The sequence below is a fragment of the Sciurus carolinensis genome, chromosome 3 (genome assembly GCF_902686445.1).
Source record: "Sciurus carolinensis chromosome 3, mSciCar1.2, whole genome shotgun sequence".
In the NCBI taxonomy this organism is placed as follows: Eukaryota; Metazoa; Chordata; class Mammalia; order Rodentia; family Sciuridae; genus Sciurus; species Sciurus carolinensis.
The window spans coordinates 137752932-138041289 of NC_062215.1; the positions used below are offsets into that span (position 1 = coordinate 137752932).

The 288358-nt window shown below is 34.7% G+C and overlaps 6 protein-coding genes and 1 pseudogene across 17 annotated transcripts; 4 read left to right on the plus strand and 3 right to left on the minus strand.

Annotated features, from left to right (window-relative positions):
* Nucleotides 1-45296: 45296 nt before the first annotated feature.
* On the plus strand, nt 45297-49408 carry Asdurf (ASNSD1 upstream open reading frame). The gene is made up of 4 exons (XM_047545052.1): nt 45297-45490; nt 47158-47211; nt 48595-48670; nt 49269-49408. The coding sequence occupies exons 1-4, from the start codon at nt 45383-45385 to the stop codon at nt 49337-49339; spliced, it is 309 nt and encodes a 102-aa protein (XP_047401008.1). The 5' UTR covers nt 45297-45382; the 3' UTR covers nt 49340-49408.
* Nucleotides 49359-53451, plus strand: Asnsd1 (asparagine synthetase domain containing 1). Its single transcript, XM_047545051.1, has 3 exons — nt 49359-50804; nt 51074-51255; nt 52749-53451. Exons 1-3 carry the CDS (start codon nt 49359-49361, stop codon nt 53032-53034), a joined length of 1914 nt encoding a protein of 637 aa, XP_047401007.1. The 3' UTR covers nt 53035-53451.
* Nucleotides 53452-56828: 3377 nt separating this feature from the next.
* On the plus strand, nt 56829-121829 carry Ankar (ankyrin and armadillo repeat containing). The gene is made up of 23 exons (XM_047543878.1): nt 56829-57429; nt 62142-62579; nt 63353-63516; nt 64140-64243; nt 72441-72621; nt 73945-74164; nt 76489-76524; nt 89455-89656; nt 91054-91262; nt 94224-94328; nt 95955-96196; nt 102859-103027; nt 106342-106583; nt 106752-106905; nt 106982-107143; nt 108771-108877; nt 110298-110420; nt 113419-113577; nt 114309-114426; nt 116558-116667; nt 117889-118085; nt 120005-120051; nt 121579-121829. Exons 1-23 carry the CDS (start codon nt 56829-56831, stop codon nt 121827-121829), a joined length of 4341 nt encoding a protein of 1446 aa, XP_047399834.1.
* Osgepl1 (O-sialoglycoprotein endopeptidase like 1) lies at nt 120685-131612 on the minus strand. Its single transcript, XM_047546746.1, has 9 exons — nt 130708-131612; nt 129448-129691; nt 126576-126963; nt 125554-125758; nt 125329-125477; nt 125070-125200; nt 124853-124924; nt 123480-123586; nt 120685-121038 (listed from the first exon to the last, which is right to left on the minus strand). Exons 2-8 carry the CDS (start codon nt 129666-129668, stop codon nt 123508-123510), a joined length of 1245 nt encoding a protein of 414 aa, XP_047402702.1. The 5' UTR covers nt 129669-129691; nt 130708-131612; the 3' UTR covers nt 120685-121038; nt 123480-123507.
* Pms1 (PMS1 homolog 1, mismatch repair system component) lies at nt 131283-231137 on the plus strand. 9 transcript variants are annotated; one of them, XM_047546741.1, is made up of 15 exons: nt 131283-131300; nt 154148-154299; nt 158607-158789; nt 168548-168650; nt 170200-170385; nt 177984-178147; nt 202752-202868; nt 207264-207386; nt 207930-208073; nt 208226-209115; nt 214883-215362; nt 218554-218684; nt 222461-222621; nt 225951-226057; nt 230873-231137. In XM_047546741.1, the coding sequence occupies exons 2-15, from the start codon at nt 154168-154170 to the stop codon at nt 230877-230879; spliced, it is 2928 nt and encodes a 975-aa protein (XP_047402697.1). In that variant the 5' UTR covers nt 131283-131300; nt 154148-154167; the 3' UTR covers nt 230880-231137. The 9 variants fall into 9 exon arrangements, with proteins under 9 accessions (XP_047402697.1, XP_047402695.1, XP_047402692.1 ...); XM_047546739.1 differs by lacking the exons at nt 131283-131300; nt 230873-231137 and adding an exon at nt 148631-148683 and having other exon boundaries at nt 225951-226277; XM_047546736.1 differs by lacking the exons at nt 131283-131300; nt 230873-231137 and adding an exon at nt 148679-148754 and having other exon boundaries at nt 225951-226277.
* Ormdl1 (ORMDL sphingolipid biosynthesis regulator 1) lies at nt 137092-148589 on the minus strand. 4 transcript variants are annotated; one of them, XM_047546749.1, is made up of 4 exons: nt 148452-148589; nt 146676-146856; nt 141410-141561; nt 137092-137766 (listed from the first exon to the last, which is right to left on the minus strand). In XM_047546749.1, the coding sequence occupies exons 2-4, from the start codon at nt 146847-146849 to the stop codon at nt 137631-137633; spliced, it is 462 nt and encodes a 153-aa protein (XP_047402705.1). In that variant the 5' UTR covers nt 146850-146856; nt 148452-148589; the 3' UTR covers nt 137092-137630. The 4 variants fall into 4 exon arrangements, with proteins under 4 accessions (XP_047402705.1, XP_047402706.1, XP_047402704.1 ...); XM_047546750.1 differs by having other exon boundaries at nt 148521-148582; XM_047546748.1 differs by lacking the exon at nt 148452-148589 and adding an exon at nt 148278-148445.
* On the minus strand, nt 175747-176298 carry LOC124980813 (60S ribosomal protein L17-like; annotated as a pseudogene).
* Nucleotides 231138-288358: the final 57221 nt, after the last annotated feature.

Genomic DNA, 288358 nt, shown 5'->3' on the forward strand with positions numbered 1-288358 from the left:
CTTTGCCCATAGAGACTTAGCTCTGCCTTCAAAAAATGGAGAACACGATGTTCAATTGGACTGCTTCTGTGCAATTTTTTTTAAAAGGTCGTATTGTCACAAAGAGCAAAATAACAATAATTTTTAAGGTGAGGTAGAGTCATAAGAATTCATTTTATTTTTCCTCTGATTTTGTGTATGTTTGAAATTTTTCATAAAAGTTAAAATAACAAAAAAAGTGCTTCTTGATGAGTCATTGTTTAAATTTGTAATATTGAACCTAAAGAAAAGTTACATGAATATATCCCCTTTACACAGAGGTTTCCCTTCTAACAATTTGACCCTTATACAGTCTTTTCCCCTTCCCTTTCCCCACACTCTCTTCAGATCAATAGAGAAATAAGATATTTTTTCAAACATGTAAGGTTGCACATAGCCTTATACCCCTAAACTCCTAAGTTCTAGTTTTCCTCATAATGTTTTTGAAAAAATATTCTCTTATATAAACAGTACACACACACTACAATAAATTTATCACTGATAAAATTTTAATCTGTTGTCTATTAAAATCTGTGTGTGTGTGTGTGTGTGTGTGTGTGTGTGTGTGTGTGTGTGTTGTACTGGGAACTGAACCAAGGAGCACTGAGCTACATCCTTAGCCCTTTACATACACATAAAACATATGTATATATATAAAATCTTCAGACAGGGTCTCCTTGGCCTCTTGAATCACTGGAATTATAGGAATGCACCACTGCACCTGACATCTTTATTAAATTTTTGGCAATATTTATAGACTTTATCTGTAAGGACAGTTAGAAAGAAAATCTTTCTTCTCCTCTGAGGGAGGATATTTCCTACATGCAGAAATGCTCTTGTAGAAATAGGGAAAATTAGTCACATGCTACCACATCCTCTGAAGAAGACGTTCTCTGTTTTCTCATAATCAAGCATATTTATTTTTTCCCAAAAGTGTTTGTTCCTCTGACAGCACTTGGCTGTCTTCTATCTGTGATGTGTTGGGGTCATTTAGTCATAGAAGTTTGAACTCATAGGAAGGAAAGGGTACACTGCAGCCCCTCCTGAGTGCCACTTTGGCTTCTCAGAAGTGTCTAGGGGTCAAGAGGGAGGTTAACAGTGGCTTTGCACACTCTCCCAGCTCAGTGGAATGTAGACAAAGGCAGAGGGCACTGCTGGGTCTTCTTCATCCTCCTAAACCAAATGAAAAGTGGCTCATCTCCTACCACCCTGTTCACAGGTTACAGACCTTCATCTCCTCTCTCACCCCAGAGAAGGTGAAAAGAGCACAGTGTGAGAATTGCTGGTATATGAGAATGTGCACAGTAACCATGGCTACCTGACTACAGGATTCTTTGTATTCAGGGTGGGAAGAGAGCGGCAAAGCAGTATTTATTATTTCTTGCTCTTCAGTAAGTTTGAAAAGAAGTGAGGAAAAGTCCAGGAAGCAAAAGAAGACTTAAATACCTATCTCTACATATTTTTAGGTAGTACTCAGATCACCTTCTACCACTGGAGGATGAATAGGATTACAAACTTGACACACAAAGTGAATCCTGATCTAGGACTCTCTCTTTTCTGCTCCTCTACCTCCTCTCCAAGAAAGCCCAGGTCCATAGACAGGACAATTTTCTTAAAAACTATGGGTGTTTTGCATTTTAGAAAAGGTCTGCAATATCACTGAACCCAGGCCACAACCTAGGATCAGAGTAAATTTACTTAAGGGTTTGTCATGTCTGGTGTTAATTTGTCTGGGAGGCAAACTTTAAACATGATAAAGGTCTCCCTCTGAAGTGGGTGCCCTAGGAAAATAAAGCCCCCCCCCCGAGTTTCTCCAAGGTGCCTGACTTGATAATATAATTGTTGGGCAAAGTTATTACCTGGGTATCCATGGTGGAAGTATTCATGGTACCATTTCTCTAAACCTAGAGGAAAATAAAGCAGAAAATGGTTTGGGTTTCAGTAAATAGGCTTAAGAAAAAGCAAAGGGGAGAAAGAATGATTCAGCTGGTTGGGAGAAAGAATGAATCAGCTGACTGGAAGAAAGGGGACTGTTCTTATTAACCCCAACCCAGCTCGCGCACAGACACACACACACACACACACACACACACACACACAACGTGATCTAGGGCCTGCCTCCTTGAGGCTAGTCAGGTACTGTGAACATGTTGGTATCATCCTGATGGAAATGTGCAAGAGTCCAGTCTTTGGGCACAAAATTGTTACTAGGAATATTGTCAGGCATGACATGGCATTCTTTCCTGTGTGTGAAGGTGACTTTGGTGTCTGTCCCTTCCATCCATGCTTGATGACAATATACAAGAAATTATCCTCAGCATACACTTTAACCATCAGGGTTGAGGCCCCAGCTTATGAATTTTATGGTCTTTGTGAAGCCCGGGTATGCCTTCTGAAGAGATTCATACATACATACAGTTCATACGCCACAGGTGAGTCTTATACCTTGTTCCAGGAAATCAGTGCTTCTAAAAGTTATCTTGGACTCCAGACAACATTCTGAAGCCAAAGTCAAAGACACCATGTGGCCCTCATTTTTGCCTATGTTTAACCATTTTTTCTTGGATTCCCTTGCTCAGTGTCATCTGCATTAAAGCTACAGACTTCCAAGGGAAGCATCTGCAGGCAAATAAGATATCAAAAAGATGGGGCCACAAAGAAGGAGACAAAGGTGATTTGGCAGGCCTGGTAAAAGGTAAAGTGAGAAGAACCCCTTGAGTCATGTAATGTGACTATTGCCACTAATCTGTACGCCTGGCATGAGAAGTTGGGTTTGTGTAGCTTAGTCTGTGTTTATCCAGAACAACTAAACTTTTAACATTTTATCTGACATTATTTAAAGTATCATCTAAGGAAATACTCTTTAAAAGGTTTCCTTGTAACAAATGTCCACTCAAAAACTTATGTGTTAATCTTAAGTAGCAGCATTATTCATAAAGTGTGAACAGTGGTATTTGAATATCATTTGGCAATAAAAGAAATGCAGTACTGATAAATGCTACAGCATGGATAAACCTTGAAAACACTATGCTAAGTGAAAGAAGTCAGTCACAAAAGCTCTCATATCATGTCATTCTATTCTAATGAAATTTCCAGAACAGGCAAACCGATGCAGATATAGAGTAGAAAAGTGGTTATATAAGTCTGGGGATTTGTGTAGAAGCAGGGAGTGATGGCCAACAGGTGTAGGATTTTGTGCCAGTATGATGACAACATTCTGAAATGGAATTTGGTGACTGTTGTACAATACCAAAAATACTAAAAACAAATTGTATTCTTTAAAGGGTAAGTTTATGCTATGTGAATTATAGCTGCTACAAAAAATTTAAGATGAAAAATTCATAAGTACAAATAAACAGCATTTCAACAAAATAAAAGATAAATTTGAAAAACTGTCTATACCTAGAATAAAGGTAGAAAAGGAAAATATTAAAATTTGTTGTTGGCAGCACATTGTGCTCCACAGAGACTATAGTGGGGCAAGTAAGAGCCACAAGGGCACTGAGTGATCCTGATTCTAGCTGAGGAAAAAGCAACTAAACACAGGTTTAAGAGAGACCCTAAGATTCCAAGAAGTGAGATATCATCATATGCATTCTTTGTGTAAACTTTTTGGAAAGATAAGAAGAAGCACCTAGTGCTTCAGTCAACTTCTCAGAGTTATCTAAACTCAGAGAAGTGGAAGACCATGTCTGCTAAAGAAAGAGGGAAAATGTGAAGAAATGGCACCTCTGGGTCCTTGGTTCAATCCCTGGTACCAAAAAAAAAAGGGGCGGGGGAATAAGAAAGAAAACTAAGATAATAAAGAATGGACACATGAGGGATTGGCCATCCCTCCCTGAGAAAGTCATTAGAATTTCCTTTCAGAGCTTCAGAAATGGCAAAGGCAGATAAGGCTTGTTTAAAAGAGAAATGAAAACCTATGTCTCCCCCTAAAGGGGAAAAAAATAAGAAGTTCATGCACCCCAATGCCCCCAAAAGGTCTTCTTCAACCTTTTTCTATTGTGTTCTGAATATTCCCCAAAATCTAAGGAAAATACACCAATTTGTTCACTGACAATGTTGCAAAGAAACTGGGAGATATGTGGAATAACACCATCACAGGTGACAAGCAGCCTTAGAATAAGAAGGCCAGTAAGGTAAAAGAAAATATGGAAAGGATATTGCTGCATACCAAGCTAAATTTACTCATCCAGTTCTGATGCTTGGGATAGTATGTCATACAGCATGATGGTCAATACCAACAGAAAGAAGAATCTGCATGCAGTTTATGAGAAAATACATTTACTTCACTCCCTTTTCTCTATGCTTTCACGATTTGTCTAGCCAATGTGCCTTTCTTCCAGTATCATCTAAGACTCCCCATGAGTTTTCCCTGACCTCTCTCTGTCTACCCTGCCACCCCATCTGTTTTGATCTCTTCAGATGTGCCCCAGAGCAAGCTGCACTTTCCATGTACAGTCTTTATCACTTCAGAAGATAATCTTCTGTTCACTTGTCTTTCTCTCTGACTACATCACAAGCTTTGAGGCAAAGACAGCTGTCTGTCCTGTTCACTATTATATTCTCAGAACTTAGCCTAACACAAAGTACAAGGTAACATTTACTTCTGGGCTGAATAAAACTATATTCAAAACACATTCTTTTCTGACAACAGGAGCTAACTGACTCTGGTTCTTATGATGTAAAACATTTCACAAGTTTGCTGATCTTCAGGAAAAAATAAATAAAAGCAATTCTCTGAGAAATCTTTGAGCAACTCTTGAGATGTGAATCTCAACTTTTTCTTATAAATCAAGTAAAAAATAAAATATTATCTTTGCTTTTCCTCAGCAGGGATAGAAGGAGAAAGAGAAAAGATAGGAGAAGGAAAAGGAGGAGGAGGTAGAAAAAAGAGAAGCAGCAGCAGAAGCAGCAGCAGCCCTAGGTTCAATTTTCTAGTACTGAAAAAAATTATAAAATTTAGTTTTCACGAATATATATATATAAATACTGGGAAACAGTGAAAAGATTAGATGAACAGAATACCAGCTTCAGAAAAAAATAGTTAGCTCTTAATCTTGATTTTTTATAAATGTCTTTAATGTTCTTAGGAGAAACACATGGTCCTTCATTATTCAAGCTGAGCAGCTAAATCAGTAGGCCCTTTCAAGGTGGTATCTGAAATAGCTGTCCCCTTCCCAGTCTCTCCCCACTCTCTCCTCCCATGAACACACTCTTACTACAACCACAGCTCTTGTAGGGATCATGGGATGCTCCCTCCCTGACCAGCTCATTAAATCAGCTCAGATACCTTCTTCCACTATACAAAATATGTTCTCTCAGTTTAAAGCAAAAATGCAGAGAGCAAAGTCAATTTGGTTTTAGTTCATTCCCCTTTATAGAAAGGGTAAATTTCTGCTGCTTGAATTACTAATTTAAACATTATTTCATTATAACATAGAAAAGGAAAGACATGAGGGACAGCAGCAGAAGGGAAGAAGGGAAGGAAGGAAGGAAGAAAGGAAAAGAAACTAAGGATTTCCACAGAAGTGAAATAAATAAATATTAACCCTAGATATGTTCTATAAATGATTCAATACATTTTGAGCTATTAAGAGTATATTTTGTTATTGGGATTCAATATTGAATACTGAATATGAATACTTAAGATATGTACTACAAAGTGATTTATTTGTCGATATTTCTAAAATGAGTTTCACATCTTTAATTAAATGCTGATAAGCAGATGATGATACATAATGGGGGGTGGGAGGGAGGTAAGAAGGGAGGAATGGGGGCTGGGGAGATAGCTCAGTCGGTAGAGTGCTTGCCTTGCAAGCACAAGGCCCTGGGTTCAATCCACAGCACCCCCCCCCAAAAAAAAAAGAAAGGAGGAAGGATGGATTGTATAGAAGGAAAAGAGGGGTGGGAGGGGTGGGAGGGAAGGAAAAAATAACAGAATGAATCAAACACCATTACCCTATGTAAATGTATGATTACGCAAATGGTATGCCTCTACTTCATGTACAAATAGAGAAACAAGTTGTACCCCATTTGATTACAATAAAAAATAAAAAAATTTTAGAAAGTGTACTATATGAGTTAGTCATAAAATTATGAGATAACTTTGAATTTTAAAATGAAACAACACATATCCTTTAGAAAAATAAGACATAGCCAGGCATGGTGCTGCACACCTGTAATCCCACCAGCTCTGGAGGTTAAGGCAGGAGGATCACAAGTTCAAACCCAGTCTCAGCAACTTGGTGAGGCTCTAAACAACTTAGTGAGCCCCTGTCTCAAAATAAAATAAAAAGAAGGGCTGAGGATGTGGCTCAGGGGCTAAGCACCCCTGGGTCCTGGGTTTAATCCCTGGAACCAAAACAAAACAAAACAAAAAAAACAGAATTTTAAGAACTAAAACTCAGATCATAAAGTTATTTCCAAGAATATTCAACTATTTGGTTTTTAAAAATCTATTAATAGGTATTGATATGGTTACCTTAACTGAATTGTAGGTAAAATAAACTCCTTGAGATTTCATTTGCCTCTGTTTCTTCCCGTGTTTAGCACAAGGACTTTTTCATCTTATGTACTTTTTTTTTTTAAATTGCAACAAATGGGGGTTTTTCAAGATGGCGGACTAGAGGGTGGCTGCATTTCATGTTGCTCCAGGACTCAGGATTCAAGAAGAGGAGATATTGAGAGACTTGGGACCAACTCAAAGCCACCGGGTGAGTCTCTCCCGCTGGGGAGGCGTCCAGGATGGGGCGGTAGTCCCGGAACGCAGGGAACTTTGTGAAGTAGAGTTGCCCAGCGAAACACCCCTCCCACCGCTGGAGCAGTGAACTCGGACAACTGGGAGCATCATAGAGGAGGCCACTCAGCACAACACTTGGACTCGGAGCAACCCACCGGGGCTCCGGGCGGCTGCCCAGGGGAAGAGGCGTGCAGTGGGTCGCTGGGACTCAGAGCGACTGTACAGGGCTCCAGGTGGCTGCTCAGAGGAGGGGCCGCATAGCCAGGCGATTAGGTGCCGAGCAGGGTCCCAGGACCTAGGAGGCTTCTTGGTGGAAGAGCCGCACACAGACAAGCTGAGGGGCGGAGCAAAGGTTCCAGGACTGCGGGCAGATTCTCTGAGGAGGGGCAGCCTAAGGAGACTTGTCTGCGAAGGGTGAGGCTCCCAGGCCCAGAAGGTAGGTCTGGTCCCCTGGGAACGTTGCAGAGGAAGGCAGCCCAGCCCAGGCAGTAGTTGTGGATTGAGGGGAACCTCTAGGAGGGGAACTGACCAGCGAGACCTCCCCACCAGGTGACTCTTCCCTGCTGGGTGAGATTTTCCCACAAGGATGGTAAAACCAAAGACATAGGCCCAAACAGTTCTTGCCTCATCCCGCAGCCTAGATTCTCTTTGGATGACCATTGGTTAATAAGTGGAGGCACCTCTGCCCAATAGCAGGGAATATACCCCACCTGAAGGCCACCACCCCTAGAGAGGCAGCTTCCTTGTGGAGCACCGCATTATCAACTTCCTCTAAGACTGCAGGCTACTGAAGGATAAAAGGGATATACAAGAAATCTTCAGGGACATTATAAGTGAATAGAGGAAATCTGCAATATTTCAGTGGTCCACTGATACCTGAACAAAATGAGAAAACAAGGGAAGAAAATGCCCCAAACAAATCTAGATGTTACATCAATAAAATCCAATGACAGCATGGCAGAAGAAATGACAGAAAGGGAGTTCAGAATGTACATAATTAAAATGATCAGGGAAACAAACGAGGAGTTGAAAGAGCAAATGCAGGCATTAAATGATCGCACCAATCAACAGTTAAAAGAGCAAATACAGGAAGCAAAAGATCATTTCAATAAAGAGTTAGAGATACTGAAAAAAAAAAAAGAGAAATCCTTGAAATGAAGGAAACAATAAACCAAGTTAAAAACTCCATAGAAAACATAACCAATAGGATAGAACACCTGGAAGACAGAACCTCAGACATTGAAGACAAAATACTTAATCTTAAAAACAAAATTGACCAGAGAAGATGGTAAGAAATCATGAACAGAATCTACAAGACTTATGGGATATCATGAAAAGGCCAAATTTAAGAATTATTGGGATTGAGGAAGGTTTAGAGAAACAAACCAAAGGAATGAACAATCTATTCAATGAAATAATATCAGAAAATTTCCGAAATCTGAAGAATGAAATGGAAAATCAAATTCAAGAGGCTCCTAGGACTCCAAATACACAAAATTACAACAGACCCACACCAAGGCACATTATAATGAAAATACCTAACATACAAAATAAAGACAGAATTTTAAAGGCTGTGAGAGAAAAGAACCAAATTACATTCAGGGGGAAACCAATACAGATATCAGCAGATTTTTCAATTCAGACCCTAAAAGCTAGAAGGGCTGGAACAACATTTTTCAAGCTCTGAAAGAAAATGGATGCCAACCAAGAATCTTATACCCAGCAAAACTTACCTTCAGATTTGACGATGAAATAAAATCATTCCATGATAAACAAAAGCTAAAAGTATTTACAAAAAGAAAGCCAGCATTACAGAACATTCTCAGTAAAATATTCCATGAGGAAGAGATGAAAAACAAAGAAGCAAATCAGCAAAGGGAGGAATTATCCTAAAGGAACTGTCAAATAAAGGAGGAACCAAAGTGTGTCAAAAATAAATGAATAAATAAAATTTAAAAAATGAGCCAAATGACCAGGAATACAAATCATATCTCAATAATAACCCTGAATGTTAATGGCCTGAACTCATCAATCAAAAGACATAGACTGGCAGATTGAACTAAAAAGAAAGATCCAACAATATGTTGCCTGCAAAAGACTCACCTCATAGAAAGAGATACCCATAGACTAAAGGTGAAAGGATGGGGAAAAACATACAATGCACATGGATTCAGCAAAAAAGCTGGGGTATCCATCCTCATTTCAGATAATGTGGACTTCAAGTCAAAGTTAGTCAGAAGGGATAAACAAGGAAATTTCATACTGCTTAAGGGAACCATAAATCAGCAAGACTTAACAATCATAAATATCTATGCCCCAAACAGTGTCTCATCCATGTATGTCAAATAAAATCTTCTCAATCTCAGAACCAAATAGACCATAACACAATAATACTAGGTGATTTTAACATGCCTCCCTCACTACTGGACAGATCTTCCAAACAAAAATTGAACAAAGAAACCACAGATCTCAATAACACAATCAATAATTTAGATTTAATGGACATTTATAGAATATACCATCCAACCAAGAGCGAATACACTTTCTTCTCAGCCGCACATGGATCCTTCTCTAAAATAGACCATATATTATGCCACAAAGTTAATGTCAGCAAATACAAGAAGATAGAGACACTACCTTGTATTCTATCAGATCATAATGGATTGAAATTGGAAATAAATGAAAGAGTAAAAAACAGAAATTACTCCAACACCTGGAGATTAAACAATATGCTATTATATGATGAATGGATAACAGAAGATATTAGGAAGGAAATTTAAAAATTCTTAGAAGTAAATGAGGACAAAGAAACATCATATCAAAATCTCTGGGACACTATGAAAGCAGTACTTAGAGGAAAATTTATTTCATGGAGCGCATTCAATAAGAGAAGTAAAACTCAACAAATAAACGACCTAACACTACATCTCAAAGCCCTAGAAAAATAAAAACAGATCAACACCAAACGTAGTAGAAGACAAGAAATAGTTAAACTCAGAGCTGAAATCAATGAAATTGAAACAAAAGAAACAATACAAAAAATTGACAAAATAAATAGTTGGTTCTTCAAAAAAATGAACAAAATTGATAAACCTTTAGCCACACTAACAAAGAGAAGACGAGAGAAAACCCAAATCACTAAAATTCAGAATGAACAAGGAAATATCACAACAGACACGATTGAAATACAAAACATAATTAGAAGCTATTTTGAAAATCTGTACTCCAACAAAATAGAAAATTTCGAAGATATCAACAAGTTTCTAGAGACATATGAATTGCCTAAACTGAACGAGGAGGACATACACAATTTAAATAGACCAATTTCAAGTAATGAAATAGAAGAAGTCATCAAAAGCCTACCAACAAAGAAAAGTCCAGAACCAGATGGGTTCTCAGCCAAGTTCTACAAAACCTTTAAAGAAGAGCTCATTCCAATACTTCTCAAAGTATTCCATGAAATAGAAGAGGAGGGAACTCTCCCAAACTCATTCTATGAAACCAGTATTACCCTGATACCTAAACCAGACAGAGACATCGAGGAAAGAAAATTTCAGACCAATATCCTTAATGAACATTCACACAAAAACTCTGAACAAAATTTTAGCAAATCACATACAAAAACATATTAAAAAGATAGTGCACCATGATCAAGTGGGTTTCATCCCAGGGATGCAAGGTTGGTTCAACATCAGGAAATCAATAAATGTCATTCACCATATCAATAGACTTAAAGTCCAGAATCACATGATTATTTCAATAGATGCAGAAAAAGCATTTGATAAAATACAGCATCCCTTCATGCTCAAAACACTAGAAAAAATAGGGATAGTGGGAACATTCCTTAACATTGTAAAGGCCATCTACACTAAGCCCATGGCTAATATCATTCTAAATGGTGAAAAACTGAAAGCATTCCCCCTAAAAACTGGAACAAGGCAGGGATGCCCTCTTTCACCACTTCTATTCAATAGCCAGAGCAATTAGACAGACCAAAGAAATTAAAGGGATACGAATAGGAAAAGAAGAACTCAAACTATCCCTATTTGCTGATGATATGATTATATACTTAGAGGAACCAGGAAATTCTACCTGAAAACTTTTAGAAGTCATAAGTGAATTCAGTAAAGTAGTGTGATATAAGATCAATGCACATAAATCTAATGCATTTTTATACATAAGTGATGAATATTTGGAAAGAATAATTAGGAAAACTACCCCATTCACAATAGCCTCGAAAAAATAAAATACTTGGGAATCAATCTCACAAAAGAGGTGAAAGACCTCTACAATGAGAACTACAGAACACTAAAGAAAGAAATTAAAGAAAACCTTAGAAGATGGAAAGATCTCCCATGTTCTTGGATAGGCAGAATTAATATTGTCAAAATGCCCATACTAACAAAAGTGCTATACAGATTCAATGCAATTCCAATTAAAATCCCAATGATATACCTTACAGAAATAGAGCAAGCAATTATGAAATTCATCTGGAAGAATAAGAAACCCAGAATAGCTAAAGCAATCCTTAGCAGAAAGAGTGAAGCAGGGGGTATCGCAATACCAGATCTTCAACTCTACTATAAAACCATAGTAACAAAAACGGCATGGTATTGGTACCAAAATAGAAAGGTGGATCAATGGTACAGAATAGAGGACACGGACACAAACCCAAATAAATACAATTTTCTCATACTAGACAAAGGGGCCAAAAATATGCAATGGAGAACAGATAGCCTCTTCAACAAATGGTGCTGGGAGAATTGGAAATCCATATGCAACAGAATGAAACTAAACCCATATCTCTCACCGTGCATGAAACTAAACTCAAAATGGATTAAGGACCTCAGAATCAGACCAGAGACCCTGCATCTTATAGAAGAAAAAGTAGGTCCAGAGCTTCAACATGTCGGCTTAGGACCAGACTTCCTCAACAGGACTCCCATAGCACAAGAAATAAAAGCAAGAATCAGTAACTGGGATAGATTCAAACTAAAAAGCTTTCTCTCAGCAAAGCAAACTATCAGCAATGTGAAGAAAGAGCCTACAGAGTGGGAGAAAATCTTTGCCAATCATACTTCAGATAGAGTACTAATCTCCAGAATCTATAAAGAACTCAAAAAACTCAACACCAAGATTACAAATAACCCAATCGACAAATGGGCTAAGGATATGAACAGACACTTCACAGAAGAAGATGTACAAGCAATATAGAAAAATGTTCAACATCTCTAGTAATAAGAGAAATGCAAATCAAAACCACCCTAAGATTCCATCTCACCCCAATTAGATTGGTGATTATCAAGAATACAAGCAACAATAGGTGTTGGCGAGGATGTGGGGAGAAAGGTACACTCATACGTTGCTGGTGTGTCTGCAAATTAGTGCAGCCACTCTGGAAAGCAGTGTGGAGATTTCTCAGAAAGCTTGGAATGGAACCTCCATTTGACCCAGCTATCCAACTCCTTGGCCTATACCAAAGGACTTAAAATCAGCATACTACAGAGATACAGCCACATCAATATTCATAGCTGTTCAATTCACAATAGCCAGATTGTGGAACCAACCTAGATGTCCTTCAATTGATGAATGGATAAAGAAAATGTGGTATATATATACAATGGAATATTACTCCACCATAAAGAATGATAAAATCATGGCATTTGCAGGCAAATGGATGAAACTGGAGAATATCATGCTAAATGAGATAAGCCAATCTCAAAAAACCAAAGGACGAATGATCTCGCTAATAAGTGGATGATGACACATAATGGGGGGTGGGAGGGGTTAGTGTTGGGGTTGGAGTTGGGTTTAGGGAGGGGGGCAGGAATGGAGGAAGGAAGGACTGTATAGAGGGAAAAGAGGGGTGGGAGGGGTGGGGGGAAGGGAAAAAATAACAGAATGAATCAAACAACATTACTCTATGTAAATTTATGATTACACAAATGGTACGCCTTTACTCCATGTACAAACAGAGAAACAACATGTATGCTATTTGTTTACAATAAAAAGAAAAAAAATTGCAACAAATGCACATGCCTAAGGTGTTGACAGTTAAATAATGGTTAAACAGACATCTTAATATCCAAGCCAGTTCCAGGTAACCATTAAGTGCAACTGCAACTGGCCAGCTCACCCCTGAACCAGAGAATAGTGTACTTCTCCCCATAAGTCCTTTGAGGGCTTCTCATGGCCTACAGAAAGAAAACATTGAGAGACCTTAGCCAGGTATTCAAGACATACAGAAGTCAGGCCCTCTCCACTTTCCCAGTCTCTGCTCCAACCACTGCCCCACACCTCTTCTATTCCAGTCATATAATCATGAATCCATCCTTAAAAGCCATGTCTCTAAGCCTCTGCTGTCTTTTCCCTTTGGAGTGCTTTCCTTCTTCTGCATCTGGTAAATCCCTACTAATCTTAAGAGTATATTCCAGCCTCCTTTTCTCTGAAAAGCCCTCCCTGATTTCTGTAGGTAATGTTATAATGTGAATAACTTAAATGGGATAACTTAAGGAAGAAATCTCAACTGGGGATGGTTCTGCCCCCTAAGAAACACATGGCAATGTCTGGAACCACTTTGAGCCGTTACAACTTGGAGGATGGTGCTGCTATCTCCATCTAGTGGGTAGAGGTCAGGGTTGTAGCTAAGAGTCTACAAAGCACAGGACAGGTACCTCGACAGGAAATAATCTGGTCTCAAATGTCAATAGCGCTGAGGTTAAAAATTCTGACCTAACCCTCCTACCCCAGGAAACTATTTTTTGTAAGTTATGATGGGCTCCTATGTAGATATGACTGCTTCCCTAGTCAACTTCTAGGAGTGTAGAACTTCTGAAATGAACTATTAAACATTGTATTCTGAATTAGGGAAATATCAATTACAAAGAAAGGGAAGGGTTGATTTTTTGCATTCCACATTTGATCAGTAGCAATTTGAACTCTGTTAAAACAATTAGATGATAAAAAAACATACTTAATCTCAGAAACATTTGAATGAATTACTAATAAACATTCATTAAAGTATTACTGCTGATAAAATGGATGATGAATTTGGAAAGAATCCTTGGCTATCTAGGAATAAGATTATCAACCTTTGTGACATTTTAGCATTGCATACGAGAGTAGGTTAGTTGTAAAATAGGAAAATACAGCAAAGCAGAAACAGAAAATATGAAGCATTCTAAATGCTTATCTTTCACCCAGATCCCAGAACATGTCAAGAATACAGCAAGAGTAGCAATATTCCAAATTTACCTATTTTATTCCAGTCACACATAACAATGTGGTACAAAAGCAAATCTGTACTTCTCCAGTTTCTTGCTGACCATATTTTGATGACCTATGGGTGAGCTTAGCTTAATCTTTCACATATGAATATATAACCTTCCAAAAGATAAGTCTGTCATTTTCCCATAGGAAAATGGGAACTCCTGGGTTAGTTTCAATGCCATAATACAACTTTAGAGTACCTGGGTAGTCATATTATCCTCCATTTGACTCACTTCAGCTTCAATATCAAACTACCTCTGGATTTGTATAATGCAATGTCTTAGTTTGATCCTTTGCACCATTTATTCCATTTTATCCATGATTTTAAATCCACTATCTTTATGAAGGTCATTATCATTTATGCCTACATTTCTGTAACCTCAGCCTGTCTCTCATCTTTAGTGTCTCCCTGATTCATTCATGTTATTACATGATAATGCAATAACAAGACCACAATAATACTAATGACAATTATAGGCTGCTGTAGCTTGAAGGTTTATAACTCAAGTTTAGGAGTCAGAATGCCTGAATTTGAAGCACTTGGATATATTAACTTGTTTAATCCTTATAACAATCCTATAAAGTAACTACTGTAACTACTATGATTATCTCCATTTTGCAAATAAGAAAACCTAGTATAGAAGTTGGAAATCACTTTCCCTAAGTCATACATCAAGAAAGCATCAAGCTAGGACGAGGTTCCATGGTCTAAGCCACTAACCCATGTAGTATACTACCTATGCTATAGTCTATCCACCAAGTCCAACCCAAGATTTGGTGAGTCCTACATTCATACCACAGGGTCACTCTCCCTATTGGACTCTTTGCAACCAACTAATTTTCTCTTTCAGTATCTCTTTTGAATAGAAAGAGTTAGTCACCTTGTTTTATTTTGTATATGTAAGTGAGTTATTTAGTAAATGTTCTTAGGTAAGTCCCTTAGTTTATATTTTATCCCTTCATTGAAAGTTAGTTTTTTAAAGTCGTATTATTCTGCATTCTCCCAAAGTATTTCTTATAATTCCCATGAATCTTATGTGCTTTGAGACTACTCTTTTAATTACTTACATGAAAACCCTTTCCAAATTAAAATAAAACATAATACATTTAGCTGAATAACTAGTTTTAGCTATAATAGTTCCCACTTATGCACATTTTCACTTTCCACAGTTTCCCATGGTGGAGTGTGGTCTAAAAATATTAAATAGAAAATTCCAGAAATAAATGATTCACAAGATTAATATTGCTCACCATTCTAAGCACCATGATGAAATTTCATGCTGTCCCACTCTGTCCCACACAGGATGTGAAAAATCCCTTTATTAGTCACTTCATAGCTGCCTTGACTATCAGATAAACTGTTGTGGCAGGGCAGTACTTGTTATGGAAACCAGTACTATATCAGTTTCAGGTATCCACTAGGGAACTTAGGACATATTCCCAGAGGATAAATGGAGATTACTGTATTATTATGAATATAAAAATCAAGTTGGAAGTTGGGTGCAGTGGCACACACCTGTAATTCCAGCTATTCAGGAAGCTGAGGGAGGAGAACCTTAAGTTCAAGACCAGCCTCTGCAACTTAATAAGACCTTGTCTTATTTTTTTTAAATACTATTTTTAAAGGGCTAAGATTGTAGTTCAGTGGTAGGGAGCCACTGGATTCAATTCCCAGTATTGAAAAAATATAATCAAAGTTGGAGGCTCCCAGTAACACTTTCTGATAATCAGAACAAGTTAGATTTGGAGATCTTGTAAATAGTTTAAATCTTAGGTTTGATTTGTTAATGCCAAATACAAGGGCTGGAAAAAAATCAAAGACTTTATTTTCCCATTTGTATTATTGATACAGTTGTTTCAGAATACTATCCAGTTCAAGGGCAAAAAAAAAAAAAAAAAACAAAAAACAAAAAACAAAAATAAACTCCCAACACTTTAACTGAAATTGCAATTTAGGTTAGAAGTCAGCATGGGTGGACAGTTTTTACAATCTGTATAGTAGCAGCCTTTGAGCAAGAATCTCAAAGAAAATAGAGTAACATCTTGTTCCACCCTGTACCATGGTCACCACTATGGCACTGCTTAGAGACACCATTGTCATTCAGAAATCTTTAACAGCAATGACAGCTGTAATAAGTCTTCAGTTTGGTTTACACATATTCAGAGAAGGGAGAAAGACAAGAAGTTTAAAATATCAGTTAATGTAAGCTCAGTCTTTTTTACTATAGATCCATAATTTGCCTGTCTCAAGTAGCTAAAACAGACTAACTCATACAGGCTCCTGGTTTATTGAATTAATGAACAGATTCTGAAATTTACATTCCCTTTCTGTAACAGTAATAGTAACAATCTCCTGTATCTTCATCATAGTGGTAATATAGCATGGTGGTTAAAATCCAGCTGTCTAGATTGAATCTTTCTGAATATACATATCAAATTTTTGTTCTAGGGAGAGTTCTAAGTAACCACCTTTCATCAGACTTTTGAAATGATTAAAGTAGAAATAAATGCTATGCACTTAGTATACTCTTACACACATATGAAGTGCTCTAAAAATGTAGTTATTTTATACTATGTCAGGCAGTATACTAGGGTTTCTCAACCTTAGCACAATTGACATTTGAGACCAGAAAATTCTTTCTTGTGGAGGGCTGTCCTGTTCATTGTAAGATGTTTAGCATATTCCTGGTCTCTAAACACCAGATATTGTAGCATTGCTCCAGTCATAATAAATATGACTGGGAGCAAAACTGTCCCTGGATAAGAGCCAGTTAGATTCAACTTAACTTTTTACAAACATCTTATTGATTCCTGAACTCAATCTAACAAACATGGCAATGATGTTTTCTCTATTTTACAGAGAAGGAAATAGAAACTAAGAGATGCTACCAACTTGTCCAAGGTGACAAAACCTGCCTAGGTTCAGCTGACTCCATAGTCTTGACTTCACATTACCAGCTCCATAATATAGGTGGTGTCTGTCTTCACATAAAGGCATCGCCTGTAGACAGAAGTCATAAGACAACCAGCAGAAGATAATAGTGAAAACAAATGTCACCTCTACAGAGTTGGGAGATGATCTCAGGAATCCTCATCTTATGCCTATAACCCTTATACTACAATATCCCTATACAGAGCAACAGAGTCTTGGTAAATTCCAACAGGAGTGGGTAAATAATGGCATTAACCTAAAAATATACTCAGGAATGTGAATTTATAATATATAGAGTCTCATCTTTAATTCCTTCCTCTTCCTCAGTTTCCCTGCCAAGTCCCTCACCAAGTAATACAGATTCTCTTCTACTCAGTTTCTTTTTGTTTATACAAACTCTACCATATTCCTGGACCTCACAAAAGTCCCTTTCCTAAATGTTGCAATATCCCTGTGACAACCCAGATTTTTTAGCATCCAGCTCTCAGACCAATTCTCCATAGTAAATAAATTTTACAAAGTTACTTACACCACTAGAAAAGCACAAATAAATTCTTATTTTCTGAAGCACCATATTTAAATTTCACTAGCTGATATTCAAGGTCCTTCAAGCATGATCTCTTTCTCTACCTATTTTCATGCTGCCTCTCCTCCCCTCACATTATTCCTCACTATACTACATATTTTATAATGGGCAGACTATTTGAACCCCTCATCCAATGGCTTCCTTGCTTATCAATGCCCTCTTTTCTCTATGTCTCTCTCTAAATCCTGCTACCTGGAGACACTATTACCAGCATACCTGCTTTTTGTCAACTCATTTCCACATGGGTCTTGTACTGCCCTTAGCTTTCAAGTCTCCCAGTGTCCCTTTCTTATCAGTACACCTTGACTTACTTATGCACCATGATCTTTGACACTGTCCTTCCTCCTTGGGAGTAAACCCAAATCACCATGCCGGGTTGGCTCTTTATGGCCTCTTTACTGGCATCTCTAGAGGTGGAAACTTTGACATCATCTAAGCCAGTGACTCCCAGTGTAACTGAAGATAAGATCACTTGAGTATTTATTAAACATTCCAGTTCCTGGGCCCTGCTCCATACTTACTGCATCAGAATATCTGAAATAAAGTCTAGAATTAATAAGCATCCTAGGTGACTCTTGTGATTAGATGAGGCAAAAAAAAAAAAAAAAAAAAAAAAAAAACGCTTACCTAAGCTATTGGATACTATTTTGTTAACTGATCTGATGATTTCCAGGCTCAATTAACAATCAGAAATTAGGCACTCTGGAGAAGGAGATCATTAATTTTAGGGACTGAGCAGCATTCCTCCTTATAAGTTTTTATTTTTCCAGCTATGACTATATGGAAATATGTTTCCTAATGGCCCACTAATAGAGATACTAGCTGTGTTATCTAGAACAAATCACTTAGGAACTCTGAACTTCAATTTCCTCATTTATAGAAAAAGGGAGAGTTAGACCAGATTAGTAGTTATCTTTCATGGATACCCACTAGAATCATTTCAGGAGATTTTAGAACATATCCCCTCCAGGGATTTGAATTTAACTGATCCAAGTGATTCTCCTATGAATCTCCTATGATCCAAGTGAATCTCCTATGTAACTGATGTTAAAATAAAGTGAATTGGTGATTTTAAAGATGCCTTCCAGTTCTGAAATAGCTCTTTGATTTTATAATCATATCATTAAAATTTTTTGTATCAACTCTAGACATTTATTTTATGCCCTATGTAAAAATAATTATAAAGATATATTTATCCATTCCTTCAGTATTTCAACTATTATTTATTTTGGATTGCCTGCAGTCTAGCAGCTCCTGTGCTAGTTACTGGGGATAGAGCAATACATGAGAAACATGGTCCAAACCCACATGGAAAGATAAACATTGGGTCAACATTACAAATGTGATAGTGATAACAAAAGAATACAGAGAGAAACAAGTACACATAAAAAGGGACTTAACCTGCTCTTTCAGGAAAGACTTGTAGGAGGAAGTAACATTTAGGTTGAAACCTGACAAATGAGTTGGAATTCTGTGTATGTGCTAAGCCATGGTAAACAGCATATTGGAAGCATCTGAGGTGGAAAGAGGAATACACTAGAAAGAGAAAGAATACCCAAACATCTGAAATTAATAAGCAAAAGGAAAATGACACAAGTGAGGACCAGACAGGACCCAGCAAGAGAGTTTAGTACTTACTCTAAAACCACTGTGGAGAATTTGAATATTTTAAGCAGGATGCTGAGGTGATATGATTTACATGTTTTAAAGTTCCCACAGTGCTTGGAGTACAGAGATACCTGAGTGGCTACTGGAAAAATAGGCAGTTGTAGTAGTCAGGTAAAGTATGTTGGATTAAACTGATGGGAGCAGAAATGGGGAAAGGTGAATAGATTCAAGATAACCAGAGGAAACAGAAAATCTTGGTGAGTGATAGTTTATAATTATAAGAGGTAGAGGATCCTGAGTCAAGGTTTCAAACTTGAGTAGTTAGGTGGATGGCCATGTAATCTATAGATAAAAATCCTGGAGGAGGAACAAGTTCAATGGAAAGGTCATGAATTCAGACTGGGACACACCGAGTGCAAAACACCAGTGAGTCAACTAAGTGGTCAGCTTGAGAAAAAAAATGGGTCTGGACTCAGAAGGAAGACTTGGACTAAAGTTACAAATTGAGAGCTATTAACATATAAATGATGATGGAAGTCACCAGAGGTGAATGAAATCACCTACTATGTGCCAAGGGCTATGGAATGCACTGGGGCTATGTGCTCAAGTGGTTCACAGTCGAACAAATAATACCATGCATGTGCAAGAACAGAATTTTAATTCAAATGACATGAAAACTATATTCTAAATTCCCATTACTGATCACAGCTAGTGTATCCCTTCTTTGTTCTACTCTCTGGATGTTTACCTGTCAATTCACTTTAAGTTTACTGGTCAACACTTTAGATTTCAGTGAAGAGTACCTCTTAATTTATTTAGAGATTTCACTTAAATTTTTAAAGTAAAATTTGCAAGCTGAAATATATTTACACTGATTTTATGTCTTTTAAATATCATTGAACAAGACAATCCAGGGAGCAAACTGCAGGTTTCATGCTTGATCATTCCCATAATGATGTGAACTTTATAGTTTACAAGGCTGTGATCACAAAGCCCAAGGTCTGTCAGGCCTGTGCCACATGTAAATAAGTTCACAGTCTACAGGGTTCTTGGCACATGATCTGTTTTTTAAATGTACTTTGTAGGTTAAAAGAGCACCAAACAGCAAAGTCGTCTTTTTGAAAGCTCACTTGATAACACAAATAATTATCTATCATTTTAATGAAGACTGACATTTCTAAGATTCAACCTTTCTCCAGTTATTTTTTTTCCTTCCTCCCTTCTTTTCGTTCTTCCCTCACTTTTCCCCTTCACTGCTCTCCCTCTCTTCTTTCCTTTTTATCCTCTACATCCCTCCTTTCCTTTTTTCCTCCATCTTGCCTTCATTCCCCAAATAGATTCTGCTTCAAAGCTTTTATGGAATAAGATAGGATATACATATAAAATCCAAACACCACATATGACAATGTTAATTGTCTCCTTTTTGCAAAACACTTAGAATCACACCTAATGGTGGTTCTGATATTAATATATCAGAAGTAGAAGAGCTCTCATAGATAATTTTATCCAATTCATCCTTTTTATATATCAAGAAAGGGAAACTTTTTTTTCAACCTATGTCTTTAAAAATCATCTTAAGATTCATTTGGTCACAATGTTAGATTCACACAATAATGGCAAATACTCTTTTGTATTCTTTTATTAAGTCACCAGCTCTAGTACAATTAGCCACTGATCACTGGAACATGTAGCAATTAAGTCCTTCAAATATAGCATGTTTGAATTGAGATGAGGTATTAGTGTAAAATACCTAAATGGATCTTGAATACAATATTTTAAAAGGTGAAATACCTCAATTTTCATATTGATTACACGGTAAAATAATGTTTTGAATAGTGGGTGAAATAAAACAATATTATTGACATTCATTTTGCCTGTTTGTGTTTACTTTTTAAATGTGCTACTAGAAAATTTTATATTAAATATGTGACTTGCATGTTTGACTCATGCTATCTTTCTGTTGAACTGAAGTATTCCAGAATAATAATATTTATCTCATAAGGTTTTTGTTAGTTAACATTTCAGGTCTTTGTAAGTTCCTAAGTTCATTCAATATTGATAAAGAAATTCAATCACCTACAAAAATAGTGAATCACATGCCCTAGAGGATGCTGAGAATGTACTGGTCATAGATCAATAATCTCCCCAAATTTAATGATTTGTTCAAGGTTACACATCTCATTAGTACTGAGATGATATCAAGGCACAGGATTATTTATTTTCTCACTGACCTTTTATCATAGAATTGTTCCATGAACAAAATTGTGAAATGGTTTTCAATGGCTGTGAAACTGGTTTCAGCTGAATTCAACAAATATTTGAATACCTAATAAAAGGTGCCAGCTGGGTGCTGTGGTACATGCTTGTAATGCCAGCAACTCAGAAGACTGAGAAAGGAAGATGGCAAGTTCAAGGATAGACTCAGAAACTTAGCAAGATCCTCAGTAACTTAGTGAGAACATGTCTCAAAATAGAAAGGAAGGAAGGAAAGAAGGAAGGAAGAAGGAAGGAGGAAGGAAGGGAGAAAAGAGAAAAGAGAAAAGAACAAGGGATGTAACTCAGTGGTAGAGTGCCCCTGGGTTCAATATACAGTACCAAAAAAAAAAAAAAATGGTGCAAGGTATTTGCTGAGCAGTAGTAATTATAGGGCTTAAGCTTTATCACTTTAATGTCTGGGGAACTTTGCTTGAAGTTTAAATGAACAACAAAATTATTTTAATCACACATTTCTTATATTCATAATTTAAGTATATTCATGTAGGCATGTTTCCTAATTTTAAAACTCTAAACCGAATATTTGATCCAGGTAAAAAAGTAATTAAAGTTCTGTTAAATATTATTGTGTTGATATAAAACATTGTTACTTTTTGAAATATACATCAAAGTCATTATTAACACTTTTCCCCAAATAGTAATAATTCTTCTGATTAAAATTCAGTTAGACAAGACTGCAGTGTAATATCTGAAGTGTACTATTATGATCTTTCTTTATAGAACTAGATTTTGACATCTATTGATATCATTATGAGCTCATGTGTGCTCATCTGCTACTAAAAAACAACTTTTAGTTTTTTATTTGGGTAACTTCTATAAATATCCTTGGTGAACTTATAATAATTGTACTTCACCCAGAATAATTTTTGGATGCAAGTGTATTCAAATAATTACTTTAATTACTTGCTTTAATGCTTTGGACACTGTTGCTTAGTTCTCTTTTTCTATTAACATCTTGGTTTTATTTAGATCAACAACACGGAAATTCCATCCTTGTAATCACAGAATAAATTCTACTTTGTTGTGGTCTTCTTCCAGTATGACGATGGATTCAATATATTAGTATTTTAGTTAAGTATTTACATCTATATGCATAAGTATTGGGACTTAAATCATGCTAGTTTCAAAAATAGGAGTTTTTTAGTTTTTCATAATTTTCTATGAATCGGATTAGTTCAATATGAACTGTCCATATAGTAGGTTAGAAAGAAGTCAGTAGTGAAAAAAAAGATTTAATCAGGCTGGTATCTTTTTACTTTTTTATTTTTTGGCACTGGGGATTGAACTCAGGGGCACTTAACCACTGAGCCACATCCCCAGCCCTTTTTTGTTTTTATTTAGAGACTGGGTCTCACTGAGTTGCTTAGAGCCTTGCTAAGTTGCTGAGGCTGGCTTTGAACTCATGATCCTCCTGCCTTAGCCTCCTGAATTGCTGGGATTACAGGCATGTGCCACCATGCCCAAATGGTATCTTTTTCCTTTTCTTTTTATTTGTTCTAATTAATTATACATGTCAGTAGAATGCATTTATGCATTTTGATAAATGGAATATAATTTCTCATTTTTCTGATTGTGCATGTTGCAGGATCACATTGATCATGCAGTCATATATGTACATGAGGTAATAATGTCTGTTTCATTGTATTATTCTTCCTACCCCCATACCCCCTTCCTTGCCCTCACTCCCCTCTACATAATATAAAGTAACTCTAGTCTTCCCTAGTGCCCTCCCTTATTGTGAATTAGCATCAGCATATCAGAGAATATATTTGGCCTTTGGTTTTTTGGGATTAGCTTATTTCACTTAGCATGATATTCTCTCCATCCATTTACCAACAAATGCCATAATTTCATTCTTCTTTATGGCTGAGTAATACTCCATTGTGTATATATACCAAAATTTCTTCATCCATTCATCTGTTGAAGGGCACTTATGTTGATTACACAGTTTAGCTATTGTGAATTGAGCTACTATAAACATTGATGTGGCTGCATCACTGCAATATGCAGATTTTAAGTCCTTCAGGTATATTTTGAGGAATGGGATAGGTGGGTCAAATGGTGGTTCCATTCCAAGTTTTCTGAGGTATCCCCATATTGCTTTCCATAATGGTTGCACCAATTTGCCATCCCACCAAATGTATGAGTGTACCTTTTTTGCCCACATCCTTGCCAACATTTATTGTTGCTTGTATTCTTGATATTTGCCATTCTAACTGGAGTGAGATGGAATCTCAGTGCAGTTCTGATTTGCATTTCTCTAATTGCTAGAGATGTTGAATATTTTTTCATATATTTGTTGATTGATTGTATTTCTTCTTCTGTGAAGTGTCTGTTCAGTTCCTTTGCCCATTTATTGATTGGGTTATTTGTTTTTTGGTGTTAATTTTTTTGAGTTCTTTATATATCCTAGATATTAATGCTTTATCTGAGTTGCATGTGGTAAAGATTTTCTCCCAATCTGTAGGCTCTCTCTTTGCATTATTGATTTTTTTTTTTTTTTGCTGAGCAGCTTTGTAGTTTGAATCTATGCCATTTTTTGATTCTTGATTTTACTTCTTGTACTTTAGGGGTCTTGTTAAGAAAGTCAGATCCTAGGCTAACCTGATGAAAATTTGGGCCTACTTTTTCATCTACTAGGTGCAGGTTCTCTGTTCTAGTGCCTAAGTCTTTGATCCACTTTGAGTTGAGTTTCATGCAGGGTGAGAGATAGGGGTTTAATTTCATTTTATTACTTCTGGCTTTCCATTTTTCCCAGCACTTGTTAAATAGGCTATCTTTTCTCCAATGTATGTTTTTGGTGCTTTTGTCTAGTATGAGATAACTGTATTTATGTGGGTTTGTCTCTGTGTCATTCATTCTGTATCACTGGTCTATTGTTTTGGTATCAATACCATGCTGTTTTTGTTACTATAGCTCTGTAGTATAGCTTGATATCTGATATTGTGATGCCTCCTGTTTCATTTTTCTTACTAAGGATTGCTTTGGATTTTCTGGGTCTCTTATTTTTCCAAATGAATTTCATGATTGCTTTTCTAGTTCTATAAAGAATGTCATAGGTATTTTAATAGGAATTGCATTATATCTGTATAATGCTTTTGGTAGTATATGGCCATTTTTATATTAATTCTGTCTATTTAGGGGCATGAGAGATCTTTCCATCTTGTAAGTTCTTCAATTTCTTTTAGTGTTCTGTAGTTTCCATTGTAGAGGTCTTTCACCTCTTTTGTTGGATTGGTTCCCCATTTTTTTTTTTGAGGCTATGGTGAATGAGGTAGTTTTCCTAATTTCTCTTTCAATGGATTCATCATTGATTTATAGGAACATTTGATTTATGGGTGTTGATTTTATATCCTGCTACTTTGCTGAATTCACTGATTAGTTCTAGAAGTTCCTTGGTGGAATATTTTGGATCTTCTAAATACAAAATCATGCAGTCAGCAAACAGTGATAGTTTGATTTCTTCTTTACCTATTTGTATCCCTTTAATTAATTTCTTCTGTCTAATTGCTCTGGCTAGAGTTTCAAGGACAATGTTGAATATAAGTGGTGAAAGAGGGCATCCTTGTCTTGGTCCAGCTTTTAGAGGGAATGCTTTCAATTTTTTTTCCATTTAGAATGATGTTGGCCTTGGGTATAGCATATGTGGCTGTTATGATGCTGAAATATGTTCCTGCTCTTCCTCATTTTTCTAGTGTTTTGAACGTGACTGTATTTTTTCAAGTGTTTTTTTTCTGCGTCTATAGAGATGATCATATGATTCTTGTCTTAAAGTCTATTGATATCATGATTACATTAACTGATTTCTGTATGTTGAACCAACCCTGCATTCCTGGGATGACCCCTACTTTATTGTGGTACACAATAGAGAGGTGTGTTAAAGTCACCCAGTATTATTGTGTTGTGATCTAGTTGATTCTTGAAATTGAGAAGAGTTTGTTTGATGTACATAGATGCTCCATTGTTGTGGGGCATAAATATTTATGATTGTTATGTCTTGCTGATGTATAATTCCCTTAAGTAGTATGAAATATCCTTCTTTGTCCCTTCTGATTAACTTTGGCTTGAAGTCCACTTTATCTAAGAATGGAAACCCCTGCTTGTTTATGCAATCCATGTGAGTGATGTTTCTTCCCATCCTTTCACCTTCAGTCTGTGGATGACTTTATCTATGAGGTGAGTTTCTTAAGAGAGCGCATATTGCTGGGTCTTGTTTTCAATCCAATCTGCGAGTCTATATCTTTTGGTTTATGAGTGTAGGTTCTTAACATTCAAGGTTATTATTGAGATACAATTTGTATTCCTGGTGATTTTGGTTTATTTCTGGCATTTAATTTGATTTAGTTTCTCCTTTGACTATTCCTTTAGTGTAGTTCCTCCCTTTGCTGGTTTTCATTTTTTTTTCACTTCATCCTAATGGAATATTTTGTTGAGAATGCTCTGTAGTGCGGGCTTTCTACTTGTGAATTCTTTTAACTTTTGTTTATCATGGATGTTTTTTCTTTCATCCTCAAATGTGAAATTTAATTTTGCTGGATATAAAATTCTTGGTTGGCATTCCTTTTCTTCCAGAGCTAGAAATATGTTGTTCCATGACCTCATAGCTTTGAGGGTCTGGTTTGAGAAATCTGTTGAGATCTAAATTGGTTTCCCCCCATATGTAATTTGCTTTTTTTCCTCTCATAGCTTTTAAGATTTTATCTTTATTCTGTATTTTAGTCATTCTCATTATAATGTGTCTCGGTATAGGTCTGCTGTAATTTTGTACATTTGGGGTCCTGTAAGCCTCTTGTATTTGATTCTCCATTTCATTCTTTAGGTTTGGAAAATTTTCTGATATATTGTCATTAAAAATATTGTGCATTCCTTTGGTTTGTATCTCTGCTCCTTCATCTATCCTGATAATTCTTTTTTTTTTATTGTAAACAAATGGGATACATGTTGTTTCTCTGTTTGTACATGGAGTAAAGGCATACCATTTGTGTAATCAAATTTACATAGGGTAATGTTGGTTGATTCATTGTTATTTTTCCCTTCCCCCATCCCTCCCACCCCTCTTTTCTCTCTATACAGTCCTTCCTTCCTCCATTCTTACCCCCCCAACCCTAACTCTAACCCTAAAACTAACCCCCCCCACCCCCCATTATGTGTCATCATCCACTTATCAGTGAGATCATTCGACCTTTGGTTTTTGAGATTGGCTTATCTCACTTAACATGATATTCTCCAATTTCATCCATTTGCCTGCAAATGCCATGATTTTATCATTCTTTATGGCAGAGTAATATTCCATTGTATATATATGCCACAGTTTCTTTATCCATTCATCAACTGAAGGGCATCTAGGTTGGTTCCACAATTTGGCTATGGTGAATGGAGCAACAATGAACATTGATCTGGCTGTATCTCTGTAGTACGCTGATTGTAAGTCCTTTGGGTATAGGCCAAGAAGTGGGATAGCTGGGTCAAATGGTGGTTCCATTCCAAGTTTTCTAAGGAATCTCCATACTGCTTTCCAGAGTGGCTGCACTAATTTGCAAACCAACCAGCAATGTAGGAGTGTACCTTTTTCCCCACATCCTCGCCAACACCTGTTGTTGCTTGTATTCTTGATAATTGCCATTCTAATTGGGGTGAGATGGAATCTTAGGGTGGTTTTGATTTGCATTTCTCTTATTACTAGAGATGTAACATTTTTCCATATGTTTGTTGATTGCTTGTACGTCTTCTTCTGTGAAGTGTCTGTTCATTTCCTTAGACCATTTATCGATTGGGTTATTTGTAATTTTGGTGTAGAGTTTTTTGAGTTCTTTATAGATTCTGGAGATTAGTGCTCTATCTGAAGTATGATTGGCAAAGATTTTCTCCCACTCTGTAGGCTCTCTCTTCGCATTGCTGATAGTTTCCTTTGCTGAGAGAAAGCTTTTTAGTTTGAATCTATCCCAGTTACTGATTCTTGCTTTTATTTCTTGTGCTATGGGAGTCCTGTTGAGGAAGTCTGGTCCTAAGCCGACATGTTGAAGATCTGGACCTACTTTTTCTTCTATAAGATGCAGGGTCTCTGGTCTGATTCCGAGGTCCTTAATCCATTTTGAGTTTAGTTTCATGCACGATGAGAGATATGGGTTTAGTTTCATTCTGTTGCATATGGATTTCCAATTCTCCCAGCACCATTTGTTGAAGAGGCTATCTTTTCTCCATCGCATATTTTTGGGATCTTTGTCTAGTAATTTTCTCTAGTATGAGAAAATTGTATTTATTTGGGTTTGTGTCCATGTCCTCTATTCTGTACCATTGATCTACCTGTCTATTTTGGTACCAATACCATGCCGTTTTTGTTACTATTGCATTATAGTATAGTTGAAGTTCTGGTATTGCAATACCCCCAGCTTCATTTTTCCTGAGAAGGACTGCTTTAGCTATTCTGGGTTTCTTATTCTTCCAGATGAATTTCATGATTCCTTGTTCTATTTCTGTAAGGTACGTCATTGGCATTTTAATTGGAATTGCATTGAATCTGTATAGCACTTTTGTTCGTATGGCCATTTTGACAATATTAATTCTGCCTATCCAAGAACATGGGAGATCTTTCCATCTTCTAAGGTTTTCTTTTAATTTCTTTCTTTAGTGTTCTGTAGTTCTCATTATAGAGGTCTTTCACCTCTTTTGTGAGATTGATTCCCAAGTATTTTATTTTTTTTGAGGCTATTGTGAATGGGGTAGTTTTCCTAATTATTCTTTCCAAATATTCATCACTTATGTATAAAAATGCATTAGATTTATGTGCATTGATCTTATATCCCGCTACTTTACTGAATTCACTTATGAGATCTAAAAGTTTTCTGGTAGAATTTCCTGGTTCCTCTAAGTATATAATCATATCATCAGCAAATAGGGATAGTTTGAGTTCTTCTTTTCCTATTCGTATCCCTTTAATTTCTTTGGTCTGTCTAATTGCTCTGGCTAGAGTTTCAAGGACGATATTGAATAGAAGTGGTGAAAGAGGGCATCCCTGCCTTGTTCCAGATTTTAGGGGGAATGCTTTCAGTTTTTCACCATTTAGAATGATATCAGCCATGGGTTTAGCGTAGATGGCCTTTACAATGTTAAAGAATGTTCCCACTATCCCTATTTTTTCTAGTGTTTTCAGCATGAAAGGGTGCTGTATTTTATCAAATGCTTTTTCTGCATCTATTGAAATAATCATGTGATTCTGGACTTTAAGTCTGTTGGGTGAATTACATTTATTGATTTCTTGATGTTGAACCATCCTTGCATCCCTGGGATGAAACCCACTTGATCATGGTGCACTATCTTTTTAATATGTTTTTGTATGCGATTTGCTAAAATTTTGTTGAGAATTTTTGCGTCGATGTTCATTAAGGGATATTGGTCTAAAATTTTCTTTCCTCGATGTGTCTCTGTCTGGTTTAGGTATCAGGGTGATATTGGCTTCATAGAATGAGTTTGGGAGAGTTCCCTCCTCTTCTATTTCATGGAATACTTTGAAAAGTATTGGAATGAGCTCTTCTTTAAAGGTTTTGTAGAACTCGGTTGAGAACCCATCAGGTCTGGACTTTTCTTTGTTGGTAGGCTTTTGATGACTTCTTCTACTTCATTACTTGAAATTGGTCTATTTAAATTGTGTATGTCCTCCTTGTTTAGTTTAGGCAATTCATATGTCTCTAGAAACTTGTTGATATCTTCGAAATTTTCTATTTTGTTGGAGTACAGATTTTCAAAATAGCTTCTAATTATATTTTGTATTTCAATCATGTCTGTTGTGATATTTCCTTGTTCATTCCGAATTTTGGTGATTTGGGTTTTCTCTCGTCTTCTCTTTGTTAGTGTGGCCAAGGGTTTATCAATTTTGTTTATTTTTTTGAAGAACCAACTATTTATTTTGTCAATTTTTTGTATTGTTTCTTTTGTTTCAATTTCGTTGATTTCTGCTCTCAGTTTAACTATTTCCTGTCTTCTACTACTTTAGGTGTTGGTCTGTTCTTCTTTTTCTAGGGCTTTGAGATATAGTGTTAGGTCATTTATTTGTTGAGTTTTACTTCTTTTATTAAATGCGCTCCATGAAATAAATCTTCCTCTAAGTACTGCTTTCATAGTGTCCCAGAGATTTTGATATGATGTTTTTGTCCTCATTTACTTCTAAGAATTTTTAAATTTCCTTCCTAATATCTTCTGTTATCCATTCATCATATAATAGCATATTGTTTAATCTCCAGGTGTTGGAGTAATTTCTGTTTTTTACTCTTTCATTTATTTCCAATTTCAATCCATTATGATCTGATAGAATACAAGGTAGTGTCTCTATCTTCTTGTATTTGCTGACATTAACTTTGTGGCATAATATATGGTCTATTTTAGAGAAGGATCCATGTGCTGCTGAGAAGAAAGTGTATTCGCTCTTGGTTGAATGGTATATTCTATAAATGTCCATTAAGTCTAAATTATTGATTGTGTTATTGAGATCTATGGTTTCTTTGTTCAATTTTTGTTTGGAACATCTGTCCAGTGGTGAGAGAGGCGTGTTAAAATCACCTAGTATTCTTGTATTATGGTCTATTTGGTTTCTGAGATTGAGAAGGATTTGTTTGACATACATGGATGAGCCACTGTTTGGGGCATAGATATTTATGATTGTTATGTCCTGCTGATTTATGGTTCCCTTAAGCAGTATGAAATGTCCTTCTTTATCCCCTTTGATTAACTTTGGCTTGAAGTCCCCATTATCTGAAATGAGGATGGATACCCCAGCTTTTTTGCTGAATCCATGTGCATGGTATGTTTTTTCTCATCCTTTCACCTTTAGTCTATGGGTATCTCTTTCTATGAGATGAGTCTCTTGTAGGCAACATATTGTTGGATCTTTCTTTTTGATCCAACCTGCCAGTCTATGTCTTTTGATTGATGAATTCAGGCTGTTAATATTCAGGGTAATTATTGAGATATGATTTGTATTCCCAGTCATTTCACTCATTTTATTTATTTATTTGTTTATTTTTGACACGACTTGGTTCCTCTTTATTTGAGAGTTCCTTTAGGATAGCTCCTCCCTTTGCTGATTTGCTTTTTTGTTTTTCATCTCTTCCTCATGGAATATTTTACTGAGAATGTTCTGTATTGCTGGCTTTCTTTTTGTAAATTCTTTTAGCTTTTGTTTATCATGGAAGGATTTTATTTCATTGTCAAATTTGAAGGTAAGTTTTGCTGGGTATAAGATTCTTGGTTGGCATCCATTTTCTTTCAGAGCTTGAAAAATGTTGTTCCAGGCCCTTCTAGCTTTTAAGGTCTGAATTGAAAAATCTGCTGATATCTGTATTGGTTTCCCCCTGAATGTAATTTGGTTCTTTTCTCTCACAGCCTTTAAAATTTTGTCTTTATTTTGTATGTTAGGTATTTTCATTATAATGTGCCTTGGTGTGGGTCTGTTGTAATTTTGTGTATTTGGAGTCCTATAAGCCTCTTGAACTTGATTTTCCATTTCATTCTTCAGATTTTGGAAATTTTCTGAAATTATTTCATTGAATAGATAGTTCATTCCTTTGGTTTGTTTCTCTAAACCTACCTCAATCCCAATAATTCTCAAATTTGTCTTTTTCATGATATCCCATAGTTCTTGGAGATTCTGTTCATGATTTCTTACCATCTTCTCTGTTTGTTCAACTTTGTTTTCAAGGTTAAATATTTTGTCCTCAATATCTGAGGTTCTGTCTTCCCGGTGCGCTATCCTATTGGTTATGCTTTCTAAGGAGTTCTTAATTTGGTTTATTGTTTCCTTCATTTCAAGGATTTCTGTTTGGCTTTTTTTCAATATCTCTCTTTATTGAAATGATCTTTTGCTTCCTGAATTTGCTCTGTTAACTGTCGATTGGTGCGATCATTCAGTGCCTGCATTTGCTCTTTCATCTCATCATTTGCTTCTCTAATCATTTTAATTATGTACATTCTGAACTCCCTTTCTGACATTTCTTCTGCCATGCTGTCATTGGATTTTATTGATGTAACATCTAGATTTGTTTGGGGCATTTTCTTCCCTTGTTTTCTCATATTGTTCAGGAATCCAGTGGGTCATTAAGATATTGCAGATTTCCTGTATGGACTTATAATGTCCCTGAAGATTGCTAGTATATCCCCTCTTATCCTTCAGTAGCCTGAAGTCTTGGAGGAAGTTGATAATGTGGTGCTCCACAAGGAAGCTGCCTCTCTAGGGGTGGTGGCCTTCAGGTGGTGTATATTCCCTGCTAGTGGGCAGAGGTGCCTCCACTTGTTGACCAATGGTCATCCAATGGGGAACTAGGCTGTGGGCTGAGGCAAGTCCTGTTTGTGCCTGTGTCTCTGGTTTTACCGTCCCTGTGGGAAAACCTCACCTGGCAGGGAAGACTCACTCAGTGGGGAGGTCTCGCTGGTCAGTTGCCCTCCTAGAGGTTCCCCTCAATCTACAACTACCGCCTGGGCTGGGCTGTCTTCCTTTGCAACATTCCCAGGGGCCCAGACCTACCTCCTGGGCCTGGGAGCCTCACCCTTCGCAGGCGAGTCTCCTTAGACTGCCTCTCCCAGAGAATCTGCCCGCAGTCCTGGAAACTTCCTTCCGCCCCTAGGCATGTCTCTGTGGGTCTCTTCCAGCAAGAAGCCACCTAGCTCCTGGGACCCTGCTCTGCACCTAATCGCCTGGCTATGCGGCCCCTCCTCTGAGCCACCACCTGGAGCCCCGTACAATAGCTCTGAGACCCAGAGACCCACCACACACCTCCTCCTCTGGACAGCGGCCCCGTTTCCTACGCAGTCACTAGGAGTCCAAGCAACTCACTTTGCGTCTCCTCTTCCTGCCAACCATCCGTAGCCCTAGGCAGTCACTCTGAGTCCAAGTGACCCGCCCTGTTCCTCCTCCTCCTCCTCCTCCTCGGGGTAGCTCCCCGGGTGTTCAGGAGCGGTGGCTCCGAGACCAAGTGACCCACCGCGGTCCTCCTCCAGGCAGGCCACCGGTGTTCAGGAGCGGTTGCTTTTAGTCCAATCAACTCGCCACTCGCCTCCTCCTCTGGCAACCGCCTGTGGCTCTGATGCAGTCACTCCTAGACCAAGCGACCCACCGCGCTCCTCCTCCAGGCAGGCCACCAGTGTTCTGGAGCGGTCGTTCTAAGTTCAAACAGCTCGCCATGCAGCTCCTCCTCTGGCAACCGCCCATAGCTCTGATGCAGTCACTCCTAGACCAAGAGACCCACTGCGCTCCTCCTCCAGGCCGGCCACCGGTGTTCTGGAGCGGTCGTTCTGAGTTCAAACAGCTCGCCACGCAGCTCCTCCTCTGGCAACTGCCTGTGGCTCTGATGCAGTCACTCCTAGGTCCAGCGACCCGCCGCACTCCTCCTCTTCCTCCGGGCAACCTCCCGGTGTTCAGGAGCAGTCGCTCTGAGTTCAAACAGCTCGCCACGCAGCTCCTCCTCAGGCAGCTGCCCGGAGCCCCAGTGATTGCTCCAAGTCCAAGCGCTGTGCTGAGCCGCCTCCTCTGTGATGATCCCAGTTGTCCGTGTTTACTGCTCCTGTGGGGGGAGGGGCGTCTCGCCGAACAACTCTACTTCACAAAGTTCCCTGCGTTCCAGTGCTACCGCCCCATCCAGGACGCCTCCCCAAAGGGAGAGACTCACCCGGCGGCTTTGAGTTGGTCCCAAGCCCCTCACTATCTCCTCTTTTGAATCCTGCATCCTGGAGCAACGTGAAATGCAGCCGCCCTCTAGTCTGCCATCTTGAAAACCCCCTAATTTCATTCTTTATACCATCCTTTACTTCACAGATCAGTTTGTGTATGTTCTAAACTCTTTCTTGGACATTTCTTCTGTGTTGTCAGTGGATTCTATTATTAGAGCATCTTGATTTGTTTGGGGTACTTTGTTCCCTTATTTTTTCAGTTGTTTGTGTGTTTTCCCACATCATTGTATGAATCTGAGGCAGTACAAATTCTACCTTGTAGACTTATATTGTCCCTGAAGGTTTCCAGTACCTCGCCTTTAAAGGGGAGACCAATATCAACAGCACCTAATGTAAATATATAGCCTTATACCTAATAGCTCCCACTAAGGTATCTACTACTTTCTCACAATAGAAATTATGAGTTCATTCCATGTCCACAATAAAAACAGAAAGTTTGCTAAGGGGTTTACAATTGCAAATAGTGGACAAGGAGAGAACAGAAATAGTGTTGGACATGATTTTCATGAGGGAGGAAGAATAAAGCTAAAAGTAAAAATGCACAGGAAGACTAGAAGAGGGGGCTGGGGTTGTGGCTTAGTGGCACATATGCAAGGCACTGGGTTTGATTCTCAGCACTGCATAAAAATAAATGAAGGTACATTGCCAACTAAAAATATATTTTAAAAAAAGTGAGTAGAGAGCAAGGACTTGACTCAGCTTTTAAAAAAAAAAAAAAAGAGTGGAAGAGGTACTGACCAAGATTGGCTGTTGGTTGGAGAAAAGGTAGAAAGAGAATCCAGGTAAACAGACAAGTGAGAGGAAGAATACATAAAAAGAGAAAAAAAATTAAATATAAGAATATACAACAAAAATGCAAAATCAACAAACTGATGCATGAAAAATATTTTGCACAAATGAGGAGAGAGATGTTGGAGAAGAAAAAAATAAAAATAAAATAAATCTCAATAAAATATGAACAACTGTCTCTGTTGGCGTTCAAAACTTTCTCAGCCCTGTCTCTGACTTTTTAATGGGATTTCCTGGCCCAGACCAGCCCTGGCAGACACAGTCACTATCCCACCTATCTGGGATTCATATACCCCAGGTTTGGCCAAGTTGCAGTCCCAAGATCTCAACACCACTGGAATTTTCAGAGAGACCACTAGGGATGAGTGATCCTGAAAAGCAGCAGCTCTATGGTGCCCACCAGCACTCCCAGCAGGAAGACCCCAGGCACACCAAACCCATAGGCACCCTGACACTGAACCTCCAGGTCCTGGCTGACTAAAGTTTCAGAGGTAGCTAAGGAGGTTGCAATTTAAATAGACTGAGATTGCTGAAAGGAGCACCAGGAAGCAATTTCAGTGGACCAGAACTTAAAGACGTGAAAGAAAATGTAAATAAAGCCAAAGTTTATTTCTTTCTACCATACTTCCAACAAGGTCCACACACACAAAAAAAAAAGGTCAGAAACTCTCCATAACCTGAGGAATATGAACTCATTTTATGTTTTATTACCAAGATATTAAATAGCACAACCTAGAAAAAAAATGAGAAAACTGAACCATAAAAATTAAGAACCTCAGCTAATTGGAAGATATTGTTAAAAATAAAAAGACAAGGATGGATTAGGAGATATTTGCAAATCACACAGCACATACTACTTGTATTAAGAATATGTAAAGAACACTCAAAATCAAATAATCCAGTATAAAGTGTGCAAAATATTTGAATAGACTCATCATTACAGACGATGTATAGATAACAAGTAAACACATGAAAAATGAAAGCTTGACATCACTAGTCAGACAAATGTGTATTAAACCATAGTTAGAATACCACTACAAATCTATTAGAGTGTCTCAAATAAAGAATAAAACAAAATGCTGGTAAAGATTCTAAACAACTGGAACTCTCATTCATTGCTAGTAGGAACACAAAGTGTCATAGCCACTTTTGACAAAAGTTTATTACAAAGTTAAAGATAGAATTACTAAAAAATGTATCAATCCCACAATTCAATATTTACTCAAACTAAGTGAAACATATTCACACAAAATCTGTTTGCAGATGCTTACAGAGGCTTTGTTTACCATCACCCAAACCTGTAAATAACCCAAATTCACTCAAATGAGAATATATAAATAAGCTGTATTACATTCATATGACAGAATACTACTCAAAAAGGCCAATCTACTAAGAGATGCAACATCATGAGTTAATCTTAAATATGTTTTACTAAGTGTAAGATGCCAGACCCAGAAGACTTTATATGTACAATTGCATTTACATGGCATTCTGGAAAAGGAAAACTATAGGAACAAAACATCAGTTGTTGCTAGAAGCTACAGGTAAACCACTGTGATTCACCAGATAGAGCATTTGTTGCATATCTTGATTATACCATTGTATGTATGCATTAAAACTATCTGGAATGAGTGCTAAAAATATGAGTTACTGTAAGTAAATTGTACTTTCTTTTTTTTTAAATAAAAAAATAACATCTGTACTGCTAAGCTGGGCAGTAGGGTAGAAGAAACCAAAATAGAAGTGAAACATGTTTGAATATACCTTGTTTTGTATACTAACTTTGGAACTTACTTCTGAACCATGTAAATATTTTATTTACCTAAGTATAAAACAAAATTTTAAATATAATAAATCACTACTTTGAAATCTATCAAAGGCATAGTAATTAACTATAAATATTCAGTGAGAGATTCCCTGAAGAAATAATATTATTGTTGGTCATTTTATTATTCTTATAATTTAAAACCTTACAATCTATCCTAAAGAATTAAAGTCATCATACTATAGTAATACATGCATGCCCATGTTTATAGCTGCACAATTCACAATAGCCAAACTATGGAACCAGTCTAGGTGTCCATCAACTGATGAATGGATAAAGAAAATGTGTTTCATATATACAATGCAGTCTTATTCAACCATAAAGAAAAATGAAATTATGTCATTTTCAGGAAAATAAATAAAGCTTATTAAGCAGAATAAGCCAAACTCAGTCACGGGTCATATGTCTTCTTTTATATGGGGAAGCTAATCAGCAAACAGGAAGAGAAAGGTGGCAGAGGATATCATGAAAATCAAAGAGAAATCAGTAGAAAAGAGGAAAGAGACCAGAGGGAGGGAAAGAAGAAATGCTGAGAGTGGTACAAGCCAAATTACATTGTTCTATTGTGTGCATGTACAAATATGTAACAGCAAATCCTCCAACATGTATAAATATAATGCACCAATAAAAACATTGAAAAACCTTATAATTGTGATTTAAATTAAAAGTATTAGTACGTCTTCATGATACATTTTATCTTTAAAAAATCATTTCCTAGCTTTTTACTCAGCAAAGACCTAGATATAATGACCACCTCAGTAGCAAAGAATCATATCCCACATAAGCACCAAGATTGTGTCTCTAATACCATTTCCCAACCAAAGGACACAGGGTTTCTTGGAAAATTAACTGATATTATGTCTAGGGCAAAAAATACACAAAGTGAATGTGGAACATCTTTTCACATTCAACTATGCGTCATGTCAAAGGACTCAGGAGTTAACATAAAGAAATTCTCACTGCCAAAGATGGAACATTAGTGACTTCAATGGTTTGGAAAACATGAAATATATTTAAATCCACGATGGTTATAATGACAGTGGAAAAAAAATTCATCAGTCACTCCTGGAAGAGGTTAGGAAAACATCTCATCCTTTTGAAAAATGATGAATAGAATTGATCCAGCATTTATTCAGTTTTTCAAATACGGACTTTACATTTGGATAATCAAATGGTGAGGGAAGTTTCTCTTTTTAGAGATACACTAACTAAATAGGAAACAATAAGATTAGAATAGCACATTTAAAAAATTTTTGTAGTTGTAGATGTACAGCATGCCTTTATTTTATGTTTATTTTTATGTGGTGCTAAGGATCAAACCCAGTGCCTCACACATGCGAGGCAAGCTCTTTGCCACTGAGCTATAGCCCCAGCCTAGAAGACCACATTTTTTAAGTCTTTAATAAACAATAGTTCTAGGAAATCAACTATTAATGCTGATATCACAAAAAGAAAGACAACCAGACAACTTTAAGTGTCATTTTGTAGAAGAACTCAATAATACTTAGGAAATATTTCTTCTTAAAAAAAAAAAAAAAGAGTCAAACCTGAATCTGATCAATCTTCTAGATTTAAGCATTTTCAAGAAATACAAAGGACATTATTAAATTCTACAGAACAATCCCATTTCTTATCAATAATTGTGAATGAGCAGGAAGGAAGATATTGAAGGAGAAAAAGTAAGGAAAAGAGGGAACCTACAGATTTAAAGAATTGAAGGACAAAAAAAAAAAGAATTGAGGGACATATTAATCAACTATAATGTGCACATATATATAGAATCTTATTTGTACAAAGTATAAAAAGAAAGAAACATTTATGAGATAATCTGGAAATTTTGGAGTACTATTTGGATATTTAATTACATTGAATTACTATTTTTATAAGTGATAACTTGATTATTTATCTTTAAAGTTCTTATTTTAAAAAGATGTACAATGAATGACTCATGCACAAAATGATATGGAATCTGGGGTTTGCTTCAAGATGACGGGGGAGACAAGGGGCTGGGGACACATATGAAACAGGGGTCCACAAATAGAGAATAATAAAGCTGAGTAATGAGAACATAGAAGTTCTCTACCCTTTTTGTGTTTTTTGTATATGTTTGAAAGATTTCATAATAAAAAGTTTTAAAAAGAGGGTGTTAATGTCTACTAGGAAAAATAAAACTAAAGCTTGGGAACAAACAAATAATGCTTCTCAAAATGTGGTCTAATGATCAAATGCCTCCTCATAAGCACTTGCAGGGTCTGTTACAAAATACAGGTTCCCTGCAGATCTAGAACCTTCTGGAAACCTACTGGAGAATTTTAACTGTGCATTGAATTTTTTATAACTATTGCTTTATAGCTAGAGCACTTGGGAAAGGTAGGTCTTCGTAGGTGGTTTTAAAGACTGCGTCCTTGGAGATGAACTGGGTCTCAAAAGAGCATTTCGAACTCTTTTTCCTGGAAATTTATTTTTGAATATTACATATCCAAGGGAGTTACAATATCAGTTTGTGTTTTTACTTTTTGTACTAGTCATGTTTAAGTAACCCTTTAGTGAGTTTCATAACACTCTTATGCAGGTACTTATTATTATACTTATTTTATAGATAAGGACAAGAAGGCAGAGTTCTTGAAACACTCAAAGCTGTGAATTAGAGCTATGTCAGATTTAGAAGTTAGGAATTCATATTTTTAGGCTAGAATTATCTTACCTAGAGGTGTGAAATAATTTCCTAACAACTTCAAAGAGGAATTGATGGGATGTTAAAAGTTTTTGCTGCTTCAGTTGCATTTTGTTTTATTTATAGATAAGGATTAGGTTAATTTTTTTATAATGAAATTTTTATCAGAAATTATAATTTTAAGGGGCTGGGGAGATAGCTCAGTCGGTAGACTGCTTGCCTTGTAAGCACAAGGCCCTGGGTTCGATCCCCGGCACCCCCAAAAAAAAAAAAAAAATTATAATTTTAAAACCCAAAACTGCTAGTCATGAAGAACAAATAAAAAATATGACATTGTATAGTTTTCAGAAACTTTTATTACTCTAAGAGAACTTATCACTCTAATAAAGGACTGTATTACACTGGCTTCAGAGAGCTGGCTTCAGGTTTTGGTTTCCAGGAAAGACATGTCTTTCTACAGATTCTTTTCTAGTTCTTTCTCTAATTAGTAACTTTCCTTGTCTTTCATAAGGGATGTAATATTTTAGCTACTGTCCTTATGGAATCCATTAAAGATTTTATGTTCTTCAAGAAAACAAAAGTTATGAATGAATGAATTCCTTAATTGAATAAGTGAAAAAAAAATGGTTCAGGATCTCACAAGTCTCCTGAAAGGAATGTTCAACCTAGATAAAAGTTTCTTTAAAGAGTCAAACTTAGCACTTTAATTTAAACCCTGTACACTCTAGAAGAAAACACAATCACTGGTTATATCCACAGACGACTCTTATCTACTTTATTTTTGTCTTAACTTGACTCCAAGTAAAATCACAAGTTTATTAGTACTAGTGGCATAATAATGATTTCTGATTCTTCAAAGAAAATAGCCTCTCAAGTTCTAACTGCCCAACTTCCCTCAAATGCTTTCATCTCCTCCCACTTCCCTTGATCCTATATTCATTTCTCCTGCAAAAGCTATCCTGTGAACCTTCTTTCAGAAGGTCTCAACCACACAGCCTCAAGCACAGAGGAAGTCACACCTATGATTAACATTAAACCAACAGTAAGTATGGCTTTGGTGATCCAGAATTTAATCTCAGCCTCACACACCCAACTTCCACTATAAAATCATCAGGAACTCAAACACACATCAAGTTGTTGTTTTGTTTTGTTTCATTCTCTGAGGTCAAGTCAACAGACACAGCATTGCAATGTTTTTTAAACCAAACAGAACCTATAGGCAAACACAGATGAGCTGAGATAACTTGCTTGCTTACACCATAGCAATACAAGTGGAATTTTCTTGACTAGTTGCTTCACAAAGGGAAACAAATTTAAGACCCCAAGACAGAATTGTATTGCAGCCATAAACAGATTTTGATTAACAACTTATTAAAATTTCATTATTGACAACTAAGGGTAAAAACACCTCAGCTATTAAGACTTCTGTATTATAATGAGGGGATTATATAAAGAAAAATATAATCTGAATTTATAAATAGTTATCACTAATATATCATTTAATATATCATTTAGACTTGACTTGTCTTTGTTGATTCACTCAGGTGGACATAAGATTTTCCTTCCTTCCTTGTTTTTTAAAGTACTGGGGCTTGAACCCAGAACCTTGTGCACCAAGCTGCATCCCCAGACTTTTTTTTTGAAACAGAGTCTTGCTAAATTGCTATGTTGTCCAGGTTGGCCTGGAACTCGTGATTTTCCTGCCTCAGCCTCCCCAGTAGCTGGGATTATAGGTGTGTGCTACAGCATCTAACTTTCTGCATGTTTTAAAAGCATCAAAATGCAAATCTTGTCACAACAAATGCCAATCACTATTTGCTATTCCTCCAATATTAAACATTCTGTAACTATGTAACTGACTCAGACATGTACCATGATCTAGCTCACAGAGATGGCTCTGTTTAATATTGCTTCTTCAAAAATGTAGGCCACACTGACTTCTAGATTGTAAGACAGAAACACCAATAAGAATCTTCCAAATGCAACTGGTAGGAGGAAAGCTGAGTTGAAACTAGGATAAGGCATGTGAGGTGCTCCAGTGAACCTGAGAGTAAGTGAATCTTTAAATTTTGCACCCTAAGCACACACTCACCTAATCCTAAGTCCCTGCCCTGCACAAAGCCCCAAAACAAATTGGCTACAGGATCAGGTACGAGGGTACCTAATCTTCACATTCCACAACTGAAGTTAAACTTCAGTACCATCTTATCTCAAATAGGGAAGATTTACTCATATCTAATCCAGTACTTGGAGATTCTGCCTTTTCCCTTGAGGGATCAAGACCAGCCCAGAGTGCTTTATTACTAGGGCAAAGTCCTTGCATTCTCCCCTGCACCTTCTGTGATAAGAACCAGGTAGTCCCTCTCCCAAATCCTCTAACCCTCCTTATAAACACCAGATCAGTATCTCAGGCCCTCTACCTTTTGAGAGAACTCCTTAGATTGTGATATTATCACTCCTTGATTTCACAAGGAGTCCTACCCATATTCCTGCCCACCCAACTCCCAGTACTGTCTACTTGCTGAGACCATCCTTTGCCCTGCTGGTTCTTGAGAGTCTGTGGTTCAGTGTACTTCCTTACAAATGGCTCTCAGTTTTTTCTACCCTATCAGAGTTAATGGAACCATCAAATCATTGTGATAACCAAAAATTTCTCCATATATTTTTTAAATCATCAGCTAGGGATACCCCTAGCCCTGTTGAGAATCACTGGAAGAAAAGACATATCTTCAGAAAGAAACAAGTCAAGTACTTCACAGCCTAGATCTATTTTAATGATTCATAAACTTTGTTTGTGTCAAAATCATCTAGGATAACTGCTGATTTATCTATTTAACACACACTCAGGTAGAGCTTACTATGTGCCTGAAACTATTAAGGAATTTTCTATAAATGTTATCTCATTTAATCCTCATAATAGCCCTTTTTGATGTAGGCACTGTTATTACTCTCATTTTACAGATTAGAAAATTTAGGCTTGAGAGATTAATGACTTACCCAAAGTCACACACCAAATAAATGTAGAGGCTAAAATTCAAACCAAGGAGTTTTGAATATAGGGTAAATACTAATAAGCACTATTCTACAAGGTAAACAACCAGATTCCATGCCCAAATGTTAGACTGAGTAAATCTTTAAAAAGGGCTAGTAAGTTTGTGTGTACCTGAATAAGACTTTCAGGTGATTTTATATAATGAGAAGGGCACTTACCTATTGACTGGTATTTGGGAACCACAGCACTATATCAGACCTCACTGGGGAAAGACAGAGGACAAATCTGTGTTGGAATATATTGAGAAATCAGGGAAGAATAGTAATTGGGAACTATTCATTCAGAACCTCAGAATACAGGCTAATAACATCACTTAAATAAAATGATCCATATGAACTATATATTGTTAGAATAAAATAAAGGATGTAGCATCAGAGGAATACTATAAATGGCATTTTAATAAACAAGAAATTATGCTATTAAGTAGAATACACAACAGCAATGTATCACAAAGAAAGAATAGCCTAGCTGATTGTAGAGTGGGCTGCAGATGGGTAGTACTGAAACAGGCATGAGAAATGATACCTGCTAACCCTAAAGTGTGAGTTCAAACAGCACAGAACCTGCAGCAGCTGAAGAAGGAAACAGAAGCAACTGGATAAACATGAAAAGAAAAACCATAAAAGCATGAAAATAGATTAGCACCATACCGATATGATTATCATCACTTTGTTTAGTATTGTGTCATACTGGGTGGCCCCTTTGAAGAAACAAAACCACCAGAACAAGGCAAAGTCATAAACAACAACTCACTTTCAAAAGGAAATGAACTGATGTAGACCAATCAGCAGTTTTTGGATACTCAGTATGGACATAATTGTGAGTCAAAGAGCCAATTCAAACATTAACTAGAACTCTTCTACCCCATATGATAGGGTACAAAGAGGATTAATGTGTTGGGATGCTCACTCATTTTACTTTTACAGATTAGTTTCATCTCTAAATACTAGTTTAAAAGATATCCCATTTGATTAAGTTCATTCCAAGGTTTTGGGAAATGAATCCAAAAGTTTAAGAAAATGCCAGAGTTTTTCATTAACATAGTATTTGGCAGTAAAAATCTTTAAAAAATATTTACCTTGTATCTAAGCCTCCAAAACTAAATGAACAGTTCCAAAATTTCAGCATATTACATAGTTTCTTTTAAGGGCAAGTATACCAACTTAAGCCTTTTTCAACTTACTATACTCCCAAGTTTCATTTTTCACTGCTGTTTCATATCCTTTAAGTGCTACTTCACTTTAGAACCCATTTTTCTTAGTAAAACAAGGCTCATTCTACTACCCTGCATTTTCTATTATTCTTGCCCCTAAAAGACTTTCAACCATATTAATTATAACTGCATAATTAATACATAATAATTACATATGAATTATAAACTTTTAACTAATTTAATAATTTCTATTTCAGAAAGAATTGGATGGATGTAAACAACTGAAAACTGTCACCTGCAGGCATATTAGCAGATCAACGTAACTTCTAACTAAAACAGTCTCCTACACAACACAACCATCTACCACCACACACATTCCATTCACACCTGAAAGAGACAGAAATGAACAAGTTCATTAACATGACCCCAAATAATAGCTATTTTTTTCTTTCTTTTCTGGTACCAGGGATCAACTCAGAAGCACACTAAGCCAGCCCTATTTTGTATTTTACTTAGAGACAGGGTCTCATTGAGTTGCTTAGCACCTCGAGTTGCTGAGGTTGGCTTTGAACTCGAGATCCTGCTGACTCAGCTTCCGGAGCTGCTGGGATTACAGGCAAGAGCCACCACGCCCAGCAATAATACCTATTCTAAGGCATATAAAAACAAAAATAAAGGCTAATAAACTTAAAATTATGTTTATAAATAAATGTTTCAGTAATTAACTTTTTAAATAAACTAGTTATCTAACAATCATTGACTCAATTCAATATTACTTCAAGGTTTTAAGTTAGGGATTTATGTTTAAACTTAAGCAGTACCAAATATAATTACTATTGATATAAAAAGTTTATCTGAATACTCATTAGTGAACAGATTACAATTTTCATAAATTTAAGCATTATGAAGCAGTAACACAAATTTGTTTAATCAGTAAAGTAAGTTTAGTAAATTTACATTAGCCAATCTTTTTATGAGAAAACAAATCTAAATGTTATAAAGTATAAAACATGTACATGAATTTTTCCTTAAATTGATAAATCAGAGAAAAGAGATATAATTGCCTTTCTTTATTAAACCAAACTTATTGACTGGATTTCATTTTTCCAAAGATTCACTTTAATTACATAAGTGTGGATTCTTAGAATGTTTCTGAGCTAGCAATTTTGTAAGAATTTTTTCCTAAAAGTCTCGCACATTTAAAGTACTAGAGGATTTATACAAGTGCTTATAAACCAGAGGTATTTTAATTTAACGAACATTATAGTAGATTCATTAACACCTTTTCACACAGTGAAATATAAAGCCTGTTCAGAAGTATAGACACACAGACACATTCAGAGCTTATTGCTTCTGTTTTACTACCTCAATTTCAGATTGCAAATAAGCACAGCTCAGAACTTAAAAAGCTATTCTCCTTAGTGTGTACAAAATTAATTTGAAATCATAAAAGACAAAAAGACTAACAAACTGAATTCACTCTCATCTCTCTTTTAAAAGAGACTAGATGTCTATCATCCAAGAAATATTACCAAATGGTTAAACCATAAACTAAACTTCCAATCATTGCCACCACCTATGTGGAATAATTATTAGGAATGGAAAGAAAGAAAGAGAGAGAGAGAGAGAAGAAAAAGATAAAACAGTGAAAGGAAAAATAAAAAGTATGAATTTTATAATCATTTAGGATTTACTCCAAAAGCCAATAAAAGATATACCTTGGGTTTCACCCATGAAGTACATTTCTTTAAGTAATTCAGTTTCGTTCCATGGCATCCACTTGACCATCTCCATAGAAATTTGATATTTCCTATATTAGAGTACACTTTTCAAAAATCATGTTTCCCATGAAAATACGAAGTAACACAGGTCAAAATTTTATTCAATTTATTAATAAAAGAACCAATAAAATGTTAAAATCAATTCAGAGCATTGAGAACTAGGCAGTATATTAGTAAATAAATGTTAATAAATCATATCCTGTGTGGTTATCTGGCCTACAAAACAAATTATTTGTATTTCTACCAGACAAAAATCTTCAAGTTACTCTCTTTTCTTTGCCCTCTTCTCTGTAATTAACCCCTACCTGGGTTGGGCTGTAAAACAGCCCAGTCAATAGAAAGTCAAGCCCAGAACAGCACTGAAAGAACACCCAATAATCTCTTTGGCCTATTTCCAAACTTTTTAGTTATTTTTTTTCTCAGACGATGAGACATTGCAAATACTACATGGGATATATACTAAAAGAAACTATTCATTCATCCAAAATTCATACAAAACTATATTTTAATTGGGAAACCATAACCACAAGTCGACAAACACTTATCAGGTTAGTACAGTTCTGTTCCAGCACTGTATGTCTTCAATCTGTACCTCAGTTTCATATCTTTGTCTACATAATAAATATTAACCGGTATTTCTACTGAGCTACTATTCTTTATATTTACCACTGGGAGGCGCACACAACCCTGTAGTTGGATGTGAGGGAGTGAAGAGATCACAAAAGCGTTTCCACTAGGGGACGACTCAGGGACTCAGGTTACGCAACCAGGTTCTGCGCTTTTGCGCCTTAATAGCTATGCGCATGCGCCAGACCTGGACTGCGCATGCGTTTAAGCGAGCGTGCCCACGATATTGGCAGGATTCTGGAGAAAGGAGGAGAGGGGTGGAGCCTCTGAGGGCGCGCACGCGCCTTGCCTGGGACTGAAGGCGGCTGGCGTTCCAACCTGACTGCGCAACCTGCGTATGTTGCGCCGCGTGGAGATGCCTGTCCGCGGGGCTCGTCCCGACGATAACTCTGTGTTGGTCTCCACCGACAACTCCACAGCACACAAGGAGGATCTTAGCAGCAAGGTGAGTGGGGGACCAACGAGAAGCTGCAGGACACAGGACCTGGCGTCACTGGGCCCCAGAGGTGGTCTGCCACGGGCACATGGGGACCTGGCTCCACCTCAGCTTTGCCGGACTACTTTGTTCTTCTCTTTCGTAGCACTTGACAGTTGAAGTTAATCCTTTCCTGAAGATAGTTGCGTTGACAGAGGCCTTGTAACTTTACCTCGATATTAGACCCAGATGACGATCACGTTGGGGCGGAGGTTTTGATTGGTTTTTGCCCCCTTACTCATTTTAAACCACCCAAACCTCAAATCTGTCGCGACAGAATATTTGAATATTCTCCATCTAGTTATTCATGCCGGCAACCAGGGAGTCATCCCAGACGTCCATCACGAAGACCTATGTGTTCTGCCTCTGAAGCTCATTTCAAACATGCACCTTTAATCTCCGTGCTTAGTAACACTCTTAAAGCCACTAAGCAGCCACCTTCGTCTCCTGTCGGGACTCCAGCAAAGGCTTCCTAAGGCCCCGCCTCCTCATGAACAAATGTCAATTGTTACCATCTTCTTACCTAGATCATAACATGCATCTCATTGTCATTCCTCTCCTGATAAAAAGGGGAAGTCAACATAGCATTCATCTTAACTGCTGTAAACAGACAAAATCTTCAAACCTACAAGAAGGAGAATATTCGGATATAGCCTCTCAGATATTAAATGCCCTAGATTCTATTTGGTTCTGCCCCAAACTACTAGTGACTTCTTGAGCAAGTATCTTTTCACTCCCTATATGTTTCCTTCTTTGACATAAAAACTATACCTGCCATTCCTAAAATAAATGGGAAAGCACTGTACAAACTACAGTCTCCAGGAGGTTGTACAGATTTGGCCTCTGAATTTAATCCAATCTAGTCCCATACTGTACACCTCTATCAATTGAGGAGACAGTGCATTCGTAGTGGTGGGGGTGAGTTTTCAAAATATAACGCAGACTGATTGTTACCATAGCGAGCCATTTACTACTGATGCAGTTACTGAAAAGAGTTAAAAAGAAATTTGTTTTTACTCAATTGAGCTGTCTTCTACTGATTAAAAAGTGAAGCCTAGTTCAACAATGCCAACATTGGGCTTAGTCTAATATACAAAGGAAAATGATACAATCACAAAAGTAATAACATTACACTGCCCCAGATAGGGCATTTAGTACTATTTGCTAGATCTGAATGATTATATCATTTAGTTTGTAAGTCATGGAAAACACTAGTAATTGAAAAAAGTAGCTCACCTCTTATTCCATTTGTAAGCTAATGCATAACTTTTAAAAATTAATCAAAAGATTGGTATTACTTTTGGTGCATGTTGTCTATTTTTAATAAACTGTGTTTAGTAAACTGATGCTTGGCATGAATACTGGTTCCCAAAACCAACTTCTCTGTCCAAACTCAGTGGGTTGCCTAATTCCTGGCAGGTTTAACCACTCTTTCCTCCTCTTTTTCCTACCTATATCCCCTCATAGACTGTTGTTGGAAAGAACCTATATGTTTATAGACTGCCCATTCAGACAGTTAGTATGTGATAGCCCCTCATCCTATCTCATCTCTCTAGTTTTAAAACAATCACTTCAAGGTCTTCATTGAGCATACTTTGAAAACCTCTGATTTAAGGAATTTTTCTTTATTTCAATAGATTAAAGAACAAAAAATTGTTGTGGATGAACTTTCTAACCTGAAGAAGAACAGGGTGAGTTATTAGAGGAATTCTGAATAGTAAATGGAAGGTTTGATTATTTGTATTTATGTTAAATATATAGTAAAATTGTAAGAATTATGTGTAAGACTTGTATCTAGCTAAGTGTGGTGGCACATGCCTGTAATCTCAGCACCTAAGCAAGGCCCTAAGCAATTTAGTACAACCCTGACTCATATTAGAAAGGGCTGGGGATGTGACTTAGTGTTAAAGCACCTCTGGATTCAGTTCCCAGAACCAGGGGGGGGAAAAAAGGACATGATTGAATCTATACAAGATTTCAGCATCTTTTTAAATTGTAAAAGTATTCCTAGTTTGGATTTTTTTTGAATGTGTATATAGATAGATTTCATAGTTGAAGATGTTTTCCCCTGTCATATTACCATCCACATTATCATTGGAACAAATGTCACTTTGGTATCTTGGAGCTCTAGTCATCACTGATACTGTTTTGTTCTTGAATTGGTGTTTTCTTTTTGAAGCAAGTGATCTTTAATACGTTGAGAAGAGGGGAGACTATTCCTTTAAATGATTGTGGAAAACTGTTGGACCAAAAAAAAGAATAAATAGCTTCTCCTTCCCCCTAAAAATTTTAGATAAATTTTCTAAATATTTAACATGGTTATTTAATACCATTTTCATTAATGTATTCATAAACAAGCAAGTTACTGCTCCATGCATAATTACACTATGAAAACTTGTTTTAAAGTTCAAGAAAGAAATGATTCTGAACTCTTTAAAGCATTTTAAAGATTATATAATAACTGACAGTTTAGACATCTGTGATATTGTCACTTGTAGGATACTAGAAGTCAAGTCAAATTAGTGCAGGCTTTTTGGAGGGAAAATTGATAGTATGTATCAAAGCCTTAAAAGTGTATAACCCTTTGACCCAACAGTTCTATTTGTAGTAATTGATACTTAAGAAACAACCAGGAAGCACACAAAAGTTTAGTTATAGCACTGATTTATAATAGTAAAGAGCTGGCAATACTTTAAATGTCTGAAATTTGAGGACTAAGCAAATAAACTATAGTATGTTTTACTCATATAATGTTGTAAAAGAACACTTATTGATAAGAAAATGTTCACAATATATTGCTTGCTGATATAAGTAAATTATAAATATGTAAGTTGGTAGGAACCTTTTTTATTTAAAGAAAATGGTATTTTGGTATATAAAGAGGGGAAAATTTTTTTTCTTTAGTATAAATAGTGTTAATTGTATGGTTGCATATGTTTATTTGTTTTTGCATAAATATTATTCTGAACGTTTATTCCTGAAGTTCAAGAATAAGTTATAATAGCATCTAGAGTCTTCACATCTGCTCTCTTTTTAGATCAAATCTTGATATTAACCTTAATTATGTTTTGCAGAAAGTATATAGGCAACAACAGAACAGCAACATATTCTTTCTTGCAGACAGAACAGAAATGCTTTCTGAAAGCAAAAGTAAGTTGTTAGGTTTTTTTGTTTGTTTGTTTTAGTTTGTATTTATTTTGTATTTATTTTGTTGTTCTGTGAACATTCATAATGATGCCTCAATTAAATTCTCTATATCTGAATGTTTTGATATATATCTATAGGTTTAATTGTGATTTGTTTCAAATTATCCTTCCAAATATAAGTCTGTAGTAAAAAACAACAACCATACCAACAACAAAAACCTGTAAGATGTGTTGGAAAGCAATAATTACTAACATGCACTTAAGAGTTCAACAGATCTACATAGGAAAAACCATTATACTATTTTCTACCTTTGTGACTTTTGGTGAAATACTTTGAGCCTCTAAGGTCTTATGGGGTTTAAAATAAGAGTGTATGTAAAAGTGCTTAACTAAGTGTCTAACCCAAAATAAGCACTCATTGAACACTATTTCTCTAAGAGATCAACATGCTTTGTTAGTAGCCCATTATAAGTTACTATTGGCACTCAAACAGTATGCATACTTGTTTAATTTGATCTTGGTAAGTAGCCTGTGTTGTCTTATGAATTACTAAGTAAAAGTTAAAGAATTTTACTTAATATTTTTCTTTCTCCCTTCCACAGATATCTTGGATGAACTGAAAAAAGAATACCAAGACATAGAAAATTCAGAGAAAACCAAAATCAAGAAGTAGTCACCTTGATTTCATAACAATGTGTGGAATCTGTTGTTCTGTAAGCTTTTCTGTTGAGCATTTCAGTAAAGATTTAGAAGAAGATTTACTGTACAGTCTTAATCGACGGGGACCCGATAGTGGTAAACAGGTATTAAAGTCTGACGTTAACTACCAGTGTTTATTTTCTGGTCATGTCCTTCATTTAAGAGGTGTTTTGACTGCCCAGCCTGTAGAAGATGAAAGAGGTAATGTGTTCCTATGGAATGGAGAAGTCTTTAGTGGAATAAAGTTTGAAGCCGAAGAAAATGATACTCAGATTATGTTTAATTACCTTTCTTCTTGTATGAATGAGTCTGATATTTTATCACTCTTCTCAGAAGTCCAAGGTCCTTGGTCTTTCATATATTATCAAGCATCTACTCATTACTTATGGTTTGGTCGGGATTTTTTTGGTCGCCGTAGCTTGCTTTGGCAATTTAGTAATTTGGGCAAGAGTTTCTGCCTCTCATCAGTGGGCACCCAAAAATCTACAGTGGCAAATCAGTGGCAAGAAGTTCCAGCATCTGGAATTTTTAGAATTGATCTCAAATCTACTGCCATTTCTGGATGTGTAATTTTAAAATTATATCCTTGGAAATGTATACCTAAGGAGAATGTTCTTGATGAATGTGTTAATAGCCTGAGTTGGATTTCAGGAGACTTACCAGCATTTGTATCAGTAATACCAAATGAAGCCAAACTGTATCTTGAAAAACCTGTTGTTCCTTTAAACATGATGTTACCACAAGCTTCATTGGAAACTCACTGCAGAAACACTACCAGCATTCCACCTACAAGAGAGACACTTCAGATCTTTCTTACAGATGGACACATGAAAAAAGTAGTTCAGCAGTTTATTGATATCCTGAGTCTTGCAGTCAAGAGACGTGTCTTGTATTTACATAGAGATGAAAACCTGGTACCAAATGAAGTTGCAAAAATTTGTACTAGGAAAGCAAATGTTGCAGTCCTATTTTCTGGAGGCATTGATTCCATGGTGATAGCAACCCTTGCTGATCGTCATATTCCTTTAGATGAACCAATTGATCTTCTTAATGTAGCTTTCATGAGTGAAGCTAAGATCTCACCAGCTAACTTTAATAAAAAGAGGAGCAAACAGAATAATTGTGAAATACCTTCTGAAGAATTCTCAAACAATGTTGCTGCTGATAGTCCTGATGATAATATACCAGATAGAGTCACAGGAAGAGCAGGACTGAAGGAACTGCAAGCTATTAACCCTTCTCGAATTTGGAATTTTGTTGAAATTAATGTTTCTCTAGAAGAACTCCAAAAACTGAGAAGAACTCAAATATGTCACTTAATCCAACCTTCGGATACAGTTTTGGATGATAGCATTGGCTGTGCAGTCTGGTTTGCTTCTAGAGGAATTGGTTGGTTAGTAACCCAGGATGAAGTGAAATCATATCAGAGCAGTGCAAAGGTATGACCCATTATTTCTGCCTTTTAAGAATTTTGAGTCTAATTTTGACCCTTAAAGCTTTTTGCCATTTAAGATTGCAAGACTATAACATGTTTTAATTGTATTTAAAGTATAATACAACAGATGTGACATAATAATTGGGCATATTTTACTATTTTCTGACTTTTTCTCCAAAAATGTTATCTTTATGACTGTAACTTTTTAACTTTTATTTTATTGTATTGTATAGTAGGCCATTTTTTTTTATGGATTTCTTTAAACTTCTGTAGGTTATTCTCACTGGAATTGGTGCAGATGAGCAACTTGCAGGTTATTCTCGTCATCGCATCCGCTTTCAGACACTTGGACTGGAAGGATTGAATAAGGAAATAGCAATGGAACTGGGTCGAATTTCTTTTAGAAACCTTGGTCGGGATGACAGAGTTATTGCTGATCACGGAAAAGAAGCAAGGTTATTCTACTTACATGAGTGTTGTTAAGGTGTTTGTGTAAAAACAGTAAGACCTAAAAGGAAACGTTTAAAGTTCCTTTTTATATAGAGACTGTTCACATAAATGAGGGGGTGGAGATAATGTCTTGGCTTCATGTTACAGTCAGGAGCCAAGCTGGGAGGGACCAGGGAGCAATGTTTTCCAGAACTCTTTCTCCAGTAGATGTCTTTTCAATAAAGTTCCAAGGTGATACAGTGACTTTTTTAAGACTGATAAAAGAGACTAAAAGTAAAACAGATAGTGTAAGACCAAGAGAAAGTTTTTAAAGAGATTTGTTTTGTTTTAAACAAAGCCAGTATAAATTACAAGACCCTTGCCCCCAAACTTTTTCCTTCAATGATGGAAAACCTGCCTTTGTCTCTCTAGATGGATCTGCTTGTATCCCTGCATATTTCACTATTCAGTATTTCACTGGTGGTCCCAGTGCTAGATTTTTCCAGTATGGTTCTGAGTTTTTAAAACACACAATTAGTCATGTTGCAGATTACTTAAAACCCTCAGAGATGAAGGCATTTTCCAAAGAGAAGAATTCTATATAAGTAGTCTACTGTTTTATAGTCTACTGTTTCATCTAATAAGGATAGTTATTTCTAATGGCCCAGTATAAAAGTATTATGTTGCACTAAGATAAAAATATATATGAAAAATGTTTAAAACAGTTAATATAGAATTATGATATAATAAATACAATTATGGTGGTTAGAGCTAAATAATTCATTATGTATTATGTCCATAGTAACAAATCTATTTGATTAGTCTGTATATATAGTTTTGCAATTAATTCATTTTTATAAGATATCCTGTATAAAAAATGCCAGAATGCTTCCCCATCTTTCTACTGTAGCTAGAAAAAAGTGTAATAAAATGTAAACACTAGTGTGATTGTACTGCAGTTTGAGAAATTGGGGGTGGGGAGGAAGGAATGTTAAAAATATTGGAAACAATAATCTAAAAAGCAATCAGAATTTTGTGGGGAAATAGAGAAGTTTAAAGGGCATAAAGTTATTTTTTTAATTTAACATTTTGTTCTATTTTACTAATTTGTCACCACTTAAACAGCTTAAATGTAATGAAACAATTTCAGTACCATAAATCAGTGCTTTATAAGTTCAAAATTGTGGAGCCCTTGGGTTGGTTTTGTATCCCTAAAATTCAGTTTGTTTAGAAGTGGTGAAGATCAGACACCGATCAGAATGACTAGTTAACTGAGATCATGCTGTCTTCAAGGCATACCCAAAGATACCTTGTGAAACAACTTGAAGTTATTTCTTGATATATAATTTTTGACATATTATTTTGTAACATGTACTAATATTGTCATGTTATTAAACACTTTTTAAATTGATTAAATTTTAGTCATAAAATTATATAAATAACCTTTAACAGATTGATTTTATACATAAAAATATGTTTTTATGTTTATATTTTTTCATTGTTTATCTCTTTATTTTAGATTTCCTTTCCTGGATGAAAATGTTGTCTCCTTTCTAAATTCCCTACCAGTTTGGGAAAAGGCAAACTTGACTTTACCCCGTGGAATTGGTGAAAAACTAATTTTACGTCTTGCAGCTGTAGAACTTGGTCTTACAGCCTCCGCTCTTCTACCAAAACGGGCCATGCAATTTGGATCCAGAATTGCAAAAATGGAAAAAAATAATGAAAAAGCGTCTGATAAATGTGGTAGACTCCAAACCATTTTCTCAGAAAATCTTTCTTTTAAAAAGGAGATGAAATCATAATGTCACAATCACAATGTAACAATATTTTCTGAGTGATAGTTTTATAAAAATAAAATATTCTGCTACTTTATTATTGTAAATGTAGTGATTTTAAGTTCATTGGGTGAATTTTTACTTTTCCTGTCACAAAAGTCCTAAAACTCTTAGAATTCCTAAGCGATAATACTGTCTTATTCCTTCCCCTAACCCCTTTGATCACATTGTGTTCAGGTGACTTATGGTGGGGATCCCTAAGTAACCTCAGGATGAGGCTGGTCACCAGAAAGGCCAAGTATTAGAGAGTTGCAATTTTGATACTTGCCCACCCAACTTCTGGACTAGGATGATAGACTGGAATTAAGCTTTATTAAAAATCTTGAAAGATTTGATGATTTTCCAGTTTGGAGGTACTGGGAGGATGGCAAGGCCAGGGGGGCATGGAAACTCTATTTGCCCTCCTATCCTGCAATACCTTGCCCTGTGCATCTTCCATCTGGCTGTTCTTGAGTTATATCTTTTATAATAAAACAGCAATGTAAATAAAGTGTTTCACTGAATTTTGTAAGCCATTCTAGCATGTTACTGAGAAGGGGATTGTGGGAAGCCCTGATTTATAGTGGTTGGTCAGAAGTACCAGAGGACCTAGCAGCAGTCTTCTGGAACTGAGTCCTTAACTTGTGGCATCTAACATTAACTCTGAGTGGAGTCAGAATTGAATTAAATTGTAGAACATCCAGGTGATATTCAGAGAGTTGGAGAATTGATTGATGTGGGAAAAAGAAAGCCACATCTGGTGTCTGAAGTGTTGTATGAGAATACAGAGAAACTACGTTTGTTTTCTCAACCCTTTTCATGGCAGTTACATTTAGAAATAACTCAGTTTGCTATTGTTATTGTCAGGGACCTTGGTTTAGATAGGGGCCTGTTTGACAGATGGGAGAATTAAGGTTTTGAGAAGCTAAACATTTTGTATGAGGTTCACACTTGTGAATAATTCTTATGAACAATAATGCATTTCTTTAGATAGCTCATTTTCCTATTTCAAGAACTGCCTCTTTCTAGCACTAGAACTTTATTGTTTAAACAAAAGGAGTTTATTCTTTGAAATTCTGGAGGCTGGAAGTCAAAGATCAAGGTGTCAGCCAGGTTGCTTCTTTCTGAGACCTCTCTTTGGTTCACACACAGTTGGCTACCTCTATGTGTCCTCATATTGTGTGCATGTGAGTAACTTACCTGTAGCTAAACCTCTTATCTTGGGGGCAAGGGATGTCCATCTAGCTATCAAAAGACTTCGTCTTCACCTGTCCCTGTACCACTAGCTGTTATGGTTTGGATATTAAATGTCCCCCAAAGGTTTGTGTGTTGAGGATTTTGGTCCACATCTGATGGCAGTGTTGGAACGTTAAGGAGGTTAGACTGAATGGAAGGGAGTCAGGTCACGGGACATGGTCTTGAAGGGGATATTGTGACCCTGGTTCTTTCCACTTTCTTTTAACTTCCCAGCAGCCATGAGGCAAACAGGTTTCCTCCACCATGTGTTTCCCACCCTGATGTACTGCCTTGCCACAGACCCAAAGGCAACAGGGCCAAGCAACCATGTACTAAAATCTTGAAACCATGAGCCAAATTAAATCTTTTCTCCTCTAAAGTTGTTTATCTCAGGAATTTTGTGATAACATACTACCCTTTTTGCATCTTGGATTCTTCATGTTCTTTATGGTATCCTCAGCCTCACTCTCAGATCCTTTCTGTCATCATTTTTTAAAAATGTTTTTAGTTGTAGATGGACACAATACCTTAATTTTGTTTATTTTTATGTGGTACTAAAGATCAAACCCAGTGCCTCACACAAGAGCTACAGCCCCAGCCCCTCTGTCATTTTTAATGTTATAATCTATGTCAATTGAAATACACATCCTGGTCCTCCATCTTCTCATCTCTCTCTCTCTCTCTCTCTTTTTTTAAATCTTGGTACTGGGGATTGAACCCAGGGACACTTTTTATCACTGTGCTACATTCCCAGTTTTATTTTTGAATTTGAGAGAGGGTCTTGCTAGGTTGCTTAGGGCCTTACTACGTTGCTGAGGCTGGCCTCAAACTTGTGATTCTCCTGCCTCAGCCTCCCAAACTGCTGGGATTATAGGTCTATGCCACCGCACCTTGCTTCTACCTTCCATCTCTTGCCTCTCATCCGCACTTGCTGTCTCCACCTTTTAAGTCTGTTAACTCTGACCCAGTATCTACCCACATTACTCAACCAATTACCACCATACCAACATCACTGGAAACAGTCCTCAAATGCTGACATCCTCATTTTCAGTACCACCACTTTAGCCCAGTCTTTTAGAATAAGTCCAAAATCATAATCTGTCATCACCTACCTCTATAGCCTTATTTTGTGTCCTCTATGCAGCCTCATTTTGTGTTCTCTATCCAGGGTTTTGTTCTGTTTCTCAAAAATGTCAACTTTTTTCAATTGTTCTTCACCTGCTGTACTCTATCCCTGAAAAACAACTTCAATTCTTAGATAGCTCTTCCTCATCTTATAGGCCCATTTAAAAGTAACTTCCCAGGTAACCTTTTCCAGTTCAGTTGTCTTAAGTGAACTTTCTTTCAAGTGCTGTCATTGCATCTTAAATGGATTACATTGGCAAATACACCTGCTATGTATTTAATTGAGAGATCCTAGAGATTTTTGTGTTGACCCTGTTTTCTAGGGTCTCCAACCTCTACCCACAGTGCCTGGCTCATCACTGATGTATGAAGGTGGGAGTCCAACTCTGGACTTTGCCAAGTCTGGGGGTTTTGCCTTTGCCACCGTGGTGTGTGTGTGTGTGTGTTAGAAGAAACAGTAGCGCAGCGCCCAGAGCTTGAGGCTGGACTGAATTCTAGAAAGAGATTAGGTGGTTCTTCAATACAGGAGCAATCTGAGCAGTGGAAAGTGATCACAAGGCTGGCTGTGGGCAGTCTGGCAGGACACACACAAAAGGTTCTTCCACCTGCTGCCCCAGTCTTCGCGCGAGCTCGCCTGGGGCGCGGTCGGCTCCTCCCAAGGACTAAGGACCAACGGCTTCCACCTCCGCCCTGGCAGAGCAGACACTGGCGGGTGTCTGCAGGCCAGGCAGAGCCACAGAGGGGCGAGCAGACCCCCGCACGCCTTCGTCCCAGGAAGTTCCTCTTAGACTGTTTCTGGAGCTGGAGTCTTTTCTCCAGCTTGCTCCTCCTCATCGGAGGTCCTGACGGTGGATTCGGGAGCTAGCTAGCAAGAAGCCACTCCAGGAAACGACTGTCCCAGGCTTCTCTGAATATTCAGGGGACCATGGCGAACACAGCTTCCCTTGCCTAGAGGAGAAAACAATTACTTCAAAGTAGGCTTCTCCCCTTTCCTTGTCCTTTCCAGTGCCCGTGGCAGAGGTGACCTGGTCTTGGCCTTGAGTATGGATACACTTGGTCTCTGATTTTGAAAGGTGTGAAATCTCGGGCATGTCCCGTGTGTGTGTGTGTGTGTGTGTGTGTGTGTGTGTGTGTGTGTGTGTAGACATAGCTCTGCATCTGTAAAGTGGGCAGAATGATTCCTATCTTACTGTTTTCTCAAAGTGTAATGCCCAGATTAGCAGCTTTCTTATGCTGTAATTAATTTAAGATTGAAAAAAATGTAATGGCTGACCATGAAAAAAAAATTAACCTCAGAAAGACGAAAGGTACAAATTTTTCTAGGGAAATCTAGCTTAATTCCCATAGTAAATTTTATTGCTTATCTTTCCTTTTTATTCATTGCAGAAACTTCAGAAAGGACACACTAGATTTACTTAGAAATGTTAAGATTGTCCAAAAAAGGAATACCCAGATTTGATCAAGTTCAAGATGAAGAAACTTACCTGGAAAATTTAGCAGTACAGAGAAATGCTTCTGCTTTTTTTGAAAAATATGACCGGAGTGAAGTACAAGAGTTACTAACTACAGCACTAGTTAGCTGGTTGTCTGCCAAAGACGATGTTCGCTCTCAACTGGACATCCCATGTGGAATTATGAGTCAAATGAATAACGTGGGCTTCTCCACAGCAATCTTACTGACTCCTGTGGATCCTAGAGCCCTCTTGGACTATAGAGAAGTCCATCAGATCATAAGGGAATTGTCTGTTGGAATTTATTGCTTAAATCAAATCCCTTCAATCAGTTTAGAAGCTAATTATGATCAGAGTTCTTCTTGTCAGTTACCTCCAGCTTATTATGATACCAGAATTGGGCAAATTCTGATCCATATTGACTACATGCTGAAAGCACTATGGCATGGAATATACATGCCCAAAGAAAAACGAGCCAGATTCTCGGAATTGTGGCGTACCATCATGGACATTGATCCAGATGGGAAACCTCAAACACCTAAAGATATTTTTGCAGAGTTTAGTTCAGCAGGTAAGAGAATTTAATACTTCCTTTTATTAGAAACTATTTCTAGAATCATTTACCTCTGGTTCAGTTTATATCACCTTCATTTCTTGATCTAAGTGTCTAAATGTAGCAATCATTTTTTTATAAAGAATAAAGATTAATGTTTATTTGATTTCAAGTTTGGTAGAAATTTTTAAACATAAAAACAAGGGAAGAAATCACAAAGAAAAATATTAACTACCTGCAAATACATAAATCTGTACATAAATACAAAAATAATCCTGGACATTGCAATAAAAATTAACCTAGGGGAGAAAACAATTTGTATTGTATGATAGATGAAAGATTAACTGTTTTCCTACATTACTTACTGGGAGGCATGCAGGGAATTTAAGTGTTATGATTAACATCAAAACAGAAAATTTAACCAAGTATATGTACAAGTGGCAGAAGACATGACTGTTGGGAGAACAACCCCAACCATAGGGTTGTAGAGGTTTTTATACCATAAGTCAGTACCTCAATCATAAGTGTCTGTTGCTATGATTCAAAACTGGAAACTAACATCATGAGATCTAAAATCATAAACAGAAGGGGAAGTGGGTCAAAATGACCTTACTGAGGTACAAGGTAAAGAATGGTTACTAACATCTGGACAATCACTGTTGACATGGTACATTGTTTAGGAAAATAGGAATCAAAAAGAGAACAATTTTTCATTATATAAGAATTGCCATTTTGTGTTGCCAAACATGTCATGCTAAGCAACTGATAAAGGATATAGAGGCAGGGTGTTCCCATGGGAGAAGTATTTCCTACATAACATGGAGTCTCAGGGTAAAATGGAGTCTGTTTAGTCACTGCCCATATAGCTTGGCCCATAACATTTCCATGGAGTCAAATATGTCAACCCATCACACCAGTCTGCTTTGAATGTTCAGTTTTAGGTTCCAGTAAAGCACCCCCTCCCTGCTTTTTTGTTCACCCACCTTATGGAGAAGCTGTTTGTCTGCTTTCTTGGTTTCACAACATGGAGTAGCCAGGAACAGGACCTCCTCTGAGGATTATTTTTAATAAAGCTTTGATTTTTTTAGAAATGCCACCAAAAAGTTTAAGTCAAACATCTTGCCTCTTTCATCTTAATCTCCACTTTCTACAGTACAAACCAGATTCCAAAACACCTGATAATTTTTAGTTCATGTTTTTTAATCTTATGGAACCTAAGCAGGAAAATCAGTAATAGAACCAAGAAAAGGTAGAACTTGAAGGCAATGAGAAAAAAAAATCTCTAAACTTGACAACAAAATGATTACCAGACTGGTTAACTTTTCACATTATGGTTTTTATAAACCTCAAAAAAGTGAATGATGTAAGAATCCAAGTTAAAAAAGAATGTGCACTAGTAAACCTAGATCTTGATATTTTAGTAGCATTAGGTCTCATGAATAGTTTTTCTTAGTTCACTTAATTTTTATTTCTCCCTCATCAAGATTATGCTTTTCTGTAGCCTGAATATAAACAATAGATTATATTCAATCTTGTTGGATTCACTTCAACTTACATCATTTTTTATCAAAGCTTTTAAAAAACATTTTCTCATGACACCTTTGTAGTAGGTTCAGTAGGATGAGGAGTGAAACAGGACATGAGGGTCCCAGATCCTGCTGCCAACTACTTTCATAGATCAAATATATCTAATAACTTTCTAATTGAGTTCCAGGGTTTCTGGGCACAGGTTTAAAAACTGAATCTCAATTTTTGTACATCTGTACTGTAATTTCATCTGACTGGAGGAGAGACCGTAGTGATAGACTTTATCATATCCAAAACTAAAAAAAGCATGACAGTCCATCCTTCAGGAATCCAGATGGTTCCTTCTTAGCTAGTCTTGTCTTTTCTTTCTCTCTCTCTCTCTTTTTTTTTTTTTGTATGTGTGTGGTACCAGGGATCAACCCCAGGGCCTCAAGCATGATAAGCAAGCATCTAGCACTGAGCTACATCTCCAGGCCCCTTTCTTGGCTATTCTGAGAACAAATCTGTTGATATATGTAATGCATGTAAATTGACTATGAATTATGTATGATATTAAAAACATAATTTGATATGTTTGATATTAAGAATATATTTTCAATCTTTATTCTATCCATTTTTATAATCTCAATATGGCAAGAGGTTTCTTCATAAGCTTAGGCAGAAAAAGATTACTATTCTCCCCTAATTATCCATATTTCCCTTGACTAAATATATATGATAACTGAAACTTTTAATGGTAAATCAGGTGGAAATGAACCACTTTTAGCTGAGTTGGACATACAATTGGGAAGAAAATTATTTGAAAAAGAAAACACTTTAGTTGGTGAATGTAGATCTTGTTACTAGAGAAAATGCCTTGAAAAGTAAATTAGTTATTTATTAGTATCTCAACAAAATTTGAAAGAATTATAATCATTAGAACTTAAATAAAATTCCTATAACAAGTTAATTTCATGAATTTATCTTTATTTTTCCTTCTTTGTCATTGATAGCTAAACCAGAAATTATATATACATGCATTTGTAAAGAACTCTCATTTGATATATTTATTTTTTCAAATATTCATTGAACTTTTATTTCTTGCTGAGCACCAAAATAAGTGTGTTAACAACAAGTAAATAATAAACTTTAGTATAAGCTGTATGAAAATAGGGGCTAAATTGCTTTATTTATTCCTGTAAGTTTAGTGTTTAAATATTTGTTAAATTACATGAAATGAATTGGATTGAATGAATTAATATTTACATGGGGAAGAAGCAGTACACATATTTAGAGGTTTTCTACCATTACTGGTAGATCAGATTGGAGGGTAAATCTAACATGAGTATCCCCAAGGAATTTAATCATTTTAACTGAGGGAGAAACCCCTCAACAAGGGTATCACAGATGCTTTCATATTAGAGGATGTCATAACATGCAGAGCAACTAAAAGTCCCTGTAAATCATGCTCCACATTTAAAATATCCCCAGGTGTCCAGTTATATGGGATCTAGATCCAATGGCTACAATTGGGTAGTCATCCCCAATCACCACATCCAGTATTACACACTTCTGAATCTCAGAAGCTAAAACACAGAGGTGTTTGATTGCTATCTGTACTATAAACTGTAAATGTGCCTGAAATGCTGTGAAGTTCAAGTGCCTTAAAGACAGGAAGATAAGCCTAACTCACCTGCTACTGGCCGGGTTTTCAGGAGTGTATTTATGAGCAATACCTCCATGACTCAAAGGCAGATAAGATAACTAATAGCTCTCATTTCTATACAGGATAATCAACTGTAGTTGAGGGTAGGTTTTAAGAGTAGTGGGTTTAAGACAGAAAATCTTTCTTCCCCGGGAGAGAATTACTCAATCTGTGGTGTTGGCACCATCTGAATAGGTACAAAGTACCTAGTTTGGAGGATCATTGGACCCTAAAAGAATATAGCTGTAACTGGAACTAAAGGATACTGTCTTATTCAGGTTCTTAATTAGGGTGATTAGGGTCAAGAAGTATCAACAGGGCTGGGGCTGTAGCTCAGTGGCAGAGCACTTGCCTAGCCTTTGTGAGGCACTGGATTCAGTCCTTAGCACTGCATAAACATAAACGAAGGCATGCTGTTCATCTACAACTACAAAAAAAAAAAATTTTTTTAAAGTACAAAAAATTGCTGATAATATCCAGTGAATTCCATTAGGTTTTGCATTTCTTTTATTGGTCTGATAGTTTCTTCTCAAAGGCACCAATATTTTGGCATCATGTAGATTCATTGGTGAAGAAAATATGGCATGACCAAGGATTTAAAAATATGTTAAGTTTCATCCACAGTGCATTCACTGATAGTAGTTTAGGACCTCCAAGTCTAATTCAGGGCATGTAAATAAAATGCAAATAAATTAAGACATTATTTTAGTGTTCATGACACCATTAGCCTGCAAGAATTCACCATCTATGAACCAGGAAATGAACCTTCACCAGGCACCAAATCTGACTTGATCTTGTGCTTTCCAGTCTCCAGAACAATTAGAAATAAATCTCTATTGTTTCTAAGCTACTTGTTCTGTGCTTTTTTGTTATAGTAGCCCAAATGTATTAAGACAGAATGGAAGAGGGGCCTACATATCCATCCATTGACTCCTGTCCCCCACTAGTGAAAGTTTGCATGGGGTGGGGGAGTGGTTAATGTCCTCACATTTTCAGATTTGCTCAGGTATTCGCAAGGCTGGATGGGTTCCATCAGGATTCCAACACAGTAGTGGTACGTGTCCATGGGCATGATCAAGGAGCTGATATCCAAGCCTTGTACTTGTAGCTGAATGGTGGCAAGCTGGAAGCGTGAGTCTACATTATCATTCTGGTTAGAACAGCACCTCCATTTTTGACATTAATGGAAACTTGGTTCAAACCTTGTAATTAACCATGCAGTACCTTAAATACAGTGCTACAATGGGTTCCCAGGAACTGTGCAGGAGGTCAACTCTTTTTCTGAGAGAGCAGACTACTGGGACTCAGTCTTGGCCAAGTTAAATTTTATTTATTGGCTCAAAACCACTAGCTTAGAAACTCAGCCATCTGCTCTTCATCTTATACTTTTTTATTAGCTTATTCCCTTACTGTCATTCTACCAGGATTTCAAGATGAAACCGTGTGTACAATCTGCTGTATTTATCTAGAAACCACATATGAAGCTTTTACTATTTAAATTTTTCTTTTTTCTGTGTAGGTATGGTTGATATTACAAAAGATCCAGACTTTAATGGAATCTATGATGAAGACATGAATGAAGACCCAACATATGATCCTAATAGCCCTGAAGAAAAAGCTGTGTTTATGAAATATGCTGAGTATATTATGCTAAAGTTGACATTCAGTACCACACAAATTCAACAGTATGAAAATGTCTTTATATTTGATACAGCCTACTGGCTTACCAATGCTATAAAATGTAATCAGGATTACCTTGATATCTGTACCTACCAGAGACTACAGCAAAGGTTGTATCTTCAAAAAAAACTCATTCAAAAACACTTTGAGAAGAAAAGTGAAATCAGAAGAGGCATAGGCTATCTAAAATTGATATGTTTTCTGATTCCATTTTTACTAAGTTTAAAAAAGAAGATGAAAGTCCCAAACTTGAATGGTCTGCTTCAGCCTTTTTCAGGTATCACCAAAACTCAAATTTAAGATGTAGATATATGTTAAATGTACATTTAAATTCAGTTTTTTCTAGTATGTGGGTCCAGGCATGTAACCTATTGGAACAGGAAAACAAAATTTAATGTCTCCAATGTAATGAAAAATATGTGACATACATAATTCTTTTTATACTTTGCATTTTGTGTTCTCAAAATGCATTATGTACCTTATATTGATGAAACCATCTACTAATTGTTCAGTCAGAATATTGAACAAATCTAATCCTTGCTGATATTTTAGAAAATTATTATTTTAAATAAGTTATATGTGTGGTTTCATTACTTTCCAGAAGGATAGGCTGGTTATTTTCATCATTTGAGAAATATCCACCTATTTATTTATTGTGTCTCTTTTTACCTAAACTAACTCAGGTAAGTTTTTGTTTACTTAACCAAAGATTTCTGATGCATCAAATTTAAATCCTTTCTGATAATTGGGAATAAATATTAGTCTTGAGCTCATTCACAGAACAAGTAGAATAATGTTTTGACTATACTTTTGAGATTCTCTACAATAAAACTACAGAAATAACCAAAACTCATGATATAAATATATTCCTAATGTCAGTATATAAAGAACATAAGTAATTTTATATACTATAACTGCCAAAATTTTAATTTCATGTGGAATTTTTTTCTTTTTGCTTATATGAATGAAAATTTAGATTCCCCCAAATATGACTGTTGGTGTGCTGTTCATTTTTAAATAAAAGTCTGTGTTTTTTTTTAATCTTTGGAGATGACAAGGTCAAGACCGAACGAGAACTGCCTCCTTTTATTTATGGACGAGATTTTAAATGCCAGCATTTTCACTACAAAGAGGATCAATATTTTCATGTTCATGGAGGAATTGAATTTGATATCAGTACCCCTTCAATTGAGAGTGCTTTGGAAGATTTTAAGGTTTAAATTATTATCATTCCTAAGATGGTTTGTTGTTTCACAACTCTTTTTATCCTATTTTCCAACCAGAAAGAGCTTATGTTGGTACTGTGTAATTATTCTTACAATTCACTAATTTTTTCACACATTTTGACACACATGAATTAAGTGCAGCTATAACCAAGGAACTATGTTGAATGTCAGGGATAAAGTGATAAATAAATTAGATATGTCTATTATCCTAACAGGATTACGTATTTCCAATGGAACATATTTGTCTTAGAATAGTAACCAAAGAGTAAAGTAGAAAACTTTGAACCCTGACTGTAATTCTTCCCTTTCCCTCAAGGATTAGTATTAGAAAAGACACCCTCTAGTTTTGGAACAGCAATTATTCACCTGAGATTTCATATAGACATTATACATTTTGATTGTCATTGCTTTTCTACCTTGTCCATATTATATATTTTTCCTTTTGTGTTTTATCCTTCATTGTCAAAGTAGGGATCGGATGCATGCAGTTACTACCAGAATTTTCTGACCTACTACATTAAAATTTGTTATTTACATGTATAAAATTTCATTTAAAGTAGTCATAATTCTTAGATTTGTTTAAAAATATATTCTAAATATTCATATTTTAGAAAAATTTAGAGAAAATACGGGATTGTGCTGCTAATACATTTGCAGATGATGCAGGTTACAAAGAATATTACTCAATACCAGTAATGGAATTTCATGGAAAAAGGTAAGAAACTTTCAGTAGTTATTCTCCTTAACCACATATTGTTGTACATTAGCAAGGAATAGGGAAAGTGTCAAAATGCACAGGCTGACTTAAAATTTTAGGTTGGCGATTCTAGAACAATAATGACCTTATGAATGACATACTGACTCATTTAATACTCAAGTATTAAATGTTATTATTATAACTTCCTGAACTTTGATACATTCTGTATGTTAATCCTTAGGGCTTATAATTAGCATTGACTAAATAGGAATAGAGATGGGAAACAAATCCTATGAGAATGGGAAACAAATCCTACTGAAAATAGTTGACTTGGCACACAACACTTCATTTCCATAAAGAATATGGTTTAAAATCCTCTTCTACCAGGTCTTGTTATGACTGTCAATTTTTTGAAGTGGTATGTTTCCTCTCAGTATTGCTAGGGTCTTTTATGTGCTATGTTCTTGAATTTTCACACGTTAACCACTGAATTTTGGAAACATGAGATTTAGAGCTCAGAGGAAACATTTGAATTACAGTTGGAGATTTAAAAGCATATAGGAAGGTTTTTTTTGTTTGTGAAATGGAGGTAGTTGAGAGGATAGGACCAAGTCTAGAACTCTGGAGCATAATAACTTTGAAGAGAGGTGAGGAGAGGTAGAGGAAAGGGAGCAAAGGAGACTGAGAAGAGTGATAGGTAGAGGAGAACCAGGAATATGTGATAGCATGGAAGCCAAATGGGTAGAATTTTAAGAATATGGAAACATGTAAAAGTATTAAATGCAACAGAGAAAAAAAAATGAATCAATTTAAGACTGATGATTTAATCAGAGAATTTTATTGGAGTTGTGGTTAAAGAGTGTACTTACCAAATTTATAGAGACATATGACCTACCCAAACTGAACCAGGAGGACATAGAAAATTTAAACAAATCAATTGCAAGCAATGAAATTGAAAATTCCATCAAAAGTCTACCAAGAAAGCAAAACCCAGGACCAGACAGGTTTTACCAGACCATCAAAGAAGAACTAACACCAATCCTCCTCAAATTATTCCATGAAATAGAAAAGGAGGTAACCCTTTCAAACTTATTCTATGAAGTTAGTATCATTCTATGAAGTTAGTATCACCCTGATACCAGACAAAGACACATCATGGAAAGAAAATTTCAGACCAATATCCCCCTGATGAGCACAGATGCAAAAATTCTCAACAAAATACTGGCAAATCACATACAAAAACATATTAAAAAGATAGTACACCACAATAAAGTAGGGGTCATCCCAGGAATGCAGGGTTGGTTCAACATGCAGAAATCAATAAATATAATCATCATATCAATAGACTTAAAGACAAGAATCATATGCTCATCTTAAAAGATGCAGAGAAAGCATTTGACAAAATACGGCACCCTTTATGTTCAAAACACTGGAAAAACTAGGGATAGTAGGAACATACCTCAACAATGTAAAAACTATCTATGCTAAACTTACCAACACCAACATCATTCTAAATGGAGAAAAATTGAAAGCATTCCCTCTAAAAGCTGGAAAAAACAAGGATGCCCTCTTTCACCACTTTTATTCAACATTGTTCTTGAAACTAGACAGAGAAATTAGAAGAAAAAAAATTAAAGGGATACAGATAGTAAAAGAAGAACTCAAGTTATCACTATTTGCTGATGACATGATTCTATTTTGAGAAGATCCAAAAAATTCCACCAGAAACTTTCTAGAGCTAATAAATGAATTCAGCAAAATAGCAGGATGTAAAATTAACACCCATAAATCAATTGCATTTCTATACATCAGTGATTAATCCACTGAAATAAAAATTATGAGAAGTATCCCATTCACAATAGCCTCAAAGAAAATATTTGGAAATTAATCTAACAAAGAAGTAAAAGACGTCTACAATGAAAACTAGAGAACACTAAAGAAAGAAATTGAAGAAGACCTTAGAAGATGGAAAGATCTTCCATGCTCTTGAATAGGAAGAATTGACATTGTCCAAATGGCCCTACTACTAAAAGCACTATACAGATTTAATGCAATTCCTATTAAGGTTCCAATGATATGATGTTCTTCATAGAAATATAAAGAGCAGTCATGAAATTCATTTGGAAAAATAAGAAACACAGAATAGTCAAAGCAATCCTTAGCAAGAATAGTGAAGCAGGAGGCATCACAATACCAGATCTCAATACTACAAAGCTGTAGTAATGAAAAAAGCATGGTATTGGCACCAAAACTGATACATAGACCAAAGGTACAGAATAGAAGACACAGAGACAAACCCACATAAATATAGTTATCTCATACTAGGCAAAGGCACCATAAACATACATTGGAGAAAAGATAGCCTCTTCAACAAATGGTGCTAGGAAAACTGGAAATCCATATGTAACAAAATGAAATTAGACCCTTATCTCTCACCCTGCACAAAAATCAACTTAAAGTGGATCAAGGACATAGGCACTAGAAAAGAGATCCTGCACTTACTAGAAGAAGAAGTAGGCCCAGATCTATATCATGTCAGCTTAGGAACTGACTTCCTTAACAAGGCTCCTAAAGCTCAAGAAGTAAAATCAAGAATCAGTAAATGGGATGGAAGCAAACAAAAAAGCTTCTTCACAGCAAGGAAACAATCAAGAACATGAAGAGACAGCCTACAGAATGGGAGAAAATCTTTGTCACATGCACCTCACATGTAGGATTAATCTCCAGGATATGTAAAGTACTCAAAAAACTTAACACCAAAAAAAAAAAAAACAAATAGCCCAATCAATAAATTGACAAAGGAACTGAACAGACACTTCACAGAAGAAATACAATTGATCAACAAATATATGAAAAAATTGTTCATTATCTCTAGCAATTAGAGAAATACAAATCAAAACTATCCTGAGATTTCATCTCACTCCATTCAGAATAGCAATCATCAAGAATACAAGCAGCAATAAATGTTGGCAAGGATGTGGGGGAAAAGATACACTCATACCTTGCTGGGACTGCAAATTGGTGCAACCACTCTGGGAAGCAATATGGGGATTCCTCAGAACACTTGGAATGGAACCACCATTTGACCCAGGAATCCCACTCCTAGGTTTATACCCAAAGGGTTTAAAAGCAGCATACTATAGTGAAGTGGCCACATCAATGTTGATAGCAGTTCAATTCACAATAGCTAAGCTATGGAACCAAACTAGTTGCCCTTCAACAGATGAATGGATAAAAAAAGTGTGGTACATATACACAATCATATTTACTCAGTCTTAAAGAAGAATGAATTATGGCATTTGCTAGTATATGGATGTGAACTGGAGGCTATCATGCTAAGTGAAATAAGCCAATCCCCAAAATCAGAGGCCAAATGTTCTCTCTAATATGCAGATGCTTACTCACAATAGGGAGGTTGGGGGTGGAGGCTCACCAGATTGGACAGGGAAGAATGGGGAAAAAGGAGAGGGGTTGGGAATGGACAGTAGAATGAATTGGACATAACTTCACTATGTTCAAGTATGAATACATGACCAGTGAAACTCCATATCATGTACAACCACAAGAATGGGGAGTTATATTCCATGTATATATGGTATGTCAAAAGACATGCTGCTGCAATATATAACTAAAAAGAACGACAACAAAAATAGTGTATTTTTAAAAATAAAAAAAAAAAAACTATGGTATAACAGTCATTCACCACTCAAACCTCCCAGGCTTCAGTATCCTGATGCAAGAGAGGTACCGAACAAAGAGCCTCCAATCTCCAGCAGGCATCCCAGGAGGGGAGCTGCCCCACCTAAAGATGGTGGCTTTCCCTTTGGGAAAAATCCAAGATGGGGAGCTGCAGCATCTGTGCAGGGCCAGGGCACCTGGGGGTGAGGGGGGTGGGGGGGGTAAGAGAAGAATGGAAGAACTTTGGATTATATAGAGGGAAATAAAGAGGGAGGGGCAGGGTGTGAAATGAGACAGACATCATTACCCTATGTACATGTATGATTACATGAATGGTGTGGATCGTCATTGTGTACAACCATAGAAACAAAAAGTTGTAACCCATTTGTGTATAATGAATCAAAATGCAGTATATAAAAATAATTTAAAAATAGCATATTTACCATGAGTTGAAGGGTAAATGGGGAAAAGTTAATGAAATGGGGAGGTAAAAACAAAGTTTATTAATTTCTTTCAACATGCAGAATAATGAGGAGAATAAGAGAAATAAGGCATAGGGAGATTTAGGATAAAGAATGAAAGGTTGATCTTCCTGTTGAATACTGCCTACATGAACATATGATACTAGAGCTGAAGTCAAAGACCATGTGACTAATGTCCTCCACCATTTTGAAGAATGGAGATCAGCACATGAATGGAGGTATTTTTGAGGACATGTTCAATTTTATTTGAGGGTGTCATTCCACCATACATGGAATCCGCACACTAGATCTCATACCTCTGGAAAGGTCAGGCAGTGTGCATCTCTCTTGAGGTGAAATTTCTGGCTCACAGACCAAGCTCCCATTGATATACTCAATCTTTGCCAAGGTGAATAATGTCCTGGAGACACTTATATGTAAACCTTTACTCTTCTGGTTCTGTCAGGCTTCTGGGACACCAGTGATCCCTGGCACTGTAGGGAAGCAGGCAGGATAAAAGTTAACACTTGATGCAGGAGTATGGTTGATGTAAGCATACTGCTACTATGAGAGATTCTGTCATGTTGTTGCAATGGGATATCATTGTGAAACTGTTTCTCTAGTTTCTGACTAAAGCACATTTTGTCTCAAGTTTTGGTGAATGGTAGGTTAATAGATATGAATTTTTCAGGTTTTCAAAACCAAAATAAACTTTTTTAAACCCAACTAGCTTGCAATAAAAGTAAGAACCCACAGTAGAGTAATCTAATCAATATCTTCTTGTGCTCCATACCAATTACTAGAGGACCTCAGTCCCCTATAAAATCCAACCCCCTTACAATTATTCATATATTAATGGGTGAGTATTCTCAGCTACCATGAAATATCTTCAATTTCCTTCTTTCCTGCCCTTACTCCTTGTGATCCATCACTGGGCCTCTGAAGCCCAATAAGCCCCCGAAGGCAAACACAATGCCATTGTTATCTTTGACACTACTGCTTCTGGTTGTGGGGCTGGTGTCATCTTTGGGGCTAGATCCTTTTGATGCCTGGGAAGTAGAATGCACTGATTGTGAGACTCGTTGAATCCAATTCAATGAAGTAAGAATTCCTTGCCTGGTTTCAAAGCTGTGCTACATTAAAACTCTAATGATTTTGTGGAAAACTGCTTTTTCAGTCATTTTCGCTTGCAGTTGTTCTTTTCTGTAATATGGAAATCATCCTAAAGTGGGGATGGACTAGAGAGTAATCCAAATTATTGAAAGCATGCCATCTCAAAATTTCTTCCCTTCTTTGTTTCTAGGGGCATTTTTATTAGACCAGGTTCATAAATCTTGATGTTGTCTTTCCTCAGAATGATTTATTTCTGCCAGGTGTGGTGGTTCATGTCTATAGCCTTAGCTACTCAGGAGGCCGGTAGGCCTAGGTGGGAAGATCACTTGACCCCAGGAGTTTTGAGAACAACCTGGGCAATATAGTAAGACCCCATCTCAAAAAACAAAACAAAGCAAAACAAAAACACTTATTCCTTAGGAGGATCCTGGTCCCTTGTGAAAATAAAACTTGTTCTACTTGGTCCTCCAATCATACCCAGAAACATCTAAATCATACATTTATTTTAGGCTTAGGTTGGGTTCTCCCACCATACCAGAATCAAAAAAAAAGAGGGAGATACAGTCAGATATCCAGTGATTTGGCAGTCCATAAAAGCCGAGAACACAAATTACAAGGATGAAAATTCTTGAAGAAAATAGATCAATTTTTCTAAAATGTCCTATTGGGAGGAGAACATACAAACATCATGAAGCTGTTTTACTGTTGGGGAGTAGAATTAGAGGTTAACCTGAAGTGACAGATGTGTACAGAAAGTGTGATCTTATAAGCTCCTCACCACAGTCGGTGTTTATTCCCAGGCGGAATAAACTCAGTGTTTATTCCCAGGCGGAAGAACATGGGGGGAATTATTTTTAAAGTTAGGCTTCCCTAAAGTTCCTGCTGATAACCACGTTTAAGGATTGAGTAAGAATACTAATATGTCACCATGTAGTATTTGTATGAGAGCTATTTGGTTAAAGTAGTCAGTCACTAATCTTTTAATATTTACCATCTTGGATTTCTGTGCTTTTAATAATCATCACTTTGTATCCAGTGTTGGCCTACTGTGTACTGTTGTACATTCAACCCTGGGAGTTATAAAATTCTCTTCGTCAAAACTCTCAGGGTACAGTGACCTTCACCATCTACTGTTTTTCCAATTTCTGGGCTAGGAGAGATTCCTACAGGTTCTGGATTTTTTGTTCATATTAGATTACTAAGATGAATTTCTAGAAGAAAACCGTGTACCTTCCCTTAGTGTTTGTTGAATTTCTAAGTCTTTTCATTCCTTGAGCAGTGTAGTTAGAGTACCAGGGTCCCAAAAGTGGTCAACAGCCCCTGTTTCCATAGCCATCACAGTCAGAGTTAGCCCCCTGAGATGAAAAGGCAGGTTGTTGGCACTGGCAATCTCATGGAGCTTGATGATGTAGAGCTGGATAATATAAAGCTTGTTCAGTCAAAGTTCAAGGAAATTCTCAGTATGACCTCTGATATCTAGACCTATGGAGGCAATCTTTTTTGGGACCTAGGGTACCCACTTTGGGGTTTGGAGTGTCCTCTTTAGCAGTGTGTACAATACCAAGGGAAAGTGGGCTCTTTTCTTCTAAAAATTCAGTTTAATAATCTGATACAAATTGGGCATATACATTTGATCCATACAGCTGCTTAAGGTTCTTGAGCCTGTCACCACTGTCATTTGAAGAGCATACCAACCTTCAAATCTAAGTAGGATTCATAATATCTGCACCTTGATTTGGAGGTTAGAATCTAATAAGCTGGTCTAGTCCCCATTGATGAACTTGGCACTTCCCACAAGTCAAGACCTAGGGACCAGTGGAAAGCCCCTCTTCCTGGTCTGACACTATATCTGTGAGGTATGGATGAAGATATCTTTTTATATTGTTGGGGTCTAATTTCCTTTTATGGGGAAGTAGTGGTGGATAGAAAGAATGATATCCTCAAACAAATGTGAACAAGTCCTCAGACATACCTCCATTCACACACTAAGATCTATTATATTTAGAAAACTGGAGTTGAAGTAAAGGTCAAGGAAAAGAGTATTAGTCTCTGAATAACTGATAACAGAGTGATGCCTACAACCTTCCTGTGATTTACCCATTGGGCCCAATTATCCTTCTCAAGTCAATGGACAAGGAGTTTCCTTAGCATAGTCCCTACTTCACTTCCTAGGAATTAGTTTAATGGAGCAAATTTCTCATCACTCAGGAAAACTGAAGAACGATAGGAGACTCACTGGTAAAAATACTGTATTTACAGCAATAAGTAGTTTAATTTTGGAGAAAAATCTAGGAAACATCAAGAGGCTTCCTACTGACAGGGTTGGCCCCTGAAGGACTCAATGTTGAAACCTGGGCATGTGGAAAGGTACCTCATGGGAAAAGTGGAGGAAGACCCCCAATTTTCTTTACCTATGATGATAAGCAATCCCAGGGAACAAAGTAACTGTTCCATTCTGTTCCAGAGTGCTAGGGACTCAAGGCTGTCACAAGCCCCTACCTCATATGCCATGGACTCAGTGATTTGGGGTTTTCCCCTAGTTTACTGCTACAGTGGGTAAAGGCCAAAGAAACATTACCCAAAACATCATGCTAGGGAAGACGCAAGGTAAACCCTTGAGAAAGCAAGTTGGATTATGGCACATAATTGGGTTAAAAGAATTAGATGAGGAAAAGCAGACAGTTGGAAGACAAACCTGGAAATCTTTTTGCCAGTTTTGACTTTTAAACAGTGCTCCTAATCTCTGGCATGGGAAGGACAGTCAATCCAAAGGGCCTATATGGGGAAGATACTTTTTATATAAAGACATGGATAATAATGGTGATAACTGTTATTACTATATTTATAACCAAGTACAATTTAAACTATATACTTATAGAAAAATGAAGTTTTGCCAGCATAGAAAAAAAGTAGCAAATCATTTCAGAGTTAGAAAAGCATCTTTTTTTCTTTATTTTTTATAGCTACTATGTGATCTATTTTGATCTTGAAATTTTCTATCAACAACTATATAAGACACAGTGGTGGGGAGCTATAAATGAAATAGTGAGCAATTTAAGACTGAAAAGACTTCCACTGACAGATGCTCAATTACATGAACAATTTAAGAAAAAGTTTGGCTTCAAAAAAGCTATAAAATGCAAGGTATTTCAGTAACTACCACATAATTTAATATGTTATATATTATCACAATTTAATATAAGTTATATATTATCAATAAATGTGTGTCTCAAATTTCTATCTTAGGGATAAATAATAAGTTAAATAAAGTTATTCAACACAGAATAAAAATTCCACATTTTAGTAGCTATACATTTGTGTGAATTATAAATTTTGGTCATAGTATTAAACAACCTATTAATGAACTAGATTGTGATTAATCTTAACAATGATCAATATTTATTGATTGTTTTATATGCCAGGCACTAGTCTAAATTTTTTAAAAATTCTTTTAAGTTGCTAGTTTTATTATTGTGATTCCTATTACACAAATGAGAAATTTGAGATGTAGATAGAGGGTTAAGAATCTTTCCCAAATCACACAATTAGTAAATGTAAGGACTGACTCCATCCTAGAAGTGAAATCCAAGGAACAAACCTAACTGCTTGTATCAAATCTCTCATGTCTATTTAACAAACTTTGACACAGTTTCTAGAATGAATGAAGCTCACCAACTTCAAAGGTAGACTGGTATTTGCTTTCCATTTATTCATTTTAATATCCATAATTTAAAAATTTAATAACTTATTTAATTTTTAAATATTTAGTAGTCAGAATGTCTAAAAGAAGAGTATAACATTTTAAACTCTCCATTTTGAGACCTGGAGCAAAGAAAACTTTCCATAGTTATATAGTTTAAGTTTCTGGACATCTAAATTAAATTGTCCTTAAATTAGAAAAAGGAACCCAGTGATCTATTTGCTTATCTTGTTTGGTTTTGTACTGGGGATTGTACCCAGGGGCACTTAACCACTGAGCAATATCCCCAGGCCATTTAATTTTTTATTTTGAGAAAGGGTCTCTCTAAATTACTTAGGGCCTCGCCAAATTGCTGAGGCTGGTTATGAACTTGTGATCCTCCTTTCTTAGCTTCCTGAGTTGCTGGGATTACAGGCACATGCCACCATGCCCAGTTCTATTTGCTTCTAAAGTATTTCAGAAAGATATTTGTTTTTCCTGTTTTAATTGTTTTCAAAGAAGGATCTACAACTTATCCTAAAGGGAAAAAAGTAAGGATGGAAGGAAGGAAGGAAGGAAGGAAGGAAGAAAACAGAATATTTACTTTTAAAAGATCTGAGTGTTTCTTTATAGTCTAACAACTTTTAAGCTTTGCCCAGTGAAAAACTTTTCATTTGGATCTTGTGAAAATTCTAGTATAATTGAGCAGTATTTATGTGATCCTATTAATGTATGTTGGTCTTTATTTCCTTAAAGCAAACTAATTCTAACCTTCTTAATAATTTTAGAGTATCCCATTTGGTTTGAAGGCTGCTGTAGAAAGAGGATTATCTGCTGTTTTCCATACATTTAGCCGAAAAACCACAAGCTCAACAATCAATGTTTCAGATGAAGCAGGTTATACTATCTTCCATCATGCTGCTCTGTACAACAGAGTTTGTATTATATGTCAACTGTGCAATGCTAACTTCAACGTCAACCAAAGACGCTTTGTTATGTTCAGCCAAGGTACCATAAAGTTTTAAACCTAAAATATTTCTCTTTTTCCTTGTTTAGTATAACCAATGCATGCTGATTTTAGAGCAAGGTTAAAATCTGGTATTAGTTTCTTTTGCAAAGTTTGGGATTTTGTTTCATTTATCTAAGAAGGACTCCTTTTAGTTTTCTATCATTTGTTGGTAGCTTAAATAGTACTCTTTGTTGTGTTCTCCCTCACTTGCATATAAACTTTATAAAGGGCAAGGATTTGGTCTACTTTGTTTGCCATGGTTTCCTAGTGTTCAGAAGAAAACTTGGCATTAGTAGTTTCTCAGGAAATATTTGTTGAATGAATGAATGGATGGATGAATGTGGGATAGTATTTGATAAGCACTGGCATAATTAATATATACTTATGTACTATAGAAATTCAGAGGAAAAAAAACAGATAAATATGAGCATTAGATTCCAGTAGAACATTCTTATCCTTTTCCCATGGTTCTCAATCAGGAATACTTTGTTCATACCACATTTACTTAAAGTATATTTAATAATAAAACATTCCTTTATAATAATATAACAAGAGTAGCCTGGCTTAAAATTTAAAAAGTCATTTTTGCTACATATCTTTATACTGGAATAAATTTAAGTAGCATGAAAAACAGTAAAGTTGAAAATGAAAGTGGTGGTTCACTGTAACTGAAAAAGGAAATAATGACAAATTGTCTGATGCAACAATAGACAAAAAGAAATGGTGATTTTATATTTCAATGAGGTCAGTTACATTAATAAGCTGTATTAAATTTTTGCATATGCCAAATTAAAATATTATGCTTTAACAAATTCTTTAAGCCAGGCACAGTGGTGCACACCTATAATCCCTTCAGCTCTGGAGGCTGAGGCAGAAGGATCATGAGTTCAAAGCCAGACTGCTATTGTTTAGATGTGGTATCTCCCAAAAGCTCACATGTCAGATAATACGAAGTTTTGGAGGAGAAATGATTGGGTGATAGCCTTAACCTAATCAGTTAATCCCTGATGGGATTAACAGAGTGGTAATTGGAGGTGGGTTGGGTGTGGTTGGAGGAAGTGGGACGTGGATATGGAGTATATATTTTGTATCTGGAGAGTGGTATATCTCTGCTTCCAATTACCATGCAAGCTGCTTCCCTCTACCATACTCTTCCACCATGATGTTCAGCCTCACCTTGAGCCCCACGGGATGAACCTGGTTGTCTATGGACTGAGACCTGTGAAACTGTAAGCCTCCAAATAAACTTTTCCTCCTCTATAATTGTTCTGGTCAGATCTGTTAGTCACAGCAGCAAAAAAGCTGACTAAAACACAGCTTCGGAAACTTAGCAAGGCCCTAAGCAACTCAGTGAGACCCTGTGTCAAAATAAAATATAAAAAAGGACTGGGAATATGACTCAGTGGTTGAGTGCCCCTGGGTTAAATCCCAGGTACCAAAACAGAACAATATAAGAACAAATTCTTTATCAGTATGATTCAAAATGTCATATATAAATTAGTAGTAGAGTGCTTGTCTGGCAAGTTCAAGACCCTGGGTTTAATCCTTAGCACTGAAAAAAAAAAGATTTATATGGTACTCAGATTCATCCAACTCAAATAAAATATTCCATATATTATAGAGTAACCTTGTTAAAATAAAGCACAATTCAGTCAAATTTAAATGCAATGTGTAGCCTATTATTTAAAGATGTTATCTTTAAACCTTTTTTGATGGGGGCCAGGGGATACTGGGGATTGAACCCAGGGGCATTCTACCAATCAGATACACCCACAGTCCTTTATATTTTTAATTTTGAGACAGCGTCTTGCCAGGTTGTCTCAAGCCTTGCTGAATTTCAGAGACTGACTAACTTGAGATCCTCCTGGCTGAGCCTCCTGAGTCACTGGGATTATAGGCACACATCACTGTGCCCAGCTCTTTAAACCTTTTTCAGTGTGAAAAGAAACACTGGCAAATTAAAGTCTCATTCATCCTCTAACTTCTTGGATTTATTTCCATTTGTTGAGAATTGAGTAGATAGTGAAGTATGAAAAATGTAATAACTCTACTGACAATATTATTATTTAATCAACACAAAAGTATCCCAACTGTGGGTTTTGACAAGCTACTTGAGAGGTAGTTTCCAACTGTTCTGATGTAATGTCAGGTGTGAGCAATTTTCCAGGATGGCTTGACTAGAAGTTACACTCAATCCTCTTTGATGCCATCCTGCCTTTTATATATAAATATAGTCTTCTTATTCATACACATCTTTCTAATTTAGGAAATTGTTATATATTAATAATAATCATGTTTCTATGTGTGTTACCTTTTAAAACAGAGTCATCCAAAACGGACACAAAAAAAGAAAGAAATGGTAAGACCTAAGTCAAATAAAGCATATTTAAAGGTAACTTTGTATATTAAAACTTTTCTTATAGTATATAATCTGCAAAATGCTTTGTCCCTTGAGAATGTCACATAATGTTTCATATCTATTTTGAAGTATAAATTTTTATGTCCATGGTTATTTGTTGATACTCCTCATATGTTTTTGGTGTTCTCTCTCTCTCTTTCTCTCTCTCTCTCTCTCTCTCTCTCTCAGCTGCAAAATATGTTGTCACCTCCATTTATTTTTAGAAGTTCAAGTCCCTAAGTTGTTTTTACACCTTTAATAAAAGCAGTTAATATAATTTAGATACTATGCCATCCAGTGTCAGTAATGATCTATGAGATCTGAGGAATGATTATTCTTTACTTCCTTTTAATTTTGCAGTTCTGGGGATTGAACCCAAGGCCTCATGCATGCTAGACAAACACTCTACTGCTGAGCCACATCTCCAGCCCAGAATGATCATTCTTGTCTGAGGCAATAGATTTGACATAAATATTGGGTTTGGAGAAAAACAGAAAAATATGATGTTTTACCTTTCTCTATTAAGAGACTGGACCTCCAAACTCTATTTAATATTATTCAAGGAGAGTTTATTTATAAGGAAACCACATTAAAAGACATGAATTGACGAGGGGAGGGAATAGTTACTTGAACTGACCACCTTTCATTGGTGGAGGAACACTGCAAACCTGAAACGACCTTAGAGAGGGAACCCAACCTCATTCTCTTGCTTCCTCTGATTTCCTGCCAGTGCTCCCCATTGGCAGATGCTGACAAGAAACCAGAGGACAAGGGTTATGAAATCTGTAAGGACAGAGAGTAGGGTAAATAAAGGAGGTTAGTGAACCCAGAGGGGAAAAATTCCTATCCTGCAGGAATTTACAGTTGAGTAACAACAGCGTGCCTCTCTCTTTCATGCTTTCTATTTTTATTTTCCAAGTATCACTGTGACTACAAGGATTTGGTCTCTTTTGTTTCCCAGAGTTCCCTAAGACTGAGAATAATGTCTACCCTTAGTAGGTGCTCAGGAAATATTTGTTAAATGATTGCATGTTAGTTGAGTGCAGAGTAGCTTTTGATAATCACTGTCATAGTTCACGTACAATAGTATACAATGGAAAGTCAGAGAAAGAGATAAATATGGTTTTCAGTCCCAACTACAAGGTTGACGGCTACAGAATATTTTTTTCAGACTATATACATACCTTCAAAACTTTTCTGATTCTAGTGTATCTTAGGACAGCATTTCTAATCCTCACATGATTTTCAAGGTAGGCTGAATAATTTTGTTGTATGTAGGAATCACTCAGGGTTCTTGTTAAAATGCAAATGCTGATTCAGTGGGACTACTGTAGGTTAGGGTTGGACCAACATACTGCAGTTCTATTAAGCACACTTTCAGTAGTAAAGGGGGAAGTAAGAATTGGATTCTTTCCCTGAGGTTGTACTGAAAAATATTTTTTTTTTTTGAGAGGGAGACTGGCATGGTTCTGGGGGGGAAAAAGAACTCTTCAGGTCTTTTTTACGTTTCTCCTGCTGAGAGCAGCAAACTGCTTTTCATGGATTGAGATCAACCGTGATTAAGGCTGCTGGGAAATCTCACTTACAAGCTAAGTGTTAGCAGACTTTTGCCATGCATTTCCATCTTCCTGTCTGACTACCCATATTTCCACCCTCCCTGTCAGCCCTGCTTTCTCCATTGAAGAGTACTAGCTTGATGTGGCTCCAGTTCAGATTCATGGGTAACACATCCCCTCAACACTCAGCAGATTTTCAAAGTTCCAGCTTCAATATGACATATCCAAGTGTATATACTACACGAGTGCTGAAACCCAGTTTTACCTACTTTTCTCTCTTGAACATAGTTGTAGCTAAATGTGACTTCCCTTTGACATATTCTGGACATATTCTGGAGAGATTCCTAAGATGGAGAAGTATGCTAATCAGCTTTATGTTACTGTGACAAAATATCTGATAAAAACAGCATAAAAAGATGATTTATTATGGTTCATGGTTTCAGAAGTTTTAGTCTATGGTTGGCTGGCTCCATTGATTTTCATCCTATTGTGAGGCAGAACATTATGGCAGCAAGAGCATGTGACAGAGGAGGCTGCTCATCTCATAGTGGCCAGGAAGCAAAAAGAGAGAGAAAGATGAACGGTCTAAGGTCCCAATATTCTCTTCAAGGGCATGTTCCAAGTAATGAACTTCCTTCCACTAGGCCCCATCTTTTTAAAAATTTGTTCTAATTAGTTATATATGAGAGTAGAATGCATTTTTGACACATCATGCAAAAATGGAACAAAACTTCTCATTCTTCTGGTAGTACATGATGTAGAGTCACACAGGCCGTGTAATCATATATGCTTGCAATGTAATGATATCCAATTCATTCTACTATCATTCCTATCCCCATGCCCTCTCTCCTACCTTCACTCTCCTCTGTTTAGTCCAAAATCATATGTGAATTAGCATCTGCATATCAGAGAAAACATTCTGGCTTTGGTTCTCTGGGATTGGCTTATTTCACTTAGCATGACAGCCTCCAGTTCCATCCATATACTGGCAAATGCCATAATTTTATTCTTCTTTAAGGCTGAGTAAATATGATTGTGTATATGTACCACACTTTCTTTATCCATTTATCTGTTGAAGGGCACCTAGTTTGGTTCCATAGCTTAGCTATTGTGAATTGAACTGCTATAAACATTGATGTGGCCACTTCACTATAGTATGCTGCTTTTAAATCCTTTGGGTATAAACCTAGGAGTGGGATTGCTGGGTCAAATGGTGGTTCCATTCCAGGTTTTCTGAGGAATCTCCATATTGCTTCCCAGAGTGGTTGCACCAATTTGCAGTCCCAGCAAGGTATGAGTGTATCTTTTCCCCCCGCATCCTTGCCAACATTTATTGCTGCTTGTATTCTTGATGATTGCTATTCTGAATGGAGTGAGATGAAATCTCAAGGATAGTTTTGATTTGTATTTCTCTAATTGCTAGAGATAATGAACAATTTTTTCATATATTTGTTGATCAATTGTATTTCTTCTTCTGTGAAGTGTCTGTTCAGTTCCTTTGTCAATTTATTGATTGGGCTATTTGTTTTTTTGGTGTTAAGTTTTTTGAGTACTTTACATATCCTGGAGATTAATCCTACATGTGAGGTGCATGTGACAAAGATTTTCTCCCATTCTGTAGGCTGTCTCTTCATGTTCTTGATTGTTTCCTTGCTGTGAAGAAGCTTTTTTGTTTGCTTCCATCCCATTTACTGATTCTTGATTTTACTTCTTGAGCTTTAGGAGCCTTGTTAAGGAAGTCAGTTCCTAAGCTGACATGATATAGATCTGGGCCTACTTCTTCTTCTAGTAAGTGCAGGATCTCTTTTCTAGTGCCTATGTCCTTGATCCACTTTAAGTTGATTTTTGTGCAGGGTGAGAGATAAGGGTCTAATTTCATTTTGTTACATATGGATTTCCAGTTTTCCTTGCACCATTTGTTGAAGAGGCTATCTTTTCTCCAATGTATGTTTATGGTGCCTTTGCCTAGTATGAGATAACTGTATTTATGTGGATTTGTCTCTGTGTCTTTTATTCTGTACCTTTGGTCTATGTATCAGTTTTGGTGCCAATACCATGCACTTTTTATTTCTACAGATCTGTAGTACAATTTAACCTCTGGTATTGTGATGCCTCCTGCTTCACTTTTCTTCTAAGGATTGCTTCCACTATTCTGTGTCTCTTAGTTTTTCAAATGAATTTCATGACTACTTTTTCTATTTCTATGAAGAATGTCATTGGGATTTTAATAGGAATTGCATTACATCTGTATAGTGATTTTGGTAGAATGACCATTTTAACAATGTTTTCATTGTAGAAGTCTTTCACCTGTTTTGTTAGATTGATTCCCCAATTTTTTTTTGAGGGTATTGTGAATGGGGTAGTTTTCCTATAGGCCCCACCTCTTAAACGTTCCATTACCTCCCTGTAGTACCACAGAGTGATAATCAAGTCTCTAACACATGGTGTATGGAAGACATTTAAGATCCAGACTATAACAATAAGTGAGATTTAACTTGGTCCATCAAGTTGAGGTAGTATTTAGGTAGGCAAAAAGGAAAGAAGGTGGTATTTCACTTGGATAGAACAGTAAAAGCAAAGACCTAAAGTTTGAAAATAAGATTAGGACCAGGTGATGATTAATGTTTTATCTGCTATGAACAGAAAGTTCCAAATTGAAGAAAATTAAGCAATTTCTCTCCCTCTCTCCCCCTCTCCTTCTGTGTGTGGCTTTTTGTAAGTTAGTGAACTTCATTTTTACAGTGGGTTTTAGGTTTACAGAAAAATTGAACTGAAGTACAGAGTTCCTAAACCTATACACCTTCCTACACTATTGACATCCCCCACTACATCTGCTACAATTGAAGAACCTATATTGACACATCATTACTCAACCTCTGTAGATTAAATTAGGGTTTATTCTTGGTGTTTTGCATTCTATGGGTTTTAACAAATAAATGGTTAACAACATGAATCCACCATTGTAGTATCCTACAGGATGGTTTCACTGTCTCCACCTATTCTCCCTACTCCCAATCCCTGATAACCAGTGATCTTTTAAATGCCTCCATAGTTTTCAGAATGATATCTAGTTAGACTCACAGTATACAGCCACTTCAGTTTGGCTTCTTTCACTTAGTAATATGTATTTAAATTTTCTCCATTTCTTTTCATGGATTGATGAATCATTTCTTCTTATCACCAAATTATATTCCATTGTGGGAATGTACCACAGGTTATTTATCTGTTTACCTTTTGAAGGACATCTTGATTACCTCCCAGTTTGAGCAGTTATGAATAAAGCTGCTATAAACATCCATGTACGAGTTTTTGTCAAGGATTATGATTACTGGATTAATGAATTAATTACTGGATTAATGAATTAATGAAGAGTATGTTGAGTTTTGTAACAAACTACCAAGCTGTCTTCCAAAGTGATTGTACCATTTTGAACTCCCATCAGCAGTGAATGAGAGCTTCTGTTACTTCACATCCTAGTCTGCTGTTGGTACTGTCAGTGTTTTGGATTTTGGTCATTCTGATAGGAGTATAGTAGGATATCATTGTTATTTTATTTTACAATTCCCTAAGGACACATGATGTTGAATATTGTTGCCTATGCTTACTTGCCATATTTATACCTTCTTTGTAGAGACAATGGTATAGATCTCTTGACAAGTTTTAAATTAGTTTATTCGTTTTCTTATTATTTTATTTTAAGGATTCTTTGTATGTTTTGGATAACAGATCTGTCTTTTGCAAATATTTTCTCCTAGTCTCTGGCTTGCACCATCACAGGTGCTGAAAGGTGATTGACTTTTGTATTTAAACTTGTATCTTGCAAACTCCCTACAATCACTTATCAGGTAAAGAAGTTTGGTTTTTTTACCTAGTTCTTTTGGATTTTCTGTATAGATAATCTTGTCAACTGCAAACAAATCCCAATTTTATTCTTTCCTTCCCATACTGTATAGCTTTTATTTCTTTTTATTGTTTCATTGTATTAGGTAATACCTTGGGCCTTTTTGTATTGGTGTAACAGAATACCACAGACTGGATAATTAATAAAAAACAGAAATTTATCTGCTCATAGTTCTCAAGTCTTGGAGGTCCAAAATCAACCTGTTAGCATCTGGTGGATTTTTATTTTTATTTTTTGCAATCCTGGGAATTGCACTCAGGGTTTCATACATGGTAGGGAAGTGCTCTATGACTAAGCTACATATCCAGCCCTGGCATGGATTTTTTTTTTTTTTTTTTTACTGTGTCTTCAAATGGCAGAAGGCAGGAGGGCAAGAGAGAGCAAACCCACTTCCACAATTCCTTTTTATAGCAGCATTAATCCATTCATGAAGCTAGGACCTTTATGACTTAAATTTCTCCCAAAAAGCTCTACTTCAAACCACTGTTCTGTTAGGAATTAAGTTTCCAACCTTAGAAGATAGTTGCATTTGGGATTAAGATTCTAACATGAATTTTTAGAGGGGACAGAAATATTCAAACCATAACAGATAGGACCTCCAATACAATGTTGTAAAATATTGATGTGAGGTTACCACCTTTCCTTATTCCTGATCTTAGTAAGAAAACTAAATTTCACACCATTAAGTGTGATGCTAATGGTAGTTTTTTTTTTTTTTTTGGTAGACCTTGTTTATCAAGTTGAGGAATTTGCCCTCAATTCCCTATTTGCTAAGCATTTATATCATGAATGTGTGTTAGATTTTGTTAAATGCTTTTTCTGCATCTATTGATGTGATCATGTGATTTTTCTTCTTTAGCTTTTTAATGCAATGGGTTACATTAATTGATTTTTGAACATTGAATCAGCCTTTCATACCTGTGATGAATTCACTTAGTCATGGTATATAATTCTTTTTATTCATTGTTGAATACACTTTACTAATATTCTGTTGAGAATTTTTACATTCATGTTTATGACACATATTAATCTGTAGTTTTCTCATAATTTTTTTTGGTCTGCTTTTGCTACTAGGGTAATTCTAACCTTGTAAAATGAGTTAGAAAGTATTTCCTTTGCTTCTTTATTCTGAAAGAGATTATACAGAATTGATACAACTTTCTTCCTTAAATGTTTGGTAGAATTCATTAGTGAACCCATCTGGGCCTGGTGTTTTCTAATTTATAAGGTTACTAATTATTGATTCAAAATTTGAAAATAGATATATGCCTATTCGGATTGTCTATTTCTGCTTGTATGAGCTTTGGTAGATTGTGTTTTTTAAGGAAATGGTCCATGTTAACTAGGTGATCAAATTTGAGCACATACAGTTGTTCATAATATTGCTTTATCATCATGTTAATGCCCATGATATCTGTAGGGATGAACTACTTTCATTTCTGACATTATTTGTGTCTTCTCTCTTTTTCTCTTGGCTGGATAGATGCTTTGTGGTTTTACTGATCTTTTCAAGAGACAATTTTTATTTTGTTGATTTTCTCTATTGATTCCCTGGTTTAAATTTCACTGATTTCTGTTCTAATTGTTATTATTTTTCCTGCTTTCTTTGAATTTAATTTGCTCTTCTTTTTCTAGTTTCCTAAAGTGAAAGCTTTCATTATTGATTTTAGATCTTTCTTTCTTTGGTAATGTATACATTCAATACTATAAATTTCCCTCCAAGTACAGCTTTTACAGCAGCCCACATGTTTTTATTTTCATTTTGTTAAAAAAAGATTTTTGCTTTTGTTTATTTGTTTGTTTTGGCAACACTGGTTAAACCCAGGGGCACTCTACCACTGAGATGTACCCCATCCCTTTTTCTTTTTTTTATTTTGGGAGAGGTTCTCATTTAAGTTGCTGAAGTTGGTCTTGAACTTGAAATCCTGCCTTAGCCACCTGAGTCTCTGGATTACAGTCAAGTGTCAGCATACCTGGCCTTATCTAACTTTTTTTTTTTAAACTGGGGACTGAACCCAGGATGCTTAACCACTGAGCACATTCCCAGCCCTTTTACAAATATTTTATTAGAGACAGGGTCTTGCTGAATTACTAAGTGCCTTGCTAAGTTGCTGAGACTGGCTTTGAACTCAAAATTCTCCTGCCTCAGCCTCCCAATCCTCTGGGATTACACAATTGTGCCCCTGTGACCATCTTATTTAATCTTAATCATATCTTAATGGCTCCACCTCTTACACCACAGTCAGATTTAATTTACATTTTCTTAATACCTCACAATGGGGTTTAAATTTGAACACATGAACCTTTGGAGGGCACATTCAAACCACAGACATTTTTTAATCTCCAAGTAATTGTTGACTTTCCAGTTATTGTCATGTTACTGATCTCTAGTTTACACTGTGGCCTGAGAACAGACATAATTTTTATTCTTTTAAATCTATTAAGATGTGTTTTATAGCCCATAATGTGGCCTACCTTGGTGAATTTGAATGTGAGAAAGGGTGTGTAATCTGCTCTTGGATAAGTAGTCCATAGATGCAAATTTGATTTCATCGATGTAATGTACTACTTAGTTCAATTATATTTTCACTGATTTTCTACCTGACTTATCTGTCCTTTTATGATACAAAAGTGTTAAAGTCTTCAGCTATTTTAGTTGACTCATCTATTTTACCTTGCACTTTCATCAGTTTCTGCTTCCCATATTTTATGCTTTGTTATTAGGCACATACACATTGAATGTTGTTATGTTGTCTTGTAGTACTGACACATTTTCATTATGTAATGCCCTTCTTTATCCAGGACAATCTACCTTTCTCTAAAATTTGCTCTATCCAAAATTATTAGCAACCTACTCCTGTTTTCTTTTGATTAGAGTTAGTGTATTATGTCTTTCTCTATGTCTTTACTTTTAATTAATGTATTTCTATACTTTCAGTGGGTTTTTAAAGACACCATTTAGTTGGATTTTGTTTTTTGATCAAGTCTGATGATCTCTGTGCTTTCATTGGTATATTTAGACCATTGAGGTTTAAAGTAATGTTGATATATTGGATTAATATCCACTATGCTTGTTACTATTTTCTTTTCATTGCTCTTGTTCTTTATTCCTGTTTTTCTCTCCTATGCTTTTATTTTTTGTCTCTTGTGGTTTAATTTTGCATTGTATATGTTATTTTCTCTTCTTCCTTTACATATTGGTTATACTTTATTTAAAACCCTTTTCCAATGATTGCCATAAAGTTTATAACATATTCATTTACAATGAATACAGGTCTACTTTCAAATGGGTAGCACAAGTATTTTGATAGCAAAATATTCTTAAATCTTCCTCCTATCCCTTTTATCATTGCTTCCATAATTTTATTTATGCATATGCACAAATAAGCATGTCTATATTTGAAATCCTTGTTGTTATTATTATTTTGAACACTTATCTGTTAGCTTGATTAAGAAAAAGAAAAATTCTTACTTTCATTTTTTCATTCTCTAACGCCCTTCTTTCTTTCCATTACAGAGCTAAGTTTCTGACCTATATCATTTTCTTTTTCTTTGAAAAAATTTTCAACATCTTTCAAGTCAGGTCTACTGGCAACAAATTCCTTCAAGTGTTATTTATCTGAGAAAGTCTTTATTCCTTTTATACTTTAGGAGAAAATTTTCACAGGGTGAAGAATTCTAGGTTCATCATTTCTTTCTCTTGTATTTCACTCCACTGTTCTTGCTTGCATGGTTTCTGGGTAGAAGGTGGATATAATTTGTATTTCTGATTTGTATCTCTGTAAATAAGGTGTTTTTACTGACTTCTTTCAGGATTATTTTTTAAAACTCTTATATTTTCTGTAGTTTGAAAATTATATACTGAGGTGTATTGTTTTTTGTTTTTTTGTTAGTTCACTTGTATTTATTCTGCTTGGTCTTCCCTGAGCTTCCTGGATCTGTGGTTTGATATGTGACATTATATGTATTGTTTCAAATATTTCTTGGGTTCCTTTCCTTTCTTCTTTTGTTCTGTTTTTTTCAGACTTTGTTTATCAGTTTGAGGGTTTCTATTGTTATATCTTCAAGCTCAGAAATTCTTTTCCTCAGCTATGTCCAGTCTACTAATAAGCTCATTAGAAGCAATATTCATTTCTATTACAGTGTTTTTGATCTCTAGTATTTCTTCTTGTTTATTTCTTAGGACTTCCCTCTGTCTGCCCACCTGTTCTTGAACACTATATACTTTATCCATTAGAACAATTAGCACATTAAACATAGCTGTTTCAAATTCCCTATCTGGTATTTCAAACACCCCTGCTATGTTTGGTTTTTGATGTTAACTCTGTCTTTATAAAATACTTCTGTGCTTTTTAATATGTCCTGTAAATTTATCTTTATAACTGGACATGATGTAGGAGGTCAAAGTAACTGGTAAATAGGCCTTTAGTAATGTGATAATAAGGTATGAAGGGAGGAAAAGTGTTCTATAGTCCTATGATTACATGTCAGTCTTTTAGTGATCTTGTGCCTCTGGACTGTAAATTTCACCAGTGCTCCTTGGTCCTCTCCTCTGTTCCTTAAGTGGGACAGGATGTCTAGAGGAGGATGGAGTTGGGTATTTTCCCCTTCCCCTAGGTAGGTCAGTCTCTGAGAAAATTCCGGCATAATAATGATAATAGTTTTTCCTGAAGGCAGACTTTGTTAAGAACATCAGAATGCTATGGAGTATTTCAAAATGGTACATTTTCTCTCTACCAGAAGCATAATGAAATTTCTAACAATGTATCCACTGTGAGGACCTGAATGAACTCCCGATGTAAAACACATAAAAGCATGGGGCTCCCTACTATAATTGGTCCCTATAGAGTTGTTTTTTTTTTTTTTTTTTTTTTTGTACTGGGCATTGAACTCAGGGGCACTTGACCACTGAGCCACACCTCCAGGCCTATTTTGTATTTTATTTAGAGACAGGGTCTCACTGAGTTGCTTAGCACCTCACTTTTGCTGAAGCCGGCTTTGAACTCAGGATCCTCCTGCTTCAGCCTCCCGAGCTGCTGGGTTTACAGGCATGTGTCACCACGTGCAGCTCCTATGGAGTTTTTTAACTCTTACATATGTTCATGCTGAGACTCTACCAACTTGTCAATTACAGTTAAAGTTTTCCTCTCCCAGTACTGGTTCCCACAGAAGTTTTTGCTAGTGAGTTTCTGCTCCAGTAAGTTGTGATTCTCTGTATCAATGTGTCTGACTCTTTAATTTGGGAGACATCAGTTTGCCCTGTGACCTCACTTCTCTATTGAATCAAAGAAGGAATATTGATTTTTCACTGAGCTTAGATTTTTTACTTGTTAGAACAGAGCAGTTTTATTTATTTATTTATTTTTACAGGATGGGGAGGGTGGTGGTTTAACCTAAGGCCTTGTACATGCAGGCAAGTGCTCTACCACTTAGCCACCTCCCCAGTCCTTTTTATTTCATTTTATTTTCAGACAGGAACTCATTAAGTTGCCTAGGCTAGCCTCACATTTGTAATCCCCCTGTCTGAACCTCCCAACTTGCTGGGATTACAGGCATGCAGCACTGTGCACAGCTTCTGGAGTGATGGTTTCTAAGCTCCTTACATGCCGGACCAGAAGACTAAGCAATAATTTGAAATACAGTGCTTCACTGAGGAAATACCATTTAAGCTGAAGAATGAATGGGAGTTAACTAGATTCTGATAAGAGAGGAGTTGTTTGGTAGAAGGAAGATGTCAGCAGAAATATCCCAGCATGACCTGATAATGTATCATTCAAATCAGGGAGTCTTGATAGCAAAAAGAGGGAACTCCTCATAATTTTGGTAGGGTAATAGGACTGCCCAGTACTTTCCTGGGCAACCTGGGATGTATGATCACCCTACTTTTGGGGAGCTGTAAAAAAGTCACAATGAAGAAAATGAAGTATGTTTGGGTGTTTGAGAGTTGTAGCTAGTTGTTATTCATAATCAGATGGCCTTGAGAAGCTACTGAAAAATTTTAAGCAAGAAAATGAAAATATCAAGCTTAAAGTTTGTAAAAATGGATAGGGTAAGGGTAAGAACAAGGTGAACATATTAGGAGGTGAACATGGCTTTGATTAGGCTGATGGTAACAGTGGAGATAGGTTCTTGAAAAACACAGTCTTAGTGAGGGGCTGATGATAGAGACAAAATGACGGAGGGGGGTGTCAAGAAGCATTGCAGGTTTTTGGTTTGAGGAGTAATTAGACTATGATGTCTTTCACTGATTTAGGGAGGAATGAAAAAGGACCAGGTTTGGAGAGAAGGACAGGAGTTGATGTGTGGAGATGCTTTAGTGAGATATTGTTGTTATAGATCTGGAGTTCAGAGAAGAAATCAGACATAATCTTGGAAGGTGTGAATTTGTAGATGGTAAAAAAAAAAAAAAAAAAAAAGAAAAAAAAACACTGAGAAGAGAAAGAAGTCTAATATGGAGCCTTAAGGTTCATTTAGATATTGGGACAAAGAGAAGGTCCTAAAGGAAACTGCAAAGAAGTAGCAGTTAAGGGAGGAGAAATAGGGATTATGATATCATCAATGCTAAGGGAAGAAACTATTTTAAAAAGGAAGAAGTGGGCAAAAGTATAAAATAAAATACTGTTAAGAGACAAGATGAGAATTGTCATGCTGTTATGGTTTGGCTCTGGAATGTCTCCCTAAGACTCATGTATTGAAGGCTTGGTCCCCAATGCAGCAATCTTCAGGTGAGGTTTTTGGGAAGTGGTTGTTGGATCATGAAGGCTCTGACTCAACAGTGTATTAATCCATTGATAGTTTAATATTACTGGAAGGTGGTAGAAATTGTAGATAGTAGGACATGTTTGGAGGAAGCAGGCTACTGAGGGTATGCCCTGGAAATTAATTTATTTCTTATCCTTGGTCCCTTCTGGACCCCTGTCCCTCCTTCCTGACTGACACAGGTTGAGAAACTTTCTTCCATCAGGTCCTTTTGCCATGATGTTCTGCCTCACCCCAGGCCCAAAGTAATGGAGCCAGCTGACCATGGACTTAAGAAACTGAGCTAAAATAAATTTATAGTCCTAAGTTGTTTTTCTCAGGATAAAAGCTGACTAACACAAATGCCTGCTAGATTTAGTGACAGAGGCCCTTTGTGAACATATTTTTTCCAACTTCTAACATTTGAACAAAATGAAAAAAATCATAAAAAGAAATAGCTTATTTTACATATTGACATAAAATTTCAAATATTTAATATTTTCAATGTCATTTATCTTTCTTCATTTATAAGGAAGTATGATATTTTAATAGTCAGATATCATGAGTTAAATAAATTCATCCTTATAGTAATTATTTTGGAGATTTTTATAAGCTCTGTGGTTGGCTACCAAAAAGGCAAGCATTTATAGAAGTGCTAATTCTCTAACGACTGACCTAATTGTCTACCCATTCTAGGTCCAACACCTTTGCACCTGGCTGCACAGGCTTGTTCATTAGAAACAACCATCTGTCTACTCTGTTTCAAAGCTGATTACACACTTTCTGAAAAAAGAGGATGGATGCCGATTCACTTTGCCGCTTTCTATGACAATATCTGCATCATCATTGCTCTTTGTAGGAAGGATCCTACTTTGCTAGAAGCTGAGGCCACAGCTGAGTAAGTTATTAAGCACTCATAAGAATATAAATTTCTGCTTTCGTGCTTTTCCTACACACAGACAGTAAAAGGCACAATTGATATGGGTGATTTGAAACTTAAACAAAGCTAACTCTGAAGTCCTTTCTGGTCTTTTTCTCCTATCACTTATCTTTAGAATTTAAAAGATAAGATCTTCTATCAACCTATGCATGCTTTCCACAGGAATAAGGAGTGAGCCCTAGGGAGATTTTCCTACCTTGTCCCAATAATATGGTTCCACAAATTCGTTTATCAGGTTAACTACTTAGTGCCCTGGGGGAAGTCTGAGACTAGGGAGTAGAACATTGTTCTAAACTGAACCCTATACAACCTCGAGGCAACTCTTGACTCCAAACCAAAGGGAGAAAAGTATCTAGTAGTATATGGGAGAGAAATACAGTTTAAAAAAAGAGAATAGTTTGAAATAATAAAATATCCCAGTCTTTTGTTTCACGATTTAGCTGAGAACCAACATTTGGGTGGAGGCATAACTTCTTCTGAAGGTACATTCTTGTCTAGGAATCTAAAGAACAAGTTATTATTTTGAATCTCTGAACCTTTTTAAAGAATAGTTTCATTCATGTCTTTCTAGGTCTAGCCAGTTCATCATTATTCAGTGACAGGCTAGCATACTGGTTTGACAGTTTTAAGGGCACTGGCTTCCTCCTGTTGCTCCTTCACATATTGCTTCCATATCATGGCACACAATGAAATCCTATTTCCATTATCATGCCTACATTTTAGCCATGAGAAGAGCAGAAGAGGAAAAGCACTGGCGCACTCCTTTCTCTTTAACATTCTGTTGACCAAACGTGGTCATATGGTCGTACCTATCTATAAAGGAAGTTGGGATGCAGTACTGGGTTTGATAGCTATGTGCACAACCAAAAGATATTTACTATCTAAAAAGCATTTGTGGATTTTTCAGAAAAACTGTTACTTTCTACCACAATGAGAAAACTGGGATTTAAAAATTGGAAATGAAGTGTGTAGAAATGGGTTTGAATACTACCTGGGCCTTAGTTTCACCATTTGTGAAATGTGCTAATTATATTTAACTTCCTTTTTCCTTCACTAAAGAATTATTGAAAGGATTATATAAGATGGTTTATTCAAACTTTGTGCATTATCAACTTTCAAATAAACTATAAGATATGATATTTAAATTGGGAAGGAGGACAGGGACCTATACTAGGGACAATTAGTGGAGGCAAACTGTTTACATGTGGAATATAGAGAATGAGAATTTATAAGGAAGAGAAGATGATGGTATAAATCAGAGTGCCTTCAACAGCACTTGGAATAGCTTAACAAAAAGTAAATTGGACACTATAAGTGTGCTCAAATATTATTCTAATGCATTCCTTGATTTTTAGGAATCAGTGTACTCCGTTGCTACTGGCTGCCACTTCAGGAGCACTGGACACCATTCAATACCTGTTTTCTCTTGGTGCTAACTGGAGAAAAACAGATATTAAAGGAAATAATATAATTCATTTATCAGTGCTAACCTTTCACACAGAAGTACTCAAGTATATAATAGAATTAAATATTCCTGAACTTCCAGTTTGGAGAACTTTGGTAGGTGAGTATAGAATACATAATTTCTTTGTAAATAAATGTTCTATTATTTGCTCAATTATTGATATTTACACAGAAATAGTGCAAATACAATATTACATATATCCTATTTTATATGTTTAAAATTATGAAATAAAATATTTTATGAATTAAAATCAGAAAATACAAATGATAAAGATTTATACTTTTGTGTGCTAAAGTAGTTTATTTCTAAGTTAAAGATCTGTATCCCCAAAAGATTATATTTTACACAATTTTTTATTTTACAAAGTTCTCAGAAGTCAAACCATCCTCTCCTCCATCAAAAAAGTGAACTTTTTAAAAAAGTAAAGGGAGAAAAATAAAATGTAAGTGGAAAAGACTGCATCCAATTTTCTTAGCACCTAATTTAGAGACTAATTTAGCAAACTCTTCATATTTTGATAAGTATTTTGTGAAAAATTCTGTTTGGAGGATTTTCCCCAGAATTTGTGGTTTATCTAGACAGAAATATTATAAGGGAAAGAGTTACTAGACCAATTTAATGTACATATTTAATTTTACTCCTTCTCAAGACCCTCCTAAAATTATACAAAGATTAAATAATAACACTACCACCAGTAGCAGGTTAAGTATTTAAGGAAAGACAAGAAAAGATACAGCAACAGTAAAATGTCAGATGGTGGAAATATGTGCAAGTCTTAGGACTTAGCTGGCCAGAGAAAATCATTGCAAGCCAAAGATGGCAAAGCAGAGAACCTCTAGGACTTAAATATGTCCTCAAAAGACTTGAGAAACAGCAGTGCTAGTCAGGAGTGCTCTCCTTGGAGCCTAACCAGGAAAGACCCAAAGATACTGAGGCTAGATTCTCCTTGACAAACAGAAGGGAAAAGGACCTGGGAAACAGAGAGTCTCACCCAAGAGAGAAGCAAAGGTAACTTCATGGATGGCAGCAAAGGGAAGTTCCAGAATGGAACTGTATACCCAGCCTAGAGGCAGGAGGAATTGTCAATGGGTAGAAACAAATCTAAGAAGATGAAATAAGATGATAAATTTTTACCTATAGTGAGAGGTAATAAAAGTGAGAAATGAGACATGATTATGGTACACTACAACAGTCTTCTGTGAATAGCATTTGTATAGACATCTTAATGAAGTGCTGAATATTGATATCATTAAAAACTATAAATACGGTCAAAGGGAAGCAAGAGGAGACGGCAGCACTGTGTTGAAAGAGCTAGTTTCCCTTTTTTTTCATAAAACAAAATCAGTAAATAATATCTAAAATTAATATAGCAAAATGTTGCAGTATGTGGAAGTAAGTAGAACTATAGAGATGTGTAAATAGCAGAAGGTATTGGGAAGAGTTCAAAGAGGTTATATTTGGAGAGATGAACCAAAAATAGTAAGAAAGGTAAGGCCACAAAACAATATTTTGTTATAGGCTTTTTAGTAACATTTACCTATAAATCATGAGCATAATATGAAAACTAATTATAGCAAAAACAGAAGAATTGAACAAGAAGGACTGATTTTTTCCAACAATTTATATATTTTTGGATGGGACAAGTAGATTAAAGATTTTCAACACCATTTTACTGGTTTAAGAAGTCTGAATATCTGGTTTCAAAACTGCTTAGTACCAATCTAAGAATTTGCTGGCTAACAGGAACATATTCCAAGTATATCGACCCAAGAGATGTTGGAAAAGTTTTCTTTGTTTATTCATATGCATATATATTATCATATCTTATCCTTTTTAGATGAGAGAACCGTCCTATTATTTTTAATAGACTAAACCATTGCAAATACCTAACCTAATAGTAGGAAGTTTGGTTCTTAACAGGAACCGCTTAATGGCAAAAAAAACAAAAACCTTGCTGGGAGCAGTGGCGCATGCCTATAATCCCAGCAATTTGGGAGGCTGAGGCAGGAGGATCTCGAGTTCAAAGCCAGCCTCAGCAAAAGTGAGGCACTAAGCAACTCAGTGAGACGCTTTCGCTAAATAAAATACAAAATAGAGCTGGGATTCTGCCTCAGTGGTTGAGTGACCCTGAATTCAATACCCAGTACCAAAACAAAAACAAAAACAAACAAAACAAAACAAAACAAAACAAAAAACTCATGGCCCCTTGCTTCCTACAACCATTGTTAAGAAGTCTTGATAATGAAGAAGCAGAACAATAAACATGAACATTTTGCTTTGCCTTGAGTACTGCAATAACTCCTCCTCCTTGCACTACCCTTTTCCCCTATGGGTAAAAGAGAATTAGTCGGTTTATTAGAAGTCTCCAGGATTAGCCCTTGGAGTGGAAGCTGAATTTTAAAGCAGTGCCATGGTAGTACCAGCATGGATTTGGTAGTAGAGTGAGTAGATGAAGAGATGAAGAAAGGATAGGTCTGTGGGTATTTCTCACACTTTATTTTGTTAGATTTCTATTGGTGTAACAAATACCTGAGATAATCAGCTTATGAAGAGGACAGTTTATTCTGGTTCACAGTTTTAGAGGTCCATGATTGGCTGGCCCCATTGCTTTTAGGCCTGTGCAGGGCAGTAAATACATCATGGCAGGAGCTATGGCAGGGGAAGCCCATTTACCTTATAGCTGAACATGGGAAAAAGGAAGAAAAAGGGAAAGAGTCCCACAGTCCCCTTCAAGGGCATGCCCTCAATGACCTAAAACCTTGTACTAGGCCCCACCTCTTCAAGGTTCTACCATTTCCCAATAGCAAGCAACAAGCTGGAGTCTAAGCCTTTAACACATGGACCTTTGGGGCACATTTCAGATACAGTCTGTTTAGCACCTCTCAGAAAGAGGGCTATGCACAGAGGGGAATTTAATGCATGCAATTGTTGGTCACCATGTTGATCTTAACTTTTGGGTTAACTTTGCCTAGATGGAATAATAATAATAAATGATAATGCATCATTTCATTATCTCTTATGTGAATTACAGCTTGTGCTTTTTTGTTGAATACTTACCAGAAATGTTGCAGTGTGAAAGCTTTAAACGAAGGATGATGGCTGTAATGTCCTTAGAAGTAATTTGCTTAGCAAACGATTGGAACTGGAAATGTATTTTGGATGCAGGTGATGCAAAATCTATTAACTATCTTTTTACTATGCTATTTTAAGTAGAGATCTATTATATTCAGATTAACCACTTTTAAAAAATATATTTTGGGGGTTGTGGTGCTGGCAATCGAACCCAGGACCCTCTACCACTAAGCTGTACTCCCAGCCCTAATATATTTTTAAATTGTAAAAGAATCTTTTTAGTTGGCTATAAGCTCTTCCCTGTTTTTCCCAAAGATCATTTTCTTTATCTGCCAATGTTTACATTTCATTTTCCATGTAGAAGCTGCTCAGGATTCAAAACTACATAAATTTTAGAGAAATTCAATTTTTCTAAAAGTTTGCGAACTTAAAAACTAATATTAAGGCTGGGGAGATAGCTCAGCTGGTAGAGTGCTTGCCTTGCAAGCACAAGGCCCTGAGTTCGATCCCTAGTACCGCAAAAAAAAAAAAAAAAAAAAAAAAAAAAAAAAAAAAAAACTAATATTAAATTACTTTATCATACTACTTGTATATTTAGAATTTATCCAAATTCTGTCTTTACACAATTTATGTTTAAAATTAAAAAAGCAGAGGGCTGGGGTTGTGGCTTAGTGGTAGAGCACTTGCCTAGCATGTGTGAAGCACTGGGTTTGATTCTTAGCACCATATATAAATAAATGAATAAAGTAAAGGTCCATCAACATCTAAAAAAAGAGCATAGAAAATGTGAAACTGGGTTTGTAACTATCTCTGCATTTAGAATTTAAATTAATTTCTTAGCCTTTCTAGTCTGGTTCCCTTGTTAGTACAATGGTTCAATGTCATAGTTCTTTTGAGAACAATACTGTTCAAAATAACTTCCTGAAATGATGAAAAAGTCCTATCTGTGCTGTTGGATGTGGTAGGCACTACCCTAATGTGATGTTGAACATAGATGAAATGCTCCGTAAGTAGAGTTGGATCAACAAGTTTAAATTATTTAATTATAGACAGTCACCTAAGAACATGTAAAAAAAAGTTCTGTGCCCCCAAAAGTTAACCATAGACTTAAGTAATGAAGGATGTTTCATTTCAGGTAACTAAACATATAAATAAGCAAAGCCCTAATTATACACAGCATATTTTCCGGTTCTTTGTGTATGTTCTATAAGATGCTCTCTTTTTATTTCATATTGAACTGATATAACAATCATCCAACTTAAGTCAAATTTTCTGTTTTCACCATGCCTAATAATTTCCATCTTTGAACCAATGAGTTATGAGGCTAATGTTGAATTTTACTACATTGAACACTTTTTGTTTTGCTTGTTGGTATAAAATAAGTATAAAATATAATCTTTAAATAATGCACAAACATTCACACCAAGTTGATACAATAACCAAAACTGATTGCTTTAAAGCCAAAATACAGTGTTTTAAATATAGTGTTTTAAAATGTATGATTGTGTGCTATGTGAAATCAAATCTATGAATGAAGAGCTGTCTATACTAGAGAGAAGACAGAAAAGTATATTCATGCACTTTCAAATTATTATTTTGTATCTTATGGAATTATTCGCTAATGATTTATATTGCAGTGCCCATAAACACCATTTAAATCTTGTCAAGATAATTTGACTACAAATAATTTGTGCTTTTTTGGGGGTCTTTTCTTTATAGGCACCATTCCTGCCTTAATTAACCAATTAAAAAGTCCCAAAATAAAACTACAATGCAAAACTGTTGGATTATTGAGTAATATTTCAATCCATGTAAGTGTAGTGAATGCTTTGGTAGAAGCAGGAGGCATTCCAGCGTTGATTAACCTTCTGGTTTCTGATGAACCTGAACTACACTCTCGCTGTGCTGTCATTCTGTATGATATCGCTCGATATGCAGACAAGAATGCCATTGCCGAATATGTAAGTTCTTTTCACAGAACATCATTATGTTTGTGTGTGTGTTTTGCTGCAATTGAGCCAGTGCCTCATGCATGCCATGCAAGTATTCTACCACTGAGCTACATCCCCTGCTCTTATAGAACATTCTTGTTTCATAGTAATTCCCTCATATAGACGCTAAAACGAGAGAGACCCAAGTTGGTAAAGGGATGAGAGGAAACTGAAGAAAAATACTTTTCTAAGAAATTGGCATTTGAGTATAGCTTTAAAGTAGAACGGGTGTTTTTCCATATGTTCATATATATTGATTGTTTCTTATGTTTATAAAAAGATATTACACTACCATTCTAGCTATTTCTATCTGGCTGAGAAATGGAGTCTAATTGTGTACCAGAAAGAGAGAATTAGAGAAAAAAATTATTATTTTGGTGAACTTCTAGTAATCTTTTGCATGCCGTATTTCCTCAAAATCTACTTTATTATGTCTGCCAATACTATTTAAGATCTTTTGATAGATATTTATAAGTGAAGTTCCTTTATATAATTTTTTTCAGCTTTATATAGTTGCTTCTTCATTATAGATTGAGTCCTTTACATTATAAAACATACTCTTTTGTCAAGTTTAATACTTTTACCTTAAATTCTAACTTGTATAAAATTATGTTTGTATTCTGTTTTCTTTGCGTTCTTATTTTTGATCTGCTTTTGCTCATGCTTTTATTTTTAACTTTTTGGGGTCATTTTAGCTAGAGTATTTATCATCAATTGTTTGGCACTGCATTCAAAATTTAGAGACATCCAGGCTTACCTCCAAATTAGTCAGACTTATCCACTTAGATCTCACAGTGTTCACTGATAATTAGCCAGAGTTAGGATAAATTTGTCCTTTCTATGCAGTATATATAGGTTGTGCTTTTTCATTCACTTTTTATTGAGTTAGTCACTTAATGATGTGCATGTTTTATTTTAGTTCTGTCATAAAGCTGTATTATTCTATTTTTTTCTTTTGTTTTTTAAAATTTTCTATTTTCTGCTGTTCTCCCCACCCCTTTTTCTTTATCCTTATGTGAAGTCCAGGACTTACACAACAAAATTAGTTACCCCTTATTCCTTATACTTTGTGTATGTTTTTAACACATACATTTGTATTCTTTCATTTTGGAACTATTTCTATGGATTCATTTCTTTAACTTTTTTGTGGTATTATTTCAGTCCATTCATACAAAAAAATGTTTATTGGTACTATTCCAGATGCTAGGGTTATAGGAGTGAATAAAACAGACACTATCACAGCTTCTATGTAGTTTTTATCCTAGTTGATGGTTACAAGACAACAAATAAAACAAACAAGCCAAATATATAGTATAGTATGAAAGAAAATAAAGGAAGGAAAGGAGAGAGAAGAAATCTGGTGAAAAATAGACATTTTTCAGTATTGATCAAGGATTGGTTCTAGGACCTGTGCAGATACCAAAATCCCCAGATACTCAAGTCCCTTATATAAAATGGCATAGTATTTGTATATAATTAATGCATATCCTTCTATATTCTTTAAATCATCTCTAGATTACTTAAACTGCCCCCATAGAATGTAAATACTATGCAAATAGTTGCCATGCAATGTCGTATAGGGGATAATGACAAGAAAAAACTTTATACCTATTCAGTACAAATAGTAGTTTCCTCCAGTTTTTTTTTTTTTAATTCATGCTTAATTAAATCTACAGATGTGGAACCCAGGGATATGAAGATCTGATGAAGAAGTTAACATTTGAGTACAGTCCTGAAGTAAATGAGGGAGTGTTTTCGTATGTTTTTCTATTGATAAGGGTACCTTCGGCAGAGGAAATAAGTGCAAAGTAAATGAAGTAAGACTGTGCCTGGCATGTTCAAGGAATAGCAAAAAAGCCAAGGTAGCTGAGGGAGAAAAGAGAGAGACATTCAGCTGGGTAATGTGGACCACATCACATAGGGTCATGTAGGTAACTGTTAAGACACCTTGACTTTTAGTCTATGTTAGGAAGTCACTGAATGATTTTGTTCTAGGAAGTGTCAAGAAGAGATTTAAATCACTCTACCTACTATGTTGAAATAGGGAAGCAAGAGTGAATGCAGGAAAATGAATTTAAAAACTTTTGCAGTAATTCAGGTGAAGTATAATGGTGTATTGACTCAGGGTGATGATAGTGGAAGTGGCAAGAAGTGTTTATTTTCCATATTATATTTTTAAATTTGAGCCACCAGAATTTGTGAAAAGTTGAAAGAACTGGAGGAACTAACAAAAAAGAAGAAGAAATGGTCAGTTAGGTAGCAGAAACCTGAAGAACCTGTTGTCTTGTGTGACAACAAAGAAAGTGTTTTAAGGAGGAAAAAATGATTGACAGTGTCAAAGGTTAGAGAGGATTCAAAATAGGGGATTAGAGGAAGGCTGCATCCCAAATTGCTCCATGGTTTGGGATTCAAGCAGCAGGAGTACTGCTTCTCTGTGAAGTGGGTGAAAGGGGTTTCACTAAAACTCAATATTGGACAGTCAGAGTGTCTTAGAGACTCAGAAATCTGGGTATATTAAACAAAGAAGGAAGAGTGCATTGGAGCCAAGTCAATTGCAGCAGTGGCAGTAGAAATAGTGCTGGTTCACCACAGAGGGAGGGAGAACACAGAAAGAAACACAACAGACAGATTTAGTATGGAAAAACTTGAAATCATGACAGCAGCCTGAACTTAGCTGATCCAGAGGCTGTACTTTGCACTGGTGCCTGAAAAGAAGTTTCTTAGAGGGCCACAGTGAGCTGAGACTGGAGTCATCTTGAGACAGCCATGCTGCAGCTGCAGCTGCAAAGCTGGGAAATCACAGCAAACACTGCCACACCATCCCAGCATGGGGCTGCCCTGCATCTTAGGGTGTACTTAGCAGAATGTGAGTGAAACAGGTACAGAGATTTTACCCAGAGAAATTCAAGTTGGAAGCGAAGGGGAGCCCAGCTTGCCTCTCCTTTGAGTCTGGCAGCTCACATGACCAACTGAGAAGGTCAGGATCCGAACAGGCAGGTGTGAATACACTCAAGGACTAAGCCTGGGAAGGATGTGCTTCTGGACATGCAGAGTATTGGCTCCCCTGCTCCATGAGTAGAATTCTTGGAAGACTATTGAGATCCAGATTCCTAATAGAGATCTGCAACTGCCAGAACGTAGGGGTGTGTTGATCTATTCTCCAGAGCAGACACCACCCAAAAAATCCCCTGAGGACTGATTAGAGCTAATCCCCAGCCTCTGGAACTCCCCTCATACTCTGTGGTAGTCCTGCCCTTGGAGTGCATCATTTGGTCTGTGCGGACTGCGCTCCAACTGACAGTACTTCCCATTTCATCCTACTGATAAGAAGAGAAGCTGTGACTTATTCCAACCAGCTTCAGGTTTAGCCACTCTAACTGGCAGCTCAACACACAAAAAGAGGAAGAAGTTAACAACCCCCACCAGCCCTTGTTTTGGTTCTCAGTACACAGTTCAAGAAGAAATGAAAGAAAGACAGTCAGGCATAGATGGTGACTATCAACTATTTTGACCACCTCCGCGGAAACAATTCCTTCATTTTCATTAAGACTCTTTTCCTTTGTGTGTGTGTGTACCTATGTATGTGTTCTGTGTGTGTTCTTACAGTATTGATTGGTACATGGACTTATATACATATTTGTTTCTTTTTTCCCATTTTTTAAATGTTATTTTGTGTTGTCTTTTGAGGGTTAGGTTTTGGGTTTGTATATTTTGGCTTTGCTTTGTATTGTTTTCATTTGTTTCTCATGTTTCTCTTTCTCTCCTTTCTTCTGCTAACAACCAAATTCTATTGTTTTCTCTTCCTCTTTAATTTTTCTTCTCCTTCAACATAACCATCAACTTCTATATCTCGTCTGCATTTTCTTGGTTCACTTTTTGAAATTGTAAACTCTTTTCTACCTTCCTGTTACATTTCTTTTCTCTTAATTAACTGTATTCCTACCATATTTTATAACTAATTGGTTTATACAACTCCTACCCCCACCATTAATACTGATGCAATTATTATTGCTGTGGATGATATAGTTGTCACCTGCTGTTTGCTTTAAAACCAGATCTAGTTTATTGTTATTGTTTTTACTGTTGACAATTGCTGACCATTCCTAGTTTTTTATTTTCGTGTGTGTGTGTGTGTGCGCGCGCGCGCATGTGTGTGTGTATGAATTAATGTTGCAGATGTCATAGTAGAGACTGGGTATTTATTTTAATGTTCTATATTGTTTGCATCAGTTGTCATTGTTTGTTTCCCCCCTATTCTGTGAAGGAACTTAAAGGAATGCTACAAGTTCACAGGATAGAGACTCTGCTGCTGAACTGAACCAAAAGACAGCACACCTTGCTCTACACATAAATTAATGACATTCAATTTTCAACTATAATACAAAGAACAGAGGAGAAAAACTCAAACTAATGACCAGGCCTCAAGTAGAAATGGATTAGGGTGGGGCCACCAGGTTCCACCTACTGCAGCAAAAACAGAATTAACACAAAGGCTTGAGGATACCACACCTACAAGGGGATCTCAATCTAGATAATTCTAGGATCTTTTGGCAAGTGGAAGACTGTGCCCTAAAAAGGACCACACATGAGAGTGGAAGAGAAATCCTTCCCAACAGATGCATAAAACCCAACACAGGCATACAAAAAATATTTTAAAAAGAAAGTAACACAACATTTCCTAAGTTCATAATTCACCAGCAACTGACCCCAAAGATATTGAAGTGAATAAAATATAAGATAAAGAATTCAAAATAATCATTATTAAAATGATCAATGAATTCCAACAGAACACAGAAAAACAAATGAATGAATTAAGGAAGTCAGTACATAATATGAATGAGAAACTCAATAAGGAGATAAAAATATTGAAAAAGAACCAAACCAAAAGAAATCTTGGAAATGAAAGGCACAATAAATCAAATAAAACATTCAGCTGGAAGTCTCTCTAATAGTGTAGACCATGCTGAAGACAGAATCTCAGAGCTGGAAGAAAAAGTGGCTGGTCTTGAATATTCAGACAGCATTAAAGAAAATAAAATAAGTAATATTCAGAATAAAAGTTGTAACATGGAAATTAATTCATCTTTTCTGTGTTTTAGTGTCTTTCCCATGTACTCTTGTTTTATAGTGGTGTCTGCTTCATTTTTTTGTTGATGATAATATGCCACATTTGTTTATAGTTTTCATCTACTTTATGGGAACATTTTTCTGATAAGCATTTGTTTTAGCCGGTTCCTGCTGCTAACAAAATGTCACAGCAAAGATAATCTGTAAACAAACAATGTAACTTTATTTCTGAGAGTTTTGGAGGCTGAGAAGTTCAAGATCAAGTTGCCAGTATGTTCAGTGTTTGCTGAGGGCTGTCCTTGCTTCTAAGATGACACTTGATGCTATGTCCTCAGAAGGCAGAAAAAAGGCCTAGCTATTTCTTTCAGGCCGTTTAATAAGGTTACTTAATCACCTCCTAAAAGTTTCATGTGTTAATACTATCACAGTGGAACTTAGGTTCCTATCTAGGAATTTGGGGGTGGGGGAGGACACATACATTTGAAGCATACCATTTTTCATCTGTCATAAGTTCTTTCTATTTTTTTCTTATGTCTTGTTTGGAGAGATCCTGTATACTTTTTTTATTATTACTTATCTTCTATGAGGTACATTCTTTCTGGTTCAGCTATTTCGGGAAGCCTATGTGGGAAAGAAACTAGACACAAGTTTTAGGATAGCAAGGCTATTTCTTATGCCACAGCACTGTATGCATGAGTTTGGGCTTTACTTTTATCTAGCCAACACAGGTGGTTCATAGTGACTCAAAGCAGATTCTGTCTTCTCCATAATGTGAAGTCTTTCTCTTCCTTTTTACATCACCAATAAACTATTTCTTCCAAACTTATGTTATCAGCATGATTCCTAGTTCATCCTTGCTTTCTTTGATTTTTGAAACTATATGCTAGCATTCTACCGTCCTAAATGCCTATTCCTGTTCAAACACAGGGATCTGTTTAATATTCTGCCCTTCAAGGCAGAGTTACTTAATGTGGAAAACTGCATTATCAGCCTTTCCTATGGTCAGTGGCCACGGGAGATCACCATCATACCTGTTGGCAACTTTTATACATTTCAATATTTCAACATTGCAGATGTCTCCCTGGTTCTCATTTTCCTTGGTATTCTTGCATTACTTTTGTTGGCAAGGAGAAATGACATGTTTACTCCATTTAAAGTTAGGGAATTATATTAACATCTTAAAATAATATTTGGTGTTGCACAAACAGAATTACCAAGTATCAGTGCAGTACCCACAATGGAAATATTTCCAAAGGTATAATATATTCAATTGATCTTACTAACTGCTTCACTTCTTAGATATCTGTTAAATATTACAGTGAACCTGCAGCCTCAAATTATTTGATGCTATTTTTAAATGTATTTATTGAATTCTTACCATAAATACTTGCTCAAAATTGTGTTAACTATCATTTATCACATCAGTAGATACAATCATTTATAGTCAATTGTTCTCTTGTAAATAAGATGTTTAAACAGCAAGGAAGATTATAGACTTGTTTCTAAACTAAGATTACATTTATCTTAAGTAAAATCAAATGTAATTACTTTTTGTTTATTTTTAGAATGGAATCCCAGCTCTGATAAATCTCTTGAACTTAAATATAGAAAGTGTGCTAGTAAATATAATGAATTGTATACGTGTATTATGTATAGGAAATGAAAACAACCAAAGAGCAGTGAGAGACCATAAAGGCATCCCATACCTTATCAGATTTCTGAGTTCTGACTCTGGTGAGTCTCTTATTTAAAAATGATCAGATTTATTAAGTGAAGCAAACATAAATTTTGACTTGTCCTATATGAATAGATGTATCCAAATTGTGTTTAAATGGATTTAGTCATTTAATGCATCTAGATACCTATAACTTAAATATCTGCAACACTTAAATTACTGGATTTATAAGGAATTGACTCTGAAGAGCATTATTTATTTTAGTGAACACAGGGCATTATATAGTAGATAAGCTCTCTACCACTGAGGTACATTCCCAGCCCCTCAAAAGTACAGTTTAAAAAAACATTTAATTAGATGGGTTTATAAATGGAAATACTGGCATGAGTAATGAAATTAATGCAAATAATATGTTCAGGGAAATAGAAGTCTCTTTGTGTGAATACTATAAACATTGCTCATGAATAGCTATTTTACAAGAACTTCACACATTTGATATTAAAATTTGAGGCAATTAGGAGGCATTAGGCCACTTATGTTTCTAAAGTGCACCTCAGTACCAATAATATCAGAAGACACAAGGGAGTTTCGGCAGTTACTGCAAATAGTCTCTTAGGTTCTGTAAGAATAATCTCATAAATAATCTCACTCCAGTAAGCATACTTAAAAGAACAAGTTTCAAATTTGGAAAGAGAAAAAAACTGGGAAAAGCTTGTCTCTTTTTCTTCCTGCTCAGCTTATCATTCATGTGTTCCAGTTCACCAGAAATAAATACAGTATATGTACATTGGTAAAATATAAGTGCAGGTTCTGGATAAGAATATGTTGCATAGAGTTTTCCTTTCCTTTATTTGTTTGCTTTTTTCCTTTTTTTTTTTTTTTTTGGTACTAGGGATTGAACCCAAGGGCACTTTACCGCTGAGCTATATCCCCAACCCTTTTTATTTTTTATTTGAGAGAGGGTTTCACTAAGTTAAGTTGCTGAGGCTGGCCTCAAACTTGTGATCCTCCTGCCTCTGCCTCTCCAGTCACTGGGATTACAGGAGTGTACCTGCATGTCTAAATGATAAATGAGTTCATGGAAGAAAGCTATAGAAATAAATTATTGAAACAATAACTTTAGTATTCCAACAAATAATTCTCTTTGATCTTAGCTGGGTTGTTAAGTTGTAGGGGATCACAAAGGAATTTTATTCATTCTGGTATCTTCTTGACTATTTTGAACCATTCTAAAGATTTCATGCACTAAGGTAAAATGGTTCCAAAGTAGGTTCCTAAGTATTTTCTTCAGACAATGGCCTTGCTGACATCTCCATGGTCTAAACCTCCATGTCTGGATTCTTTTAAGTTTATCCTCGCTGAGGTCTGTTTTATTTTAGGTCTTTTCTTCAGCAAGCATTAGCCATTTGTATTTACACTGTTGCATGCACACTCACATGTGTGCGTGTGTGCATGTGTACCTGCCTTTATTCCCAAAGTGCTGCTGATTTTTTATGGCACACAACTGTCTTGTTCTGTTATTAACAAAAATCCATATGACACCACCATGGAAACTAAAACATATACAAGAGGCACACAACATGCTTTTTCCATTAAAAAAACAAACTGAAGATACCTCATTACCTGTTTTAAACTAGTCACACATTTCACTGCAGAAGTATATTTTCCCCAGCCCTCTCTGGGATGCTAGGTAATATGTGGTTTATGTACTCATTACCATTTAAAATCTGAAAATTTTGGAATTATGATGCCTAGAGTTTTAGTTTTTAGAGTTTTAGGTTACCTTCACTATTTGTCCTCCTCTACTGAGCCTTTGAAGTTGGAGATCCCCAAGCTTCCATTTTTGTCCTGTTGCTTCTTTCACAGAGCATACTTTCCTTAAACAATCTTACTTAGTCCTAAATACTTAAGAGTTGGAAATGGGTGAGGAATTTCTACTCTTGTACTTATGCAGGAATACTAGATAAGAGCAAGAATTGTTTCCCCTACACTCTCTTAATTTTATAAATATACTTGGCTTCATCCCAAGTGTTACTAGAATATTTTTAAAATGTAAAGTTGATCATATCTTTCTCTTATTTATTCACTATCACCTAGAATAAGGCTTACATTTCTAGCATGGCCTATATAAGTCTTCCTAACTTCCTTATTTCAAGAGGAAATGATCTGTCACTTCCTATCATTCTCTGTCTCATATTACTTTTCAAGTAATATTAAACTTATTGCTAGTCCATATTCTAACATACCACCTTATGCCACAAAGTTAAGGACGTTATTTTGTTGGTTCATCATTATATCCCTATTTCCTAGAACAGTGTTTGGTGCACAATAACTATTCAATAAGTATTTGCTGAATGGATTACATAATGATTAAGCAAAGAAAATAATCAAACAAAAATAATTAATATATTTGATATAAATTTATATACAAAGTATAAACAATACTGGGGATGTAGCTCAATGGCAGAGTTTGCTTAGCATGCATGAGGTCTTGGGTTCAATTTCCAGACTGCAAAAAAAAAAAGAAAAAAATATATAAAACCAGTTAATAAGCATATAAGATGTTTAACCAAAAATACAAATTAAAATGAAACACCATTTTCTGCCTATCGAGCTTATTTATATATATTTAATGATAATACCTATACTAAAAAAGGCACAATAACATTAATACTCAAATCCTGATTACAGAAATTTAAAATGTGATTATTTTTGAAAAGTACTTTATTGAAATGTACTGAGTTATTCCAGTAATTCCTGGAACACTACACTAAGGGAAAAAAATAAAGACAGGAAGGAAATATTTTACATGCTAATAAGATTTCTTCTGGGGCTGGGGTTGTGGCTCAGTGGTAGAGCGCTTGCCTAGCATGTGTGAGGTACTGGGTTCGATTCTCAGCACCACATATAAATAAATGAATAAAATAAAGGTCTGTTAACATCTAAAAAAAAGATTTCTTCTGAAATTGTTTAAAACAATGAAACCTTTAAAGCAACATATATTTTCAAAATGTGAATGGGCTAAGAAAATGTGACATACTCTTTAAGAGAATATTTAAAAGATATCAGTGTTCATAAAGAATGGGAGAGTGTTTTAATAGTAAATAAAAATGCAGGATATTGCTTTTGTAGCATGACAACCGAATATGTATGTTTTTATTTAAATCTACTTATCTTCATAAGAAATAATGAGATTAAACCTAAAGTTTTATTGTGTTTAGGTGATGAATCCAGATAGTTTTTCTTTTTACTATTTTTCACTCTTTTAACTTTATAAATGTGGTGTAACGTGAGAAACTGATAATATATGCTACACTTTGATATTCTTACTTTATAAAAGTCTTACATAACTTGTTCTTTGATTCATTTAAAGATGTGCTAAAGGCTGTATCTTCTGCTACAATTGCTGAGGTTGGGCGTGACAATAAGGAAGTTCAGGATGCTATAGCTATGGAAGGAGCAATTCCTCCCCTGGTAGCTCTCTTTAAAGGGAACCAACTTAGTGTCCAATTGAAAGGTGCAATGGCTGTGGAATCACTGGCAAGTTATAACCCTTTAATACAGAAAGCATTTCTGGAAAAAAACTTGACTAAATATCTCTTGAAACTCCTAAAGGTAGGAATCTTATCATTACTAGTCATCTTTTTTAGATGACTTATTCAATTTTGAATTTTGTTTAGTGAATAGAAAAACAAAACTAATTCTGGAATAAACATTTTATAAAATATACATCTCTAAAGTGTTAAATAAATGTTCACTGAATGAATGGAATTTTTAAAATAGGCATTTCAAATAGATGTAAAGGAGCAAGGAGCTGTAGCACTTTGGGCCTTGGCAGGACAAACACTGAAGCAACAAAAATATATGGCAGAACAGATTGGATACAACTTTATAATAAATATGCTTCTGTCACCATCGGCTAAAATGCAGTATGTTGGTAAGTAATTTCCTATATGTAAATCTGTACAATGTAGGAACACATGGATTGTCATACTTATCTCTTTCTTTACTAGGAGGTGAAGCAGTCATAGCTCTAAGTAAGGACAGCAGGATGCATCAAAATCAAATATGTGAAGGGAATGGAATTGCACCCTTGGTTCGCTTACTAAGAATGAGTAAGATAGCTGAAGGCACACTTCTCAGTGTCATCAGAGCAGTGGGATCCATTTGTATTGGTTTGTATACTTATTCTCAATTTCTTAAATATCCTTAAGATATTTAACCTAGAAGATTTATAAAAGTTTTCTCCAAGATGTTAGTAAGTATATGAGGTATAATTAAGAATTTTGCATGGTTTTGCTCTTGAATTCTGAGTGGAAAATGAAGACATTGAGACTTTATTTTGACTTTGAAGTAATCTCATTTGTTTAAGTTTAAGAAAATAAATATCTGATTGCACCAAAAGTTGCTTTCAATAGTACACTTCGTTGAATATTAATAAACTGCAATTTTTTTTCTTGGTCATTCAAAGAAAAAAAAGAGAGAGAGAGAAAGAAAAGAAATATCTCTTCTTTGAAGTTTGAGGACTATGTTTTTGAAGATCTAGAAGAGTTCCTAATATCAAGGCACATTTTTCCACTCCATAATAAATCTTTGTTTATAAAGTGGTCTTTATTGCAAACGAATTGATGTTTTGAGTTACCTGGAAAATGTGGAATTGTCAATAATTGACCTACCAAAAGTAAAAATTTGGGTTCTTTGCTGACCTTCATGAATGCAGAGGGCTGACTGTAGAATGTTTCTTGCAAACAAAGGGAAAATAAAATTTTCATTTCTAGGTCACTGTATTTCTTGAAAGGTTATAATACAGCTGAAGGAAGTACATAGGTATTAGCTCTCAAATTTTATTTTCTCCTTGTTTATTAAAACTACTTGCAGAAATTCATTAACTATTCCAAAGTAATCAGCCACAAAAGAAAATGTTCCCTTATTTTATTTTATTTTTAGCCAGAGACTATGGTATAAATTATAGGTGTTTCTAAAATTCTAGAAAATGATTTTATACATGCACAGTTGCTTGATACATGTATACAAGTATACACACAAATACACACAATCAATTTAATTCCATTAGTTCACTTCATATCAATGGGAAATGGAGGAGAAAATAAGGGAAGAAAAGTATTCTTTGTTCCTTCTAATTTCCCCAGTTCCTTCAAACTTTCCTAGATAACAATCTGTGGTTGGCTTCTTTTCATTGTTCACAAAGAGACCCAATCTTGTATTTATACTTAAGTATACAAACTTACTACATTGTATTTTGACATTTATTGGTCAAAAAAGAATTAAAACTGTGCATGTACATTATAAAGACATGACTTGAGTTTCTCCATTGAATTTAGGTCTGCAATTTAAAGTTGTAGGTTATAAAGAGTTATAGTAAGATTTTTTTAGTACATTTAAGGAATCTATAAATCTTAACTCTGTGATTTACCCTAGTCATTTTTATAGAAATAAACTCTTTATGGAAACTAACGATACACTTAAGTACCTAGCACATAATATTTCTTCAATAAATGACAGATGTTATTATTCTTTGATAATATAGCATTTTTCTAATTTATTTGCTGTGTGTCTATTAGAAAGTCATTTACAATTCTAATAATAAATTCTCCATGTTTGTTAACTATGTCACTTAATAAGTTAATAAGAACTATTAAAAGCGTTGATATAGCCTTTCCTTTTGTAATTCACTAACCACATTACTAACCATATTATCAACAAATAATACCAACTTACAATTGACTTTACCATTTACAAGATGGAAAAAATATTTCCTCACTGATTTGTGATCTTTTACAGGTGTAGCACATACAAGCAATCCTGTTAGTCAACAGTTTGTTGTAGATGAAAATGCCTTTCCTATACTTATCCAACTACTAAGAAATCACCCTTCACCTAATATTAAGGTATATATCAAGCTTTAAAACTTTTTTCTGACATAGTAAAGATTAACATAATGATCACTTTTTAGAATAATTTGGAAATTTACTATAGTTTACAAGCATAAGGTTTCATCTTTTTAAACAAAACCTTTAAGTTTTAAACAAAACGCTCACTACAAACCATAATGGTAAATTTTTATTAAAATATGATCTCTTCAATATGACAGGAAAATTTTATATTCTTGCTGTTTAAAGAAATGTTTTCCTCAGATATTTTTTATTCAAAGAACATTGTTACTATTTGGTGTGAACAGTGAAGATATGTGACTTACATGGCATATACTGTCAATGCCAAACTATCAAAGGAGCCCTACCTTCCACTGAGCAGCATTCAAATGAATTACAGAAAGAGTTATGACAAAAAGAAGGATTTGAGCATTCTGATGTTCTTTATCATTTTCCTTCCCTTGTTCATGGTTTTCCTGAGGCTGGACATTTCAACAAAGAACTACGTTGTTGAAGAGTTATTCACTCCATTTACTTCTAGTAAAATGCCCTTCAGAAAATAACATTCGCGTTTCTTCAAACCCTTTTAAGAAGGCTTTAGAAATTCACCAGGCAGAAAATTATAACAACAAAACATACGTTTTCTTGTCAAAATTTGGTAGGGGATCGGTTGGGGACAAGGAAGTAGAAACAATATAAGGAGGAAAATACATAAGTAAAAAGCAATCTTTCTTTTAATGGATATATTTGTTAGATAAATTATGTGGCCTTTCGGGCTATGAAGAAGAGATTATTTTATTATAAGATTTAAGAAAAAAGGAGAAGAAGCATATGCTAGCAATGTATTAGGTTTTACTTTTGACTTTCAAAGTATGAGTAAATTCCTTAAGAATGTGGAAAATACCATTTTTATTTTAAAATGTGCATTGTCACGGGAAAATAGTTTACTTCAATGGCATCCAGTGATATTTCAGTATGAATTTTCAATGGGTTTTGAAACTCTGAGAACATAAGTACCCCTCAATATTTTTCTGCAAAAATAAAATTCTATAATGGATAATGGATTCAATCATGCTTTTCAAATTAATAACATTTTCATAGAAATGAATAGTGTAACATTTAAAAAACTTCTCTATTGAATCTCAGTAATGTACGAGGTTTATCCTCCTAATGGACTTAAAAATAACTCTGAACCTAGAGGAGGAAAAAAACTATACCTTGGTTCTATTTCTCAAAGCTTTGTTTAAATTTATAGGGTATTTCTCCAGAAATTGGGTCACTCTATAAAGACTAGTCAGAGAATTGGAATCAATGGATTATACCTTAGCAGGTTTTATAGTATCATTCCACAATATATCCATTACAAATGACTGTATAATGAAAAATGCTATTTGTTAAAACGTGAGTGAAAAATAATTTCTGAAAACCACATATTTAGGTTGAAGTGGCATTTTCCTTGGCATGCATTGTCCTAAGGAATGAACAGTTACAGAATGAATTACAACAAAAAGAAGGATTTAAGTATTCTGATGTCCTTTATCTTCTTCACTCAACAGATAAGGTAATACCTTTACAAAATATTGGAATTCATTTAGAAGAAAATGGTTTGAATACCACACTTTCAAATTATAACCAAATTTTCTTCATATAAACATTCATGTATTACTAAAGGAAAGAAATATAAAAGATCTCTTTGTAGGTCATTAGTTTATAAAGATATAATAATAGAGCTCCACATTTTTCATAGTTATCATATTTCATCTTTGAAATGCAGCAATTTTAGTGCTTGGTGATGAGCCAAAAAATCAATCTCTTCTGTCCTGAACCAAACCTTCAATCTACTTTCAGGCTCTTTCAACACTCAGTCATATGCTTCTTACCCAATACTTCTAAATTATACTTCTCAATTTGTGATGATAAATAGCTTTCCCCAATAGTTCCCTAGAGAGGTGATTTTAAAAAACAAACAAAAGATTTAAATTTTAAATTTTTGAAATAATTTTAAGTTTTCCAAAAATTTATAAAAGTAGTAGAGTGCTCTGGTATATCCTATTTGTTTTCCCAAATGTCAACCAGAACACTAATACTGATATAATACTGTTAACAAATATGCAGGCCTTATCTAAATTATGCCAGTTTCCTCATCAGTATTTCTGTTCTGGCATCCAATCCAGGATGGTGCATTACACCCTCTAGTCCTGTCTCTTTAGTCTCTTGTTTGTGAAGTTGAGTCATTCTGTGTATTTCATGATTTCATGTTTATAATAATTTTGATATTTTTGATGAGTCCAGAAAAGTTATTTTACAAACTGTCCCTCAATTTGACTGTATTTGATGTTTTCTAATGATTAAATGGAGGTTGGGCATTTTAGTCATATCACAGAAGTGATGTAGAAGTTCACTCCCTCCCCAGTGCAAGATATCAAATGGTAAATCATGTTAAAATGTCTTATCACTGGTAGTGCTCAACATCAATTACTTAAGTGGTTTCTGCCACATTTCCCCACTATAAAGTTACATTATTCCCTTTGTAATTAACAAGCATCTTAAGGTGAGAGACTTGAGATGAGTCAAATATTGTTTTGCATCATGCTTTTGCTCACCAATTTTAGCATTCACTGATGCAACAATAATTAATATGACATTACATAATGGTAATTTTAAAAAATTCCCTCCTTCTCTCTATATTTTTAATTGGTATTCAAATATAAGGAAAAGTTGTTCCTTTTAAATGTTCATTTTCACTATCTGCTATCCTGTTGCCAAGTTGTGTTGACTGGTCCACGGGTTGCACTTTGAATAGCACCATCTTAGAGAAATGGGAGCTGTCCTTGTCTATAAGGAAGAAAACTGCCAACTATGTCTCAGTTCTGTGACATTTTAGAGGGATGTAGGAGGATTGGGAGGGCATCTTATTTTTTAAAAATGTAAGACTTTACTGTGGTATGCAAAAAGAAAAGCAAAAATATGGGAAGAAATATGCTAAAGAGACTAAATTTATGATTCTCTGAGCCACTGGTTCCCTTCTACTCTGTTACTCTTCTTCATCCTCTCCTTCATTACAGACCCTTTCCCTTTTCTTCTACCACTTACGTCACTCTCAAGTATTCTCCCTTCGCTCCCAGATGTTATCACTTGCTTCACCCATATTTGGCTAATAAGAGACACATCTTTGTGCATCAGTTGTAAAATGCAAGGACTCTTAGGGAACTGAGGAACTAAACCAAAAGATTTATTTGGTTATGGCCATATTTTTTAATTCTAAGAATCATTACAATGGTGAGTTATAAATCTTCTAGAACATCCTATACTCTGTCCTAAATTTGTCTCTAACTACTTGCTCCATAGGGGCATGTTAGTATTCTTAGAGCTACTGAGAAAGCACTGAGTTACTTTGATCCTTAATTAAGTGGTGACTTATACAGACCTACTGCAGGAATTAGGATGGTATGGAGGAACGCTCAACAACCAAATATGCCACTGAATAAATTGCTACTTTATGGATTAATAACCAGAGTACAAAAAAAATTTCATTTGTTAACAAATTTTGGAAACTTCTAGCCCCACTGACTTTGTCTACATGGAAATGCAATAGGTTTTGGGTCTTTCTGGAAGATCTACACCACTTGCATAATTTAGGCAAGCAGACTGATTCTAAGGGAGAAACTGACTTTTACTGTTTGCCCACCCTAAGTATGTTAAAGTGTGTCTTTTTTGTTTGTTTTATTTTTCATTTTTGTTTTGTGGTACTGGAGATTGAACCCAGAGCTTTTCACATGCAGAGCTACACCCCTGGCCCTTTATATTTCATTTTGTGACAAGGTCTCACTAAGTTGCCCAGGCTGGTCTTAGAAGTTGTGATCCTTCCACCTCAGCCTCTGAAGTAGCTAGGATTACAGGAATGTACCACTGCACCAAGCTAAAATGAAATTCCTAAAAGTAAATTATTTTCCTCCTATTCCTCCATGAATATGGTTCAATAGAATTTACAAATAAATTTTGTTTACACATGTACTTATTTAAAGAGACAATGTAGAATATCCAACATTTCATGAAATTCAGTATGTTATAGAAGAGAAGTTTTGATTTATCAACTCTACTTTGAAATTTTGAAATGAAAATAAAATATAAATGTTGAAGGGCTGGAGTTGTGGCTCACTGGTAGAGCACTCGTCTAGCATGAGTGAGGCACTGGGTTCGATCCTCAGCACCACATAAAAATAAAATAAAGGTATTGTGTCTGCCTATAACTAAAAAGTGTATGTTTAAAAAAATGTTGCATCAAAAAAGTTGAAGGTGAATGAAATTATTGTTTCCTCTTATCATTTATGTGTTTATTTGCATAATCAGTAATCTAATATTTTCTTTTTCCTGACACCACAACCTAGTTTTCTATTTTGTCTATTTAATAACAATCTCGGATAACTCTCTGCTGTTTTCCCCAGTATGTCACATTTTACTCCCAGTGATAAGAACACAATTTTAAGAATGTACGTAAGAATGTACAGTCTATTCTGTTGAGTAACATGATAAATGAAGTTCATCACTTCTCTTTGCAGGGTATTTGCTTAAGAGCAGGCTATGCATTAACTCTTTTTGCCTTCAATAATCGCTTTCAACAATACTTAATACTGGAAAGTGGAATAATGACCATATCTATTTTTGAACCTTTTCTTATATCAACAATTGAAACTGAGAGGGCAATGGCAGCATTTCAGGTATAACATCAGAGGTTAACACTTCAAATTGATAAATGTATCTTTTTAGTGAAGACTTAAAACTTTGGGGCGTCTAGTAAAATGTTTACTGACTTATAAAATTTAATGCTTTGTACATTAGCTCCAACCACCCCATATAAACTCTGCGAGCATTTCTTCATTTATATAGACTTTTACAAAGTATAGGGCACTTGCCTTTGTACCTCTTCTGACGCTTAAACTAATCCTGTGAGGCTAATAGATAGACAGTATTATTTTCATCATCCCATATTATAAGGAAATAACTGGAGGAACATTAGTGTCAAGACAGACTTTCTAACTGTAAATCTTTAGCTGATCACACTGATTCTACAACCCTGTAACCTGTAAATCTTTAGCTGATCACACTGATTCTACAACCCTGTAACAAGCATTTGTATCTGATTCTTCTCAGTCTTATTGTCTCTCATTTCTGTCCTATAACCTTTAGGAGAAGTATTTTCTATGAGTATAATTCAAGGAGGTAAAGGTTGCAAATATTATAGAAATAATAATTCTGCCTTTTATGGTCTCTGCTATGACCAATTAGGGATGAGTACTCTAACTCCTTCCTGTCACCACTTGCTTCTATTCTATTGGATCCCATCAAATACCCATTTTATCCTCCAAAGAACCACCTCCCATTATAAAACCTTAATTAGATAAGCTGAGTATAAAGTGTTCAGTGATTCTATGTTTCTATTTTGTTTTAGATTATTGTATTAGCTAAAGTCATTATAGATGTGGACCATATCACTTTGTCTGCAAGAGGTGTTACTATTCTAGTTGATAGTCTGTATTCAATTCACACTACTACTATTGTCTTAACAGGTAAGAAATGACTAGAGCTAATTGTATTCACATAAAATTATTTTCAGAATTTTTTTGTAATCTGAGCATTAATAAAACAATACACCTGATACCATTTCATACAGTTTGATGAATGAACTCATGTTAGTCTAGAGGGAACTTCAGAATAAGTCTACATGGAACAATAGGTATCTACTCTGTATCCTGAATAGGAGCAGAGTAACTCTGAACATAGCCTTTTTGCTTTCCCAGTTACTTTTCTAAACCCCTAAATATTTTTCCAGGATTTAAAATGAGAATTCAACTATGAGCTAACAACAGAGTTTGTTTGTTTGTTTTATTGTGGTGCAGGGATTGAACCCAGGACCTTGTGCAAATTAAGCAAGTGTTCTACCGCTGAGCTACATACCCAGCCCAACACACTAATTTATAGTAGTATGGCAGATTTATATTGATGTACCTCTATCTGGTTGCCTATTGACCAGTTATGCACATTTGTTAACATTTAAACATTCTCTGTATTGCTATGGAACACAGCAAACCAAAATGGTCCACGGGAATTCCTGACACAATTTTAATTGTGACTGTATCTACTCCAAACCTAACTCCAGCTTGCACACAAGTGATCAAAATTTAATTGACTTGAAACATCGCTCTCAAGGCAACATAAACAGTGTCAGAATGACAGTCAGTGACTAACAAAATAGAGTATTTTTAAAAACTTAAATGGATCACTGAGGGCAGCAAAGAAAACTATTTGCTACACTATAGAATTATATTTTTATGAAGTATATCTTCATGGCAGTTAAAAAAATCAAGCAAATAAAAACTTCCTTATGGAAACTAGCTAGGGGGAAACATGCTTAAAAGAAATTATTGAATATTTTTTCATCCTAAATAACATTATTAATTCATTGTCATAGTAATTCTGTGACTGAAAAACAATCATAGTGGGTTTAAATTTTGTTCCACAAACTACTCTGTGCAGGGAATGCCATATTTCCAATGACTTTCAAATATTAATTTCCCCAGTATGGTGGGAATTGAATCTCAAAAATCACAGAAACTTCTCTGCACTCTGTCACCAAGGTCACATGCATCTCTAGAATCACATTCATATCTGTGGTATCTCAGGAAAAGTATCTCTGGCCTCAGGTATAGTGTAAAATAATTGACTGCTCAGTGTCCAAGTTGACATGACTCCCAGAAGAGGATCCAAAGGCACAGGAATTTTGCAGAGACTGGAATTTCCACTGTCAACTGTCTAGTTGTGCCAGGTGTCTGTGAGTCCCTCAGCTATTTTCAAAGTTCCTTCTCCTACTCCTTTGAAAATTACAAATCTAAGTTCTCTTACTTTTAGATTCTCTACTCCCTCCATCTTTTTCCCATTTCTTATTCCCTGGCCTCAAAGACATCTTTTTAACTTTACAGAGAGGTTACCTTAAGACAGCTTTTTTTTAGCCTCTACGATCCAGCACTTTCCATCCTGAAGCAATAAACAGAGAATTTCTGGGCTTATAATGTAGGCCAGAAAAACACATAAACTCAGTTCATTCCTCAATAAAGTATCTACTCACACACATAAAAATATACTTATATTTTTAAAATAAAACACCAATACAGGTGAAATAGTATTAAGTTGGTAGATACACATTTATTTTAATTATAGGGTCACTTCATTCTTCTGAGTCCCCCAAAATTTTGTGGTAAGAATTTCAATTATTTTAAACTTCTATAAGAGATATAATGTTTGCTTTTAAAATACCATTACACTCTTAAAGTCATTTGAACTGCAAAAGTACATTAAATTGTTTTATGTTAATTCAGTCATTATGCTCATTGTTATTTTAAAGTGACATCCTAAAAACCTCAAAACAAAATATATTTTGAAGCAATGGAAGGAAGAAAACCTCTAATTAAAAATAAACCCCACTTTTACATTAACTTATGTAACTTTTACTTTTTGTGACAGAAAATCAAAACCATAACTTTAGGTAAATTTATTCCATATTTACATACATATGCATGCTTTTCCTTACCACTTCTTCACATATCTTATGACTCAAACCTTTTTTAATGTTATGTATAAATGAACAAAAGCACAACTTATCATTTAAATGATGCAAACATTTTTTTCTTGTTTAATTTATAGGAAACTTAATAGCTAGCCTGGCTCATTCGAGAGCTGGTATTCCAGAAGCATTTACCACATTAGGAACGATCCATCAACTCTGCTACCACTTGTACTCAGGAAGAGAAGAGGTAAAAAAATAAACCAAAACAAAACAAAAACCAAAAAGCAAAATAAAAAAAATACCTAATTATAAAACAGAATATGCAAAACTAAATTAATTTGCTTCTCTCACCTTATTCTCCCCAGGTTGACCATGTTATATAATAAATATAGTTCATATTACTAACTCAAAATTAGGTGAACTTTTTAGTACTAATTACTCATATCTGCCTTCTACAATTCTGATTCCCACAAAAAGTGAACATTGTTTTAACTCCAAGACTTAAATAGGATTTTAATTATAAAACATTATAAAGCAACTATAATTAAAAATTTAAAAATACCTGTTCAAATTTATAAGTAAGATATTTATAAAGTATCTCATAAAAACTGGTTACTTTGTGATCTAAGACATTTCTATTATTTGGAATGAATGAAAGTGGAACCCAAAGGAGTTTTCCTTATCTGCTAAACAGGGTAAGAGGTAAGAATAGGTGAAAGAGTCCATGCTGGTCATAGCAGAGGTTTGCCTCTGAGTGTTTGCCTACTGTTTTTCCTTAAGATCTAAAATATTTCTCCAACTTTCAGGTGTATTAAAATCACCTGTAGGGCCTATTATACCATAGGTTGCTGGGCCCCACTCCCCAAATTCTTGATCAATTATATCAGAGGTGGGTCCCAAACTTTGCATGGCTAAGTTCCTAGCAATTGAAGATGCTGGTCCAAAAACCACAATGAAACACAACAAAAAGTTCAAGGAGTAGAAGACATATGGGCATTATAGAGCACCTTGATGTCAATGTGAAGACCAATATGTCAACTTTCTGGTTCCCCTCATAGGCCTGGTTTATGTTAATTTTATGAAAAATTTTTTATACTACAACTATCTAATTCCCTACCAACTGCCCAGGAGCATATTTTAATTATATGAAAAACCTAATTATATCAGAGTCACAGGCAAAGGCTACTTCCTTTAATAAAGAAAACTACTTCTTGTGGAGTCCTGTGGCCTAGTATTTGTGCCTTCTTCTTCATTCTTGTGAGTGTAAAACTGTTTTCCTGAGTGGCCACTTTTAGCCTAGGTTCCTGGTTTCCTCTGACAACCACCTGAGTAGTTCTGAAAAATCCCAAAGTGGAACCCACGCATAATAATTGTCAAAACTACTCAGGTGAAGCTAACTAGAGCACTGAGTTAGGTATTTTAAGAACAAAGCCTTTGGCTAATACATAATTGTTTCTTCTTTATTTAGGTTCGCACAGCTTGCTCCTGTGCGCTTGGCTACTTAACTTACAATGCAAATGCTTTCCGCATCCTATTAAATGAATGCAGGAATAAACCTAATCAGTTTCTTCGTATAACAAATAATATCAGCAGAGATGCAAGTATTAACCCAGTATTTTTAAAGGAATTTCAAATGAAACAAATGGTGGGACTTCCTTCTTTAAGGTACTGTGTCAATATGTGGAATTGCAGTGGTGAAACTTTTAGATTTTATTAAGTTTATCACAGGGAAATATCCTCATATGAATAGGTCCTCTGTATGCTGAAGAATAGGTTTCATTCTAAAGGTCCACTGTCAAAGCCCGATTTATTTATCTACTTATTTATAATAGCATTGGAGAATGAACCCAGGGTCTTGTACATGGTAGGCAAGTACTTTACCATTGAACTACATCCTAGCCCTATTTACTGATTTTTGATACAGGGTCTTACTATGTTGCCCAGTATAGCCTTGATCTCCCAAGGATCCACCTACCTCAGCCTCCCAAGCAGTTGGGATTAGAGATGCATGTCACCACTTGTAGCTCTAGCTTGTTTTAATTCCAATTTAGAACCAGAATCATGGGTACAGACCCTAGGGACCCTGCGTAGCCAGGAATTTTTACATTTTAGAAAAGTTTTGGGGAGACTGGTTAATACCATATCTGATCAAATCCATTTTTGATCAGACTAGAGGGACATTTGAGAGTTCTGAGCCAAGCAGGACTACTACCATGACCTTAGCTTCAAGTGCGTCTTCTGAACTTGATCCAAAGCTAGTTCAAACTCCCAGGGTGGAAATGGGGCTAAATCAGATCAAGTGGCTGGAGTTATGGTAAAGTTTGCCAGGCATTTACTCAGAGAATTCTGTCTCAACATTGTAGTTTCATTATGAACTCAAGCCTCTGAAAAACCACGAGAGAGAATCTCTTTACTATGGGTATGTTCTTCTTTTCTGAAGATGTACCTGAACTTCAAGGCTTCTTTGCAAGTAGCCATATTCATATACAGGAAATATAACTACTCAACATATAGTATTAACTCTGTGATCCAGAGAATAGGATCCAATAGTGTATTATAGTTACATACATCAATTTTAATTATATAGAAAGATGAGTACATCTTCAGAGTTATTTTAATTCTTTGAAAAAGTGAAAGCCAGCTGGGCATGTTGGTACACACCTGTAATCCCAGAAACTCAGAAGGTTGAGGCAGGAGGATTACAAGATCAAAGCCAGCTGCAGCAACTTAGCAAGGTCAAAATAAAAAAATAAAAAGGGCTGTGAATGTGGTTCAGTGGTTAAGCACCCCTGGGTTCAATCTCTGGTACCAAAAAAAAAAAAAAAAAAAAAAAAAAAAGAGAGAGAGAGAGAGAGAGAGACTGAAATGCCTAATTTTGTATAATAAAACAGAAAATCTATAAGCGGATGATGACACATAATGGGGGGTGAAAGGGGGGGAAGAATGGAGGAAGGAAGGACTGTATAGAGGGAAAAGAGGGGTGGGAGGGGTGGGGGGGAAGGGAAAAATAACAGAATGAATCAAACAACATTACCCTATGTAAATTTATGATTACACAAATGGTATGCCTTTACTCCATGTACAGAGAAACAACATATATCCCATTTGTTTACAATAAAAAAAAAAAAAAGCAAAAACAAAACCCAGGAAATCTAAATTTTCATTGCTAGAAATGACAATGTTAAATATTTTCATTGATTCAAAAATTTAATTTAGGATAAATAGTGTAAGTAGTATTTTCAGTCATTCCTATAGTTAGCCTAAATAGCAACTTTGTGGAATGGGAAAAATGTAACACTTTCTCATATCTGTTTTCTTTGAAACCCAGTTGAAGTGTCTCTTCTTCCCATTACTTCAAGGAGATTTAATGATCCACTTGTTTGAAGTCCATAAATAAGTGAGAGAATACAAAATACCTACAGACAATTTGCATAGTTTTATACATGTTAATTAACATGTATGGAAATAAGCTATTAGGCATTAAACATGGTGTATGGAATAAATCTTCATATAGTTCATGTTTTTCAGGTTACACTAATGCCTTCATTTATTTTATTATTTGATTAAAATATTTTCCTTTTTAGTCTGGAGAAGAATGGAGGACCATCCATAATTCCTGTCTTTAAAAAAGGTAATTAATTAATTTTTATTTTATTTATGAGATACCTTCTAGTCCTGGCATTTTATAATTCTGCCCATCCCTAAATATCTGAAAAGCAGAGGCAACCAAAAAAAAAAGTTTACTTATAAACTTTTTATAATTCTATATACCTAAAATAACTTCTTATTTATAAGCCCATGCTAATCATTTCTTTTAAAGTCTTACCTAATATTACTTGCCAGAAATTCCTGTTTTTTCCACAAGCTAAGCATAGAAATAATTCATTATTTAGATAACATGTATGTATGACTTAAATAATGATCTTGCTATTGTTCTACTTCATGTACAGTGTATTTGTCTATAAATTTTTAGAGCAGAGACATGTTTTCCATTGATACTCTTATTTAGTTTTGCAATATAGTTGGTAGATGACAGTCGAGGGGCTTAGGTCTGAGGAAATAAGACCTTATATTACTCATTCCTTCCAATTAGACATTTAACATGTAATATAAATTACTTAATAGTTTCATGTACATGCTTGTTCATCAGTGCTTTGTGTAGGACCAAAGTCATTATTACTTAGTATCCTTAGGACTTAGTGTCCTAGTCCATCAGTTTGCTGCAGTCAGAAAAAAAAAAAAAGGAGAGAAGAAAATAGGGAGAGATAATGAAAAGAGGACGAACTTCATTTATTCAGGGAGTATGAAGGGAAGCTAGGTATCTGTGGAGTTTATATTTCTGCATATCATGGTCATACAGAAAAGTATCTCCCCTGCCCTTTTTTGGGGGGTGGCAATGGGGATTGAACTCAGGGGCACTTTACCACTGAGCCACATCCCCAGCCCTATTTTGTATTTTATTTAGAAACAGGGTCTCATTGAGTTGCTTAGCATCTTGCTTTTGCTGAGGTTGGCTTTGAACTCTCGATTCTTCTGCATCAGCCACCTCAGCCTCCGAGTCACTGGGATTACAGGAATGTGCCACGTGCCCAGTTCTCCTTCTTCTTTTTTCTTTAACCTAAGAGTAATTTACACATAAGAGTAAAGTCAATCTTACTCTTTTTTGATTTTAATACTGGTTTCTAAACAACAATCAGTACATCTGTACCAGTAATGGTCTGATGAAGTTTTTAGAGTTGTGGTAATGTGAGAAAAAATAAGGACAACATAGGAACATAATTTTCAGATAAAATTAATTTCATTCAATGTGAAGTTTCTGATAAAATTAATTTCATTCAATTAATTTCATTCAATGTGAAGTAATGCCTTTTATACTTTTTCTGGTATTAAAATATCCTTCATAAGATGATATTTAAAGTAGTGGTCATGTGTTCCTTTATAAGTACCAACTTCGGCATAATAAAAAGTTGGTAAACCACATATTAGTCCCTACAAATTTTTGGTCTCTGAAATCTAAAAGTCTGGATGCTACTGATCTGTTCTCTTAGTGTTTTCTTTGTGTGAAGAAAGAGAACTACTTAGAGATGGAGTAATGAGACTATACCTGGGGCCCCCCTTAGACCTAAGAGATATTTAATTGTGTGCTTCTAATTTTTAGGGAAAGAGCACCGAAGAAAAGCAAAACCTAAAATTCAACCAAAAGATTCTTTGACTTTAATACCTCCTGTAACTAACTTCATGGGACTCTTCAAAAGAGCAAAAAAGACCACTGTTTCCCATAATGTTTTTTCTTTTTCATCTGCAATTTCATCAGATATCATAAATGTATCAAGACCAAGAATAGTGTTTTTGAACCAACTTGGGAAACATGAACAGAAAGCCAACACAGAGAATGCAGAAGGCCAATAAAAAGAACAATTGAGTATAAAAGGATTCCTGAGCAATTTAAGAATTTTAAAAATTATGGTAAAATATAAAGGCTGAGTAATCTTTCTTAATGGAAGTTCTTGATATTGACACCACACAGATTTTCTTTACCAGTAGACATAGTAAGAATTTCTGCAGTAGACTGCCAGTACATAAACCTCCTAAAATTTATCAACCGATATAAGTGGTATCAGCAGGAGATATATACATACACACACACACACACACACACACACACACACACACACACACATATGTATGTCTCAAGAGTTAGAAACATCTTGAATTGGTATGCTGAATTAAACAGGCCTGACTCAAGGTAGCCTTCATGTCAACATTCATTTTAATACCTTAAGATATTTAATGATAATAAATTACAAATGTGTGAGGCTTCTAAAACCTAAAATGTATACTATAAAAATACTTCATTTAAAAATAAAAACAATTTCTCATCAGATACACAAGTACAGTTAAAAGATATAGCAACCGGTATTGACCATTTTCTGTATTTACAGAGAGTGACTTTGCTTTGCAAATAGAAAGGATGATTTCTTTGTAGCTTAGAACCAAATGATGTTTTTGCTCAAAAGCACTTTTGAATAAGTGCAGTTTTGGTGTATGTCTGCTACTTCTATTTTACAGCAGCTACAGATAGCTGGGCTTCACTGTGTTCTTTAATATGCCTCCTCCCCTTTACTCCATCCACTTTACTCAAGAGTCTCCATATACTTTAAGGGTCTTGCTATAATTCAGTCTCTTCCTGGGCTGCAGTAGGCATTCAAAAATACATTAGTGAGTAGTTATTTTCCATAACATGTCTTAATATAATAATAATGATGATGATTAAAATAGCTATTTGGACTTCAGGCTTTCTTGATTCACTCCAAAGTCTGTGTTTTTAACTACTGCAAACTAAGAAACCACTTAAATCTTTCAAATTCAATTCTAAATTATATTGACTGCTATGAGTTGAAATGTTCTGGTGGATGGACTAAAACAGGATATGCAGGGGGTGGAAATGGTATGTTTTAAACTAGAAAGGACTAAATAAGTCCAAATGATGATGAAGTATAATTTACAGGGCTGAGGTTGTAGCTCAGTGGTAAAGGGCTTACCTAGCACGTGTGAGGCACTAGGTTCACTCTTCAGTACCACAAAAAAATAAATAAAATAAAGGTACTGTTTCCATCTATAACTAAAAAAAATTGAAAAAAAATAAAGTGTAATTTACTTGGTACCATTAAGGATAAGAATTTGTATCAATGGAAATATTATAGAAGTCAGGTTCATGTTTCAGTATAAGTAAAAAAGTAGTTTCTGCTAACCTGATTTTTGAAAAAGGGGAAAAGCACTAGGCTGTATCATTTGGGCACAGGATTCAATAGAATCACTATACATCTTCCAAGGTTTTGTTTTCTACTTGCCAAGATTCATACATTCTTTCCCCACAAGATGTTTTACTTTGGTTGTCACTAGTGAAAAAGCCATATTCCTAAGACTATAACATATTATTATTTTATCAGAAGAGCGGACATAAGTAATAACCAAAGAAAGTCTTGATAACTAAGTAATATATCTATATAATGTGATACACAAGAAATTAGAAACTTAATTTGAATCCTGAAATACTACCTGTAGAGACTTCTTTGAAAAGCAAAGATCAAATCTTCATTTTTATTCGTGGTACTTTGATGAGAGCTTCTCCAACTTCTTTTGATATATCTATTCCAAGAGGACATCTGTATCACAATAAAATAAACCATATTATTTTAAACATTTGCTTTATGTTCCATCACTAGTTTTGCACACTATTTGCTTTAGAATTCTGCAAAGTAGTGGAAGTATCTAATGTGTAATTCATCATATATGGTGATGCTTCCTACATATAAATACAGCAGAATCTCAAATTAGAATAATGAAGACCATTTCATTAAGAAATCTAAATTCTGAAGTTAAAAAACAAAATGAAATCTAAAAATAACAAAAGATGCCTTATAAATCTTAACAAAACTAAAATGATAAAAATAGTTTATCATGTAAAGTCAAGCATGCATTCATTTACATTTTAAATTCCCCAGGTTTCAAAAGTGGGCTTGCCCCCTTTCAACCTTCCTTTACCACTATTGGCTGGAAAGGTCTTAGCTCTTACGGTCTTTTTCTATTCTTGATCTATAAATAATTTTAGCTTCAGATTTTAGCCCAAGATAAGGCTGTGGTCTGGAAAAAGTCATCATCTCCAGCCTCAACATTGCCACAAGAGGGCACAACCAGATCAGTGGACATAATTTATCTGAGGCTTAAGTTATCAGCATAAGGGATTTTTTTTGACACTGCTAACTCAACTCGTTCATTCACCATGAGAATTAATAGTCTGTGGTTCATGTAGCATAACTGTCTAGTAATGGACCATAATGCTGACAATATCTGAAACACTGAATGAAAGTCTTCAAATTATAATTGTCACACTATGAAACACAATTGTACATTACTATTCTAAAATTAACTTAGACCAGAACTTGAGAGCAAATTTTAAAAACTGTGTTATTGGAACTTTGATTTGGAGAGGAAATAAGGCTTGCAGTAAACAATTATCTTTTGGCTGCTTCCAACTACCCTGTTAAGAACATAATCACAAATTCATCTACACCTGAATGCTTTCTGCTTGTTTTGTTTCCCAGCATACCAGCCGGTCCTGAAATCCTCTTGACACTGCAGAATTCCAAATTATGAACATGGTTTCTCCATTCTGGTCCCAAGTAAGGAAATGCATCACCTCTGCCCATGGCCGGTTTCTAACTCACCTATGATTTGCCAAAATTTTTCTAATTTGATTCTGTAGCAAATTAATCTTCTTAAAAGGTGTCAACCTCAATGAGGTTCATGAAAAAAATTGATATAACTTTCAAGTATTACCAAAATGTCAATGAAAATCAAAATCAAAGCAAAGTCCAGGCATTGATTTTTACAATTTAGCTTACGTAAAGAATATAAACTATACAATGTACTTTGGTTCGTAGCGGATGCCTTCTACGTTGTGTAAAATGCCCAAACCAGCACGTAATCTTTCAATACCATTCCTAAATTAAAAAAAAAAACAAAAAAAAAAACCATTAAAATATTAAAATAAAATTAATAGCCTCAAGATTTAAAAGGAAGATTAAGTGTGATGAAAGGGTAATTACTATGTACTTATGAGTGAAGCACATACATCCTGTGGCTTACCATGCAATCATAATGCCATTATCAGTGCACAGTCTTGGGGGAGGACACAACAAAGTGCATTGTGTTGCATTTGTTACAATTTCCAGAGCTCTCCGTATATACAAGTTACTTGCAACACCTCCAGATACAACCTAAAGGAATTGAGAAGACCAAAAATGAACAACTATCACACATGGATGTGAATCAAGTCATTCATTAAACCTGGGAAAAAAAAAAAACACCTTATAGCATAACTATAAGGTGAAATGACAAAACTTACTAGTACTGCATTACTTTGAGATAACAAGCCTCTCTGCTTGCAAAACAGAATAGCACGATGTGTTCTTTTTGCAATGTGGCACGCAGTTGTATGTTGTACTGCAGCAGCAATGTCTGCAGCTGAAGACAGGATTTGTCCCTTCTCAATGCCTGCAGAAATGAGCAGGTATTTTTAGGCTCCATCCAGGAATATTTACTTGTCCAACTTTACTAATTAGAAATATACCTTCCTCCTTCTCCTTCTGCATTATTATTTTATCAACAACATGTTGAAGTCCAGAAAAAGAAAAATTGCAATTTTTAGCATGCTGCATGGGTGGATTGATATCAAAATGAAATCTGTTTCCTTGTTTGGCCAAATATTCTATAGCTTTCCCACCACTCATGGTGGAGCATTCTGGATGTTTGATTAAAGAAAGTCTTCGTGCTACCTATCAAAAACAAAAACATATTTTTAATCAGTCATAAATTATTTTGAAACCAAAAGGTACAAAGGAAATGAATTGAAAAATTAAAAATGCTGTATATGCTATACTTCTCCAAATATGGACTACAGCTGATGTTCAGTAAAGCAGACAACCCAGTTCCTTAGGAAAACCTGATTAGTAGTGGTCAACTGCTGCCCAGCTACTTTTGCTCTTATAGTGGGGCCAGAAAATAGGTATGAAGTTGACAATGATTGCGTAATGATGAACTTCAAAAATAAGACCCTGTCCTATTCTATCATTTCAGCTGTTGGCAGCAGTTTTTTTTTTTTTTTTTTTTAATTTGTGCATCTTGATGTCCTTATATCAATCTTTATGTATACTCGTATTTTGCAGTATATTACATTTTACAAAGCACTTTTTGCACGTATAGTATTTGGCTAAATATAAAACTTCAGCTGCAAATAATTTGAGCCTTTATGTATGGATGTAAAACCTCTTACCATTTTACTAGGAACAGGTAAGAAAGAATTACAAAATTATATACTACTATTTTTCTTATCATACATATTTTTTTTTGTCTAATAAGGTATTGAGAAATACTTGAATGAATGGTAGTAGCACATCTATTGCTATTTAATTGAAAGAGACAACATAACAAAAAGTGTGGAGGGGCAGCTGGGGATGTATCTCAGCAGTAGAGCACTTGCTTAGCTAGCATGAGGTACTGGGTTTAATTCACAGCAACGCACACACACACACACACACACACACACACACACACACTAGAGAGAGAGAGAGAAATTGGTTCTTAAATAATCACCTTGTCAAGCATGTCACCTGGTGCAATATCCAAAGACTTTCCAAGAAGCAGAAAATCTGAAACTCCTCGAACTAAAGCCAAGAGACAGTGACCTCCAGAAACCAAAAGAACTAAAAATGGAAAGTCTACTTCATTGGTCAACCTAATAGTAAGTGCATGAGCCTCCATATGATGAATGGGGATGAATGGCTTTTTTAGCTGGTCTACCAGCTGTAAACTAAATGATAAGCCTACTCCCAAGCTTAAAGCAAGACCTGGCTTTATGGTAGTTGCAATTGCTGAGAGTTCACTTGGAGATATTCCACTGGTATAAAGTGCTTCTTGTACTATTCGTTGAATGTTTTCTTTATGAAGTTGTTGAGCTACTGGAGGAATAATCCCACCTGTCCTGAAAGAAACAAAAGAACAGCCTTCTATGATTTTATGATTGTAAAATCAAAGAAAGAAAAATGATGTTATAACTGAAGACCTGATTTCAAATTAATCATTATGTAACTGAAAATATTAGTATTTTCAAATTGCATGCTTTATAATGCTGCAACTATGATAAGAACTCAACATAATACCATGAACTTAACTTGAAGGGATGCTTCTGATTTTCCAAACTTGTGCACAAACTCCTATAGATTGGTTTAATGAATAAAATCACCAAAACAATCTTGGAAAGATTTTAAAGAAGTCTTGAATAAGGGAAGGACAGGATAAAATTATATTTTAGGAAAATTAATTTCCTTGAACATAAAGAGAATTTTAAAGAGATCATCCCAAAAAGTATTTGTGTTAAAGGGCTGGGAGTATAGTTCAGTGGTAAAGCACTTGCTTAGCATGTGCACAGCCCTGGGTTTGATCCCCAGCACTGAAGAGAAAAACAAAAATCATTTGTGTAAAGTGATTATATCTTAAACCGGGTGACTGTGGTAATGGAAAGAAAGGGATGGAAAGCCTTCAAACCTGTAATAACTAATAACAAATATAAGGGCATGGGGGACCAAGTCATCAAAGATGATTCAGATATTTGGCTGGAATAACTGGGAGAAAAGAAATACTAACCTGAGAAACATGAAGGCAGTTTTATGAAAAAAAATGAGTTTATTTTAAAACAGCCTGCACTTGAGGTCACAGGGCAGTAGATAGTTTACAATCCTAAAAGTTTGGGAATCCAATTCTCAAGAGTTGGTAATTAAGATTTTTGGTTCAAGTAGGACAGTGAATGTTCACTCCAAATGTGAAGAGTAACAAATCAGGAAGCAAATTTTCTAGCAACAATTATGTTAGCATGTGACTGATTTACAATCTGAGAAACAGTACAATAAAATACAAAGTCTGAAAAACACACCTCTACTCTCAAAAAAGTCACCTTCAAACATCTGATGTTGCAAGATCTGATACTTCTATACACAGAAATGAAAATCCTCAGTAGAAGATTCAATGAACATTTACTTAAAAGTTAAAATACATATTTCAGGCAATTAGGGGTACACAAAGAAATTATCTTACTTCAACACATTCTTGTTTTTCTTAATTCTTCAAAGATACTTTCTCTTTTAGGAAAAGAAAAATGTCCAAAAATGTTAAAAATTTGGTGCACTCAGAAGAAACTGAAAGGACTATGGTAGTTATAGTTATCATCTGCATCAGTTGTTTGATACTAACTTTATGCAGCCTTGATCTGCTAGATTTCCATAGTCTATATGTTATGTCTCTGATTAGATTAAGCTTTTTGAAGGGAGGAAACTTGTAGTATTTCACTGTCGTGTAGTCCCTTTCATACAGTATATTACTGTTTAAGGGTTACTCTCTTTACATAAATTATTTCTAATCTCAACAGAATCAGAAAGGATAATGAATTTGTCTGAAGTCACAGAGAAAATACCAAATGCCTAATTCAGGATTCAATACCAGTCTGTAATTCCAAAATACCAGGCCTTTTCACTATTCAGATATTGTAAATTAATGACTTGGAGGCCTATTTTAATACGTTTTGAATAAACCAATAATTCTTAAAATCTGGAGCTATTACATTAAAAATACAAACTTCTACTTTCTCTTGAAAATTCTGATAATTAAACGACACAGGTCCTATATTCCTGCCTGGCAACAATTATCTAGAGCTAAGCAGTGACCTTCTTCAGATATTTTATTTTTATCTAGCCCACTTATTTATATAACCTGACTAGTGGTCCTTGCAAACATCTGTTTATAAACCTTGCACTATTTTAAGATTTAATAAAACACTGCATTATTATTTATTTAAATACCAACACAAGTTTTATGTATAAATGTGAATAAGGTAGAGGTTGGATCTTGCTTTCCTAAGGCATCAGTTAAGACTATAAAACATAAATGTGGAAGAAAGAAAAGACAACATGGAGAGAAAATCATTGATTAATACTACAGCTGGGAAAAAGCTTAGTTTCTTTTTGGCAACAGGATTAGCTAAGGTTGGAAACTTAACTGTGAAGGGTCATAAAAGCCAGAGTGAGGTGTTTGAGGTTTTCTATAGTAATTATTATAGGCTTTAACACAGGGAATATGAACTTGGCTTCTAAAATTTAACTTTTATACATAATAAATGCAAAAGAATGGTTTCATTTTACTTTTTATTTTCTTTTTAAAAATTTTTATTTTGTGGTACTGGGGATTGAACCCAGGGGCACTTTACCACAGAGCTACATCTCCAGTTCTTTTTTTTTATTTTTATTATTTTTAAATTCTGAGACAGGGTCTTGCTAAATTGCTGAGGCTGGCCTGAAACTTGTGATCTCCCTGCCTCAGCCTCTTGAGTTGCTGGAATTACATGCATGAGCTGCCAAGCCCAGCTCATTTTACTTTTTCAAAAAAGATAGGTATAACAAAGATAATGTCTACTCACTTTAAATGAACTTCAGTTTGGGAATGTATTGCTTCTCCCAACACATTTCCAGTATCATCCACCACTGCAGCTGCTGTATCATCACAGCTTGTTTCAATACCCAATACTATTTTATGAAGAAATAGTGTTCCAGGATGAAAATTAAAACTTCTTAAAAATTCATCAACTTTCCTTTTGGATGGTTTAAAAAAAATTCCTGCTACCTTATTCAATATTAGCATTATTACTAGTATATTGGTAATTCCTGGAAAAGAATTATAGAAACAAACTTATTACTTGGAACTGACATCAGCAATCGATCTATTCACTTAAAAAATTCTAGTAACCTGTGAATGTAAATAAAATTATTAATGAGTATGAGGTTTTTCAACAGGGGAAGGGGAAGGAGAAGACAGATGTAACATTCTGTGCTATTATAGGCTGAGGATCCCTAATCTAAAAATCTGAAACACTTCAAAATCTGAAATTTTTTGAGTACTGACATGATGCCAGAAGTGGAAAATTCCACACCTGACTCCATGTGATATGTCAGTCAAAACAGGTACATTAAAAAATATCATACAAAAATTAATTTCTGGTAATATGTATAAGGTGTGTATGAAATAGACATGAATTTCATTTTAGACTAGGGTCCCATTCCTGAGATCTCATGTATATACTAATATTCCAAAATTTAAAAAAAATCTGAAATGAGACTTCTCTCGAGCATTTTGAATAAGGATGCTCAACTTGTACTGTTATTTTCATGCCATTCTTACTATATTTTTCATTATTCTTTACAAAACAACTAATATTACAGTAGAATAGTTGCATGTATAATTCTCTAAAAGCTGCTATTTTTTTTTGATAGTTAAAACCAAGATAGAATGATTTTTAAAGCAATCAAACAACAAAGGCAAATAGAACAGATAAAAATAAATTCATCCTATTTCCTGGAAATATTTCTCAAAATAAAATTTAATCATTTGTTTCTAAAACAAGATTTCATATAAAACACACATAAGCACACCAATCAAGATTCAGTCTTGTTTAAGTATTTTCATGAAGTTCATCCTAAAGAAACATTATCTCAACTAAACTGCAACCCAACACATATTTTATCCTTAATTACAATCTTGGGAATTAAACTAAATCTCCACTTCTTGCCACCAGGTTATCATCACAAGTTTCTTCTCAACTCTTTCCCCCCACGCACAAATTAACAGTCCATCACTAAAGCACCCTAGTATTTTCATACTGCAAAGTAGGTCCTTTCCTTACCACACGAATGGCCAAAATTTGGGATTCAAAACAGCAGCGAATAATATCCCAACTGGGACAGAGGACATCCAGAAATTAGAGATGAGCGACCAATTCGCAGAGGGCAGCTGCAAGGAATGAGGCTCAGATAGTCACTTCAAAGGAATTAGATTTGCAGTAACTCAATCGGGGCAGGGAAGATTGTGAGAAGTACTTCCCTTTCAGGGTAAGAATGCTCCCGAGTGACCCGGGTGACTTGGACAGCTCTGGGCTCTCTGCTCTGAGAAAGAGGGTGTGGGCGGTGCTCTTAGAAAAGGGGGAACCTTTCGTTCAGGTGCATAAAACCACAGTGAAAGGTGAGCAATTCCACCCGCCTCCCTCGCGAACCGCAGTACCTAGCACTCCTCTCCTTTCCTTAGCAAAGGTCGACTGCCTTTTCTCCTGCACAAGCAAGCCGGGGACTGGCGCCCCGGAAGTGACGTCATCAGCACCATGTTGGCGTCCCTCTGCCAGCACTGGTTGCTGTTGCCCTAGAAAGCGGCGCTCTTAGCAAGAGAAGCTGAAGGTCCCCGGGACCCTGTGCATGCACTGGTGCACTTCTTCCAGATTCGTAGGTAACAAGACTTCTGCAAGGTCACATAGCTAGTGATTGATCCAGAGGAAGCCTGATGCATACCTGTTTTGACTTCAGAGCATTAAGTTCCACATTGCGCTACGTTCCTAAAAAAGTGTGTGCTTTTGACCGGAATTTGGTTGCCACTGTCAGAAATGGATGAGGTAGATTATTTGCCATTCCATTTTAGGGGAACTACTACCAAACCAAAAGGTGGTGGCCTGAAATAATACCGTACTTATCACAGAAAGGGTGTAAACTAGGGATCCCCACAAGAATTTGCAAAGGGTTCCCAGAGAACGGACGTGCTTCTGGTCGGACAGTCTAAACCGTTACTCCCAATTCACTAAGAGTAAAAAGATCTGTGGCTCGTTTTTGTAATCTGAAAAGAAATAAATGGCGGTTGTAAATATTTTTAAAATAATACTTTAGATATTGCATTATATAGTTCCTGCTTACTGTGTAAGCAACCTTCAGCATAGAATGTATTCTTATCTTGCACCTCCTTTTTTCTCTTGTATCAGTCCGTTGTTACCATGTTTGAATAAATACATTCCAAGAATTTTTTTCCTCCCCTTGCTAGACTCTAAGGTTTTAGTAAACAAGGGCCATATAATGCATTGTATGTATATCTGTGTGTGTGTGTGTGTGTGTGTGTGTGTGTGTGTGTATTTGTGTCTTGCACGGTGTTAAGTGCTGAGTAAAAAGGATTGGTGAAGTATGTGAAGTCACAGAGAACAGTCTAGGGATAGATACAAGTAAGTAAATGCACAACTGCCACAATACTGTTGAGATTTTTTTTTTAAGTTGGAAATTAACGGAGATTAACTGAATTAATCTTTACAGCAGCCCCCCTTCCTCCATAGCCCCTGGCAACTTCCATTCTACTTTGTCTTTAGGATTGGATTACTCTAATTACTTAACGTAAGTGGGATCATACTGTAGTTTGTCGTTTTTGTGTCTGGCTTGTTTCACATATCACAATATCTTCAAGGTTCATTCATATCTAATGTGTATCAAAATTTCCTTCTAAGGATAAATACTGTTTTCTATTTTTTATATACCCCACATTTTGTTTATCCATCTGTGAGTGGGACACGAGTTTTTTCCATTTTTTGGCTATTATGAAAAATGTTCCTCTGAACATGGGTGTACAAATCTCTTTTCAAGTTCTTACTTTCATGTTTTTGGGTATATACTCAAAATTGCTGGATCATATGGTAATTTTGATTTTTGAGGAGTCTGCGTACTCAGATGATCTTAGTCTGTAGGGCGTAAGTGTGGTTTCAGTAGGGAAGACAGGGTGAATCTGTTGTTCCCATATACACTGATTGTTAAATGCCATGGCAATGCCATGATAGAAGTATATGGTTTCGTACAACCATAGAAACGAAATGATGTACCTCATTTGTGCACAATGAATCAAAATGCAGTCTGTAATAAATTAAAAGGTAAAAGAGAAAAAAAAAGTATATGGTTTCAGAAGAAGTCACAGGAGTGACAAATGTTTCAAAGGTTCACTATTTTCTCAGGCAATAGACCATAAATCAGTTAGCTTTTCTGTTCACATTTGAAAAATTATAATAATGAAAAAATAATGCATATTTATCTTGCTAATACGGTCAACCAAAATACACAATATTTGAAAGATCTGGAAATTTTTCCAAATAAGATTCTCAATAAAAATTTATAATTGTATATTTGGGAAGTCAGAAAAAAATCCTTTCATATTTTGTATTTTTTAAAAAAGCTTATTCTAATGTTAATTAGAATAATTATAATATAATAATAATTGTTCCTTTACTGTATTTATTATATTTGAGATTATAAACATGTACTTATGTAGAGTGAAAGGACACAGTGATAAAATTATACAGAACTTGAGAGCTATAGGTGAATCACTTTCATTATCATTGTTTATCAGTGGCTTGACTAAAAAAATCAAGATATGGAATAAATTGTACTGTCTTGAACATAAAACCCAAGTATGTTTTTATTAAACCTTTTTCTAACTATATTTTAGATTATGGAAAAGTTCTGAGAATTATATAAACAAGTTTTGTGAGCCCAATACCCACTTAAGATAAAATGTCACCTAATACAGTTGAAGCAGTATGTGCACATACACCCAAGATATTCTGAATAATTATGTTACTGCATTCATTTGTAGCTAAATGAGAAATTTTAAATACACACACATATACTACTTGTTGAATCATTTTTTAAAAAAAATTTTTAGTTGTAAATGGACACAATGCCTTTATTTTATTTTTAAATGGTGCTGAGGATCAAACCCAGTGCTTCACAAGTGCTAGGCAAGCGCTCTACCACTGAATTATAACCCCAGCCCTGAATAATTAGTAGAACCAAAATTAGGAAATAAAACCCTGCAAAATGTCACAATTTTTCTTTTTGACACCAGGCTAGTCTCCCTATTTCCCCCTTCCCCGTCCAACACTACACTGAACTTTTTAGGGTATTTTACCTAGGCTTATCTTTCCAATATTTCCCATATCACATACTGTTCATGTTACTTTCTATACTGTTAGACTTTTACACCGACTGGGTTGTTGCATTCATGAATACAATGCTTATTTTTTTGGTTATATATACTGGTTTACTAAATCCATTTAATAAGCATTTGAAGGCAAAGCCTTCATTAATAGCATTACATGTTGAATATGTGATATTTGGCTGTCAAAATAGCAAAAGTGATACTAGGTTGCATTGAAGGAAAAAAGAAAAAGCATCCAGAACAAAGGAAGTGATACTACAATCATGTCACATCTCTTCACGTATTGTATTTAGAGCATAATTACAAGGAAAGTGGGAGAAATTTGAAACAACATTGTTTGGGAAATGGTGAGGTAGTAAGGGCTATGGTAATGTTTATTCAGTGTTGCTGATAACTGTTTTAAAGTTCTCTTTAAATAGTTGAAGAGTTATGTGGAAGATGGATTAGATTTTCAATCAGTGTAAAACAAACTCTAAATTCCATTACCAAGTGAATTATGCTATCTTTTAAGTTGTAAATCCTCCTCTATTACTGTTAAAAAAGAACTGAATGAAGATTCAAGCTAATGCAGGGAGCTGAATTACGTAGCCTCTAAGGGTTTTTCTAACTCTTTTCAATATATAGTCCTATACAGCTAATTTACAAAGATATAGTTCCAAGGACAATACCTGCCCCTGTCCCTTGCAAACAAAACAAAACAAAAACAAACAAACAAAAAAAGGCAGGAGCAGGTCAAAAGGACACTGGAGTGAACTTGGAAGAACTCTGGATGGTCAAAGCTAGAGGGCAACAAATTAATGACAACAATGGATTATAACCCAAAATAAAATACTCATGGGTTTATAATGTAAACTAATGAATAAATAAGGGAGTACAGACAAATCTTCCTTACAGGATAATTCTAATAAATAAATGTAGAAGGAATAAGGGAAATAGAAAATCATCATTAGCAGTCCATGATAAATATTCATTGCAGGAAAGAGCCACTGATGAATACTAAAGTTAGTAGCATTTCCAAGCTCATTCCTACTTAGAAATTGCCATTATGTCTCCTGACATGAAGTTAGTAGCAATTATTGCATGCTATTAGGTTTTTGTTACTAACAGGCATTTCTGACTTAAAACACCATTTTACAAAAAAAAAATGCATAAATTTATAAAATTGGGTAGTTTTCATAATTAGCACAATAATTCACCTAGATACTATAGCCAAAAACTAGGAGTCACTTTAATTATCTCCTGCAGTTCCACATTCAACACATCCATGTCTTTCAATACATCAGTGTCCAGTGAGCTGTACTTGTAAAATACATCCAAATCTAGCCACTTTTTAAATAATTGATCTGCTATCTCTTTAGTCTGAGCTACTTCTTGCCTGCAATAGCTTCCCAACTATTCTGCCTGCTTTCTATTCCCTTATTCTCAGCATTAGTCAATGACCTTTAATATAATAAAATTAGATTGCTCTAATCTTTTTTATAAAACTCTCTAATGGCTTAGTCATGCTTACAATAAAATCTGCTTATTACTTTGATCTAAAGTGTCATTTGAGACCTAGCTCTTACCTACATCTTGGATCTCACATGCTACCACTCTCCTCCTTGATTATTTCTATCTAGTCCCAGTGGCTGTCTTATTCTTCCTCAATTTCTGCCCAAGAACCTTAATATCTGTCATTACCTACTGGGATCTGGATTACCCCAGATCTTGGTGGTGCTTTTTTCTCTCTTCTTTTTTCTCCCCAATACAACTGGGATTGAACCCAGGAGCACTCAACTACTGAGCCACATCCCCAGCCCTTCTTGTATTTTATTTAGAGACAGGGTCTCACTGAGTTGCTTAAGGCCTCACTAAGTTGCTGAGGCTGGCTTTGAACTTGCAATTCTCCTGGCCTCGGATTCCCAAGTCAACTGCTTGTTTCTTCACATCAGAAAACTCTGTGTTCAAATGTCACCTCAGGATCCTGAGGGAAGAATTTTTCTGAGTCAGGCTTGTATTTGCTTAATTTCTTTTTCCATAGCATTTATCATTACATGAAATAATATGTAATTGTTTATTAATTATCTGTCCTCCAACTAGAATGTAAACACCTCCAGGAAGGGAACTGGTTTGTCTTTTTACAAATTATCTGTAATATCTTCAACAGAGTGGGCCCTCATATATCTATTGAGTAAATAGTTTTAAAACACTAAAGGGAGAAAACAGAGAATACAGGGGAAGAAGTATCTTTGAAGTAACAAAGGAGTATTTTTAATTACCTTAAAATTTAACTTGCTTAAAAATTAACTTGAAAAATGTCAGTGTAGCATTGATGACTGAATTGGAAAGCTTTTGAAATAATCTTACACCAAGGAAAAATTTTTATTAAAGTATAGATTACCAGTTATTTAAAAATACATGGGAAAGAAAAACATACAAAGGCAGTATCATACAACTGATTTCTAACCTCAATACTTTTGAAATACAAAACAATGATTACTACCCCGAAAAGTCAGTTTGTTGACAGAAATTGATTTTTAACTTGGTCTACAACTCCTTCTCAATCTTCTTTAAATATGTTACTCAGTTTTTCAGTTTCATCCTATATCAGAACTTTGTTTTTTTTTAATATGATTACTTCTGAAGTAGTGTATAGGTTTTTTCTTGCAATTAATATTAACAACTATAGGTAGCTTCCCTAGGTCACAAGAATTCAATATAATCACTACTATAAATAGTTACCATTTGGGGTTACCTATACTAAGGCTCACAAGTTTAAAGGCAAAATATTAACAAGCAAACTATGGGGGTTGAGAGCAGGACTAAGGAAACACAATCTTATCTTTTACTATAGACCTGCTAAAACAAAATATCCATTACTTACTTTGATACTATGGCTAGAGAAGCAGTTACTGCTACACCACAGGTAGCTATATAGCTGTCCACTTTATAGTCCTTTTCTAAGGAATGACAGACTTTACCAATTAAGTTGCTTAACCAAAACAGCAGACACCTATAAACTACCCTGTACTTTAACTGCTTGAAATAAATTATTTTCCTAATTGGTTTATTAGCAGCCTTGTGTCTAGAAAACCATGTAAAATCTGTTTTGTTCCAAACTTAGAATGCTGACTCAGAACTATCTGTTAGATACCTGGCTATCTTCCAGCATCAGTCATAAAAGTGGACCTTCATGAACTATGTAATGTAATAAATGCAAAAATAATTTCATCTATCAACATATAATACTGAGCCAGCCCAAAAAAAAAAAAAAAAAAACAAAAAACAAAACCCCAAAAACAAGAACAAAACAAAAAAAACAAAACACCACATACTCATAAGACAGAAACTGGCTTGTATGAAACAAGAAGGTATATATCCTCTTTTATATAAGAGAAATATATATGATAATAAAAAGAATCTATAATAAACTTATAGAGATGATTCTGGTTTACATGTTAAGTCTGCCTAAACTATCACTGAATGACTGGAAATTTTCTTTTCCTCATGTCATGCCCATCATTATATTTAAGCTGGTCCTAGTTTCTTATAAATATCTTACTCCCTTGGATTTATCTACTACATCCTCACTGTACTGCCATTAACTTATAAGCTGGGCCTGCCCAGCCTGCCTAAAAAGCCTTTCTTCAAAAATATACCAGTTGTATTAAACAGAGGTATCCTTTAGTAGAAATCTGCACTTAAGAACCAGCAATTGGTCCTCTGACATATATACCTCTCATTTCACATTATCACAAAAACAGTGCAGTTTACTAACTACTCCTTCCTTACAGGAAACTCAGTAGCTGTAAAAATTTTGTTCAGTTTTAAAACATTTCAATACTTATTAATTCCAAAGATCCGAACACCGTGTAGTTGTGGCATTTTGGGAATAAGCACACTCAGAAGAGAAGCTGTGTTTAGGATGAAGTGAGTTGGATCATACTTCGTATAGAAACTTGCCAGAAAATATCTGTTGAGATAAAAGTCAAAAATACATGTAATATCCAAAAATGAAATTATTTAGAATTTTTTAAAAATTAAAAGGTAGAAAAAAGGCCACTAACCACAAATACCTAAAAGTAAAATCATTTGGATCACTAAAATTAAAATTTTTATTTAGGTCCAAGTTTCTTTTAGATTTGGGATTTAAAAATGTGTTTAGTGGTGACGCACATTTTGCATTTCTGCAATTATATTAAATGCATTTAATAGAATGTATTGCTATTGAGCAGAAGCTTTAAAGTAGAAGGCTTTCAAAATAGGTTACATATGCCCTCTGAGACTTTATATGTAGTTTTGTATTTATGTAGATATTTCTGAAGAGCAGTTCTGGATTCAAAGCATCCATCATGGTCTCAAAGGGTTCTGTGACTGACCAAAATGTTAATAATCACTATTGTAAAGCTTTGAAAAATTGGGTTTTAGTAGTACAATTCAGTATCTTTCAAAGAAACAAAACACTTGGTTGTCCCTTTGACGTTCTCATTTCCATACTATAGTTGAATAGGTCTATAATCAATCTAACTAGAAACTTGAGTTAAACTTGTAAAATTACAGCTATTTTCCTATAACTAAACACATATGCATAGTCAGATATCTAACATCCAAGAATTTTTTTTAATAAGTGTAAACCACCTTTAAGACCATAAAGTGAACTTGGACTATTTAGTTTTACCCAAGGTTATATCAAGAGTGTAAATATATCACCTAGCTACAAAAAGAACCCTTCACATAGATAGAATGTGAATCAAGTATCATGCCTTACTTGATTATAACTAAGAATTTAGTTTCCATTTAAGTGTTAGTCTAATTACTTTGACAGTATACAGCAAAGTATTCTAATAGCCTTTCCTCTATTGTCATTAATTTCTCCTCAGGGAACACAAATATCTTGAATAATATGGTCAGAAAAGAACAGTTACTTCCAAGTATGACTGACAATATCAGAGAATGGTATACATCATTATCAGAACCCTTTAGACTGAGAAGTTCTAGATCTATTTCAAAAGTAGCCAGAACTTTCTTGAGAAAACCACAGTCCTCAAATTTTGCTTTATATTCTTTCTTCCCACTTTCATATACTTGAAGACTATTTTTATACTTCCCTCACTAAGTAAAACAGGGTTATCACTTGTATTTAGTAAGCCCATTTGATTTGCTATCATCATTATGGGTTTAATTTATAATCTGATAGGCTGAAAATAATAAATCTTGGTATGTCTTATCATACTATTAGTCATGCCCCCTGTCTTTTAATGAAACCTAACTGTGATGTAGATGATATAAAAATTATCTGACTCTTAAAAAAATATTAAATGCATTTAAAAAAACATAGAAGTGTTTATTTACTAAGGAGTCTATTGGAGAACTGTATTAGAAGATCAATATTAGGGTTTAATGTAGGCTCTTGATTCCAAATAGCTACAAGATCTTTAGCATGGTCATACATTTGAATGTTTCCCCTGCCCCTCTAGTACTGGGGATTGAACCCAGGGGCCCTCTACCACTGAGTCACAACACCAGTCCTTTTTATTTTCAGACATGGTCTTGCTGAGTTGCCAAGGCTGACCTTGAATTTGCCATCCTTCTGTGCGTCCGTCAGCCTCCCAGGTCACTGAGATATCAGGCACATACCACAGTGCCCAACTGAATCTGTTTCTTTATCTAAAAATCTGGAATAACACTGTGTGTCACACCTACCTGACAAATCATGATCGAATATGAAAATGTGAAAGCACTCTTAAAAATACTGGGGCCAGGGATATTTAGATCAGTGATAGAGCACTTGCCTAGCATGCATAAGTTTTGGGGTTAAATCTCCAGCACCACCAAAAAAAACAAAAACAAAAACAAAAACAAAATAAAACAACAAAAAACACAATGCTATTAGATTGCTTTAATATTGTTTCTTCAGTTATGTAAGGAATTTATTTAATCAGAATAGCTGAAATCATACATACCTGCAAGTCAAAAATATATTCTGAGAAATGAGACTGTACACAGGTACATCTTATGTGACTTTTGGTGATAGTTATTATTACATATATTAAGATACAATTCTCTACATTTAAATAGTTGAGGCAACTGAGGCTTTCAAGAAAATGGCCAAAGTCACACAGCTTGAAAACCAAGCCAAAACCCAAATTTAGGACTTTCTAAAATAACCCTTAGTTTATCCTTAATATTTTAGTTTATTCCTGTTAGGCCATGTAGACATTTTTCTTTTGAGGTTAATTTTTTCCCCCCAGTATTGGAGATTGAACTCAGGGACACTGTCCCACTGATCTACATTCCCAGTCCATTTTACTTTTTATCTTGAGACAGGGTCTTACTAAATTGCTGAACCTGGCCTCAAACCTGTAATCCTCCTGCCTCAGTCTCCTGAGTTGCTGGTTTTATAGGCATGTGCCACTGTACCTGACTCTTGAGGTTAAGAGTCAGGACTAAATCAATTCAAAATTTCTATAAAATGCTATAAATGTAAAGAAAAAGAAACCTATCACTTTATGATCAGTTTATTCCTTTCACTTGAAAATGCCATCCCTTACTTAAACAGCTATCCAAATCTATGACTCTTAAAAGTTCAGTTTAAAGAATTCCATCATCTCCAGAAAGTCTTTTTCCACCTACCTCAGACTATACTGATTCCATCATGGACACAGTATTATGTCTGAGTTCTGTGGTAGAGGGTTAATTAAGATATATGTGAACCTATCTATTATGTGCAAGTCACTGAGTTTGGGATTCAAAGCACTCTATGTACTTACACACTCTTAGGAGGGGAAAAAAAAAGCATATGTACAATTTTTGCCAGTTATACCTAAATAAAGCTGAGGTGGGGGGAAGAAGGCATTTCAGGTAGAACTGATTTTAACAAAGGCACAGAAGTAGGACTACCCATGAAGTGTTAAAGAAATGCTGCATATAAGAGCTTGCTTGACCAGGTGGGGGTTGGGTGGGGATAAAATATTTAGATAAAGGGAAAATGAGGTAGGAACTTTTGTGTGGAAAGCCCTGAATATCAAGTAATAAGAGAAAATTGTTTACAAATAGATATTATCTCATTCATTTCTCATAGCATCAAGATTATGTTAGGTGTCATAAGCTAGAATTTTATACATAAGCAGAACAAGGATAAATGGAAGATACAGGATTCAAGTCCTACATGCAAAGCCCAGCATTTCTTTTTTCTAAACTATATTTTCTTCTCCCAAAGAGTTTGAAGATCCAAATAAGGCTGGGTCACCAACGAAATGCTTCTGATCATCTAAATTACTGTTTAGGGAGATTAATCTGATAGTGCAATTCAGGATATGATTATGTGTTTAATTTTCTTATATGAAACTTAAGGACAGGAGCTAGAATGTATTAACCTACATATTCTGAAGAACATGTAATGTCTCCAAATGTACTAACTGAAGTGAAAACTGCTTTATCATCAACTTATCATCAACTGCCTTATTAAATACCTTGCCTGTGCCTTATACTATGTCTGAGGTAGTTACTTTTTGGTAGAAGTTTCCAACAAAATATTTTGTTTCTAATTCAACATGATAAATGGACACCTTCCTATTACCCAATCTTCTTTATAACCAAATATTTCTGCCACTTACAGAATTATTGGAGAAATTGTGAAAAACTTCCGTGAAGATGTAAACTGTACTCCATAGTCCAGTTGTTCCCAATGAGTTAGGAGCCTTGCTTTACCTTGGTCAGGAGTTTCAAAAGGTGTTCCTTTCACTGCATGCAAAAATACATACATTCCCTGAAAAACAAGCGAGGTAGTATATAACCAATATCAAATACAAAATTAGTCATAGTGAGTTAAGCATTAACCTGGTTCCAGGGTATTTGTGAGTGAACGATTTAACTGAACAGTTCAAGTTTTAAGCTTTCATATAATAGTGAAAGACCGTGGCCAGCTTCTGTATGGTAAATAAAGCTTTCTGGGATACAGAAGTATTACTGGATGAAAATCAGTAAAAGATCAACCCAAAGTAACTTATTTTCATTTCTTTTCATAAAGTTGAAGTATCATTAGGGTAGCTTCACATCATTACAATTAGATTATCTAACACCTTTCCTAGTAGGAAACAGGATTATCTTTTTCCAAATGTACAGGGAAACTTTTCTTCAGTGTCAGTAAATTTAATGATACTCAGCTCTGCCTTAATAGTTATCTTCCAAAGCTATAGGTATAATGTTCAAATCAATTCCCTTTTAAAGTCACCACTGTTCCTCTGTGGTGTTTCTTTTGAAGTCAGTTTTTAAAATATCAGAGTAAAACATATTTGTTTGGTACTGGGGTTGATCCAAGGGGCACTTTACCACTGAGCTAAATCTCCAGTCCTTTTTATTATTTATTTTGAAAGAGGGTCTTACTGAGTTGCCGGGATTACAACATGTGTGACTGTGCCTGGCTAGTAAAACATACTACTAAGAGCTATTTGGACTATATTTTTTTCACACCTAATTTTGCGGTAAGTAGGAAAAATAATGCATACTCAATTTGGTTTCTTTGAGATTATTATGCTAATTTAGACTGATAAGTAGTTCTTCATTCATTTTATAATCATTGTTTGAGGCACTGGTAATAGCATAAGACAAATATTATGAAAGTTTTTCCTCTAGAAGCCATGATATGAAGTCATTTTTTTCTACTTCAACTTTTAGTAAATATATAGAAAAAACAGAAAAATGTTTTGTAATTTTCTAATGGACCAGATTAAAAGAACCCTACCTTTCAAAGCTTAGTCTGTTCCATAGTATTAACCAGCAGCAAAATGCCTAAGGTATGTAGTAAAGGACTCAGGCTTCATTAGATTTAAGTCCACAAACATTTAATGAGTGACTTGTGTGTGTAAGACACATAAAACATATGCACATATGAAACTGAACAAGACGTGTCTCCAGTCTTAAAAAAAATTCATTCTTCTAAGGGATGATAAGGAAAAAAGACATAAACAACTAGAAGGTAGGGCAGAGACTGCTATCAAAGGTACAATCAGAATAGCCAGAAAATGCAGAGGGAAAGTTTTCTTATTGCTGTGGCAAAAGTCTTGATGCTACCTTGTCAATTACCTCATTCTTGAAGCTCAAATGAAAACTCCTTAGTGAAACCCTCACTAGTAACAATTAACCACCTGTTTATGTGCTTGCATAGAATTTCTCCAAAAATACTTTTATCACACACACTATACTGCGTGAAGAGTTGTTTGCATAAAGTTTGTTTTCCCTGAATACCTCAGGAAAAAGGGCTGGTACAGAGCAAGTATTACATATGTTGGAAGACAACATTAAGCCAAGGACTGTTTATGCTATAAGCATTAAGAAACTATTTTTATGAGGGCTTTAAAGGGAACAATGAAGCAGAAAGTATGTGCCTTCAAATTCTCTTGTGATTCCAAAACAGTAAAGAACCTGTACTCTAGATCATGTATATTAGAATCTAAGAGAACCCTCTTGATGTTCAAACTACACGTTCTTACACTATTTAGAATGTAATGCTCAGTTTATCACTGAAATATTCAGTGAAAAAGAATAAAATCTGGGTTCAGGGTGTAGCTCAGTGGCAGCTACATGTGCCTAGCATGTGTGAAGCCCTGGGTCAATCCCTATTACTAGGATGAAAAACAAACAAACAAACAAACAAAGTTTTCTGACTATATATCTTCTACCCCAATATGTTTAAAAGTTCTTATTTATTTCATGGCTACCCCTTAATCAAATAGAGAATCCTTTCATTTTTAAGGCTAATGATTTTGTGAAGCATTAATATATCATGCTGGGTATTGTAGCAGTGAATAATAAGAATCACTAGGTTTCTATTGTATGGTTCAGAGAGACAAATATATTTTTCTGCTGGGTACAATAATTAGGTTTGTTTCCCACATTTAAAAGCATTCAACACGTATTTCACATTTTTAATTGGTTTAATGTAAGCTATCTTCAAAGGAAACTTTAGTTTAGAGTCATGTAATTGCTACATCTGTGGGTGGCTGTGTTAGGTGAACTAATAATAAATCAGAAGTTTGCTTTCCTACATGGTGTCAATTGGTTATTATTTGTTCATGATCACATACTGTGCCTTAATTTCAGTTAATCAACTTGAAAACAAGGAATGTGGAGAGAAGTAATGGCTTCCAAAATACATTTAACATGAGCCATTATAAAAATGAAAAGAATTTATTCAGAACATGTAAAAAGATCATTAGAAACACAGAAATTAAAAGAAAAACTAGGCATGATGGCACATGCCTGCAATCCCAGCAACTTAGGAGGCTGAGAGAAGAATCAGAAGTTCTAGTCAGCCTGGGCAACTTAGTAAGACCCTGTCTCATAACAGAATTTTTAAAAAGAGTTAACGATATAGCTCTGTGGTAGCAAGCCCCTGGTTCAATCCCCACTACTACCAAAAAAAAAATGTAACAGACTACTTATTAACTACTAATTATGAAACTATGATAAATACATAATAGATTGTGGAGAGTTGTATAGATTTCTGCGAGAGGTAATACCTGAATAGTCTTGGACAGAAATCAGGCAGGTATAACAGGAAGGATGGAAGGGTATTAAAAAACAGCTCAAGCCAAACCAAAGAGGTGAGAGCAAGATGATTTTCTTTACTGCTAGAGTTTAGAGATGGTGGTGAAGACTGTGTTTAGAGATGGTTAAGATTGAGTCCCTTTCTTGCCTCTATACTCTTATTAACATGTCTTAGATGCTGTACAAAGAACTTTGGATTTTACCATACATGCAATGAAGAATCCTTGAAGGACTTGAGAGTGTAACTTGAGCAGGCATGCATTTTAAAAATAATTCTCTGCCACACTGGAATAGAGGAGAGTAGAGGCGTGGAGCAGAGAAGCATCAAGAGTAATTCACCTGAGAAAATAATGAGGGTGTAGGGATGTAGCTGACAATAAAGCAGTATGACAGAAAGGATCCTGACCAAATGGATAGAGAATATAAAGGAAAAGGAGGACCACATGTCCTCATTTGCATAGGACAGTTCTGATTTACAACTGTTCTTTTGGAGTAGTTATTACCAGAGCTTCCTTTTACTCTTAAAATAGTCTCAATATACATTGAGACTATATACATTTTATTAATTGCTTTACCACTGACATTCAGCTGTCTGTCTGGTTTATCTGGCAGAACCTGATGTCTTTAGATAAGATTAAGAATAAAGTCAGAGGAGCAGATTGTGGGTGGTAAAGGATAAATCAAGAATATGATGAATTCAGATTGTACTTTTTTGGTTTAAGATGCAAAGTGATCTGGTAGTATGCACTTGGGCATCATTATTCTACACGTAGAAACTCAAAAATGGGTAGACTAAGTAATCTAGGTAGAATACATTGCATAATATAGAAAAGGACCAGCAATATTTATGAGAAGAAAAGAGAAGATATAAAGACCCTGCAATGGTAACACAGAAGGAAATCAGAAACATACCTAGGAGAAAGTGATCCCATAGAAGCCAAGGAAGAGTTTCAGTAAAAACAGGGTGACTAGTGTCAAATATTTCACAGAAGTGAAAAGCAGTGTTCACTGGGTGTTATGGCATGTGTCTTTAGTTCTAGCTGCTGGGGAGACTGAGGCAGCAGGAGGATCACTTGAGCCTGGGGAATGTGGAACCAGTCTGGGCAACCTAGGGAGACCCCCATGTCTTAAAAGAAACAAATACAACAGTGTTTGCCTTACTAAGGTCTATCACATAAAATGGACTAAATGAACATTCGCCTATCATTTCCACCAACATGTCTTCCTTGTCCCCCTCCAATTTCAAGTATACTCCAGAAGATGTGTAATAAGTATTAATTTTTAAAAATCCATTTATCCTACATTTTTCTTATTGTTCTGAGTTCTCTGTCTTTAAAAAATCTTTGAACAGTTCATTTGTATTCAGTTAAACTTCTCCATTAATTTGATTTCTCTCCTTTCATTCAACTTCAATTGACTGTTAAAGACAGTGAAAGTCACTATCAAGATTGTTATGAGAATGGGTTTTTGGTTTTTAACAATTTCCAGGGCTGCATTAATATGATCAGTAGATTCAAATTTCTGATACTCTGTAAAGCTAATACAATACACTTAATACATAGAGTGATATCAAGTATAGTGAAAGCATCATAATATGCTAAACACAATTAAGCTCCAAATTGCTATAGAAATGGAAAAGCATATATACACAATTTAGAAAGATGTAACAAGGATTGAAATAAAAGATTTTCACTGGATTGCAGGTAACCAAAAATCACAATTGCTTCTGAAATATTCTGGTTAATCAGTATAATAATCTGAATTATAGTGTCTTATAGTTTTCACTAAAATAATCTACTATTTTTTAGATTCTGTACAAACAATGGGATAAAAAGTCCCACTTAGAAAAAGGTTCCAATGTTAAAGTGTGGCAGAAAAAATGAAATCCTATCCCAGATTATAATTCTTCAAAATTGACACTCATATACTACAAACTACTGAACTGTACATTTTTTTTTGTAGTGTCGGGGATGAACTATACATTTTAAATAGGTGAATTTTATGGTATATGAACTATATCTTTATAAAGCTGTTAGAAAACACTAAATTGTTGATGTGGAGGTATAGCTCAATGGTGCGGCACTTGCCTAGCATGCTCGAGGCCCTGGGTTCGATCCCCAGTACAGCCAGAAATAAAACAAAACAAAACAAAAAAGTCCAACAACAAAAACCCACAAAATATTAGCCACGTTTTTAACTTTTTTCATCTTGCAAAATTAAAACTGTACCCACTAGACAAAAAAAAAAAAAAATCCCCATTCCTTCTTCCCCTTAGCCTCTGGCAACCACTACATCTTAAGCTTTTAAGTATTTATAATAAGGTGAAATTCTTACCAGATTATGTATAATATTTGTTAAGGTCCAAGCAACTGGAACACTGAAGAAGGGAATGCTGAGTAAGACAATATGAAGCAAGCCAACTCCCAATGCATATGTCAGCCACATACCCCGGCTGTTCATTACACGGGTATTTGGATTCACTTCACTGTGGGCAACTCCAACATTCATGTTTGCTCTGTAAAGATAAAAAGAACACTGATATAGCTGGAAACCTAAATACCCCTAATTCTGACACAATGAAATGTTACCACCAATATTATTTTTTTTCCTTGTTATGCTGAAATAGAACACATACCCTCCAAAACATGCTACTTGCAGATGCTAGTGTAGGCAGCAAAGAAGTCTCAACATCTCACTTAATGGTTAGATAAACACACATTTTTATGGTTCCCTTTCTTAAAACTTGTCTTCTAGTGTATCAGTTTTAATAAATGGCATAATGGACAGGAGAAAACAAACTTAAAGAAAAAAAAAATCTATTTTTTACATTATGAGAACAGTGAAAAGTCATGAGCTAAGTTTACCAACATAATAAACTCATATTTAAAAAAAAAAAAAAAAAAAAAGGACCGACCCAGTCTGTTCTGAGTAGTCAGGTGCTTACATCTAATGTAATGCTGTACCCATACAGTAGTCAAGAGTTCAAAGTACTCCTTTTTGAGTACTGAACCCGGGAAGAACATGCTGTTCATATGTGTAAAATTTATGTGGTCAAGGGACAGGTTTGTTTTTGTGACACAGCAGGTTAAATAAAACAAATCTTTATTCTGAATATTTCTATAGCTCGAAAACTTTACTTTTTCTTTTCTTCTCCTTCTTTGAGAGTTTTCCCTTCCTCTTTTATATTCAAGATGAACACGAAAGGAAGAAATGATAGTATCTCTCAGTCATTTCAATGTTAATGTTTATTCAGGTCTAAGAATTCCTTAAAGAACATCAAATTGTCCTAAAAAAATACCTTATTCTAGGAAGGGGGAAATGGGATTAGATTACATTTTAACAGACTTTATATATTAATGCTTTTTATTACAAAACTAGCAGAGAAGAATTTCTTCATAATCATATCTCAGGAAGTGTTTCCGAGAATATCTTTTCACTCTTTCAAGAACTATGGAATAGGCATTAAGGCTTAAAGTGCTGAAAGTTACACTAAGACAAAATTAAGTTTCATGTATAAGTTTACGTGTGTAAATATTCCTTCTATAAAAACCCATCACTTATGTTACATCCTTTTAAAATTTTATAAAATTGAACTTAGAACATGCCACGACTCAAGACAGTTTTCCCACTTTTCACACAGTTTTCGAAAACAATGTTTGAAAGAGGCCTAAAATTTACGTTTCAGCGGCGAGGCAAAGCCGGTGTGGTGCTGGTCCTACTCGGTTCGGAAACCATTCCCAGCAGGTGTGCCGCGCCTAGAGCACCCGCAGACAATGACTTTACAGTGAAGAGGTTCTCAGCCCTGCCCTCGCCCAGGCCTGTGGAGAGAGCGACCGGCAGCGGCCCGCCTTGGGAACTCCCCCGCCTACCAGACAGCCCCGGGAAGCCTCCCGGCCGGGGGAAACTCCCACCCTGCCTTTCGTTGTCGCGCCGCACCTCCAGTCAGGGCCGCGGCACAACGACGAGGATTCGAGAGAGAGCATCCACCACCGCTTGGTCGGCACGGCCGGGCACAGCACGGGCCCCTCTCCGCGTACTAGGTCCTGACTCTCCAGAAGCTCGCTCCCAGCCAAGGCAGCAGCACAGCCCTCGGCGTTGGTATCCACTTACCCACCACCCCGCTCCCGACGGCCGGCGCGGCGCAAGACCAGCCCAGCGGCGACCGCAGCGAATACTCACGCTCGGAAAGCCAGTGGTCTGCCCTAGCGCGGCGCCGCGTGTCGACGCCGTCCAAACGCACTCACAGCCAAGGGATTGGCTGCCAGCAGCGCCAATCCCGCCTCCCGGGGCAAGGCGGGACTAAGAAGCGCGCTGGGTCCCCCACTACGCGCATGCGCTGAGGGTGAGCGTGGCATCCCAAGAGGCCGGGTTTGGGCTCCGGGAGGGACGCTGGCCGCTCGCCGCTGGTGGATGGTAATTGCTTGCCTCGCGTTTGCTAGGAGATAGTGTTGTGTGCCTAATGGGCATTCGTTCTGATATGCTGGTAGGCTCGACGGTTCCCTCCCCTCGCCTTGTCCTAGTTGGAGCGCGAGCGCGGCAGGCCGCAGTGGGCGCCTCCCCCAGGGGCGGGAAGTGGGTGTAGGAATTCCTGATAGCTCACACGTGCGGGGCGTTCTGTGCGGTTCTGGGCCCCTCAGCACCCCGCTTTGAATTTTGTTGCGGTGCATTTCCCAAACCTTTCTGGGTACAGGTCTTAGATATTGTTTCCTAGCAGAAATTTTAATCCACAACAGCCACAACTTGTTTTGCGAGCGAGTGCGACGTTTTATAACGTAATTTGGTGACCTACAAGGGGTACAAGTAAAGTATTCATTGAATCATTATTTTTGCCGATGTCTTTCAGTGTTTATCTTTGCTGAGAACGGGCACCAGTGTTATATCCTGAGGAAATGTGGATACCAGTAACTGAACTTATTTGAGGACTGAGAGGAGACTTGATTAGATTTTTTTGAAATCGTTTTGGAAATCAAATTTCGGTTACCTTGGCAGTATTCAAAACTTGTGATTTTCATTGCTGAAATATTTTAGAAACGTTTCAAAGTTGACTTAGGAGAATGTTGGCTATGGATATGTAAATATTTAGTATTTCTGTTGGTTCTGTGAAAACAATTGAGTTAGATTTATTCTGTTCTTTAAATTCTTTGTGTTCTCCCTAAAATCTGTTAGTTCTCTGATATCTACTTCTTTTTCAGGTCCACCTGTAGTCCTTAACTGACTTTCCTGGTCATCAGCACGCTTTCATGAGTATTCACTTTCCCTCCCAACACAAATGGAAGACTGACTATCCTGACACTCTCAGACATTCTATTCCGTTCTGTGCTATGATTTGGAAGCCTGGCACCAGGCAAAAGAGGTCTTTTGATACACATATGGTAGAATGCTACATTCTAGGGACATGTGATTATAAAAGCTATATCCTTAAAGCACTCTATACCAGGAGGAAGGGGCAAATAGAATAATTTGTGATGAATTTGGGTCAAAAATAAAGAAAAGATATGGGATTACAGAGGAAGAAATGCCTGATTTGTTGGTGATTGAAGGGAGTAGGGGTTGGAAAGGGAAAAAAGAAACAGTCAGTACACACAGTACACTGAAGACTATTTTGAGAAGTATTTAAAAAGTAGGATAGATAGGACTGGATGCCAGGTGGTAGAGGGTGAGAATTTCTATGATGTCTTCAGTTTCTAAATTTGCTTTGTGTGTCTGGATGGAAAGTCTTGAAGGGAAATGGCCTCTCAGGTCAAACATGCCAGAGTGTACATCTGCCATGTAATAGTTGTGTTATCTTGAGCAATATATCAAGCCTTTAAGTCTCATTTGTAATGGAAGAATAATAATACATGTGAGTATATTGTGAGGACTAAATGAAATAATGTATATAAAGTTCTTATGTTAGCTCTTATAATATTACAAAAGAAATATAAAAAGATGGGACTGGGGTTGTGACTCAGTGGTAGAGCATTCGCCTAGCACGCATGAGGCCCTGGGTTTGATCCTCAGCACTACATAAAAATAAAATAAACGTATTGTGTCCACCTACAACAACAACAACAAAAAGAAAAATATAGAAAGTTCATTAGAGAAGGATTCTGAGATTGTTTTGGGGCATAGTAAGTTTAGGTTGCTTTCAGATCATCTAAATGATGATATTGAGAAGGTAGGTGAATCAGGCCCTGGAGTCCAGAAAAAATTTTTAGGAGTTTAGTGGACCGGGAAATGACATGGAGGCCAGTTTAAAAATTAAGTATGAGGGACCGAGGTGTAGTTTAATAGTAGAGCGCATGTGTAGCATGCACAAGACCCTTGGTTTGATCCCCAGCACCAAAAAAAAAAGAAAAAGTAAATAAAATCAAGCATATATAGTGAAGGAGTTAAGGTAATGGTGACTTGATTGGAAGAGGGTCACTATTTTAATGTTTACATTGGCACAGGAAAAATGCTGATAAAATTATTAGGTCTTTGGGATTTTCAAACTAAGGTAGAAGATTTTTGAACTCAATTCTAAATGGTTAGCATCTTCGAGGCCACCATATTGCACAGTGTAGCTCTACACTCTTAGACTTGGGGTCATTCTGAATCTTTGGAGAGGAGAGAAAGTGTCTTTTGTTTTGGATTGCACTAATCTGTGTGAATGTTATGGAACTAACTGTCCACTGTTCGTCCACAGTGACTGACTAAGCTTCCAACCCTGGAGAGCCACAAAATTCCATTGAGAAATAGTTATTCATAGCAGTTTCTCTGAAAACTGTGGTCTCCAAAACTAAATCAAATATATAGATTAATTAGAAATTGTTAGTGTTAAGAAATTCCAGCATTTCTTTACATAATGGTCTCTCATCATAATACTATACATTTAAGCCCTTAATATGCTTTCTCATTTGATCCTTTTAAGTCATGAGGCATTATCTTTTTTTTTTTTTAACAGATGAATTGTTTTTACAGAGGAATTTTAGTGATGTGCTTCTGTTTATGTATAAGAACATGAACTCCAGGACCTGTTTGGTTTTTGCCTCTGGCCTGCTAGTTTTTAATTGCGCCAATTAGTATTGCCTTATGTTTGTAAAATATATTTATGAATTGTGACCAGTTAATACCCTCAGAACCCAATATGTTACCTTTTTTCCAGAAATGTGTCTCTTAAAAATCTTGCTGTTATAATGCCTATACACCATTTCCTGTTGAGTTACTGACACTTATTTTACATTCTTCTTTATATGACTTGTTTGTCTTATGTTGCTTGAGAAGAAATTTTAAACTGATTTTTAAAAAAATTTTTTTTTTCAGTGATGTTTTGTTTGGAACTAGATTACATAAAATCAAATCACCAAATGATCATATGTCTAGTCATGCTAAATTAGGGAAATATCTACGGTTCCCTCACCCCCATTTTTTTGGTCCAAGAAAAATCTTAACTCTGGATGTTGTCAAGCTAGTGTTTATTTTCCTAAATTTTTTTTTTTTTCTGAAATTAGGCAGTGAGGCAGGTGCAAAACCTCCTCCCTGCAGTTTTAAATATGGAATTTTCATTAAAGATGTTTGAGGTGTTTTGTTTGTGTGAGCAAAGGGTTTTATAGCTAAAACATGGATCTGCATGTTGTATCAGCAGATAATGGATCTTAGATTCCAACACAGAGATTTGAGCTTTATCGCTTACTGATTTTGTGGTGCGACATGATTAGAATGATGTTTTAGGCAGAGTAGATCTGGGATCTGACTAGTTTAGATTAATGCTAATCTTAGATAGCCTACCTCCAAAAGAGCTTACTGGTTAAAAAGGCTTTGTAACTCTAAAATACATGGGTGAGAAATCATGTTTAAATGAAGCTGCTGTTAAGCTGTGTGATTGACTGTAATTACCACATCTCAAGGTGATAGGACCACTTCTTCATTTCTAACCAGGAAGCTCATACTTTACACTCATTGTAGCACAATTGCTGTTCTCATTATTCATTTATTACCATACTGTGATTTACCAACTGTTTACTTTTAAGAATCTTTTTAGAACAGGTTTGTCTTCATGATTCTAGTGTTTATGTGCCTTCAGTGGTCTGTAATGAGTATGAACCAGGGCATACTTGATACAGACACTTAAGGAAATATATTTGAGATAAAAATTTTAAACTTGTAAGAAGTAACTAGGCCCAGTTACTTAATCACTCAGGCTTTTCTTTTTAACCTCTGTCTACCTAAAAAACAAAACAAAACAAACAAACAAACAAAAAACCCCAATGATTCTCTAAGGAATACTGATATTTATTTGGGAATAGCATTGCCAAATTTATTTGGGGATTGTGGTAATAGCAGAGATAAATAGAATTGTAGATAGCAATTACAGCCACACAAAACATTGGGAGAAATGAGAAAAACATTTTGCTCATATTATGGATTTTTTAAAAATCATGTGTTGCATAAATTACATGAAAGTTTTAAATAGCTCTTCGAGCAGGTAATTTGTGAGTTAGACCAGAAAGCAGCAGTGATGGGGAAGAGCACAGAGACCTTTTTATTCCTCATGCCAGTTGGAAATTATAAACTTGTGATAAAAGTATAATAAGCCTGTCTTATCTTTTATTTAGGATAAAAGGGTCAATTTTGACCTAATCCATATGTCTACATCTCTGTCTATGTTTCACTGTATATCCCTGTGTATCTAATCAGGTACATAGGTACCTATAGATATATAAGTAAATGTATGGGAAAAGGATGTACGATTATTTTAATCACAGATTAAATAGCATTCCTTGTTTCCTTTCAGAATAATCAAGCAGCCTGAAAAATTACAGAAAAGAAAAATGGGCAAAGGGATTTCAGTTGACACTGCATTTTCATGATCCATTAATATTGTTTCTATAAGAAGCAAAGTAAAACACTTAAATATTTTGTCTTCTGATATTTAGGACTCATTTGGGGATGATTATGAGCAACAGTCTCTAACCTCACAGTTGGAAATGTTGCAAACTATGATCTCCTGCTTTCAGGGCACTTGGATACAATTAATACCAAGTCTAACACATGACATAAAGTAATAAAAGAGAGTACCTTAGAGAAGCTAAATTACATTATATGCTAAAAGTGCTACAGAATTGGCAATTTAAGGAGAGCTATAAACCCTCCTACAGAGATGCAAGCCATCTTTCTCCTCACCACTGATGGCACAATCCCATTTTCTGTTAATATTGAAAATGGCTCAAGTCTTTCCACATAAAAAATAAAATCACTTCTGCTCAATTTTTTGAATTTGCTTTGGTCATTTTATTTATTAAAGATAATAAGATTACCTATCAATAGAGAAAGTGTTGAATTACTTGCCTATATTTAAGTCTCAGCTCTGCCTCTTAATAACTGAATGATCTTGTACAAGTTTTCTTCTCCGTGCCACAGTAGTAGTATAAAATGGAGATGATAATAACACCTATTTCAAAGTGTGTTGATATGAGCGGGTGTGTAATCCCAGAGGCTTGGGAGATTAAAGCAGGAGGATTGAGAGTTCAAAGCCAGCTTCAGTAACTTAGAGAGGCCCTAAGCAATTTATTGAGGTCTCAAAATAATAAAAAGGGCTGGGGATGATGTGGCTTAGTTGTTAAGTGCCTCTGGGTTCAATCCCTAATACCCCCTCCCCCAAAAGTGTATTGGTATGAAATAAATGATTTAATACTGTATGTGCTTAAAATAGAGCATGGCATAAAGTAAGTCTAAATAAATGGGAACTGTTACTACAATTATTGTTAAATCATTATTATTTTTATTAGTTCTATTAGGATTATTTAACAATTCTTATTTTTATAACTTGCATTTTTATCTTCTAGCTATTCTGCTAAATGCTAGAATGAAACAGTTGCCTGCAGCAACAGTTCGCCTCCTTTCAAGTTCTCAGATAATCACTTCAGTGGTCAGTGTTGTAAAAGAGCTCATTGAAAACTCCTTGGATGCTGGTGCTACAAGCATAGATGTTAAACTGGTGAGTTTCTTGAGAGATACTAAGAAAGGGACCTTGTAGATCTTTTCTTCTTTCTTTGTGCCAGCAAATTACACATAGGATATTTGTCTTAAGAGCAGGTTCCTAGAATTAAATTTTAATACGAATTAATAATATAGTAATAATAAAAGAAATTATGGAAGAACACATGTCTTTTAGGACTTAATCACCTAAAACATCATTTTAATGTCAGTATTTTCTGATATTTGTGCTTGGTTATTCATGTTTACTTGTTTTATTTATTCTATGCATTTTATTTTTCCCACCAGTTTTGTTTCAAAACCATTCCCCTTGTTACTTTAATTTTTGCATTAAATGCTGCATATTAAATCATTCAGTTAACATGACTTAGAACATTCATTATGATTTATTGCAATTAGTTTACATGTCCATTTTTCCTATTCTAAACTGCAAGTTCATAGCAGTAAAATATATTTTATTCATTTTTTTATTGTTCATTACTGGTCAGTACCTAGCACTTTCTAGGAAAGTAAATTAATTTCTTTCAATGTTTGAATACATTTTTAAAAAATCTCCTAATTATTAGATATTTGTGTTATTTCTACTATGTTGGCATTAGAAATAATTCTGACTGGAATATCTTTTTAGGAAAGGGATCTCACTTTTTCTTACCTGACAAGATTCTATGATATAGCTGTAAATCTGAGTTACTTCATATAAAAACTGTTTTTTGATAAATTAGTACTGTACCCATTTTACAGATAGTAAATGTTCTGAAAAATAGTAGTGGAGCTAAAATTGGAATTCAGTCTTTCTGACTCTAAAACCCATTCACTATCTTTCCTCTGTGCTAGTGGTTCTCACTGTGTATGGGTGCATCAGATTAAATTAGGAGATTTGTTAGATAATGAACTCTGCTCCTGAGACTTGTGATTCCTGGAGGAGCTTGAGAATTTGCATTTCTAACAAATGTCTAGTTGAAGCTGATGCTGCTGTAGAACTGCTCTTCTGTATCAAACGTGTTATGTTTTTAAATAATACACTGTAAGCTTTATAAACATGAAAAAAAGAAAGCATTTCATATAGTCAGTTAAGCCTCATTAGAATATAATTGATAATAATTAAATAAGATTATATCATTATATATGACAGTTTTTCTTAAGAATCAGGCAGGTAAATACATATCCTTTTTTTGTCTCTAAAACATGTATCTTGTTCTTAATTGTTTCTGGAAGAAAAATAATAGCTCATTATAGTTATGTAATTGAGGAGTTCATTTTGACATATTCATAAATTCATATAACATAATTTGCTACATTTCATTCACCAGTACTTCCCTTTTCCCTCTCTTCCCTTTTCCCCTCATCACTTTCTTCTAGTTTACGGGTCTTCTATTAATTTTTTAAAAATTGGTGCATTATAGTTGTACATAAAAATGGAATTCATTGTGATATAGTCATATGTATGCACCATAATTTGGTGGATTTCATTCCACAGTTCCTTCCCTTTCCCATCCTTTCCCTCTTTGCTTTGATCCCTTTCCTCTAATTTATTCTTCTCCTTTCTATTTTTATGAGATTCCCTTTTTAAAAAAGTTCCTTGTTTCTCTCTAGGTGTTTCCATTTCTGGTCTTGTAAGGATTCTCCATACTGCTTTCCAAAGTGGTGGTACTAATTTTCAGTCCCAACAACAATATATGAGTGTACTCTTTCCCCCATATCCTAGTTCACATTTGTTGTTATTTGTATTCTTAATGATTGCCATTCTAACTGGAGTGAGATAAAATCTCAGCATACTTTTGATTTGCATTTTTCTCATTGCTAAAGATGTTGAATATTTTATCATGTATTTGTTGGCTGTTTGCATTTCTTCTTTTGAGACATGTCTGTTTAGTTCATTTGCCTATCATCACCTGGGTTTCTTGTTTTTTTGGGGTTAAGTGTTTTAAGTTGTTTTTATATTCTGGACATTAATCTCTTGTTGGAAGAGTAGCTGGCAAAGATTTTCTCCCATTCTGCAGGCATTTTTTTCATGGTGTTAATAGTTTGCTGTATAGATGCTTTTTAATTTGATTCCATTCCACTTATTGGTTCTTGATTTCATTTTTTGATTTTAGGAGGCTTATTAAGGAAGTCAGTGCCTATAACAATATGTTGTAGTATTGACCCAATGTTTTCTACTATCAGATGCAGTGTTTCTGGTCTAATGTCTAGGTCTTTTATTCGCTTTGTGAAGGGTGGTATTCATATGGATATTCAGTTTTCCCAGGACCTTTGTTAAAAAGATTATCTGTCTTTCAACATGGTTTTTGGCACCTTTGTTGAGTATCAGATGGCCGTATCTTTGTGATTTGTCTGTGAATTTATTGTCTTCATAACTTTTTAATGCCAAAACCATGCTGTTTTTGTTATTATAACTCTGTAATGTAATTTGAGATCAGTTATTGTGATGCCACCTTCCTCATTCTGTTCCATATTGCTTTGGTATAGGTATTTGGTATCAATATTTGATATTCTGGGTCTTTTATTCTCTATGAATTTGAGGACTGTTTTTTCCTCAACAAAAGAAAATCTGAGAACTGTGAAGAATTCATTGGGGGGCTGGGGTTATGGCTCAGTGGTAGAACACTTGTCTAGCATGTGTGAGTCACTGGGTTCGATTCTCAGTACCATGTATAAATAAATAAAATAAAGGTCCATTGACAACTACAAAAATATTTAAAAAAAAAAAAAAGAATTCATTGGTATTTTGATGGGTAATGGATAAATCTGTATATTGCTTTTGTTAATATGGTCATTTTGACAATGTTTATTCTGCCCATAATAATTTTTTTTAATGTTATCAAGCTTACTGCAGTATTCTATAAAAGTAAATTAAACATGATAACTTAGCTATATATTTTAGTCTCTTGACATTTATCAATTTCTACTTTATAGAATTTTAAAATAAGCTATTAACTTGGCTGCTGTACATGATAAGACCTGTATAATTTGGATTTCTTATAATAATTGTTGTCAATACTAAGTATGTTTTCATAATTAGTTGATTAAACTGACACTTTTAAACATTTAAGGAGATCTTTGTGTTCTTATTTTACTCAGATATCTGGGACTCTAATTTATATTGTAAGTTACATTTCTCTGGTTAATATTTTTTTCTATAAAATGAAGCAAACAAGCTATTCCTAGAATGTAAACTTAATTTTAGATTGAGAGCAATATGAGGAACTAAATTTTAAGTATCTTTCTCTATGACTTATCTAAAAAATACTGATATATGTGATATTATATAATTTCAGGCCATTATAAAGATGCAATACTACTTTATAATATAGAGTGAATACAGTCATAGGAAGATTTCCTCCCTTTATAACTTGTGTCTGTGGCAATACACATGAAACCTTTTGAGGTTAGGCTTAATAGAAGTTGACTACCAAGTTTAGAATATGGTATTCATAGAAAGTGTAATTGGTATAAGAATCTAGATTTAGATTTTATTATGTGTGTATAATATTGTATTAGCATATAGAACCAAGCTATGAATTGAGTTTGTTTTCTTAATTTTCAAATTAAAAACTCACTTATGTGGCCAAATGAGATGTGTTTTCTCAGCTGTTTCCTATTTGATAATATTGAGAAAGTAGGTATTAAATAAGAAAAGTGTTTAAAAAATGGATTGAATAATCATTGTTAGACTCTTCATGGATAGAACAGACAGAGTTTCACTGGGGATGGTACTTTTTTTCATTTGGGGGTATTATAATTCAGAAGAATGTTTTTAGTCAAGTTTAAACATAAATTATCACAAACAGAGAAACAACATGTATCCCATTTGTTTACAATAAAAAAAAAAATTATCAGAAATATCCATGGTATGAAACAAGTCAAAGAACTGCTAAAGATCAGACTGTTCTCTTATTTATAGTGAATTTCAGGCTAAAGAATACAAGGGATTTATTCATGTACCATAATAAGAAATTAGTAGAACTCAAGACTTTAAATTCTTGTTTCCATAGTGAGCTCTGTAAATGAATGTGCTGGGTGCCATGGCTCAGGCATGTAATTCCAGTGACTCAGGAGGCTTAGGCAGCGGGATCACAAGTTCCAGATCAACCTGGGTGACTTGATAGACTGTGTAGCAACTTGGCAAGACACTGTCTCATTTTAAAGGGATTGGTGATGTAGCTTAGTGGTAAAGAACCCCTGAGTTCTATCCCCTGTATCAAAAAAAAACCAAAAAAGACCAAATTGTTTGATTTATGTTTCTGTTTCTAAATGTGATCACAGTTTAATGTTTTTATATACTAAAAGTGTTTTTAATTTTTATAGGAGAACTATGGATTTGATAAAATTGAGGTTCGAGACAATGGTGAGGGTATCAAGGCTGTTGATGCACCTGTAATGGCAGTGAAGTACTATACCTCAAAAATAAATAGTCATGAAGATCTGGAAAATTTGACAACCTATGGTTTTCGTGGGGAAGCCTTGGGGTCAATTTGTTGTGTAGCTGAGGTAAGGTCATTTATATTATAGACAATTTTAGTGATTTCATAATAACAATATTAGAATTAAGAAATCTAATCCAGTATTTGGCAAAGATTTTGTACAATTTTTAAAATTTATGTTAGGGTAACAACACAAAATACTACCAATTTTAACCATTTTTAAATGTGCAGCTAAGTAGCATCAAGTACATTCACATTGTTATATACCCATCAACACTGCAATCTGCAGAATTTTTCATCATCCTAAACTGATTGTCAGTACCCGTTAAAGAACAGTTCCTCTTTGCCTTTTCCCTCTTCTCCCATCCTTTAGTAACCACTATCTTGCTTTCTGTCTTTATGAATTAAATATTCTGAGTACCTTATATAAAGGGTATCATACTGTATTTGTCCTTTTTTGTCTCACCTTGGATAATGTCTTGTGAACATTGTAACGTATCAGAATTTCCTTCCTTTTAAAAGCTAAAGACCATTGTGTGTATACATCACATTTTGTTTATGTCCATTCATCTGTAGGTGGGCACGTAGGTTGTTTTCACCTTTTGACTGTTGTGGATAATGTTGCTCTTAACATGGGTGTACAAATATTTGTGCTCCTGTCTTCACATCTTTCGGGTGTATACCTAGAAGTGGGCTTGCTATGTCATATGGTAATTCTATCCATAATTTTTGAGGAACAACATCATGTATTTTGCAATGTTAATATTTATTAGAGAAGATAGTTTAGTAACCCTTTGTCTTGGAAAAGATATTTTTTAAAAATTAAACATATTTAACTGGGATTTCTCAGAGTCTTTACTATACTAAAGCACATTGTGAACCTTTAAGGGTAGTAGTTTATGGTACCTACTTTCCCCTACATCTCCTTCATCATGAAACCCTTTTATTAAGAGGATATTACTGTTTTTGTTTTTGCAGTACTGGGTATTGAACCCAGGCCTTACACATGTCAGGCAAGTTTTCTACCAGTGCAACTATATTCCTGGCTCATATTACTGTTGTTTTTTTTGTTTGTTTTGTTTGTTTTGGTTCTGTGGAACCCTCACTGGAAGTACCACTTTGGTCAATACAGATAATGAGATTGAATCTAGAGGTGTGAATTAACTTGTTCTAAAATATAGATACCTGGGGGCAGATTGGATACTAGAACTTCACTTTTCTGACTACTGGTTAGGTGCTTGTAATGTCTACACACCCCATTGTTCAGCACCTGACACATTCATTTGCATTATACCAATTGTATTAACTGCCTCTGCCCCAGATTTTTAACTAGTTTGTGGCAAAATTTATCTATAACCTTGGTCTCTGCATTTCCATGTGTCTCATTTGTGTTTGTTTACCTGACTTTATTAGTTTCTTTATGCTATACTGTTACTCTGTGGGTGGTGGGCTGTTTTATTGTGTGACAGTATCTTTATGCCAGTAAAGGTGACAGGGTGATTGTGAGGGTTTCTTTGTGTAATTTTTGTGGTTTGCCTAGCTGTTTTTAAGCTGGTATCTCCTATTTAGGTGAGAATGGCCAAGTGCAATAAAATGATAGTATTTGATAACTTATTTAGGAAATGTGGTATGGGCATGACATATTGTTGTTGTCTTCTGGTCTTTGGACATCTGTTTAGTAGCTTGATCTTCTCCGTAGTGATGTATTCTCCAAACTCATTGTGGTCCTTCCTTTGGCCTTCTGCCCCTGACTTGCTGACATAGTTTAGGTTTTCTCATTTTGGGGGATAGGGTCCTAGCTATATATTCACTTTCTCTTTGACTTTTGGGCTCTGTAAGATATCGTGTTAAGTAATATGAAAAATGTCAGGAATGGTGCAGTTTATGTGGGAGATTTGAGTGTTGTAGCATAGTGGGCAAAGGTCACTTGCTTGTTGGCAGCCAGATATTCAGTTTTTCTTAAAATAGGAAATCCTTAAGTGTGCTCATAAAACCTCTACCCAAAATCTAGCACACCATGTGCTTCTCTGTCTTACTCAACACTTGCTTTATTTAGAGTTCACTGAACCTTCAAATAGGTTTTGGAGAATAAAGACTGGCAGTGCCCACATGTACCCTCCAGTCTTTCTCGTCAGGGTACTTATATGGGAACCTGTAGTCCTGAATGAGTTTTTAAAATGGGATGGAACTTGTACCAGGGAACCTACCAGTACTGGTACTATTGTTTGATTTTTTTTATCTGTTGTGAAAACTGGAAGATATCCTTTAAGTGTTATTTTGGTATTGTCAGAAGAGATATAATTTGGCACATCTATGTTTTCTAAAAGATATATTTACCTTTTCAGAGACAAAATTGGTCATAATCAGTTTTGCCTGCTAGATGGCAGCACTATACTTAGTCTTTATAAGTATGTTTTACTTGAGCCATGTAATTTATCCATATTCTCACTGTAGTTCTGATTTTACACAGCAGATTTGCAAGTGTTTTTCTGTTAGTCACTCTATCTTGTTTCTTTATGTGATTACTTAAGCCAGCTTGATATTCACGTTTATCATTTTGTCTTATTTTTGAGGCATGAAAATGTTACTGAGTATAAGTAGTTAAAATAATTTTGCTCATCAGAATCAAAATAATTGTCAAAGTATCACAATAATAAAAAATAAACTTTTTAAAGGAAGTTTGCAGTCTATACATTGCAGTGCAAAACATGTTTATATTAAAAAATATTAACAGCATTTCATGGAATTCTCTTTGAAATCTTTGAGGAAACCATGCAGATTTGTGTGTGTGTGTGTGCGTGTGTGTGTGTGTGTATACAATTAATTTTTACATACATGTTCCAGATAAAGATAAAGGTTGTTATCAGAAAGTTCTCTCAGGTCCTCTCCTAGTCAGTACCTCAGAGGTAACCACTATTCTGGTCTCTGTCAACACATATTAGTTCTGCCTGTTTTTGAACTTGATACAAATGGAATCTTACAGCATGTATTATTTTGTCAGTTTTTTTTATGGTGATTTAGGTTTGATTGTACCTGAAAACTAAAGGAAAGATATAATTGGAAGAGATCCTGGTAGGACTAGTAGACCATAGTGCACTACCCACATCTCCAACTTTAGGACTGGGTACTATGAAGGATGCCAAGTGAATGTTCACAACTGAATTTCCCTTTGGAGTTTACCCTTACTTCACTGAAAGAGTTATCTTATTCAGGTCATGCAGAGTCATCTGCATCCAGTAACTGTTCTGGTCCCAATTCAGGATAGCTCTGCCTTGTCCCCACATGTGATCACCCAGAGTACTCCTTAGTAAACATCTGTTCACTAATCTCTGTCTTCCAAGTCTACTTCATGGGTAGCCTACCTACAGTGTAGGTATTCTCTGGCTTAGTATCTTCTTATTACTGATGAGGAAACTGGGGTGTGGTGAGGCCAAATGCTAAACTTCTTACCACAACTTCAAAATATTCTCTAATACTCATCCAACTAGTATTTGATTGTCTATTATATACAGCATGTTGAACTAGGTAGTTTATTTCAGAGGAACCATGTGTAATAAAGTAAATGTGATAGGAAATTTTAAAAAATATTTTTTAGTTGTATATGGGCACAGTACCTTTATTTAATTTATTTTTTATAATGTGCTGAGGATTGAACCCAGTCCTCAGACATGCTAGGCAAGTGCTCTACTACTGAGTCACAACCCCAGCCCTAATATGAAAATTGTGACTTATTCAGAGGTCAGAGACCCATAGTATATCCATGGCAAAGCTAAGAATAGTTTCAATTTCATGCCTCTCAGTACTGAGATCTTGCCTTCTTATTAGCATGATTAGAAAGGTACTAGTAAGTTTTAACCTTTTGAGGGAAAATGTTTACTTTCTAAACAGTATTCTTCAACATTCAGAAAGAAATGAGGTTTCATGTATAAAAGTTGATTGCTTACTTTTATATTTATTTGTTTAGAACAGTACTGGGTAATGAATTCAGGGGTATTATACTACTGAGCTTCATCTCCAGACATTTTTTATTTTTTATTTTGAGACAGGATCTCCCTAAGTTGCCCATGCTTTCCTAGAACTTGCAATATTTTAAAGGCCCTGATTTATTTTGAAATTTTCTAGATAGAGGTACAGTTACATAATAACATTTAGTGATTTGGTTATTTTATCTACCAAATTATTTGATGTGGGTAATTAGGTAATTTTAAAGTCATATCCATCGTAAGATGTAAGTTCAATAGATTGATAATATGTAATTGGTATATAGTTTTGTCATACTGTTAAATAACTGTCAACTTAAATTCCAGTTGTTAAATTTACTTTTTTAAGATGATTTTAAAAGTTAATTTAAATTATAAAAAGAAAAATTAAGTTAGTCTCCCAGCAAAACTGGAGAGATCTGAAATACACCTAATTCTGTTTTGTTTTGGTTTTTGTTGTGGTGGATATCAAACCCAGGGACTCGTGCATGTTAGTAAGTGCTCTGCCACTAAACTGTACTTTCAGCCTGCTATTCTATATCCTTTATTTATATATTGGAAAAAAATAGGCAATTTTCCCAATTCATCAATTTTAAAATAACTTCCATTCTCAAACTTTAACAGTCCAAAGGTGTAAAGCACTTCTTTTACATTTCACATTTACAGAGTGAACTGTTAATATTTAAAAATTAAATTACTGCTTCTTTGATCTATGATGAATGTTTCATTTACTGATACAAATTGGCTAATTCAGGGCTTTTTAAAAAAATCATATCAATAGGCATAACTTCTTGAAATTTGTTGATAGAAAAATAAGTTTGAGGTATTTGTCATTTTTCAGTGTTAAGTGTAATGATTGGAATGAACTGGAAGTAGTGAGAATACTGTTCATAAAATTTTTGTAAGGACTATTTTTTGTATATTCTATGCAATAGAAAATTTTCTTTCTTTTTACATTGATATTATAAATATGTTATAAATTATACTTTCCTATCCAAAAAATATTTAAGAAACTTGTCTATTTTGAACTTGATTTTGAATGGAGACTTATATCTTTGTTTTAGCAAGAAGATAGAATAGTTTTTATTGTTTTCTGAAAATCAGAACAAGCTGAATCTAGGAATCAGGGTCCTAATTCTAAATCCCAAGTGTTTGAATAAGAGTTTTGGCCAAATGCATAAAATGTACTGACTTCAGAGAGTCATTTTTTTCTCCATCTATAAAGTGAGGATAATGAATTGAGGATCAAAAAAAAAAAAATCAAACTATCTTGAATATTGTCATGTACCATGCAGATGAAAGTTGTTTTTGCTTTGGTCTTCATTGTGAAGAGCGGTATGCAGCTAGTTATATCATACAGGTGATGACTGGCTTATTCCCTTGTCTGTGTGCAGTATTTCACTTTATCATTCAAGGTTTATATAGACTTCTCCACATTTTTGGGAAATGCTTTCTGAAACCTCATAGCCATTCATAGGTAAATTATAATTTTCACCAAAGTTCTTCATTTTGTTGTATGAGATATTTTTTCTCCTTGTTTTTTTGTTTCTGTTCCTGTTTTTGCTCAAAAGAATTGCCAGCCATCCTGTGTATATCGTTCATTTGTTGATTGACCCATTCAGCATTTTTTAAGTTGCTGCAGTGTGTAGGGTATTATTCTAACCTGTGAGATAGCACAAGATCTGTAGGTTTGATTTTGTTATACATCATGTTAAGCCTCCATGGCTTTCGGGAGCAGATTGAGAAGTTAAATTATACTGTTTTGAAAATAGGACCCTCCTTGTTTGAGGGTCCTCACAGGTAAAGGGAAACCCCTAGCATCATTCTGATGGTTCTAGACTAAGCAGATGATCCTGATTCCTTTTTCTCAGTGTAGCCTTGCTTTCTATAAAAGTCTTATAGCTCTGGTGGTTAGGGCTTTAGTCAGGGTAAGCATGGAAATTAATTAATTAATTTATTTATTTATTTTTATACTGTGTACTGGGGAACTTAGGGGTGCTTTACAAACACTGACATAATTCTCCAGTCCTTTTTTAAATTTTGAGATTGGGTTTCACTAAGTTGTTGAGGGTCTCTCTTAGTTGCAGAGACTAGCCTTGAACCTGTGATGCTCCTGCCTCAGCTTCCCAAATTGCTGGGTTTATAGGTGTGTGCCACTACACCCATCTGGCATAGAATTCTTTTGGAATATTTTACTTATTGAATGCAGCCTCCTCACAGGTGATAGACTCTGTTGAAAGTGGTAAAGCCAGCCAAGTGTGGTGTTGGTGGTATACATCTATAATCCTAGCTACTTGGAAGCCTGAGGCAGGAAGATCACAAGTTTGACACCAACCTGGGCAACTTGGCAAGAATTTAACCCATTTGTTGTATTGTCTCAGATATGGAAACCTATAAAAATTTAAATTGAGCAACAAATATACCACTTTCTATAACTTTGAAATAATTATGTTTGCACAATTGAAAACTTGGGACTAAATGAGTTAAGAAAGGGCAGTACCTTAGTATTAGAGCACTTGCCCAGAATGTACAAGGCCCTGGGTTCAATCCCCAGTACTGAAAAATATAATAAATAAATAAATTTTATCCTCACCAGGATCTTCATGGTCTCCCCATGCAGGCTGTCTAGGAGTAGGTTCCGAAGTCTGCCTATTTTAGTGCTATATATACATACAGGCAGGCATTACTCAACACACAGAAAGAAAAAGCATTTCATTCATTCAGGCAAAACTTATATCTTGCCTCAATCATAAAAGTGGTTATCTTAGTTTTCAGACTCTTTTTTTCTGTGCCAAAGTATTCATTCCAAAAGTCAGCCCAGGCCTGTGGGTGTAACTCTCTGGTGGAACACTTGCCTACTCTGGCATTCACAAGGCCCTGGGTTTGATCTGCAGTACTGCAAAAATAAAATGAGAATCAACCCCCAAAATGGCTTTATCATAATTACCTTAAATGAATTTTTTGCCAAAAGAGAATTTTTGCCTGAATTACCAGGATATATATCCTGCTTTTAAAATATACTTTTTATCTAAATACTGAGAAAAAACTGCTTATCTCATTTTTAAAGGTTTTTATGTAATTCTAATTTTGTAATTATAGTTCCTTGATATTAAGTGAGTTTTTAATAACTGATAGCTAACATAACCCCTAAGGTTATCTAAAGACCTCTAAAACTCCTCTTTTAAAACTATTGACTTTCTTTTCTTTTCTTGACACCACTGGAGTTACTCTTCTGTAATTCCTCAGTGTCTCTGGTAAGAGTCACCAGTAATAGTTTGTAATATTAGAGATGCTCCTGATGATGTAGTTACTGCAAGTTCAAATGCTAGTTTCTGCACAGCTAATGCATTCTGAATCTGTGCCTGGTCCAAAAAAAGGTTTCCTGCCCAGGACACAGGGTCATATGATGAAATGAACTCTTGAAATACAATTCCTTCATCTGAGGAACACACTGTATTTCATGAATTTATGAAACATGCTTATATGTGTTTTCTTTCACTGTCTTTACCCATGAATTGCAGTGCATCTCCCATCTAAATAAATTTTCATAGTGCCCTACAAATTGTAATTTAAGGAATTTTTGTGTTACAAAATATATTGTATTCCATTTATTTTAACATAAATGCTACATTTTGAGCACTAAAGACCAGTTTCACATTTTAGCACTTCAGTTTATTCTTCTAGACTGGAGTGTATTTACATATTTATTAAGAATGTTTAAAGGATGAACCATTTAATATCTTATAAAGTGCTTTGAAGTGGTTGTAGCAAAATCCCATGTAACCTTATAAAGTATTAGCATCGTCTTCATCTTATCATCACCCTCCCCTCAAAGATGATAGTGTAATCATTTATTCGGGACTGTCTAGAAGCCACTGGCAAAGTTAGTACTGGAACTGAGAGTTCCAGGACTGCCTTTGCTCAGTGATACCAACTTTAGGTCAGGTGGCTAGCTCTTTGGAGAATAGAAATAGAATTCAGATGACCTTGGCATTTTGGAGAAGGGGTTAGATTGTTTTTAAAGGGGCAATTGTTGAAATAATTAAATCAAATACAGGAAAGAAAATCTCTAGCCTTTCTGCCCTTTAATTAAACTTTACTAGAGGAAATCAGTATTAGACACATTATAGCTGGAATGTAGTAGGGAAGATTAAGATTAGTTGTCAGGAAATTTTTCCAAATTATACATCTTTCAAATCATGGAATATATTTTGGAAGAAGTAAAATAATCATTTAAGAGTACATAAAAACCGTTGGTGCCCAGGTGCACACCTGTAATCCCAGTGGCTCTGGAGGCTGAGACAGGAGGATTGCAAGTTCAAAGCCAGCCTCAGCGACTTAGGGAGGCCCTAAGCAATTTAGCAAGACTGTCTTCAAAAAAAAAAGTGCTGGTAATATGGCTTAGTGGTTAAGCGCCCCTCAGTTCAATCCCCACTACCAAAAAAAAAAAAAAGTACATAAAAGCTATCAGGCACAGTGGTGTATCTGTAATCCTAGCTAATGGGGTGGCTAAGGCAGGAGAATCCCAAGTTTGAGACCAGTCTCTCAGCAGCTTAGCAAGACTCTGTCTCAAAAGGACTCAGGGTATAGCTCAGTGGTAAAGTGCCCTGGGGTTCAATCCCCGGTACCCCCAAAAAACCCCCAAAATATGTGTACACAGAGGCTTACAACTAGGTGAAGGTCTCTTGGAATGGTTATCACAGAAATACCAACTTGACCCAATGACCCTAATAAGGGTTTTGGACTTCACTCAGAATCTAATAGACTCTACTAGTACTTCGAGTTGGAATAGTCATATCTTTTGGTAGTGGTTCTGGTGTTCCCTAAATGGTGCCCACATGTTCCACAGAGCCAGAGCTATGACTTACAGTAAATATGCTTGGTTGGAACAAGGTGACAGAACCATCAAATGTGGAACCATTTGAATCCACATGAGTTCAAGTATACTATAGCTCCATCTTTGTGACTTCTAAACTGTGTAAATATATTTTAGAATATTTAACTCTTCTGAGTCCAGGTGTGACCAAGAAAGATTACTACTGGTTTTGGGTCATTGTTTACCATATGTGGCTAGCTTTTTCCCAGTACATTTTGCTTTCCTTGTGAACATCCATGCTCCCCACCTCTGTTTTTTTTGTGCAGTGGTGCGTTTTGTGTTACTTTTCTCTAATAATCTCATGAGGTAAACAGGATGAGGTCAACTTGAAAGATATTCTTAAATTTATATTTCTATGACTAACATCTGAGGAATGTTTTCATGCTGGATAAAATCCTCTTATGTTTAAGGCTAATTTTTCAATAAAATTTTATTCTTGAACAATGAATTTTAAACTTGGGTTTAAGAAAAATTTGTCCATGAATGTATATGTGTATAATTCAAATGTTTAACTTTTTTTGAATCATAAACCTGAAATACCAAAGTGCTATTTTACATAGAATGTAAAAGGGAAAAGGAACGATCACTTTACCCAAGAATTACTCATTTGTCCACAAATTTATGGAAATAGTCTGTTCGAAAGCAGGTTTCTCTAATTCAATTGAAGTATTTGCTTTTACAGATGTAAAGCATATAATGTATAATACAAATAGCCATTTCAGGTATGCTGGTTGGCATTTGAGTGTTTAAAATACTCAATAAAAGTCAGTAATTTGCAACATAAAAATATGAACTACTTTATTGTTTATTAGGGTAATTCTAAAAAATATAAAAGTGGACATAAAATTTTATCAGGTAAAACTTTTTTCGATATTAAATAAATATGTGATATTGATTCAATCTAATTTGATAATGAGCCCATTGCAATATCTAAATTTTGCCAGAGGATTTTTTTTTTTTTATTTCCAGGTTTTAATTACAACAAGGACAGCTGCTGATAATTTTAGCACTCAATATGTTTTAGATGGCAGTGGCCACATACTTTCTCAAAAACCTTCACATCTTGGTCCAGGTAAGAAAATAACTTTATAGCATTCATTACCTTTCCTGTAATGTTGTTAAAAACAGTATTACTCTTTGAATTCAAATATGTTGTTTTTGGTTTGGTCCTGATGAAGTCTGGTTAACTTTCAAGTGAACATTGAACCTTTAGTTGTAAACCTCTTAAATACTTAAGAGTGGGCTGTGGATGTAGCTCAGTGGTAAGAGTGCTAGGGGTGCTTGCCTAGCATGCACAAGGCCATCCCTACCGTCGCGCGCACGCACACACACACACACAGATTAAATAAAGAGGAGTTCTCAAGTAACTCTGGGATAAACTGGACAATTCTGTAGATTAGTTACTTTTCTAAAAATCTCTTAAGAGCATTTTTTTTCCTATTACTGGATCACCAGTATCATCTTTCTTTCCATGTTAAGGATAATATTTTATTGAAACACCTAAAGTGCCATTTGATTTGTTATAATGATAAACCATAGTAGTAAGATATTTTGATTAAATAATTTAAAATTTATTTGTTTATTCATGGAATATACTTCAAAGATGCTCAGTTTAAACAATTATCAACTTAATAGTAAAGTCCTTTTAGCTAGTACCTACACTTACTTTCTCCCTTTCTACATTTATCATTTTCAGACAGATGAATACATTGTTTCTACTAATAATTAAATTCTTTACTGTTTTATACATTTATATGTAATTTTACTATATTTTAAGCTTTAAGTTCCTTTAAAAACTATTTAGTTCTAAGAGGGAAAAAAATCTCTTTAGGTCTAAGTTTCATATATCATTTAATCTTTTTATACTATTTCTGGTAATGGAATGATTAAAGTTAAAAGAATATTAAAGTTATGTCCTCTTTAAAGTCATGTTCAAAAGAATTCTTAGATCTGAAAAGAGGCTTGTAGAACTGGAAAGAGTTTTGTTGTTTGTTCTTCTCTAATTTGTATTGTAAATTCATGTTTAATTTTATGGTTCTTTATTTTAGTTTATCAGAATACTATCTTTTTTTCTGTGGTTTCTTCCCTCCAATTTTGGTATTAAATTATTGAATTTGTTGATTTTCAGATGACTCCCATCTTTGAAAGTTACTTTTGTATATCTTACTTCTAATACTGAATTTGTTCACTGTATTTCTTACTTTATAAATCTCTAGCATAGTTACTGATTACTTTTGCTTATTAGGAATTAATACTGTATTCATGAGGAAAAAGTTAATAGGAACACCTAAGAAAATGCACTAAATTTTTTCCTCATTTATTAAGTTAATGAAAATGATCACAAATCTAACAGCTATTTAGTTTGATGTATAATAATAAGCATTATACACATTTTAGTTTAAAATAATAGATTGTAATTCTTTTACTACGTGTTGAAGGTTGGACAAAGGGAAGGTGTTTTTTGAAATTTTGGTCCCTTTCCAGAAACGCTGTGACCCCAGGACTTTGGAGTTCAAATTAGGAAACCATTAGGAGGTATTTGAGTAAGCTCTCCAGTAGAGTACTTTGAAGTAACCTAGTCACCTTATAAAACTTAAAAGTATTTATTTTTATCTTTGTAGTAACCGGTCTAATCTGGATGACCAGTGGATCTGTATCACTCATACTTCTCATGCTTTTATGTATTCATCTCCATGGGAACTATGAAATAACAATCCTTAAATATGGACTCCACCTGATCTTTGCCCTTTTGCTGACTGATTTTTCTTTGCCTGCTGACATCAGTCTTCTACCTTTAGTGAGACCAGGTACAAATGTTAAGGAATTTTTATAGTCAATAAATGAATCTTATTTTCTTTAGCCAATTCCTTTTATTTTAAGATACAATATACTTGAAAGGTTAGTAGTTACAAAATCAGTAATTGCCCTTCACAACTCACTTTTTTCACCTAATTATAGTTGATTAGTTAGGGAACAACAACAGCAACAACAAAAATCTTAATTTCAAATTGCTCTAGGTGGACACATTATAAAGTCCACACTCTTAAAAGCCTTTTACATTTATGTTGCTTACTGCTGATAGTTTTTGAGTGATTGAATCACAGACTCACATTTCACCAGCTGTCATTAGCTTCCATTTAAATATTTTCTGTGTAAGATAAAACTACAGTTCAATCATCCTAATTTATACCTGTGCATTTAGGGTTCTTGTAGATTAATTTTTGCTGTGGTGTGAACATCGTTGCTTAGCAGTAACTCTTCGTATCATGTGATAGAATGACACCTATAGATAGTATAACTGCAGTTGCAGGAATGACTTAAAACAGAATCTTATTTAGACATTGGAAAACTTGTAACCCCTTTAAGAAATGTGTTTTAAAATAGTTTATTAGAAATACCAGTTCTGTTTTTTCTGGGTGTTAATTTAGCCATTTAAATGATTTATGTGTTTAATAGCATATCATTTTAATTGCTCTTACCCTCTGTGCATTTTAAAACACTATACCTGATTTTTAAAAACTTACAATGATTATAGAAATAAGTCTCCATCTTTTAAATTTCTTTACTAAGAAGACTGACAATTATTTTAGTCACATCTTTTTCTGTCCTCACTTTAACTAGTGTCCCCTAGTACTTCTGCCTTAGGAGGTTCTCTAATATCAGAAATGTTATATTTCAAGTACTATTTGAAGGAAGGGATATCAGTAGAGTACAAGTGGGAGACCAAAGGGGAAAAACTGAGGAATCAAATTATGCCATGTATATGTATGAATATATCACAATGTACTTCAATTTTATATGTAACTGTAGTGCACCAATTAAAAACAATAAGTAAAAGGAAGACCAATAGAGTAGAGGAAGAGAATCAGGGAAGGAAGGAGGGAAGGAAATAGGAAATAATAGGAATTAAAATGGAGCAAATTATGTTACATGTATTAAAAATATGTCAAAGTGAACCCCACTATTATATGAAACTATAATGTATTAACAAATCTGAAAAAAAAGTACATTGATCAGGGAATTTCCTTTTTTCTAGGCTGTTATTAGAATAAAATATGTTATTTTAAAATTTTCAATGTGAGATTTTGTATATATTGAAAGAGCTTTTCATCTTAATTGAAGGATGCAACTTTATTCATTAAATAATTCAAGAACACTTTGATATATCAAGTACTCATGTCTTTACATTAGGAAAATAACTAGCCTCCTTTCTAAGTGGTATAACTTAAGGTCATGTAAATACAGCATAACTGCAATTTCATTCTGGTGTTTGAAGAATCCATTAAAGTTAGAGACCTGAGCAGTTCTCTTATAAAATATGGTAGTGTACTATTGGCCAATATTACTTGGTGCTTTTATTTTTAAGGGTACACATTTCATATGGAATAAGAAAAGTCCTTTTTATCAATAACTTTTATTCACACATGGAATTTGCATGTTATTACTAATTCTCAGTTTACTCTGAGACTTTTTAGTACTGAAGTAATTATTTGTTGCTGTAAAGATATAGTGTAGTCAATGAGACATAACGTTTAAAAATCAACAAATAATCTTTTTCCTTTTATAAATACATTTATATTTTGCCCTTTCAGTTTCTTCCTTCGGTCTTTTTACAGCTACAGTAGATATCATTATATTTGTCTCTGGGAACTCACAGAATAGTAAGAAATACAAATGAGTAAATAAGTAATAATGTAAAATGAAATCACCAACTGTCTAGAGGGAGGTTAGTAAGTTTTTCAGAAAAGATGACATTTGAATTTAAAGATGATATAGGAAAGAGCACATGGAGCCGGGTGCTTTGGCACACTCCTATAATCCCAGTGGCGTGGGAGACCGAGGCAGGAAAATTATTAAGTTCAAAGCCAGCCTTAGTAATTTAGCAAGGCCCTAAGCAACTTAGCGAGCCTTGTCTTAAAATAAAATATTTTTAAAAAGACTGGGCTGGGGTAACGGCTATGTGGTTGAACACCCCTGGGTACCAGAAGACAAAAACCAAAAACCCACACACTGGAGGATGATCTTTCTGCAAGAGAAGAATAGTGGATGTAGAAGATAACATTGCTCCCTGTGTAGCGATGAAAGGAAAAAAACCATAATTTTAAAAACTTACATTTGTCTTTAAACTTGTTGAAGAACTGTAATACTGAAAAATTTAAATGAATTAAATTCAAGAGAAAGACTATACCCTCTTCTAGAGAAGAAGTGATTGATAGTCACTTACTTCCCTGGGAGCATTAACTTAGTCTGGAGACATAGATGGACAAAGGAGCAAATCTGCCATGGTTGAGGAATCTTGTGTGACACTAGCAGAAACCAGCTGAACTTTTAATAGCCCCATGTGGATGGACAGTGACAGATTGGAAAATGGGATCTTCAGACACAGAACTTGTTTGCCCTACTCAGAATCTTATCAAGACTTTTGCTGAGGAAGCAATGATGAAGAAATTTGGGACTGTGCTAGAGAAAGATCTTAAAACCTTTCTAGAAGAAAAGATCTGATTCTGCCTTAAGATATTGTAGAACAGATGCAAAGTAAAACTAGATAAAGAGTCATCTCATTTAAAGTAAAGATAAATTCCTGATTAGGTTGAAGAGATCTGTTCTTTACCTGCTTGACAGGAAACAAAGAGCTTTCCTTAGGGAAAAATACTATCTTCTTTAGTATCTATTGTTCTTTTGCACACAATGTCTGGTAAAAATTGAAGTTTTAAGGGATATGAAGAAAGGAAAAATGGCATCCATAATTAAGAGAAAGAATACTATAAGCAAATTTACAGATTACCCAGATATTTGAAATAACAAGAACTTATAACTACTGTGTTAAATAATTTTGAATAAAATATGGCCCAAATCATTAATAAAGTAGAGAATTTCAGTAGATAAATGGAAAATAAAAAAGAACCAAATGAAAATTCTAGAACTGAAAACAATACTGTGTCTGAAGAATTCGGTGGAGGCCCATATGTTAAAGACTAATTCCAGTAGGAGGCCTTCTGGTCATTTGGAGTGTGCCCTAGAAGGGGATTTGGGGACCCCATTCCTTTCTCTTCCTCTGTCTTTGCTTCCCAGTTCCCATGAGGTGAGCAACTTCCTTGTCCATGTGCTTCTGCATGATGTAGTGTCTTATAACAGGCCCAAAAGCAGGGCGTCCAGCTGACCATGGACTGAAACCTCCAAAATTATGAACCAAAATAAGTCTTTCTTCTTTTTAAATTGATTATCTCAGGAATTTTGTTGCAGTAATGGAGAACTGACTAATGCAAAAAGTTGGTATTGAGAAGTAGGGTCACTGTACCTCATAGTGCAGAAAAACCTGTGGAATTGGTTTGCAGAAAAAGTTTGGAGAATCAAACTAGAGAAAGCCTAGAATGCTGTAAGTGGAGCTCAGTGGTGATTCTGGTGAGGAATCAGCTCAGAATGCTGATAGAAGTATAAACAGTAAAAGTTATGCACATAAATTTCAGATAGAAATAAAGACTATTGAGAATTCAACAAGAGTCTGCCTACATTACACTCTGGCAAAGAATTTGACTGCATTTTGTCTCTGCCTGAGACTTTGTGGGTGGGAGGTAGAGCTTAAAGGTGATGGACTCGATTATCTGGTGGAAGAAATTTCAAGACAGCACAGTGTTCAGGCAGTGTCATAAGTATTACTGAAGTTTCAGCCAGGGAAGATATGATTGCTGTAGAGATTAGAATGTGAAGATCTTTGCATTGGGGCAATATGAAAAATGTCTAGAGAGAATCTCAGAAGTCAGCAAGGTGACAGACATCATAAGATCAAAGGTATAGAAATGGAAATTTGTTTCAAAGATTTTTTCAGAGCAAAGTCTTTTGAGAATTGGGTGTCCTGCTCACTCAGGACTACCCAAGCCAGCAAAGCTCTCAGAAGCATTACAGCTGTGATTCAGACTGTCTCAAGGACAGCTTGTGCTGTTGGCAGACCTTGGTGTCATTCACATGATGCTGGTTTTGCAGGCATTCCGGATGCAAGAGTTATGTGGGTTATGGAGACTTCCATGAGATTTCAAAGGAAAGCTCTGGGAAACCAGGAGGTATGTTGCAGGGTCTGAGACCCTGCAGGCAGCCTTATACAGGGTGGCATGTAGTGAAGCTGTGAGAGGGAAGCTGGAGCTGCAAAGATACCCCAGGAAGTTAGTGATGTTAGAAATGTGAATGATACTCTGAGAGGAGCGGCAGATAAAAAGTTTTTCAAAAAATGATCATTTATGAGAAGAAAAAAACTTGTCTTCTGTTTGGAAGAACCAGGCTTTGAGAAGTATTTAGGGATGGATTCTTTTAAGATGTGATACTCAGACTGAAATTTGAAGGTTGGTAAAGGAGTTAATCATGCAAAGGGTGGAAAAAGAACATGTGCAAAAACCCTGAGGTGGGAATAAATCTAAATTGCTAGAGGAACAGAAAAAAGGAGACTGGTAGGAGAGGAGATAACCATGGACCAGCTTACTTAGAACCTTGCAAACTTTATCCCTTTCCTTTTTTCCAGTTAGCCAATGTTAATAATAACTAATAATCATTGAAAACATTGAGCCCCAAACTTTTCCCCCTATATTCTTATCTCTTCCATGTCATGAATCCTTATTTAACACTTAAATAGCAAATTTCACCCATATTACCATCTTCTGTTTACATTCAGCTTTTAAGATTCCTTTCCACCAAATTTATTTTCTCAGCTTCTCTCATTATAAAATCTCTATTTGTTTGGGGGTGGGGAGATGCTACTGGGTATTGAACCCAGGGGCGCTTTACTACTGAGCCACATCCCCAACCCTTTTCATTTTTTATTTTGAGACAAGGTCTAAGTTTCTTAGGGCCTTGCTAAATTGCTGAGGCTGGTCTCAAAATTGCAGTCCTTCTGTCTCTCCCTCCCAAGTTGCTAGGATTATAGGTGTGTGTCACCATACCTGGCTAAAAACTCTTTTGATGTCATTATTAATTGGCTAGAGTTTATCTTGCATTATTTTCATCTTATATGCCTGAGTGATATACTTGTGAAATTTTACAAGTCCAAAAACGTCTTTATATGTATTTTATGTATTTATGTACATATGTATTATATGTATATATGTCATTTTGTCTTTGTATGTATCTTAACTGGGTGTTGGTTTCTTTTTTTTTTTATTTGCATTTATTTTATACTGAATTTATTCCTGTGCCATAAGTTTTTGTTTCTTTAGTTTCTTCTGGGATATCTTTTTCTTCTGTGTAACCTCCTCTTCTGGTTTAGGAACAATCTGTTCCTTTTCAGTGAGGATCATCTCGATGTGGCAGGGGAACTCATGTATGGGTTAATCTGACCATGAGCTCTGTAAGTTCAGTGGCACATCTTGGGTGCACTGCTCACCTGGATATGTTCAGTGACCAGAGAATCTGTCTAAACCCCTAAGTTCAGCATTACTCTCGGCATTTTTAAGCATATGCAGCAAAAATTCAGCACTCTTTTTGGGCCACCATCCCTGTGTCCAGCCCCACTATTTGAACTGGGCATACCTACCAACTCCACCATTGTAACACCGGAATGACACACATTGCTTCTTTAAAGTGACATCCTTCAGGTACTTGGTAGCTTTTTGGATATGCATACTCTTGATGGCCTGTATGGTTTCACGGGTGTTCTTAAAGTGAACATGAAGATTTGAACCTCTTGATTTGCATGATTTTGTGGGGTTTTCTGGGTCAAGAGAGTAGCAGACCATTTTCACAGATCATCTGAGGCCGCTTACAGGAAGAGCAGGTGTTTATTTCTTGATGGTTGTTTTTTCTTTTCTTTTCTTTCTTTCTCCCCCCACCCCTTGGTACCAGCAGTTGAACCTAGGGGCCTTAACCACATTCCCAGCCCTTTTTATATTTTATTTGGAGACAAGATCTTACTAAATTGCTTAGGGCCTCAATAAGTTGCTGAGGCTAGCTTTGAACTCCTGCTTCAGCTTCCTGAGCCACTGGGATTACAGGCATACACCACCACACTGGGACTGGGTGTTGGTTTTTTAATTTTCCCTTAATTGTTTATGGTTTGTCTATCTTCTGGTTCCACAGGTGAGAAGTTTTGATGTTAAATTTTCCTGTAAGAAATTTTTTTCTTTCTGAAAGTTTGTGAATTTTCTTCCTATTCTTAAAATTTAGGATTGCCAATGTAAAATGGTTTCTTCTTCAATTTTAAAAATATTCTTCCCTGTAATGAAGCAAACTCTTGAAGTCTGCAGTCAAATCTTTTAACTAGAAAATTTTCTTGTTACTTACTTAGTTTCATCTCTGTTCATTTCTTTTTCTCTTTTTAGAACTCCTGATTTTATTTTACATTTCTCTTGTGATTTCCACTTCTTTCTGGTTTTGCCTTTGTCAAAAGCAGTAGGAAACTTGTCATTGTTTTAAGCCTTCTAATTCCAAATCACTGTAAGAAACATTTATATAACAACCCAATTCATAAAATCTAATGAAAACAAATACTTCACGAAATGATATGTATTATTATTATTGTGATGCATTTCATTTTCTATTCTAGTTTATTTTTATTTTAAAAAAGAAAGATGTTTTTTACTGTACACTAAATCAGTGTTTCTCAGCCATGGGCAGCATCCCCCACGCCCCTTCCCCTGCCTTCAGGAACAATTAGCATATTTGCAGACATTTTTTGGGGTTGGGGGGTACTGGAGATTGAACTCAGGGGCATTGGACCACTGAGCCACATCCACATCCCTATTTCATATTTTATTTAGAGACAGCAGGTCTCACTGAGTTGCTTAGCGCCTCGCTTTTCCTGAGGCTGACTTTGAACTCCCCATCCTCCTGCTTCAGCCTCCTGAACTTCTGGTATTATGGGTGTGCACCAATGTGCCCTGCACTGTATAGTCTTATACCACCTATTGCATTTTGAAGTACAGAATAAACATCATTCTCAAATGTTTTGAATATTAGCAGATTTTTAAAGATTCTGCATTTTGGTAAGCTCATGTTTCTCTGCAGTTACAGAAATAAAATTATTGTTAGGCTGGGGTAGTGACCCAGTGGTAGAGCACGTGCCTGGCATGTGTGAGGCACTGGGTTCAATTCTCAGCACCACATATAAATAAATATATAAAATAAAGGTCCATCAACAACTAAAAAAATATATATATATATGTGTGTATATTCCTATATATATATATAGGAATAAAGTTATTGTTTAGAATACATAGAAGAGCTTATACTAAGCAGTTTACAAATAGAAAAGTCTAGCAAGAAATCAATATAGCTTGTAAAGGTGAATTTTCTTTGGGTTCCCAGTCTTAGAGTAGGATTAGCATTTAGCAATAGAAAGGAATAATTATGGATTATATGTTGATTTTAAGAGTCATAAAGTTTTTCCCAAATCTAAATATGCTTTCCTCTTATCTACCAACAGGTACAACTGTAACTGCTTTGAGATTATTTAAGAATCTACCTGTCAGAAAACAATTTTATTCCACTGCTAAAAAATGTAAAGATGAAATTAAAAAGGTCCAGGATCTCCTCATAAGTTATGGTGTCCTTAAACCTGACTTAAGGATTGTTTTTATACACAATAAGGTGAGCATTATTGAATTTTAAAATTTTGTTAAGTTACAATATAACAAGAGAATAGTGAGTGATATGATCTAAGTCAGTTAGCTCTCTGGTATGAACTGAATGTTTGCCATCCCCTTCACTACCCAATTCATTTGTTGAAAACTTAATCACCAATATGATGGTTTTAAGATATGGAGCCTTTAAAGATGATTAACTCATGGGGGCAAAGTACTCATGAATGTTGTTAGTGTCCTTATAAAAGAGACTCCGGAGAGCTGCCTTCCCTCTTCTATCATCTGAGCACACATAGTGAAAAGTCACCATCTGTGAACCAGAAAGTTGGTCCTTACCAGACTCTCAGTCTCCTGGCACCTCAATCTTGGATCCCAGCCACCAGAACTGTGAGAAATACATTTCTTCTGTTTACAAGCTACCTGGTTTATGGTATTGTGTAATAACAGTCCAAAAACAATACATAGTCTTTTTTTTCCAAAACTATAGTCCACTTTCATCTATTTTTATCTTTGTTATATTAAGGAGCATCTTTAATTTGTCACCTAATATCTGTATGAAATCCGATTAAACCCTTTATTCTTAATATCTAAGACCAGAGATTCCCTAGGTAGAATTTTTCATCCAAGAAATGCTTGAGCACTCCCTTTTATGAATTGCTCTGACAGGTTCTGAAAATAAGAAGATTGAGATTTGTTCTTTTCCTTTAAAGAGTATACAATTTAGTGGCATTTTTTTAATCTTCTAAACTTTTTTTTTTTTTTTTATGTGATGCTGAGGATTGAACCCAGTGCCTCACACATGCTAGGCAAGTGTACCCCCACTGAGCCATAACCCCATCCCTAAACTGATGTTTATTTGGAAGAATTTGGTTTTTTAAAGAAAATTCTACCTCATTTCTTTCCATATTTCAGAGCAGGGCTGATAAGGGAAGGAATTCATTTTATTGCTTGGTGAATTTTAGGGGAAAGAAAGATTCATGTATTTTCTGATCTGTTTTTTTACAAAATTCCACATGGGCACTTTGAAATGTTTAATGGAAGGAGAGCACAAGCACACAGCAGTGTGGAAGCCTCAGAGGAATAAGGAATTAACACTTAATGAGGACCTATGCAATGTCAGGATTTTTCTAGGTGCATTAATTTCCTGTAATCATCATAACAACAACCAAGTGAGGTAGACATTTTATCAATTTTGCAGTTGTCCTTTGAGCTGAGCTCCAAGAGGTTCCATACTTTTCTGAGTGTTGTATAACTAATAAATTGTTGGACTGGAATTTGAAACTTAGCATGCCTTGGAGTGCAGGTTCTTTATACTCTGCTGTGTTCTTTTCCCATTCTGATAATACATTACATTTATATAGTACTTTTCCATATTTCAGAATACTTAAATAACTTCGTGAGATAAACAGCATTGTCTCTGTTTGTATGAAGAATGGAGCTCAGAGTGATCAAAGGAATTGTTTTACATTTTGTACTAAGTAATAGTGCTGAGGTCAGGAGCTATTTTGACTCAGTTTCTTTCTGTTCCATGTCTTTTTACTCATTTATCAAGAAGATTCTTTATCTTCTGACTTCAAGCCATGATGAAGTGTTTATGATCAAAACTTTGGTCATCTTAAAAGAAAAATATTAATAATAGTCAGCCACCTGTTCCTTCTGGCATAGAACTCAACCAAATGATACCTTGAGATCCCTTCCAGCTCTACCATGCTATGATTTCTCAGGATGTTGATGGATAGAGGCTGATCCTGCTAATATAAATAACCCTATGACCTCTTGATTCAGAGGACATTAAGTAATTAAAAGTTAAAAGTCTCCAAATTAAGAAAACACCACGGTCAGAAGAAACATGGTAATCAAAAAGGGAAAACAGATGAAAAGGCAAAAAAATGAATAGAGATAGGAATTAATTTATAAACGAAAGTAAGTACTAAAAAGTTTTGAATAAGAGAAAATGTAATAGACAAAATAGGATTATTACCTTATATAACAAAAATGAGTACATCAGAACTATTTGAGACCATGAGTTCTTACTCATTTGAAGTCAAATATATATCTTTTAAGTTTTAAAGTTTAGGGTAGGTGTTTTCTTCTGAGAATGGAAAGCAGTATTTTGTAATATTCTATATTTTAGCATTTTCAGAGGACACTGTAGTCTGAACTTATATTAAACAAATGCAAGTGCCTTTATGGCCTTCAGTACTTTCTGGTGCAGTTCAGCTTCTGGAGAGTATGCTGAATATTATACTATGAAAGTAATAAAAGATTATCAAAAGTCTTACAGAAAGTTGAGCATTAGCTTTTGTTATACAAGCAGACAGAGCATGGACTGAATTAGAATAGGCTTTTTATTTTTGAGCTCTTTTTTTGTTAGTACAGATTATTATTCTGTTTTTGTTTCTCAGTAGTACTGTTGTGCCTCAAGAAATGTTAAACTATATTGTTAAAACTTCCAAAATAGCATTGACATGTTATCCTAAATCTCTTTGAATGTTGAGTCCTTCTCTGCTCGTCTTTTTCTTCTAAACATTAACTTTCATCCTCCTTCATATACTTTTTGTGGAGAATGTTTTTGTCTTTGTTTAAAATTTAAACATGACATTATTGATGTCTTTATTTTTTTTTCTGCTTTAGAAACCAACAATCATACTGCCCATAATATGAGAAGTACTATTGCTATTTTGATAACTTGGATTAGATAGTGTTCCTTCTTTTTATGAAGGTTTAACCTGCCAAGACATTCTTTGAATACTGATAATGTTGATGTTCTTGCCAGTATGGTTATGTTAGAAAGAGGTATTTTTCTTCTTTCATCACCATGTTCCTTGAAAGCATATTGAATAATGAGACAGCCAAAGGAAAATAATTTACAAGTGCATTCAGTGAGTTTATTTAAAGTAGATATTATTTGGAGAATTGCTAGAGCCATTCCTTAAATGAAAACTATAGTTTTCAGGTTTAGTTGTAAAAAACTGAATCCCTGTGAGGTCTTGCTATATATATTTTCATTTATAAAGTAGTTATTTCCCAGAATTAGAAATTGTTCTCTATGATAATATCTGAAACCAATTTTGTATTCTTAGTGATTTCATATAAATAGTTTTGCAGAACTCTAGAACATAATGTTAAACTTGTGATTTAAAATAAGGACTATTCTCATACTACATAATTGTTGATTTTTTGAAGGCTTTTCTTAAAATAGTATGTGAAGGTTTAGACTTTGTCTTGAAGTTTTGTTTTGTTTTGTTTTGTTTTGCAGTGCTAGGAATTGAATTAGGGCCTCAAACATGCAAAGCATATGCTCTACCACTGAGCTACATCTCCATCCTTGAATTTTGTTTTATTAATTAGAAGCCCACTGGTGTTTCAAGCACTGAATTGGATGTCATTGATTTGAGAAGTTTTTAACTATTAAAAAAGAGAGAGGACATGATTTAAAGAATGGCTTCCTGCTGGGTATGGTATTGCATACCTATAACCCCAGCAAGAAGATTGCTTTTAGCAATTTAGCGAGGCCCTAAGCAACTTAATGAGATCCTGTATCAAAATAAAACATAAAAAGGGCTACGAATGTGGATCGATGGTTAAATGCTCCTGGTTCAGTTCCTGGTACCAAAAACAAAACAAAACAAAACAAAACAAAAAAACAAGGAATGACTTCCCTCCCATACCCACCTCCATGTCACAAAAGTGTTAAGACTTATTGGAGTCAGTTGTTCGTGTTCTATGTATGTTTTGAGGTCTGGAAGAATGATAGCATAACTTTCAAGGGTTGAATATTTCTTATTTCAGTCAGTCTGGGAAGAGGCAAGGACCTTAGCCAGAAATAGAAAAACAGAAACCTGGTTTGGTTGTGAAATGTGGTAGCTCTGTTTCTTGGGTTAGTTTTCCAAGTCTCTGGGAAAATACTGTTTTTTGTGGTGGTAGTTGAAGATTTGGATTATAAACTAAAGATTAATAAGTGGTATCTTATAATCTATATCTGCTGTTTATGATATTCTTTTATTATGATATTCTTTGTTCATTCTGTCCTTCTTTTGGCCTTTTACTCAAAACATTTTGAATGTCCCACCTTTGTTTCAGTTATGCTATGGAGAGGGGAGTCAAGGAAAAGTCTTTGCCATAATTGAACCAGTGTTAAAGGTCACCCCCTATCTCACCAGAGTTGTGGAAGCAGTACAATCAGAGATTCCAAGGCAGGACTGTGACTCAACTGCCCCTTCCTTAAGAAGAAATTATTCTTACCGTGCCAATCTAGGAAGTTTGGGTGGGTTTTTTGTTTGTTTTTTTGTTTTTTAATTAATGAAGATGGCTGTTCCTTCAAATATAAGGTTAGCTGAATATCAGTCATGGGTTTTTTGAATTTTAAAGGTGTATTTTGCTACTTTCAAATTAATAACTAAATTTATCAAATGGTTCTTATGTCTTTTTTTGTTATACTAATTTCTTTTACTTTCACCTTAATTCTATGAAATACTATGTAGAAAAGATGAAAGATACATGTATATCAAATTTATAAATGTAGTTGGTTTCTGAATTTTGTGTTTATCAACACTATTAGAGAGTATGTAAAGTCTTCCATCATCCCCCAGGAAACCTTTGATATGCTTCAACTGTGCCTATAGCATTTTCCACATATTTCTTGTGTATCATTTTTGCTTCAGTACCAGTGATTTACATTCCATCTCCATAGCCTCTATTTTTTTTTTTTTTTCTTTTTTCTTTTTTGGTACTGGGAATTGAACCCAGGGTTTTGTTTTACCCCTGAGCTACATCCCCAGTCCTTTTTACTTTGAGATAGAGTTTTATTAAATTGCTGACTCTGGCCTCAAACTTGGATCCTTGAGGCTGCCTCAGCCTCCTAGTCACTGATTACAGGTGGGTATCACTACATCTGTCTTCAACAGCCTTTTAAAGGAGGGAGGCCTGCATCTGTATTTTTTTAGAGCAAGTAAGAACTTTTAGACAGGGTAAAACCAATCTCCACCTATTAACATGTACCTGAGTATGAGCTCTAGTCCAGTAAAGGCCTCAGCTAAATACCCAACCTTTGTGACCTAGATCAAACCAAATCCATCATAAACTCATTCCTGACAATTTTGGCCTGAAGTAATCTTTTCTTCCCCTTAATTTCTGTGGTATTTATTGTTAGCATTTGACAGTTACTCAAGTTTTCATATGTTGAGTGTTCATGTGCTTTCATATCTACTCACTTCTGTAAGTTGCTTCAGAGCACAGGGTATGATATAACTCTTCCAAAGCACCTAGTCAAGACTCTATGTCTAGTAAGTAGAAGGAAGCTTAGTAGAAGAGAATGAATACTTTATTAAAAAATAAGATCTTGGGCTGGGGAGACAGCTCAGTTGGTAGAGTGCCTGCCTTGCAAGCACAAGGCCCTGGGTTCAATCCCCAGCACCGCGAAAAAATAAATGAATAAAAATAAATAAATAAATAAATAAATAAATAAGATTTCTAAAAAAAAAAAATAAGATCTTTGAATTTGAGAGCATTATATTAAGCAAAATAAGCCACACTCAGTCAAGGGCCATATGTTTTATATGTGGAAGCTAGAGAGAAAAAAGGAAAGGGAATTTCATAAAAATAAAAGGGAAACTAATGGAAAAGAGGAAGAAAGGAGACCAGAGGAAGACAAGAGGGGAGGGAAAAGGAAGATACTGGAGAACAAAACTGACCAAATTATATTTTTCTACTCTGTGTGTATATAATGAATCCTACTATTACGTATAATTATAAGGCAGGCACCAGTAAAAAAGATTTTAAAAATTAGGAGATGTGAACTTAAGTTTATCTTTTACTATATTCAGCGTTTAAATCATTGGGCAATTCACTCAAACCTTTGGGGTTACATAAAATAAGAATGGGAGGAGGTTAAAAACACTATTTGCTGTAAAATATTCAAGAGAATTTAATCACATTCCTCCTGATTTGATTACCACCTAAGAGAATTATGGGAACAAACTTAAACCTAGTTCACAATTGGGATTACATTCTGTACTAAATATCAGTTGAAGTAGGACAGGCACAAAGAATCTCTGAAAAAAATCCCTATAAATGAGTGATATGGACAAAAAATAAGATTTCTCCATAGGTTTTCATTGGTAGGGATCAGACAAAAGTTCAGAGCAATGTGGTATAAAACTACTGCTCTGTAAATCTTACTCTTTTTTTCTACATGTTTTAATTTTCTTATTGGTCTTTTTCAGACTCATGACTTTAGATATTAGTCATATATGTATAGGTGACTCGTAAATTTTTATTTTATTCTGTACCCATCCCCTAAACTTCACACTCAGATCCATCTACCACCTGTTTTCTCTCTTTGGATATCTAGTAATAGGCTTCTTACATTTAACATGTCAAAAACTCAGGTCTGCATATTCCGTGGCATATGCCAGACCATAAGTATATACAAACCCTCTTATTACAGGTGTCAAACCAAAAAGCCTTTTAGGGTTATTTTGGCTACTAATTCCCTAAACTCTAATCTGATTCAAGAGTAAATTCTTTATATCTGCTTTCAAAAGATTTCTGGAATCTAAATGCTTTATACCATGTTTTATGACTACCACTGTGGTGCAAGCCACCGCTTTCTCTTATCTGAGTTTTTGTAATTGTATTTTAATTAGATCTCCCTAATTCCTTCAATGTCCTCTTCAGTCTATTTCCTGCACGCAATCCTGGAAAAAAAAAATGTAAGTCAGATCACATAAATCCTCTTTAATCAGTTTTCATCTCATTCAAAGTAAAATTAAAGTCTTTACAGATGGACTGTAAATTCTACAGCAGTGGTCAATGAACTATTTTTGTGAAAGTCCAGATAATATATATTTTAGGTTTTGCAGGCCAGTGAGTTTTTATTGCCATCTCTTCTGTTGTAGCATGAAAGCAGCCCTGAATAATAAAACTTTGCTTACAAAGATCAGGCAGTGGACTTAATTTGGTCCTTGGGCTGTATTGCAAACCTCTGTTTAGATTATCCGACCTGCCATTATTTCTGATCTTAGTTATTTATTTATTTTTTCTTGCTCACTTTGCTTCGTTTCTCGAACTTAACCAGTCACACTTCCAACTCAGGACCGATGGATTTACAATCAGTTTCTTTGCCTAGAATGTTCCCCCTCTCCATCTGTCTGGTTCAGTTCTCATCTTTTAGGTCACAGACTTTCTCAGTGAGGCTTTCTTTATCAACCCTAAAATTGCAACAATTTTTCCTGCCCAACACATATTTTCCTGCACTAGTTTTCTTAAAATGTACTATTATCAAATATATATTATTTGTCTTGATTTATTATCTTGTTTGCTTCTCTAGGATATAATTTCCATTACAAAAAGCATTTTTTACCCTTGTAACTGCCATATTCCTAGTGCATTCAGTAAATGTGATCAAGGGCTGAGATCAGGAGTACTCCACCACATTGGTGGCAATAGCCCATAGTAGCCTGTGAGCATAGGTATTAAAGCTTCTGAGACCCATAGGCAGGTGTTATCATTGAGCATTAAGGGTAGCAACTGAACAGGGAGATAACAAAGCAGAAAAACTGAGTCCTCATACTCAACACTTCCTTCTCCTTTTGGTTGATACTCATAGAAAGTAAAAAAAGAAGGAAGGCTGTTTTTCCACTTGGCAGGTGGGCAGTTACTAATTCAGTGAAGTAGGATCAACCTGTAAAAGTGACAGGATTAATGTTAAAGATACTGAGCATTTTTTCCCCATATTTTATTGACCATTTGTACTTCTTTGAGAAGTCTCTGTTCAGATCATTTGCCCGTTTTCTGATTGGGTTATTCTTATTTCTCTTTTAGAGTTTTTACATATTCTGGATAGTAAACTTCTGTTAGATGAATAACTAGAAAAGATTTTTTCCCATTCTGTAGGTTGTATCTTCACTATTGATTGTTTTCTTTGCTGTGTAGAAGCTAATTTGATATAATCCCATTTGTTCTTGTTTTTCTTTCTTGAATTATTGGAGTCCTATTTGAAAATCATTGTCTGTGCCAATACCTTGAAGTGATTGTTTTCTTCTGGTAGTTTCAAAGTTTCAGGTCTTACATTGAGGTCTTAGATCCATTCTGAGTTGATTTTTATACAGGGTGAGAGAATCTTCTACATGGATGTCCAATTTTCTCAGTACCATTTGATGAAGAGACTATCTTTTCTCCAGTATGTTTTTGTCACCTTTGTCAAGAATTGGTTGACATTAGGTACATGGATTTACTTCTGGGTTCTATCTTCTGCCCATTGGTCTGCGTGTCTATTTTTGTGTCAATACCATGCTGTTTTTGCTACTATGACTCTGTGTATATTTTTGAATTCAGGTATTATGATGCTAATAGCATTGCTCTTTTTGCTCACAATTGTTTTGACTATTCAAAAATCTTTTGTGTTTATATGTGAATTTTGGAATTGGTTTTTCTAGTTCTAGGAAGAATGTCATCATTGTTATTTTGATAGGGATTGCACTTAATCTGTAGATCACCTTTGACAGTAGAGCCATTTTAACAATATTAATCCTCCTAATCCATAAACATGGAAAGTCTTCCCATATTCATTTGTCTTCAGCTTCTTTCTTCAGTGTTTTTAAATTTCCATTGTAGAAGTTTTCCACCTCCTTGGTTAGTATTATTCCTAGGTATTATAATTTTTTTTGAAGCTATCATGAATAGGATTTCTTTCTTGCCTACTTTCTGAATGAGTTCATTATTGGTGTATAGAAAAGGTATTGATTTTTTTGTATGTTCATTTTGTATCATGCAACTTTGCCTCCTTTGTTTATCCATTCTAAGATTATTTTGGTTTAGTCTTTAGGATCTTCTAAATATAGAATCATGTCTTCTACAAACAGGGATAATTTGACTTCATTCCTCTTTGTATCCCTTTTATTATTTTCTCATCTGATTGCTCTTATGAAAATTTCCAGTACTATATTGAAGGAGAGTGGTGAGAATCAACACCCTTTTCTTTTTCCTGATTTTAGAGGAAATAATTTTGACTTTTTCCCTATTCAGTATGCTGTTTGCTATCCTTTATTTTATTGAGGTATAGTCCTTTTGGACTTAACTTATTCTGGTCTTTTATTGGGAAGGGATGTTGATTTTTATCAAAGACTCTTATAACTATGGAGCTGATCATGACTTTTTTTATTCTTGATAAATTTTATGAGCTATATTTCATTTATTGATTTGCTTATGTTGAACCATCCTTGCATCCCTGGAATGAAACCAACTTGATCATGGTGTATGATCTTTTAAATGTACTGTTGAATTCAATTTGCACCTATTTTGTTGAGGGTTTTTGCATCAGTGTTTTTCAAGCACCTTGATCTTTATTGTTCTTTCTGTTATATCCTTAATCAGGTTTTAATACTAGAGTGAGTTTAGAAGGGTTCCTTCCCTTTCTATTTTGTGGAATAGTTAGAGGAGCATTGGTACTAGCTCTTCTTTCAAGTTTGTCAAATTTAGCAGTAAATATGTCCAGTCCTGATATTTCCCTTATTGGGAGACTTTTAGTACTGCTTTAATATCATTATTTGTTGTTGATATATTTAGGTTTTTTTTTAATATCCTCTTGGTCCAATTTTTGGTGGGTTGTATGTGTTTGTGTCCAAAACTTTATTTCTTCTAGATTTCCCTGTTCATTGGTATATAGTTTTTAAAAATATTTTCTAATAAGCCTATGAATTTTGGTGATATCTGTTGTGATATTCCCCTTTTTTATTTCTAATTTTATTTGTTTGGACCTTGTCTCTCTTTCTTTTTGTTAGTTTAGCTAAGGGTTTTTTAGTTTTATCTTTTCAGAGAACCAACTGTTTTATTTGATCCTTGGTATTGCTGTTAGTCTCTATTTCAATTTTCTCTGCCTTAGTCTTTTATTATTTCTTTCTTTCCATTGATTTTGGGTTCAATTTGTTCTTGTTGTTATTAAGACCTCGAAGTGCATTATTAGGTTATTTCTTTGGGATCTCTCTTTTTTAAATACAGGTACTTAAACCTATGAACTTCCCTCTTGGTACTGCTTTCTCCGTATTCCACAGGTTGTGGTATATTGTGTTTCCATTTTCTTTTTGTTGTAGGTATTTTTAAAAATTTTCCCCCTGATTTTTTTCAATGACCCATTGTTCAATAGTGTATTGTTTAGTCTCCAGGTGTTTATATATAATTTCCATAGTTTCTCTTGCTGTTGATCTCTCTTTTCATTACCGTATGATCTGATAAAATGCTAGAAATTATTTTAGTGTTTTTAAAACTTATAAGACTTGCTTTATGGCCTAAAACATGATCTGTTTTGGAAAAAGTTTTGTGTCTTGATGAAAAGAATTATATTCTACAACAGCTCCATGGAATATTCTGTAGGTGTGTGTTAAATTCATTTGATGTTTTGTGTAATTTAAGTCTGATATTTTTATTTTTTTGAATTTATTTATTTATTTTTGTCTTCTCTATTAGTGAGAGTGGCATATTGAAGTCACCCACTATTACTGTGTGGAACTTCTCTCTCCTTTTTTTGTTTTTAAATATTTTTTTTTACCCAGGTGTGGTGGTGCACACCTATAATCCTAGTGGCTCAGGAGGCTGACACAGGAGGATTATGAGTTCAAAGCCAACCTCAGCAATGGTGAGACACTAAGCAGCTCAGTGAGACTCTGTCTCTAAATAAAATACAAAATTAGGGATATGGTTTAGTGGTCAAGTGTCCCTGAGTTCAATCCCTGGTACCAAAAAAAATTTTTTTTTAGTTGTCAATGGATCTTTAATTAATTTATTTATATGCAGTGCTGAGAATCCAACCCAGTGCCTAACATATGCTAGGCAAGTGCTCTGCCACTGAGCCACAACCCCACCCTCTTTCTCCTTTTATGTCCAATAGTGTTTGTTTTACAAACTTGGGTGCTTTGACATTTGGTGCATATATATTTATAATCATTTTATCTTTTTGATGAATTTTTCCCCTGATCAAAATGTATACTGACTTTGTTTTTCTCTTTTGACTTAGTCTGTTTTGTCAGACATGAGTACAGGTACTACTGCTTGCTTTGGGATTTCTGTCCTTTCACTTTCAGTTTTTTATGTGAGGGAAGTGTTTTGCATGCAGTGTATTTTTGGGTCTCATTTTTTTAACCTAGTCTGTTCATCTGGGTATTTTAATTAGAGATTTAGGACCATTTATAGTCTTAAATCAAGTTTATTACTGAAAGGTATGTACTTGTTTATGCCATTTTTTTAGTTTTTCTTCTGATTGCTTTAAACATTCTATGTTCATTTCTTCCTATGTTAGAGTTATGATGGTTTGCTGTATTAATAGTTGAATCTTTCAACATTCTCATTTGTTTTTCTGCTTTCCTAGTGAGATTTATTCTTTACTGTGGTCTTATGATTTTGTTTATCTTATTCTTCTTCTGAGTGTAGGATTCCCTTCAGTAATTTCTGTAATGGCAGTTTAGTGAATTCTTTTAATTTGTGTTTATCATAGAAGGTCTTTATTTCTTCTTCCATTCTGAAGGATAAACTCTGCTGGATATAGTGATCTAGGTTGACAGTTATTTTCTTTCAGGACTTAAATACATCATTTATTGCTCTCCAGAAGCTGAAAAATCTTGTTATTTTCATGGGTTTGCCTCTCAGTGTGACTTAGCCCTTCTCTCTTGCAACCTTTAATGGTCTTTATTTGTTGTATAATTTTGGTTATCTAACTATGATACGTCATGAAGTGATTATTTTCTGGTTATGTCTGTTTGGGGTTCTGAATTTATCCTGTGTCTGGCTATCCATGTCTTTCCTAAGATTTGGAAAATTTTCTGCTATTATTTCACTAAATAGGTCTTCTGTGTCTTTAGCCTATAACTCCTTTTCCCTCATCTATTCTAATTATGTGTATGTTCAGTCTTTTAATGGTGTCCTAGAGATCTTGTATGTGCTATTCATTATTTATTTATTTATTTATTTATTTTTTCTTTATTACTGTCCTCAACCTTGTCTTTAAGCCCTGATACTCTTTCTTCCCCTTCATCTGCTGGTCTATTAGTGATGCTTTCAACTCTGTTTTAAATCTGACTCATTGAAATTTTCCTTTCCAAAATTTGTTCCTTTTTAGAAATTCTTTATTGAATTGCTCATTCATATTGTGCATTTTGTTCTTTAATTCATTCAGCTGTTTATTTGTATCCTCTTGGCATTTGTTGAACCTTTTAAAAGTCATTCTTTTGAATTCTTTGTCCAAAATTCCATCCTCTTTGATATCTTTTAGAAACATTTACTAGGGAGTTATGAACTTTAGGAGGTGTCAGATTGCCTTTTTGTTTTCATACTTCTTGAGTCTCTGTGTTCAGATTTATGTGTGTGTTGCTATGGATGTCTCTTCCACTTTCATGTGGGGGCCTTCTTAGTAAGCAGCCTTCTCTTGACAACATGTACTGGGATATCAGGTTGTGTAGTACTGAGTTTAATTCCAAATGACCTTCATAATGTAGTTTTCCTGTGGATTCATTAGGTGTGATTAGAGGTTTTAACATAGTGCATGTTGTGTCAGAGTCTGAGGGACCTGCTTTCTCTGTAGGTCTTGCAAGAAAGAGCTGGATCTCCATTGGAAGTTTAGGCAGGTGTTCTGTGGACAGCAAAATATTGGACATCCTCTGTGGTTATTCTCCATACTTGTCAGCAGTGTGTAGTCTGATGGGGCACGGGGCTGTCCTATGCTGAGGTCCCCTGTAGATACAGTATCCGTAGCTGTTGTGGTGTTTTTCTCTGTTGTTGTTTTGGGTGTGAATAGCCAGAAGTAGAACTTCAGACCTCCCCTAGCTGAACCTGCTTGACTCTAGGTTGATGACGGAAGGCTTTTATCTCTCTTTTTCTTTAAGTTGAAGTATCTGCCAAGGCTCAAGTGGGTCTATGTCATGGCTTGGAGTGCAGAGCAGTTTCTCTTATCTGGGTTGGTAAGTGTAATTCATGGGTAGAGCACCCACCAATGCCCCCATGCAGGGTTGAGGATCCAGTCCTGCATAGAATAAAGAAAATGAATAACAACAGCAAACAAAGCAGACAAAGAAATAAGTAATATACTAAAACAACCACCACCATCACAACAGGAAAACAAAGGGGCAAAATAATATAAACTAAAAAGTTAAAAAATAATAAACATAAAATTAATTTTAAAAAGGAAGAAAAAAGAAAAGAGAGAAATCAGGAGAAAGGTAAAAAAGTAGAAAAGGAAAAAAGTTAAATATTGAAATGTTAAAAGAAAGAGGTAGTAAGAGAAAAGTTTAAAAAAAAAAATCATACAAACAAAAAACAAAAATTTCTCGGCTACCAAGATGCCCTCTGCAGGCGAAAATGAATGATCAAAACCTATGCTGATGAGCTCATTTTTCCAAGTCTTCTTCAGCTATGTACCCCTGAGGAGACCAAAGTCTTGGGGTTGTTCACCTGCTTTTTTTCTTTCTTGTGCTCTCCATTCAATCAGAGGGAGTGGTTTGTGACCAGATCCAGGAATACCTCAGAGTCCCCCAGGAAAAGATGTGCTCCAGAGTTGTTTGGCGCATTTACTGCAAGAGCAGGGAGAGAGTGTGGATTTGCAGCTGTGCTGGGGGCAGGGGGTGGCCCTGGCCCTGTGTAATCCACTGCCCACAATTCTGAATCTTAAGACTTAGCACCCACATGAAATCTCATGTGATATTTCTACCTATTCTTTTTTTTTTTTTTAATTTTTATTGTAAACCAATGGGATACATCTTGTTTCTCTGTTTGTACATGAAGTAGAGGCATACCATTTGTGTAATCATACATTTACATAGGGTAATAGTTTTTGACTCATTCTGTTATTTTTTTCCTTACCCCCACCCCTCCCACCCCTCTTTTCCCTTTATGTAGTCCCTCCTTCCTCCATTCTTGCCCCCCTCCCACCCCCGTTATGTGTCATCATCCACTTATCAGTGAGATCATTCGTCCTTTGGTTTTTTGAGATTGGCTTATCTCACTTAGCATGATATTCTCCAATTTCATCCATTTGCCTGCAAATGCCATAATTTTATATGAGTAATATTCCATTGTGTTTGTGTGTGTGTGTGTGTATTAGAGCCTCCTTCCTGGGGCCAAACTGATTCTCACAGCAGTCATCTACTGAGCCAAAGTAATGATATTACTGTGGGGACCTCAGAATGGAAAATGCAGGGGCCTTTGTCTCCCAGAGCAGCAAATTCATACAAGACCTCAAGATGGCCCCCTGTTACAACATCATGTGAATATGCTGGGAAGTGCAGAGAACTCCTCTATCAGTTTGTTATGCAGATCCCAGGTCTGTTATCTGTTTAGACTATACTTCTGCAAGGTGCTGATTCCTGTGCTAGTGGTGCTCACTGAGACTCTACCTTTTGCCTCTATACCTGCCTTCTGCTGTGCTGCTATGTCTGGGGTATTAGGGAACTTGGTTTCATCCTCAGTTCCACTATCCAAAGTCTCTGGCCTTCAAGTCTCTAACTGGCTACTAGTAAATTTCAGCATTCATACAGAGTCACCCACCTCCATACACAGCTGCTCTCTAGGTTTTTTATTCTGTCTTTTGGAGAAGCAGGCGAGTGAGTGGTACCTCTAACTGATCATCTTGAATTCTTCCTGAACTTTTAAAAATAGATCATTGGGAATCATTTACACCTTTTGAAGCAGAGAATTAACCTGTTCAAGATGTTAAATCTGACAATTAGTTTGGCACTAGACTTCAGGAAGGAGTTATGAGAAAGTGTAAATAGGAGCACTATATTTAAGGTATGCACTAATTTTAGATCTTAAGGGCCTGAATCAGGATAAATACATTGGGCATGGAAAGCACAAAGTGATAGCTATTAAAAGGGAGAATCAATGACACTGGTTGACTGCATATGGAAAACAAAGAATATAAAAGGTTTTAAAATGTCTGATTTATTTAATTTATATGCTTAGGGAAATGATAGTACTACATCCTGTTTTAAATCATCAAATGAGTGCATCTTTCTTCTTTAATATGTAGTTACCTTCATGAATTACCCTGACATAGCTTCAATCATGTTCCAAAAAGAAGCTTAACATAATTTTGATCTGCAAAAAGAAGTTTCTAGAAAAAAAATCTTTTTTGAAAATGTAAAATTGTTATACATCAGTTAGGGAATTTTGTTAACCAATTAGTTTAGAGAGAAAAGCGGGTAAAATAGGCTAGATACTATTTGTTAGCCTTTGTTAGACTTCTTTAAAAAAAAAAAAAAAGCCTGGAATTATAAAGGATAAAGAACCAAATTGTTGGCACATTTGCCTGAACAAAATAAGATTTATGAGGAGGATAAGGTAAGAAAAAAACCAACTGATGGGAGTTTTGGAAGCTCGTTTGTGAGTTTGGTCTCATTCTGAAGGAAAGCCATGTGGTTAATGGAGTTTCATTGCAGAGGAGATGGTTTATAATGAGTTATGGAGAGTTAAGAGTAAGTACAGAGAAGAAAAGTCTCATGAAGAACAAAATGTAATAGATAAAGTGTTTTATTCAACAAGAATAAAAAATAAAGGCTGAAATAACATTTTCTTATAAAGCAGTAGCAATTTGATTTGCAGTTATACTTTTATGTGAATAAGGGAGGAATTAGCAATTGCCTTAGGGTTCCAAGATAAAGACTTGATCAGAAAGACTGACCTAAAGGACTTTCTGAAGTACAGATAATGTGGAAGCAGAGAAAAGAACTTCAAATTCTGTCATGTGTAGGTGGTGGTAACATACTTACTAACCTTAGAGCTGTTTGAAAGTGTAAGCTGTCAACTTTGGAAAGCCAGTTATTACAATATTTGCATTCTTTATTTAAGAAGTCTCTTAGTCTTAAAAAATTTTGTGTATTTTAAATAAGAACTGCAAAACAGATAATATCCTTATGAGCAGCTCCTGAATATTATTACTTCAGTGTTAAGTTCAATCCTTTTTTTTCTTCCTGCTTTATTTTGAAAACGGGGAAAGGATATTTTCATTCCAGGGTCTAAAAACACACTAACCTCTTATTCTTCCTCTTTGTGAAATTTAGTAAATTTATTGTTTAATTTACTTCTTATTGGCTAGTTTTGAGGATTTTTTTCTTATACTTGCAATGACCTAGATTTAATTTAAAGCTTGAGCTAGCCAATATAAAAATAATTTTTTCTCTTTCATTTGAATATTGTTAGCTAATATAAGAAGCAAATTTACTTTCAGTCGGGTAATTATTTTATACATATTTGCATTACACTATTTACTTATAAGTTCTAAGTGATTATAATGATATGATATTTTTAAAAATCGGAACCCAATACTCCTCCCCCAAAAAACTGCTTACATATAGGACTCTGTGACAGTCTTCTCTTATAAGATGAAAATTATTTCTAATATTTTTTCATCTTCAGGGAAAAAGTATATTAACCATAGGACTTTCAGAAACACCCACAATCTGATTCCTTTCATCCTCAGGAAGGATTTATTTATTAAGAAAATCAAGCAATTAGACAAGCATGATTTCTAATTCTGACCTTCATGCTATTACTAACTGGCTTATATTACCTATCTAGGCTTCAGTGTCTTTATCTTCAAAATGGAATAATGGTATCAATATAGCAGAAGTTTTTAAAATAAAATAAAGCCCAGGGTCTACCATAAAATTGCTCAGTAAATGTGCTTTTCTGCTGTTTCCTATGTTGTAAATTTTATTAAAATCTGATTAGATTTAAAAGGTTATGGGCTGGGGTTTTGGCTCAGTAGTAGAGCTTTGCCTAGCATGTGTGAGGCACTGAATTCAATCCTCAGCACCACATAAAAATAAATAAATAAAATAAAGGTATTGTGTCCATCTACACCTAAAAATATTTTTTTATAAAAAGATTATTAGAAGAGGTAGCCTTAGAAATAATTCTTGAGAAACACCAAGTGGTCAAAGGTGTTCAAAGCAGGAGAAACAGCATGACAGGTAGTCATCAGAGGTCAGAGAAAGCTGTTGCAGGAAAAGAGATGAGAGTAGAAAGGTCACTTGGGTCCAGATTCATATACCTTAAATGGTAACGTGAATACCTGTAGTGCGACCAAGAAGGAACAAATGGGAAGTTCATTAGGAGACTAATAAAATAAGAATTCCCATAATAATGGAGGATGAACCAAATATGTTTAATCCTTAGTAAGACTGTGGAAGCTGATTCAGTAGTCTGGGCAGTTGTACAGGGCATGGAGAAGGGTTTAGACAAGAAAAATATCTCTGATATAGATAAGACATGATTTGATTACCAGTTGAAAATAATCTTTCTTGTTTTAAAAAACTGTAAAGAAATGAATCTGTAATCTACCTTTGATAGTTATGTAAAGAATATGCTTCTGAATTTTTATTTAATTTTTAAATTACGCTTTTACAAAAACTATGAAAACATAGACTGAAAATATTTCTCCCATCTTTGTCTCTCATTTGCCTAGCTTCTTTAGTTTCCCTTCCGTAAGTAAAATGTCTGTCGCCAATTTTTTTGTAGTATTGAGGAAAAGTGAATGTTCTATTCCCCCCCAAAATACATATATATAATTAAATAAAAATATATGTGAAAGCAATAATCAAATCATTTTAATGCTTATTATGTTTATAGAAAATGGTTTTATTCTTTTAATAATTGTGATGGAATAATCCATAATTTTATATTGAATTCAAACCCTTTAGCAGTTTATTAGTGATAAGCTGCCAATGTTGCATTTGTGCCCCGGCCCTTTTCTGAACTAGAGATATTACAAATATATCCAGGAGTCAGTAGCAATAGATATAGATCCAGTTATATTAGTTTGTTAAGACCTTGAAAATAGGTGAGAATTCTGGCTTTTAAGAAATTCAAATATGAGCTTATTACATTTATGCATATAATTTGCAAGGAAAATTTAGTTGCTGTCTTAGTCCATTTTCTGTGGGATAACCTATAGACAATAGGTTATTTGGCTCATGCTTCTGGAGACTGGGAAGCCCACAGTGTAGGGGTCGAACCTGTTAAAGGCCTTCTTACTGCATTATAACATGACAAGTGAGTATGAGAAACAGAGAAAATTGAACTGAACTCCTCCTTTTTTTAACAGGTGTTAATCTGAGATAATTAATGCACTCAGTTGGTACACATTAATCCAAACATGAGGGCGGTGCTCCATGACCTAATAATCAGTTCTAAAGGTTCTACCTCTTTAGGATAGCAGTGAAATTTCAACGTGAGTTTTGGAGGAGACATTGAAACTATGGAAGTTGCACTTTAAGCCAATAGTGTATGCTCATTTATTTCATACTCTAAAAGGGGCATCATCTGTACCAATGTGTTATATCAGCATTATCTATATGCAACATGCTTTCCTCTATGTGTAACAGGTTGCTTTTACAATTGAGATTTACTAATTAAATACTGATTAATATCATCTAACTTCATTTTCTTCAAGTAGTGTTTGTCAAGGAAGTAGGAACAGGGACAAGATTTATTTGGCTAAGTTCAATCAAACCTAAAATGGTGTGCATGTAATAATATATTTTTGATTGAGGCGTTTTTGCACTGTCATCATACTGACCAGAGTCATATTCTTACTTGGCACATCCAGATGCTCCAACTTTGTGTGACCTAGATAGAAAACATATGGAGGGTTGTGTGTATTTTTAGCAGGTTAAGCTTTTAGCCTAAGGGCAAGATACACAAAAACTTCAGGAAGTGAAAAGTTAATCTGTTTTTGAAAATAATGTAGAATTTATAAGATGGTAGAGAAAGCAAACTGAAAACTATATTTTCTGTAGAAAATTTAATTAAAAATCTAATTTCTTCTGGATTCTCAAAATTTACTACATGTAATTGTTTAGCTTTGCAGTAATGGATCCTGTTTTGAAACTAAGCGATACCTAAGTAACAGTGAAGATTTTACTTGTCCACAGACCTTTTTATCATTTCTTGTTAGTGCATGTGTAACTGAGTTGGGAAAATGTTCCTAAATTAACTTCCTTGATCTGATGCAATAATTACTTAGTGTGAAATAATGCTTCCAAGCTATTAGCAGTGTTCACTTAAAAAATATTTTAAAAATCACATTTCTTATTCTATTTCACACCATTCCTAGAATTTGTTTCTTGAATTGGTCTTTTTTCAGTTCTGTATACAAACTGTTCAGCAGTGAATTAGCGGCCATGTATCAAACAGTAACTAATGTTTTATTTCTCTAATATAAACTAAACAATATAATGTTTATATTAGTAGTGCCATAGATTTTATACTTAATTTAATGCAGGAATTTTAAAACATTTGTTCTTCAGAATATTTTCTTGGCTATTTTAAATATATATGCCATTATGGGTGTGGTTCAGAGATAGAGCACTTGCCTAGCATGTTTAAGACCCTAGGTTTAATCCCCAGTACTCAAAAAGAAAAAAGGAAAATGTATACGTGGTCCATATCAGAGTGCTGACATATCTTTAAAGATTTCTAATTTTTGTGAACAAGTTTTTATCATGCAACAATTCCTTATTATAAAGAATTTTTGGATATTTAATTCCCATATAGTTGGCGATTATTCAGAACCTTATCAACTTACTGTTATTTTGAATATTATCCCTTAAGTTACCAGCTGCAGGTAGGCTCTTCAGTTCTACTCCTAGCTATATATACCCAAGAGTAATGAAAACATATGTCCACACAAAAACTCACACAAGAATATTTATAGCAGTATTAATTGTAATAACCCAGAAGTAGAAGCAACTCAAATTCTTATTGATGGAAGTATTATTCAAATATATATCTTAATAATGGAATATTATTCAGCCATTTAAAAGGAGTGGAGCAGTGATATAATATGAATAAACCCTGAAAATATTACACAAAGTGTGAAGAAAAGACTACATATTGTATGATTCCATTTACATGAAATACCAGAAGGGGGCAATTTTACAAAGTAGATTAGTGATAGTAGAGTGATGGATAAGGAATCACTGCTAATAGACAAGAGATTTCTCTTTGTAATGATAAAAATATTATCAAATTAAATTGTGATGGTTTCACAACTATAAATATACTAAAAACCATTGATTTTTAAATTTAAGTTGTATGAATTGTGTAATATATAAATTAAACTTACATTAAAAGAAAGAAAAGGTATTGCCTTGGACATTCTAATGTAAAGTAATGGACAAAGTCTATAATTATTAGCAGGTACAAAGATATGGCAACCAGTACTCTTTTCTTCTTGTTTGTTTGCTTTTTTTACATTTTTATTACAGTTTTTATTAGTGTATTATAATCATACATAACATTGGGGTTCCTTGTGACATATTCATGTATCATAATTTGTTCATTTCATTCTCCAGTACTTCCCCTTTCCCTTCTCTCCTGCTTCCCCTACCCCCTTTCTCTACTCTTCCTTCTGTTTATTATTTATTTTAATTGGTGCATTATAGTTACCCATAGAATGAGATTCATTGTGATATATTCATACATGCACATAGCATAATTTGATGAATTTTATCCCATATTTTTTCTCATTTCCCACCTCTTCTCCCTTTCCCTTGGTTCCCTTTCTCTTTACTATTCTTCCTCCTGTTTTCATGAGATCCACCCCACCTTTTTGTAGATTTCTTTTTCCTGTCTTGATGTAAGAGAAAACTTCTAACCCTTGACTTTCTGAGTCTAATTTATTTCACTTAGTATGATCATCTCGAGTTCCACCTGTTTAACAGCAAATGATATATTATTCTTTCTTATGGCTGAATATAACTCCATTGTGTATATATATGGACACCTAGGCAATTTCTAGTTCCTTGGCAATTGTGAATTGAACATTGGGAATGCATGTATCACTATAGCATGCTGATTTTAGTTCTTTTGGATAAATATCAAGGAGTGGGGTAGCTGTATCATGTGCTGGTTCCACATGTCTTTTGAGGAACCTCCACAGTGATTTCCGTATTGGCTGTACTAAATCATAGTCAGACTAACAATGTATAAGTGTTCCTTTCTCCCCATGTCCTTGCCAGCATTTATTATTATTTCTTCTTGATGATTACCTTTCTAACTGGCAGTCCACTAAAAATGTTGAACATTTGCTGATCCATTTGCATTTCTTCTTTTGAGAAATGTTTGTTTAGTTCACTAATGAAACATTTTAATCCAGTCAATAAATGAGTTTGATTTATTGATTGGATTAATTGAGGTGTGTGTGTGTGTGTGTGTATGAAGTTTTTTTAAGTTCTTTATATAGTTTGGACATTAGTCCTCCGTTAGAAGAATATCTGGTAAATATTTTCTCCCATTCTATAAGCTCTTTCTGCATGCTCTTGTTTCCCTTGCTATCAGAAGCTTTTTAATTTGATTCTGTCCCACTTTTTGCTTGTGTATTTCTTGAACTTCAGTGATCTTAGGAAGTCAGTGCCTGCACCTGTGTCTTAGAGTATTGACCCCATGTTTTTTTCTAGCAGGGTTTCTGGTCTAATGCCTAGGTCTTTGATCTAGTTTGAATTAACTTTTGTGCAGGGTGATAGGTAGAGATCTAGTTTATTCTTCCACACGTGGATATCCAGTTTTCCCAGCACCATTTGTTAAAAAAGCTGTTTTCTCCATTGTATTTTTTTTGGTACCTTTGTCAAGAATATGAGATGGCTATATTTATTCGGATTCGTCTCTGTGTCTTCTGTTCCATTTGGTTTTTGCATCTGTTTATATACAAACATCATGCTGTTTTCATTACTTATTGCTCTGTAATATAATTGGAGACTGGTTATTGTGATGCCTTGATCCTTGTTCTTATTGTTCAGAATTATTTTGGCTATTTTGGGTCTTTTTTTCTTCCATACAAATGTTAGGACTTTTTTTTTTTTTTTTTTTTTTTAGTTTTGTGTAGACTATCTTTAGTATTTTCATGGGGATCACATTGAATCTGTATTTCACTTTTGGTAGTATGACCATTTTAACTATTAAATCTGCCAATCTAAGAACATGAGAGGTCTTTCCATCTTCTAATGCCTTTTACCTTCTTGGTTAGATTTTGAGGTTTTGGGATTTGGGAGATTTTCTTTGGAGGGGCAGGGACTTGAGGCTATTATGAATGGAAGTGTTTTCCTGATTTCTTTTTCATCAGGTTCATTATTGGTGTATAGAAAATTACTATTTTTGAATGTTGGTTCTTTTATCCTGCTACTTTGCTGAATTTGTTTTCAGCTCTAGAAATCTGGTGGAGTTCTGGGGGTCTTCTAAGTATAGGTAGAATAGTATCATTGGCAAATAATTTAATTTTCTTCTCTTGATTAATTGCTCTGACTGAAATTTCAAAACATGTATTGATTGAATGAGTAGCGATATTGGACATCATAGACTTGTTCCTGATTTTAATAGAAATGTTCCATATGATGTTATCTTTTGATTTCTCATATATAGTGTTCATGATGTTAAGCTCCTTGTATCCCTTGTTTCTGCAGTGTTTATGACATGAATAGGTGCTGAATTTTGTCAGACTTTTCCTGCATCTGTTGAGATGATCATGTGAATTTTGTTCTTAATTCTATTTATAAGGTTAATTACATTTATTGGTTTGCATATGTTGAACCAGCCTTGTATCTGGAGTGAAACCAATTTGATCATGATGTGCAGCCCAGCCACACCCCTCGCCCTTATGGAGATTGAACCCAGTGGCATTATGACCACCAAGCTAAATGCCCCAACCCGTTATTTTTTGAGACAGGATCTTGTTTGTTAAGTTGTTGAGGCTGCCTTCAAACTTGTGATCCTCCTGCCTTAGCCAGGTCTCTGGAATTATAGGTATGTACTACCACACCTGGTCTGTATAGTCTTATCAGTGTATTTTCGACTGTGGATTTCTAATATTTTATTAAGGAGATTTGCATCTATGTTCATCAGGGATATTGGTCTATAGTTTTCTTTCATTATGTGTCCTTATCTATTTTTGGTATCGGGGGATAATGGCTTTAGTGTGTCCCCTCTCCCTTTCTCTTTCACAAATTAATTTGAGGAGGATTGGCTTTAGTTCTTTGGGTCACGTAGACTTAATTGAAGAAACCATCTAGTCCTGATCTTTTCTTCTTTGGAAGTCTTTTTTTATTACTACTTAATATCATTGCTGATTATTGGTGTGTTTAGCTTTGTCATATCCTCTTGGTTTAATTTAGATACATCGTATGTCTAAAAAGTTGCTAATATCATCTCAATTTTCCAATGTATGGGAATATAAGTTTCCTATCTTGGACAGTGATGTTACTGCCATTACCTTGGGGTTGTTTGTGATTCTCATTTTTATTCTCTGCACATGCAGTCATCACAAAGTCACATCAAGTCTATTTCATATCCTTTAGTCTGTCTTCTTTCTGTCGTATAACTGTGCTGGTTCTATTATCCAACCCAGTGATTTTTGACTACAGTATTAGTATTAGTAAAATCCATTGTTTGCAAGTGGTTTACCTTAAAATAAGATAAACCAAAACAACTAGAAAGAAAGTCATGTAAATGTCACTTTCACTGACTTGCATTCCATCCTACTTTTAGGATAGAAGGAGAAAGCAGTAGCTTCATGGCTAGTATGGCAGGAAGTACCCACAATTCTTAGGGCACCTGTTCTGGTTTGGATCTCAAATGTCACATAAAAGCTCATGTGTTGAAAACTTGAGTACTAATGCAGCAATGTCCAAAGGTGGGGCATTTGGGAAGTGATTGCAGCATGAGGTCTATAACCTAGTCAGTGGATTAACTAATTTGATGGATTATTAATTTGAATAAGCTACTAGGATGTGGTGGTAACTGTAGGCAGATAGGGGTCTGATTAGAGGAAATAGGTCACTGGACTGTATGTTGTTCCTGACCCCTTCCTCACTGTGTTTCCTGACCCCCATAAGTTAAGCAGTTTTCCTCTGCTATACCATTCCACCATGATGTTCTACCTCACCTCAAAATTTTTATACCTTTTTGACTATAGAAGTCCTGTTGCATAGTTGTCCATCCTCAATAAAATAGTAATATCTTGCTTGGAGTAACACTTTCAACTTTTTGCTCTTGTTGTTGTTGGTACTGGTGATTGAATCATGATGTTTCACTGAGCAACATCCCCAGTCCTGTTTGTATTTTGAGACAGGGTCTTGATAAGTTGCTGAGACTGACCTCGAACTTGTGATCCTCTTGCTTTAGCCTCTCGAGATACTGGGATTATAGGTGTGTGCCACCACACCTGGCCAACACTGTAATTTTAAGTATACATTGATGTATATATTCTGAAAGTTAGAAAAGAGAAGGGAGATAATTAATATTTTATGAAACTGTTTTACACCAGGCTCTGACCTGAGTGCTTTCCTGTGTTACATATTTTAATTTTCTCACAGCTCTGAGACAGAAGTGTCCATCTTATAGGAGGGAGAAAACTGAGGTTAAGAGAAGTTGAATTGATTGTACACTGCAATATACATAGATTCTAAAGTTCAGAACCAGAGTTTTTTCATTAGAATTTAAAATTTCTGAATCATTTCTTAATGGTGTTGAAAATATAAGATGAGGATGAATGCTAAGTATAGAAATAAATATGGTAAGGTCTTGAGTTTAATAACTCTAAATTGTTTTAAAAGTTAATATCATTTTGTTTGTAGGCAGTTATTTGGCAGAAAACTAGAGTATCAGACCACAAGATGGCTCTCATGTCAGTTCTGGGGACTGCTGTTATGAGCAACATGGAATTTTTTCAGTACCACTCTGAAGAATCTCAGGTATATAACAATTTTAGTAATTCTTTAATAATTCCACTTTACCAATGAAATTATTAAAGTATTTCCCTTTTGGGGAGGTGGGGATAGTGAGAAGTTTTTCTTTGAACATTTTTATCAAAGGAAATACATTCAAAGCTAACCTTCTCTACCTCTGTTTTCCTTTTATCTTTTGTTTGTTACTTACATTGATTTTTTTTTTTTTTTCTTTTCTCTTGAGAAAGAATTGCATGAAGATTCCTGGTAATCTAGTATAGATAGATTTGGCTATTATAGATACCAGATTTTTGCTGTACCTTCATGTGGTTATTTTTGCAAGTAGTAAGAATTTGGAAAGCTTTGTGTTCCTGTTCCAGCCTGTCAGCATAATTAAAGCCTTGACTATTTCTTTGATGAAAGTGACCATATAACCAAATTCCTTTTTTGTTCTTGTCCTTGTACCTACTCAGGTATATTTTTATTGCCACGAGCTACCCATCATCACTCCGTGCTTTCAGTTGAAGGAAACTTGTCCTGTATCACAAGTTTCTTTGAGTCCCTTCTCATCCTTGGCCAAAAGTTGGTTTCCATCTGCTAGAAAATTTTGTTCACCTGAGAGAACAAATTCATTAAACTGGGATGACAGATCATTTGTTCATTGGAAATGTTGGTCATAGATAGTCTTTATATGTCTCTTCCCTTATGTAAGGGTTATTTTTATCTACAGAGAGCTCACATGAGAAGAATCTCTTTATGCTGAATGGTGGTCTCAACTGAGCCACTACTGTGGCAGCTTTTATTAGGCATTTTCCATCATGGCTTTGTTGACCTGGTGGAACACCTCATATTATCCTTTTTGACATCTGTCTTTTTGGTATTTTTTCATCTTACTCCATGCTAACTTCTGAGTGAATTCCTTAATGTTGCTTTATTTTTGTTCCAAAAAACATTTATTTCCAGGATTCAGAATTTATATTTATTTTTAATAATATATTTATTTTATATTCTTTTGTAAACCTGATTTGTAGCTGCCAATTTTAATTTATTTACCTTCTATTTTTTAATAGATGACATTTTCTTTACATGTTAAACATACTAATTTCAGTCTTTTCTATGTTATTCTATTTCTATTTTCCTGAAAATTCTCTCATTTTCTGCTATTTTTTATGCTTTGAAACTTCAATTTTTACAAAATCATTTTGAACACAGTTTTGTTTTTGTTGTTTTGTTCTCTTCTCCCCATTTAACTCTCCTTTCCCTAGTTTGGCAGATACTTCTTTCCCAGCCCCATTTCAAAACCAGGTATTACATTAGTAGTTCATGCCTCTCACCCTGCCAGGATTTTACCGACTTCTTTTCCTAGCCAGTTTGGCTTAACCTTCTTCCTGGTTTTGGAGTTGTCTCTGTTTTTTCCTGTGACCCTGGCGGGCAACTCCAGACAGTGGTCACAGTATTTTTAAGTTATTGTATTTTGTTTTTTTCAGAGAAAGTGCCATATGAGCTCCCTATTTCAAATGGAAAGACTAATTTCAGTCCTCTTACTTGTATGGAGTGTTTCCTGCCCATATTTTCATGACAGAATTTAATTCAAATCCATAAGATCTTTGTTTCACTTTTATGTGGTTAGATCTTCAGAAATTATTTTAAAAATTGACTTTATCACTGATATGTAAGTTTGCAGTTGGAATGAGTAAGAAGGGAATTTCCACATAACTGACCAGGATATTTATTTTAGAAATGTAACTCTATAGTGTTATGGAAATTTACTGAAAAAGGGGAAAGATTAGGATTAGGTGACCAGTCACAGTTACACCAATATAATTAGGGTAGGGTAGAAGAGATGAGTTTGGCAGACTGTGTAAATAGCAGGTCCCTTTATCATGGTGAAGGAATAGAGGAGGAACCAGTTGGACACCAGGGAAGAATTGGGATGAAATAGTTTATAAAGTTTTGAATGTGATGAGATTAAGAATACCTTTTTGACAACCAATTGAAGATATTAAGCATTTGGGATTGAAAGAAATAAGACTATAACATCTATGTTAGCATCTCTGGTGTATGGGTAGTTGTTAAAACTGTAGATGTGAATGAAATTACTCAGTAACTAGAGAGCAAAAACAAGTGGGGGGGGTGCTTGATGATGGAATTTAGGATGTCCTCATCATTTATAGGGATATGGAAGAGAGACACAAGCAAACCAGACTGAAGTGAAAGTATTAGAAAGGAAGCAGAAAGACTAAAGAGTGTTGAAACGAGTTCATGCAGTGAAATGCTTCCTGAAGGAGAGAGTTGTCATTGCTCTCTGTGGAGAGTCAAATAAGAAAAGGATTGGAGTTGGTCATCAAAGTAGAAGGCAGCCTCCACAAGGGGTTGTAGAATAAAAGAAACCCGTATTTGAGAAGCAATCAGGGGAGTGATATTCAATTGTATTTTGCCTTCGATTTTTTTTTTTTCCTTTTTAAGTTGAGATACAGAGGCTTCCCATAAAGTCTATCCAGTTTCTTATTTCGTTGCATGATTTGGTCCTTAATGTTCTTTTTCAATGAACTAGGCTGATTTTTAATTTTTATAGCATTTGTACGACTTTGCTTTTGTATTTTGCTTTTTCCGTATAACTTAAATATAGTTGAATCTGAGAATTATCCTAACCATATTTAAAGCTTGAAGTCTAGAAGTAATAGTAACTATACAAATGGTCAACTAAGTAGTGTGAAAGAAAATCACTAGCAGTTATATGCTTTTTTATTATTTTCTTCTTTGTTCTTACCTACTCAGAGAAGGAGGTAGTTGTTTTTTTGTTTTGTTTTGTTTTTAAATCCACACACCCAATAAGTCTTTGAGAGGCTAAAGAGGCTCTCTCCCTGACCAGCATGTGCTTTAAGGAGGGTCTCATGTTACCTGGTAAGTTATACAACCATTTATAAATGCTGTGAAGTTTTACAGTTAATTAAGTGGTATCATTTTGAAATGGGTTATCCAGCATTATTAATTTATTTTTCAAATTGGCATAATTTGGCACTGTGACAATAATGCACTTAGTGTTCTAAAATTGGTACTGCATCTCCTTAAACACTTATTTCCAAGAGCAGGGATAGCCATGGACATAGGTGGCAGTCTACAGGCCGTGTTGGTAAGGAGCCTCATGGTTTCTACTTAACTAAAAATAGCACCCTACTGATATACTTGCTTTCTTTAACATAAACTAAAATTTTAATACTAGTGTTTCTTAACAGATTAATGACACATCTGTTCCAGTTGTTTCAGATAAAAGATTATGGCCCTGTACTTTAAATAACTTGACCAAAATTATATAGATAGTAGTGGAGCTGGGATTCAAACCTTGACAGTCTAGCTTTAACCTCTATTTTTAACCATTCTCTGTATTGTCTTTATCTGTGCTAATTAGCTAAGGGTAAAAGTAGGAGAATGCTCCCTGCCTTCTATCCTTTAAAGATCTCTGTCTTTTCTCTGGTCGTCTAGTTTTCTAGTGTCTTCCCTTTTGCCCCTCTTCTTCATATATTTGTAGAAGAGAAAAAGATAGCATATAAATAATCAGTAAGATTTGTGTAGAAAAGTTCTCTAAGCATTGAAGATGAAGTACAACAGTGCAGTTTAGTCCTCAGCAAGTTAATTCAAAAAAGTAGTTTGTTTTTTTTTAACTCAGAAATGAAGACCCAGTAAGATTGGCTATGTAGCATACTTCTAAGATAGAAATAACCACTTCTTTATAGGTAAAGACAGTTATAGAGAAACAGACAAACAGCCAGAGAAAAGTTGCAATGTGAGGAAAGAAAGTTAAAAAAAAAAAAAAAAAAGGTAAAATTGAGCAGAGTGCGTTCTTTTGGTCCTATGGCAATTAAATATTTTTAAAACTATGACCATTCATGAAGTTTATATAAAAGTTTATAAATATAAATTTTTCCTTGGAGTTACAAAAAACACAGTAAGGTAGGGAGAGGAAGAAAGAAGTTCAATAGATTAGACAAAGGGCAATGAAGGGAGAGGAAGGGGAAATAGCAATAGGAAAGACATAACTTTTCTAAGTACATATATAAATACACCACAGGGAATCGCCTCATTTTGTACAACCACAAGGCTAGGATCCTAATTACAATAAGATATGCTCCATGTTTGTATAAATATGTCAAAATAGACTCTATTGTCATGTATAACTAAAAAGAACAAATATTAAAAGAGGGGGGTGGCAGAGAACATCAGTTTAATATATGCTTCAGTATTTTACTCAAGGTTAATTCTTGAGATATGGTTATCAGGAAGTACATGGCTCTTTAGATAAATCTTAAGTTGAGAAAATCAGTTTTTTAAACTTTTTTCTCTTTTAATATGTTGTACATAGCCAGACTCTTGGAACTGCATTATTGACACAGCATATTCTGTAATTTTCTATTACAATTATAGATTTATCTAAGTGGATTCCTTCCAAAGCATGATGCAGACCACTCTTCCACAAGTCTTTCAACCCCAGAGAGGAGTTTCATCTTTATCAATAATCGACCAGTACATCAAAAAGACATATTAAAGGTAATCACTTTTAGAAGAAACTATCACTAGAATTAGAAATTAAGAGATAGCTCTGTTATTTGTCAAATTGTTACAAAGACCACTTCCAAGAATTTTTTCTAAAATAGGAAAAGGCAGTGATATACAGATCATTTATTAAGTATCATTTATTAAGCATCGTGTTAGGTATTTATACTTCATAACAACTCTGAGCTGCATTATTCTCCCCATTTATTGTGAGGAAACAAAAGTTAAATGACTTTTTTATGGAAAATAGCCAGAAAGTCAGTGAGTGTTGATATGAACTCTAGGCCTTCAAAACTTTTCATTTTTAATCATGAAGCCAGTTGCATTCGATGATTGTATTTCTTATGGATGCTGTGCTTCATATAGGCTCAAGGCCTCCATGGGAGTGTTATTATTTAGATATTGCTTTTCCTAATAAGCAGTTACTTCTGCTCAGCTTGTTAGTTGAGTTTGCTTCTCTTGGTTGTGTTTCAGGATTGGCTATGCTGTCTGTATTTACATGGTACTTTTGTCTTTTATTCATTACATATATTGTAGTTAATACGACATTATTACAATCTGAAGTGCCTAAAGGAATCTACTCGTTTATATCCCATTTTCTTTATGAAAATTGATGTTCCTATAACTGATGTGGATGTTAATTTAACACCAGATAAAAGTCAAGTATTATTACAGAATAAGGTAACCTTTTTTTAATCATTTTTGTATTTATGCTATTTATAAATTTATGCAGTCCTGTTTTAATGTTAAAAAACTTGCTTTTGCTCTTTTTTATTATTTTTAATCTTGTCTATTTCAACAATCTCCTAAAATTTGTTAATTTTTATTTTTAGGAATCTGTTTTAATTGCTCTTGAAAATCTGATGACAACTTGTTATGGACCACTACCTAGTACAGATTCTTGTGAAAATAATAAAACAGATGTTTCCTCAGCTGACATGGTTGTTAGTAAAACAGCAGAAACAGATGTGCTTTTTAATAAAATGGAATCATCTGGAAATAATTATCCAAATGTTGATACGTCAGCCATTCCTTTCCAAAATGATGTCTGTAATGGTGAATCTAGAAAAAACACTAATCATTGTTCAGATCACCAGATAAGTATTGATAAGCATTGTAATGACCATTTTAGTGCTGAAAATTATAGCATTAGTAAAGACACTAGAAATACATTTCAGAAAATCTCAATGAATAATTTATTATGGGAGGACAAACAGAGTGAATATAGTGAAACTTGTTTTGTAGGTTCTATTAAGCATACCCTATTAGAAAATGACAATGAAGGCCATATAGATGAGAGTGAGGAAAAGGAGGAGGAAGCAGTTTCTGAGAAGCCTTTGGAAATTTGTGCAGATGACTGGAGCAAGGGAAATATACTTAAGAATTCAGAGGGAGAGAATATTGAACCTGTGAAAATTTTAGTGCCTCAAGAAAGTTCAGCATCTAAAGTAAGTACTAATAATTATGCAGGCCTTGAACAAAAGAATCCCAGTGATGATACCTTTATCAAAAAATCAAATGTAATAGATAGCAAATCTGGACAACTTACAGCCTATGATTTAATCAGCAGTCGAGTAATCAAAAAACCCATGTTAGCAAGTGCCCTTTTTATTCAAGATCAACGTGCTCAGTTTCTCACAGAAAATCCTAAGACTAGTTTGGAGGATGCAACAGTACAAATTGAAGAACTGTGGAAGACATTGAGTGAAGAGGAAAAACTGAAGTAAGTTTCCAGAGCTTACATGTGACCTGAATGCTCAGCTCTTTCCATTCTATATGACTCACTGGTTTAAAAAAAATTAGCTTATTATTTATGGAAAAGTAGAATGGAAAGTCTTCCTTGGTTTGGCTACAGTATCATATTGGTATTACTTGTTTTGGTTGTTAATTTAGAGGGGTTTTTTGCTTCAGTATTTTTGTGTTGTTTTGTAAGGGTAATTGGTATAAGCCATAACAGCTTTCTTAATATTTATTAAGTTGGTTATTAAAGGTTTTCCATTCTTCTCAATATAAAACCACCATTTCCTTCTATTTCCTTTTTGATTCATGTTAAAGAACTTTTCTGTTGCAGAACATTTTTAAACATTTATATTAGAACAGTTAAAACTATGGTGTTTTTAATGTCTTGACTATTTCTCTTTTTAAAATTGGACTCCAAAATGTGTGACACAATACAAAAGAATTGTGCCATTTTTGCAGAATCCATTTGGGGGTGTTAATACTGTCCCCGTTCAGTATTATTCAAGGCTTGCTTCTAAAATTTATTATTTATTTATAAGCAATTTATAAACCATTTTGGGTGTTTTTGATATGTAAATAAGCAGTTTGATCAATCTCTGATTAAATATTACTTTTATCTTTAGATCAGGTGGTCAAAACAAATGTTCCAAAATAATATCTGATGAGTGTATCTAATTGACTTAGAACACTTAATACAAACACAAAATATGTTTTGAGGGATCTGGTCCACCAGAAAATGAAAGAGTAGAATTATAGCCCTGATTATCTGTTATCTAAAGTGTCTCAATGCTACATCAAATATCTGGAAACTTAAATTTTTAAATGTAATTTATATTTCATGATAAACTACATGGATCCTTAACCAGTTTTTAATCTTTTAATTAGTTCTGTTAGTCTTATAAGAACACTGTCAATTTAAGATAATAAAGACTACTATTAATGCCAATATGGAAAGCCTCCATAAATTAACTTCTCTCTTCAGCCTGCCCCCGCCCCCCCCACACACACCTTTTAAGGGCGAAATGGTGGTTTTCTTTTGTTCATTTTTAAATATACATAAAATTAGACAAAACAGTAAACTGTACCCATTGCCACATTTCACCAGCCATCATCTCCTGGTCAGTTCTGCTTCATGCATACCTCTACTCACTTTTCCTTCTCCTGCTGTTATTCTGAAGCAAATCCTAGGCATAAAATAATCCATTTCATAAATATCTCAGTATGTATCTCTAAAAGGTAAAGACATTCATATTTTAAACATGACTGTAGTACAGTTGTCATAACATTTTTAAAACATTAATTTCTTAATATATCAAATATTTAATGTTCAATTACTAATTATTTTATAAGTGTCAGATTTTTAGTTTATCTTGAATCTTCAGGCAAATATAGTTCACACAGTTGTGGTTGTCTTTAGTTTTTCCTAAATGAAACAATTATGTAGTTAAAGATGAGTATATTTTACTGAAACATCACATCATACCCCATAAATATGTACAATTTTTGTATATGTTAAAATAGGAAAGATGATTACATTTAACTCTTAAATATAGTAAGCCCAGTGAACCTGAATTACATTATCCACAGCGTTGATGAGTTGCCTGAGAATGGAAAAAAGTAATAGATGTTTCCACTTCTCATGGAAGTAGGTACAGTCAGCTTAAGATGATAATGTGTCAGGCAAACTGTTCCTTGTAACTTAAAACAACAAATATTATTTCAGTTGCTTTTTAGGAACTGTCTACATTATTTCTTCTTTGGGGTCCTAAGGTATTAGATTACTGGGATTATGATTAATAGACTTCATCTAAAAATTTGTTTATCAACAGTTAATATTCTGGAATTCAAAAATTTTTTTCTGTCTTATATTGCTATCAAGTAGACAAATGAGGCACTGGTTTCAAGAACAGGCCTTAGAAACTACAACTCAGTTCCCAGTTATTATGTGGAAGCTTTTGATAAAAATGTGTGGGCGATCTCTCATGGATTGTTGTGAGGATTAAGTAAGATATTAAGATACAGGATCAATGATTGGCACATAAAAATGATTACTCACCATGTTAATGTAATTAGTTCTTAATCTGTGAAAGTTGAATCTATGAAAATGTTACTGTTGTGAACTTGTTGAATCAAGTGGTTTAATTTGGACTTTAGAGATAGAAATCTGTTAAGAAAATATTGGTGTCTTGGAATCAGATCTAATTTTATGTCAGACAATGCTGTCACATTTGTAATTATAATCTTTTAGAGCCAAGGGTCCTTAGACTATGATCAGCTGAGTCCACAGTCATGGTAAGTGAGAAAGTAGAAGCAAAAATGATACAACACCCAGGAATCACATTACTACTTCTTCAGTCTTCAACTTGGAATTCTTTCCATGATCCTGAATTTTGTAAATAATACTAAGGAATATGAGTAAACTCCTCTTCTGTAGTCCTTCAATCCTTCTTTCCTTTTCTCCTATACTCCTATTTCCAATCTTTCTCTTTTTTTCCTTCCCTTCCTCTCTTTCTCCTTTCCATTACCTTCCTTCAATTAGGAAATATTTACTGAAAGCTTTGTGCATGTAAGGTACTCCAGCTAGTCACTTCAGTTATAAATAAAAATAGTTTTCCTTCTGGTAAGTGGTATACTCTAGTGAGGAAGATTTAATTAAACAAGTAGAAATCTTAAAATATAGTGTGTTTTAAGATAAAATACAGGGAGTGATGAAAACACTTAGGAGTTGGGCTTAATTTCATCTGTGGGACAGGAAATTGTTTCCCTGAATAGAAACTAACCAGAAAGGGTTTGGGGAATTGTCAAGCTAGAAGGAACATGGTGTTATTGAGGAACTGAAAATTCCCTCTATGATAGGAACAGAGTATGAAGAAGTGTGGTAAAGAGAGATGGAGAAAGCAAACTACAGATAATGGAAGGTTCTGTAAGCCAAAGGACTAGGATCAGGGTTTTCCAGCTGTTAAGCTTCTTACTGAAAGCTTAGGACAGATTTTGTAGTAAGGGATACTTTTGTTTTGTAAATGGATTTTCTTAAATTTTTTGCTGCCTTGCTTTCCTCTCCTTTCTAGTGGATTAGAATCCAGGTGTAGATCATGGACCCTACCACTGGGGTCTTGATCAGTTGGTGTTAATTTGTACTTTCATTTGCAATAGATATGAATATATAACTAAGAGTAGCATTGTAATTGGGATATTATTGAAAATAATAAGATTTATATTAAATGTAATCTTTAATCTCAAAAACATTTGAATTGACTACTGGTCAAGTCATGGTGAATATTTTCCATTCAAGTTGCTAAATCCTGTAATGACATTAAATACAAAGGTAGCAGCTGTTTTTACTTAACATTTACCTAATATTCCTTTGGACATAACTTTTTATGTTTCCCAAGGAACTAATTAAATTGACTTCTTGAGTAAATCAAAGATTAGTACCATATGTGAAAATTTGTACATTATAACTAATTACAAATGGTGACCTTTGTCTTGAACTCATTTTCCACCACACAGGAAAAATCTTGAATTTTGAATGTCCAAAAGCTAAAAATACTTATTTCTAGTACCTGTTAAGTAAACTACTGAAAGTCATGTTTTATATAACTAATTCAGAACTTCAGGTTCTAAATATAAATGGTAGCAAATAACTTTAAAAAGTGCAAATATGGCATGGCAAGTAACCAAGAGATTTTTTTTCATATAGTTTACAATTTAACAAGATCCTTTTAAACATTCTTAGGCAGCTAACATTCTTGTATTCGGCAAATATGTATTGAGTACAAACTACATGCTTTATATTGTGATCTCTTCTCTAGTTCTCCTAATAATACCATTTTTTAAAAATTTGAAACACTATTTTTATGAATTAGGAACTGAGATAATAGGATAATATTCTTATGATATATTCTTAAAGTTATTCATAAACACCACAACATCTAGTCATTTGATAAGCCAGCTAACATTTGATATCTCTTTCGGAGAAAGCTGTGGACCTGTAAAGGTGAGATGCAATAAACTGACCAATATGGCAGTTGATATGTTATTTCCTTATCATATCTATTCAAGGTTTTCCTTAAAAATGTTATGTGCATTTTATTTAGAATTCAACCAGTTTCTTAAGAGTAGGAGACTAAGAAATGGCTTTGATCGTCTAGTCCCAAATTTAAAACTTAACTTAAAAAAAGTGTTTAGCAAGGTTATTTAATACCAACTTTTAGTCATATGCCCCTTTCATTATAAAATTTTTTTTTGCTGCTTCATTTATTTATTTATTTTTGTATTTTTAGTTCCCTCTTTCTGTTATAGAATTTTGTCTTAATCTTTAGTTTTTACCACTTTGATTCTACTGTACCTAGTTATGGTTTTCATTGTATTTATCCTGCTTGGGATTTGCGGACCTTCTTGGATCTGTAAATTGTATTTCTTCAAATTGGCCAATTTTTAGTCCTAATTTCCTCACAACTTCCCCATTGTTTTCTTGTCCAGCTTTCTTTTTCATTTGGGAGTTGAGTTAATACATAAGAATGCTTGTTGTATAGTAAGTAGGTCACTGAGGTGCTTTTTCAGTCTTCAGTCATTTCTCTCTTGGATCATTTCTGTTGCACTCTTCAAGTTCACTTGTTCTCATCTGCCATCTCTGATCTGTATTTAAGCCTACCCAGAGAATATTTCATATCGTATTTAGTGTTTTTTAGTTGTAGAATATCCGTTTGTATTTCATTCTTTTTTATTATTTCCACTCTGTTGGGGTTACCCCTTCTGTTATCTCATTATGATCATCTTTAAGTCCTGAACCACTTATTTAAACAAAGAAATAGAGAAGAAAGAAGAAAAGAAAGAAAGCAAAAAAAAAAAAAAAAGAAGAAAAGAAAAACTAGTTTTAAATGTTTAAATCTTGAAATTGACTTCTAACTGACCACTTTTTCTCTTGGCCATGACTCACATTTTCTGTTTTATTGCTTGAATGGTAACTTTTAATTGTATAATGAACCTTAGGAGTAAGATATTTAAAAATTGGATTGTTTTCTCTTCAAAAATGTGTTGATTTTTGTTCTACTGGATATTTAAATTATGGATCACCTTGAGCTTATATAAAGCTTTGTTTTTATACTTTGGAAAGACTGTTAGGGTTTTGCCCTTAGTCCTAGCTTCCTATTTCTGGGACATAGTTTTTATCCCCAGATATAGCACTTTTCCAGTTATAATCAAAGCCCAAGGTGTTTACCAAGCCATAAAACCACATGTAATTCAAACTCTATTTCCCATGCACTGGGCAAGAGCTGAAATCTCTGTTGAGCTCATTTAGCTTTCTGATGGTTTTCCTTAGGGACACCCACATGGGATTTTTGGGGATTTTTCTCTCTGAATTTCAAGTTGTTCTAGAAGCAAGTAGCTCTGTGTTGTGATAAGTCAAGCTAATAAGAGTTTAGCTTTCTGATTAAGTTTTTGCCACTACTCACCCTCTTGATGCTGGGGACTGCCATCTGAGTAACAGCTATGTAAATGTATAAGTGTGAATCTGTTGGAATTTCTATCTGCTTTTGGCTGCTCTTCAGTATCTATTTTAAATAGTTGACTTTTATATTTTGTTTAGAGTTTATCATAATTATACACAGGAGTGTTAGGCTAATACATGTTCCTTTGTCAATATTGGACCTGGGATGTCAGCTCTTTATTTTTTATAAAATTTACTTCAGATGATTAATACATTCTGATAAATGACCTTATTAGTTCTCTTTTATCTCTGTTCTTAGATATGAGGAAAAGGCTACTAAAGACTTGGAGCGATACAATAGTCAAATGAAGAAAGCCATTGAACAGGAGTCACAAATACTAAAAGATGGCAGGAAAAAGATGAAACCCACCAGCACATGGACTTTGGCACAAAAGCGCAAGTTAAACACCTCATTATCCAATCAACCAAAACTTGATGAGCTTTTTCAGTCCCAAACTGAAAAAAAAAGGAGTGAAAGCATTAAAACAGTACAGATTCCCTTTTCTATGAAAAACTTAAAAATAAATTTTGAGAAACAAAAAAAAATTGACTTAGAAGAGGATGAATTTTTCTTGATCCACAATCTCAGGTTTCCTGATGCATGGCTAATTACATCCAAAACAGAAATAATGTTACTGAATCCATACAGAGTAGAAGAAGCCCTGCTATTTAAAAGACTTCTTGAGAATCATAAACTTCCTGCAGAACAACTGGAAAAGCCAATTATATTAACAGAGAGGTATAGTAATATAATTTTTAAACTCAACATTAATTCATACCAGATTAGGATTTAAAGGTAGAAAGTTGAAAGTATTTTCTGAATTAAGTGATAATTATTTAAAGAAATATTTTTAATTTTATTTTTAATCTTTAGTGGAATTAATTATAAATAATTTTCAGATATTCTAGATAGTTCACTTCTTCATTTAATAAATATCAAGCTTATTTTCCCTTTACATTAGTGACTTCCCTAGGGTAATTTTGAATTTAGGTGGTTGTGACTGTCTTTGACTTTGCACGTTGTAACATTTTAAGACATACCCCAACATAGAATATACAGTGAATGCCTTTATCAGCAGTTATCAATATTTTACCACATTTTTATATCTGACTTTTATACACACACACATTTTCATTCATTTGTTAAAGCATTTGAGAACAATTCCTATGCTTTATTCTTTAATGTATCTCTTTCAAAAATGGATGTTTTCTTACCTAGCCATAAATACCTTTTTTGTACCTTAATAGAATAATTCCTTGAAATTATTCCTCATTGCTTCAAAGTGTCTTTTATAGTTTTAAAGTGTAAAATTTTATTTGTATCAACGAGGTTCACATATTACATTTCATTTTGTCTTTTAAATCCCTTAATATCACATTGCTGATTTCTTATTGGCACTGAGTCACTTATTCAGTAGAATTTTCAATTATTTACTTCCTAGTGTATAACTTCTTTTACTCTCTCCATGTTTAGTTGGAATTAGCTTAAGAAAAGTGAATAGATTTAAATTCTACTTTTAGGGAAGACTTCTTAATAGATGGGGCTATGTGCTTCTTATTTCATTACTTTAAAAGGCATTTAATCACTGGGTGCAGCTGATGACAGCCTGATCTTCTACCTTAAAGTTCCTCATCAACCTTTCTCACTAATGGTTTTACCTGTTGATGATTGTTGCCCAGACTAATTTTATTTTTGTTTTTAAAATGGGGTATTTACTTTTTATATTCTGTATGAACAAATTGCTTTCTGTAAAAATAACAATAACTGACATTATAATATTATTATACATACATTACTATGTACACATGTACATCATATATATATACATACATATATATTACATAATATGTATGATATAAAATAGAAATCATTCATAAAATGTGTTAAAACGCTTGTTTTAAAGGCACTTACAGCAGAAGGGGAAAAAGCAGGATCAGAACACAGGAAAACATGATAAATCTATCTTTTTAAATAATACAACAGTAACCACATTACCTAAAGTCCAGTATCTTTCATAGTATTTTTATGATTGGCTTAGGAAACTGTCAAAGGAAGAATTAGAAAACAGTGCCTTATGTTGTTCTAAAGCAGTTTACAAACCTAATAATACTTTTTTCTCTGTTTCTTCAAAAAGAGTTAGGGTTGTTTTTTTAAATGGTGCTTGTAAACTTTCATTTTTATTTCAAAAATCTATTTAGGCTCATGCAAAGTACAGGTTTTTCAAATTACTTTGCTAAATGATGTTTTGTTATTCAAAAGTAAATATTAAAAACTTTATTTTGGGCCCATAATAATTTGAAAATAAATCTTTTTTAATTGAGCATGGACAGTAACATAATATAATTCAAAATTGCTTTCTCCCTTCTTTGGAAATGTGTCATCTCCCCTCATAGTTAATGATGCAGATTTTTCAAAACTGAGTCATGGACTAATTACTCCATAATGTTGTGAGGGTAATTACTGATTGGTAATTCTCATCAGAATTTTAATGCAAGTTGTGTAGCTTATCTCTGAATGGAGTTAATTTAGATATCTATACAATACAAAGTAAGTGCTCATAATGATAACAATAACAGTGGCTAAGGGTAATTGAAACTTTGTTATCTCCTTTTAAGATTTTTTTGGTCTTTTTTGCAGCAATCTTACAGAGGTAGGTACTGTCATCCACATTTTATAGATACAGAAACTGAAACAGTTAAATAACTTAACCTAAGCTTAAATTAACAATAAATAACTAGTGGTTATAAGATTCCAGTGCAGACACTTGCATACACTATTAGTGCCTATACCCTATCATTATCATCATCACCAGCTCTCTGATTGATTTTCACAACGATGGTTAGATGAGAGAAAGTACATACGATATTTAGCCAAAATTACCCTCTATGTGATAGATCTACTGTCATAGCCAGTGGATTCTTTAACCATTCAGAGCTGATAAACAAAGACATATTCACATGCTTTTTCAGATTGTACAGGGTTGTAATGAAACAGTGCATCATACTGCACAATAACATAAAACATTTCCTTTCTTATCTAAGACACTGTCTGCCACATTCAGATGTTCATTGAATGAATGGGAAAATGGTCACCTTTCACATCAGCTCTGACAGATTGTTTTTTGCAGTGGCTTACGTTATGAGGCACCCTTATCAAGCCGGAAACCATGTGAAAGGTAGATTTGTACCCTAGATAATTTTCGCTTTTCTCAATATTTTGTTCAGGGCTTATACTACTCAGAATCATCTCATATGCCATCTTTGGCAAACATACCATGCTTACAGTAGAATAAAAGAAGTTTTCTCAAACTTTGAATTGATAATTTATAGGTTCCTGAGAGAAAAAAGATGTATGTGTAATCTCTTGTTTAAGAAACCTTGACTGGCAGTTGAAAATTTGACAGGATGAACTGACCACTTAAGTAATTTCACAGTGTGTTAACACATGTCTCTTTTAAAGGTATAAAAGAGTATTATTTATAAATAAAGTTTTCATTGTGTTAGTCATTTTTAAAAATTTCACATTGAGTTTGTGACGTTCTAGAAGAGAGGAATTGTCTTTTGTCTTTTCATCCTTCCTGTATACTATATATAGCAGGTCTATGAAATATTTACAGAAATGTAGGGCTGGGGTTATAGCTCAGTGGTAGAGTGCTTGCCTGCTTACCTACCATGTGTTAGGGTTTGATACTCAGCACCTCCACATAAAAATAAACAAATAAAATAAAGGCATTGTGTCCATCTACAACTAAAAAAATAAATTTAAAAAATATTTACAGAAATGTAAAAATGTTTCTCACAGGGCTACTTTTACCTTTGTATTTTGGTTAATAACACTTTGTAAGGCTCTGGGACTGACTTTTTTTCCATTAATTTTCTTATTTCAGTCCTCATATTTAATAACTGAAAGGATCACAATTTCTTTTTCAGTCTTTTTAATGGATCTCATTATTTAGAGGTTTTATATAAAATGACAACAGATGACCAAAGGTACAGTGGTTCAACTTACCTGTCTGATCCTCGTCTTACAGCAAATGGTTTCAAGATAAAAGTGATGTCAGGTATGATAATGTGATTTAATATTTCCTGATTTGAAAAATAAGCCTTGGTCTAAGAGTTATATTTGGGTTTCATAAGTTTCAGATATCATAGTATATTTTTGTCTCACTAAAAGTCATTGTTGGCTCCTTGAAAATTACATTTCAAAAAGATCACCTCTGCCAGAAACAAGAAAGTTTGGCATCTATTTCAGTTCAATACCTTGCATTTGCATTTTTCTAACTAATCAAATAGATAATTTTGTTTTAATTTTTACAATTGTATGATACAGTATTCACACTGATTTCTTTAAATTGTTGAAATACTTCTTTAGATGATGAAACAAATATGTAGGCTACAGGCATGGCTTAATAAAAATGAACATCTACTTTGGTTTTTTAAAAGTACTGCTTTGCCAAATAGATGTGCAGCCTCATACGTCTTAGTATTTGGAGAGTGGATGGTGATTTGATTCCAAGACTTTGGTAAAAGATTGATAGTCCTTTTTGCTTACTATGTAAATTCATTAGGTAGATAGACGAAAAGAAAATTTATCTGTCTAAGGAGAGTTCAGTTTTCCTTGCTGACTCTTTCTCTGTTCTTTGATAGTTTCCATACTGGACTGACTTCTGCCCTAACCTCCCAGGCTGGTTTTGTCCTATTACTTTCCCTTAATCTGGTGTCAAGGAGCACAAGGCATCATAAGGAACGACTCCAATATCACCACTTTTGCCCCTAAACTTGTCATACCCAAAGCCAAGAAAGAAAAGATTTTTAAAGGAATATTTTATTGAGTCACAAAAAGAAAATAAAGACCATGTGCAAAAGGATGGAGCTGGATATATAGAGAAAATGTTTTGATGTTCCAAACTTTAACTATTTGTTTTTTGTAGTTTTAAAAGATAGCTATCCTGTAGTCCCAGTGACTTGGGAGACTGAGGGAGAAGGATCACAAGTTCTACACCAGCCTTAGAAACTTAGTGAGGCCCTGGGTAACTTAGTGAGTCAATGTCTTAAAATTAAAAAATTTTAAAAAGAAAAAAAGAACTGGGAAAGTAGCTCAGTGGCCATCCTACCCCTGGGTTCAATTCCTAGTACCAAAAAAAACCCCAAACCAGCCTACCCTAAAGTTCATACTTCCCACCTCAATATTAGCTATTCACGCGTGGGGTGCAGATTGTACATCTAAACCCCACTCTGCTATTTTTGGAAAAGTCAGTTGACCTCATTTCCTCATCAACAACTAATAATTTTTGAATAAATATTATATGTAGAGTGCTATTTTAAAAGTTAAATATACTAATTCATTTAATCTCCCAATAGCCTATGAAATAAGTTTAATTACTGTGTCCATTTTAATATGGAAAATATCAATACATGGAGAAGTTAAGTTGCCCTAGAGAACACAGTTAGTGGTAGAACCAGGATTTAAACCCATGCAATCTACCTTCAGAACCTACCTCATAATGAATTTGTTATATTGCCTTTCCTATTAAAATTAGAATATTAACTTCACAAAGTACTTGTGAGCACTAAATGAGATTAAGACAAATCAGTGAGCATAATACTTGGAATGGCATAGGTGTTCAGATATTCGCTTTTCTTCCTATCATCTGTCTACCTTTTACACCTGAAATGCCTTGGAGTCATTTCTTTTAGTTCTTCTAGAAATCTCTTCCTTGGAGAACCTGGCATCTTTGTAATTTATTTGAACTACGAAGCAAAGTTGTATGTGTGTAGAAGGTATTTTATTCCAAATCTGTTTTTCTAATTAGAAAAGTGACATTGGTATCAGGCATCATTTTTTTTCATGAAATGTGTTATCAGTATATTTTTTAAAAACAGGATAACTGTCCTGTCTCTTCTAAGAGCTTATTTATTTTTGAGCTGCCAAGTAAGTTTCTCTGACAGGTGCTCTTAGCTCTTGGCTTGTCAGTAGTGGCTATGAAGTCCTGTTGAATGCCAGGTGCTTTGTATGGCACCAGAAATGCAAAAATGATTAAAATGATCACCTGTAAACTGACTTGATTTGATTGCAATTAACTTTAAGTAGATTATCATCAGCATTATTTCCCTTGTCAGTAATAGATCAAGTGAAAGGTATTCATGTTTTCATCATTATTTTGTCTCCCCCTGCTTTGTATGATGTTTTCTTAAGGACCATTTCTCTGTCATTTAATGAGCATTTTGCCCATTGTCACAAAACATCTTTGGATAAGAGTGAAGGCATTTGAAAGAAAGAATATATGTAGCTTTGAGGAAAAAAATTCTTAATGCAACCCTAAACACTTGGCTTGTTGATGAGAATAGCTTTCTGTTCTGATCCATAAGAATTCCATCTTTTAGGAAGTGAAAACTTATCAAACTGTGTATTTATTTGCCCTGAAAATTGGGAAGCATTTCACAGGATTTTATGGAAAGTTCTTTAAAGTTTATTGTTACATAATTCCAACTGTCTCTTAAGTTTTCCATATCTGTATTTTATAAACAGACAAATCAAGTATTGCTCAATTTCCTCACTTGTGGCTGAATACTTTTAACCCATATCCACCAGGAATTCTTTAAAATGTGTATAAATTTCCGGGGCTAATGAAGTTAATACTAGAGTTTTCAATCTAATTATATTTTAAAACTAGCAATAGAAAATTTTTTTAAAAACTTATTTTTTTAATATTTTCATTTCTGTATAAATAGGCAAAAGAGGTATGAACTAGAATATTTTGCTACTTCCTTTTTGCCTATCTATACATTATTTCAAGTTCCATTTAAGTTCCCCTTGCTGCTCAAACTTCCTTGAACTCTGTCCCTCATCCTTTAGTGCTTGATAATGTATCATCTTATATTATTCTCCAGTTGTGACCTGGGAAAAACATTAGAATACCTGCTCTGTTTAGTCTGCTGCCACCATTGCTTCTGCCATCCAGGTCAAGGAATTATACTATAACTGAGAATAGGTTAGGGATTAGATTATTGAAGTTTCAGAATCTGAAATTCTTCTAGTTACATTATACTTCTTTTTTAAAAATTCATTGATAGCAACTACTTACCCCAAATTAGACTTTTTGCCTTACTTCTAGTTAACATGATATAGGGTTCCATGTTAAAAAATATTGTTATACAGATAGAGCTAAATAAAAAAAGCAGGTATTGTAAAGCCAAATATGATACTTTGTAATATGTACTATCAGTCATGTGGTTAGTTTTTAGTTTTAATTATGAAATTATTTAAAATAATTTAATAGTTAATATATCAGTTTTATATATTCTTATAATAAAATATTTTGAATAAGTATTAGTATTTCATTTCCCCAAATTAATTATATATTAATAAATTTACTGTGTGACTTTTTTTATAACTTGTAAGTTAAAATAATCACAAAAACAATTCAGGTCTTTAAATTAGGTATTAAAACTGTGGGATAGAACTTGAAGAGCAGCAGTTGCTAAAACATTTAAATCAAGTTTTATTTTAATAAATATCATGGGACTTCATTTTCTCTCCAAAGAAAGACATGTTCTAAGAAAATGTAAGGAGCAGACCAGCAGTAACCTAGATTAAATTAAATGATATAAAGCACATGTGGTGTCAATGAGCACTTATGACTGAATGTGAAATCCTATGGGAAATTACTGTTTGTTCTCCAACTAAGGAACAAAACTTTGTCTTGACTATTAAATTCTGATGAAGGTAAACTAAATGTTTTAACAGGGATTTTGTTTTTAATGACATGTTCTGGAGTATTATTTTAACTAAAGTAATCTGTGTCTATAATATGAATTTTTATTTTTTTTTTTTTAGGCATTTCCGTTACTGAAAACTACTTAGAAATAGAAGGAATGGCTAACTGTCTCCCATTCTATGGAGTAACAGACTTAAAAGAAATTCTTAATGCTATATTAAACAAAGATGCAAAGGAAATTTATGAATGTAGACCTCGAAAAGTGATAAGTTACTTAGAGGTATGCATAATTAAATTATTAAGTTGGCTAGGTTTTAAGAAACTTAATTATTCCTTATTAAAATAGTAAGGGGATTAAAGATAATAGTTTCTATAAGATTTATATGTTTGCCAGTAGGAAATACCATTTAAAAAAAAAAAAGACTCCATTAAAAGTTTTGTTATAGGTTGTGGTGAACTCTATATGGATATTTTCCCTGTAACATTATTTCTTCCATAGATACTGAGAAAGAGTCTCATGGATAAGATATTTTGTAGTGAAATTCTTTTATTGATTTCCATAAATAATCCCCTTAGAATGAATTCAGAATTGCTCAACCTTTATACCATATATTTTAATTTTTTTATTACTTTTTTTTTACATTGTTATTGTTTCTTTTGGTAATAACGTTACAACAGGATTCATTGTGACATAATTTTAAAAGCATAGAATATAATTTGCTCAAATTCAGTCCCCATTATTTTCCCTTTCCTTCCCCTTCTCTCTCTCCCTCTTCCCTCTACTCTGTTGATCTTCCTGCTTTTTAAGATTTTTTTTCCTTTTCAGTTAATGTCTTATGGATATACATGATGGTGAGATCCACTGTGGTATATTCATGTATGTACATAGGAAAATTAGGTTAAGCTCATTCTTCCGTAAGAATGGAGAAGAACCTTATCCCATCTCTTCTCCCTCCCCCTTATTCTTCTTCATCTAGACCTCCAGTATTCCTTCTTCCTTGATAGAATCCCTCCTTTTCCCTTTCACACTTCCTCTTTTTTTTCTTTCCTTGTTTTGGACTAACTGCTACATATGAGAGAAAACTTTGAACCTTTGGCTCTAAGGGTTAAAAACGCTAACAGTTAAAAAGAAATTCAGAAATACATACAAAAAGTGTTGAGGAAGATTATAAGCATTTATCATGTTCAAGTATAGAATTTTGGCAAGAAAATAATAGAAAATGCCTCATCATTTGAGTTTCTAGATATCTTTCATCTTTCAAGGTTGACTGGTATTATTTTACAAACAAATCTGAATACTGATAAGGTTTGCTTCCTTTTTAAGAAATGATCTTTTTTCTTTAGAATATGAGATGTGCCCATTGCATTCTGAAAGTCACATTTCCTAATGGGAAAGTTCACTTGTTACCCTTCCTGAAGACCTTTTCAGTAGTTTTCTGTGAATTCCTAGAAAGCTTTGTCCTGTGGAAATTCCCAGCCTATTGTGGAACAATTAAACATTGTAGTTTCTAGACTCTAAAGGAATCTTTTCTTGTGAAAGAGTTAATACAAACTTGAATAAAGTTGAGAGAGTTGTGGTTGTATTCTTGTTTACTGAACTTCATGGGAAGACATAAGATACAGAAATAATGGATAAAAAGGTGTTTGGGGCTGGATTTTAATATTTTTTTTCTAATACTGTACCTTATCACGTTAAGGTAACAGTGAATGTGATTGTTAAGGAGAATGGTCTAAAAAGGTAGAGAATTGATATCCAGACTATAGGAATACTTCCCATTTAAGGTCATTCTGAATAGGACAAATCAGAGATAAAGATAAGCAAGTAGGAGAACCACAAGATAGATGAATACTATAAGTGAAGGAAGGAAAGACATTAAAAAATAAGCAATATCACATTCTGACTAGGGTAAATAGTTTCTAGAAGACCTCAGATTTGGCTGCTAAATGGCAGTGGTAATATTGAAGAGAGCCAAATGGCAAAGTGGTAGGGATGTCAGACATTTGCAAATGTCTATAGGTGGAACAGAGGTGGGAGTAGGCAGTAAATCAGTTGGTAGTAAAAGGAAGGAAAGAGTGTGCCTAACATGTTTGAGTCAATTTGGTAGAAGAGACATTACAAGATTGGAGAGGAGAGGTTCTAAAGGACACAGGATGTAGACAGGAGAAATTGGATCAAGAGCAGAAGAGGGGAGGAAAAGTGAAAATATTTTTAGGTATACTTGTTTATGCAGTACATAAAAGAGAAGTTATCTGCTGGAAGTTATCATTGGGGAGGCATTAAGAATTTAAGTACAGTAGCAAAGATCTGGAAGTAAGAGCTTTAGGTACTGTAAAAAGAATTAGGGAGGAACAAGAAAATTTTCAGGTGTCATTGAGGGCTTATAAGAGTGAATATTCATGTTGGAACCAGCTAGGACAGTTTTATGGCACTCCAATAGTGCTTGGTAGAATTTGTCCAAGGATAGGGATTAGCAAGATGAAGACAGAAAATGAGTCAGACAAATCTGAACACATTATATATAAGAAAGTCTTAGGTCCTAGAGCTAGTATCCTTAATATCTCATTCTCTATTCCTACCTTAACTAGGGAAAGATGACTAAAGGGTGCTGGTGGATCAAGAAAATAAGAAAGGACTAGAAATAATAAATGTCAGTTAAGGAAAAAAACAGATTTAGTTGGTATAAAGGAGTAGAAGGTTTGGAAAGATAATGAGTGTGTGGTTTAGAGAATGTTAAGATTTAAGATCTCTAAAATGTAATAATTTTTTTAATCTTAAAAAAGAAACCAGTTTTACCAACTCTCTTATCCCCAAACCCTCAGTCTTCCGTGTCTCAGAAACTAACGTTATTATATCAAATCTGTGGACATTATCCTTGATTGTGCATGCCCCAAAACCAGTCCATCAGTGTTCTTGCCTCTACTATCAACTCATCTCAGGAAATCTATACTTCTCTCCATCTCAAACTTCTATCACTATAGTCACAACTTCTCATCAGGACTGTGGTAATTGTCAGCAAAACCCCTTCTCTTTTTGAACTGCCTCAAACCATACTCCACACAGTAGCCTGTCTGTTTTAAAATGTGAAACATATGTCAACTTTTGCTTTAAAACTCTCTGCTTACTTACTGTGCATTCAGATTAAAATTCCATTTGCTCAGGTGATGTGCCCCTGCCTAACTCCCTTATCTTGTTTGTCTCTTCCCTTTTAATAACTATCTATACCTACACTGAACATGCCGTTGATGCTTTTCTTTCCCTCATGATCTTTGTAGCATACTTTTTAAAATAGAAGCTTTAATGCCTTGTCAACTAAGCCATTCCCAAGTGCACTATCACTGTGATGTTGCCCAGTTTAATTTTGTGTATTATTTACTGACTAAAATTTTGTCTTTTTGTTTTGTTTCTTTGTACTAGTATATAAATTACACAAAAACAAGGATCTAACTTTTTTCACCACTACATCTCCAGAACCTACAACTAGTTGGTACTTAATAAATGTTAAGTGAATTAATAAGATGAAAATAATCAGTTATCTGTATTCTTGCTAACATAACATTTTCTGCTTTAGGGTATTTCATAGTAAAGGATATATGACTTTCTTTTCACAGGGAGAAGCAGTGCGTCTATCTAGACAATTACCCATGTATTTATCAAAAGAAGACATCCAGGATATCATCTATAGAATGAAGCAACAATTTGGAAATGAAATTAAAGGGTGTGTTCATGGTCGCCCATTTTTTCATCATTTAACCCATCTTCCAGAAACAACATGATTAAATATGCTTAAGAAAATAAGTTACTGTTGAAATCAACATGCCCTTAAGACAAGTCCATGTCTAAACCAATTTTGTATCATGTGTCAGTTATTTTATAAATGAGGATTCACTGACTTGTTTGTATAGAAAAAAATTTCAAAAATATAAAATAAATATGTATAAACTATTCATTTTATTCTCAAGACCATGGTTCATAATAATTTTAAATTTTAGACTCCACATTAGAAAATAGGTGGTATTCCTGAGTGATTCTTACTAGGTCAGCCTTGTGCAGAATCAGTTCACTCATTCATCATACTACTTGGTATATGTAAGAGAAAGTTGTCAGTCCTGTTTAAAGTAGGATGGAGAGAGAGGAGAGTTAAGAGAAAGTGATAAAGTTCAGAGGAAGAAGAAAGTGTAACTTTAGAAATCCTGTCACCTCCATCTTGGGAGTAACAACTTAACTCTTGCTATCTCTTAAGTCATATAATTATTGGAATTTGGGGTCAAAATTTGTCAGAGAATGTGGGAAGATCTAGATTTTTAACAGAAAATTTAGGTTAAGATTTTTTTGTACATTTCTTCAAAATCCAGGTCACACTGCTCCAATACATACTTTACAAAAAGTTGAAACATGATTTTAGTGAGTATATTTGTTGTGTAAAGTAAAATATGTTTTGCTGGATACAAGTGAATCCACACGCCATGTTGCATAATTCTCAAGGGTCATATTAAATTCTTAAGACATTTGTGTTTAGATACAAATTGTAACACCTGGAATTTTACCTACCCTAGCCTCTTCTGCCAAAGTTATCCTGTTTCCCTGACCCAAATACTGCCCCTCACCACCCTACCCCCCATTACTCCCTTTTATAAATTTGATACATCTTCCCGGAGTAATTCTCATTAAGTGAACAAAAAGAAGAGCCGATCTCTGAAAAATAGAGGATGACAAAAACTGCGTTATACATTTGCACCAGCTCTAAACAAGCATAGATCCCCCCCCCATATAATTTTATTGGGACAAATTTTTTTATCTTCATAAAGGTTAAGGCTACTAAGGTGCTATTGAGACTGTAAGCCCATGCTGGTGTTCTTTAGTTATACTGCAATGAGAAATTGACCCTAATAAGTAACTTGGGTTTACAAAGTATGGGGATGAGGGGGAATATGAAAGACAGAACTCCGTTCTGAGAAATGCTTCGAGTAGGTCGATTTGGGGCTGCAAAGTCTCTCTCGGGGAGTCTGGTGTGGCAAAGGGGTCCCCACTGAGGCCGCCGCCACGTACATGGGCCTGCTGGCTGGGGCCTCACTGAAGCCCAGCGTGCGCCCCTCCGCATGACCCTGCCGACCTCCCCAGCACCACCCGCGGGGCAACATGGCCGGAGCAGGAGCAGGCGGCGACGGGGAGGCTCTGGCGCCCAGGATGGAGGTAACGGCCACCTGGGGACTAGTGGAGGTAGGAAAGGGACATCCAGAGAGAAGAAAGCCTCCTTCTCAGCTATAGGTCCTGTCGAGGCTTTGGTGCTAGAGGCCTTGGCTAGAGGAAGGCAGTACGTTGAGACCCACCTACCCCTGAGGTGCTCTGGACCCGGGCCTGGGCTGTAGGTACCACGGCGACGCCTAAGGCATGCGGAGATGAGGCCTGCAGGCCTCTCAGACCCACATGTTGTGGGAAATGTGGCCGTGCTTGGTGCAGCCATGCCTATGTAGTTTTAGATATTTAATGTGCTTGAAAAATGTTATGTCTGAATTCAGACGGACAATTTTTTGTTTTTATTGGCTGTCTGATTCTTTGTGATTTTATTCATATTTTGTGGCTGAGGTTATAGTAATTAGAATTCACCTTACTGCAGCCTCATTTCTCAACTAAAAATGTGAATGTTTCCCATTTTTCCACCTCCAAACATATAACTCATCTCTTATTTTCATTATATACATATATTTTAATTTTCATTATATTTTTGCAAGATTCCTTGAGTGTATTTTGGAAGGAGAGAGGGGGAGCCTGAGTTGCTAAATAAACACAGGTTAGGGTCTACCCTTAAAATTGAATGTAGGTTAACTCTTCTCAGTACCTGCTGCAAAGGAAACAATACATAGGAAACACCCAAATGTTGATCACTCACTTAACCAGAGGTGACAGGCAAATTAAAGTACCAGAGATGATATTAAAATGTTTAAATAAACTGGACTTGTTCTTAATAGTTGGATCACAGGGGACAACCAGTGTTCATAGATTCATAGTGAGGAACAGGAATCTGAGACTATCCAAGCAATTTTATACATAAGAAAATAGGAACCTAGAATGATTAAATGATTTACCTGAGTGCACCCAACTGTTTTAGTACTCTCCGTTCCATTTCAAATGTTAATATTACCATTAACAAAGAAAGATTAAGTACAGAAAAAAATATTACTCCAGAACCATGCAAAATAACTTGAGATTGTCAACTACTTTCTCTCCTCAGAAGGCTGAATACTCAAGAACTGTTTATTATAGATCTGTTGGTAATCTCACCTAAACTAAAATTACTTCAAAGTCTTCACTGCTGCCTTGAGGCTGTTTTCTGTTTAGTTGATTTGGGATCACAATTTTTTTCCTCCTTAAAGTACCACACATAAATATAAAAATCTAACTTTGAAATGCTGCCAGTCACAGTGGTGCACACCTATAAACCTAGCAGCTGGGGTGGCTGAGACAGGAGAATCATGAGTTCAAAGCCAGCCTCAGCAACTTAGTGAGGCCCTAAGCAACTCAGGGAGACCCAGTCTCTATTAAAACACAAAAAAGGGATGGGGATGTGGCTCAGTGGTTAAGCACCCCTGTGTTCAATCCCTGGTTCCAAAAAGAAAGAAAGAAACAGAGAGAAGGAAAGGGAGGGAGGGAGGAAAGAAGGAAAATCCTGTCCCAGTGGTTATCAAAATTGAGTATACAAAAAAAAAAATTTTTTTTTTTTTTTTGTGGATATATCAGAGTCACTTGGAGAGCTTATTAAGACAGATTGCTAGGCAGTGTGCTCAAAGTTCCTGATTCTGTGGATCTGGGAAAGGGCCCAAAATTTTCATTTCTGACTAGTTGGCAGGTGATGCTAAGGTTACTGATCAAAGAGTCACACATGGAGATTCACTGTCCTATTCTGTATATCAAAGTTCATCTAACAATTTCTAGTTCATTTCTTTAAGCCCATAATTTTTTTTCCTGCTAACCCACTAAAGACCACCACGTCAATATACAAATCAAAAAAAAAAAAAAGAAAAGAAAGTTGAAGGGAAAAATAGGAAGTTCAGTAGATTAGACAAAGGGGAATGAAGGGAAAGGAGGGGGGATAGGAAGAGGAAACAGTGGAATGAATCTAACATGACTAACCTACCGTACATATATGAATACACCGAAGCAAATAGTCACATGTACAGCCACAAGGCAGGGAGGGATCCTAGATAGAATAAGACATACTCCATGTTTGTATAAATATGTTAAAATAAATTACTGTTATGTATAACTAAAAAGAACAAAATAAATAGAAAAAAAGCAGATGCATCAGATGTATGAATTATACAAAGAAAAAACAAAAAGAAGACCTCACCCTGACTGTGCTGTTATAGATATCATTTCATCTTTGAGAAAGTAAGATGCTGAATATGGTCTCCAATTTTGTTTCTTCTCATTGTCTTAAATATTATCAGCAGAACCTGGAATAACTTTTTTTCAACAAATTGTGTCCACATTATGATTAACCACACTTAAATTCCTCTGAACTAGCTCACTTTTTAATAAAATCTTTTAAATTAATTGGGGGGTGTATGTGGGAATTTTTTCTATCCTGTACAAGTTGTACTCAAAATCACAAATCCACCCATCTTTACTTTAATTGTATATTCGTTTCTTTATTCAGTGACATTTATTGAGTATTACAGTCATGCTGAATGAGAAGACATTCTTGAGGGAATGAAATAATTGCAATATTATGATTAGTGTTATGATAAGGTTATATAGTATATACTACAGACTCACAAAGGTACTCAATTCCAATATGAAGAAACCTATAGAAGAAACTAGTGAGGTGAGTCTTAAGATTGATAAGGAATTATTCAGAGAAGAAAGATGGAAGGAATTTTTGAGTCAGGAAGAACATCATATGGCAGTGCATTTGTAAGTGCAGGGAATGTAATAAATGGAGATTGGATTAGAATCAAAGGTAGTAACTTGATCAGAAAGGGCCTTAAGGATTTGGGGGTTTTTTTCCTTAAGGATTGTGAGAATAATAAAAATTTGAAGCAAAAAAATACAAATAAGATTGAAAACGTTTTAGACAAATTATAAAAGCTGAGAGAACCAAGTTACCAGGCTACTTGAAAATTCAGACAATTCGATCCAAAGAAAGAGAAATAAAAGCTCTGTTAACAAATAGAGAAAGTCAAGAGTTGTTGAGGCCTTCACTACCTTGAGGGTTTTCAGTTTAGATCCTATGGGATCCTGCAATAATAACATTAAAGCAGAAGAGAGGTTTCTTCTCCACCTGCTAGCAGATTACTAGAATAGGGACTTGTTTGCCTTTCTTTTGTATATTGGGAAGTTGGTATTTTAGAGTATGAATTCCACAAAGACTAGAAAGACCATGCAGTATCCCCTTTTTAAAAAATTACTAAATCAAGTGTTTAATTTTAATCTGGGTTGTATCTGGGCTTTATGGAAGCTAACCTAAAGTTTTTAGTTGTTTCTTAAATGCAATAGTTTTTAAGTATTTTAATTGTATTTTTTTAAAATTTAGATCATAGAAATGAATGATGAGTTAAGAAGAAACAGGCAAGAATTTGTGAATGGATTGAACATATTTTTGGAAGAAAGTGGTATGTTTTCACAAGTTAATTTGCTATTATTTCTTTTAAAGGGACATTTTTGTTTTTAAACATACTCTCATCTAAAAACATTGATGATAAATTACAGCAAGTCTACTTATAAGACAGCAATGCTGTACTGCCAAAATACATTTTAAGTATTTCACTAATAATAATAGGAAAAAAAGTCTGTGTGTTTTTACATACAAATCAATAAATGTATATAAGGAACTTATTATCTATTTTGAAGTTCTTTACACATTAAAAAAAATCTTTTCCCCTTAGTTGTCTTGATCATGTAAAAAACTTATATTATAAAAAACTTTCCCCACATATATAGTGATGATCCTTGATCCCAGATGAAAACAAGATTTTCCCCCCAGGAATGGATTTTAAATTATCAGAGATTTTATTAAAGCAATCAAGTTTTAGCTATTTTTCCCAGCTATTTTCTCCATAAAAAACAAAATAAAAGTATAATCCTTCTCTGCCTCCAAAGTTGGAAGAAGAATACTTCGTATTTTCTAGATTTCTTCAGATGACAAGTTTGACTATATTCTGTGTATACTAACATGTGACCTAAGTCATATCTCTCAAACTTTAATGTGCGTGTGAATCTGTCTTGGCATGTTCTCAGTAAGTAGATCTGGTGTAGGGTCTGATATTCTGTATTTCAGACAAGTTTCCAGGTGATACTGATGCTGCTAGTTCAGGGATCACACTTGGGTTAGCAAGATTGCACATAATCCTTTGACTGAATGCTAGGTTCCTGAAATAAACATATATTTTAATTGTGAATATATACTGAAAATCAGATAATCATATTTCTGATCTGTTTAGGATCTCCATTCTTTTAGGGAAGTCAGGTTTGTGTTTTCCTATGGGACATCATTCTTTATTAACTTTGACTTATGTAGTCAAAATTATTCTCAAAATTTCTAAAAACTAAATGTTACTGAGGTATTTGGCTTCACCATCAATTATTCCCTTCTTATACATGCAAGCCATTTTCCCATTAAGAAATAGAATCTACTCCTCCACTCCTTTGCCCATTAGATTATAGCAGAAGTAATGTTATATGACTTCAAAAGCTAGGTTACAGGAAACTTTACAGCTTGCCTCCTGATTATTGTGAAACAGTTGCTCTGGTAAAGCAATCTACCCAAGTCTTCCATTGTGTGAGAAAGCATAAGCTAACCAGGCAAAGAGCCTATGTGGAGAGATGGATGTGCTTGAAGAGTTCCTAGTTCCACCCATCCCAGCTCATGTTGCCTTCAGATAATTTCACCCTCAGCTACCATCTCATTACTACAATATTAGGTAGCACAAGTAAAAGTTGCCTGGCTGAACTTGTCAACCCATAGAACCATGAAAGATAAATTGTTAAACCAGTAAGTTTTGTGGTGGCCAGTTTTTTTGTTTTTAATACAGGGTCTCACGTGTTACCCAGGCTGGTCTTGTACTCCTGGGCTCAAGTGATCCTCCAACTTTAGCCTCCCAAGTAGCTGGGACTGTATGTGTGAACCACCATGCCTGGATGGGGTGGTTTGTTATACAGAGACAGAGTTTTATTACTGAAATATCTTTTTATCTTCCAGAAAAGAATCAGTATAGGAATTTCAAATTCACCTGAAATTTTCACACAAATAATGTCATGGTCTTTGTTTTCATAATAGAAATTTACTCATATAATATGTAATGGCTTATTTCCTAATAAACAGCACTTTTAAGATTTGTTTATGCATCTTATATTTTTGACACATAATCACTAGAATTTTCTATTCTTACCTACCCATGTAATTAATCTATGAGAGTGATTAATATTCTTTATTGAATATAAACTTTACTTTTAATGACTTGTGCCATTATTTTGTCTAGCTATTGCTAGATTAACAATAGTTATTGTTTTTTAAAGTTTTTATATCTTTTATAAATAAAATAAATTGTATAAATAAAATTAAAAAATTTTTAAAAACATTTTCAAAAAATTTTTTTAGTTGTAGATGATCTTTATTCATTTATTTATTTATTTTTTATATAGTGCTGAGGATCAAACCCAGTACCTCACACTTACTAGGTAAGCACTCTACCACTGAGCCACAGCCCCAGGCCCTAAAAAACATTTTGACATGATCATATGCATGGAATACAATTTGCTCCATTTCTTCTTTCCCCCCCTTCATCTCTCCCCCAGTTTCCCTTCCTCTACTCTACTGATATTTCTTCTATTTATTTGTTGTTTTTTTGATTGTACATTATAGGTATACAGAAAGATAGGATTTACTGTGGTATATTCATAGCATAATTTGGTCAACTCCTTTCTGCAGTTCCTGTCTTTTCCTGTCCCTCCTCTGTTTCCTCCTCAATCCCCTTTCTCTACTTATTTCCCTTCTATTTCCATGGAAGGGAGATCAGTTAAAAAAAAAAAAAAAGGAAAAAATGTGAGGGTTTTTTTCTTATTTTTTTTTTTCTTTCTTATTTTGCTCTCTCTTCTGCAAATGAGAGAAAAAATTCAACCCTTGACTTTCTGATTCTGGCTTATTTCACTTAGGACAATGTTCTACTGTTCCATCCATTTACAAACAAATGCCATAGTTTCATTCTTTATAGTGGCTAGAACTCCAGTGTGTGTGTTTGTGTTTGTGTGTGTGTGTGTGTGTGTGTGTGTGTGTGTGTGTGTTTTATATATTTTCTTAATCCATTTGTCTGTTGATGGGCACCTGGGCTGGTTCCCAACGTGGCTATTGTGACTTGCACTGCTATAAACACTGATGTTCCTTTATCACTGTAGTTTGCTGATTTTAGTTATTTTGGATAAATACCAAGGAGTGGGATAACTGGGTGATATGGTGGTTCCATTCCTAGTCTTTGAGGAATCTCCCTACTACTTTCCAAAGTGGTGTACTAATTTTCAGTCCTGCCGACAATGTATGAGTGTACCTTTTCCCCGCATTTTTGCAAGATTTTCTTACTTGTATTCTTGATGATTGCCATTCTAATTGGAGTGAGATGAAATCTGAATGTAGTTTGGATTTGCATTTTCCAAATTGATAAGTATATTGAACATTTTTTATATATTTATTGGCTATTTTCATTTCTTCTTTTGAGAATGTTGAGTTCTTTTACGTGTTTATTAATTGGGTTGTTTGGTTTGGTTTGGTTTGGTTTGGTTTGGTGTTACATTTTTTGAGTTCTTTATATATTTTGGATATTAATCCCCTGTCAGAGGAGTAGGTAGCAAAGATTTTCACCCATTCTTTAGCTCTCTTCACATTCATTTTCTTTGTTGTGTAGAAGCTGTTTAATTTGATTCTATTCCACTTATTTATTCTTGATTTTATTTCTTGAACTATTGGAGTCTTGTTAAGGAAGTCAGGCTAGTACAGTGTTAGAGTGTTGAATTTGTTTTCTTCTAGCAGTGCAAAGTTTCTGGTCTAATTCTTAGGTCTTCGATCCACTTTGAGTTGACTTTTGTGAAGGGCAAAACATAGGGATCTATTTCCATTTTTCTACATATGGATATCCAGTTTCCCTAGCACCATATATTTAAAAAGCTATCTTTCCGTTGACATGTTTTTGGTACTTTTGTCAAATATCAGATGACTGTATGTGGATTTGTCTCTATGTCTTCTATTCCATTGGTCTTCATGTCTGCTTTGGTGCCAATACCATGTTGTTACTATAGCTCTTTAATATAATTGGAGGTCTGTTATTGTTAATACCTACAGGATGACTTTTCTTGCTTAGAATCAATTTGACCATTCTAGTTCTTTTATTTTTCCAAATGAATTTTATGACTGTTTTTTCTAGTTCTGTGAAGAATGTCATTGGTATTTTGATGGGGATTGTATTGACTCAGTATAACACTTTTAGTAGTCTGGGCATTTTGCCAATATTCTGCCTATCCAAGAACATGGAAGTTTTTTCCATCTTCTATGGTCTTTAATTTCTTTTTCAGCATTCTATAGTTTTCATTGTAGAAATCTTTCACCTATTTGATTAGATTTATTCCAACGTATTTTATTTTGAAGTTACTGAGAATGGCATAGTTTACCTGATTTCTTTCTCAGCAGATTCATTATTAAAGTATAGAAAAACTATTGATTTTTATATGTTGATCCCATTTTCTGAAACTTTGCTGAATTTGTTCTCTGCAAGTCTTCTGGTAGAATTTTCTGAGTTACCTAGGTATAGAATAATGCCTTTAGCAAACAGATAGTTTGACTACTTCTTTTTCTGATTGTATCCCTTTAATTTCCTTCTCTTGCCTGATTTCTCTTTTTGGAGTTTCAAGAACTACATTGAATGAGAGTTTTGAGAATAAACATCCTTTTCTTAGTTTTGATTTTAAAGAAAATTCTTTCAGTTTTTCCCATTCAGTATGATATTGACTTTGGGTTTATCATATACAACCTCTATAATGTTGTGCAAGTTCCTTCTCTTCCTAGCTTCTCCATCATTTTTAACATGAATGGATGTTGGATTTTAACAAAGGCTTTTTCTGTATCTATTGAGATAATCATGTAATTCTTATCCTTAATTCTATTTATGTGTGGTGAATTACATTTATTGATTTGCATGTGTTGATGGAACCCACTTGATCATGGTGTACTATCTTCTTAATGTGTTTTTAAGTATATGTTATTAAGGATTTCTAGTGTTGATTCTTAAACAGTAGTTTCTTAGGGCACTTTCCTTTGAGCATTATTACTTCTTTCTTTTTTCCATATTTTTATTGGCACATTACAATTACTCATAATAGTGGGATTCACTGTTACATATCTGTACATGCACACATTATAGCAATATAATCTGATGAATATCATTTCCAAATATGAACGTTACTTCTTTCATAAAGAATGATTTTAGTGTTAAAAACTTATTCATTTACTCAGTATTTACCAAACATCTATCAAAAGTACTCTGAGAGGGGGTTTTAGAACATCAGCCATGGCCCCCTTCTCCCTCCCAGGAGAAGTCTGGTATTATTTTTAAATTATTACTTTTAAATAAAACCTGCTTAATATGCTTGCCTTGGCATGCTCCTCTAGTGTTCAAACTTCAACATTAGAGGGAGCAGAACTCATCACCGGTAAATGGTGGTATCAGATTTGGAGGTCCCACCGAGATTTACACCGAGAAGCACTCACCCCCAGATGACTTTACAACTTGCTCTTCCCCATCCAGCCTTCTACCTTGGACCCCTTGATTGACCCGAGTTTTAAAAGGGAACTCCAAACTGCTTGCCCCTCGCTGCCCACTTCCAGCTTCGAACCAGCCAGAATGGTCGGCGCCCCATTTCCTTACAGCAGTAAGGAGTTCCTAAAGCAAAAGGGAGGAATGAAGCCAGATTTAAGGACAGGCAGTTTGTGTAGAAATAGGGGATGAGGTCGAATCGAGGAAATAAAGGCCATGAAAGTCATCTGCCTCTGGAAGTTGGAGACTGCCCCTGGAAGAATGGAATGTCAAGGATCTCCGGAGCTCATTGATTACCAAATTTACCTGCCTTTATCAAGGACTGCAAGCATGGAGCTGCTAATTAATGCCCCCTCGGCCCTTCCCTGCCCACCACTTCTCACTTTGTGCAAAACCGGGCCTAGTCACCTTAGGCAGGAAGGAGAGATAAGGGGGGAGAGAACTGGAGAACAAAAGAGACCTTAACCTATAAAAGATGTAGGGTGCACTCACTTCTTGGGATTTTAGAACATCAGCCATGGCCCCCTTCTCCCTCCCAGGAGAAGTCTGTATTATTACTTTTAAATTATTACTTTTAAATAAAACCTGCTTAATATGCTTAAAAAAAGTACTCTGATAGATTCCATACATGGGGATTAAAAATTAAGTACAGTATAATCTCTGCCCTTTTGAGTATTTTAATCTATTAATAGCGAAAAGTTCACAGTTAACTTTATTCAATTTAATGGGAAGTAAGAGGAATAAAAATGTAGAGGATCTGACTAAATAACAAATCACTTCAGCAAAGGGTAGAGCTAGGGATGTAGCTCAGTTGTAGAGTACTTGCCAGCAGCCCTGAGTCTGATCTCTGGCACCTCCAATAACAACAAAAAGCAGTAAAGGATGATCAACTTCCTGAAGCTTAGAGTTTATTGTCATTTTTAAATTAGAAATAGAGAAGACATTCTACAGGGAACAAAAGGATAGAGGGGAGAGAGATGAAACCTGTTCAGAACTGTGTGTTTTAAAGATCACCATGGCAGCCAGGTATAACATTCTTTGTTTGAGGGAGAAATTCAAGCCCAGGTAGCAGCTTTGTAGTACTTACATATATAATGCATGAATTAAGGTAGCGGCCCTAGAAATTGGAAATGGGGGGAAAAATGCTACTAGAGATAGACTCAACAGGGATTTAGTGTCTGCTTTTCTATTTTTTTTATTGTAAACAGATGGGATACATGATGTTTCTCTGTTTGTACATGGCATAAAGGCATACCATTTGTGTAATCATATATTTACATAGGGTAATGTTGTTTGATTCATTCTGTTATTTTTTTTCCCTTCCCCCCACCCCTCCCACCCCGATTTTCCCTCTATACAGTCCTTCCTTCCTCCATTCTTGCCCCCCTCCCTAACCCTAACTCTAACCCTAACACTAACCCCTCCCACCCCCCATTATGTGTCATCAGCCACTTATTAGCGATATCATTCGTCCATTGGTTTTTTGAGATTGGCTTATCTCACTTAGCATGATATTCTCCAGTTTCATCCATTTGCCTGCAAATGCCATAATTTTATCATTCTTAATGGCTGAGTAATATTCCATTGTATATATATACCACATTTTCTTTATCCATTCATCAATTGAAGGACATCTAGGTTGGTTCCACAATCTGGCCATTGTGACCTGAGCAGCTATGAACATTGATGTGGCTGTATCTCTGTAATATGCTGATTTTAAGTCCTTTGGGTATAGGCCAAGGAGTGAGATAGCTGGGTCAAATGGTGGTTCCATTCCAAGTTTTCTAAGGAGTCTCCACACTGCTTTCGAGAGTGGCTGAACTAATTTGCAGCCCCACCAGCAATGTATGAGTGTACCTTTCTCCCCACATCCTTGCCGACACCTGTTGTTGCTTGTATTCTTGATAATCGCCATTCTAATTGGGGTGAGATGGAATCTTAGGGTGGTTTTGATTTGCATTTCTCTTATTACTAGAGATGTTGAACATTTTTCCATATGTTTGTTGATTGATTCTGTAAAGTGTCTATTCATTTCCTTAGCCCATTTGTCGATTGGATTATTTGCATTCTTGGTGTAGAGTTTTTTGAGTTCTTTACAGATTCTGGAGATTAGCACTCTATCTGAAGTATGATTGGCAAAGATTTTCTCCCACTCTGTAGGCTCTTTCTTCGCATTGCTGATAGTTTCCTTTGCTGAGAGAAAGCTTTTTAGTTTGAATCTATCCCAGTTGTTGATTCTTGCTTTTATTTCTTGTGCTATGGGAGTCCTGTTGAGGAAGTCTGGTCCTAAGCCGACATGTTGAAGCTCTGGACCTACTTTTTCTTCTATAAGATGCAAGGTCTCTGGTCTGATTCCGAGATCCTTAATCCATTTTGAGTTTAGTTTCGTGCATGGTGAGAGATAAGGTTTTAGTTTCATTCTGTTGCATATGGATTTCCAATTCTCCCAGCACCATTTGTTGAAGAGGCTATCTTTTCTCCATTGCATATTGTTGGAACCTTTGTCTAGTATGAGAAAATTGTATTTATTTGGGTTTGTGTCCTTGTCCTCTATTCTGTACCATTGATCCACCTTTCTATTTTGGTACCAATACCATGCCGTTTTTGTTACTATTGCTTTGTAGTAGAGTTGAAGATCTGGTATTGCGATACCCCCTGCTTTCACTCTTTCTGCCAAGGATTGCTTTAGCTATTCTGGGTTTTTTATTCTTCCAGATGAATTTCATAATTGCTTGCTCTATTTCTGTAAGGTACATCATTGGGATTTTAATTGGAATTGCATTGAATCTGTATAGCACTTTTGGTAGTATGGCCATTTTGACAATATTAATTCTTCCTATCCAAGAACATGGGAGATCTTTCCATCTTCTAAGGTTTTCTTGAATTTCTTTCTTTAGTGTTCTATAGTTCTGATTGTAGAGCTCTTTCACCTCTTTTGTGAGATTGATTCCCAAGTATTTTATTTTTTTCAAAGCTATTGTGAATGGGGTAGTTTTCCTGATTTCTCTTTCTGAAGATTCATCACTTATGTATAAAAATGCCTTCGATTTATGTGCATTGATCTTATATCCCGCTACTTTACTGAATTCACTTATGAGATCTAAAAGTTTTCTGGTGGAATTTCCTGGTTCCTCTAAGTATACCATCATATCATCAGCAAATAGGGATAGTTTGAGTTCTTCTTTTCCTATTCGTATCCCTTTAATTTCTTTGGTCTGTCTAATTGCTCTTGCTAGAGTTTCAAGGACGATATTGAATAGAAGTGGTGAAAGAGGGCATCCCTGCCTTGTTCCAGTTTTTAGAGGGAATGCTTTCAGTTTTTCACCATTTAGAATGATATTAGCCATGGGCTTAGCGTAGATGGCCTTTACAATGTTAAGGAATGTTCCCACTATCCCTATTTTTTCTAGTGTTTTGAGCATGAAGGGGTGCTGTATTTTATCAAATGCTTTTTCTGCATCTATCAAAATAATCATGTGATTCTTGACTTTAAGTCTATTGATATGGTGAATGACATTTATTGATTTCCTGATGTTGAACCAACCTTGCATCCCTGGGATGAAACCCACTTGATCTTGGTGCACTATCTTTTTAATATGTTTTTGTATGCGATTTGCTAAAATTTTGTTGAGAATTTTTGCGTTGATGTTCATTAAGGATATTGGTCTGAAATTTTCTTTCCTCGATGTGTTTCTGTCTGGTTTAGGTATCAGGGTAATATTGGCTTCATAGAATGAGTTTGGGAGGGTTCCCTCCTCTTCTATTTTATGGAATACTTTGAGAAGTATTGGAATGAGCTCTTCTTTAAAGGTTTTGTAGAACTCGGCTGAGAACCCATCTGGTCCTGGACTTTTCTTTGTTGGTAGGCTTTTGATGACTTCTTCTGTTTCATTACTTGAAATTGGTCTATTTAAATTGTGTATGTCCTCCTCGTTCAGTTTAGGCAATTCATATGTCTCTAGAAACCTGTTGATGTCTTCAAAATTTTCTATTTTGTTGGAGTATAGATTTTCAAAATAGCTTCTAATTATGTTTTGTATTTCAGTCGTGTCTGTTGTGATATTTCCTTGTTCATTCCAAATTTTAGTGATTTGGGTTTTCTCTCGTCTTCTCTTTGTTAGTGTGGCTAAAGGTTTATCAATTTTGTTTATTTTTTCGAAGAACCAACTATTTATTTTGTCAATTTTTGTATTGTTTCTTTTGTTTCAATTTCGTTGATTTCAGCTCTGAGTTTAACTATTTCCTGTCTTCTACTATTTTTGGTGTTGGTCTGTTCTTCTTTTTCTAGGGCTTTGAGGTGTAGTGTTAGGTCGTTTATTTGTTGAGTTTTACTTCTTTTATTAAATGCGCTCCATGAAATAAATCTTCCTCTAAGTACTGCTTTCATAGTGTCCCAGAGATTTTGATATGATGTTTCTTTGTTCTCATTTACCTCTAAGAATTTTTTTAATTTCCTTCCTAATATCTTCTGTTATCCATTCATCATATAATAGCATATTGTTTAACCTCCAGGTGTTGGAGTAGTTTCTGTTTTTTACTCTTTCACTTATTTCTAACTTCAATCCATTATGATCTGATAGAATACAAGGTAGTGTCTCTATCTTTTTGTATTTGCTGACATTAGCTTTGTGGCATAATATATGGTCTATTTTAGAGAAGGATCCATGTGCTGCTGAGAAGAAAGTATATTCGCTCTTGGTTGGATAGTATATTCTATAAATGTCTGTTAAGTCTAAATTATTGGTTGTGTTATTGAGATCTATGGTTTCTTTGTTCAATTTTTGTTTGGAAGATCTGTCCATTGGTGAGAGAGGCGTGTTAAAATCACCTAGTATTATTGTGTTAGGGTCTATTTGGTTTCTAAAATTGAGAAGGATTTGTTTGACATACATGGATGAGCCACTGTTGGGGGCATAGATGTTTATGATTGTTATATCTTGCTGATTTATGCTTCCCTTAAGCAGTATGAAATGTCCTTCTTTATCCCTTCTGACTAACATTGGCTTGAAGTCCACATTATCTGAAATGAGGATGGATAATCCAGCTTTTTTGCTGAGTCCATGTGCATGGTATGTTTTTCCCCATCCTTTCACCTTTAGTCTATGGGTATCTCTTTCTATGAGGTGAGTCTCTTGCAGGCAACATATTGTTGGATCTTTCTTTTTAATCCAATCTGCCAGTCTATGTCTTTTGATTGATGAATTTAGGCCATTAACATTCAGGGTTATTATTTAGATATGATTTGTATTCCTGGTCATTTGGTTCATATTTAAAATTTTATTTATTTATTTATTTATTTTTTGACACATCTTGGTTCCTCCTTTATTTGACAGTTCCTTTAGGGTAATTCCTCCCTTTGCTGATATGCTTCTTTGTTTTTTATCTCTTCCTCATGAAATATTTTGCTGAGAATGTTTTGTAATGCTGGCTTTCTTTTTGTAAATTCTTTTAGCTTTTGTTTATCATGGAATGATTTTATTTCATCGTCAAGTTTGAAGGTAAGTTTTGCTGGGTATAAGATTCTTGGTTGGCATCCATTTTCTTTCAGAGCTTGAAAAATGTTGTTCCAGGCCCTTCTAGCTTTTAAGGTCTGGATTGAAAAATCTGCTGATATCCGTATTGGTTTCCCCCTGAATGTAATTTGGTTCTTTTCTCTCACAGCCTTTAAAATTCTGTCTTTATTTTGTATGTTCGGTATTTTCATTATAATGTGCCTTGGTGTGGGTCTGTTGTAATTTTGTGTATTTGGAGTCCTATAAGCCTCTTGGACTTGATTTTCCATTTCATTCTTCAGATTTGGGAAATTTTCTGATATTATTTCATTGAATAGATTATTCATTCCTTTGGTTTGTTTCTCTAAGCCTTCCTCAATCCCAATAATTCTTAAATTTGGCCTTTTCATGATATCCCATAGTTCTTGTAGATTCTGTTCATGATTTCTTACCATCTTCTCTGTTTGTTCAACTTTGCTTTCGAGGTTAAGTATTTTGTCTTCAATATCTGAAGTTCTGTCTTCCAGGTGTTGTATCCTATTGGTTATGCTTTCTATGGAGTTCTTAATTTGGTTTATTGTTTCCTTCATTTCAAGGATTTCTGTTTGGTTTTTTTTCAATATCTCTAACTCTTTATTGAAATGATCTTTTGCTTCCTGAATTTGCTCTGTTAACTGTCCATTGGTGCGATCATTGAGTGCCTGCATTTGCTCTTTCATCTCATCGTTTGCTTCCCTAATCATTTTAATTATGTACATTCTGAACTGCCTTTCTGTCATTTCTTCTGCCATGCTGCCGTTGGATTTTATTGATGTAACATCTAGATTTGTTTGGGGCATTTTCTTCCCTTGTTTTCTCATATTGTTCAGGAATCAGTGGGTCATTAAGATATTGCAGATATCCTCTATCGACTTATAATGTCCCTGAAGATTGCTAGTATATCCCCTCTTATCCTTCAGTAGCCTGAAGTCTTGGATGAAGTTGATAATGCGGAGCTCCACAAAGAAGCTGCCTCTTTAGGGGTAGTGACCCTCAGGTGGGGTATATTCCCTGATAGTGGGCAGAGATGCCTCCACTTGTTGACCAATGGTCATCCAACGTGGAACTAGGCTGCGGGCTGAGGCAAGTCCTGTTTGTGCCTGTGTCTCTGGTTTTACCGTCCCTGTGGGAAAACCTCACCCGGCAGGGAAGACTCACTCGGTGGGGACATCTCGCTGATCAGTTCCCCTCCTAGAGGTTCCCCTCAATCTAGAATTACCGCCTGGGTGGGGCTGTCTTCCTCTGCAACGTTCCCAGGGGCCTGGACCTACCTCCTGGGCCTGGGAGCCTCACCCTTCGCAGGCGAGTCTCCTTAGGCTGCCTCTCCCAGAGAATCTGCCCGCAGTCCTGGAAACTTCGCTCCGCCCCTAGGCATGTCTAGGTGCGGCTCTTCCAGCAAGAAGCCACCTAGCTCCTGAGACCCTGCTCTGCACCTAATCCCCTGGCTATGCGGCCCCTCCTCTGAGCCACCACCTGGAGCCCCGTACAATAGCTCCGATACCCAGAGACCTGCCACACACCTCCTCCTCCGGACAGTGGCCGGGTTTCCGACGCAGTCACTAGGATCCCAAGCAATTCACTTCGCGTCTCCTCCTCCCGCCAACTGCCTGAAGCCCTAGGCAGTCACTCCAAGTCCAAGTGACCCGCCCTGTTCCTCCTCCTCCTCCTCGGGGTAGCCCCCCAGGTGTTCAGGAGCGGTGGTTCCGAGACCAAGTGACCCACCACGCTCCTCCTCCAGGCAGGCCACTGGTGTTCAGGAGCGGTCGCTTTTAGTCCAATCAACTCACCACTCACCTCCTCCTCTGGCAACCGCCTGTAGCTCTGATGCAGTCACTCCCAGACCAAGCAACCCACCACGCTCCTCCTCCAGGCAGGCCACCGGTGTTCAGGAGCGGTTGTTCTGAGTTCAAACAGCTCGCCACGCAGCTCCTCCTCTGGCAACTGCCTGTGGCTCTGATGCAGTCACTCCTAGGTCAAGAGACCCGCCGTGCTTCTCCTCTTCCTCCGGGCAACCCCCGGGTGTTCAGAAGCGGTCGTTCTGGGTCTAAACAGCTCGCCATGCAGCTCCTCCTCAGGCAGCCGCCCGGAGCCCCAGTCGTTGCTCCGAGTCCAAGTGCTGTGCTGAGCCGCCTCCTCTACGATGATCCCAGTTGTCCGTGTTTACAGCTCCAGCGGGGGGAGGGGCGTCTCGCCGAGCAACTCTACTTCACAAAGTTCCCTGCGTTCCGGGGCTACCACCCCATCCGGGACGCCTCCCCAACAGGAGAGACTCACCCAGCGGCTTTGAGTTGGTCCCAAGTCTCTCACTATCTCCTCTTTTGAATCTTGCGTTCTGGAGCAACGTTCTGAAATGCAGCCGCCCCCTAGTACGCCATCTTGAAACTCCTCTGCTTTTCTATTTTTTGAAGGCACCACAGGCATTACTGGTGACTCAGTTTGAATTTTGTGTGCATGATTTCTAGTACCAGTGGGGAAGACTTTATTGTATAGAAGGTTAGAAGGTTCAATAGAAATAATTCTCTAAGAAAATGAACCTGTTTGCCACATGCATGTATCCTTTTTACATTGGATAATAAATGAAGAATGATTTCAGATATTAGTTTTAAAAATAAAAATTAGTGTGACTATTCATGTTTTGTAAAAACAGAATGAATACTTATGACATCATATACTTATACCTGGAATCTTTGAAAGATAAGTGAATTTTCAGCAGCTTAAGGGTAAATAGAAATGATTTTTATGTAATACATTTATGAAGTAATGGATTAATCTCTGAATACCACTATGAAAGATTAATATAATTATATATCTTATATTACCACATATAGGATATATTATTATTTCTTATCATATTTCTCAATCTTTTTTTCCTAGTGTGAAATTTTTGGTGACTTTTTTTAAGTTGGGTCTCATAGAGTAGCTATCCATAGATTTTTCTGTTTTACCTGGATGTAGAATTGATATCCACATCTTCTCTTGGGCATCATCAAATAAAATCTTTGAGTTCACAGAGCTCACTGAATTTCAATGGTGCTTGAAACTTCTTCATAAATTTTAGCTCTGTTTCTTCTCAGCTCCTTTCCTTTGGTCTTTCCTCAAGACCATACCAGACAATTATGTTTCATTTATATAATCCTGTTTCTACTTTTAGTTTTTATCTTACACTTTTTTCTTCTTCTTCTCATATGTTATTATGTGTTATATTGTTATATTGTTATATTTTACACTATAAATATTATTTTATTACAATAACATTGTTGTATTGTTATATATTAATATTATTGACATGACTCAGATACAGCATATAGAAATAATATAATTATATTATGAAATATACTACTATGCATAGTATATTACTTTATTATTTCTTATGATTTAAAAAATATACTTTTCTCAATGTGACATTTTTATAGTATCTTAAATTGCGTGGGATAACTTCTCGTTTCTAATGTTAGGAGAGAGCTATGCTTTCCCTATAATAGTAGTTCATAATTTTAAAATGCAAAGACCGTACTTAAAACCTTAACTAGAAGTATCAATTAAAATTTAGAGAATTTATAATCAAATGTAAAATATTATAGAATATTAAATGATAAAATATTCCAGCACTGAATTCTAGTCAATTGAAAGAATAATGAAAGGAAAACTTTATTTTTGAAAGTGTGTGCCAATTAATGAATCAATAAAATGAGATAAAAATTAATAACATAGAAGAAAATATTCAAATAAAATAATAAAGGAAAATATGGAAGAATACAGAAAAAAATGAAAATAATCTGAAAAACTGGGGGTTACATGTAAGGAAAAAAGAAAATAATCTGAGTGGAGAGGAAGAAAGGAAATAAATAGGAGTAAAGGACAAGGCTGAAGGGAACCTGTGTTGTATTTGCCACAAAAGTTCTTTCCTCACTTTCTGCTCCACTCACATTTTACATAATGTAGATTATGTGCTAATGTCTTGGTACTCTTCAAATAACCAATATCTCCTATTTTTGCCTTAAAAAAACATTGAACTCCTATATCCCACCATTGGCATTTACCATTCATTCAGTGCTTAAAGTCACTGAGCTTGTGAGTTTTCTTCACCTCTGTTTATCACCTAACAGGACACCTGACCTAGAAGGCAGTCTATAAATATTTGTATATTTGAATGATAAGATTTTTGTTTAGCTCTGTCTCCCTTAAATTTCAGTTCCACAGTTATTTAAGGAATGAATACTGATCTTAATTCCCATGCTTTTCAAGAGAGGAAAGTCATGGAAAATAAATTCATGCTTCATTTGGGAACAAATTTTGCATAGACTTGAATATCAGACTAAAGATTTTCAACTTTAGTAAGAACAACTTAAAGTTTTTTAACAGGAAGATAATGTAGTCAAAGTGTACATTAATAATATTAGTTTAAAACCATGTTTGGTGGAATGAGACAGACATCATTATCCTATGTACTTGTATGATTACATGAATGGTATGAATCTACATCGTGTACAGCCAGAGAAATGAAAAGTTGTACCCCATTTGTGTACAATGAATCAAAATGCAGTCTGTGAAAATAAAAAAAAATGAATTGGAATGAATTAAAATAGAGGTGAGAAGTCACCTCTAAAATCATACTGCTAAAATTCCATTTATGCTGTCTAACATTTATTGTATTCTTTTAACACAGAAGAAGAAGAAGTTTCTTTAGAAGAACTTGAAGAAGAATTTGACATTCTTGAGGTATAAAAAATATTATCCCCCACCCATTGTCCCAGTGATATTTGCGAGTAAAATGTGTTAATAACTCTGTAAGGAATACAAACACAATATTTAACAAGAATGTTAAGTTCATGAAATACATTGAAAAAAAGATGCTCTTATCTAAACTAGCTAGATTTTTAGAACAGCAAATATTCTGATATTTATCGGGAAAAAAAATGTATATTTTGTTATCCTTATTTGTGTTATGGCTTTCTGGGTTTCTTGTAGTTATTGTCCCTCTGTATTCTCCTCCATTACAAATGGACCTAAATATTTCCAGAAGCTAGGAGTTAAACGAAAAGGAATCAGATAGGAATGACTTCTATCAGTGTAAATGGTAGCAAGATGAATTCTCTCTTAAAGGGGAAAAACTGAGATGCAAGGAAGTGAGATACCTTGAATTTTTAAAGAAATTAATTACCCTAAATTACTTCTGTTTGATTGTTTTAAGCAATTTTGGGATATATTTTGCTATTTTGAGAAAACCACCTACTCTAATCCAGCCACATGACTGATTCTAATATTATATTTTTGTTTTCTCCAAAGGAGGAAGAAGCAGAAACTATAAGTGAAGATGGTAGTTCAAAAGAAGCACATGATAAGTCAGTGAAATATACAAATTTCTTTTAAATTTATAACTTTTATTAAAATATAAGGCATGTATATTTTAGATTTCAGAAATAACAATATAGTCTGATATGAGACTGTGAGCCTTGGAGCTGGCCAGTGTCAGGATTCAATTTCAGTTTTATCCATGTCAGCTGTGTTACCATAGGCTATTTAACTTTTTGTGCTCCTCTGTTATATAGAGATAATATTTATTTTGCAGAGTTTATAAAGAATGAGATGAAATGTAACTCAAGTAGTATAATGCCTAGGTCATAATCACATCTTTTATCTCTTTTCACCCATTTATTTTTTTAAGAAGTTTTTACCTATTTCTTAAGGGAATTTTATAATTTAAAAGTAAAGCATTGTTTTAAATGTAGACTCTATCACTATGTACCTGAGTATAACATATTTATCATCTTTAAAACTCATCATATCTTAGAATCATATACAATACTAATGATTAGATAACTGACCAGAATTTGATACTGTTACAGTTAATTTTCAATTAAGCTAATGGAAGAGAGCCCTATGTAGTTAAAAATAATGTATTAGATATCCTATGAAGTTCACTTTAGAATATGGATAATTTATTCTAATTATTTACAACTTTTCAAAGAAAACAATAAGACATTTTGAAGGTCTATCTCATGCAATTCTGGACATTTGCTGAATTTCTCTTTTTCTTTCTCAAATTCTTCTCTTGCATGTCCATTCTGGAAACAAAATCATCAACTTTCAGTGATACAGAGTATCTTTCTACAGCAGATCTGAAAACTTTCACTGTATGTTTACAAGGGGTGATATTTTTCTTTATTTTCTGAGACAATATTATTCTAGCTTCTCTTTGCTTTGAATAAACAAGAGGTCTTTAGTTCAGCAAAGTGCTTTGAATAGGTAATGCTGTTGAAGAATTTCACAGTTATTTGTACCCAATAGATTTTACCAACTCCTCTTTAAAAACTCAGAATTGGATGAAATAAAATAAGTAATAGTAGGAATATTAATGCTCTAGGATGATTCAGGGTGATATGATAGCTAGCATTCTTTGAAAACTTACTATTTGCTAAATATTGTTCCTAAACCTTTTAGATATAACACACATGTATAGCAAGACATTACCTGAATTGTAAGTACAGCATGTAGGTAATTTGAAATAAAGGTAAGGACTATTGCTTTAAAAAAAAATTGTGCCCACAAACACATTTTCCCCCAAACTTTCATCTTTCTCTTTTGGACGTTATATATACTTCATTTTTCATGTTGCCTTTCTTATCTGACTTCCATTGTACCCACATGCTTCTCTTCTCACATGCTCCTTAAGTGTGGGTATACATGCTTTTAGTTTGAATGTATCTGTATACATATAGTCACCTTATACATTCCACTGTTTCCCAGATCGGGAACATTAAAGCCATTTTAACATTGCCCTGATTATCCTATCAGTTCTATCCCTTGAAAACTTCTGAGTCTCCTCTTTACTTTCCTCTTTCAATCTCTAATCACTTCTGACCTCAATCATTTTAAAAATTGTCTAACTTAGTTTATTTTCTTATAGTCCTACCCACCTGTTCATATCCCATATTGCTACCAAGACATCTATGAAATCAATCTAATCAAATTACTCTCTTGCTTACCATCCTTAATTGCTGTAGTCAAATTTCTTAGCATGTAATTTTTTATGAAAATCATGTACTTTATAGTTTGATTTCTAGATATCTTTTCATCCTCATTTTCAAGAATTTTTTCCTCTTATACCTGAACTTGGACATACTAAATTGCTTGTACTTTTTAAAAACAAACCTTATTCTTTCTTGATTCTGTGATCCCTCTTTTTACAATATGTGTCTCCATTTTCTACCTACCTAATTCTTCTTACTCTTTGCCACCACAGTCCATGGTCAATCAGCAAACTTTCACGTATCCTGTAAGAATTATTATTAATTCTTGAGAATCCTTTTTGATTTCTCTGAGCAAATTGGGCACACTTAGTGTTTTCATTGCATCTCACACATATTTATTATCCATATTAGATTATTATCTTCACATTGTATACTTTATATATAATTCCTCTCCATATGTATATTTCTTTTTTCCATTATTATCACACTTGTTTCTACTATATAAAATACGTAGATTTCTGAATGTATTATATTTTTACATATAATGTAACAAACATAATGTAATATAATATATAAATGATAGGCATCTGTCTTTCCCACTAGATGTTGATGCCCTGAAGGGGAAGGCAATCTTTTGAATATATTTTTATATTCCTTACCATATCTTGGTATATTGGAGTCATGAAATACAATTTTCCTCACTCATTTAACATATTCTTTTTAGGACTTGCTCTTATGTGCCAGGAGCGGTTCTAGATCCTGGCAAAATAAAGAGTTCAAATCACATCAAGCTCATGGCCTTTATAGACTATATAGTCTGGGTTTAGTGATTATATTAATTAATTAATATAAACTTCTTAAGCCCACTCTTGATATATAGAAAATATTCATGTAATGAAGTAGTCTCTTTTCTGTGGGATCATTTGCTTATGTTTCTCAAAATATTAATCTCAGTTACCACTGTAAATGAGCATCTGAGTGGATGCTGTTATATTTTCTTTTTTGTAGCATAAGAACACCTCAGAAAGTGTCCCTCAGGAGTATCTCATCAATGACAGATGAAGAGGTAAGGATTAAATTAACTAATTTGTCAACTTTTATGGACTAAATAACCAGAAAGTCAAATAGTATTAATTCCTATAAAACAGTTCTTTAATAATTTAACTTTCATGACATTTTTCTTAAGTTCTCCATATCTCTTCTATCATATTTGAAGGTATATTTCTAAGTATTATTTGATGTGTTGCAGTATGAGAATAGCCTCAGTCTATACATATAATTAAGAGTAGTATTATGTACTACTCTGTAGCACCTTCTGAAAGCTGCTGGACATTCTCCTGAACTTTATTTTTATTAGACTATTTCAAACATGCCAAAACTAACAAACATGGCTATATTTTCTTTAGATTCACGGATTGAAAGTATGGTTGGTAGCCCAACAGTATTAGCACCACCTCCCCTTGCCTCCAACCCTGTTGAATCATAATCTGCACTTTAACAAAATCTCAAAGTTCTTTGTAACTTTTCTGTAAATCTTTTTTTAGAATCAATGACATATATACAGCTAAACCTCTCCTTTTATCATTCTATTCCATTGCACTCCTCTCTCTGCCCTAAGGTACTAGCTATCCTAAAGTAGATACGTATCCTTCCTGTCTATATTTTTATCACATAGGTTTGTTTTCCTAATATACACATATTCACACACATACACATACACATAGACAAACTGTTTTTAAATTTTATGTAAGTATATAAATGCAGGTTTTTTCCATGACTATTTTCACCGAGCAGTATTTTTGAGGTATATCCATTTTTGCTATCTTAATCAAGAAATCCTAACCTTTGTGTTACCAAGAATTTTCTCTGGTATTTTCTTTTAATAGACTTACTACTTTCTTTTTTCACATTTTTCAGAGACCCTAGACATGAATTTATTCAGGCTATTACAATAAGGATTATATTCATTATGAGAAGCATCTCAATTTAGAGATGGAGTTTTGTAAAGGCAGGTAAACTAAGGAGTCACTCATTGAGAAAGGGTGGAAATATGTCACATATAGGAATGTGTGTAAGCAAGTTAGCCCTTTGTAGTCAGTCACTTCTGGAAACATAAAAGGAATTTTACAGCTATTGTTGCATTCAGGGAACACAGAATTCAGATAAAATTCAACATTATCACATTTAAGAATTCACTAATCTTTTTATTTTGTGTATGGTATCTAATAAAATACTTCTCTTTTTATCATGTGGAGATTGTCAATTTTCAGTTTTCCTACTGATTTTGTTATAGAGGTCATCCTTCTTCCACTAATTTCTGAATTCTCTATTCTATTGAAGTGGTCTGTTTGCCTAACCTAGAATTACTATGTTGTTTTTAATAAATAAGTTTTATAAAATAAATCTGTTTTAAATTTTAACTGCAAAAAAACATCCAGTTGTTGAGTATGTGTTCACACATGTATCTTCATTAGATCAAGCTTCTTAATTGTGGTATTAATACAAGAAGCATACATGAATTTTGTTTGTTTCTTTGTTATGTTACGTATTTAATACTAAGGAAATTAGAAAAATCTTCTATGAATATATTTTTTTCTTGTGGCTCCATCAGGTTGCTATATTTTGATGCTATGGTATAAGATGCATACAAGTTTAAAATTCTTGTAACTTGCTGATTACTGCCCTATGTAATAACCTTCTTTAAAGCTAGAAAGAAATTTTATCTTTAAATCTATTTCATTTGATGTAAATACAGCTATACCAACTTTCCATTTTGTTAATATTTGGGGGGCATTTTTTCCATCTTTTTTCTTTTACCAATTCTGTATCCTCATGCTTATGTATACAGATGGATTTTTACTGTTGTTGTTAAGTCTGATAATAATTAGAAATGCTCTTCATATTTGTAGTAATTATTGATTTGTTTGCCTATTTTCTATCTTATTTATGTTTTTTCTATTTATCTCTCTGTCTCTGCCTTTCTATGTCTGTTTTTTTCTCTCTCCCTTCTGTGAATTGATTTGACATATTTCTTTTCCTTTTTCCAGTGGGAGATGTTTTCCTTTTGGTCACTACTAATATGAAAGTTAATACTTTATTTTGAGTTTTTTCCCCAAAGTTTATTTTATTGCTTCAAGTATGTTTCTTAAGCCATTTATTATTCTGGGCTAATCTCAGTGACTCAGTTTTTGTAGATTAGTGATAATTGGTATAGCACTCAGCAGTTTACAAATTATTTTCATAGATATTTCAACTAGCTTAATTCTTTCTTATATTCACATAGCTTTCTTGGAAAATAAACTATGTTTCTTCTGTTTTTCTCTAAAGTTAGTTTTATTTTTTTATTTGTCCTAATTAGTTATACATGACAGTAGAGTGCATTTTGACACATCATACATAAATGGAGTAAAACTTCTCATTCTTCTGGTTGCACATGATGTAGAGTCACACGGGTCATGTAATCATATATGCACATAGGGTAATAATGTCTAATTCATTCTACTATCCTTCACTCCCTTCACTCCCCTTTGCCTAATGCAAAGTACCTCTCTTTTTCTCTAGGCTCCCCCATTGTGAATTAGCATCCACATATCAGAGAAAACATTCAACCTTTGTTTTTTGGGGGGGGTGTAGGAATTGACTTATTTCACTTAGTGTGATATTCTCCAGCTCCACCCATTTGCCTGCAGATGCCTTAATTTCATTCTTCTTTAAGACTGAGTAATATTCCATTGCGTATATATACCACAATTTCTTTATCCATTTATCTGTTGAAGGGCACCTGGGTTCATTCTATAGTTTAGCTATTGTGAATTGATCTGCTATAAACATTGATATGACTGATTTTAAGTCCTTTGGGTATAAACTGAGGAGTGGAATATCTGGGTAAAATTTTGGTTCCTTTCCAAGTTTTCTGAGGAATCTCCAGACTGCTTTCCATAATGGCTGCACCAATTTGCAGTCCCACCAGCAATGTATGAGTGTAACATTTCCCCCACATCCTTGCCAACATTTGTTGGTACTTGTATTCCTCATGATTGCCATTCTGACTGGAGTAAGAGGAAATCTTAGAGTAGTTTTGATTTGCTTTTCTCTAATTGTTACAGATGATTTTTAAGCCACCACATTATTATTTCCTTTGGTTTCTGTATTGTCAGAAATTGAATAATAAAAGTTTTTTCAGCCCTCTTGCTTTTTTCCTTTTCTTTTCATTTTTTTTTTTTTTTTTTTTGGTACTGATTATTGAACCCAGGATTGCTTTACCACTGAGCTATATCCTCAGACCTCTTATTTTTTATTTTGATATAGGGTCTCACTAAGTTGCTTAGGGCCTCACTTAATTGCAGAAGCTCGCCTTGAACTTGCAATCCTCCTACCTCAGCATCCTGAGCTCCTGGGATTACAGGTGTCCTCACTCTGCCTGACCATGCTTTCTTGATCCATGGTTTCCTTTGGGTTATTTGACAATGAATTTAAGACTGTATTTGTAATAGTTTTGAAGTCTTTTTATTTTCAAAAAAATATTTTGTGACAAACACAATTGTGTATGTGTTCGTGTGTATGCATACTCCTTCGTTTGCCCTTTCTATCCTGATTATCAATGAGTCTACTGTTTTTTTCTTGATATATAATCCCTTTAGCTATCACCCTCTTTGTCTCTACTTTATAACCTGTTATACTAAAATCATTATCTATATTTCATTCTCTATTTTTAACTTTCCATTTGTTTTTAGATTAACTTATAAATTGTACAGTGTTGCTACTTTGGAAAAGTTAGAAATATTGAAAACAAAAAAAGGAAAAAAATCATCTAAATTTCTACCCAGGGCAATTTCTATCCTTTCAGATTTTTAAAAATTTGTTCTAATTAGTTGTACATGACAACAGAATGCATTTCAACTCATTGTACACAAATGGAACACAACTTCTCATTTCTCTGGCTGTACATGATGCAGAGTCACACCATTCATGCAGTCATACATGTACATAGGATAATAATGTCTGCCTCATTCCACCGTCTTCCCACCCTCACACCCCCTCCCCTCCCCTCACTCCCTTCTCCAAAGTTCCTCCAATCTTCCCTAACACCCCCCTCCCATTATGGATCAGCATCTGCATATCAGAACAAACATTCAGCCTTTGGATTTGGGGGATTACTTAGCATGATATTCTCTAGTTCCTTCCATTTACCTGCAAATGCCATAATTTCATTCTTCTTTAAGGTTGAGTAATATTCCATTGTGTATATACCACATTTCCTTTATCCATTCATCAGTTGAAGGGCACCTAGGTTGGTTCTATAGTTTAGCTGTTGTGAATTGAGCTGCTATAAACATTGTATTTATTGTCACTTGTATTCTTTTTTTTTTTTTTTTTTTTTGGTGCTGGGGATCAAACCCAGGGCCTTGTGCTTGCAAGGCAAGCACTCTGCCGACTGAGCTATCTCCCCAGCCCCTGTATTCTTGATAATTGCTATTTTAACTGGAGTGAGATGAAATCTTAGAGTAGTTTGATTTGCATTTCTCTAGTTGCTAGACATGTTAAAGATTTTTTCATATATTTCTTGATTGTATATCTTCTTCTGTGAAGTGTCTGTTCAGTTCCTTAGCCCATTTATTTATTGGGTTATTTAACACCAAAAGAACTCAAAAACTACTTTCAGATTTTTTTCTGTGTACGTAAGCAGTTTTATGAAAATTAGCATAGTATTAAACATATTCACCTGTCTTGTTTTTCTGTTTTATTAATTATTAATACATTTTAAATCCAGTGGTTACAGATTTAAATCATCATGCTAACCATAGCATAGTATTTCATTGTGTAGAACTTAAACAGCATTGATTATTACAGTTTAGTTTGTTTCTAGTCATTTCTTCCCATTCTAGCAAGGCAATCCACAAACATTTTAAAATAAATTTTTATAAAAAAATGTGTGTTTGCTTGAAATTCATGCAAATGTGAAATTTTAACATCTAAGAATATGACTTTTTAAAAATGATGATTTATAATGTTACCATGTTGTCATTTACTTAACCAAAAGATAATAGTCATTAATGCATTTCAGCAGTGGTTATCATTGGGTGATTTTGCCATAATTTAAGCCATCTTTGTTCATGAGGCAAGTAAAATATCTCACTATTATTTTAAAATGCATTTCTGTGATTACTAGTGAATATATATTTTCATATGTTAATTGGTCATTTTGTTTCTTTTCTTCTGAATACCCTATTCTGTCTGTTTTTGGTTTTGCTATTTAAAATGTTGGTATTTTTATTATTTGTAAGAATTCCTAATTGGAGAAAGTAAAACTTTTTTGTCTTTTATAATGAAAGAATATCACCAGTTTATTATGTGTATTAAACTTAGTGTATTTAGCTTTGACATGTAGATGCTTCTGGTTGTTATCAGATATTAGAGACTTATGGCTCATGGTATCTTTAAAGAAAATAATCACAATTCAAAATTATGTAAATGTATATTTGTTTTCTTCTGATACTTTTTAAATTTTAACACTTATGTTTTTTTCTCTGATACTTTCTTCATTTTATTTTAAAATTCTATGGAAATTCATTTGGTATGAAAAGTAATATGAATCTCTTCCCTATTTTTCTAAAATGTCAGCCAGTTATCTCTTGAATGTAATAATTAACATTTACTTGAAATACTACCTTTATCTTAGACTAGTTATGGTGTACACTCAGATTTACATAGTAACAGCATAAAATAAAGCTGTATGCCCTTTATCTAAGTTACTTGATTTTGCATTTTTCTTTCCATATCAATTTTTATTTCCATATGGAGATGATAAACTTATAAATTTATTGTAAGTATAAAATATGAATCATTAAAATGTAAATATGAATAAAACAAATACATCATACATTTAAGACAATTACCCCATTGTATACAATCAATAAATGAGTTATTACTCTTATTTTTATTAACATTGATAAATCTATTCAGTTATTAAAACTGTACTTTTTATAATTATTGCTATTGAATAAATTTTAATGTGTAGTAGGGCAAATTTTCCATCTTTATGTTCTGTGAAGACTAGAAGATTATATTTAACTTTAATCTGTTTAAATTTTGTGTTTTTATTTAATATTTTCTGTACAATACATAGATATCTGAGGCTCTAAGTAGTATTCTTGATTATCCTATCTGTTGTTTTCTCCTGAGAAATATTACTAAGTACATTCTCCTCTTTAGTTTTGTTTGTTTTTTTGGGGGGGGTTGTTTTTATTTTGTTTTGTTTCTTCCAATGTTACAGTCTTTTAAACTTACAAAATATTTTATTTGTTCATGTATTTTCAGAGACTTAATATGAGAATTAAGAAATTTGGTATAATTACAAATGAAGAATTCAGAAAATCACCAGGAACTTCTTGGTAATTTCTGCATTTCTAATTGAAATTCCTTTTAAAATTCTTAATGCATAATTTGTAATTTTTTTAGTCATTTAAGTTTCTCATAGAGCTTTTCTTTTTTATTTTTTCTTTCAAGCTTTGGATTCAATATGTCAACTGGTATGTACTGTCACTATTCTAAATGTTATGTAAATTCTGTGAAACATGCGTAGGACACAAATAATAAGTACTAGGTCCAGAAAGTATACTTCTTTGGTCAGGCCATTTGTACAATTTTAAACAAAACCCCACACTTTAGTGTTCAACTTGCCTCTTTTTATTTTTCATTATTTAAATTGTTTGTCTGAATTTAGTGAATTGGGGAGAGTAGAAAAAGGAAGCTTGTCTATTTTATTGCAGAACTTGGCAGCATATGTTCCTTTCCTTTTGTTATTAAGTGATTTAAATAAAAATTATTCTTTATTAATAATCTCTTTAAAATATGAGATAAGCTAAAGAAAAATAAACTGACTAGCAACTGGGAGATGAGGAAGAAAAGAAATAGTATGGATTAATAAGATACATATTAGATAATACTTCAAAATATTTTTATAGTGTCATGTATAGGAAAGATCAGAATTGCAAACTAGAGAAATCTTAAAACAACTGAGAGTAAAATTTGGGTAAGATAGGTACATACCTCATATAACTATACTTTTTTCTGAATAATTTTTGAAAAGATATAAAGACTTTGCTGAAAGTATTATTAGGTTTAATTTTAATTATAACATAAGATTGTAGACTGATAAAATTCCTCTAAAATAATATAAACAATGTGAGAGTTTAATTGCATGCATTTAACTTATATTAAAAACACACTTAGGAATTAAATTCCTAACCACTATTCTTAGAAACTCAATTGTTTTTAAAATACTGCACATTAGGCTGGGCACAGTGGCACATGCCTGTGATCCCAGTAGCTCGGGAGGCTGAGGCAGGAGGATTGCAAGTTAAAAGCCAGCCTCAGCAACAGTGAGGCACTAAGCAACTCAGTAAGACCCTGTCTCTAAATAAATTACAAAATAGGACTGGGGTTGTGACTCAGTGGTGAGTGCCTGCGAGTTCAATCCCTGATACTGCCCCTGCCAAAAAAATTACTGCACATTAATTTATATTCATGATGATGATTCTTAGAATAAGACAAGTTCATAAAGATTGTGTATTTATTAATATAGTTTGTGTTAAGCATATGTTTTAGTTCTTGCAAAATAATCAACATTGTCATCAGCATTAGAACAAGTAGATATTTGAATATTTGGTATATTTAAAGAATTCAAACTGTTAGAGCATTCTGTATTGGAAATAGAGATGATACATTGCTTGTAAAATGTACTTTAGATGATAAGGTTGCAAGATTGTATATGATTCATAGAAAGGAAAGTTAACAATATGTAGTAACTCTTTTATTTGCTAAATTTTGAATTTATAAGTATTAAGTGGAAGTGATTAAAAGATCATTCAAATTTTGCTTTATTTGATACATGTACTTTTAAGTAACATTTTACAGCTTAAAATATGGTTGATTACAAATATATATATTATTGATTAGTATCTATGTCAGGATATAGAATGAACAAGTCAGTAGCTGTGCTGACTCCTTTGTATAGTGCTTGGTACCTTACAAATTGCCATCATATACATTTTCATGTAATTCTCACAGAAACACTGTGGATCAATACTGTATTTTACAGATGAAACTGTTTAAGGAAAAAACCCAAAGTTAGTTCCTAGTAAAATCTCTTTGTTCTTGCTTTAGTTGTCTTCCTTTCATTCTAGCATTCTGTGTAGTGTCTTATACAATTATGGATCCATTTATATTTTGTTCTAAAGATAAATTATTTGTTTTGTGGGGTGTTTTTGTTTTGGGGTGCTAGAATCTGCAGGTTAAGCACATGCTCTACCATTCAGCTACTCCTGGTCCCTATTTGTTTCTTTCATTCATCTCTAAATATAGCACAGCACAGAAAAAGGTGATTTTATAAAGTTCTTAATGTAAAATACAAGCATCATCACCATGTTTTGGATAATACCTGTTTTTTAAGGTCATTGTTGAGAAAAAGCTATTTGAAAAGAAGCAATGGTTTTCTAAGTCTTTGTGCAGTTATTAAAATTTATGGACATCAATCTTTAATACTCATATTGGCACAACCTATCTTGAGTGCCGTAAGTTCAATCCCCAGTACCCCCTCCGCAAAAAAATCCCTTATATTTACATTCTCTCCCTACCTACCACATATGTCACAATTTGATCCTTTTAGTAGTCATGGGAAAAATATAGCAGATAAGGTAATTTTAGATTCTTCTATTGAAGTTTTAAATATTTATTATGTTAAAAAGAGCTCTCTCCCTTAATTTGTAGTCAGTTTTTAGCTGTTAAATTGAGTTAGTACTGCATATTAATTTCCAGGCTTTCATCAGCCGTTGGAAATTCCAACCTTTAATTACATATTAGAACAAAAGAAGACTTGAGAATTTACAGTTAACCTTATGGAGAGAATTTTTATAGCAAAATTTAATTTTTTTTGCAGTGTTAGAGAGGACAATAGGTAAGAGATGCCCCAAAGAAGAAAGATAGCATTTTGGTTTGCCTTTTACAATAATTTTAGAGTGATAATTTTTGAACTGGATTGCAAACAAAGCATGAACAGAATGAAAGAGTAAGTAACATTTTTCATATTATTTTGATTTGGATATTCATCATCAGACTTTGCATTTTACCATGAATTCTCATAGTGTCAGATTTTCCTGCTTGTTTAAACATATATTTACTGATCACTTAATAGATTAGGAACTATGCTGGGTACACTTCTGTGTATAATCTCCACATCCTGTGAGGACAATATTGGAAGGGAGGAATTTGAAATTCAAAATAGAAATTAGTACAAGAAACAGCTGGTTAGTGACATGTAAGGTATTTAAACCATCTTTTCAATTCTGTGGGTTCTTAATTTTTTCAAACATGAAATTACTGCTTAATTATATCATTAATAGCAGTTCACTGTAGAAAATTCGAAGAATACAAAATAAAAAGGAGTAAATAAGCCTGGTGTGGTGTCAGCATACCTCTTAGTTATCCCAGAAACTCAAGAAGTCAAGACATGAAGATTGTAAGTTTGAGTTCATCCTCAGCAACGTAGAAAAAGACTGGCAGGTGTAACTCAGTACTAAAGAGCTCAATGATAATTAGGAAACAGAGAGGGAGGCTCCATTCACCAGATGCAAAATATATATCCCAAAACCAGGCCCCATTGTCCCACCTCCTCCAGTCACAACACATCTGCCTTCAGTTAAGGCTCTGGTAACCCAATCATTTCTTCTCTGAACCTTCTTGCATTTTCTCACATGAGCTTTTGGGGGACACCTCACATCTAAACCATAACATTTAGCCTTTGGTTTTTTGGGATTGACTTATTTCACTTGTCATGATAATCTCCAGATCTGTCCATTTACCAGCAAAAGTCATAAAGTCATTCTTTTTTGAGGCTGAGTATTATTCCATTGTGTATATATGCCACATTTTCTTTATCCTATCATCTGTTGAAGGGCACCTAGCTTGGTTCCATCACTTAGCTATTGTGAAAGGAGCTGCTATAAACATTGATGTGGTTTCTTCACTGTAGTATGCTTATTTTAAGTCCTTTGGTTATATACTGAGGAGTGGGATAGCTGGGTCAAATGGTGGTTCCATTCCAAGTTTTCTGAGGAATCTCCAGACTGCTTTCCGTAGTGGTTGCACCAATTTGCAGTCCCACCAGCAATGTATGAGTGTACCTTTTCCCCCACATCCTTGCCAACATTTATTGTTACTTGCATTCTTGATAATTGCCATTCTGACTAGAGTGAGGTGGAATCTCAGTGTGGTTTTAATTTGCATTTCTCTAATTGCTGGAGATGCTAACCACTCTATTTTAAAAAATAGTAAACATCCCTTCCCTTCACTCTGTACTGATTACCTACTTTATTTTTCTTAAACCAATGACCTAGTCTCTGTTCAATGGTTTGTTTGCTTCTGTTAGTGAGCTAAACTTCATGATAATGATAATTTATTTGGTGTTATTGCTGAATCCCTCAAAACTAAAACAGAGCAGGGCATGTAGTAGACACTCAGTACTTATTTGTTGAAAAATGAATGATTTTAACTTTCTCCCATATGCTTTTCTATACTTTAAATATTTTGCTTTACTGAACAAATATTACACATACAACCTAAAACCTTCACTAAATAACAGTTCTCTAGAAATTTATCCATTACTTCTAGGTTATCCAATTTGTTGGTTTATGAGTGCTTATAGTATAGGCATCCATCAGAGAGATTGAGGGTTTGGTTCAAACCACTACAATCAAGCAAGTATTGCAATAAAGCCAGTCACACATATTTTTTGTTTCCCAATGCATATAAAAATTATGTTTATACTGTAGATCTATTCAGTGTGCAATAGATTTTTGTATTAAAAACAATGTATATACCTTTATTTAAAAACTATTGCTAGGGCTGGTGATATAGCTCAGTGTTCGAGTGCCTGCCTTGCATGCGTGAGACCTCAGGTTCAATTCCTAGTACCTCAAAATAAAAAAATAAAAAATAAATAGATAAATAAAAAATTAAAACTATTGCTAAAAATGGTAATGACCTGAGCTGTTAGAAAAATGGACTCAATCAATGCAGGGCTGCCACAAACCTTCAATTTGTAAAAAATAGTATCTGCTAAGTGCAATAAACCAAACAGTGCCTGCAGTCTCTTAGGTTACTTTGTATTGCTGTGGTACCTGTTAATGATTTCTCCTCTTTCATTTCTGATTGTATTTGAGTCTTTTCCTCCTTGGTTAGTCTATCTAAGGATTTGTCAATTTTGTCTTGTCAAAAAAAAATCTTAGTTTTATTTGTTTTCTCAATTTTCTTTCTAGTGTCTATTTCATTTATTCTTCTCTAGTCTATAATTTTCTTCTTTCTACTAATTGTGGGCTCATTTAATTCAGCTTTTCCTAGTTCTTTAAGGTGTGAAATTTGTTGTTTTATTTGAGAGCTTTCTTTTTTCTTCATGTGGATGTTTGTCACTATGTACTTACTTAGAATTGCTTTTGTACTGCATCTACTAAATTTTGGTATGTTGCATTTCAGTCTTTACTGATCTGATGATTACACTTTTATTTTTTTCTTTGACCCATTGGTTGCTTGGGAATGTGTAATTTAATTTCCATATATTTGTAAATTTTCCAATTTTAATCCTATTGATTTCCAGTTTTAGACCATTGTTGTAAGATATTTGATATGATTTTCCATTTTAAATTTGATAAGACTTATTCTGTGGCCTAATAAATGATCTATTCTAGAGAATGTTTCATGGGCATATGAGAAGAACATGTGTATTCTGCTACTCTTTTATGGAGTGTTCTGTGTAGTTTATTAGGTCCGTTATAGTTCTGAACTATAGTTCAAGTCAAACTTTCTGTCTGAATGATCTGTCTATTGTCAAAAGGGGAATATTGAAGTCCCCTAGTATTGTAGTATTGCTATGTCTCTTGTTTAGGATATGTTAATTTTTACTTTATATATTTATGTGTTCTAATGTTGAATTCCTGAATACTTATTATATACTCTTGATAAATTGACCCCTTTATTACACAATAACCTAATAACCTTTACTTGTTTTTGCAATTTTTTGCTTAAAATCTATTTTGTCTGGTACAAGAATAGTCACCTTGGCTTCCCTTTGATTATCCTTTGCATGGAATACATTTTTCCCACCCTTATTTTCAATTTATGTATGTTCTCAAAGCTAAAGCAAGTCTTTTGTAGGCAGCATATAGTTGGGTCTTGTTTTCTTATCCAGTTAGCCACTTTATGTCTTTTTATTGGGGAATTTAATCCATTTACATTCATAAAGACGACTTACTGTTTCTATCTCATTGGATTGTTTTCTTACTGTTTTATGTATCTTTTGTTCCTTCCCCTCTTGCTGTCTTGTTTTATGTGTGTGTGATTTGTTCATTTTCTGTAAGCTTTGATTCCTTTATCTTTTGTGTATCAACTATAGTTTTAGCTTTGTGTTTATCAGTGAGGCTTATATGAAACAAAGTTATACAAACTCCCCCTGCCAAAACACACATTTTGTTTTTGATCGCAGTTTACATCCTCTTATATTACATAGCCATTAAAAAATTATTGTAATTATATCTATATTTAATATTTTTGTCTTTTAAGATTTCTGAATTATCTTTTATTCTTAGGCAAAGAAAACACCGATATGGTAAGCTGTATTTACTGTACACAATTTTGAATTAATATTTTTATTAATGATTATTACTCTATTTTCTATATGCCTCAACTCTTGGATGAATAACAACTGGTATCAATAGTGATATTAAGGTTTCATTTAGAACTGTGTTGTTTTCAAGTATAAAAATGATTTCTGTAACATGGATCAAATGTCTATACTGAAGTATAATATGTTTTGCTTTGGTTTTATGCTTGGTTATCTTCTATAATTGGACATATTCTGAATTTAGCTTTATGATCTAAGTTCTATTAACTTTGTAGTTATGATTTGAAATTGATGGGGCAGACATTTACCTTTGTGGTATAAAATTACCAAATTATGGGTAAATACAAGTGAAGGGGTATTTTAAATTACTTTAGAACAAACATTAACAGTCCTTTTTGCATAAAAATTGGGAAAATTTATAGCATCTACTTTTTCTAAAGTAAATTCATGAGAACAGAAAGCATTCTTTTAAAAACTTGTTTGACAGGAATAAAGGATAAGAGTTGCAGCTTTATATCAGCATTAAGTGCTGTATATTTTTTTATTGTGGTTTTTGTTTTGAGTTTATGGTATTTTAAGTCTTGATTCACAGAATTATTGTTTTACTTAACTGAATACTTACCTGAGAGTGGACTTGGGCAGGCTAATTCAAGTAAAAACCAAAAGCTCAGTGTAGAACTATATTTTCCTAAGCAATTTAATGATAACAAGAATTTGTACAGAGTTGAAAAAAGTTATTCCAAAGTTTAATTTCTGTCTTTCTCAAAGTCAGTCTCTCCCTCCTCCTCCTCTTTCCTCCTTTCTCCTCCCCTTATGCTTCTCTCCCTTCCTCCCTAATCTTAAGAGTCAAAGCATAATCAAATTTTCTTTATTGCTAATCAGTACTTAAAAATCAGAATCAGATATTAAATTGCTAATGTGGTAGTAATAAGTCATTTAAGTTCTTAGCAAATACACTTATTTTAGGATGTAAAACAAGGTGATATATAGCATATCTAAAGGTAACTTTTGAAAATGTTTTTATTTATAAGCATTGTTTTGTAACTTACTACTTGCACTGGACATTGGACATCATTTATATGCTTTAAACTTTATTTTAATATATATTTCCTTTTTAAACACTGTTCACATCTAAACTAAGGCAGAGGCAGAATTCTTCCCATAGTTTTAAAATAAACGTCTAGATAACTTTGTGAAGGAAGTTCCCTATGTATTATTACTCTGTGGATTCATGGATTGATGCAAAATATTTCAACCTTTGTAAACTAGAGAGCGTGTATGAGAAGAATTTTGCTCTATCTGAAAAAATGGTGCACATTAGCAGGTGGAAGGAAAGAAAGGAAATGTTGCACATTAGCAGGTGGAGGGAAAGAAGACTATTATGTCCTAAGATTTGCTAAACGGATAACCCCATCTTGGTTGTAGAAATTAGGAACAATACTGAAACCGTGAAAAATCTAGTTCCACTGTTACCCAATGAAACCCATGACTCCAGAAAGAGAGTGACAAGAAAATAAAAAGTTTTATTGGCAACAAGTTGGCAGTTAGAAGGAGAGCTGTCACTCTAATTCCATCTTGCCAAGAATCATAGGTAAAAGCTTATGTGGAATTTCTGGAGAGTCTAATTTTATTCAAATCCAAGTGACATTTGTGTTATGTATGGGACCTGAAATGGTCTACCATATAAAATTTCTAAAGGACTTAATTTAAACTTGTCTTAAGGAGCTACATGTATCCTTGGTAGCAGTGCAGTAGGCAAAATACTCTCAATACTCCTGTTACTTTAGTGAAAGTTTTAATTTTCTTTCCTGGTTTGGTCTTTAACACATTAGGAAGAACCTGTATCCACAAGAAAGTCATTTGGTGGATTCCTGTACTGTCAGTTGTACTCAGGGCTCTGTGGGGAAATGCAAATAGGATGTCTTAGATGCATGGGAACCCCTGTACACATCAATCAGAAAATTCATCCCTCCCCACCATCTGGCGAGCCTGTTTCTTCATATCCTTGTCTTGTTTTTCTAGACATTCATTTTTTTAGTGAACTTCCTTACAGGATGCACCGTTTTTCACCAAGGAGCACTTGTCTCTTTCAGGTGGTCCCCTCTTCCCAGCAGGGCACAGCTTTACCTACCAAGGATGCAGCCAGAAAAGTGGCATTTTATTCGACATCATCATGTTTCACACATTGTTCATTGTTGTCCTGAGGCTTTGTCCCTTCCAGGCTTTGTAATTTTTTCTAGAGTCCAGAGTACTTTGTCCTATGAGTATCAAACTGACCATTCCTAAATTGTCAGGGTCTGTATCTGTGTAACACCCGTAGTCCTGGTATATGCTCTCTAGAAATTCTAATGGGACTTCATCAGGTTTTTGTTGAATTTCCTTTACCTTGTTCAGGCTCTTTTGCCTCAGGACCGCTGTTCTTATGCCAAAATGCACGAGCATGGATGCTGTAATCGGGCTTTGCCTCCAGCATCTTTAGGGTTCCATGTGGTTTCAGTGGTAGAGACTGCCTCATTTGCTGCTGAAGTATTAATGGGGTCATCCAGATGAAGTTTATGAGCTTCCTTCTAGCTTTTTCTGTTATTAGCTTCTGTTCATCCTATCTAAGCATAATATTCATTAAAATATGGACTGGACATCAGTCTGTGATGTGTGTTATGTAGCAAAAATGGGTGAAAAAAACTCAGTTATTTGTAAAGCCTCCTTTCAGTATGGAGAATGGTTACTTTTTCGGTTAAACATGTCAGAAGTAGAAAGTGGTTTATGTATCCAGATATACTCAGCACATTGCCCTGAGCATTGGCTCCCATGGGACACTGGCATAATTGAAAGTGCCCTGCTCTGCATGGTGCTCCCTGTCTGAATTATTTTCCTTCTTGGGTTTGGGAGGGAGAAATCCCATCCGGTGCCCTGACAATCTCAGATTGCATTTCAGACTATTCCACGTGGGGGTGGTATGTTTTGTCCTATGGGAAACTGGGATGATGTCCCTGTATCCTAAGAAAAGGCTTCAGGGGTGATAAAAGACTCCTGGAGGGCAAGTGTTTTAGGGCTGAAACAGTATTGCATCTTTTCCCTCATTCTTTGTTTTACTATCAGATATTATCAGTTGTTTCCATACTTTTCTTTAATGCTGACAAAATCCTTCTTAGCCCTTCTGTTATCCTGATATAATAACATGAAATCCTACACATAAGGAACCTCATTGTTCTTTTCTTCCTTTCTGCAGTATAAGTCTAACTGTAAAATGGTACAGTAATTAAGGGAGCCATTTACTATTCTTCCCCTGACCCCAAGACATATTGAGGCCAGACTGAAAAAAAAATTATTTTTTTCTTTATCATGGAACTGTAAGCTGTCATCAGCCCACCTACTCAAAATTAAGCCCAAAGGCTCTTTGGGAGAACTAAAAGCACATTTGCCATAGTGCAACATAGAAACAGTGACAGAACAGAGATGGATACATAAAGCAAATGACAGAAACTAAAACCAGAGATCCAAATCACAAACAGATTTAGGGTAAAGTTCTGCAACTCTTTACACTCCTGAGGAGCACTCAACTGATTGACATAGCTTCTCTCCCAAAAGGGAGAGAAGGAAGACAGCCCATTTGGAGGGGAAAGGGAGTTCTTGGGCATGCATTTCAAGGTGACTAACCCTACTCCACAGGCAATTCATTGACTTACCCAGGAACTGTTATGTCACTCTGTCACAAATGGCATGAGAAGTGACTGGCACTGGAGTTGGAAAAATGAGCAACTGTCCTCAGCACAAATGCTACTGCAGCCACAGAGACTTAGCCAAATAATCCCAAATCTGAGATGGTCACTGCAGCAGAGCCCACTACTCCTGGCTGACTCACCAAATTTATAATAGTGAAAAGTCTAGTTCCCCTGCTTCCCAGTGAAGCCCATGACTCAAGGGGGAAAGGCGAGAAAGAGCTTTTATCAGCAACAAGGTGGCAGGTAGAAGATGGATGACTATCACTCAGATTCCATCTTGCCAAGGGTCATAGGTGAAAAGCTTATATGGGGTTTCTGGGGCGTCTAATTTTAGTCATAGCCAGGTGGTCACTGGAATGGTCATTTATTCTTATAGTAATCAGTTCTCCTGACATGATTTCAAGGTTTTCTCCAGGTCAAGGGGCATTCCTGTAAGCCTAAAGAAAGATTACCAATTAGGGGAGCATATAATTGGTAGTGTTCTTTAATGTTTTTCTTTATTCTTCTTTTCAAGCAAGGCTGACTTCATCAATTAATTTGGGGGTGGGCATAGTGAGGAATAGGGAGGTGAAGCAAAATAGAAACAATGAAAAACAGACTTGATAGTGCTAGAATCAGTTTAACCTATTCATTTGTGTCAATATTTTGAACAAATTTATAGGACAAAAAAGCTGAGTTTTGCTACTTATGCCATTTTTTTTAAATACTAGTTGAATATATGGTTGTACACAAGAATGAGATCCTAATTAGAATAAGTTATACTCCATGTATGTGTAATGTGTCAATATACACTCTACTATCATATCTATAAAAACAACAGAAAAAGAATATATGGTTATAATTGTGTATTTGTTACTAATGTTGGAAGAAACATGTTTTAGATTGAAGTAGAAAGTACATGTATTAAGATCATTGAAGTTTGAAAGGGATTTAGAGACTTTCTAGCCAACCTCTTATCTTCCTGTAATTTTTTAAGCCATAAGTAATTCATTATGTGATTATTTTACATAATGATTATGTAAAATGAAGATTATTTTACCTTTAATGAATATTTTACCTCTTGGTTGTCATTTTACCTTATTTCCCCTGAATTGATTAAAATGATTAGTTTCTTTAGCAAGTATTGTTTTGAAATCTCAGTTTTCTAAGGCACTCTCTATTTGTTTCTTTCTACTCCTAGTTTTTCTTCTATAGTTACCTCAAATGTTTCTTTTAGTAATACAGATTGGCTGTTTACCCTTCCTTATGAACATCTTGAAAATGTTTTGCATTTTAAGAATGCAAAATACATAAGCAATTACTAGAATATATATGTATATCCAGTTACAGCAATAATTAGATACTTTAACTTTGTATGGAAAAGAAGTCTTAAAATCATTTAAAATGTACACTGTATTTTTGTAAGTTGGTACACCATAGTATGTCCATAATTATAAATACAAAACTATATTTTCTTGATAAACATTCTTATTAACTATTATAATTAAACATGAAAATTAAGGTAATTTGGATAAATGATTATGGATAGTAATAAAATTTGTAGAGGTCAAGGGATTGATGAAGTCTATGTAGCTCATGAATTTTTGTATTATATATATTTGCTTAATTTATGAATCAGTCACTTAATCTATAGTATGTATCTAAGATAATGTCATCATTTTCCTATATTTTAGGCACTTAAGCTTTATTAGATTTCACAATAAAATTAGTGTTTTTCTTATTTTTTTTGGTATAAAAAATGCTTCTTATGTTTCTTTTCAAGATGTAAGTAGCAGGAACTGGGAGTTGTAATGTTCTGGGTTCAGTCCCAAGCAGCAATAAAAAAACAAAACAAAACAAAACAACTTAAGCAGCAAACTAACAGAATTTTCATTGATAGTGGGTTCCCAGAGGATTCAGAAAAACTATTTTAACATAATGACAAACCTGAGTACGTAGTGCTGCAAAACTGCATTTTATTTTAATTTAAAATCAACTGTACCTAAACTAAAGAGGAAAAGGCACTTTTGGAGGTCTGAATGTATTATGTAATCTTGAATAAGCAAAAATGGTTATAGATTACATGTTTTTCCTCATGTATATAGCCAAAATATAGACAGAGTCTCCAGGACTCTTTATATGTACATCTTAAGGAATCCTTTTTTCTAAAGCTAACTTGATAAATCTCTTTATTTTAGGAAAAGAAAAGAAAGCGACTGGAACGCTTTGGACTCCTTTGATATTCTCCCTTAACTTTTCCTCTCTAAATTTTATATATTAAAAGTAAATATAATGACCAAGTTAAAATATTTCAGTGTTCTCTCTAATCAGTTCTTTAATATTCCCACAGGCATTGATTTTGTGATTATCTACTATAATTTATAAATCAAAAAATTAGTTAACTGGATTCACTAAATTATTACAATGGAGTCCCTTCTTTTGCCCAGGACATTTAAAGATTATATTATGTGTAAAAAAAATACTCCAAATTATATGTTACATTTATAGCATTCACAAATTTTTGGTTACTTTGTCATGCCTTAAGTGAGTGATTATTGATAATTTATTATAAATATATTGATAAATATATTTAAATATTTATTTTATATATCTAAGTTTATTTCCTCATAGTATTTTTGGTTTAAATATGTATGGCTACATATTAGCCTAAGTACTTGTCAAAATAAATTGTAAGCTCAAACTTCACTATCAGTTACAGTTTAAATATAGTGAAAATGATACTGTGTTACTTCATAATTTTGAAGAGCATAATTTTGATGCTCTTTGTAGTAAATTTGATATAGAACAGTTGCTAAAGAAACACTGTTCAAATGTGTGACCATTTTTATGGAAAACATCTGGGATAATTATAATTAGTTCAGGATGTGTATTGTTTGTTTAAAAACCTCTTAAATTCATGGAGAAAGAAGCACATCTTTTTCTCAATGACTAGAATAATCCAAATTAATATGAAAAAAATCCTTTATGTTTTTGATAGCTGTGGCTTACAGTATAATTTTGGAGTATTCCAAAAAGGAAATGGGAAGTAACTTTTATGTAAAATGCCAAATTGGCACTTTACACCTGTTAGTGTGTATCGTTTAGAACAGCTGTGTCTTTTATTATCAGTAAACAGATGCAGAAAGTAATGGAATGTTTTAAAGCAATATGTTAATCCTGTCTTCCACTACTGAACTGTCTCACAATATAGTGATTAAATATTGACTGTGCAGCTGTTACTTACAATTATAGAATTTCTTAGTTAATTTATCCTTCCCAGGCCCAAATGTTTTAATATTTGAAGATCTAATGTCTAATCTTCAAGTGTTTCACAAAGTAGTTTGTTATGAGTTAATTTCTAAAGATACATTATTTGCATAATTTGGAGACAAATTCATGTTTATAAAATTCTTATTAAATATTTCTATGAATTGACTAGTGTTCTTGGTAAGCTAAATAATTTTCAAAATTTGATTTATTTTTCATGTGAGGAATATGAAGATAATTATTAAATGTATCAATTTAAAACTGCGATTGGTGAGCTAAAAAGGAAAATGTTCATCAAATATTTATGAACCAGAGTACCTACTACTTTCTTAAAACAGTTACTATATTCAGGCAAAACATTCTGCAAGTTATTTAAATTATAGTAGCCCTTTTGCAAATTAATTATATTTTAATTATTATTTCACCTTGTCAGAGAAGATATGTGTTGCTTCATTATCATGTTTACATAAGCTTGAGGAGCAATTGTATTAGCTAAAATTGTCACTAATATCTAGCATTTACTATGCTCTAATAAATTGTGCCAAGCTCTTCGTTTGTATTATAATCATCTTTCCCCATTATGTAGATGGGAAAATTCAAGCTTAGAAACATGATATAAATTGAACAACTTATCTAGGAAAGAGTGGAGCCCAGATTTAACCCTAGAAATCTTCACTTTTATGCCTCTTATTCTTACAACTTGACATTTTGCCCTGTCTTTAGCATCTAATATCAATATTATACTGAGGGGAAATAACATGTGAAGTAAACTTTGACAATGTCCTTTTTTGAAGCCACTTTGCATCCCATGTGAGGAGTTAGTATAGCAATTAAAACATGCTTAGAAAGATAGAGCTCCAGTTCTTGGTATCTTGTTACACAGTGATTGTGTCATTTGTTCTTCAGTACCATTCAGGAGTGTCCCTTAATACAGGTATCATGATGCAACCTGAACTAGAAATTATTTTCTACACCCCTTTATGATTTTACTTCAATTGTTCTACTTTTTGAAGACAGCTCCAGCAATCTGTCTATTCTTCTTCCTCAAAATAACTTTTCTTTGCTTCAAGTGATTTTAAAGAGCAGCCTGATGTAGTTTCTGCCTATGTTACATAATCTTTCTTGTGCCTTCACCTAGGAATATCAATTAGTTATTGAAATTCACTTTTATTAAATAACTGTCCTGTATCATATATTATTACTAATTGTAATGTTCTTGTTTTGTTATTTGTCATAGGGTCTATATTTTATATATGAAAACAACTATAAGTCAGAGAGATATTAAGTAAATTGGCCATGATAACAGCTACCAAATGATGTTTGTATTCATTTGATTTTTTTTCTCAAAAAAAAAAACCCTAAAAATTTTAAAGTGTCTAGTTAATCATTTTTGTTGAGGGTTTTAAGATTTCAATCTCCAACAGATGGTTATTTCAATGTCGTTTCCCTTGACACTGATGAGAATGCTTATAAGATTAACTAGGATCAGCAATGTCATGAGGTATTGCTGGAGGAAATTTAATATAGAAGAAGTCCATTATAAGGTAGTTTTTAAGAAGCAAAATGTTCTTGCATGCAAGCTGTCTGAAATATCATAAGACAGAAATATTTTATTTGCATGCAATAGCATAAAATGTCATTTGTTATATTATCAGATTTTAAATACATATTTCACTGAACTTAACCTGCTACCTTATTGTTATTCAGGCTTACTGTTTTATTCAAATTACTTTTTATTAGTTTCTCCATCAAAACCACACATAATATAACCCGTTAAAACTATCATTTTATGGTATGTCAAACATAACTTTGCTGTGCAGACATACTATTTTGGCTTTTGTTTTCTTTTATACTTTTGAAGACTTTAAAACTGAAACTTTTTTGAGACTATTATAAATTTATATGCAGTTGTAAAAATGCAGAGATCCCACTTACCCTTTATGCAGCTTCCCTCAAAGGCAACATTTTACAAAATAGTACAATATCACAGTTAGGACGTTGATGTTAACATAGTCAAATTACAGAACATTTCCATCAATATAAGAATCCTGCATGTATTATATAATTTCCATAAATGTATTTCTATAGTTGTATCATTTCAAGAGTGTTATATAAATGGAATCATACCTTATGTAACCTTTTTGTGTGTGTGTGTGTATATATATATATATATTTTAACTATTTGGGTAGTCATTGAGGTATATACATATATTAATACTTCATTCCTTTTTATTCCTGAGTAGTATTCAGGTATGTATGGTAGTTTGTTTAACCATTTGCCCATTGAAGGATACCTGTGTTATTTTCCAAACAATGTAAAATATGGTGTTTTTCACAACACTAAAGATTTATAATTTCACATTTTAATCTTCAGTCCACGATCAATCTTGAAATAATTTTTATAATAAGGTGCAAAACTTAGGTCCAGGTTTAGTTTTCTCTTCTCTTTTGGTCTGTGGATGCCAAAGTGATCCAGCACCATTTCTCAAAAGGTTATCTTTCCTCTGTCAAATTGCTTTTGTAACAGTAAAAAATCACTTGGGCATAATTGTGTAGGTGTGTTTCTCAGTTCTCTCTTCCATTCTTTTGACCTATATGTGTACTTTGTGTCAGTATCACAAAATTGGATGTTGTAATTATATAACATATTAAAGTTGCATAGACTGATTCTTCTCATCTCATGAATTTTTTGAAAATTATTTTAGCTATTCTAGCTCCTTTGCTTTTCAAATACATGTTAGAGTATTCTCATGTGTGTTTACAAAAATTCTTGCTGAACTTTTGATAGGAATTGAAAAACATTCCATGTAAACTTGAGGAGAATTGAAATCTTTACTATGTTTACTTTTCCAATCCATGAATACAGTATGTTTCTATATTTAGAACTTTGGTTTCTTTAATCAGTATTTTTTAGTTTTAGTGTATAGTTCATTTGTTCTTTTTAACATTTATACCTAAAGACTTCATTTTTCTTCAGTGATTATAAAGGATATTGTTTTTTTACATTTCAGTGTTTATTGCTAGTATATAGAAATACAATAGATTTTTGTATGTTTATCTTGTACCCCGCAGTTTTTGTTGAACTCACACACATGAGTTCTTGGGAATATTTTATGTATTCCTTAGGATTTTCTACATAGAAATCCATGCCATCTTCCAAAAGATAGAGTTCTTTTCATTCTCTGTATATTGTATTTTTTCCCCTTGCTATTATGCACTGGGTATAACTTCCAGCACTATGTTAAATAGGAGTGGGTTACAGAGGACATCCTTTCTTGTGCCTTATAAAAGCATTCAGTTTCACCATTACCTATAATGTTGGTTACAGATTTTGATAGATATTCTTTATAAAGTTCCTTCCAGTTCTATTTTTCTGAATTTCTTTTTAAAATCATGAATGGATGTAGAATTTTGCCAAGTATATTTTATGCATGGAATGACTTGATTCTGTGATTTTTTTCCTTTGTTGTTAGTATAGTGGAGTACATTATGTAACTTATCAAATATTCAAATAGCTTTTGATCCCTGGAATTAACTTCACTTGGTCACACTGCAGAAATCTTTTCTGTAGTGCTAAATGAATTGACTATTTTATTTTTAATATTATTCACAAGGGATATTTGTCTAAAGTTTATTTCTGTTTTTCATACTATCATTGGTATAAGAGTATTACTAGCTTCATAAAATGAAGTGCTCCATCCTTTTATTTTCTGGAAAAGGTGCTGTAGAATTTCCATTAATGCTTCTCTAAATGTCTTGATAAAACTCTACAAAACTATCTGGGTCTAGAGTTTTCTTTAGAATATTTTTGATGATGAATTTGGTTTCCTTAAAAATTATAAGACTATTCAAATTATTTGTTTCATAGTTGAAAAGTTGTGGGGTTTTTTGTGTGTACTCTTTGATGAATTGCTTGATTTCATCTAAGCAATTTTTATAGGATTCTTAGTAAAATTCCCTTGTTATCCTTTTGATACCTGTAGTGTCTAAAGTGATAACCCTGTTTTATTTCTGATATTGGCAATTTACATCTTCTCTATTTTTTCCTTTGTAAGTTTTGCTGCAGGTTAGATAATTTTATTGATCTTTTTGAAGAACCAACTATTTCTTTGATATTTTATGTAGCTTTTCTATTTTCACTTTATTTCTGCTTTTGTATTTATTGCCTTTCTTGCTTTGTGTTTTTAACCTTTTTCTAGGATTCTGCGGGGGACACAGATTTTGATCTGAAACTTTATCTCTTTTCACATGACTACATTTATCTTTTTTCAAATAGATAGAAATTCCAAATAGTAGAAATTTCCCCCTCAGCCCTGCTTTAGTGGGGTGTCACATACTTTAATATATTTTATGTTCATTTTCATTTAGTTTAATGTATTTTTAGAATTTTCTCTTGAGACTTCATCTTGACCCGTAGATGATTTAGAAGTATGTTGTATATAGTTAGTTTCCAAATGCTTGAAATTTTTGTTATTTTTCTATTATTGATTTCTAGTTTGGTTATATTGTGATCAGAGAACACTATAATATTTTAATTCTTTGAAAAAAAATTTTGTTGTAAACAAATGAGGTACAACTTATTTCTCTGTACACGAAGTAGAGGTATACCATTTGTGTAATCATACATTTACATAGGGTAATGGTGTTTGATTCATTCTGTTATTTTTTTTCTTTTCCCTTCCCTCCAACCCCTCCCACCCATCTTTTCTCTCTACACATTCCCTACTTCCTCCATTCTTGCCTCCCTCCCACCCCCCATTATGTATCATCATCCGCTTATCAGCAAGATCATCCATCCTTTGGTTTTTGAGATTGGCTTATCTCACTTAGCATGATATTCTCCAATTTCATCCATTTACCTGCAAATGCCATAATTTTATTGTTCTTTATGGCTGAGTAATATTCCACTGTGTGTGTGTGTGTATGTATGTATGTGTGTGTGTATATATATACATATATAAATATATATATATATATATATATATATATATATCACAATTTCTTTATCCATTCATCAATTGAGGGGCATCTAGGTTGGTTCCACAATCTAGCTATGGTGAATTGAGCAGCTATGAACATTGATGTGGCTGTATCTCTGTAGTATGCTGATTTTAAGTCCTTTGGGTATAGGCCAAGGAGTGGGATAGCTGGGTCAAATGGTGGTTCCATTCCAAGCTTTCTGAGGAATCTCCACACTGCTTTCCAGAGTGGCTGCACTAATTTGCAGCCCCACCAGCAATGTATGAGTGTACCTTTTTCCCCACATCCTCTCCAACACCTGTTGTTGCTTATATTCTTGATAATCACCATTCTAATTGGGGTGAGATGGAATCTTAGGGTAGTTTTGATTTGCATTTCTCTTATTACTAGAGATGTTGAACATTTTTTCATATATCTGTTGATTGCTTATAGATCTTCTGTGACATGTCTGTTCATTTCCTTAGCCCATTCATTGATTGGGTTGTTTGTATCTTGGTGTAGAGTTTTTTGAGTTCTTTATAGATTCTGGAAATTAGTTCTCTGAAGTATGAGTGGCAAAATTTTTCTCCCACTCTGTAGGCTCTCTCTTCACATTGCTGATAGTTTCCTTTGCCGAGAGAAAGCTTTTTAGTTTGAATCTATCCCGGTTGTTGATTCTTGCTTTTATTTCTTGTGCTATGGGAATCATGTTAAGGAAGTCTGATCCTAAGCCGACATGTTGAAGATTTGGACCTACTTTTTATTCTATAAGATGCAGGGTCTCTGGTTTGATTCCAAGGTCCTTGATCCATTTTGAGTTGAGTTTTGTGCAGGGTGAGAGATAGGGGTTTAGTTTCATTCTGCTGCATATGGTTTTCCAGTTTTCCCAGCACCATTTGTTGAAGAGGCTATCTTTTCTCCATTGCATGTTTTTGGCACCTTTGTCTAGTATGAGAAAACTGTATTTATTAGGGTTTGTGTCTGTGTCCTCTATTCTGTACCATTGACCTACCTATCTATTTTGGTGCCAATACCATGCTGTTTTTGTTCCTGTTGCTTTGTGGTATAGTTGAAGTTCTGGTTTTGCGATACCCGCTGCTTCACTCTTCCTGCTAAGGATTGCTTTAGCTATTCTGGGTTTCTTATTCTTCCAGATGAATTTCATGATTGCTTGCTCTATTTCTGTGAGGTATGTCATTGGGATTTTAATTGGAATTGCATTGAATCTGTATAGCACTTTAGGTAGTATGGCCATTTTGACAATATTAATTCAGCCTATTCAAGAATATGGGAGATCTTTCCATCTTCTAAGGTTTTCTTTAATTTCTTTCTTTAGTGTTTTTTGTAGTTCTCATTGTAGAAGTCTTTCACCTCTTTTGTTAGATTGATTCCCGAGTATTTTATTTTTTTCGATGCTATTGTGAATGGGGTAATTTTCCTAACTTCTCTTTCTGAGAATTCATCACTTATGAATAAAAATGCATTAGATTTATGAGCATTGATCTTATAACCTGCTACTTTACTGAATTCACTTATGAGTTCTAAAAGTTTTCTGGTGGAATTTCCTGGTTCCTTTAAATATATAATCATGTCATCAGCGAATAGGGATAGTTTGAGTTCTTCTTTTCCTTTTCATATCCCTTTAATTTCTTTGGTCTGCCTAATTGCTCTGGCTAGAGTTTCAAGGACAATGTTGAATAGAAGTGGTGAAAGAGGGCATCTCTGCCTTGTTCCAGTTTTTAGGGGTAATGCTTTAAGTTTTTCATCCTTTCAGGTTAGAGAACTTTCTTTAACTATTCTCAAACAGTGGGTATGCTAATAAAAAAATTTTGGATTTTTCTTCATCTGCAAATATTTACTTGCCATTCCCAATGGGTATTTTCACTGAACATAGTATTTTGGGTGGACAGTTCTCTTCTTTCAGCTCTTAAAAAAAACTGTTGTTCCACTTTCTTCTGTACTTCATGGTTTGTAATTTTAAAACCCACTATTACTTAAACTGTTCATTTTTACCCTCTTTAATAGTTTTTTCTTTGTCTTAGTTTTCAGGAATTTAACTATAATTTGCATTATTATGGATTTCTTGTTGTTTATTCTATTTAGGATTTATTAAACTTCTTAAATATTAATTATACACATTATACAGAAGAGTGGGTTTTATTGTGTTGTATTGTGTCATATTCATATGTGCATATAACATTTTTATTATTTGCACCTCCATTACCCACCTTTTCCTCCCCTCCCCCTGCCCATAATCCCTTGTTGGTGAGGATATGGGGGAAGTAACACTGTTAGTGGGAATCTAAAATATTAAAGTCACTGTGTAAATCAGTATGGACATTTATTTATAAATCTAAAAATAGCTATCAAGATAGAAGAAAGATTGGTGGGACTAGATGAAGGGTATTTCAAATGAGTGAGGATTGATGGGATAAGAAAACAGTAGAGTGAATCTGATCTATCTTTCCTATGTATGTGTATGAATATACCATAATGAATATGTGGTATATCCTCAAAATAGTAACTTAAAAAAAAAACTATAAGTAAATAGCAAAGAGATCAATAGAGTTGGGTAAGGGAACAGGGAGAGGAAGGAGGAGAGAGGAAAGGGGAAGTACAGGGGAGGACTGAATCAGAGCAAATTGTATTCTATGCTTTTATAATTATGTCAAAATGAATCCTAATGTTACATATAACTAAAAAGAATCAATAAAAAGAAAAGAAAAAAACATATGTATAATTTCAGTTGTTATAAATTAGGAAATAATAGACATAAAATTTTAGAATATTTTACTATTGCATTAAATAATTTTTAGTTAGCTAAGAAATACATTAAGATTGCCAAATAGCTTACAGTCTGTCTTTAATTGAAGAAAATGAAGTTCTGAAAACTAATTTAAAACTCCACAACACATGTTTCTCTTTAATTAAAATTTTTAAATTATGCTATTAGAACAAGTGAATTAGTGCTATCAATAGTATATACGTGTTATCAAGTATATAAGTGTTAATAACAAGAATATAATTTCTTTCTTATTTTGGAGAACATATTATTTATTACAAATAAATATTTTGGGAAAATAACCCAGCATATTTTAACATAATATTTATGATGTTAATTCTTAAAATTTTATACTTCCTTAGTTTCAGCAATAAGACAGTTTATTTTCTGTTATTAAATAAAATTGCTCTTTAATGAAAACTACAATGTGATGCAAGTACCACTCTTCAGTATGTAACCAAAAATCTTAGCACACTACAGAGAGACCTGCATACCCATTTTTATCATGACACACTTCCCTTAGCCAAGTTATGGAATCAGTCTAGGTGCCCATCAAGAGATGAATGTATAAGATGTGATGTATATAATTTGATATATATATGTATATATTTTGCATATATAATGTGTGATATATACATATATATATCACTTACACACACAAAACTGAATAGTATTCAGCCATAAGAAAGAATGAAATTATGTCAATTGAAGGAAAATGGAGGGAATTAGAGATCATGATGCTAAGCAGAACAATTCAGACTCACACAAATATCTCATGTTTTCTCTCTCATGTGAAATCTAGAAAATAAAAATGAAAGCTCACTAAACTTTTTGAATGTGTAAATTTATGTCTTTTGATAAATATAGGAAGTTTCAGCCACTTTCCACGTATAGAAAAATCATCCATATCCTATTCTCCAGTTCTCTTTGGGAAGAACTCTTTTTCCATTGTCATCTATACTTTTCTGTCTACAAGATTTTCGTATAATCATATCCGAAGTGCACACTGAAGTGCTCATCTTGTGGGATGTGCGATGTTGAGAGCCTACTTTCTGCTAGTGAATTTTTGAGTACTTGTAATTTACTTTAGGGCTTAGACACCTTTATATATTAAATATGCGATTGCTTTTAAAAAAAAATCTCTCAAATCTTAGACTTCCAGTTAGCTGATTCTAGTTGATCTCATGCACAAGCAGCCAGAGCCAAAAATTTCTTAGTTTATACATAAAACCTCTGATCTACAATTTCAGGCTTCTCTGCTTTTCTCATTCTTCCCCTCATCCAGCCTGAGGCCATCTGAAAGAACAGTATGGCTGCTATTTTGGCTCAAGTGTAGGAAGCTTCTGGGAGGTATAAATATCTACATTTTAAAAAGGAGAAAGATTCTAATCAATAGCATAATTGTATGCCTTTAGAAATTAGGAAAGTAGAGCAAGCTAAACAGAAAGAAGGAAATAATAAAGATTAAATAGAGATTAATTAAATGGAGAATAGAAAAACAGTATAATCAGCAAAAGCAAAAATATTAATTCTTTGTAAACAATGAATTTGACAAGCCTTTAGTCAGAATTGTAAGAGGAAGAAAAAAAAAAACCAAACTACTAAAATCAGAAATGAGGTGATGTTACTACCAACCTTCCATTAGAAAGAATTTTAGAATACTAAAAACAATTGTATACCAACAATCTGGATAATGTAAAGGAAATAGACAAATTCCTAGAAACCCAAATTACTAAGTAAGACATATGGAGAAATAGCAATTTTGAAAACACCATTATCAAGTCAATAAATAGAATCAGTGATTAAAAATCTTACATCAAAGCAAAAGCACAGAACTTCTATAGTTTTAAAATTGAATGTCTCCTAAAGGTCCATGAATTAGAGGCTTGGTCCCTAGGGCGGCACTATTGGAAGGAAGTGCAAACATCAGAAGGTGGGGCCTTGTGGAGGTCCTTAGATCACTGGAGGCATTCCCTCAAAGGGGATTGTGAGTCCCCAACCTCTTCCTCATTCTCTTTGGTTCTTGGCTCACGAGGTGAGCAGTTTGCTCTACCACACACTTACGAGCACTGCCTTCCAGACTCCGACGGAGGCCCAAAGCAACGGGTGTGCTTGATTTTGAACTGGAACCTCCACGATTGTGAGACAAAATAAACCTCTTCTCTTCATAAGTCATTATCTCAGATATTTCATTATAGTGACAGAAAGCTTATACACAGAATCAAATGTCTCACTCATGAATGTTCTAGCAGACATTTAAAGAAGAATTAATGCCAGTGCTCCCCAAGCATTTCTAAAACATAAGGAAGAAACACCTACTAAGTCTATGAGGACAGCATTACCCTGATACCAAATGCAGCAAAAGACATTAAAAAATATGTAGAGGATATTACTTTTTAATAAAGATGCAAAATTCCTCACTAATATATTCCTCACTAGTATACCAAATCCAACAGCATATTAAGAAGACTATACATCATGACTAAGTAGAATTTATCCTGTAAATGCAAGTGATTCAACACATTGAAAATGGGTCAACACAAATAAATTAATAAAATAAAGAGTAATAAAGCTACATGTTCACCTCAGATTAAACAGGAAAAGTTTTTGATAATTCACCTTTTTATGCAAAAAGTACTCAAAGTTGGTACTAGAAGGCAACTTTCTCAACATTATACAGAGCATTTATGAAAAATCCAGATCTGTATTATATTCAATAGAAAAAGATTAAAAACTTTACCCTAAAACTGGGAACAAACCAGGATCCTTGCTTTTGTTACTTCTGTTCAGAATTGTGCTGAAGATTCTAACTAGAACAGGTAGGCAAAAAGGAGGGAGGGAGAGAGAGAGAGAGAGAGAGAGAGAGAAAACATAGATGATCAGATGATCTTCAAATGCAAAGGAAGAAAATTATCTCTGTTCACAGATGACATGATTCCCTATATCCTAAATTAGAAAAATCATGTAAGAAAATCCTAAAGAATGTACACACAAAAAACAAAAACCTGTTGGAGCTAATAAATTTATCCAAGTTGAAGATATGATACAAGATCAACACAATAATGTGTTATATTTCTATATACTAGCATTGAAGAATCAAAATGAAATTAGGAAAACAGTTACAATAATTTTCTATTTATAGTTTGATTCAAAATAACACAATGTTTAGGAATAAATTTAACCAAGGAGATGCAAAACTGATAACACTCAAAATTATAAAACTTCACTGAAATTAAAGAAGACCTAAATAAATGCAATAGCATCTCATGTATATATTGGAACGTTACTGTTCCAATAGTAGAACCACCCTTAACAATCTACAGACTTGATGTGATACCTATAAACATTCCAGTGATCTTTTTTCAGTGATGGAAAAGTTGACCCTAGAATTTGTACTGAGTTTAGGGGACCCTTAAAGAGTCAGTCTTGGAAGAAGAACCAAGCCAAAGATTTAACCATCTCAATACCAAATCTTACTACAAAGTGACACTAAATTAAAACTCTGGTACTGATACAAGAGTAGGACTGTAGTTCAGTTTAGTAGAATTGAGATGCCAGAATTAAATCCCTACATCTAGGGTCAATTGATTATTTTTTTTAACAAAAGTACCAAGCCATTCAATAGGCAAAGAATAGTCTCTTTAGCAAATGATGCTGGAACCACTGAATATTCACATGCAAAGAATGAAGTTGGACCCCCTACATCTACTGTATCACAAAAATAAACCAAAAATGGAGCAAATATTTAAATGTTGAGAGCTAAGTCTATAAAAATCTTAAAAGAAAATAGGGATAATTCATGACCTTAGATTTGGCAATATATTCTTAGAAATTACACCAAAAGTATAAGCAACAACAAAAACACATAATCAAAACTAAAAAATCATTTTTGAAAGTACACTTTCACAAAAGTGAAAAGACAGCCTACATAATAACAGAGAATATTTGCAAATCATATTTGATGAGTCTAGTATCCATAAAATATAAATGAAACAAAATTTAATATAACCCAATTCAAAAAAGGACCTTAATATTTCTCTAAGACATAAAAATGGTTAGTGAACATATGAAAAATTCACATCATTTATCTTTGGAGAAGTGTAAATCAAAATTACAGTAATATATCATTCCATACCTGTTAGGGTGCATATAATTTTTAAATCATAAAATAAATGTTGGCAAGGATGTGGAGAAATTGGAACCTTTGTACATTACTGGTGGGAAGGTGATTCACAATAGCCAAAAAGTGAAAACAAGCCTAAATTTCCATCAGTAGATAGATGTGTGGATAAATGAATTGTGGTGTATATATAAAATGGAATATACTCAGCCATACAAAGGAATGAAGTACTGTTACATGTGGATGAACCCTAAAAAAATATACTAAGTGAAAGAAAACAGACACAGATGTCACATATAGTATGATTTCATTTATATGAACCTTCATAAATAGGTAAGTCCATAGAGGGCAAACAGACCAGTAGTTGCCCATAGTTAGAGGAAGAGGCAAAGAGGTTGTGACTACTCAATGGATGTAGGTTTCCTTTTGAAGTGATAAAAATATCTTGGAATTAGCTAAAAGTGATGATAAATTGCACATCACAAATATACTAAATGTTACTGAATGAACAGTTAATTGTATTAAAAAAAAAAAAAAACCTTTCTGGCAAAAGCTTCACTTTGTCTTTTCAGAGTCTTCTTTAACCTGAATATTTACTTTCTCTCCTCTCACTTCTTTCCCCTTCCTTCTCTTCTTCCCTCCTCCTGCTTCACCCATTTGTTTTCTCTCCCTGCCTTCCAGTTTTTCTTCCCATCCTCCCTCCCTCTCAGGACTTGTACAAGTGGCAAGATGCAATCAACACATACTGGCATTAAGATTTTCTGACCAATTTCACTTTACCTACAATAAGACATCTACCTAGTTATTACAGGAAGAAGTTTTGCTGTATATTTTATTGTGGCTTAATCAAGATCATCTACTTTCTAGCCTCCCATTTCTGTGCCCTTATCACTGCTGCTCAACCACATATTTTCAGTTTTCTGGTAGCAACCTACTTACAGTAGTATAAGACTGATATGGTAGTTTGATATCAGATTCCCAGACTTCTGCTCTCGCCTTGCACCATCACCCTCAATATATAACATCCACCTTATGGTCTAGTGCAGAGACATGTTTGAGTGGCCCTAAGATGGTGCTGGCATTGAGCCAAGAGGTGGCGCATAATTAGTGTTAATATGGCGCAATTTCTTATGACCTTTTGTCTAATTAATGTCTCCTTTGTGCTAGTGGTCAACAGATGTTCCTCATTCTTTCTTGATTGGTACCGTGGGGCATGCTTCAATTGTGCTAATCCTAAACTGATTGGCTGCCTTAGGTATATAAGACATTCTCTTCACCTGGGCGCAGGTTGCAGGTTGCAGGACGCAGGATGCAGGCTGCAGGCTGCAGGCTGCAGGCCACAGGCCGCAGGCCATATGCTATACACTGTATGCCGCACCCCGCACCTCCAAGAAGCGACCCACCTTTAAGAAGCAGTAGACCTCTGAAAGCGTAGCTCTCTGAAAGTGTAGCACCTCTAGAATTAATCAAAGCCTCTCTTCCTTTAAGCAAAGCCTCTCTTCCTCTCCAAGCCTCTCTTCCTCTAAGCAAAACCTCTCTTCCTCTAAGCAAAGCCTCTCTTCCTCTATAAACTAGCAAGCAAGCAAGGAAGTAGCCCAGATAAAGATAATAGAAGTAGTTCATTCCCAGTCCACCTCCGATAAATTCCCGTGGGATTGTTGCTGCAGGCAGCAACAGTCTAGGATGACTGCTTTAGATCCTACCATCACATTAGCATTCCCACCAGTAGGTAGAGGAGGAAATACAAGTAAAGTGCATTATGTCATTTTCCTTTAAGATACAAATGGAAGTTATACCATTTATGCTCATACCCAGTGGCAATCAAGACAGAAGTAGAGTTTTCATCTGTATAGATATGCCTGTCTAAAACTTAAATGTTCTATTGCTAAAGAAAGAGAAGAAGAATAGATGTTAGTAGATAATAAAAAATCCTGCTGCAATTTGTAGATTTTTGCTTAATTCTCCTGTTTTAAATCCAACAGTTTGGTCCCACGTTCTGTTCTGCCTTGTATCCCAGTGTCTGAAACCTTTATGGTTCATCATCTCCAGATAATAAATTTCTAATATCCTATAGGAGAAAGATAGAAATGGAAGAATAATGATCTGACTGAATACTTCTGGGGGGAAATTTGAACCCTGTACAGCTTAACATGTTATACCTTCTGGTGCCTGATGCCTCTGATAGTTGGAGCTTTCCAGGATTTCCAGGGGGATATCATATCCTTCTCATCAAAATCTTCCCATCACAGTAACTTAAATTCTGGCCTCTATTCTGCTGAATCAGTTGCTATACCTGCATCAACTGCATATTACCCAGAAATTTGAAATCTCTTTCTAATTAATGTCTTTTTTCTTCTTGTCCTTGTGAATATATACATTTATGTTTCCTTTTCCTTATCATTTTTTTTTTTTTTTGTGCTGCTGGGGATAGAACCCAGGGCCTTGTGCTCCTTATCATTTTTATGGAATTTCTTCAAGAGAAGAGAAAAGACACACGGTTTATTTGCCATGTTTGACTGAAAGTTTTATAGTTACTGATTTGTGTGAACTGTTAGCCTTGGAACTTCATCATTCCCAGGTGATTAGAGGAAGACAAGCAAAGAAGACTGACAAGAAATATCATCAAGGAAAGAAAACTGAAAAGAATATAATATCATAGAAGACATGAGAAAAGTTATTTCCAGAAGAATAGAGTACTCAATGGTGTACAACATTGCTGAGAGGTCAGATAAGATGAAGACACACAAGTGACCATTGGATCTGACGACACGAACTTATTGGTGAGTTTGTCAAAAATAGTTTCACTGAAGTGATAAGGATACCCAGTTGGAGATGGTTTGTAGAGAATAAGAAGTTAGTAATTAGAACTGGGTGGAATGGTATGCCTTGACTCCATGTACAAACAGAGAAACAACATGTATCCCATTTGTTTACAATAATAAAAAAAAAATGGAAAAGAAAAAAAAAAGAACTAGGTGGAGTAAAGAGGGCAAGATCATTATAATCAGATCATAATAATCAGATCATGTGCAGTGATGATCAGTCAGGGAGATGTGCACACATTTTGGAAACTATTGATTTGTTCATATAACATTAGCCAGATACTGTGAACATCTGGATATGCAAAGCATTGTGTTAGGCTCTGGGTAAGGAGTTTGTTATATCTGCCCTTATGGAACTAAATTCATTGCAATGGAGAACAAAATGGAATCAATAATTTTGATATTAATAGAGATAGTGGAAGTACAGAGTGCTAGGTGAGCACACAGCACAGGCTTCTGGAAGAAGTAGCATTAAGTAGAAAGCAAAGATTTAATATAAACTATTCAGGTAAAGAGTGAACTTGGCAGAAGAAATGCATGTGTAAAATAAGCTTCTTTCAGGCATGAGTTATAGTGCCATTAATGGCGAGTTCAATGCTCAGGTATCAACAATTATATGAAATAAGGCATGTTTAAAAGAAACACACTTAAAAAATGGATTGTATGTTGATCAGTTGATGGAAATGCTATGACCAGAGGCTCACAGGAACCTGTCCTGGTATTTACTATAGGAGTGGTGGTTCTAGTATTTGCTCTTTCAGCATTCATGATGACTTTATAGAACATAACTACTAGAGATAACAAGAATCTATTGTAAGTGATAGAATGTACAAGAATTGATAATTTTTTAGATGGAGGAAATGGAGAAAGAAAAACTAATTAATGGTGCCATTTATTAAAACAGTGAATAGAGGAAGAAGCCGTTTTAAGGGAGACAGTAAGCATAGGGATCAGAGATCATATTTAGTTTTTCATTTGTTGAGGTAGAGGTTCCTGAAAAACATGTAGCTGGACATGTCCATAACTCCATTTGTGGGTATGGACCTCAGGAATGTCTTAGAATGGGATATTCATTTTGTATGTACAATACAATGGTTTTTGAAGTCAGGAATGTGGGATGAGGTTACCCAAGGATAGTGTGAATAATGAGAACAGAGGAAATTTCAATAACTAAAATGAGTAGAGGAAGAAGAGCATGCAAAATATACTGGAAATAGCATAGAGAGGGGAAAGTCAGGAAAGTATGCATCATTAAAGCCAGGGAAAGAGAATAATTCGAAAAGGAAGGCACTGTCTATATTATCAGACGTTATCAAGCAGTTATGGACTAAAACATATTCATTGGATTTAGTGAAAAGCATATCCATAACTGAGAATACTTCCATGAAGTAATGGTGGAAACCTGATTATATTGGATTAAGTAGTATGTAGACTAAGAGAAATCTGATTTGACAGCATTCTAGGTACTTTATCTTATTTTCCAAGTTTTATATTAAACTTGCATTATTTATCATTGACATTTATTTGATCACATATAAGCAGATATTTTTTCTGAATTGTTTTCTGAGGGTGAACTCACTCTGTATAGGGCTTTCCATTTTATTCTGTAGGGGTTTGTCCCTTCTCAGAAAAAGAGTGAAATGCCAAAATATTTTTTATGCTTTCCTGAACTTTTAAATATCATTGCTATTTTTTAAGTATTTAGTACTCAGGCAGAAATTCAAGCTCTATTCTTTCTCCTTCTCTGCTGACTATATAAGGTTAAAATAGCTTAACATATACACTTTTTGCTAGAGAGTGATTGTTTTGTTTATAGAGTGATGAAGGAGTTGCTTTTTTATGAAAATCAAATTAGTTTTTGAGCATTAACATTTCAGTGAACAAGTGAAAAAATAGCAATGAATAGAACTTTATTAATATTTTTATATTTACAAATTTTAGTGAGAAAACCAATTGATTTTATGCAGCTATTCTTTTTAACTTTTATTTTGAAATAACATAGACTTACAAAAAGTTAGAAAAATAATACAAAGAACTCTATATACACAACCAGATCCTACAAATGTTAATGCCTTACTACATTTGCTTTATCCAAAACATTTAAAAATTTTTTGTTACATTCATGATGCCCCTTAACTTCTAACAACTTAAGTATGCATTTCCTAAAAATAAGGACATTCTCTCACTCAATCTAAACACAGTTATCAAAATCAAGGAATGAACACTGATATGGTACTATTTTCTAGTCTCTACACCTATTCTATTAGCATAGCCACATATTTAAATTTAAATTAATTAAAATTCAATAAGGTAGACATACTAATGGCAATTCTAGCACCCAGCAGTCCAGTGGCTATTCTATTGGAGAGCATAGATATTGAACATTTCCATCATTGTAGAAACTTACATTAGTAATGCTCTACACATTAAAATCTTGCCAGTGGACTTAGATAAGTATATTTTCATAAAGTAAAGATTATCATGTGATTGTGTGGACTGGCTCAATGGTAGAGTGCTCACCCAACATTATGAAGTACTAGGTTCAATTCTCAGCACCACACAAAAATAAATAAATAAAATAAAGGTATTGTGTCCATCTATAACCAAAAAAAAATTTTTTTTTAAATTCTTGTGAGTTGTCCCACTAAGTTCCTTTATAACAAAGAAAAAGGTATTTTTCTAGTTCAGGATCACTGCATGATCATGTTACATTTAGTTGTCTCTTTAGTGTCCTTTAAACTGGAATTGTTTTCCAGAATTAATTTGTCTTGACATTTTTAAAGAGTTACAGGTCAGTTATTTTATAAAATGTCCCTCATATGAAGTTTGCCTATTCTGTGGTATTTTGGGAAATACCACAGAAGCACTGTTACATCTCTTTCAGTACATGATATTTGAAGGTTTGTGATTTCATTTTTTCCAGTTACTTTTTGATCTGTCAGGTTTTTCCACTATAAAACTGGAGAAACTATTTTCTACCTTGAAATTAATAAGTATCTTAGCGGGGATACTTTAAGGCTCTGTAAATATATTTTTTCCTCATATTTTCATAAAGTAAAGATTATCATGTGATTGTGTGTACCTCATCTCTAGGTTATCCTATATCTTACACCCATTATTGAGAACAAGATTTTGTTTGGGTTGCGGGTGGTTTGCAGTGCTGGGGATGGAACTCAGGGCCTTGCTTATGTTAGAGAAGCACTTTACCACTGAGCTACACCCCCAGCTGTGGAGATGTATTCATTAACTTCACTTTGTCATTGTTGAACTTGGACAGATACTCACTATTTCTTTTCAGTTTTGAGAACTTATCATGTAGTCAGCATTCAGTTTGGTTTTGGTTTAGGTTTAGATTATTTTTTGTTTCATTTTATTTTGTTTTGTTTTTTAATTCTGTTTCTTGTTAAGTCCCTTTACTAATGTCAGTGCTTGTAAAACATGGCTAACACTGAGTTAGCATTGAAATTGGCAGCTTGTTCATATACAGAAGTATCTATTAGATTTCTGTCTTTTGAAGGAGGAATAGGAGGGTGAGGTAAGGAGCAACTTTCTAGAAAATCCAAGTTGTGTACCTAGTGCCTAGCATTATGTTTGGCATGGTTAGAGAGCTCAGTAAATATTATCGTATTGGATGAATGAAAGCCAGATAAGGTCCCAACTCCTTATTTTTTTTTCTAACTCTTATTTCTTTTTTTATTTTTACAGACTGCATTTTGATTCATTGCACACAAATGGGGTACAACTTTTTGTTTCTATGGTTGTATACAGTGTAGATTCACACCATTTGTGTACTCATACATATACATAGGGTAATGATGTCTGTCTCATTCCACCGTCTTTCACACCATCTTTCATACCCCTGTCCCCTCCCTGCTCATTTCCCTCTACATAATCCAGAGTTCCTCCATTCTTCTCTTATCCCAAAAAACCAACTCCTTATTTCTTTTGTGTCAGTTTTTTAAAAATTTTTTTAAAAATTATTTTTGGTTGTAGATGGACACAATACCTTTATTTTGTTTATTTAGTTTTTTTATGTGGTGCTGGGGATCGAACCCAGTGCATCACGTGTGTTAGGCAAGTGCTCTTCCACTGAGCCACAACCCCAGTCCTATGTCAGTTCTTTTAGATAATTTTTAAACTTAGTCATTTTTCACATGGAGAACCAATTTTTCTCTTAACATTTTACTGCCTGAATATTTTATTTATCAAAACATTTCCAGATTGTCTTTTGTGGGAAAATATATGTGTAAAAATTTTCAAAAAGGAGTTGGAATTTCAAGAACAAAAATCAGATTGGTTTCTTTCTTGTGCTTTGTTTTCAAGGCCTTTAATATATTAATTGCACACTTTGAATCTCATGGAGGTGGGAGAATCCCTAGCAATTTTAAAATTTATTTA

Coding starts and splice junctions, on each gene's coding strand:
- Asdurf (XM_047545052.1), top strand. CDS start 45,383: ATGTTGCGCCGCGTGGAGATGCCTGTCCGCGGGGCTCGTCCCGACGAT. Junction 45,491..47,157: donor AGGAGGATCTTAGCAGCAAG/GTGAGTGGGGGA, acceptor TTATTTCAATAG/ATTAAAGAACAAAAAATTGT. Junction 47,212..48,594: donor CTAACCTGAAGAAGAACAGG/GTGAGTTATTAG, acceptor TATGTTTTGCAG/AAAGTATATAGGCAACAACA.
- Asnsd1 (XM_047545051.1), top strand. CDS start 49,359: ATGTGTGGAATCTGTTGTTCTGTAAGCTTTTCTGTTGAGCATTTCAGT. Junction 50,805..51,073: donor CATATCAGAGCAGTGCAAAG/GTATGACCCATT, acceptor AAACTTCTGTAG/GTTATTCTCACTGGAATTGG. Junction 51,256..52,748: donor GATCACGGAAAAGAAGCAAG/GTTATTCTACTT, acceptor TCTTTATTTTAG/ATTTCCTTTCCTGGATGAAA.
- Ankar (XM_047543878.1), top strand. CDS start 56,829: ATGTTAAGATTGTCCAAAAAAGGAATACCCAGATTTGATCAAGTTCAA. Junction 96,197..102,858: donor AGAATGCCATTGCCGAATAT/GTAAGTTCTTTT, acceptor GTTTATTTTTAG/AATGGAATCCCAGCTCTGAT. Junction 113,578..114,308: donor GGGCAATGGCAGCATTTCAG/GTATAACATCAG, acceptor ATTTTGTTTTAG/ATTATTGTATTAGCTAAAGT.
- Osgepl1 (XM_047546746.1), bottom strand. CDS start 129,668: ATGCTAATATTGAATAAGGTAGCAGGAATTTTTTTTAAACCATCCAAA. Junction 126,964..129,447: donor CAAACTGAAGTTCATTTAAA/GTGAGTAGACAT, acceptor TGTTTCTTTCAG/GACAGGTGGGATTATTCCTC. Junction 125,759..126,575: donor CAGGTGACATGCTTGACAAG/GTGATTATTTAA, acceptor TGTTTTTGATAG/GTAGCACGAAGACTTTCTTT.
- Ormdl1 (XM_047546748.1), bottom strand. CDS start 148,324: ATGCTCTCTCTCGAATCCTCGTCGTTGTGCCGCGGCCCTGACTGGAG. Junction 146,857..148,277: donor TGCCGCGGCCCTGACTGGAG/GTGCGGCGCGAC, acceptor TTATCTTTACAG/AGCAAACATGAATGTTGGAG. Junction 141,562..146,675: donor CAAATATTATACATAATCTG/GTAAGAATTTCA, acceptor CTTGTTTTTCAG/GGAATGTATGTATTTTTGCA.
- Pms1 (XM_047546739.1), top strand. CDS start 154,168: ATGAAACAGTTGCCTGCAGCAACAGTTCGCCTCCTTTCAAGTTCTCAG. Junction 168,651..170,199: donor ACCTTCACATCTTGGTCCAG/GTAAGAAAATAA, acceptor TTATCTTTGTAG/TAACCGGTCTAATCTGGATG. Junction 170,386..177,983: donor TCTACCTTTAGTGAGACCAG/GTACAAATGTTA, acceptor ATCTACCAACAG/GTACAACTGTAACTGCTTTG.